A 202,898-nucleotide genomic window follows, 5' to 3' on the forward strand; every position below is an offset into this window, starting at 1 on the left:
CTGCTCCTGCCTGGTCAGCAGGCCCCACATGCCACCCAGGAGCTGGGAGCAAGGACAGTCCTGCAGGTCACCCTGGCTACACCCTCCTTCCCAGCCTCTGTCCTCCCTCAGCTTGCAAGTGTCAGCATCCTTTGAACCTAGAGTTCTTTTTAGGATGCCACCCTTCTTTGCATCTTCAGCTCATCAGCCTGCCATCTGTACCCCTGGGGAGGTACAGATGAGAGAGATCAAGGGAGGAAAAGAGACTACTAGGCTGAGACTGGTATGGACAAAGACAGAAACAGAGACAGAGCCAAGGAAACATGGATAGGGGATAGGGTCCCAGCCTGAATTTTGTAGTCCAGAGCCCAGCCGGTACCCAGTTCTGTCTTAACTCAGCCCCACAAGCTGGGGCGCCAGACTTTGATACACCAGGGGCCACAAGAGGGCGCCCTGAACCCTCTCACTGAACCACCTGTTAGCCAAACCTGGAAGGACGAGGTGACCCAGAGTGGGGGTAAAAATGCCTGTGGTAAAAATACTGGGGTCCAGCTGCAGCTCTGGCCTCAGTAAAAGGATGACAACATGAAAGGGAGCTTCACCCCAGGCCCTGCCCAACCTGACTCCCTGCTTGGCCCTGACACCCCCCTACTCATGGCACCCCACTCATCCCTGACCCATTTTAGCTTCACCATCACCCTCAGTTTCATAGCTGCAGAGAGAAAGGGCATGGAATCAGAGGAGGCTTAAGGATCAGCATACTAGGGTTCAAATCTCAGCTCTACTAGCTCCAGCCAAGTTGTCTGGGGAGCCTCCTGACCCTCAGTTTCCTCATCCAAAGAATGGGGACATCTGGGTGCATTGGCTCACGCTTATAGTTCCACCTACTCAGGAGGCTAAGGTGGGAGGATCGCTTGAGCCCAGGAGTTTGAGACCAGCCTGGGCAAGACTTTATCTCTAAAGGTGAAATAGGCCGGGCGCCATGGTTCACGCCTGTGAGCCCAGCACTTTGGGAGGCCAAGGAGGGTGGATCACATGAGGTCAGGAGTTCAAGACCAGCCTGGCCAACATGGTGAAACCCCATATCTACTAAAAATACAAAATTAGTCAGGTGTGGTGGCACATGCCTTGTGGTCCTAGCTACTCTGGAGGCCGAGACAGGAGAATCACTGGAACCTGGGAGGCGGAGGCTGCAGTGAGCCAAGATGGCACCACTGCACTCCAGCCTGAGCAAGACAGAGCGAGATACATCTCAAAAAAAAAAAAAAAGATGAAATAAATCTGTAGTCCCAAGTAGGAAGCTGAGGCAGGAAGATCGCTTGAAACCAGGAGTTCGAGGCTGCAGTGAGCTATGATCACACCTGTGAATAGCCATTGCACTCCAGCCTGGGCAACAGCAAGATCTCTAAAAGCAAAAGAAAAGAATGGTTACAAATAAATGTATCCTGCAGGGTGGTCCTGAGGAACACTGATGGTGTTGGAGAACATCTGATTCAGGGTGTGGTGTACATTGGGCTTTCAGCTGATGGGCTACGTAACTGGGTATGAGACTGCAAAGCCAGACGGAGCTGGCATATGGTGTTTTTTTTTTTTTTTTTTTGAGATAGACTTTCGCTCTTATTGCCCAGGCTGGAGTGCAATGGCGCGATCTCGGCTTACTGCAACCTCTGCCTCCTGGGTTAAAGCGATTCTCCTGCCTCAGCCTCCTGAGTAGCTGCGATTACAGGCATGTGCCACCACACTCGGCTAATTTTGTATTTTTAGTAGAGACGGGGTTTCTCCATGTTGGTCAGGCTGGTCTCGAACTCCTGACCTCAAGGTGATCTGCCTGCCTCAGCCTCCCAAAGTTGTAGGATTACAGGCGTGAGCCACCAGGCCCGGCTGAGCCGGCATACCTTATATGAAGCTGTGGCAGGGACACGTGGGCTGGGTGCTGACACAAGTGTCCAGAGCTGTCCTTCTGCTCAGCCAGGGAGGCCGGAGGAACTGATCTGGGAGGCAAAGGGTGCAACTCGATTGATCCAAATATATACGTCCACTCACTGACACTTAGGGGAGGGGTTCCAAGCAGAGGGCAGGAGGGCAGCACCAGCGAGGATTCCTCAAGTATTGTCATCCCAGGCCTGCAGAGAGGAGAATGGAAGGGTTTTAGGCAGGGGAGATACAAAGTCATCGCAATCTGTATTCTAGGAGCATCCCCTACTCTGTGGAGATGGGGTAAGGGGAGCAGGATAGGGATTGAGAAGCCGTTGTGGCTGGGGAGAAGAAAACGAGGTATAGGCCGTGGGAGGAGTGGGGAGGAAGGGTCTGAGGTGCTACCCATCTCTGGCTGGGTCCCTGTCACTGGGTGGCAGGGAGCAGGGTCTTGGGTATGGTCTGGAACCAGAGGACGTGTACTTGTGGTCATAAGGCTGGGGGAAAAGATTCCAGGGCCCTGGAGAAAGTCAGTGCTTGAGGTGTGGACAGGAAATTTCGGAGGAGGGCTCAGGCGCCCATGAGGTCAGGAGGCTCTAGACAGAGAGCCCCAGAGCCACCAGAGGAAAAGGAACTCGAGAGAAAGATGGAGGAGCAAACAGAGGGAGGGGAAGGGGGCAGGAGGTGCAGCTCCCCCAAGAGGGGGGGCAGGAGGTGCAGCTCCCCCAAGAGGGGTGGCAGCCCTCTTGGGAAGATGAGGACAGAGCCCCAGGGAGGCCTGGGGTTGGCAAAGGGAGCCTGCAGTTTCTTTGTGGGTGCGGGGGCCTCAAGGGCTACGAGTCTGAGCTGTGCGTGTGTTTGGACAAGTCCCCAGAGTGTGTGTCTTCCTGGGGTTCCTAGACTGCGAGTGGCAGTGGCCCGGCGGCGGAGGCCGTTTGGATCCCTGTGTGAGCTGTAGGGGGCGCCCTGGGCGTCGGGCCCAGGTCAAGTGCGAGATAGGAACGGGGTGCGGGGGCCGATGAGAGCTCCCCGCGGGAATGTCCGCTGTGGACGCCCTCGGAGGCCCCATCTAACTCCAGGGCGGCGAGCGTGGCCGGGCCCAGTTCACGGGCTGCTCGAGCCCTGACGAGGCAGCTGGGGGCTGTCTGGCGTCCACGCTCACGTTCTGGGCCGGCGGACCCCGTACCGGCCAGGCCGTGGCGGCCACGGGGGCCCGGAAGCGCCGCCGCCAGCTGGCCCCGCACGGAACTGTGTCCCGACGCGGCGCGCGCTGTCGCGATCCGGCGGCGGGTGACGTGGCGGGGCGGGGCCTGAGCTGCCGCGGCGGCGGCGGCGCGACCGAGCATCCTGGCGGCGCCGGGCCACTGGGAGGTAACGGGCTGGGCCATGGGCGGGCGCGCCGGGAGCGGGGCCGGGGCTGGGCCGCGTTCTGTGGGAGCCGAACCCTGTGGGTCTTCGCTGCCGCCGTCGGGAGCGGGATGCGGCCCAGAAACAGCGCGGGGCTGGCCGATCGGGGCCGCGCGAGAGGCGCTGCGGGTGAGGGGGGGCGCCACGAGGAGAGAGGGACCTCGAGCGTGAGGGCCGAGTGTGGGAGAAACGCTGTATGGGTGCGAGCCCCGGAGGCTGATGGTGACCGCGAGGGAGCCAGTCTTGGGGTGTGCTGGCGACGCGGCGAGTGTGAGGGAGACCGGGGGTGTGTGTGGAGAGGGAAACCCCAGGTGCGAGGGTGACCGGGACGCTGAGTGCGCGGGCCGCGCCGCGAGCGTGAGACTGTGCGACGGTGACCCTGAGTGGGGCTGTGACTGCGCCTCCGACTGCAGGACGGAGAACCTGTGCTGTGTGGCGGCCGCGGTGGGGCAAAGAAAGACGCGGGCTCAGGACCTCAGGAGCCAGGCTTCCTGGGGCTGTCGCAAGAATGACGATTATCATTTTAAAATCAGTCCTTTTACTTTAGAGAATGCCGCAAGGTTTTGTGGCGTGCTGGAGCCTGGAGCGTTGGGCTGCTGGCGCTGGGGAACCCGCGTGCCCCTGGTGATTATGGCTCTTTTGAGCGTCCCTATAGCCTGTCATCTTGTGTGACTATCTCTCCTGAATGTGGGGAGATAGACGTGAAACATTCTGAAAATTCTTTGCTGGGCTCTAAGCAAACATGTTGTGTAATGGTCAGTATAAATAGGAATCAGGGTGTCGGCGAACACGTTTTTGAGTACCTCTTGTATGCCCTGGGCTTGGTGACACAGTTAAAAAGAATTCAGTCTCTGCCCTTGATAGGGGAAAAAGCCAGGGCAGCTCATCTCGCAGGGCGGCTGTTCAGTGCCCAGCCATCCGGGGCTTGTCTCTCAGAACTGCTCCCAGATTTCAGATCTGGGAGGAGCAGACTTGAAAGGCTGTGAGTACTTCCTTATATCAGTTCCACCTCTTTTTGGTGGCGGTGAGGCCTTTTGGGGACCTGCCCAGGCTGCCTGCATTACTCAGGTCCCATGTGTGCTGCGCAGACGGCTTTTGCTTCCCAACTTTGATCTCAGATCGTTATTCAAGTCGTTACACTGGAGTTTATTTTCCTGGCAAGTGTGTGGAAAACCACCAGCCTGATTTTCTCCTCTCTTCCTCTCCTTGTCCTCCTTCCCTATTTGGCCGTGGATGTATTTTTATTGCATATACCGGTTTTATGATCCCCATCTCCCTGGAACTTCTTAGTAGAAGAAATTTCCTGACCTTTGTGCTTCCTGCTGTAATTTCTTGGATGTATATTAGTTTCTAAAAAAGTTATGCAGGCCGGGCGCGGTGGCTCAGTCCTGTAATCCCAGCACTTTGGGAGGCCGAGGCAGGCGGATCACGGGGTCAGGAGATCGAGACCATCCTGGCTAACATGGTGAAATCCCGTCTCTACTAAAAATACAAAAATTGAGCCAGGTGTGGTGGTGGGCACCTGTAGTCCCACCTACTCGGGAGGCTGAGGCAGGAGAATGGCTTGAACCCGGGAGGCGGAGGTTGCAGTGAGCCAAGATTGCGCCATTGCACTCTAGCCTGGGCAACAGAGCGAGACTCCATCTCCAAAAAAAAAGAAAAAAAGTTATGTAAACGGTGCCCACGGGACCTGGGGCCCCAGAGCTGCCTAGACTTACATGATTTAATGTGACAAGGCCAGTTCTCTGACAGGTTTGGGCTGGCTACTTCAGTTATACCCACCCTGTGGGTGTCATGGAACCTGCTAGTAATTAGGACTGCCCCTGCCGGGCATGTAAAATTTAGATTTTACAAGGAAATATCATTCTGCTGCTTTCTTGGTTAATTAAAAATAATTACATATATATATATATTTAAATCAGCTTTCTCAGGTTAAAAGAGTTCATTTTTTGATCAGTTCCCTCCCACTCTTTGTTGCAGAGTTTATGTGGCCGAGGCAGACAAGTGGAATTAGGCCTTGCTGCAGGGGACTTCATTTCCTTCTCAGTACTGGACCCATTTATGAGGAGGTGGCTTATGAAAGTGTGATGTTCGCGTATTTCTTGACAGGTGAATATTGTTGCGCTGTCTTTTCTTTTGTTTGTGTGATTTACAAAGAGTTTTTACTTGTATACAGTGTGAATACAATACTAGTAAACAGAATGGCTTACACATAATTAACAACTCTTTAGTATTACATATTAAATAACACTGTAATTTATTATAAAAATAAATTATACATTTATTTATATTACAATTCTTTATAAAGAGTAATTGTGGTGGGTTTTTTCTTTTTTTTTGGAGACAGTGTCTCACTCTGTCACCCAGGCTGGGGTGTGGTGGCGCAATCTCTGCTCACTGCAACCTCTGCCTCCTGGATTCAAGCGATTCTCCTGCCTCAGCCTCCCAAGTAGCTGGGATTACAGGCGCCCGCCACCATGCCCAGCTAATTATTGTATTTTTAGTAGAGACGGGGCTTTACCATGTTGGCCAGGCTGGTCACGAACTCCTGAGCTCAGGCAATCTGCCCGTCTCAGCCTCCCAATTGTGGTGGATTTTTTTTTTTTTTTTTTTTTTTTTGAGAAGGAGTTTCGCTCTCATTGCCCTGGCGGAGTGCAATGGTGCGATCTTGGCTCACTGTAACCTCCACCTCCCGGGTTCAAGTGATTCTCATGCCTCAACCTCCCGAGTAACTGGGATTACAGGTGCCCACCACCATGCCCGGACAATTTTTTGTATTTTTAGCAGAGATAGGGTTTCACTATGTTGGCCAGGCTGGTCCCGAACTCCTGACCTCAGGCGATCCACCCGCCTCAGCCTCCCAAAATGCTGGGATTACAGGTGTGAGACACCGCGCCTGGCCATAACTCAGAGAGTTTTATAAGAAAAAGTCCTCTGTGTTTTCACCATAGTTAAGATTTTGATTCAACCAGAGGGGGGAATAAAAAGATTTTGATGTATTTCTCTGTGATATAGCAAAATATTTTTTGGTCTTCAGCCCGTTTCCTAGCATACAACTCCTAAAATACTTAGAAAGATCAAAGTAATGTCTTTTTGTATGCTGATGGCTGGTGGCTGGCAGCCCCTAGAAAGCTTCAGGATGGGGGCTGGTCACTGGAAAGACCAAGTCAGGATTAGAGGGTTGGGACTTTGAGCCCTACCCCCAACCTCCGGGGAGGGGAGAAAGGAGGAGGGTGAGGTTAAGTTGATCACTAATGGCCAGTGGCTTAATCACTCATGCCTATGTAATGAAGCCTCTATAAAAACCCAAGAGGCTGGGGGTTTGGGGAGCTTCCGGATAGCTGGACATGTGGAGGTTCCTGGATGGTACTTCTCCCTGGGAGGACAAGGAAAGTCTGTGACCCTTCCCCCATATGTGGCTCTGCAAACCTCTTCATCTGTATCCTTTGTAATAGCCTTTATAATATACAAGTAAAGGTAAGTAAGTGTTTCTCTGAGTTCTGTGAGCCGCTCTAGCAAATTAATTGAACTGAAAGAGGAGTCTTGGGAGCCCCAACTTGAAACAGTTCGGTCAGAAGTTCAGGAGGCTTGGATTTGTGCCAGGTATCCTGTTGGGGAGGGGCAGTCTTGTGGAACTGAGCCCTTCTGCTGTGGGATCTGATGCTGTCTCCAGGTAGATAGTGTTGGGATTGAACTGGAGGACACTCAGCTGGTGTCCCTGGGGAGAAATGATTGCTTGTTAGTGGGGAACCCTCCCCCTCCGGCATTTGGTCACAGAACTCTTCTGTGTTGATTATTGTGGTGTGAGAGTACACAGTAAAAATGGTTTTGAGTTTTTCCAAACATTCTCAATAGCATTTTTTCCTTTAGTCATTACAAAAATTTTGGTTTCAAATCCACTTTGTAAAACTTCCTTTGTAATCGAGCTTTTCCCCCCTTTCATCCCGTTTTCTGATGTAATTGAATTGTGATAAATTCATTTATTCCAAAAATTGCTTGTGGCAGTTTCGTGGTTAAATTTTCATGGGGAAATTTTGGTAGTCTGTTAAATTCCTTTATTACCTGCTGCAGGAGACTGCAGGAATTTAAAATTTTTAAAAATTTTTTTGTTGGCTGGGTGTGGTGGCTCACGCCTGTAATCCCAGCACTTTGGGAAGCCGAGGCAGGCGGATCACCTGAGGTCCCAGGAGTCCGAGACCAGCCTGACCAATATGGTGAAACCCCGTCTCTACTAAATACAAAAAATTAGCTGGGTGTGGTGGCGCATGCCTGTAATCCCAGCTACTCGGAAAGCTGAGGCAGGAGAATAGCTTGAACCCAGGAGGCGGAGGTTGCAGTGAGCCAAGATCGCGTCATTGCACTCCAGCGTGGGCAACGAGCGAAACTCCGTCTAAAAAAAAAAAGAGCAAAAATACGTATTAAAAAATATTTACCTAGGCTATTTGATATTGCCCCACAGGTTGATGTTCTGTTCTATTTTTTCACTTTCTCCATTTTGACCCTTTTGGTTTTCATCTCACTGCTAAAGTTCCACATTTGTTTCTGCATGCTGTTCAACTTTTTCAGTAGAACCTTAAATGTATCAAACACAATTATTTTAAATTCCTTGTTTGATGTTTCCATTATCTGGGTCATCTCTCAATATGGTCCTATTGATTACTTTTCCTCTTGATAGTGGGTTGTTTTTCTTGCTTTTTTTATGTTGCTTGTAACTTGTTACTGATTGCCAGATACCGTGTGTGGAACAGTAGAGACTGAGGTATATAGTATTTATTTTGGGAACTGGGTACAGCTCTTCTTTGCTAGACTGTTTGTATGGGAGTTTGAACTCCTAGTCAGGAGACAGTAGTGTTTGGGTGTTATTGTTGCTATGGTTACGTTAGGTGCACCAATGACTTCAAATTCTTCTCATGTTTCCTTGCCAGCTTACGGTTGGTTTGCAGGAGGGAGGCTTTTTCTCAGTGGTTATCCTCCATCCATACCCTCAGTTTATTAGCCAGGCATGGTAGTGCACACCTGTAGTCCCAGCTACTTGGGAGGCTGAGGCAGGAGAATCCCTCGAACCCAGGAGGTGGAGGTTACAGTGAGCCAAGATTGTACCACTGCACTGCAGCCTGCGTGACAAAGCAAGACTCTGTCTCAAAAAAAAAAAAAAGAAAGAAAAAAGGTCTCACTCGGTCATCTCACTCTGTCACCAAGGCTGGAGTGCCCGTAGTGCCATCATGGTTCACTGCAGCCTCCCAACTCCTGAACTCAAACTTACCTCTTAGCTTTCTGAGTAAATAGCTGGGGCTATAGGCGTGTGCCATCATGCCTGGCTACTTTTTAATTTTTTTTTGTAGAGATGGGGTCTTGCTATGTTGCCCAGGCTAGTCTCGAACTCTTGGCCTCAAGTTCCTCCAGCCTTAGCCTCCAGAGTAGCTGAGATTACAGGTGTAAGCCACTGCGTCCAGCCACCCTCAGCTTTAGGATTTCTCTGTGCACCTATGCCTCAGTGCACAGTCTCAGTGGTAGACTACTGTTGCTTGTTCCTGGGTGCTTGCTAACCTGGTGGTAGGGAGTAGGGATTTCTCTGTTGTCTGGTTCAGCCTCAGTCTTAAGCAGGCCCTGTTTGTTTCCCTGGGTCTTGGGAGTGGATCTTTCTGGGTGCTCCTGCCCTTTTCCCAGGAGAAAGACACCTCCGGTGGTCTTGCCCAGAATTTCCTACCCCTCCTCCAGGCATAGAGGTTTTTTTTTTCTTTTATCCTGCCCCAGCTGCCTCAGGAGTGACAGAGTTTGCTGCCCTTTCCCAGGGGTTTATGGTTTTTATTCTTTAGAGGAGAAGGGTATAGGTTGGCCTTTGTATTTTCCCTCCCATAAGCCAGCACTACCAAGAGCGGTTTTCTCAGGTTACTTGCCCAGTATTTCTTCTGAGTAACCACTGAGGTCTATGGAAAAAACCTGAGTGTCTGTGGCTCTTACTAACCCACACTTGACATTTGGTAATTTTTAAAAAAATTTACTTGAATTCTTCTGACTCACCTAAATGGTGGTCTCATCTTTCTCCCACTGCCACAGGTGAGCCAGACCTTGTATCTCTCTATCTCCCTGGAGGTGGCTGTCTTTCCATCAGTTTCAATCTAGTTGGTTGCCCTGTAACTTCAGCTTTCTGATGGCTCCAAGAAAAATTGTTGTTTGTCACTGGAGTGGGAATGTGCTATCCATCCTGAGTGGAAGCTGGAAGTTGAGGACTTTCCATTTTATATTGGATTTTTTTTTTTTTTTTTGAAACAGTCTTGCTCTGTTGCCCAGGCTGGAATGCAGTGGCATGATAATGGCTTACCGCAGCCCTGACCTCCTTGGCTCAAGAAATACTCCCACCTTGGCCTCCCAAGTAGCTGGCATGTGCCACCGTGCCTGGCTAATTTTTGTATTTTTTGTAGAGATGGGGTCTTGCTGTGTTGTCCAGGCTGGTCTCGGACTCCTGGGCTCAAGCAATCCTCTTGCCTCAGCCTCCCAAAGTGGTGGATTACAGGTGTGGACCACTGTGCCTGGCCTAGTTTTTTCTTATTTCATTTTTTTATAGAGACGGAACCTCCCTATGTTGCCCAGGCTACTCCTGAACTCCTGGCTTCAGGCAATCCTCTGGCCTTGGTCTCCCAAAATACTAGGATTATAGGCGTGAGTCATCATGTCTGCTCCCATTTTATTTGTGCTTTTTGTTGTTTGTTTTTTGAGACAGGGTCTCTGTCACCCAGGCGGGAGTGCAATGGTGTGATCATGGCTCACTGCAGCCTCAACCTTCTTGGGCTCAGGTGATCCTCCCACTTCAGCCTCCTGAGTAACTAAGACTACAGGTGTGTGCCATGCCACCATGCCCAGCTAACTTTTGTAGTTTTTTGGTGTAGACAGGGTTTTGCCATTGCCCAGGCTGGTCTCCTGGGCTCAAGTGATCCACCTGCTTTGGCCTCCCAAAGTGCTGGGATCACAGGTGTGCACCACTGTGCCCTGCCAAGGTGAAGTTTAGATATGGAGAGAAGGTAAGGGATGGCCCTGGGGTTGTATGTGTAGCCAAGCCAGCCTGGGACTTAGTCATGTGCTCTTGGGAGCTGCTAGGGTTACATCACAATTTTGCTCTTGGGTGTTTAGCAAAGAGGTAGGAACTTTAACTACTTTTGCCAAGGACAGGCTCTTGATAACAATTGCATTTTTCTTTTCTTTTTTTTTTTGAGACAGAGTCTTGCTCTGTCACCAGACTGGAGTGCAGTGGCGCTATCTTGGCTCACTGCAACCTCCGCCTCCCAGGTTCAGGTGATTCTCCTGCCTCAGCCTCCTGAGTAGCTGGGACTACAAGTGCATGCCACCACGCCCAGCTAAATTTTTTTGTATTTTTATTAGAGACCGGGTTTCACCATGTTGGCCAGGATGGTCTCAATCTCTTGGCCTTATGATCTGCCTGCCTCAGCCTCCCAAAGTGCTGGGATTACAGGCGTGAGCCACTGCGCCCAGCATGCATTTTGTTACTGAATGAAGATAAAGAAGCCTGGCATGGTGGCTCACACCTGTAATTTCAGCACTTCAGGAGGCCAAGGTAGGAGGATCAGTTGAGGCCAGGAGTTCAAGACCAGCCTGGGCAATGTAGTGAAACACTGTCTCTACAGACAAATTAAAAAAAAAATACATAAATAAATAGCTGGGCATGGTGGCAAGCACCTTTAGTCCTAGCTACTCATGAGGCCGAGATAGAGGACTGCTTGAGCCTAGGAGTTGGAGGCTGCAGTGAGCTATGATTGCATGATTGCACTCCAGCCTGGGTGACAAAGTGAGACCTTGTCTCTTGAATAAAAAAGAGAGAGAGAGACTGAAAGAGAAAAAAGTCTTATCTGCCTTCAGTTTTGTGTGATTCTGCTACTCTCCTTGGCTGAAGGAGTCCTTAACCTTCCAGCAGGAACTTTGTCTTTCATTCAGGTGCTGCGACTGAAATTCTAGGCATGAGGTCTTGTGGGGCTGTGACTGTGCCCCACCTCTCTAAATAAGGCCACTGGGTAGTTTCGCCAGTGTATTTGACAAACCTGATAAAGCCATATCAGCGACACCAGTGCCAGGTTTTATGAATACAAAGGGAATACCTAGTAAGCTCAATCCCTCCTCCCAGCTAGAGTCTGATGGAATAGGGCGAGCTGTATTGGTCACTGGGGTCAGATTTCTCTGCTTGTCTCCATGTTGACTTGGGTAGAAAAGGCATCCTAGGTCTCTTTGCACCTGACTCTTATGTGAGACTATAGGCTCCCCAGCTGTGTACTGGTTTTGTTCTAATGGATGCCTGGGCTCACCTGACAGGCACATGAAAACAAATATGTTTCCAGGTGCCTGCACAGGAAACCTGCATGGCTTGGTGCCAGAGTGAGAGCAAAAGTGGTGCTGCCTTAAAGCTCAGCCTCACTGAAGCAGAGGTAGGCTGCCTTCACTCCTGGGACTGGGGGAAGGCTTCACTAGGGCCTAGGAGGAGCTTTTTTACTTGGTCTCAGGTCCAGACTTGAAGGGGTTTGGGACAGGGAAGGCAGGAGTTTTGGGTGGGGACTGTGGAGATCAGCATTTCCCCTAAGAACTACTCACTCTTGACTCTCTGTGGTTTCCTTGCTCTGAGCTCCATGAGGCCAGATTCGGGCACATCACATACACATTTGTTGAACAGATAAGAGACTTCTGGAAAGATGATGTGCTTGCCGATCCTGTTCCTATTGCTGATTCTTGGAGGTTATCTCTGTGACCTTAAAGGACTAACTGTTACGTGGGTGGGAATCAAATGGCCCACCAGATTTCTTCTGAAGATGAGATGGGATCAAAGGATCAGAAGTGTGACTGGCACAGGAGTTGAGGGAGGGAGAAGATCACGCTGGGTGCAGGGTCAGGAAGGTGCTTATTTTCCTTTGATAGATTCTGGGTCCTTCATAGGTAGGTTAATGTGGAATCCAACATGAGGGGCATGCTGGGGAAGAAAGCAAATACACCAGTGGCAAATTAGCCCTGGGTTGGGATGCCCCTGGATGTCCTTTCTCTACCCTGTCTTATTACGTAACCCTTCTCTTTCGGGTACTTTGGAAAAAGAAAGATGTGGAATGGGCAAGCAGCAACATGGGAGAGTGAGGTAGGTGTTGCAGACACAGTGATACCCAGGCATGTATTTTTTTTTTTTTTTTGAGACCAAGTCTTGCTCTGTTGCCAGGCAGTGGCGTGATCTTGGCTCACTGCAACCTCCGACTCCCTGGTTCAAGCGATTCTCCTGCCTCAGCCTCCTGAGTGGGGATTACAGGTATGTGTCACCACGCCCAGCTAATTTTTGTAAGTTTAGTAGAGACGGGGTTTCACCATTTTGGCTAGGATGGTCTCGATCTCCTGACCTTGTGGTCCGCCCGCCTCGGCCTCTCAACATGCTGGGATTACAGGTGGGAGCCACTGCGCCCAGCCAGGTGTGTATTTTAATGAGGGACTTCCCCTTGGTTTAGTCACTACAATGACTAAACCTGTCTTAGCATCTTCCTCGCCCTTCCCATCACCTCCTCATGTTCTGTACTGGCCTGAGAGTAGCTGCAGATGTCTCCATGTCTTGCTGGACATTGCAGAAGTCCCAGTTTACATTGGGTAGAGGTGACTGGGCAGGATTACCTGGGTATGGACAGTGAGAAGCCTTTTAGGCTGGTGATGACTGTGTACCAGGTGCAGGGACTCTGGTCTTCTCTGCAGGGCAGGTTTGTGGGTTTTAAGCTGGTGAGAACAGAGCAGAAATCTATAACTCAAGGAGAATCCAATCGTTGGACAAATTTAATGCCAGCCTATTCTGGGCTGCAGGACAGGTATTTGTCATCAGAAGTCATTATCACATCATGCGTGAGCTCTCATGGTGTCTTTCTTGGGAGCAGTGAAGGTCTACCCACTTCTATTTCCCTGTGTTCTATGGTGGGAACTGAGACAGGCCTATTGTAGTTAGGGCTGTGTGCATGGCATGCTGTCCCTAAATAGGAAGTGGGCAGGGAAATCTGGTCTAAATAGAGCCTCACCAGCTCCTGCCCTAGACTGACATACTTGTATTCTTTGCCAGGCCACAGCAAACACAGGTGTGCAGGAACCGTTTGTCATGGAAGCCAGGGAGCCTGGGAGGCCCACACCCACCTACCATCTTGTCCCTAACACCAGCCAGTCCCAGGTGGAAGAAGATGTCAGCTCGCCACCTCAAAGGTCCTCCGAAACTATGCAGCTGAAGAAGGAGATCTCCCTGCTGAATGGGGTCAGCCTGGTGGTGGGCAACATGATCGGCTCAGGGATCTTTGTCTCACCCAAGGGTGTGCTGGTACACACTGCCTCCTATGGGATGTCACTGATTGTGTGGGCCATTGGTGGGCTCTTCTCTGTTGTGGGTGCCCTTTGTTATGCAGAGCTGGGGACCACCATCACCAAGTCGGGAGCCAGCTACGCTTATATTCTAGAGGCCTTTGGGGGCTTCATTGCCTTCATCCGCCTGTGGGTCTCACTGCTAGTTGTTGAGCCCACCGGTCAGGCCATCATCGCCATCACCTTTGCCAACTACATCATCCAGCCGTCCTTCCCCAGCTGTGATCCCCCATACCTGGCCTGCCGTCTCCTGGCTGCTGCTTGCATATGTAAGTGGGGGCTGAGATTGGGAGGATGTTGGGGGGTGGGGGGTACTATAATAACGGTACTTTAGGCCGGGCGCGGTGGCTCATGCCTATAATCCCAGCACTTTGGGAGGCTGAGGCGGGCGGATCACCTGAGGTTGGGAGTTCGAGACCAGCCTGACCAACATGGAGAAACCCCGTCTCTACTGAAAAAACAAATATAGCTGGGCGTGGTGGTGCATGCCTGTAATCCCAGCTACTCGGGAGGCTGAGGCAGGAGAATTGCTTGAACCCAGGAGGCGGAGGTTGTGGGGAGCGGAGATCATGCCATTGTACTCCAGCCTGGGCAACAAGAGCAAAACTCTGTCTCCAAAAAAAAAAAAAAAAAAAAAGATACTTTATATTTGAATAGCATATTTTGCATTTTGGAGGGGAGGGAGGCTTCTTACCTTTTGAGGAAGTAATTTTACCAGTCATTTGGTCCTGAGAGATAAGTAAGCATAAAGGATGGGGATGGGAGAAGTTTGAATCTGTTCGTGGCTTTTGGTGCCTCATATTCCTCCTCTCTTGGCTGCCCTTGTTCTGTTTTGTGGTCTGTGTGACAGGTTGGGGCATGTCTTTTATTTGTCTTGACAGCTGTTTCGATTGAAGTCAACATTGCTAGTTGTAAGCCCAGAAAAAAACCCCACCAGTGTTGAGGCCTTTATTCTGTTGCTAAAGGAAAAAAAAAAGAGTTATTTTATTTCCCAGATTTTTATCTTAAACCAGTTAAAGTCATCAGTGAGAAAGTAGGCTTCACTAGACTGTGGGAGTCCTACGGTGTTAAACTTCAGGCCCACAGGACCCTTTCCTGTCTGCCATTGCTGCTCTTTGCGGCTTGCTCTGAGCAGCAGGTACAACAAAACACCTTTTCTTCCTAGTGTATCAGACTTCTTTACACTGACTTTGTAAACAAGCTCTGCCTGCGGCCACATTTGAGTTTCTGCAGATAGAACCTGAGAGATCTCAGTTGATCCCTCTTTATTTTCCTTTTTCTCTTATGGGGTAGTAAGGAGAAAAGATTGCTGTGAATTTACCCAGCCTTGCAGAACTAGTGTTTTAAATGAGAAAGACCCAGAATTCTATGTTCCTTAGCACTGTACTGCCAGAGGTACTTAATAATATTCTGTTCTTTCCACATCTCTGCTTGCAAAAGCATTGGCAGTATATGCAGTTTATCCAGTGTTAAAAATAGCCTGAGAGTACCTTGGAGTTAGCAATAAAGGACTGTAGAATACCCATGCCTCTTGACTTTATGGAATTTGTTAAAGACAAATTAAAGGGAAAACGCTCCATATTCCTTGGGATAGTGAGGGGGAAACGGATACCCTTAGGATTAGGGAAGGCGGCTGCTCAGCTGTATGTCTGATAGGCTTTGGCTAGGGAGACTCTGGTCTGACTGAGCTTTCTAAAAAAGGGAATAATTTTCTGATTATAAAATATGTTTATTAGGCCAGGCATGGTGGCTGACGCCTGTAATCCCAGCACTTTGGGAGGCTGAGGTAGGAGGATTGCTTGAGCTCAGGAATTTGAGACCAACCTGGGCAACATGGTGAGACCCTGTCTCTACAAAAAATCAAATTAGCTGGGCATGTTGGTGTGTGCCTGTGGTCCCAGCAATTCAGGAGGCTGAGATGGGAGGATCTCTTGAGCCCGGGAAGTCGAGGCTGCAGTGAGCTATGATCACGCCACTGCACTCCAGCCTGGGTAACGGAGCAAGACCCTGTCTCCAAACAAAACAAAACAAAAAAAAAACCTCACAAAGCATGTTTATTTAGAAAATTAAATTACTCTTAAGTCATCCAAAATCTACCACCAAAAGAAGAGTACTTTTTTTTTTGAGATAGAGTCTTGCTCTGTCACCCAGGCTGGAGTACAATGGCATGATCTCAGCTCACTGCAACCTCTGCCTCCTGGGTTCAAATGATTCTCTTGCCTCAGCCTCCCGAGTAGCCAGGATTACAGGCGCCCACCACCACGCCCAGCTAATTTTTGTATTTTTAGTAGAGAGGGGGTTTCACCATGTTGGTCAAGCTGGTCGAGAAGAGTACTTTTATTTATTTATTTATTTATTTATTTATTTATTTGAGACGGAGTCTTGCTCTGTCGCCCAGGCTGGAATGCAGTGGCGCTATCTCGACTCACACCATTCTCCTGCCTCAGCCTCCCGAGTAGCCCGGACTACAGTAGGCGCCCGCCACCGTGCCCGGCTAATTTTTTGTATTTTTAGTAGAGATGGGGTTTCACCGTGTTAGCCAGGATGGTCTCGATGTCCTGACCTCGTGATCCGCCCGCCTCGGCCTCCCAAAGTGCTGGGATTACAGGTGTGAGCCACGGCGCCCGGCCTTGTATTATTTTTTAATTAAAAAAAATTTTTTTTGAGATGGAGTTTCGCTCTTGCTGCCCAGGCTAGAGTGCAATGGCATTATCTCAGCTCATCGCAACCTCGGCCTCCTGGGTTCAAGCGATTCTCCTGACTCAGCCTCCCGAATAGCTGGGATTTCAGGCATGTGCCACCACACCTGGCTAATTTTGTATTTTTAGTAGAGACAGGGTTTCTCCATGTTGGTCAGGCTGGTCTTGAACTCCTGACCTCAGGTGATCTGCCCACCCGGCCTCCCAAAGTGCTGGGATTATAGGTGTGAGCCCCCATGCCTGGCCTATTATTATTATTATTATTATTTTTCTTTTTTGAGACCGAGTCTTGCTCTGTCGCCTAGGCTGGAGTACAGTGGCTCGATCTCTGCTCACTGCAACCTCTGGCTCACTGCATCCTCCACCTCCCGGGTTCAAGAGATTCTCCTGCCTCAGCCTCCCGAGTAGCTGGGAATATAGGTGCGCACCACCATGCCCAGCTAATTTTTGTATTTTTAGTACAGACGGGGTTTCACCATGTTGGTCAGGATGGTCTTGATCTCTTGACCTCGTGATCCGCCTGCTTTGGCCTCCCAAAGTGCTGGGATTACAGGCATGAGCCACCATGCCCAGCCATAAATACCTTTTGAGGTCATCTTTTCTTGTAGGTTGTATACTGCTTTATAATTTTTTTTTTTTTTTTATTGATCATTCTTGGGTGTTTCTCGCAGAGGGGGATTTGGCAGGGTCATAGGACAATAGTGGAGGGAAGGTCAGCAGATAAACAAGTGAACAAAGGTCTCTGGTTTTCCTAGGCAGAGGACCCTGCGGCCTTTTTTTTTTTTTGCAGTGTTTGTGTCCCTGGGTACTTGAGATTAGGGAGTGGTGATGACTCTTAACGAGCATGCTGCCTTCAAGCATCTGTTTAACAAAGCACATCTTGCACTGCCCTTAATCCATTTAACCCTGAGTGGACACAGCACATGTTTCAGAGAGCACCGGGTTGGGGGTAAGGTCATAGATCAACAGCATCCCAAGGCAGAAGAATTTTTCTTAGTACAGAACAAAATGGAGTCTCCTATGTCTACTTCTTTCTACACAGACATAGCAACAATCTGATTTCGCTATCTTTTCCCCACATTTCCCCCTTTTCTATTCGACAAAACCGCCATCGTCATCATGGCCCGCTCTCAATGAGCTGTTGGGTACACCTCCCAGACGGGGTGGCGGCCGGGCAGAGGGGCTCCTCACTTCCCAGAAGGGGCGGCCGGGCAGAGGCGCCCCCCACCTCCCGGACAGGGCGGCTGCCGGGCGGAGGCGCCCCCCACCTCCCTCCCGGACAGGGCGGCTGGCCGGGCAGGGGCTGCCCCCCACCTCCCTCCTGGATGGGGCGGCTGACTGCTTTATAAAATTAAAAAAAAAATTAATATTGGCTGGGCATGGTAGCTCATGGCTTTTGTAATTCCAGCACTTTGGGAGGCTGAGGAGGGAGGATCACTTGAGCACAGGAGTTTGAGACCAGCCTGGGCAACAAAGCAAGACCCCACCTCTAAAAAAAAAAAAAATTAGGCATGGTGGCAGTGGCAGTGGTGTGCATCTGTAATCCTAGCTACTCGGGAGCCTGAGGAGGGAGGATCCCTTGAGCCCAGAAATTCAAGGTTGCAGTGAGCTATGATCATGCCACTGCACTCCAGCCTAGGTGACAGAATGAGACTTTGTCTCAAAAAAAATTTCATATTTAATCTCTTTCATCAAATACTCTTAGAAAACATGGTTTGAAGATACATAAGCAATCTCCAGGCAGTATAGTATAGTGGTTAGGATTGCAGGCCTCCATGCCAGACTGGATTTAATTTTCAGCTTTATCATTGACCAACTGTTGATCTTGGGGAGTTAACTAATTGCTGCCTCGATTTTCTCTTTTATTTTTATTTTTTGAGACAGAGTCTTGCTTTGTTGCCCAGGCTGGAGGGCAGTGGCTCAATCTTGGCTCACTGCAACCTCCACCTCCCAGGTTCAAGTGATTCTCCTGCCTCAGCCTCCCAAGTAGCTGGGATTACAGGTGCAAGCTACCATGCCTGGCTAATTTTTATATTTTTAGTAGAGATGCGGTTTTACCATATTGGCCATACTGGTCTCGAACTCCTGAGCTCAAGTGATCTGCCCACCTTGGCCTCCCAGAGTGCTGGGATCATAGGTGTGAGCCTGTAAGTGTGGGCCCGCCAGCCTCTTTCATTCAACATGTACTTTCATCCAGATTCCTCGGGATCTGAATTCCTGCAGGCTTTCTATCCTAGAAGCACTGGCTTTTCCAGAATCTAGGCCTGAGGGCAAGAACTTGCTTGTCATAGTAGTGGCCAAGTCATAAAACCATATTCTCTTCCGACTAGGGTAGGCTTTAGGGTTCAGCTTACTTCCCTTCTTGGAACTTAGGTTGCAGTATCAGGCTTTCAACAGAGCTAGGATATGCTGAGTCTCCTTGAGTAGAGGCGGCAGTGGGAACAACGTGGTTTCAGGAGACATAAATTGCACGAAACCAATTAGGTTATTTAGGGGAAAGAAATGAAAGGTCTGCACTGAATCTAGGGTAAGACTTCGGTAGGATAGGAGAATTAAGTTGGTCTTGAAATTGAGGCATGAGAGGGGTCCGGCTTGTTGGTTGGGAGACTGCCTAAACAAGTTATAGCCACGCCATTCTAGACACTTCCATCCTAGAAGGGAGGGCCCAGGAAGTCTGTATATAACCAACTCTAGGGCAGAGGCTGCCAGCTGGTGGCCCGTGAGCCAGACTTGGGCCCCAGAGATAGATTTGTTTGGTTTGTGGTGTTGTAAATAATTTTGAATTAGTTGCCAACATTTGAAAATCAGGACTTGCCTTTTCTCTTGAAAAATCAAAAGTTCAGGCATCATTGGACCCAAATTCCTGCCCGATAAAATAAGCTGGATTTCAGTAGTCGTAGCTTCTTTAAAAAAAAAAAAAATTTCTTTTTTGTTTATTTAAAAGGAGTATCCCTATGTTGCCCAGGCTGGTCTCAAACTCCTGGCTCAAGTGATGCTCCTGCCTCAGCCTCTCCAAGTGTTGGGATTACAGGCATGAGCCTCTGTGGAGGGCTCTGGCTCCTTTTTTTTTTTTGAGACAGAGTCTTGCTCTGTCACCCAGGCTGGAGTGCAGTGGCGCGATCTCGGCTCACTGCAAGCTCCGCCTCCCAGGTTCACGCCATTCTCCTGCGTCAGCCTCCTGAGTGCTGGGACAACAGGTGCCTGCCACCACGCCTGGCTAATTTTTTGTATTTTTAGTGGAGATGGGGTTTCACCATGTTAGCCAGGATGGTCTTGATGTCCTGACCTCGTGATCCGCCCACCTCGGCCTCCCAAAGTGCTGGGATTACAGGCGTGACCCACGGCGCCCAGCCGGCTGTGGCTCCTTTTAAATGGAGTATGGACTCCCCAGTCCACTGTAGTCCTCCACTTCTTGTATTATCCCCAGACTTTCTTGCCTTTGCTCACTCATATTACTTTCCTGGCCTCTGAAGGCACTGCACTTTCAGATCCTGGCTTTCTGGCTGTACCCCATCCCCTTCCCAGGTTATACTGGCAAGGAGATCCAAGCAGCTTTTTGCAGATTTCAGGCTATTTTATTTTACCTACTAATTATCCTAGAACAGTGGTTCTCAGCCAGAGGGGAGTTTATCTTCCAGGAGACATTTAGCAATATCTGGAGACACTTTTGGTTGTCACAACTCCTGGAAGGGGGTGCTTTTTGCTTCTAATGGTAGAGGTCGGGGTGCTGCTGAACATACCACCATGCACAGAACAGCTTCTCACAATAAAGACTTACTTGGCCTAAAATGTCAATAGTGCTGAGGTTGAGAAACTCTGTCTTAAGGGTGCACTCTGTTCATATGTGTTCTGGGGTTTTGGAATCTTATGTGGTGAGGCAGGGCCACAGGCTGCTGACTGAACTCAGTAAGTTTAGGGGCTCATACTCACTTGTGGGACTAATGGGGAGAAATGTTGGTTCTTGAGGTAGGTACATAGGGTCTCCTCTTTGCCTAGGTGACCAGCAGGATTCACAGTAACCCAGGTGCCCAGTATTATAAGAGTACTTGATTTGACTGCAGAAGGGTGGTGTTTCTGCCTTGGGTGTTGTCAGCCCATTTAGCTTTGTGGGCTTTGACCTCGGGATCCTCCCTCTTGTGTAGGCTTATACACATCAATGGAAAGTATTTGCTTTGAAGATTTCAACATGGAAGTAGTTCATTGCTGACACAGCGGCATCAAAGCCCAGCGCCTGCTCACAGCTGAGACTCCATTCCCCCTGAGTTTGTTTGGCAAGGGTGACAGTGAGCAGGAGGAAGAGAAGGAGGGAGACTGGGAAGGATGAGACTGGAGGGAAGAAGAAACACTGTATGATCCCTGAGTATCCATTGTTTCCATGCTTTCCTGCTCTCTTGGACCCAGGCCTGGTCAGAGTTCTCAGTAGAAAAGATACGCTCCTCATTTTGGCTAGTTGCTATGGACAGACAACTTTCTTGTTCTGAGAGTGATACGGGGCTAGGGAGGACTGGGTCTTGATCATAGTTGTTTCAAGACTCCAACCCTATATATAGTTCGAATGCTTTCATAATGGGACTAAATGTATTTGTGTAATTAAAAACAAAGACACTGGCCAGGCTCAGTGGCTCATGCCTGTAATCTCAGCAGTTTGGGAGGCCAAGGCAGGAGGATCACTTGAGCCCAGGAGTTCATGACCAGCCTGGGCAACATAGCAAGAACTCGTCTCTTAAAAAACAAAATAAAACAAAAAACCACAAAAAAACAAGGATACTTTAAAAAAAGACACATACATTACATATTTATATACATCCCAGGAGGTAGCCACTGATTCTGGGATCCCCATTTGGAAGGGTTTACCTCCCCTGGAGTGTTGGAGAGCATTTCACTCCTGAATGTCTTGTAGTTGTCCCCTCCCTACCCTGCCTTTCTTCCTTTCTTCCTTCCACATTTTTTTTTTTTTAGATGGAGTCTCACTCTGTTGCCCAGGCTGGAGTCCAGTGGCGTGATCTTGGCTCATTGCAACCTCTGCCTCCCGGGTTCAAGTGATTCTCCTGCCTCGGCCTGCTGATTAGCTGGGACTACAGGCATACGCCACTATGCCCAGCTAATTATTTTGTATTTTTAGTAGAGACGGGGTTTCACCATACTGGCCAGGCTAGTCTCAAACCCTTGACCTTGTGATTTGCCCGCCTCGGCCTCCCAAAGTGCTGGCATTACAGGTGTGAGCCACTGCGCCCGGCCTTTCTTCCACATTTTTGTTGTTATTTTTTGTTTACGGTTGCACTCCTTTGTCCTTGAATGCCCCTTTATAACATTCAGCCTGTCTGGGAGGAATTGGAAGGTTTCCCTCCGCTCTCTGTTGCCTGTGGGAAAAGAGAGTTGTGACTACTGTCAGCGTAGCTGGGAGTACAGCTTCAGATTGCCAGGCAATCTCCTCATCAGAAAGAGAGTATGAAAGGCACAGTTCTGCGAGAGGGTGCATATGTTATTCACTATTAACTTGGGTTTCAGACAACAGAAAACCTTTAGCAGCATGGCTCAAACATGTTGATGTTTGTTTCTCTCACATGTTAAAAGGAGGCAGTGTGGTTTGGATGACTTCAGTTCTTCAGGGAGCCAGGTTTATTCCTTCTGTCTTCCTGCCATCCTCAGCCTGTGACTTCTAGCTGGTGGTCCAGGATGGTTATTGAAGCTCTAGCTGTCATGTCTGCACTGTAACTGACAAGAAGGACAAAGACACTGCCTCCCCCATTTAAAGACACTTTCTGAGGTCTTATATGAAATATTTGCATACATCCCGGGAGAAAACCTGGTTGCACAGCCGTACCTACCTGCAGGAGAGGCTGGGCAATGTCAGCTTTATTTTGGACAGCCATGCCTTCAGCTAAAATTTCTATTACGAATGAAAAAGGGAAGAACAGATAGAGGAAGATAACTAGCCATGTCTGCCACAGAGACTTTGGGGATTTGTTTCTGCTTTGGCTTTCAGTTTGGATCTGCCATTTGAGTACTCCTTTCTCAGCAATAAGCTCCCAGAGAGCCTTGAAGACCCTCACGTGGGTCCCACGCTCCTTGGTGCAGGCTTGTCCAGCAAGGAAATGAGATCAGGAGAAGAGGGAAGGCTTGGATGTTTTAATTGTGGTAGCTGAATCTTAGCATCTGGCTTTAAGGCCCAGTTGTTGACTTTGTTTGAACTCTGATAGTTTATGGTAAGCTAGGGGGGCTGGGAGTTCTGGGAAGCAATAGAGGAGTAAGGATCAGATGGTGAAATTTTGTTTCTTAATTAGAATCAGGAGAACAGTCAAGGGACTTGGCTTCTGCTTGACAGACTGTTCTAGGAGCTCTCTGTTCTCTGGCAGGGCTGATAGTAGGGTGAGGCAAACGAGGTGCCTGGGGTCAGCGTTGAAGGGCGTACTCACTCTCAGGTTCCGGCATGTGGTCCCCTGAGAGTGAGTGCCTCCTTAAATTTTGTGCCCTAGGTGCCTCCTAGCTTCACACTACCCTGGCTCTGCCTTCTGGTGCTACATTGTTGCTAATGAACCATTTTTATTTTTAAACAAATTCTTTTAAAAATTTTCAGGGGCCATGCTAATCTTCTTTGCGTCGTTCCAATTTTAGTATATGTGCTGCTGAAGTGAGCACGAACTATTTTTATTTTTATCTAGAAAGAGGCGTATGTTCACGGTAAACCATGGTAAACCACAGAGTGGAAAAAGTCTCCTTCCCTCTCCACAGCTTTAGTCTTTCTCCCCAGAGGAGCCACTCTGACCAGGTGCTTTTGTATCCTTCCAGCTGGTCTATTGGAATGGACTCTGCAGGCATTTCCACAAGCAGCCTTCTTTATTCATTAGTTTAGCACATAGTTGAATTTCCACTGTGTGTAATATTTACCTGTGCACAGAGAGGACCAAACCTGTAGGACATTTATGGCAGGATAGAAGGAAGGAGAAGGATCAGAAGTGAGACCCAGTGCCAGTTAGTGGGTCTGAGGAGTGTATCAGCTTCTCTTCCCCTTGGAGCTGCAAACCAGAAGCACAGTTAGCACTGCCAGGATATTGTCAGACAGTCTCTTTCTCCATGTTTATTTCCACCTTTTTGTGTTTCTCTCCTTTTATCCTCTTCTGTCTCTGCCTCCTTGTCTCTTATCTCTCACCCCTCTGTCTCTTCTGTGTATTTTCTCGTCTTTTTTTTTTTTTTTTTTAGAGACAAGTTCTCACTCTGTTGCCCTGGCTGGAGTGCAGTGACTATTCACAGATGCTATTACAGTGCACTATAGGCCCGGACTCCTGGGTTCGGCAGTTCTCCCACCTCAGCCTCCCACACAGTTGGGACTCCAGGTGTGCACCGCTGCCCCGGCCCCCTGTCTGTCTTTTTGTCTAAGCTGCATGCCCTCCCACTTCTGCTTCTTTTTGTGTTCTGCTTCCTTCCTCTATTTACTTATGGTTTCTGTCCCTTTGTTACTAAGGGCTTGTATGTGACTTTCACTTGCTGTAGCTCCTGACCCTTCTGCCCATTACTGTTAGATTCAGTTTCTTGGTATTCCAACTCTGTGTTTCTGGGAGAGGCAATGTAACAGGCTCAACTTGGGTCCAGTGTCTGGCTCCATCAGTCATGATAGGGAAGGGGGAGCAATTCCCAAGAAGGAGCTGGGCAGGTACTTCAAAACATGGCTACTGTACTGTGTAGGGGCCTATGGATTACTGGTACCTATTAACTAGGTAATCCTTATGTTAGCTGATTGAGGCTTAACCCCATACAGGTAGCTTTGATCATCAGGGTAGGTCCCTGGGAAGACCTGCCAGCAGCATGCATTTCTTTGGGCTGCTTCTCCCCTCCCATTTGACCACTGTCCCCCTACTCCCACATCATGATTGACTAGTAAGCACCTGTGTTACTGGCCAGTGTACTGAGTGAAAGCTCTTTGAAGCCATTGAGCCTGGCACCTGCCACCTGTGTTCATTTTCACAGGCTGGCCATAGGCACTTCTCTCCATTTGAATGGAAGAATATCCAACTTTCTGACAATTTGCCTTGCTCCAGGGAATTGGAAGTTAGAGTGAAAATCTTACCACCTTGGTTCCAACCAGGGTTTATCAGTGCCCCTCTTTGCTTGGTGATGAGCTTAAGAAAACAACGTGGCCAGGCATAGTGGCTCATGCCTGTAATCCTAATATGGGAGGCTGAGGCAGGAGGATTGCTTGAGCCCAGGAGTTCCAGACCAGCCTGGACAATACAGCAAGACCCCTGTCTCTACAAAATAATTTTTTTTTAATTAGCTGGGTGTGGTGGTGTGCACCTGTGGTCCCAGCTAATAGGAGGTTGAGGTGGGAAGATCACTTGAGCCCTGGACATCGAGGCTGCAGTGAGCTGTGATCGCACCCACTCCAGCCTGGGTGACAGAGCAAGACCCTGTCTCAAAAAAAAAAAAAAAAAAAAAAAGAAGGAAAGAAGGAAAATAAAATGATATACTGCTGTTACCTTCTGAGAATTTGTGATCTTGGGAGAAGCATGACCCAATCACCTGAGGGAGAGACTTGAGACAGGTGTCTACATGATGATAGCATAGACACTAACCTGTGCTAAGAAGCAGGAATGCCATGTGGTTCAGGAGAGAAAGAGCTCAGAGAGGGGTGGGGTGGTGTATTCAGAGAAGGTTTTACAGAGGAAGAGGAAGTGGGGGCTGAACTAGACCTTGACTGGGAGTTGCTGTTGGCTATGGCAGGAAGAGGAGGGGAGGACATTTCTTTTTATGTGTGTGTACGGTACGAGTAAGAGAGAGAGTCTGGCTGAAGGAGAGAGTGCAAAGTGGGTAGGAGTAAGTGGAGTTGGCCTAGAGGATGGGCCCAAAAGATTTTGTAGTAAGATTTGAGGTGCACATAAAAGTTCTGTTTTTGTATGCTAGAGGCAGTACTCACAGATGTCACTGCGTTCCTTCCTGCTGGATATTGCTCTTATGTCGTCCCCATGGATCAGTCATTGTTTAGCAGGAGCAAAGTGCCGGGGCTCTCAGCACAGGGCCCAGATGTCACTGAAGTGTGTGAGGAGCTAGAACTTAAAGCCACGTGAGCCTAGGGAGTACTCGAGTGGGTGCGCTTCTCCATGGACTTCATTGAGAATTGGGAGGTATGGGTAGGAATGAGGGTGGAAGCGATCAGTGGGCTTGGGAATGTGAACTTAGAAATGGTAGTTAGCTTCTCTCACCTCAGTTTCCTCATCCATAAAATGGGAATAGGAATATCTGTATTTTGGAGTCGTGAGAATTGATGGAGAGGTGTATGTGAAATTGTCAGGCATATAACAGACTTTTCTTTTTCTCCTTTTTTTTTTTTTTTTGAGACGAGGTCTTACTCTGTCATCAGGCTGGAGTGCACGGCTCACTGCTGCCTCAACCTCCTAGGCTCAAGCGACCCTCCCTCCTCAGCCTCCTGAGTAGCTGGGACTACAGGTGTGCACCACCACGCCCAGCTAATTTTTGTATTTTTTGTAGGGACAGGGTTTCTCCATGTTGCCCAGGCTGGTCTCTAACTCCTGGGCTCACATGATCCATCTGCCTCAGTTTCCCAAAGTGCTGGGATTACAGGTGTGAGCCACTGCACCTGGCCTCATTTTTACACTTAATGCAAAACACTGTCTCTCTAATTTCTTAGGTAACCTGCCATCTGCATTCAAATTTACCTCACTTACTGATGAGTTTCTTTTGGCCATGAAGAGGTCTTGTGTCTCCTGTGGTTTGGAACCTTGGGAGTCTGGGTGGGAAAGAGTAGGTGAAATCACCCATCCCTGGGCCTGGGGGGAATTCCCAGAAATGGTGCTAGCCATCAGGATGTATAAGTATGTGTTCACGCATGCCTTCATATCCTTGAGCACCAGTAGTGATGGAAGTGCCTGTGTGCTGTCAGCTGGGGCGGGTGCAGGGTGTCCCCTCGCTTGCCAGTTCGCCTTGTTCTGACTGGTCCATTGGCCCCTTTGCCTTAGGCAGGAAGGGCAGAAAGAGTGCTCTCTGTAAAGAGGGGTTGGGCCCCTGTGCCCTCAACTCAAGCCTGCCAGTGACTTTGTGGTTTTCCTCCTAGGTCTGCTGACATTTGTGAACTGTGCCTATGTCAAGTGGGGCACACGTGTGCAGGACACGTTCACTTACGCCAAGGTCGTAGCGCTCATTGCCATCATTGTCATGGGCCTTGTTAAACTGTGCCAGGGTAAGTGGTGGGAAGGGGGGTACCACCAACAGTTCCTCTGGATTCCCTGAGGAGAACATGGCGACTCTGTTAGCTTCACTGCTCGGCTGTTTCTATGTACATGCTAGCATGTGTCAGTGAGTGCAAGAGATGGGAGTAGATTTCTTTCTGGGCTTTTTGGGCCAGGCTGGCTTGGCCAAGTGGACATGAGTCAGCCTGTCCCTCAGGGCTGGTTTCCTTTGGTGGAGGCTGGGAGCATTGCAGGAAGCCAGCCAAGGGCCTAGGAGCTCCTGAAGCTTGGGTCATGATTGGGTCATAAAAGTAATCTGTGGGGATAGAGTGGCTCCTGTTTGTGGTCTGTGACTGCCAAGCTACAAGTAGGAAGACTGGGCCCTCCTTGAGACAGGTGGCAGGGTATATGGAGCTGGAAGTGGGGTATGGAAATGGGTGGTTATTTTGCAGCCTTTACTTTTCATCTGGACTTGTATTCAGCAATCCCTCCCCAAGTCAGCTCTCAGAAAAATATTAAAATATTGTGAAATTGGCAGTGTCTTTCCTAAATGTTGGCTTTAGAAAGCTTTTCATTCCTGGATCAGAGAGGACTGGCAGTGAGGGTAACAGGCCTACCAAGATCTCATGAGCCCTAGAGAGGTCTTGAGGTGTCTTTAGCCACAGATATCTCAATCATTTCACAGCCCAGTTCTCTAGGTCATCAGTCCCTAAATGTGGCTGTGTACAGTCACCCGGGGAGCTGAGACCCTAATCTCAAATCTGTTGGATCACATTCTGGTTGGTGTGGAGTCTAAAAAGCTGTGCTTTTAAGAATTGCCCTTGGCCCGGCACGGTGGCTCACGCCTGTAATCCTAACACTTTGGGAGGCTGAGGTGGGCGAATCAGCAGGTCAGGAATTCGAGACCAGCCTGACCAACATAGAGAAACCCTGTCTCTACTAAAAATACAAAAATTGGCTGGGCATGGTGGTGCGCGCCTGTAATCCCAGCTACTTAGGAGGCTGAGGCAGGAGAATGGCTTGAAAACAGGAGGCGGAAGTTGCAGTAAGCCGAGATTGTGCCACTGCCCTCCATCCAGCCTAGGTGACAGAGCAAGATTCCATCTCAAAAAAAAAAAAAAAAAAAGAATTGCCCTTGTTGGGCTGGGCGCGGTGGCTCATGCCTGTAATCTCAGCACTCTGGGAGGCCGGGAGGCTGAGGCAGATGGATCACCTGAGGTCAGGAGTTTGAGACCAGCCTGGCCAACATGGAGAAACCCTGTCTCTACTAAAAATACAAAAAATTAGCCGGGGGTGGTGGTGGGTGCCTCTAATCCCAGCTACTCGGGAGGCTGAGGCAGGAGAATCGCCTTAAACTGGGAGGCAGAGGTTGCAGTGAGCCAAGATCTTGCCATTGCACTCCAGCCTGGGCAACAAGAACGAAACTCTGTCTCAAAAAACAGAAAAAGAAAAAGAAAAAAAGAATTGCCCTTGTTGATTCTTAGACTGCTGGTCTAGCCTGTGTACTTATATCAAGTTAGTAGAGCTAGCCATGTGGATGTCCCTGGAGGCTCAGGAGCATCCTGGGGTCAAATTGGGTTTTGAGTAATCCTCCCCTGAAGATCTGTTCCTTAGGGAACCACTGCTGTGTATGAGAATGGACACCCCTGAGGACAGGGGTCTCTATTTTCTCTTCTCTTGCTGCATAGCCAGCTCTTTTTACCACATGAGAGCTGGGTCTAGGCTTTCTTCAGGGTGTGACAATGGGCTTCCTTAGAAGTCTGGGTCTTGTTAAAGACCCCAGTATGTCCAGAGGGTCTCTGATCTGGGTAGCTGGGTGCTGTCCCCTGGGCTTTTGTGTCTGCAGTCTCTGAGGCCTCTGAGGAGAATGACAGGCTGGGCTGGCTCCCCGGAGGGTGGGGGTGGCTCAGGCCTAGTGAAAGATAAGGTCTCAGTTCCTCTATAGCATGTCATCTCCCCCATGCAACCATAGCTACCGCAAGTAGAGCAGCATAGAGTCCTTCCCATGAGGCTGATAAACCCATTGACCAAATTGTGCAGTAGTCTGGTCCAAGAGAGGTAGTTCACAGGAAGGTATAATTTTCAATGAAAAATGACTCCTTCATGTGAAATGGGGTTCTTGACATAAATAGGTAGAAGAGCTGGGGCTTGCTGTGAGATCATTTGCAGGAAATGGAAATTCTTTAGGGTTTTGGAAGAAGTATTGTCACATCAGAGGGCGGCCAAGAATGTCTTTGGTTTTTTATTGTCTAGTTTTATTAAAGGAATGTGAGCTTTCCTGAGGAAGTGGGTGGGGTGGTAAAGTGTAGGGAGCTAGTGGTTGTTGATCTTTTGGTGTTAAATTATGTTTTTTTTTCTTTCCCCTGCCTTCTTGTTTTTTCTTTCTTGTTCCTCCCCATTCCTCCTTTTTTTCATCTTCCCTTCCTCTTTCCTATTCTCCTTTCGTATCTTTCTCTTACACCTCCCATCTCCTCTTCCTTTCTCCTTTGGCCTGTTCCTTCTCTCTGAACCCCTCACCTGCCTTTGCCCCCACAGGACACTCTGAGCACTTTCAGGACGCCTTTGAGGGTTCCTCCTGGGACATGGGAAACCTCTCTCTTGCCCTCTACTCTGCCCTCTTCTCTTACTCAGGTTGGGACACCCTTAATTTTGTAACAGAAGAAATCAAAAACCCAGAAAGGTAAAGATGGGATCACACTCTCACTCCCCAGCTTGGCTGGAACTCCTGCTGATAGTGGGCGTGCCTGCCCTCATCCTTCTCCTCCTCCCTCCGACTCTCCTCCCCTCTTCTCCCTACTCCCCCTTCTCCAGCTAGGAGGGGCTGAGGGCTAGAATGGGAGTGAGTGAAGGTAGGAAAGCCTTCGGCTCCCTGTCCTCACGTTCGCACTGGAGGATAGGGCCTTCCTAGAGGAGAGGGCCTTCAGTGGGGAGCAGCAGGCCCAGCTGGGGCAAAGGAATTAGGACCTCGGACTCTGGTGCTGACACTACAGCCCGCAGAACCAAAACTTATTCTGGCCAGCTGGGTCCCCAGCCTGGCATCCAGTCCCCAGGACACTGTTCCTTGCACTGTTCCTCTGAGATCACAGATGCAGGAGGATTATGAAACCCAGTAGGACCCATTGGTCCTACTGTGGCAAAGATTAAATATTGATCATGAGCTATCTTCACAGAGAAAGTTGGGTCTTTCTCAATAGAAAGAACCCAGGGTCAAGGGGAAGGTGAGCCTCCCTCAAAGACTTGGAGGCTAGTGAACTGTTAAATGTTAGGAAAATCCCAGTGGAGACTTGATAAACTTTGTTCCCAAGGAGAGGTTGGTTCTAGGTAGTCCTTTCTCACTTGTCCTGACAGAAATTTGCCCTTGGCCATTGGGATTTCTATGCCAATTGTGACGCTCATCTACATCCTGACCAATGTGGCCTATTACACAGTGCTGAACATTTCAGATGTCCTTAGCAGTGATGCTGTGGCTGTGGTGAGTCTCTTGGGATCCCCATTTGTTCATCATCTCCTGATACTGAGCCACCCTGCACAGCTCAGTCTGTCTTACTGCACCCTCCTCAGCTCTGCAGGATGAGGTCATGAGTCTAGGCCAGAGGGTGGGCTGCTTAGCAGTGATTGCATTTGTTCCGAGATCATAGATGCAGGAGGATTATGAAACCCTGTGCGTTTAAGTGCCTTTTCTGTGCCCTGCCCCCAGACATTTGCTGACCAGACGTTTGGCATGTTCAGCTGGACCATCCCCATTGCTGTTGCCCTGTCCTGCTTTGGGGGCCTCAATGCATCCATCTTTGCTTCATCAAGGTACTGTGTCTCTGTGTCACTGATAATAGACCACAATATTTCATTCTCTGGGGCTTAGGCATAAGAGTTCCTTTTTTCCCTCCTTCTCATGGGCATATAGGGTGTGTGTGTGTGTGTGTGTGTGTGTGTGTGTGTGTGTTTGGTATGTGGGCATGTACTTGCCTTTGTGCAAGTAGCACATTTGTATGCTGGTAGCTCATGTTTCCATCTGAGGTGAGGACAGATTGTGTGCTGATAGCTCATGTTATGTGTTGATAGCTCATATTTATGTGCTGGTAGCTCATATTTTGTGTGCTGGTAGCTCATGTTTATGTGCTGGTAGCTCATGTTTTGTGTGCTGGTAGCTCATGTTTCCATCTGAGATGAGGACAGATTGATGAAAGGTATAGGGGAGAAAGGCAACAGCTTGGAGTGGTGACTTGGGCAGGGACCAGATTCTAGGCTCCTTGTGGGTTATGCTGTAGCCCCAGGATTCATTCCTTCAGTAAATGATAACAGCACTTGCTGTGTACCAGGTATTGGTGCTATGTACAGAAAGACTTTCCCCCTCACTTCCCAGAAAATGCCGAGGCCATCAGGTCTCCTGATCTCCTCTGTGCAGACATCTATAAGCGTGCTGGTCCTTCCTGTTGTTGAAGAGGAAGGAGCAGGTGTGCCTTTCCTGGCAGACTCTGCTACTTGGGCTCGGGGTTCCAGCACTTCCCCTCTTCTTCAGCAGTTTGCTCCATCAGTTGGCCCTTCTCTTTGGTGGGTGCTCACTTGGAGCCAGCTCTCCAATAGCTTCTCTCCTCTCCACTTAGGAGAGACACAAAATAGCGTTTCGCATCTCTCCTCTTCCCACTTACTGGATGTACTACTTTTTATTTTTAAATTAATTTTTTTTAGAGATTGGGGTCTCACTATGTTGCCCAGGCTGGTCTCAAACTCCTGGTCTCAAGTGATCCTCCCACCTTAGCCTCCCGAGTAGCTGGGATTAAAGGCATGCGCCACCATACCTGGCCCTGGAGGCATGAGGGCTTGTGAGACAGCAGTCTGGGCTTCAACTTTCATTCATTTTCCCATCTGTTAAGAGTTTGGCTTCTACTACCTGAAAAATATTCTTATTAAGGCGATCTCTTTCTTAGCCTGTCTTTAGTCCTCATCCTATTGGACCTCTGAAGCAAGTGATGCTGACCACTTTCCAATTTTGAAACAATTCCCATGGCTTCTATGACATAAGATACATGAGAAGAAAATTTCTTTCCTGATTTCTCTTCCACTCACTCTATAACTGGTGTTGTCCCCAGGGCCGGGGGTATAATAGTCATCCAATAAATATTTGCCATGTGAACACACAGAAGCATGAAAAATAAGAGAGAGTTTTGTCCCGTTCATTCTTTTTACTGGTTTTCACACACCAGTCCATGTGTTGTGCCTCCCTGGGGCAAGCAAAGAATTAGAGAAGTCAAGGCCTTGTAAAAGAACATAGTGTCCAGCTGGGCGTGGGGCTCACACCTGTAATCCCAGCACTTTGGGAGGCTTAGGCGAGAAGATTACCTTAGGTCAGGAGTTCGAGACCAGCCTGACCAATATGGTGAAACCCTGTCTCTACTAAAAATACAAAAAAAGAAAAATTAGCTGGGCATGGTGGCACGTGCTTGTAGTCCCAGCCGCTCGGGAGGGTGAGGCAGGAGAATTGCCTGAACCCAGGAGGCGGAGGTTGCAGTGAGCCGAGATCGCGCCATTGAACTCCAGCCTGGGCTACAGAGCGAGACTCCATCTCAAAAATAAAAAAAGTAGTGTCACCTTCCCTCTGCTCAGCCTAGTTGTGATAGATGGACTTCTTTTCTAGCCTTTCCCTGACACCCTAGCCTCCCCCTGCTCTAGTTTGCTCTCCAGTCTGGTGTCAAATCCCGTCAGGCCCTTACCTCAAAGCCACAGCTGACTGTGTTTGTTCAGACTCCACAGTGTGGCCTTGTATGCAGGTTCTTCCCAGCACCCTCTTCTCACACAGCTTGTCCTGGGGCTCTAGGCATTCTACATCAACCTCCAAAGAGGCCACGCTCTTTCATACCTCCACACATTTTGCCTATGCACATGCTCGTTTTTTCCACCTACCGACTTGCTTCTGGAAACTCTTCTTTGCATCTCTCCTCTTGCAAAGCATTTTGGCACAAGCCTCAAGCCTAGCGAGTGAGTGTCGTGTACTCCAAGGTGATGCTGACCATGCTGGGGACAGTTCATTTCTGTGCCAGTCTTTTTTTGTTTGTTTTTGAGATGGAGTTTTACTCTTGTTGCCCAGGCTGGAGTGCAATGGTGCGATCTCGGCTCACTGCAACCTCCGCCTCCTGGATTCAAGTGATTCTCCTGCCTCAGCCTCCCGAGTAGCTGGGATTACAGGCATGTGCTACCGCGCCCGGCTTATTTTGTATTAGTAGAGACAGGGTTTATCCATGTTGGTCAGGCTGGTCTCAAACTCCCGACCTCAGGTGATCCACCTGCCTCGGCTTCCGAAAGTGCTGGGATTATAGGCATGAGCCACCATGCCTGGACGCTGTGCCAGTCTTTTTCCCAGTCGGTAGAGCTCTTTAGGTGTAGAAAGGAAGCCTGGGTTGTCTCTCTGACCCTCAGTCTTGCCTTACATCAGCTCAGGGAAAATATATGGAGGGCATGAACAGAAATCTGGCTGCCCTTTAAAAGCTATTATGTTAGCTATGAATCTGGCATGGATTGGGTGAGTCTGTTAGTGGGTGACAGCAGGGTGAGGCATCTGTTGGATGTTGGTGAGGTATCTGTGGCTGAGAGAAGAGGGGGTATCTGGGTGATGGTGGGTGGGGCATCTGGGTAGTGGTGAGGTGCCCGGGGATGAAGAGGGAGGGAAAATCTGTAGGGAAGGGGGGAGCAGGGAGGTTGGACTGGTGATGCACTAAGGACCTGGGATGCTCCTGGGAGGCTGCATCCTGCTTTCCTCGGGGGCTCTGAGCTGAGTTTGTCCAAGTGAGGAGTGAGTATGGCTGAGTAAAAGGAGTAAAGGATCCTGCTGACACATTTCTCATCCTTCTAGGTTGTTCTTCGTGGGCTCCCGGGAGGGCCACCTACCGGACCTTCTGTCCATGATCCACATTGAGCGTTTTACACCTATCCCTGCTTTACTGTTCAATGTAAGCTTTGCTGGGACCACGGGGCTCAGGTGGATCTGTGCATTGCTCCTTCTGATTTGTGCTAAGTTGTTAAATAAGAGGGACCCTGAGAAAGGCCTTACTCTAAGATGTGAAAAACAGTTCATTTTTTGTTGTCATTTAATTCTTTTATGGTTTTATTACGTTTAATTTTGGATTAATCTGGAATTTATATTATAGCATAGTATTGAGAAAGGTGGGGATTCACTTAATTTTTTCTCGAATGGCAGCCAGCTATACCAATATCGCTCACTCAACAATCCATTTTCCCACAGTTTTCAAACTTTTATCACAGAAAATTAATAGCTAATTTTTTTAGGGTCCTTAATATGTGCCAATTATTATTGTATGCCCCTTAAATGTGCCATCTCAACTAATCCTCCCCATCAGCACCAAGTCTCCTTAGTTTAGCTTTATACTGACTATCTGAAAACTAAAGAGGGACCAAGGGTACTTCTTTAGTCCCCCCGCCCTTGGAATTTTCCTAGCAATTCTCATATTCGTTTATTTGTCTTGATGAACTTTTCTATCATTTCATCAAAGTAAGAGAAAAATTCTCTTGATATTTTGACAGGGCCAGCATTGAATTTATAAATTTAGGAGGTTATCTGACTATAGGCACACACCACCAGGCCTGGCTAATTTATTTTTTGTAGAGATGAGGTCTCACTATGTTGCCCAGGCTGGTCTTGAGCTCCTGGGCTCCAGTGAGCTGCCACTTCAGTCTCCCAAAGTGCTGGGATTATAGGCACAAGCCACCACGCCCAGCCTTCTCTTCTTAATACAGGGTTCTCCCTTATCTCCACAGAATGAGCTATTTGGTTTTAAATCCTTTGTTGATAATTTGTAATGAAAAGATTATTGAAGTTTAAACACATTTGACCTTGTCCCAGGACCCTAGGCCCTAATCCTTGCCTTCTAGGATTCTTTTGTTCCAGAAGCTAATGCTGTCTTATGTCTGGATGGATCCATTTTGCTAGTTTCCAGGTCCAACACCTGACTTCAGAGGCCTGAAATGCTACAATTTCTCCCTCTGGCTCAAAATTCTTCCATGGGGAGAGAGTTAGATTCCATTATTTATTGACATTATTTAGTCCAGATGGGTAGGGATCCAATTGCTAGTTAGCATTTCTCAGGCCTGAGGACAGTGAGATGGTTCTGAAGGCGTTTCCCCCATTTGTATGCCAGGCAGTCGGGACCCAGGTCTAACCCCTCTCTAGGACACCGTGTAATCCATGTTAAGGTTGCTGCACTGAAGTGAGGAGGGCCTCAGCGTCTGCCTTTTTCTAAAGTGCTTGCAACAAGGGGGAGGCATTGAGTGGAGGAAGGGCTGCAACAGAAGGGGGAAAGATGCTACCCTGAGGGTTAATGTACCTCAGGGTACATCAAGGAATGGACCTATCTGATGCCAAGGGGTCAATGAAAAGAGCCAGAGGTAATCTGGTGAAGTGGCATCAGATCTAGTACTGACTGCTGGGTGGGGGAGTCTCCTGGGGGCGCAGGTGGTGACGATGCTCACCTGTCTCCCCACCCCTTTCCCACAGTGCACCATGGCACTCATCTACCTCATCGTGGAGGATGTTTTCCAGCTTATCAACTACTTCAGCTTCAGCTACTGGTTCTTCGTGGGCCTGTCTGTTGTTGGACAGCTCTACCTCCGCTGGAAGGAGCCCAAGCGGCCCCGGCCTCTCAAGGTCAGCAGCTCTGGCCAGACTAGGAGGGGTGGGCCATCTCCCTAAGGTGGCTTCTTGCCCACGAGCTGTTTCCTCTTCCCACGTTACTTAATCTCTCACCCCCTCTATTTCAGCTGAGCGTGTTTTTCCCCATCGTGTTCTGCATATGCTCCGTGTTTCTGGTGATAGTGCCCCTCTTCACTGACACCATTAATTCCCTCATTGGCATCGGGATTGCCCTTTCTGGAGTCCCTTTCTACTTCATGGGTGTTTACCTGCCAGAGTCCCGGAGGCCATTGTTTATTCGGAATGTCCTGGGTGAGCTTCTCTGTGCCCCATTACTCACTGGCGGCTATGTGTGCATGCGCATGCAGAGGTGGGGGGTGGCTAACAGCTTCCCCATACTCAGAATTTGCTGGAGGCCATGTGACCCAGCTGTCCACGACTTCCCTTTTGATTTTGACATGATCACTTTAGTTCTAATTTTAGTGTCCTATTTTGGGGCTAAAACATTACCTCCTGACAACACAAATCACCTGGGAAGATGAGTTGTGCATCAGACTCTGGTTGGGCATGGGACAGAGGATGATGAGGCTTGTTGGGAGACAGGGGCAAAGCCTGATATAGGGTACTTAAGGGGCAGGTGGCGAGGGAGCCATAGATGTTACTAGTCAGCCTTGTTCAGGTTAGGGCTGTAGCTAGATGTTTACTAAACCCTGTGCTTGCTCTATTTTCATTTAGCTGCTATCACCAGAGGCACCCAGCAGCTTTGCTTTTGTGTCCTGACTGAGCTTGATGTAGCCGAAGAAAAAAAGGATGAGAGGAAAACTGACTAGAGGTCAGAGGTGGCTTTCTGAGGCCTGGAAGGCAGGCCAACCAGCAAAATCCTGATAACAAGACTCTGTGGGCCCAACTCTCCTGAATTAAAGGAGCCTTTTGACCCAATCATATAGTGGGGCTCAGGGCCAGTGCTCACTCTTATTGGTAAGCTATAGGAGACTCAGGATCTGGGCCAACCTCAAGGTGGGGGCTTCAGAGGGTGGGGGGAAGATTGGGGAACGGGGGGAATGGTCATTTAGTTTTACTCCTGATAGGTAGATGCAGCTCTTACAGATATTTACTTGGTAAAGTGCAGTGGGGAAGAGGGAATGCTAGGTTGATAGGGCTGGTGGCTTCTGAATTTGGTATTTGAACTAGGAGTCCCTATAGAGGGGCTGCTTTATGGGAAGTTTTTCTCTGACCAGGTACAACACCTGACTTTAAAGGCCTGAAATGCTACCATTTCTTCCTCTGGCTCAAAATTCTTCCCTGGGGAGAGAGTTATATTCCCTTATTTATTGATATTTAGTCCAGAACACCAGTTCTAACGAAGCATGCGTGTCTCTTCATCTACAGGATGCAATAGGCTGATTGTATTTAAAAATCAAAGTACCCAAAACTGAGTCCCTTTGGGCTCAGAAATGTCTGTGGTATTGGGTCAGACTCTGACCACAGGTTTTATGCTGTTTAGCACAATTTCTATTGAGTCTTACCTGCAACAATGAACCTTAAAGATTTTTTTACTCACGTACCTGTTACACTTTAGCATACAGATAGATCATAGATCACGTTACAAGCACTTGGCTCAGGTCCAGCAAGGACAGATGAACAAATTCCTGAGTCAGAAGTCTGTTAATATTGCTGTTTTGAAGGACAATCCTTTATTTTACTTGAGACCTTACATCTTTGTTCTAGCTGACAGTAAATCTCTGGGTTTCTGTTACGAACTCTAAGAGGGCTGAAACTTCTGATATTCAGGTGGATCACCTGAATTCTCTCAGCTGTCAATGGCTTGGAGAACATCTCATGGGCCCAAGTCATCAAATAACCTGTTCCTCTCTGTAAGGGCAGTGTGAGGGACTGCTGTGCAGACCCAAGCAATCCCAACCTGGTGCTAGGTCATTTCACTTTTCTGAAAACCTCACATCAGGCTGCATCCTCTTCTGTCCCTGGCACCAGGCTTTGTTTACACTTGGAGCCACCTTGGTGTGGGTCACCGGGACAGTGTACTCCTCTCCTGCCAGCCTCCCCTTCCCCGAGGTGTGGTGGCTGCAGTCTCAGGAAGAGCTTGGTACTTGTGGGGACTTCTGTTTTCTCCCTGTGGAGATCAGTGAAGACTGGGAGGAAAGCTGCTTCAACCTGAGTCCGGCTCTTCAGCAGGCTGCACAAGTGGAAGCAACTAATTCTGGTGCTCAGGCTGGGCTCTCCACCCAAGTTAGGCCTGCTCTGGCCTAATGGATCTTACTGTATGAGCAGGACGGCTGCATTGGATTGTACAACTGTTTTGTGATGCCCCCAGACACTGTCATCCTGGGCCGAGAAGAACCTGCTAGCTTGACATACCCCATGGGCTTATCCTTAGGTTTTGGAATTGGTCAACAGTGAGGCAGTCTCCCTTCCTGACCATTCTTCTCCACCCAGTCACAGATAAGGGAATAACCTTGGCCATATATTTGCTCAATAAAGATTGAAGGAAGCATGGTCATAGTTGCCCTGGGTTCAGAGCATAATGCATATGTGAAGCATGGGGTGACATTCCTACTGTCATGGGTTTGGGATTTGTAACGGCAAATTCCTGCCCGACGACAGGGTGTCTTATGCAAAGGCTGACTTGCCTGAACGCTAAGAACATGACTTCTGTCTGAGCTAAGCTGGCACCCATCCCAGGGCTCCTCTGGAGCTAATCCTTTAAGCAAAATGTGCTTGCCTTTTAAAGATCCCTGACCCCAGCTTTAGCTTTCTCCACCAGATAACCAGCTAATCCCAGGAATTTGCTGCCCCCCACCAGTGGCTTCTAGGGAAAGCAAGGACCTCACATGCCAGGTGCCCTAGTACTTGCTTAGTGAGCCATGTCATCCTCCTTTCATTTTTGGATGGTGACAGCATTTTTCCCCTCTGTGCTGGATACAGACTTCTCCCAGGATCCTCTCTTTGGGAGCGAAGCCAGAGGATCCCTACAGCACTCAAGCTTCATGGTGGAATTAATTTCTGCCAGCTCTTTGTTGTCTGTCTCCTTAAATCCTTTTCCTGGTGTGCTTATTATCCCTTTTGCAGTGAGTACAGTTTATTAAGTTGTCAGCCCTTTAATATTGGGGAAACTTAATGAGTATAAATAGCAGGGAGCACATTGTAACAGCACAGTGTTTTGTTTTTTTCACCCGGTTGCTGTATGAGAATGGCTTTCAATCCTTTGTTTCTATGCCTACAGACAGAAAGCAAGATGTCTAATATTAGACATACAAGTTGCTGCCTGTTATAACGGTGAATTATACCTTTGTGCATGCCTAGGATGTTTGTTGTTTTAATTAGCTGCAATATATACGGCCTGTGTACACAGAATTTAATCACTTCGGCAGGTTGAACAACTCCATGTAGATAAGAGCAAGTGTAGGCAAAGGTTTAGAAAATGGACATAAAGTCAAAGAATGATGGCAGGTAGGATGAAGGAGAGATACTTAGGAAATCCTAAAAGAGGCGGCAAGAAGGTACCTCCCTGTGTAACTCACCTTCCCCCATGACAGTGAGTAAGAGACACTCACAGGCTATGAGGGTACACCCCTAGCTGAATGTTCTGTGTTGTTTCCTTAGACCTGTGGTGTCCGCTGCAACAGCTACTAGCCACGTGTAGCTAATTACATTAAAATGAAATAAAATTAAAAGCTCAGTTTCTCAGTTGCGCTAATCACATTTCAAGTGCTCAGCAGCCACCCGTGTCTACTACTACACAGTGCAGACACAGAACATATCATCACTGCAGATAGTTCTACTGGACAATGTTACGCTAGAATAAACACCAAGGCAGTCAGTTAAGGCAGCTATGGTTTGGAAAGGCATACGGACAGAGTCTGCTTAGAAGAGATACAAGTTGTTAATAAAATTGATCCTGTTGATAGTAGTTTGTTTTTGTGGTGGGTGCTGTGAAGAGTAAACATTACTCAGTGGAAAGCTAAGTTCAGAAGGTACTTTGTTTTTCCTCCCTTGCCTTAAGTCCTTGGTATTTATAATCAATGCTGAACCTTCTATTTCACTACCGCTCCCTGTTTTAGATATTCAGATTTAAAAGGTTTTCAAAGAATTACTTTCTTCCATGTTCAAAGCTAGATTTTACTAAACACATGTATCACATTCATATATATTGTTTCTTGGCCCCACTGCCAAAGGAAGTCAGTCAGTAATTTCACAACCGTTATCAGAGTTTGGAAGCAGAAATAGCTGTTAACTAAAATCTCCCACTGCTCAGACTACTTTCTGCCCTAATGGCCATTACTATCCAGTCTGTATTGCTACAAGGGACCCACTGGTACCCCTTTTAGATTCTATCAAAAGGAACAGGGTTTTCCTAGAGGCAGGCAGCCTGGTGGTATGGCACAGCAGAAGCTTACTGCTAATGAAATGGGAACCTCCCCCTCCCTTGTGGTTTCAGCACAGAACCTGAATGCCAGGAAAAATTCCTGGGCCAAGAAGCTAAAGCTAAAGAAACCTTCCTTTTTTCAACGTTTTTTTTTCTTTCAAACTGTAGGGTCACTTTTGATTGAGGCAAAGGGGTCCTACTGTAAGTGGAAAAGACTCACTCCCCTAACATAAGTTTTCACTGTGGTGGGATGGTGCCGCCCGATATGCTTGATATGCTTTTCCTTCCACATGTTAAGCTAGGAAACCTAACAGGATGTCAGCAGGGCAGTTAACTCTGGACTCAGAGCCCTCAAGGGCATGTGGCAGAACCTCATGGACATCACAAGACCATCAGTCTGAATCCAGGTCGTGGGGGCTGTCATAGCCGAACTCCTTCTGCACATCCAGAGGGTACTTGCTCCACATCCGCTGTCTGCTGCTGCCTCTTTCCTCCTCACTCAGGCTGTTGTAGTCAGCAGAGCCTAGAATGACATCCCGGGAGTGGATTCTAAATGTGATTTTCCTAGGCTACTGCAGGAGCCCCTTCTCTTCTCAGAAAGGTCTGTTTTTGTTCCCGATTGTAATGCAAAATCCTTGCTCAATAAATAAAAAAGAATATAGAATTCTTTTTTTTTTAAAGAAGGAATCACTTTCCTATCATCTAAACCAAGTTCCTTCACACTGGAGTATTTTGTCACTTCTCCCCTCCGTGGAGTATTTTGTCACTTCTCCCCTCCGTATAGGATTTTTTGTTGTTGTAAGAGTTGTAGTCATATTGTAAATATTTTTGTACCTTTCTCCTTTTAACGTGTTATTGACAAACCTCCCCAAAAGAATATGCAATTGTTTGATTCATTTCTCTGTTATCAGACACCAATAAATTCTTTTTGTTGGGCCTTCTTCTCTCTTCTTTAATATAGTTACTACGGGAATTATGTTGTCAGAGCATCTTTCTTCTTCCCCCAGGTATTATGTCTGTGTTGCATCTTTCTCAAAACAGTTGTACATGCAGCAGTTTTTTGAGAAGTTAGATAACTGATTTGTGAAAACTCTGGGCTTATTCCTACTGGCAAACCTCTCTCTTCATTGGTTTCTTGACTGGGGCAGGGGAAGAGACAATGAGCTACATATTTTACATAATCTCAACCACTAAAATTCATGCAGAACCATCTCATTTGGAGAGAAAATGAGGCTCAGTGAGGTGAAGTAACTGCCCAAGAGCCACAGCAAAGTAATGACAACTACAGATTTGAATCCAGGCCTGATGGATTATTACACCCCCAGGAGGCCCCTGGGAAACACTGGTCTTTGGGTCTCCTACAGCATGGCTCAGTTGCGGCTGGGCTGCTGGCGCTCAATGACAGAGAAGGAAAGGCAATTAAGATGCACCTGTCAACTATGCCTGCACCTCAGTCTCAGATCCTACCAGTCCCTCCCGGTCTGGGGCTGCCACCCACCTCTGGAATCCTCATCTCCATCACTGCTCTCCTCCTCTGGGTACTCATTGCGCCAGTTATTCTCACTGTTCTCGTCATCTTCATCGTCGTAAATGTCCTCTGGTTCTTGATCATCATTCACCTACACATCTCAACACAAACATGAGTCCAAGTCAAAACCTCTAAGGTTATGCTCTGGGGGAAGTTGTTAGCATACCAGCTTGAAGAGATATCATGTAAAAGTGCCCTGTGAAAAAACTGCAGACTAGTAGTTTGACTCCATTGCACAAGAGGCTATGAGAGGGAGATAATAGCCCCCTTCCACTCAGAGCCCAGCTCCACAATGATAGGACATGCTGGACCCCATGAGAAGGGAACACAGGGAAAAGAGGAGTGATGGCTCTGAGCGATTCCTTCAAATTCCAAAGGTCAAAACCAAAACCCAAGCGTAAGAGGTGCGGAAAGGCAGGAGGAAGGGCCATGCAGTGGTCCAAGGTGGGTACCTGACTGCAAATCTGTCCTAATGCAGGTGCAGGATGCAGTGCTTCTTGATTATAGTCTGAGCATGACCATTAGGTGCCACCTTAAGTTTTCTTGTTAAGCATTTTAGAATTTGAGAATAGGCTGGGCGCGGTGGCTCACGCCTGTAATCCCAGCACTTTGGGAGGCCGAGGTGGGTGGATCACTTGAGGTCAGAAGTTTGAGACCAGCCTGGGCAACATGGTAAAACCTTGTCTCTACTAAAAATACAAAAATTAGCCAGGCATGGTGGCATGCACCTGTAGTCCCAGCTACTTGGGAGGCTGAGGCAGGAGAATCGCTTGAACCCAGGAGGCGGAGGTTGCAATGAGCCAAGATTGCACCATTGCACTCCAGCCTGGGTGACAGAGCGAGACTCCATCTCAAAAAAAAAAAAAAAAAAGATAATGGTGTCAGCTAGGTGTGGTGGCTCACACCTGTAATCCCAACACTTTGGGAGGCCAAGGTGGATCACTTGAGCCCAGGAGTTCAAGACCATAAGACCAGCCTGGACAACATAGTGAGACCCTGCCTCTACAAAAAAATCAACAAAAATTGGGCATCATGGTGCATGCCTGTACTCCTGGCTGGCTGCTTGGGAGGCTGAGATAGGAGGATTGCTTGAGCCTGGGAGATAGAGGCTGCAGTGAGCTCAGATAGCACCACTGCACTCCAGCCTGGGTGACAGTGTGAGACCTTGTCTCAAAAAAGAAAAAAAAAAAAGAATAATGTCAGGACGTTAGCTTTCTTCATCCGAGGTTTCTCTACTTCTAAGGTACGAATTAAAAAATAGATTTTGTTGTCACTCATGTTAAGAATTTCTGATTTTATCGTCTTTATCTTATCATAAGCCCCATATACATATTTCCCCCCTAAGAATGGATAGCTATAAACAATAAAGGTGATGTTGCAAACCTTGTAAAATATTCATTAATGTAAAAATGATCAATCTAAGATGATCTTTCCCCAAATTCCCTGTACTATAAAGTCAGGTTCCTAAAAGGCACTTAGAATAATTTCTTCCTTTTCAGGAGGAAAAGAACTAAGGACAATGTTGTTCGGGAGTGGAGCCCAGGGAAGCAAAGCATTCTGATTAGATTAAGAGCTTAGGATGCCTCATGCCCCGTCTGCTCATGGGCCCCCTTACCAGCTCCCATTCTTGGCTGTAGGGCTGCACGGAGAGGATGTTCTCAATCCAGCCTGGAGTGGCCGTCTCCAAGTAGTAAATGTCATACACATAGTCATCGTGTTTTTGTTCTTCCTGGCGCCTGACTCCTGGTCCATCCTCAGACACAGTCAATCGCTCACGGATCAACTCTACAGAATTGCAGAGGATCACATCTGGGTCAGATGTCTGTAAAGAAACCACAGATTACACACACACGCATGACCCAAAACATGATGTTCCAAGAGGAGGAACCTATGAGTTGGGTGAAGGAAGGCTCCCTACAGTTTTTTTTGAGACGGAGTCTCACTCTGTCGCCCAGGCTGGAGTGCAGTGGCGTGGTCTTGGCTCACTGCAACCTCCGCCTCCCAGGTTCAAGCGTTTCTCCTACCTCAGCCTCCCAAGTAGCTGGGACTACAGGTGCGTGCCACCATGCCTGGCTAATTTTTTGTATTCTTAGTAGAGATGGGGTTTCACTGTGTTAGCCAGGATGGTTTTGATCTCCTGACCTCAAGTAATCTGCCCGCCCCAGCCTCCCAAAGTGCTGGGATTACAGGTGTGAGCCACCTTGCTCAGCTACAGTTCCATAGTGTTGTGGTCAAGATTCTTATCCCCATGAATTCCTAGTCTTTTAATTAATTATTACATTAAAAAATCAAGAATCTCTGTAAAATTAATGTGTAGTTCTTACTTTAAGATAGAAACGTACAAGATAGGCTCCTGCTCTTTTGTGCTTGGCTCTCACACCTATAATCCCAATGCTTCGGGAAGCCAAGGTGGACAGCTTGCTTGAGCCCAGAAGCTCAAGACCAGCCTGGCCCACATGGCAAAACCCCCGTCTCTACAAAGAAATACAAAAATTAGCTGGGTGTGGTGGTGTGCACCTGTAGTCCCAGGTACTCAGGAGGTTGAGGCTGCAGTGAGCCGTGATCATGCCACTGTACTCTATCCTGGGTGACAGATTAAGACTTATCTCAAAACAATGAAAGAAAAAAAATATGGGAAGACTGGCCTAAGGAGAGGGGAAAGACAGAAGACCTGGCCAGTCTTGACCCCAAGCTCTGAGTCAGACCTGCTTCTATAGGTCTTCTGAGATCCTTTGGTATTATACAATGTTCTCTCTTTGGGGATCAGTAGGTCCACCGTAGCACCCCTATGGCTGAACCTGAAATGAGTCTCTATTTTGTGTGGCCTCCTGTAGAAGCCAACAGGTGTTTCCTGGTGACCTCTACCATTGCCCATCATTTGGCTTGCCATATATTGACATCCTACTTTTAACCACAAATTGGGAATGGGCTCACCTATAGTCTTTCTACTGGAAAGAACAGTTTGAAATGCAATGCCCCAGAATAGAAATGGCCCAGGTAAGATGTGCTCCAGTGCTGACAGGCTGTATTATCCAGGGGCCTGGTAGCATGGGTCAGTTTATTAACCACAGGGACATGCTGCAGATGGCTCCTCTTGATAGGTTCATCACAGGACACTGCACAGCTCCAAGCAGACACCACGCAGGAAAATGGGGAAGATCCCATGGCCAAGGCAGACAAGGGGAGACCAATGCTATAATTTACAGACTAAGGAATTCTTCCTTGCTCCAAAGTCAAAAAGAAGCTAGAGATGCCAGTTTTTCTGCAGAACCTTGAGCAAACTTAAAGTTACCTATGACAAAAGTTCTGGCTCCAACCCCTAAGTCCCTCCACTCAGTCAAATTATGCAGCCATTAAAATATAAGATTGCTGGGCACAGTGGCTCATGCCTGTAATCACAGCACTTTGGGAAGCCAAGGTCGGAGGAATGTTTGAGCCCAGGAGTTTGAGACCAGCCTGGGCAACATGGCAAAACCGTCTCTACAAAAAATACAAAAATTAGCTGGGTGTGGTAGCGCAGGCCTGTGGCTCCAGCTACTTGAGAGGCTGAGGCAGGAGGATCACATGAGCCCAGGTGGAGGCTGCACCGAGCCGTGATCATGCCACTGCACTCCAGCCTGGGCAACAGAGCGAGACGCTGTCTCAAAAAAAGGTACAAGACTAGCAATACAGAAAAATGACAGATACAGAATTTTGTACTCAGAAGGAAATAAACCAGTTCTATTCTACCTACTTTTGGGTTGATGGTAAAATGGGAGATTTTCCTCCTTTGCTATATTTTTTCAAATTTCCCATAATGAGCATAAATTATTTTTTTTCTTTTTTGAGATGGAGTTTCGCTCTTGTCACCCAGGCTTGAGTGCAATGGCGTGATCTCAGCTCACTGCAACCTCTGCCTCCCGGGTTCAAGTGATTCTCCTGCCTCAGCCTCCTGAGTAGCTGGGATTACAGGTACGCACCACCATGCCTGGCCAATTTTTGTATTTTTAGTAGAGACCGGGTTTCACTATGTTGGTCAGGCTGGTCTCAAACTCCTGACCTCATGATCCACCCACCTTGGCCTCCCAAAGTGCTGGCATCACAGGCATGAGCCACCGCGCCCGGCCTATTATTGCTTAAAGAGGCGGTTTTCATTATGTTGCCCAAACTGGCCTTGAACTCCTAGCCTTAGATGATCTTTCTGTTTCAACCTCCTGAGTAGCTGGGACTAAAGGTGTGCACCACTCCTCCTAGCTAGAAGAAAAATAATTATTATTATTTCTGTAGAGATGGAGTCTTGCTATGTTGTTCAGGATGGTCTTGAACTTCAGGCCTCAAGCAATCCTCCTGCCTTAGCCTCCCAAAGTGCTAGGATTATAGGAGTAACCCACCGTACCCTTGCTGAAAATTATTTTGAAGTCTATGTCCATGTGTATTCATTCATTCATTCATTCATTCATTCATTCACTCAGAATCAGGGTCTTGCTCTGTCGCCCAGGCTGGAGGGCAGCAGTATGATCATGGCTCACTGCAGTCTTTAACTCCCGGGCTCAAGTGCTCCTTTCTTGGCCTCCCAAAGTATTGGGATTACAGGTGTGAACTACTGAGCCCAGCCCATATTTTCAGTTTCACTACACACAGCATTTTGTACTGTTAAACATATATATTTTCGCCCACAATCAGTTTTCATGGTTATCAGTTCTAAGGGTCCAGACAGTTGTATGTGTCAACCTCTTGGATATAATTTTTAACCTCCATGTATAGTGTTGCAATGAATGTGCCATTTCCTGCATTTGAAAAGTATCTCACTCATAAGGTTTTTGTGAGGATTAAATGAGTTAAATTAAAAGAAAATATAACAAGTACCTAGCACGCTATTTGACATAATTACTTAGTCAATCAACAGTAGCATTTGTTAATATCATAGCTTAGCTTAGCTGTTTGCTTCTGCTGAATTATCTCCCTAGGATAAATCTTGGAGGTGAGACTACTAGTTAAAAGGAACTGAAGTCCTTTAATTTTTAAATTTCCTATTAAATTTATCTAATAGGAATTTATTTGCTTAAAATGTAAATTGTGTCAATTTAAGGAGAAATTCATTGTAACATAACATAGAAATGCTGTCATTTTTAAATTTCCTTAGAAATTTTTAATTTTAAAATTTTCCTAGATTATGCATGGCTTTAGATCCAAACAATAATAAATTTACATATGTAAAACATGGCTCCCATGCCATCCTGTTTTCCAAAAGGCTTGCATCAATTTTATTCCTACAATTGTGTACGCTTTTAATCATTGCCTTGCCAGCATTGCTATCAACTACTTTTTTCCTGCTAGTCTAGTATGCATAAAACCTCAAGCATGCTTTAAGCTTAAATTCATTTTTCCCCTATAATTACTCTGTGCAAACATTTTTGGTATGTTTAGAGTCGGTATTGCTTTACTGGAAAAATCTCTGTTCATATCGGTCATCAGTTTATCTCCTAGTTTTCTTTATAAAATTAAATTAGCTATTTACTCTTGTTTTTTGAGATGGAGTTTTGCTCTTCTCGCCCAGGCTGGAGTGCAGTGGTGCAATCTTGGCTCACTGCAACCTCTGCCTCCCGCGTTCAGGCGATTCTCCTGCCTCAACCTCCCGAGTAGATGGGATTACAGGCGCCCGCCACCACGCCCGGCTAATTTTTGTATTTTTAGTAGAAATGGGGTTTTGCCATATTGGCCAGGCTGGTCTTGAACTCCTGACCTCAAGTGATCCACCCGCCTCAGCCTCCCAAAGTGCTGGGATTACAGGCATGAGCCACTGTGCCCGGCCTAGTGAACTATTTACTTGATTCAATTCCACGGAGCATTGGTTTACTTTACACATTTTGTAAGTCATGCATTAGTCTGGAATGTTTTGGTGAAAGATGTGGCTATGGACATCATACACAAATTGCTATCCACTTACACTAGCACCAGCTGGACGTGGTGGCTCACGCCTGTAATCCCAGCACTTTGGGAGGCCGATGCGGGTGGATCACCTGAGGTCAGGAGTTCAAGACCAGCCTGGCCAAGGTGGCGAAACCCCGTCTCTACTAAAAATACAAAATTAGCCGGGTGTGGTGGCTCATGCCTGTAATCCCAGCTACTCGCGAGGCTGAGGCATGAGAACTGCTTGAATCCAGGAGGCAGAGGCTGCGGTGAGCCGAGATCGCGCCACTGCACTACAGCCTGGGCGACAAGGGCGAGACTCCATCTCAAACAAAACAAAAACAACAATAAACAATTACACTAGTACCATTTGCTTGTTGCTTGTGGATTCATTTTGAATTATAATTGTTTTAAGTTGCAAAAATAATTAAAATGAGTTCTATAAAAATGTTTATCAAGAGAGGGCATATTGGCTAGGCGCAGCGGCTCATGCCTGTAATCCCAGCACTTTGGGAGGTTGAGGCGGGCGGATCACTGAGGCCAGGAGTTCAAAACCAGACTGGCCAACATAGCGAAACCCCGTCTCTACTAAAAATACAAAAATTAGCTGGGTGTGGTGGCTCACGCTTGTAATCCCAGCTATTTGGGAGGCTGAGGTAGGAGAATTGCTTGAACCCGGGAGTTGGAGGTTGCAGTGAGCCAGCATCATGCCAATGCACTCTAGCCTGGGCAACAGAGTGAGACTCTGACTCAAAAAAAAAAAAAAAAAGAGAGGGCACACTTTATGTTGAGAATTTTCTGGTTTTTTTTTTAGAGACAGTATCTTGCTCTGTTGCTCAAACCAGAGGGCAGTGACTTGATCACAGCTCACTGCAATCTCTAATTCCTGAGTTTAAGTGATCCTCCTGCCCCAGCCTCCCCAGTAGCTAGGACTACAAGCGCGTGCCACAATGCCCAGCTAATTTCCTCTTCCTTTTTGTAGTGACAAGGTCTTGCTTTGTTGCCCAGGCTGGCCTCAAGCGACCCTCCTGCCTCAGCCTCCCAAAGCGCTGGGATTACAGGGAGTATTTTATTTTTTTTTGAGACAGGGTCTCACTCTGTCACCTAGGCTGAAATGCCACTGCCGCACAATCATGGCTCACTGTAGCCTTGACCTCCCCAGGCTCAAGTGATCCTCCCGCCTGGGCCTCCCTACGTGCTAGGATTAGGCGTCAGCTACTGTGCCCAGCCTCAAGGAGAATTTTCCATTTCTGTAGTTTTGCTGCATGTAGTAGACTTTTTTTGGAAGTGATTGCAAATGAAGTTAGCAAATGTAATATAAAGAAAAGCACTGGATTAAATGTGAGAAAACTTGCATTCTAGACCTAAATCTACCTCAAACTTGATATGCTATCCAGGACTATTCCTTTAACCTCTCTTTGATCAATTTTCCTACCTGCTCTATCTCTATTTTGCTCCAGTGATCCCCATCTCAGTCAGGGTGAAAGGCAATGTCCTTGCAAGTACCTAGCAGGCATCCTCCCCTCAAATTCCTTACTGCTCTCCTCTAGCTCACCGGGCTCCAGGCACCTTGCAAGGAGCAAAGAAACGGCTTAAGGGCCTCTTTACTTTCAGGTTCTCTGCCTAGAAGTCCTCTCGATATGTGGAATACCCTGCCATTCACCTTCTGCAAGTCTTCACTCAAATGTCATTTCCTCAGTGACACTCTCACTGAAGTGGCACCACTCTTCCTGCTTTGTCTCCCCGCCTCCTTACATCCCTTATCATCATCTGACACTGAATAGACTTGTTTACTGTTTCTGTCTACCTGCATGTTAGGTCCTCACTGCTGTATCCACAGAATCTAAAAAAATACCTGGCATATCGTAGGCACGTAGTAAACACATGTTGGATGAACAACCAAATCTGTAAAATGAGGCCGTCACGCCGGATGGATCATCCATCCCCTTAAGATGAAACTGTGCTGCGACTGGGCCCAGTCTTCTTGCATTACCATCCTGAGAAGCCCAGCGACCACCTTCAGGGGCATACTCACTTTGCAGGAGCCTGCAGAGGCGGCTTCAGGTTCTCCCTCCTCGTGGACAAGGTCTAACAACTGAAAGCCCGAGTTCCCGGCGGCTTCTGGGTTCCCCGGCGTGTACTCGGACTCCTGGCCGCTCGAGGTGGTCCCCAAGGATCGGCGGCTGGAAAGCACCCGGTAGCGGCCCTCCTGCCGGACCTCCCGAGCCGAGGCGCGGAGATTACGGCGGACACGCTGCTGGCTGTCCCGTGACGGGCGCAGAACTTCCCGCAGGAGAGGCTGGACTGGTTCCTCCTAGGGGGCAACAGGGGACGGAGGCCAGCGTAAGCAGGAGTTCGCGAGCGGGTCAGGGATCGGGTTTCGTACCGGCTGCACCCGAAGATGCCCTCCACACCAGCTGCACCACGCCCAATACCTGGGAGCACACAGTGGCCACCAAGTGGAAGACATTATTCTCCGCCGCTCTCTCCAAACCCTCCGACGTCTTCTGTGCCGCTGACTCGACCGCGTCGCTCCGGAGGCGTTTACAAGCGAGCACAAGAGCCTCCGCCGGCTCCGCACTGCGCTTCCGCTTCACCCGGAGTACAGCGGTCCTGGCGGCCTCCATAGTGGCTGCCGCTGAGCACTGTGGGAGCTCGCGGGGTGTGATGGGATAGCTTTCCAGTTCTGCTTTAGGACCCGCCCCCCAGCACGCTCCTCGACGCTGCGAGGTCCCGCCCCGCGTGCTGGCCGCGGTAAAAGTGGTAGCAGCGGAGGCGAGCGGAGGGTTTCCCGCGGCGGGTGAGGCGCTGGGTATGCTGGGAAGGTGGGGTCGCTTTGGGGTTCTGTGTGCAGCGAGCATGGTGTCCTTGGCACCAGGGTTTCGGCAGAGGAGCCTAGCGTGGGCCTACTTGGACTCCTCCGCGTGGGGCAGCTCGGGACACCCGGGCCTGCAGGAGAGCGGGGTTCTAGGCTGGCCCCGGCTCTGCAGTGCAGCCGGGTGCCTGCCACTCGCGGGGCTCTGTCGCAGTACTCGTGCCTGGCGCCTCCCCTCAGCCACAGAGACCGCAGTAGCTCCAACCATCGCACCCCTAACTGGGCCACGAGTTCTCTGATTGCCAGACCTGTTGTCTTTGCCACTCACTGTTCTGAGTAATTGGAGAGTCGTGTATTCACTACACGCCAACCAGAGTGGTCCTGTAAAAGCGTAAGCCTAGTGTAGATACGCTTCTGCTTAAAACTCTTGAGTGGCTCCCAGTGCTTTTAGAACAAAATCCAAACGCCTTTCCGAAGTCGACAAGGCCCAGCTTGATTGAGCAGAAGATGTGATAGGAGATGAGGAGCGGGGGGCTTCTGCAAAAGTGCTTCGGTCGCTCAGGCTTTTGGCACATTTTGCTTATGCAACCTAGTTCTTTCTACCTTAGGGCCTTTTCTTGGGAAAGTTGGGGTAAGGATTCCTGACCTGTAAAAACTCTTCCCCAACTTTTATCCCGGTCTGTCTTGTAGATCTCAAATGCTAGTTTCCTCAGAGTCCTTCTGTAACCTTGGTTTTCTCTTTCTACAACGCTCTGTGTATTTCTTGCATTCATGTAGTCTGTAATTTGTATTACTCTCTCATTAGAGTCTAAGCTCTTGGAGGGCAAGGGTCTTCTCTAGCTTGTGGTGGTGGCTCCAGTCCCTAATATAGTGCCTGGCACATAGAAGGTATTTAATAAATTTTGTTATTTTATTTTTTCGAGACAGAGTCTCACTCTGCTGCCTAGGCTGAGTGCAGTGGTGTGATCGAGGCGCACTGCAGCCTTGACCTCCTGGGCTCAAGCGATCCTCACCTCGGCCTACCGAGTAGCTGGGACTACAGGCACGCGCCACTACACTCGGGTAATTTTTAATTTTAATATATGTATATTTATATATATATATATATATATATATTTTTTTTTTTAAGACAGGGTCTCACTCTGTCACCCAGGCTGGAGTTCAGTGGCGCCATCTCTGCTCACTGCAACCTCTGCCTCCCGGGCTCAAGTGATTCCCCTACCTCAGCCTCCCGAGTAGCTGGGAGTAACTGGGACTACAGGCACAGGCCACCGCGCCCGGCTAATTTTTTTAAAAATTTTTTGTAGAGAACGGGGTCTCACTATGTTGCGCAGGCTGGTCTGGAACTCCCAGACTCGATATCCTTGCGTCTCGGCCCCTCACAGTGCTGGGATCACAGGTGTGAGCCACCACCGCCTAGCAAATACATTTTGAATGAATGTAGTGGACCATCTGCTCTGCAGTCTGACGGCTAATACAATTAGGGCTTGGCATGGTGGTTTCTATTTCCTCCTTGTAAATGGCCATGCAAGTTTACAACTCTTGGAGAATGAGGAGGGGTTCAGAGAATATCTCCTGAATCTGTAGTGTAGACTGCTTCTGGGAGAGAACAAATAATAATGGATGAGGGCATTCAGCCAGAGAAGGTGTGTAGTGCCCACCAGAAGAGGTTCATGCCTTCATAAAATTGTTAACACAAGACATAGTTCCAGGTTTGTTTGTTTGTTTGAGATACAGTCTTGCTCTGTTGCCCAGGCTGGAGTGCAGTGGCGCGATCTTGGCTCACTGCAACCTCTGCCTCCCAGGTTCAAGCAATTCTCCTGCCTCAGCCTCCCAAGTAGCAGGGATTACAGGCACCTGCCACCATGCTGGCTAATTTTTTGTATTTTTAGTAGAGACGGGGTTTCGCCATGTTGGCCAGGCTGGTCTCGAACTCCTGACCTCAGGTGATCCACCTGCTTTGGTCTCCCAAAGTGCTGGGATTATAGGCGTGAGTCACCGTGCCTGGGCTGTTCCAGGTTTTGAAAAGACACTGTGGTCCTGGTTTTAGACTCAGCAACATCACAGACAAGAAAGGAATCCTATGGATTAAAGTTCTTCACTATAAGTTTTTTTTTTCCTCCAGTTCAAATGGGTAACGTGCCAATGTAGTAAAGGTTTGAGGGAGGCACGTCTGACACAGGCACATGAACACCCAGTCATCACGCTTATGAACTACAAAACGATGACTCTTAACCTTGAAGTGACTTCAGAATTGATTCCACATGGACCACAGGATTAGTATTTCAGGACTCTACCATATGGATCCTATTGATATGTTTGACACCTGGTCCAGTTTTACTTCACTAAACTGATTGATATAATGTGCATGATTGTCTAAGCCTTTCTAATTGGATGAAATGCCTTCTCCGTCCACAACCCCCTCCTTCTCCTCCTGCCTCAGCTGAATCCACCTTTTAAGCCTTCCTTGAACATTCAGTCAGATATGGCCATTTCTTTCTCTACTCCAACATTTGTTGGACACAGTTTTCTAATGCACATTACAGATTCTGACAGTTCTAGATATTCTGTCTGTAAAATAAATGTTAGTACATGAGATAAAGTGGATTATAGCAATGTTGTTAAACTGCTGGTTGCAACCCATTGATGGGTCCTGACCAGCAAGTAAAAGTGCAGCTGGGTGCCGTGGTGCATGCCGGTAGTCTAGCTACTTGGGAGGCTGACGTAGGAGGATCGCTTGAGTCCAGGAGTTTAAGGCTGTAGAGTGTAATGATCATGCCTGTGAATAGCCACTGTGATCCAACCTGGACAGCAGGGAGATCCCATCTCTTAAAAACAATAAAAATGAAATAGAGCATATCAGAGGGCCTTGTTCGTAGGAAGTCAGTATTGTTTTGTGGAACATTTAGTTGTATGCGTACATGCAGGTATGTGTATTGAGTCTCATTTTAAAGTATATTTCTTACTGGGGTTATCAGAAAGTTTGAAAATCATTAGACTAGGGGATAGGTATGCTGAGATTTTAGTAGTAGAGTTTTACCTGGACAAATTGTCTACTTTGAACCTGACTGCCGGCCTGAGTTTGTTCAGGGAAGATTGTTTCTAATCTATTTGCTTTTTGTTTGTTTGTTTTGGTGACGGAGTCTTACTCTGTTGCCCAGGCTGGAGTGCAGTGGTGCGGTCTCAGCTCACTGCAACCTCCGCCTCCTGGATTCAAGTGATTCTCCTGCCTCAGCCTCCTGAGTAGCTGGGAATACAGACGTGCGCCACCATGTCTGGCTAATTTTTGTATTTTTAGTAGAGACGAGGGTTTCGCCATGTTGGCAAGGCTGGTCTTGAACTCCTGACCTCAGGTGATCCGCCTGCCTTGGCCTCCCAAAGTGCTGGGATTACAGGTGTGAGCCACCGTGCCCAGCCTGTTTCTCATCTATTTGTGTAAGAATTCCATGTTTACTTACTCTAGATAACTTCAAAAGAAAAAAAACTCTGGCCAATAAAATGCCATAGGAATGTTTAGGGATATGTGGAGTAGGCATTCTTTCTAAGTTTTCCTGAAGATGCACCAATGTTTAACAAGAAAGGAAGGGCAGTGTAGAACACCTATTGCTTTCTGCATGGTAAGAGGGATGGGTATTGGGAGAGCCCACACCTGCTGAGGAGTGCCTTTAGACTTTGAGCGGTGGTGTTTCTCTCCCTCCCAGAAATAGATCTCTTTGGGGAGACAGGCCATACAAGACGTGAATCTGGTGACATTTTACTTGTTTGAAGCAAAATTTTTTTAGATGATGGAGGGTTTTTAAAAATTGCTTTTAAAATTAAAATTTGAATAGATAAGAAGTAATCACTATAAAAAATAATGAAGCATAAGGAATGCTAGTATTAGCTGGGTGTGGGGCACTCACTTGTAGTCCCAACTACTGGAGAGGCTGAGGCAGGAAGAATGCTTGAGCCCAGGAGTTTGAGTCCAGCCTGGGCAACATAACGAGACCCCATCTTTTAAAAAAAAAAAAAAAGAAAAAGAATGCTAATATCGTGAACATTTATGTTCCCACCACCCAATTTAAGAAAAAGAACAATACTTTTGAAGTCCACTGCGTACCCCTCCTTGATCCCATCTCTTTCCCTTCTCTTTTAGGAGTTAACTATCCTGATTCCTTGCTATGCTTTTTAGTGTGATCCCTGAAGAACGTATCACTCCATTTTGCATAGCTATAAATTTCATAGAAATGGAATCGTATTGCATGTGTTGTGTGATTTGCTGTTTTTGCTCATCATTATATTCCTGGGATTATCCATTTTTAGGTTTATGTGTGACTGTAATTTATTGTTTAGATGAAAGTTTTCCTGGTTTGACTTGCTCTATCTTCATATTTTTCCTTAAGCTAAGGGTTCAGCATACGAAGGCAGTATTGGTGGCACTTCTTTAACAGTACCCCATCTCTTCTCCTAGCCTTGAGGGCTGCACCTAGATGAACTTGTGAGGCTCATTTGAACCTTTTGGAAGCACCGAAGCCTGCTGAAGTTTCCAGACATCTGTATGAATCTGTTGTAGTTTTTTAATGTTATATGCTGAATATAAAACCAAGTAACTCCTGCTGGAAACATTTACAATATCGATTAACAAATACTATCAGTGGCTTTGACATTTTTGTCAGTTTCTTGATTTTTTTCCCCGCTTTTGTCTCCCCTTCCCCCCTCCACATTTTGGGGCATTGTGCTGTTAATAGATTTTTTTTCTGTTCGTTTGTTTATATACCTCCTGTTTCCTTCTGATGTTAATAGATTTCTGACAGTCAGACTTGTCCACAAGAACTCAACTGGCAAGGCTGCTTTTCTGTGCTAAAACTGGGGAGCTAGTGGGCACCATGAAGATCTTCTGCAGTCGGGCCAATCCGACCACGGGGTCTGTGGAGTGGCTGGAGGAGGATGAACACTATGATTACCACCAGGAGATTGCAAGGTACTGGGTTGGTTTACAGCAGGCTGCAGCTGGGTGGGGCACTTGATCTCAAAGCAGATGCCTTGGGCTCCAGTCTGAGCGTGGGCTAGGCTGTCACCCAGTGCTTATGATGAGGGCTGGTGTTGGTCCTGAGCAGGTCTGCTCAGCCAGGTAGGTATATGTAGCAGTTAGGCAAAATCATGCCTGTTTGGAGAGTCAGACATTATGTAGCAGCCTTAGCAGAGCCTCAGCATCTGTTTAACGGAGCAAAGAAAACCCAAGCCTCAGTAGTGTTGATGAAGTTGAATCATTTACTTGCCTTACTGAAATGGTGACATGTTCATCATATGGTTAAATTCTTTTGAATGAAAAAAATGAAAATGGTTTTTTTTTTCCCTTAGAAGAAATATTTAAAAGTATGTGAGTTGTTGGCCAGGCGCAGTGGCTCACGCCTCTAATCCTAGCACTTTGGGAGGCCGAGGTGGCCAGATCACCTGAGGTCAGGAGTTCGAGACCAGCCTGACCAACATGGAGAAACCCCGTTTCTACTAAAAATACAAAATTAGCTGGGCATGGTGGCTCATGCCTGTAATCCCAGCTTACTTGAGAGGCTGAGGCAGGAGAATCACTTGAGCCTGGGAGGCAGAGGTTGTGTTGAGCCGAGATCGAGCCATTGCACTCCAGCCTGGGCAACAAGAGCGAAACTCTGTCTCAAAAAAAAAGTATGTGAGTTGTTATGTAGCAATCATTAAGTGCATTCAGTGTGCCAGCATTGTGCTAAGGCTGTGGATACCAGATGAAGAAGATCCTGTTCTCATCTTCAAGGACCATGCAGTTTTGTGGAAGAGACAGGCACATACAAAATTACAGCACAAAAGCCAGGCACGGTGGCTCATGCCCGTAATCCCAGCACTTTGGGAGGCAAAGGGCGGGCGGGCGGGCGGTGGAGGGGGTGGTGGCGGCTGATCACTTGAGGGTCAGGAGTTCGAGACCAGCCTGGCCAACACGGTGAAACCCCGTCTCTATAAAAAAAAATTAGCTGGGAGTGGTGGTGGGCGCCTGTAATCCCAGGTACTCGGGAGGCTGAGGCAGGAAAATCACTTGAACTCGGGAGGTGGAGGTTGCAGTGAGCCAAGGTTGTGCCACTGCACTCCAGCCTGGGTAACAGAGTGAGACTCTGTCTCAAAAAAAAAAAAAAAAAAATTACAGCACAGTGAGATAAAGGCACAAGAGGTCATGGAAGCAGCAAGAACCAGCTGAACTTGGGGTGGGAGGTAATGTTTGAATAATTTCTCAGTTCTAAAGGAAGAGAAGGTGAAGTTTGAGCAGCAGGGATTACAGGTAAGCTTTCAGATGAGCCAGATTGTGGCTGGGTGCAGTGGCCTACACCTGTAGTCCCAGCTACTTGGGAGGCCAAGGCAGGAGGATTGCTTATGCCCACGAGTTCAACATAGTAAAACACTGTCTCACAAACAAACAAAGACCAAAAACAGGCTGGGCACAGTGGCTCATGCCTGTAATCCCAGCACTTTGGGAGACCAAGGCGGGCGGATCACCTGAGGTCGGGAGTTCGAGACCAGCCTGACCAACATGGAGAAACCCTGTCTCTACTAAAAATACAAAATTAGCCAGGTGTGGTGGCGCATGCATGCCTGTAATCCCAGCTGCTCGGGAGGCTGAGGCAGGAGAATCACTTGAACCTGGGAGGCGGAGGTTGCCATGAGCCGAGATCGTGCCATTGCATTCCAGCCTGGGCAACAAGAGCTAAACTCTGTCTCAAAAAAAAAAAAAGAAAAAAAACCACACACACACAGATGGGCTATTCTGGGGAGCAGCTAGCAGTTTAGTGCAGCTGGAGTGTGGTACAAAAGTACTATGGTAAGAGAGGCTGCCGAAAGCATACGCGGGGTCATTTTGTAAAGGGTGGTAGCAAAATGCAGGAAGAGGAACATGAGTTTAAGTCCAAGCTTTGCCACTTCTTTACTCTCTTGGCCAAGTTACTTCTCTGAGCCTTAATATAAAATAATATATACTTCAATATAGTAATACATTATCTCACAGTATAATACAATTATCTTAGAATTGTTTGATGATTAAATGTAATACAGTATCTGGTGCAGAATTAGGGCTTAAAATATTTACTTTTTTTTCTTTTTTTTTTTTTGAGACAGAGTCTCGCTCTGTTTCCCAGGCTAAAGTGCAGTGGCACGATCTCTGCTCACTGCAAGCTCCGCCTCCTGGGTTCACGCCATTCTCCCGCCTCAGCCTCTTGAGTAGCTGGGACTACAGGTGCCCGCTGCCACGCCCGGCTAATTTTTTGTATTTTTAATAGAGACGGGGTTTCACCGTGTTAGCCAGGATGATCTTGATCTCCTGACCTTGTGATCCGCCCGCCTCGGCCTCCCAAAGAGCTGGGATTACAGGCGTGAGCCACTGCACCTGCCCAGGTCTTAAAATATTTCTAAACATTTTGGACATTATTTTCTTGTTTTATTGTTCAGATGGAGTCTTACTCTGTTGCCTTGGCTGGAGTGCAGTGGCGCAGTCTCGGCTCACTGCAATCTCTGCCTCCCAGGTTCAAGGGATTCTCTTGCCTCAGCCTCTTAGGTAACTGGGATTACAGGCATCTGCCACCACACCTGGCTAATATTTGTGTTTTTAGTAGAGACTTGGTTTCACCTGTTGGCCAGGCTGGTCTTGAACTTCTGACCTCAGGTGATCCACCTGCCTCTGCCTCCCAAAGTGCTGGGATTACAGGTGTGAGCCACAGTGTCAGGCCTGGACGTTATTTTCTGAGTGATATATTAAACAGGAGAGAAAGAGGATTGGATTGCATTTTGGAACACTCACTGAGAGCGGTGTGGAGAGGAGAGCATTTGGGGATATTGTAGTCCCAGAGCTGCATAGTCCCAGAGGAGACAGCTCGGGGGAACTTGAGTTTGGTAACTCACTGGATATGATGGAGGGAGAGAGAAGATTCAAGAAGCACCAAGACTTCTGGTTAGAATGACAAAGTGGATGGGGCCTGCAAGGGAGGAATGGGTGGTGTGGGGAGGGGAACACGATGGAGATTAGGCGTTTAGGTTTGGACATCCACATAGAGATGCCAATGGCAGATAGAATTTTGGGTCTGGAGACAGAATTTGTAGTTGTTGGAACTGAAACTGGGAGAGGTTGCAGTCTCTCAAGGGGGTGTGGAATGTGAAAGGTAGAGGGCTGAAGAAGGAATCCCGGAATAGCTGAGGAGGCAAAGAAGGGCAAGGGAGATAGCCAGCATGGAAAGGAAGAAAGAGGGAGTGTGTCTAGCAAGGTCAGAGGCACTGGGAAGTCCCAGATACTGATGACTGACATCAGCTGCAGGAGTGAGCTGGTGGTGGTTACCGAGAGTGATGTCAGTGGAGTGGTGGGCAGTAAGTGTGAAGAGGCCAGGAAGGTGGTGAGTGAGATGCCTTTTAAATAGTGAGCAGAGGTAGAAAGGACTACATTTCAGCTAAGCATCCATAGCTGGCTTCAGATATAAAACCTTGATGTGCCATTAAAAAAAAAAAAAAAAGAACCCCCTTCTTTCAGTGCACCGCTCTTCAAAGTGTGGAATGTGGACCACCTGTGGCACAATTGCCTGGAGCACATTAGCCCAGCCTTCTCAATAAGAGTGAGAGTGTGTGTGTGTGTGTGTGTGTGTGTGTGTTCTGGGACTCTGCATTTCAGGTAAGCTTTCTAGTGATTCTAGTGTTGACCCAAGGCTGGAGGGCCTCTGTTTTAATGTGAGCTCCTTAGCTGTCCCCTTGAATTCCCAGAAAGCGTGGCAGGGCCTGCCTAGTTCTGGGTGCTCATCCCGACCCCGCCTGAGGGTTTTCAGTGTGTGAATTACTGCAGTAGGAAATATGGAGAAGTGATTCTCCTCCCTTTACTACGGTATTGGTGAACTCTTTAGTTTTCCCTGATGATGTTAAGTGAACGTGCCCAGTGGGGTACCTGTCACATATACAGTGGGTGTATGTGAGTGCTTCTCTTTCCCCGGCTGCTCTCCCTAATACCGCATCAGTGGTTATCTCCAGGCAGAGATGTAGGCCAGGTTAGGTCAAGTATTAGGCAGATTGAGTCTGAGTTTTTCCTGAGGAGGAAAATGTGTAGTGTATAGCAAGATCAAGATGCTAGTGGCTGTGGAATTACTGTGACAGGGCTAACTGCCGAGACCAGCTCGGTCGTGGAGACCCTAACCCAGTGGCGCTAGAGGAATTAAAGACACACACACAGAAATATAGAGTGCAGAGTGGGAATTGGGGGGCTGACAGCCTTCAGAGCTGACAGCCACGAACAGAACTTTACCTACATATTTATTGACAGCAAGCCAGTGATAAGCATTGTTCCTATAGATTATAGATTAAAACGGGAAACAAAGGGATGGGCTCTGGCTAGTTATTTGCAGCAGGAACATGTCCTTAAGGCACAGATCACTCATGCTATTGTTTGTGGTTCAGGAACGCCTTAAGCGAAAGCCGCCCTGGGTGGGCCAGGTATTCCTTGCCCTCATTCCAGTAAACCCACGACCTTCAGTGTGGGCATCATAGCCATCAACGAGCATGTCACAGTGCTGCAGAGATTTGTTTATGACCAGTTTTGGGGCCTGTTTTTGGCCAGATTTGGGGGCCTGTTCCCAGCAGCTAACTACTGGAGCATTTTTAGGTCTGAGAACATCTTTCTCTGAGACTTTTTTCTGCAGCACTAGAGAATAACAGCTTGAAACTCTATTAAAATAAAGTGGCCAGGTGCAGCGACGGATGCTTGTATTGTAGTTCTGCTGAGGCAAGAGGATCTCTTGAGCTAAGGAGTTCAAGGCTGCAGTGCCCAATGATTGAGGCTGTTCATAGCCACTGCACTACAGCCTGGGTGACATAACGAGACCCTGTTTCTAAAAATAAACAAAAAAATAGGCCAGGCGCAGTAGCTCACACCTGTAATCCCAGCACTTTAGGAGGCCAAGGTGGGCGGATCAGTTGAGGTCAGGAGTTCGAGAACAGCCTGGCCAACATAGTGAAACCCCATCTCTAATGTAAATACAAAAATTAGCCAGGCGTGGTGGTGAGCACCTGTAATCCCAGCTACCTGGGAGGCTGAGGCATGAGAATCACTTGAACTTGGGAGGCAGAGGTTGCAGTGAGCTGAGATTGCACCACTGTACTCCAGCCTGGGTGATGGGGTGAGACCCTGTCTCAAAAAAAAAAAAATAAATAAAGATAAAAGACAACCAAAAAATAGTTTAAAATAGATGACACGTTTGTTCTATCTGTTTAGCAATGTGTTTATATATGTGAATACTCTTGTGTGTTGATGTGTATCATGCAAAGGTTACTGACTTTTTTGTTTTTTAGGTCATCTTATGCAGATATGCTACATGACAAAGACAGAGTAAGTGTAAAAGGAAACTATTATCTTGATGTGGGGTGTTTTGAAGTCTTGGATTACAAGAAGGTTAAGAATCCCTGGGGGTCATGATGTTAAATGATACTGAGAGGCGTATGGTGTAGAAGTCAGGAAATCAGTTGGGAGACTGGGTCCTACTTCTGGCTCTATTTTTGTTGTTTAATCTCCCAGCTTTATCAAGATAGAACTGACAAATAAAAATGGTCTATGTTTATGGTAATACAATGTGATGAATATATGTGTATGGTGTAAAATGATTGAATCAAGCTAATTAACAAATCTACCGCCTCATACTTTTTTGTGTGTGGTGAGAACATTTAAGATCTACTCGCTTAGTAATTTTTAAGTGTACATTATTAACTATAGCTCACAATGCCGTACAGCAGATCTCCACAACTTATTCATCCTATCTGACTGAAACATCAGATCCTCTCCCTTAGCAGGTACCATTCTCTGGGCTTCTGAGTTCAACATTTTTTTTTTTTTTTGAGACAGAATCTCGCTCTGTCACTCAGGCTAGAGTACAGGGGCGAGATCTCGGCTCACTGCAGCCTCAGTCTCCCGAGTTCAAGCGATTCTCCTGCCTCAACCTGCCTAAGTGTTGGGATTGTACCTAGTATTGGGATAATACTATTATTATACTATTATACCTAGTATTGGGATTATAACTTGGGATTACAGGTGCGTGCCATGACACCTGGCCTTCACTGTAGTTTTAATTTCCATTTTTAATTTTAATTTTATTTTTTTGAGACTGGGTCTCTGTTGCCCAGTGCAGTGGTGTGATCTCGGCTGCACTGCAGCCTAGACTTCTTGGGCTTAAGCGATCCCCCAACCTCAGCCTTCCCAGTAGCTGGGACTACAGGCATGCCACCATGCCTGGCTAATTTTTGTATGTTTTGTAGAGGCAGAGTTTCGCTGTATTGCCCAGGCTGGTCTTGATCCCCTGAGGTCAAGTGATCCACCCGCCTTGGTCTCCCAAAGTGCTGGGATTATGGGCATGAGCTACTGCGCCCGGCCATCGTGTGCTTGTTTACCATGTGTATATCTTTGTTCTAGTCTAGGGTTATGAACATAGGTGTGATTCTTGATAGACACTGCCACATTGCCTTCAAAAAGGGTTCCAGATTCACTGTAATATCTTCAAAACTGGGTCATTAAAAAGTGACAGCTAATTTAATGGCATCGTTAAAGTGAAGGCTGTGCCATCCCTGGTTTACAATTGAGGACGCTGTTCATCAATTTTTTTTAACTTAAAAAATAAATAAAACAAGGCCAGGCACGGTGGCTCATGCCTGTAATCCCAGCACTTTGGGAAGCCGAGGCAGGCAGATCACGGGGTCAGGAGATCGAGACCATCCTGGCTAACATGGTGAAACCCCGTCCCTACTAAAAATACAAAAAAAAGCCGAGCGTGGTGGCGGGCAGGGCCTGTAATCCCAGCTACTCAGGAGGCTGATGCGGGAGAATGGCGTGAATCTGGGAGGCGGAGCTTGCAGTGAGCCGAGATTGCACCACTGCACTCCAGCCTGGGCGACAGGGAGACTCCGTCTCAAAAAAAAAAATTGTGGTAAAAACACATAACATAAACGGTCATACTGATTGTATCTAAGACATAAATGCACTTACTTTGACAATGAAATAGTTCTATATTTCTGTGAAAAATTATTTCACCCAGACTAAACATTTTTGTGCTTTACCTCAGAGGCAACGTCATTTCTTTTTTTTCTTTTTTCTTTCTTTCTTTTTTTTTTTTTAACAAGAATGAGTCTCCCTCTGTTGCCAGGCTTTAGTGCAGTGGTGTGATCTTAGCTCACTGCAACCTCCACCTCCCGAGTTCAAGTGATTCTCCTGCCTTAGCCTCCCAAGTAGCTGGGGTTACAGGCATGCGCCACCATGCCTGGCTAATTTTTTGTATCTTTAGTAGAGATGGGGTTTCACCATGTTGGCCAGGTTGGTCTCCAACTCCTGACCTCAAGTGATCCACCCGCCTCAGCCTCCCAAAGTGCTGGGATTACAGATGTGAGTCACTGCACCCGGCCTGGTAATTCTAAAGAATATTCAGTTCTAGATATTTTCTAATTCCAGTCTGATTTAGTCTTTTGCCTATCAGTTTAGAAGTGTGTTTCTTAATGTATGAAAAATTTTTTTTCTTCAGTTGTGTTTCTGATATTAAGATTTTTGACTTGTTTTGCATTGTGGTCAGAGGATATCACCCTTTTGATGCCAGTTCTGTATTAGCTGTCTAATGTTATTTAACAAATTACCTTAAATTTTAATAGCCTCTTAATATTTCTTACTAACTTGGCAGGTCATCAGTCTATTTAAAAGATTTGCACATATTTTTTCCATCATCTTTAGTTATTTTCAACAGAAGGGTCACTGTGCCTATTGAGTCAGACCGTTATAGATGAAAGATGTATGTGTTTACTAAAGACAGAAGTAAAAATCTTCAAGATGCAAAGAAGTTATTTTCTGATGGGGAAAATACTTTTTAGTGAAGCTCTCTGAGTTAGAGTCGGTAAAGGAAAACAAGCCATACATATTGCAGCAGAGCGGCTTTAACACAAGGAGCTGGCTACCCAGCTGTGGGAGGGCTAGAAAGCAAATGGGAACGCTGAGTAACCTAACAGTAGAGATTGCAGGGAGCAGTTACCTTGCCTAGGGCTGAGAAACTAAACGAGAAGATTAGGATTTCCAGAAGCCACAAGCATTGAGGAGAGATCCTGTGGACCACTGTCCAAGTACGGCTGCAGCTCTGAGGGGCCCAAGGAGCTGGTTATGGGATCATTGGGAAAAGTTGGAGTCTGCAATCAACTGCCCCTACCGAGAGGACCCTGATGAGAACAGCAGCATGCAGAAAGGAGCAAGCCTGCTCTGTCCTCCTACCTTCCAGTCGCCCTCTTGGTCCCCCTTTTGGCTGTACCTAACAGTTGGAAAAAGGAGAACATGGTTTGCAGGGCTCTGGCATCACTTAGTAGAGGATAGAAGAGTGAGTGTGGAGCAGGGACAGTCGCTTAATAAAGGGCAAGGGGCTGACTCACAAGACCTGCCCAACTCAGCCAGAGCTGTTCTGCCAGGGGCCAGAAAGGCCATAGGGCCCTGACTTGCACTGCCACTGCCAGCTGTGACTCTAGAACTTTGCAAAGCACCTTTCCACTTACTTATAATAACTGGTAGTAAGTGACGGCCATGTCTTCCTTAGAATGTAAAATACTACCAAGGTATCCGGGCTGCCGTGAGCAGGGTGAAGGACAGAGGACAGAAGGCCTTGGTTCTCGACATTGGCACTGGCACGGGACTCTTGTCAATGATGGCGGTCACAGCAGGTGCCGACTTCTGCTATGCCATCGAGGTAAGCCATTCCCTTCAGGTGTGTGTCCTGCATCTTGCATGGGAAATCCCCTATGCTCTTGCACTTTCCCCGTCTGTTCCTTCACAAACATTCATGGAGTGCTCACTCTGTGCCAAGCACAGAGCCAGGCTCTGAGCGTATAGAGATGAGTCAGACACAGTTCCTTCCTCCAGGAGCTAATTTTCTCCTCTGTCAGCCTAGGCTGCACATCAGAATCACTAGGAGCTTTAGAAAATACTTACAGGCTGGGCACAGTGGCTCACGCCTGTAATCCCAGCACTTCGGGAGGGTGAGGCAAGACAATTGCTTGAGCCCAGGAGTTTGAGACCAGCCTGGGCAACATAGTGAGATCCCATCTCTACAGAAAAACTTTTAAATATTAGCTGGGCATGGTGGCATGTGCCTGTGTTCCAGCTATTCTTGAGGCTGAGATGGGAAGATCTCTTGAGCCCGGAAAGTCAAGGCTGCAGTGAGCCATGATTTGGACTTCATGTAAGAAAGCAAAAAATTACTTCTACCTTGTTTAAGCCAGTTATTGTGGGACTTTGTTGTTTCCAACTAATCAGTATATGAACTCAGTTTTGTAGGGGAAAGTATTTAAATACATGCCCCCACACCACCACACTCCAGCCTGGGTGACAGAGTGAGACTTTATCTCAAAAAAATCAAAACGAAACAAAGGCTGGGCACAGTGTCTCACCCCTGTAATCCCAGCACTTTGGGAGGCCGAGGCTTGGATCATGAGGTCAGGAGTTCAAGACCAGCCTGACCAACATGGTGAAACTCCATCTTTACTAAAAATACAAAAATTAGCCGGGTGTGGTGATGCGCGCCTGTAATCCCAGCTACTCAGGAGGCTGAGGCGAGAGAATCGCTTGAACCCAGGAGGCAGAGGTTACAGTGAGCCGAGATTGCGCCACTGCACTCCAGCCTGGGCGACAGAGTGAGACTCCATCTCAAAACAAAACAAAACAAAAAAACCTTATGCCTAGTCCCCAGCCCTAACAGATTTTGATTTAACTTTTCTGGGGTGAGGCCTGAGCCTTGGGACTTGGGAATGTGCGGCAAGGTTGAGAACCACTACCTTAAATGTCCCTATGGAGTCAGCTCTCTTATGTTTACCAATTTGTCATTTCTTTAATAAAACATTAAACAGCTTGAGCCCACAGAGCAAGAAAAATTAAAAACCAAACAAAATTAAAAATTAAACATGTTATTTTTCTCATAAAACAAATAATGCATATTATTATAGGAAATTTGGTAAATACCAAATAAAAATAGTATGTTGACCCAAAGTTAAGTACTGTTAACATTTTGGTGTATATTCTTCCAAGTTTTGGGGGCAGGCAGGGAGCATGTATATAAATACTTTCCCTACAAAATTGGGTTCATGTAGTGATTGAGTTGGAAATAACAAAGCCTCAAAATCACTGTGGTTTAAGGTAGAGTAGTTTTTTGCTATCTTTTTCGTGGCGTGATCTCTATTCACCGCAACCTCCGCCTCCTGGGTTCAAGCAATTCTCTTTTCTCAGCCTCCCAAATAGCTGGGATTACAGGTATGTACCACTGCACCTGGCTAATTTTTATATTTTTAGTAGAGATAGGGTTTCGCCATGTTGGCCAGGCTGGTCTTGAATTCCTGATCTCAGGGGATCCCCCCACCTCAGCCTCCCAAAGTGTTGGGATTACAGGTGTGAATCACTGCGCCCTGCCTTGTTCCTCTTTTTTAAAAGTAAGAATAACTTTCCCAGGAATTTCTATTATAGCAAACCTCTCCTTGGGTACCATCGGCTAGAATGAGGTTAAATCTCATTTCTTATCTCTGGCAAGAGGGATTCAGTTACTCTTAGCTCAGACAAGTGCACCACTGCAAAGGTCAGTTCCCCACGCTGCACCCTCACCTGATTTCAGGGGAGAGGAGGACACAGAATGGATGTCGGGAGGTCATCTTCAGTGTCCACTCCTGGTAGTGTTTTGGGTGAGATCTTGAGCTTCTTGATGGGCTGAGGAGAAGGAGGTGTGAAGGTACCAGCTTGCAGGTTCAGGGAGAGGTGACTGATGAGTCAGAAGGCAGCAGGGGTGAGGGACGACACTGGCTTTGGATATTGTCAGGGTGGAGGCAAAGTGATTGGTGAGAACTAGGGTTTAAGGCCCTCAAACCACATCTAAAAACATCAAGGCAAATCCTAGAAATAATTTGAAATAGATGATGAAGATTTTTCTAGGAGAACATGTGTGTGTATTCCATGTAAATACTGCGCGCTAATCAATTGCACAACTGGAGCTGCTCACGTAAGTACTCTTTACGAAAGGATACAGCATTTGTCCCTTGATTATAGTAAAAAATATAGTATTCATGGTAGAAAATGTGGGAAATACAGAAAAGGATTTAGAAAAAAGGAAAATCTTATCAGGAACAGTCTCGGTATCATTTTGTGGTTTCCACTTCGTGTGTAGGGCCACACGTGAGTCTGTTTGTTTTACATGCTAGAGCTCTTGGGGCTGTGGAATCTAGACTGGATAAGTTGAAAACAAAGAGTTGGAGGTGCTTATTTATGTTCAGGGAAACTCGAAGAGTTCAGGGAAGACTTCTGGATGGGGGATTCATGCTGCCCTGGGAAGTGGGGTTTGATTTGGCAGGTGGGGCCAGGATAGGGAAGGCTCAGTGATCATGAGATCATTGTGGCTGGAGTGTTGGTTGTTGGGGGAATGGGGGAGGAAGACTGGGAAGGTAAGGGAGGGCCTCCAAAGCAGTAGTTTCCCCTTATCTATGGTTTCACTTTTCGTGATTTCAGTTACCTGTGGTCAACTGAGGTCCAAAAATACTAAATGGAGCCAGGTGCGGTGGCTCACGCCTGTAATCCCAGCACTTTGGGTGGCTGAGACAGGTGGAAACCTTGAGTCCCAGAGTTGGAGACCAGCCTGGGCAACATGGCAAAACCCCGCCTCTACAAAAAGTAGCTGGGCATGGTGATCTACGCCTGTAGTCCCAGCTACTTGGGAGATTGAGGTGGGAAATTGCTTGAGCCTGGGAGGTGGAAGCTGCAGTGATCATGCCACTGGACTCCAGCCTGGACAATAGAGTGAGACCCTTCTCAAAAAAAAAAAAAAGAAAAATTAAATGGAAAATTCCAGAAATTATTTATAAGTTGTAAGTTGTGTACCATTCTGAGTATTATTACATAATTGTTCTATTTTTAGTTATTGTTAATTTATAAATTATTATTTATATTTATTATTGTGCCTAATTTATAAATTAAACCTGGTCATAGGTAAGCTTGGAGGCTGAAGCAGCTCCACTGTGAATGCTAATCCTCCACGCTGACTTCTGACCAACCCCAGCTTCAGGAATGCCTCTAAAATTTCCGCTCTCATGCACTTTGATGTAAATCCTGCCCTCAGGTCAGAACAACTTTGATGTTATCATAAATACATACTTACCGTAAATCCTGCCCTTCGTCAAATTCCCTGTGGTATGTAAGCCCTGCGTCTGAGCCATAACAGTGTGGGGGCCCAGTTTCTCACTGCCCGAGACAAGGCTTCTGTTTGTATGTCTCTATAAAGTGTGTCTTTCTGAGAAGCTGGATTTGCCAGTCTTTCCTCAGCCTCTCAGCTCCCGTGGCCTGTTGGGGTAGGTTTGCATAGAGCTGCCCACCATGGAACAGTATGTATGTATAGCAAAAAAAAAAAAAAAAAAAAAATGGTATACATAAGGGTCAGTACTGTCTGAGGTTTCAAGCATCCACCAAGGGTCTTAAAATGTATCCCCCATGGACAAGAGGCACTGCTGCACCATAAGAAAATAGAGGCTGTGTTCTGCCAACAGTGGGGATTTGGGACAATTTTGAGCCCAGAGGATGACCTACTTACTCACACCTACAGTCTGCTCTCCTCTGGAGGGCACAGCACGCCTCCCAGGTTCGTGAGGCAAGTCCCTTTCCTGGCTTTTTGGCGTCCTCTTGTGCGGTACTGACACCTACTGCTCTTACTAAGTAGTGCAGCCTCCTCAGGATCCCCGGCATCCCCGCTGTGCCTGGCACGGAATGAGAGTCCCTAATCACAAGTTAAAGCCAGCTGAATCTCAGCCCTTTTTCATGATGCACATTTGGAGAATAAAGTATTTAAGTTACATATCTTAGGACCAGAATCAAGGAATAGCTTGCTCACCTTAAAGGTCAGACTACTGTTTAATTTATTGCTCATTTTTCCTTGGGTTTCGGCTCTATTTTCTAGGTTTTCAAGCCTATGGCTGATGCTGCTGTGAAGATTGTGGAGAAAAATGGCTTTAGTGATAAGATTAAGGTTATCAACAAGCATTCCACCGAGGTGACTGTAGGTCCAGGTGAGATTTACACACCCTGTGTTGAAAGCTTTGCTTGCTCTTGTGTGAGAGAGGAAAAGGGTTATTCCAGTTACCTGGAACAAATCCAGGTCATAGCATAGAAGTGGGACCTCTCTGTGTGGAGCTCTGACAGTAAGGACTTGGTTTCTCTTGATGTTTATTTTCCTGCTAGTTAAAACTAGTCAACAAGGAGTAGACTAGAGCTAGTCAGGTCCAGCAATGGAGACGCAAACAAAACCTACATTTGCTTTAAGCAAATTGGAATTCTTATGGGGCTCAACTCTTGAGTTTCAACTACCAATAATTACGCCTTGGATAAACCTCATTGGCTACGATACTGCCACTGCTCAAAGCTCAACTCTGAGTTTCATCAGGCAGAAAGTACTTAGTTCTTTTATTTATTTATTTTTTTGAGAGAGAGTCTCACTCTGTCGCCCAGGCTGGAGTGCAGTGGCGCTATCTTGCCTCACTGCAAGCTCTGCCTCCTGGGTTCACCCATCCTGGCTAACACGGTGAAACTCTATCTCTACTAAAAATACAAAAAATTAGCCAGGCATGGTGGTGGGCACCTGTAGTCCCAGCTACTGGAGAGGCTGAGGCAGGAGAATGGCGAGAGTAGTTCTGACATTCTGCTTCTGCATACAACATGAACAATTTTCCTGTATAGCATTGTCTCTTAAGGTTTCCAGAATATGTATATGTACACACACACACACACACACACATATTTTTTTTTTGAGACGGAATCTCACTGTGTCACCCAGGCTGCATTGCAGTGGTGCAATCTTGGCTCACTGCATCCTCCACCTCCTGGGTACAAGTGATTCTCCTGCCTCAGCCTCCCAAGTAGCGGTGATTACAGGTGCCTGCCACCACACCTGGCTGCTTTTTGTATTTTTAGCAGAGACGGGGTTTCACCATGTTGGCCAGGCTGGTCTTGAACCCCTGACCTCAGGTGATCCGCCTGCCTCAGCCTCCCAAAGTGCTAGGATTATAAGCGTGAGCCACCATGCCTGGCCTCCAGAATATTTTTTATAGTCTAGAACTTTGTTTCAGTCTTTGAAAATTTCACATGCCACTGACACTTAGAGAACATAGTTGAAAGATTTGCAAAGGAAAAACTGTGGTGAAGTTATGGATAACACCATGGGTTTTTTCTAATTTTTTGTGGAGATAGGGTCTTACTATGTTGCCCAGGCTGGACTCAAACTCTTATGCTAAAGTGATCCTCCCATCTCAGCGACCCAAGTACCTGGGACTACAGGTGTGCACTACTGCACCTGGCTTTTTCACCACGGTTTTGGAGAATGCAGTATCATTCTGAATTGAAGCTTCTACCTAAGGTCAACATTATTCTCCCATTTAACAATTTTTTTTTAATGGAGAATCTGAAACATGTACAAAAGAAGTGGGTACTATCTTATTTATTTATTTATTTGAGACAGAGTCTCACTCTGTTGCCCAGGCTGGAGTGCAATGGCAGGATCTCAGCTCACTGCAACCTCTGCCTCCCATGTTCAAGCGATTCTCCTGCTTCAGCCTCATGAGTAGCTGGGATTACAGGCGTGCACCACCATGCCTGGCTAATTTTTGTATTTTTAGTGGAGACGGGGTTTCACCGTGTTGGCCAGGCTAGTCCCGAACTCCTGACCTCAGGTGACCAGCCTGCCTCGGCCTCCGAAAGTGCTGGGATTACAGGTGTGAGCCACCGCGCCCGGCCTATCTTTTTTATTTTTAAAATATACAATAGAGTGCTCAAATCATTCCATTTACAATCAACGTTATTGAAGTATGATTTACATTAAATGAATATCCATTTTCATTATGGATATTTGACAAATATAAACACACTTGTAACCACCATCACCATAATGAAGATAATAGAACATCTCCATCATGCCCAAAGAGATTCCTCATAACCCTTTCTATCAGTCCCCCCATATCCTGGTCCTAGGCACCCACTCATAGACTTCATTATAGATTAGATTTGCCTGTCTAGGATTTCAAGGAAGTGGAATCAAAGAAGTGTGGACTCTTCTGTGTGTGTGCTCTCTTTTTTATAGCGTGATGCTGGTAAGATTCTTCCACACTGTTCATGTCTTGGGGGTCCGTTCTTTTGTGTTACTGAGCAGCACTCTATTAGATAGATGTACCATAACTTGTTTATCTCTCTACCTGTTGATGGACAGGGATTTCTTGGATAGGTCTTTAGATTCACTGATCTTTTCTTTTGCAGCATCTAATATGCTGTTAAGTATATTTAGTAAACTTTTCATTTCTCTTTCTTTGTTGTTCTTTTTTTTTTTTTTTTGAGACAGGATCTTGACCTGTCCCCCAGGCTGGAGTGCAGGGGTGTGAGCATGGCTTATTGCAGCTTTGACCTCCTGGGCTCAAGCAGTCCTCCTGCTTCAGCCTCCTGTGTAGCTGGGACCACAGGCTCATGCCACCATGCCTGGCTAACTTAAAAAAAATTTTTTTTTGTAGAGATGGGATCTCAGTTTGTTGCTTAGGCTGGTCTCAAACTCCTGGGCTCAAGCGATTCTCCCACCTCAGCATCCCAAAGTCCTAGGATTACAGGCGTGGGCCGCTGTGCCTGGCCTCATTTTTGATATTGTATTTTTTAATCTCTGAAAGTTCCACTTGATTCTTTTTCATAACTTCCATTTTTCTCATGTTCATAGTTTTCTATAAGCACATTTATTTTAGCTTTTTGAACATCCTTATCTTCTGTTCCCACCATCTTTGTTTTTTCTGGGTTTGTTCTCTTGACTCATTTTTATCCTTATTCTGGGTCACATTTTCCTTCTTCACATGTCTAACCATTTTTGTTTGGATGCTGTGGCTATTTGGAATTCCCCATTGTTGAGTGCTAGACTTCGTTGGTTTTGCTTTTTAAACTTTGGCATGCAGTTGGGTTACTTGCAGTTCAGATTGATCCTTTCAGGGCTTGTTTAAGCTTTCTTTGGAGTGGGGTTAGAGTAGCTTTAAGTCAGGCCTTCTCAACAGTAGTGCTGTGACGTTTTGGCATTCTCCAACTATGTGACATTTTGATAATTCTTTGTTGTGGACCCTGTCCTTTGCATTGTAGGATGTTTAGCAGTGTCCCTGGCCTCTTCCCAGTGGATGTCAGTAGCACTCCCCTCCTCCCACCATTCTTGCCAACTAAAAATGTCTCCAGACTGCCACGTCTTCCTTGGTCTCGAGTGTGTAAAATTGCCACCTGTTGAGAACCACTGCTCTAAGGCTGTTTAGCCAGACAGTTACTGTAACCTTTCTGGAGTGTCTGCTGAGAGCTCTAGGTGCTCAGCAGGGTTTCCCTTGTCTGGCTGATCAGAACTTGAATGTTTCCCAGGCCTCTGAGAGCTCCGGAGATTGTTATCACTCATGCAACCTTTGCTCGGCTTCACAGAGTATTACCCTGTGTGTGTGTGAATGTATTAACACAGACCCTAGAGGAACCCTGTGCAGCATTCTGAAGGCTTTTTTTCTGTGTAATTTCCTCTCTGATTCTCTGCCTGGCAAGTTCCAGCTGCTTCCACTTCCCTGAACTCGTTTCCTGTCTGTTTAACTCAGCAAGACTGCCGTGCTCTGTGTCACCTCTTACCCTATACTGTGGTCTGGAAAGGGTCTCCTGGCTGATAGCCAGAGCAGGGTAAGGGTTACTTGGTTTGTTTCCCTTCTTAGGGAGCAAACTGTGTTGCCTCTTGCTCAACATCTGAAAACACTTGTTTCATATATTTTGCCCAGTTTTCTAGTTGATAACAGCCGGAGGGTAAGCCTGATCCCACTTATTCCACTATGGCCAGAGTGGAGATTGATTCATTTATTTATTTTTTTTTGAGACAGTCTCACTCTGTTGCCTAGGCTGGAGTACAGTGATGCGAACACAGCTCACTGCAGCCTCGACTTCTGGGCTCAAGTGATCCTCCTGCCTCAGCCTCCTGAGTAGCTGGGACCACAGGCAGGCGCCACCATACCCAACTAATTTTTTTGTTTTTTTAAATTTTTATTAGAAACTAAGTCTTGCGGCTGGGTGCAGTGGCTTATGCCTGTAATCCTAGCACTTTGGGAGGCCGAGGCTGGCGGATCACCTGAGGTTGGGAGTAGCAACCAGCCTGACCAACTTGGAGAAACCTGTCTCTACTAAAAATACAAAATTAGTCAGGTGTGGTGGTGCATGCCTGTAATCCCAGCTACTGAGGAGATTGAGGCAGGAGAATTGCTTGAACCTGGGAGGCAAAGGTTGCGGTGAGCCGAGATTGCGCTATTGCACTTCAGCCTGGGCAACAAGAGCAAAATTCTGGCTCAAAAAAAAAAAAAAAGAAAAGAAAAGAAACTAGGTCTCGCTTTGTTTCACAGGCTGGTCTTGAACGCCAGGCCTCACACAGTCCTTCTGCCTCAGCCTCCCAAAGTGCTGGGATCACAGATGGGAGCCACTGTACCTGGCGAGATCATTTATTCTTGAAAATTTATCCATTTTGACGGCAGGGAGACTGATCTGCAGGGCAGCCTTGGCCATGAAGTATGCTGACTCTGCCTCCAGGCAGCATTGTTCACACACACCTCAGCTTAGGCCAGGCCCCTCATATGATTTCTTATTAAAAAAAAAAATTTTTTTTAGATAGAGTGGCTCTGTCGCCCAGGCTGGAGTGCAGTGGCATGACCTCGGCTCACTGCAACCTCCACCTCCCGGATTCAAGTGATCCTTCCACGTCAGCCTCCTAAGTAGCTGATATTACAGGCATGCACCACCACCTGGCTAATTTTTGTATTTTTAGTAGAGATGGGGTTTCACTATGTTGGCCAAGCTGGTCTTGAACTCATGACCTCAAGCGATCTGCCTGCCTTGGCCTCCCAAAATGCTGGGATTACAGGCATGAACCACCACGCCTGGCCAATTTCGTAATACTTTTCTTCATAGCGCTTACCACTGCAATCATTAAATCATTATGTAGTTATGTATTTAATGTCTGTATCCCCACCCAGCTGAGGCATCCTGAGGTCATGCACTGCGTGGGTTGTATTAACTATTCCATTCCGTTATTTGCTCCGGGCCTGTCATGTAAAGGAGTTAGGTAATTTTTGTAAAGTGAGTAGATTGTCAGTTGTGCTTCATCCATAATCCCTTGTAAATGTGACTTTGTTTCCGATCCTCAGCCTGACAAGTGGCTTCCTCATTGCCAAGTTGGGTGGTCTTTCCTCTGCTTTTCCTCTCTAACCACTGCCGCTTTGGTACTTCTGCCATTCCTTCCTTCTTGAAACTCTCCCTGGACCTTAGTGACATCTCTTCATCTTGGTTCTCCTGTGTTGCTTTCTTTCTGCTCCAGATGTATACTTTCCAAGGTTCTGCTCTCAGCCCTTTTTAAAAGTGGCATCTGAAGTTGCCTGTTCCCCAGAGCTGGGTTACATGCTGAGGCTTGTGGAGAGCCAACCCAGGGAGCAGCGTGTGTTCATCCGTCCATTTTGTTCATTTGGAAAGGGCTTAGGAAGCTCCTGGGGTGGCTACCTGCTTCAGACTCCCCCACCCCGTGCCCTTATACATTAGCAGTCACACTCAAAATACCAGGCCCTCAAGAAGTACTTGTTAAAATGCACTGGACCATAAAGCTTGAATTTTTTTTTTTTAATTTTTATTATTTTTTGAGACAGTCTCACTGTATCACCCAAGATGGAGTATGGTGGGGCAATTTCAGCTCACTACAACATCTGCCTCCCGGGTTCAGGCAATTCTCATGCCTCAGCCTCCTGAGTAGCTGGGACTACAGGCGCGTGCTACTACACCCGGCTAATTTTTGTATTTTTAGTAGAGACAAGGTTTCACCACATTGGCCAGGCTGGTATCGAACTCCTGGCCTCAAGTGATCAGCCCAGCTTGGCCTCTCAAAGTGCTGGAATTACAGGTGTGAGTCACTGTGCCTGGCTCTTGATTTTTATTTTAATGAAGCAATTTGGACTATAAAGCATTTTAAGTTATATAATTGGTTTAAACATTCAGGAGATAGAATTGGCAGAGTGGGTGATCAGTGGGTTGTAGGGTGACAGAAATCAATAATTTATCTAATGTGTGTTGACTGTTACGGGGCACTAGACCTTGTGGGTGCTGGGGTACAGTAGTGGACAGGCAGTCAGCGGTCCTGCTGTCCTGGAACTAGTAAATGATGCCCAGATTCCTGGACTATGTGACTCATTGATTGATTGAGGCAGAAACCCTGGAGGGAGGAGCAGGCGTGTTAGCTGGGGTGGGTGGGATGAGTTTTGGACAGTGTATTCCAGTTGGAGTTTGATGTGACATCAGAGAGGATGGGCAGGGCTTCTCGGGAGGGTGGTCTCTGTGGCAGAAGACAGAAGTTTCTTCTTAAGCTCCTCCACGTGATACTGTCATGGAGCACAGGTGAGCTTCATAGGAAGTGTGCTTTTTTTTTTTTATCTTCATCATCCCGACCACCACCACATGAGACAGAGCCCATTCACCCGTTTTACTGATGAGGCAACTGATGGTCAGAACGGAGGGCTCAGGGATAGGAAGTGAGATCCAGGCCAGGCTCCAGCCTCGAGCTCGAGGTTCACGCTGTCTCTGTTGTGCTCTTCTATCAGCTGCTCTCTTTCTTTTTTTTTTTTTTTTGAAATGGAGTCTCACTCTGGCCCAGATTAGAGTGCAGTGGCGTGATCTCGGCTCACTGCAACCTCTGCCTCCCAGGTTTAAGTGATTCTCCTGCCTCAGCCTCTCAAGTAGCTGGGATTACAGGCACCCATCACCACGCCTGGCTAATTTTTGTATTCTTAGTAGAGACAGGGTTTCACCACGTTGGCCAGGTTGGTTTCAAACTTCTGACCTCAGGTGATCTGCCCATCTCAGCCTCCCAAAGTGCTGGGATTACAGGCGGGAGCCACCGCGCCCGGCCCCTGTCAGCTGCTTTCATGCTTCTCTTTTCCTTGTGTCATCTGTGAGACTTGTGCTCTGTGTAGGGGAAATGAGTGGGCTTTGTCAGATTATAATTCATGAGGCATTAAAAGTGTTTACAGTTAATTCTCCCTGATGAATAGCCCCTTCCAAAGTCTATTTTGGCTCTTGGCTCATTAAAAATTATAATTGTAGAAGTAGCAGTACATTACTGAGGTTTAGAAAACAGTTAACAGAAGATCCCTCCCAAATCCTACTCTTCTCTAAAATCCTACTGTCCTAAAACAACTGTTATTTAAGAGATTGTTTGGTGACAAGGCGCTTTCATTAAGGGAATTTGCCATAGTGATCTGGGGATTCTAAGTCATGGATCTCAATTTTGGCTGCCAGAGCCTAACTCACAGTAGCTGGAAGATCATCAGAGAACCTTGTTGTCTTGCTTTGGCTTTCCCTCCCTCTCCCTGCAACCTAGAAGTATTTGACATACCAGCATTCTGTTTTTGCTTTTCAAATAATTTTTCTAATTTAGTGGTTAATAGTTTAATTGTTAATTTATATCTCTCTAATTGCTAATAGGGATGAAAAAGTTTTCATAAGTTTGATTTCTGTTTTGAATTTTCTGTTTATATTTTTACCTGGTTTCTTTTTGGGTGTGTGTTTTTTTTGTTTGTTTGAGACAGAGTCTCACTCTGTCGCGCAGGCTGGATCACTCTGTCGCGCAGGCTGGAGTACAGTGGCACAATTTCGGCTCACTGCAACCTCTGCCTCCCAGGTTCAAGTGATTCTCATGCCTCAGCCTCCTGGGTAGCTGGGGTTACAGGCGTGTGCCATCACACCTGGCTAATTTTTGTATTTTTAGTAGAGATGGGGTTTCGCCATGATGGCCAGGCTGGTCTTGAACTCCTGGCTTCAAGTGATCCTCCTGCCTTGGCCTCCCAAAGTGCTAGGATTACAGGCGTGAGCCACCATGCCTGGCTAATTTTTGTATTTTTTGTGGAAATGGGGTTTTGTCATGTTTCCCAGGCTGATCTCAAACTCCTGAACTCAATCCATTGGGTATTTATAGTTTTCTTATCATTTTTTGCAGTCTCCCTCCCAATATTAAGCATACAGAATAGCTGTAAGAGCAGTACAGTAAACACTTATGATCCCTTACCCTAGATTTATCAATTAGCGTTTTGTCATACATTTACATATGGATTTTTTTTTTTTCCTGAACCATTGGCAAGTCAGTTGCAGACATCCTGACACTTCTGAATACCTCAGCATGTATATGTGCTTTTAGCGTGATGGCCCCTTAACCACTTATCTTTCCCATATTTGCTGTAAATATTTTTCCTAGTCTGTTGCTTATGTCCAACTCTGTTTTCTTGTGTTTTTCAGAGGGTGACATGCCATGCCGTGCCAACATCCTGGTCACAGAGTTGTTTGACACAGAGCTGATCGGGGAGGGGGCGCTGCCCTCCTATGAGCACGCACACAGGCATCTCGTGGAGGTAGTAGACGGAGGGCTCCCTCAGACGTGTCTGTGGTCTCAGCCAGCTCACATAGCACTCACTCATGCACCGTGTCCCACACAGCCCAAGCCCTCAGCACCTCTGATACACCTGGGACACCCCTCCATTCCTGGGGGGGCTCTGGTTCTCCTCACTTAAAACTTTCATGTCCCTTGAATGCCAAATCTTAATAGGTTAGAGTTGAAAAGCAAGAAACTATATTCAAATTCAGTTAAGTTCAGCAAATATTCTCAGGAAGGCGATGCTTGAGCTGTCAGTCTTGAGAAGTGATCAGGTGTTGGCCTGGCAGATGGAATATTTCTGGTAGAGGAGAGCAGCACGTGCTAGACGTGAGACTGAATCGGTGCGGTGGCTCCGGAGCCTGCTTTGGATTTTGTGCTGTGTGGGAGGCAGGAGAGATGGGCTTAGCAACTGAGGCTAGAGAGCTGGGCAGGGGCTAGATGGAGTGGGGTTTGGGGGCCATGCCCAGAGGGTAGCTGTCATTAGAAGGTGGGGTGGCATCACAGGAGGGTTTGAAGCAGAGGATTGACAGCAGACTTATGCAGGCAGATGTGTGGAGGGCAGTTGGGGTATAGGGCTGGAGGTTGCGGGTGGGTTAAAAGGCTGTGGAATCGTCCAGACGCTGTGGTACAGTGGGCCTCAGCTAAGGCTGTAGACAGAGGCCTGATAGGTGGTCCCAGGAGTTGGTGGTCCCTTAGGTGTAGAGATATCGATGCTAGGGTTTGGGCACCTGGATTGGATGGTGGTGCTTCCTGTTGACGGGGAGTGCAGGAAGAGGGGTAGCCTTGGGAAGGTTGGGAAGTGGTGAGGGCGATTCTTCTGGTTTACACAGAGTTTGAGCTCTCTAAAGGTCAGCCAAGCAAAGAGGCCCAGAGATGCATGGATTTACTCAGTGAAGAGGGCATGGTTGAGGTCACTGTGGAGAGTGTGGAGGGAGACAGTCCGGACCAGGGAGTCCCCTTGTGAGGTGGGGCGGAGGAAGCACAGCCTGGGGAAGGCAGCGGGAGTGAGTCCAGTTAGAGCAGCATTTGTCTACCAGAGCAAGGTTGGGAGATGCTTCGCAGGGAGGCCAGTTATTCTGCTAGCCTTTTACCATGCCCAGAGCAACCCCTACAGCAGAGAATCATTTGGCCCAAGAGGCCAGTGGTGTCCTGGTGGTGAAAGCCATGTGGGTAGCAGCTGTGAGTGTGCTCTTGCCGGGTCCCTATTGCCTGGTGCATGGAGGACGTGGAGTGGATGCAAGAGGTAGGAGGAGAGCCGGACAAGGAGCCGGAGCCGGAGCCACAGCCCTAGGGGCTGAGTGTGCAGCAGTGCCCAGCGGCGCTAGAGGGCTGGGCAGCTGAGGGGGCACCGTGGTCCACAGGGCTTTGCCACAAGGAGGCTCTTGTTTTGGTGCTGGGCAGGAGCGGCACTGAAGGGACACTGAGCCCAGAGCCAGGATCACCACCCAGCAGCAGGACGTGAAGCATTTAAGAGTGCCAGGTAGCCAGGAACTTAGCTGACAGAAGTCATTTTAGGCACAGTGTGTGTTCTTTTTGAAATGTAGTACCCTTTTTTTCCCTTTTCCAAGGGCATAGGGCTGAAAACAGTTCACTATTCTAATAGTATAAGGTGTTGGGCATTACTGAACCAACCTAATGTTAAGGAATAAACCTCTTTTGATCAATGGGAATTACTGTGGGTCTAAGCATCTGATTTTTGTTTGGTTTTGTTTTTAATATAAACTTAGGAAAATTGTGAGGCCGTGCCCCACAGAGCCACCGTCTATGCACAGCTGGTGGAGTCCGGGAGGATGTGGTCGTGGAACAAGCTATTTCCCATCCACGTGCAGACCAGCCTCGGAGAGCAGGTCATCGTCCCTCCCGTTGACGTGGAGAGCTGCCCTGGCGCACCCTCTGTCTGTGACATTCAGCTGAACCAGGTGTCACCAGCCGACTTTACAGTCCTCAGCGATGTGCTGCCCATGTTCAGGTACCAAGGAGCCACCATAGGTGATGGCGCTTTGAGACATTTGATGGAAGTTGGGTATTAGGAGGTTCTTTTTGAGTGGGAAGGAAATCTAGCTGCTGTCACCTGCCTCGAAGGCAAGAGTCCTTTGCAGCCAAATGTCATTGCCAGTGAAGTCACTGTAAAAGCTTAAAAAATGGAGTGTGTGAGGTTAAACTCTGCTTACATTCTTGAATATTATTCCTCAGCATAGACTTCAGCAAGCAAGTCAGTAGCTCAGCAGCCTGCCATAGCAGGCGGTTTGAACCTCTGACATCTGGCCGAGCTCAGGTGGTTCTCTCGTGGTGGGACATTGAAATGGACCCTGAGGGGAAGATCAAGTGCACCATGGCCCCCTTCTGGGCACACTCAGACCCAGAGGAGATGCAGGTAAGAGGCAGGAGCCTAGCATGTGCCCTGTCAGGAAACTTGTCCACTGCTGTTCATGGGAAAGTAACAGTTGAGCCTTGGACCCAGGAGAATTTAGAGACAGGAGGGCTGTGTCAGAATCAAAGACAAAAGTTTTTAAAAAGCAAGCAAAGGCTAGCTGTAGTAACGTAGCCTTCCCAGGGTGAGCTCATGGTGAGCACTCATGGACACAGTGAGGAACAGAGAAGTTGGCTTTCCTCTCCCGCCTCATCATGATGCAGCCACCCTTAGATACCACCCCTCATCCCCTGAGTAATCCCAGGGGGCTCCCATCAGCTTGGAATAGAGAACTACAGCCTCACCTTCTGTGGCCTCAAAATCTCCTTTCTCCACCCCGATAGAAAGTAGGCAGAGGACATGAAACACAGAAAAGGAAATACAGATGATGGGGATAGTTGCCCACTGTCCCTCATAATAAGAGAAATGCAGTTTTAGCTGCTCACAGCACCTATGCTCCCAGCCTCTCAGGAGACTGAGGCAGGAGGGTTGCTTGAACCCAGGAAGTTGAGGCTGCAGTGAGTCGGGACTGCATTACTGCACTCCCGCCTGGGCAATAAGATGAGAACCTGTCTCTAAAAAAAAAAAAAAAGAGAAATGCAACTTTAAACTGCAATGAGATCTCATTTTCACCTACTAGTGAATAAAGTTTAAACAGTTTGCAAGCACACTGTTGGGGAAGCTCAGGGAAAAAGCAGGAAAGCGAGTCATCAGAACGTTTCAGGTAGAAAGCAATGCTGCTTTCAGACATGGGGCTGTGGCTGGATTTGCGTCTGTGCAGAATAGATGTGTGCAGCCCTGGTTTAGTAGAAAAAGGCCAACCTAAAGGCCACTAGCAGGGATCAAGTCCATTATCCTTTCAGTGGGTGAGGTAGCTCTCTGTGCACTGATGTGGGACAAGCTTCAGGGTGGATTATTACCTGACACAAAAATAAAGGTGCAGAATGGTGTGTTGTGTGGCAGCACTGGTGTTAGTAAAAATAGGAATATATGTGTTTGTGAGTGGATAGTCATGTGTGGTGTACATATAAGGAGGTCTTTGGAAGAATTCCCAGAAATTCGTAAAACTGACTGCATCTGGGAATGGGGACTGGAGGTTAGGGGTGGAAAGGAAACATATTTTTTACTATGCGTCCTTGTATACCTTTTGAATTTTCTCTCATGTGCTTGTGTTATTTACACCCCCATCCACCCTCTCTCACTCTCACACTCAAAGGAAAAGAAAGTGGGAAAGGTGTGTCGGAATTGCCTGATGGGTTCTTCCCACCCACTGTTCAGACAAAACCAATTCGCTGACACCATGGCATTGCAATAAAGACTTTAATTGACACGAAGCCAGCCACACCACGTGGGGGAGAGATTTGTTACTCAAATCAGTCTCCCTGAAAATTCACAGGCTACGGTTTTTTGTTTGTTTGTTTTGAGATGGAGTTTCGTTCTTGTTGGTCAGGCTGGAGTGCAATGGCGCGATCTCAGCTCACTGCAACCTCTACCTCCCGGGTTCAAGCAATTCTCCTGCCTCAGCCCCCTGAGTAGCTGGGATTACGGGCATGCGCCACCATGCCTGGCTAATTTTGTATTTTTAGTAGAGATGGGGTTTCTCCACGTTGGCCAGGCTGGTCTCAAATTCCCGACCTCAGGTGACCTGCCCCACCGGCCTCCCAAAGTGCTGGGATTACAGGCGTGAGCCGCTATGCCCGGCTCAGGCTAGGGTTTTTCAAGGATAGTTTGGCAGGCGAGGGAGTCCACTTCTGGGTGGAGTCATCAGACAGAAACGTAAAAACCCGAAAAGACATTTCAAAGGGTCAATCTTAGTTTCTGCAAGGTGGTGTTATCTGCAGGAGGAATCAGGGAAGGTTGCAGATCTTGTGACCTAACAATGGCTTCACCTTAGCAGAATTCAGCCTCCTCTCATCCTCCTAACCTGATGATCTTTCATTCAGTTTAAGTTTAATTTTGGGGAAGGACGGTTATCATTTAAAGTATTAACCAGCTGGGTGTGGTGGCTCACGCCTGTAATCCCAACACTTTGGGAGCCCCAGGTGGGTGGATCATTTGAGGTCAGGAGTTCGAGACCAGCCTGGCCAACATGGAGAAACCCCACTTCTACTAAAAATACAAAAATTACCCGGATGTGGTGGTGCGTGCCTGTAATTCCAGCTACTCGGGAGGCTGAGGCAGGAGAATTGCTTGAACCCAGGAGGTGGAAATTGAAGTGAGCTGAGGTCACACCACTGCACTCAAACCTGGGTGGCAGAGCGAGACTCTGTCTCAAAAAATAATAAGAACAAAAAATAAACTGTTAACCAAATGTCTCCCAAAGTTAGCTTGGCCCGGACCCAGGAATGATTAAGGGCAGTTTGGACATTAAAGCAAAATGGGGGTTGGTTAGATGAGATCTCTTTCACTGTCATAATTTTCTCACTTTTTCGCAAAGGCAGTTTTGGTTTCAGGACCAAGAAATAGAACCTGTCTCTACCCAGGAGCGCCTCAGGCACCATCCTTTGTCCATGGTCCAGCCTGCCTGGCCTTAACCCCTGGCTTTGTGTTGAATGCTCACCTGCTGGTTCTAGGTGTCCACAACATTATGGAAGGCCTTAGCAGCTTCACCTACCCCATTCCCAGAGTTACTGTTTAGGCCGAAGGGTTGTGACTGCTGGGGAATTGCTGTCAATCAGCGTACCCATACCGACAGCAGCATGTGAGACTAAGAAGTATGTGAGCTTCCTAGTCTCCCCTCCACCTTCCAGGTGCCTGGCCCCGGGTGTGTGTGTGTCCAGCCAGGGCCTGCCAGCATCCCTCTGCAGGCTGTGTGTGTGTCACTCTGAATTCACCCACAGAGTTGAGATTGGCACCGCGTCACATTCTTCCTAAGACTGTGTTGCAGAATTAGCATAAGAATAGCATTAAAATGTTAGTACTTTTGGCCGGTGGCTCACTCCTATAATCCCAGCACTTGGGAGGCCAAGGCAGGTGGATCACCTGAGGTCAGGAGTTCAAGACCAGCCTGGCTAACATGTTGAAACCCTGTCTCTACTAAAAATACAAAGAAAATTAGCCGGGCATGGTGGCAGGCGCCTGTAATCCCAGCTACAGGGCTGAGGCAGGAGAATCACTTCAACCTGGGAGGTGGAGGTTGCAGTAAGCTGAGACTGCACCATTGCCCTCCAGCCTGGGCAACAAGAGCGAAACTCCGTCTCAAAAAAAAAAAAAGTTAGTACTTTTAATTTGCATATCTTCGGAGCGCTACTATGTATTTTTTCTCCTTGAATCCTCTTAGTAGACAAACAAGGTAACCACAACCATAGCCAACCCGGGACTCAGCAGGCTCCAGGGATTGGAGCGGGGCCTTGTGTCCAGGAGCAGTAGAGTGGGTCCTGCCCCTGGTCTCTTGACTGTGGGTCTTGTGTTGTTTCTCTACCAGCGTTGACTTTTGGATTGGAAATTTGAAAGCTGCTAATGAATCTCCCTCATGAATTCATGTAACTGCTTTGATCCTAAGTATATTTAGTCTGTCCCACCTTGGCACAGTGGGTTCTGTCACCAGCTCCTCAACGTTAGGACCCAGGAGGTCCCTGTGGTAGGTAGTATGGGAAGGACATGATGACAGGGCAGTGCCATGGGAGCCTAGGAGGGGTCGGGAAAGGGTTCTCCTGTCTTCTTCACATGCATTTGCATAGTGTGGGAATGAATAAAAGGTTTAAAAGAACCTGTGTTATTCCTGTTACTATTTATTTTTCCAGAACATATCTGGTCAGATTTTCATTTTCTAGTTTTTATGTTCAAGTAAGCGTCTTAAGCGTGTGGGAATGTCATTCTCCTGCCTTTTTGTTAAATTAAAGACCAGGTGGGTGGGCACATTCCTTACCTGTGCTCTTGGAGTCCCACAGGGCCAAGTTTTTCTTAGTTCCTGAAGGTGACAGAATGAGCAGGCAGTCGTCTCATCAGAGTTGAGCCAGGCATCTCCTGTTTTTGTTTGTTAGAGACAGGGTCTTGCTTTATTGCTCAGGTTGGATTGTGGTGGCACCTCTTAGCTCACTGCAACTGTGAACTCCTGGGCACAAGCGATCCTCCCACCTCAGCCTCCTGAGTAGCTGGGACTACAGGCACTTGCCACTATGCATGGCTAATCTTGTGTTTTTTGTAGAAATGGGTGTCACTGGTATGTTACCCAGGCTGGTCCCGTACACCTGGCCTCAAACGATTTGCCAGCCTCGGCCTCCCAAATTGTTGGGATTACAGGCATGAGCCACCGTGTCCAGCTGGCATCTACTTTTTAGGGCAGTTCTTCCTTTTTCAAAAAGAGGCTTAACAATTATGAGCGAAATAAACCTCATTATATAAAATAAAAATATCACTCATGGTCCTCCCTTTCACTCAAAATAGCTCCCTTTGTTTGGTCTCTCTCCAAACGCGTGGGTGTCATCGGTGCTCATCTCTGTTCCGGGCCCCGTGGCCTTCAGCAGCAGCGTTTAAGATGTCTGTCCGTATTCTGCACGAGGGTTTATATCCCGTTCTGAGTGCTGGCCATTTGGGTGGGTTCCAGTTTTTGCTGGTATAAATAATTCTGTGATTTGCATTTTTATGTGAATATAACTTTTTTTTTTCTTTTGGGGTTTTCTTAGGATAGAAACCTGTATGTGGGGTTTGTAGTAAGGACTAGCACAGCTTATTAAAAATTGACCGTGGATCATTGTCAACCATGTTTCACAATTTAGAATATTCAGTTATTTAAATACTTCAATTTAATTCAAAGAATAAGCCAAAACCTTTTTGTATTTTCCCACCTTTTTATTTTGAAAAATTATATATCCACAGAATAAGTGAAAATGAACACTGATGGTCGCTTTATTAATTTAAATTTACCAGTTGTTAACGTTTGCCACATCTGCTTTATCTTTGTCTTTCTGCCTCCCTTCCTGCATCTCTACACACACACACACACACACACACGGGCATGCACATTTTTTTTTTTTATTGCTAAATCATTTGAAAGTAAGTTGCAGACATCTGACACTTTACTTTTAAATACTTCAACACTTATCTCCCAAGAATGAAAACAGTCTGCAACATAAATGAAACACATGATCACACCTAAGAAAAACAGTGGTTCCATAGTATCGTCTAACATATGGTTCAAAATAAAATTTGTCTCCAGAAGTCCTTGATAGCTTTTGTTTCCTCAGTCTACGATCCAGTTAGGTTTAGTGCATTGAGTCTGACTGTTTTGTAAATTCCGAGTACGTTAAAGCCTTTGGAATGCGTGCCATGGACTGTTCTGAAAAGGTTCCCCTTAAACCACTAGGTTTAAACCAATTTTTTTCCTTCAAAGGAAACATTCAGCACAGCTCTACGTGTTGAAGAGAGAGCTTTGGTGCTACTCTGATGGGGTGGGGACTGGAGCCTGCACTTGTCCCCTCCCCTGAGCCACTCTGGCAGATTGCTGCTCTTGGCCACATTGTGTCTTCCTAAAGCCAGCAGGGTTCCCGCAAACTTTTGGGCCACTGGCCTCTGAGTTTAGAGTTTATTTATCTCCTTGGCCACAATAGCCAGCTGTAGTCTACATTGTGGACGTCCTGAAAACTGGCAGTTCTCTGGCATTTGGCTCCTGGATTAGAAGCATTGCTCATACTGCAGCTCGTTGACAGCTGACTCTGTTCTCCGTTTCAGTGGCGGGACCACTGGATGCAGTGTGTGTACTTCCTGCCACAAGAGGAGCCTGTGGTGCAGGGCTCAGCGCTCTATCTGGTAGCCCACCACGATGACTACTGCGTATGGTACAGCCTGCAGAGGACCAGGTACGTCGAGCCTCGTGGGGGTGGAGGATGAGCCTCTGAGACTTGTATGTAAATTCCCCATTTACAGATCCTCTGGAGGTGCCAGTGGGTTGATTTGTGTCTGGACAGAATAACATAAGAACAAAGATTTGTGACCAGTGTGTCAGTGCCCATTCGTGTGTACCCAGGAGAGGCTGTCATGGGTTGCTGGAATCTGTTTAGAGCAGATGCGTAGGAAAAGTCTGGAATTAGCGGGTGCTCTAAGCCCTCATGCCTACTGGAGACCAGTGTCCAGATTCATGCCCTCTGGAGACCTGTGGAGGCGCTCACAGCCCACGTCTGTTTGTTCATCTCCTGGCCTAGCCCTGAAAAGAATGAGAGAGTCCGCCAGATGCGCCCCGTGTGTGACTGCCAGGCTCACCTGCTCTGGAACCGGCCTCGGTTTGGAGAGATCAATGACCAGGACAGAACTGATCGATACGTCCAGGCTCTGAGGACCGTAAGTGTCCAGCCCCTTGGCTTGTTGTGGGGAAAAGGGAGAAAGAAGTTTGTCCCATGAACCCCAGCACTTTGCTTATGATTTGCTGTTTCTTTCCTGTGTCCTCTTGTCTATGAGTGGCTTCAGCGAGCGCCTCCTGGGTGGGCACTGGAGCAGAAAGCGGGAGAGCCTGGGGCTGGACTTCCTGAGGGCTTGCTCTCTGCTCTACTGGGAGAGCCTCTGGCTGGGCTCCTGCTGGACACCTTTGCCTTGTCAGACACAGTCATTGCTGTGGGTGGTCACGGTGGATTAGGCCACCCCCTCTTTTCATGTGTTGTCACCTTTCTAAAATTTTCTAAGATGTAAATCTGATCATGTCGCTCTCCTGCCTGAAAACCTTTGCTCCCTGCTACCTGTAGCAGGGGACTCGGCTTGGGGATTACAGATGGGGCTTAGAGGGAGGGTCTCTTGAGGCCCTTGGGGGTGTGTACAGAAATAGGTGTGAATGTGTGCATTTTGGGGGATGGGGGGAGGATCCAAGCCATCCTGAGTTTCTCTCAGAGGGGTCTGTCACCCAGAAAGGCATCCTTGCCTTTGGGCAGTCAATTGTGAACACTCAAGCCTTGGAGGCTCTCAGCTGTCTGTGCTCTAACCAGACAGGGAAGAAGCCTGTTGTCATGGACTGGAAGGTGGCCTGCAGGTGGTGCAGGCCTTCAGCGGGGCCTCTAGGCTGGGTTGAGGGGTGTCTTTCCTGACACTGGGGACAGGTGGGGAGATGTGAGCAAGGCGGGCATGTTTGTGGCTGGGGGTGGTTACTGCATGAGGACGCAGGGGGATGGTCTGAGGTCTGGGCAAGTGGAGTGAGAAGGGAAGTATTTCTGACAGCTTGCCAGCAGGAATCTTCTGGCAAACTGGAGGAAGCCCTGTGCTGAGCTTGCCTGTTCCCCGCAGGTGCTGAAGCCAGACAGCGTGTGCCTGTGTGTCAGCGATGGCAGCCTGCTCTCCGTGCTGGCCCATCACCTGGGGGTGGAGCAGGTACTGACATGCACCCTTGTCAGCCTCCTGATGTGGGCTTGTGAGTTAGAGCATTGCGTGGTCCGGGTGCACAATTCTGTGATCAAGGCTCTTTGCAAAGGCCACTGTTGTGGGCACAGCATGCTCGGGTCAGGGGCTGGGGGGTTTATTGCCTGTGCGTGCAGGCAGGCGTCAGGCCTCAGAGCTGGTGTTCAGGCTGCCCCAGGGAGGGAATGAGGGCAGGGAGGGTTGTTCAGGTGTGTCCTCTGTCTTAGGATGGTCTTGTCGCATTTTAATCTTTAATTTCTTCTCTGTTAAGTGAATATCTTACAACTAATAGCGTGGTGTTCCCTCTAGGTGTTTACAGTCGAGAGTTCAGCAGCTTCTCACAAACTGTTGAGAAAAGTAAGTGAGAATTGTTGTTGCTGAAATAGTGAGAGGACCTGTGGGGTCTGGGTTGATGGCTTTGAAGTGGCATTGGCCCCAGGGGAACAAAGGAGTGGTGGCTCGCTTGCACCCCTGTGTTGTCTTGGTTGCTGCCTGGAGAGCAGCCAGAGGCCTTGGGAGCTGTCACTGAAATAGAGGCAGGCATTTGCACTCTGCTTTGTTTTTTTGTGTCTGAAGAAGTTTAGGCTTTTTTCCTCACTTCACATAAGCTACTGTTGCGGTAGAATTAAATGTAGGATGTGTTTCTGGGACATCAGTGCTGAGGGAGCCAGTGCTCACAGCCTGATGGGAGATGGCATTTCTCTCCCTGGCCAGTAACTGGTTTGATTTCCTCTCCAAAGGGGAACTCCCTTCACCAGAACTGCAGGCTCGCACTGAGTCCTGGTGTGCACATGCGGGAGAAATTTCTTTTGCTTTTATCACATTGTGCTCCTGATCTCATCCGTGGTCTATAGGATGCCCCCCAAGGAGAGGATTTTTCCACAAAGCAGATAAAAGTGGTGTTCCAGAACCATTTGCCGGAAAATTCAAAGCGGAGAATGCAACTTTGAGAGATTTTTTTTTCCTGACAAACACAATACTTTAGTATGAATACAGTAATTTTACGGTTTTCTTTCTAAGATCTTCAAGGCTAACCACTTGGAAGATAAAATTAACATCATAGAGAAACGGCCGGAATTATTAACAAATGAGGACCTACAGGGCAGAAAGGTGAGTAGCGGGAGCCTTTTGGCCACGCTGGGCTGTGTTAGGGTGGTCAGCACGGCACTGAAGTAGCCCAGGCCCCACCCTGTCCCTGGAGTCTCACAGTGGGTCCTCCACATGCAACCTTACCTCCTACGAGCTCCCACCATCAAGGGTGTGGTGAAGCTTTCATGGAGCTGCCCGGTGAGCAGATGGTTGCACTGCTCTTTTTTTTTTTTTTTTTTTTTTTTTTTTGAAAATGGGGTCTCGCGCTGTCGTCCAGGCTGGAGTGCAGTGGCACGATCTTGGCTTACTGCAGCCTCGACCTTCCAGCCTCAAGCGATCCTCCCACCTCTCCCGAGTAGCTGGGACTGTAGGCATGTGCCATTATGCCTGGCTAATTTTTGTATTTTTTGTAGAGTCAGCGTTTCATCATGTGGCCCAGGCTGGTCTTGAACTCCTGGGCTCATGCGATCTGCCAGTCTCAGCCTCCCAAAGTGTCGGGGTTACAGGCATGAGCCACCACACCTGGCTGTACTGCTCTTAGCTCAGCCTCATCTCTGCTCCTTCAGGTCAGGACAGAGCAGCTCTCTTGGGGTTCCTAGGAGCAGAGCATGTCCTTTCCTCTCCACCGCACTCCTGTCTTCATTCCCCGTCCACGGCTTCCTGCTGCAGTCAGGCTTCCGGGCCCTGAAACTGCTTCTGCCAGCAACCTCGTCGTTACTCCCACGGTCTCCCTGCAGGCTTCATCTGCTCTACCCGCTTGTCCTTGTGACCCGGGACTTCTGCCTGTGCTGGGGAGGTCGCTTTCCCCTCACCTTCCTGGCTGCTCCTTACCTTGCACTGCTCCGTGGCACTCTCCCCGTGTCCCCCGCTTCCCCTACTGCATCCTCTCTGGTAATCACGTTCCTTCTCATGTGTGAATCAGTGACCATCAGAGCCGGCCTTCACTCTTTACTATTTTGGATTCAAATCTCATGTCCAGCTGCCATCCTGTCACCTTTCCTTGAATATGCCACAAACTGGACTCACCCAACGCGGAGCTATCATCTTTCATCTTTCCTGCCAGTCTTTTTTTAAATAACAGCTTTATTGAGATGTAGTTGACATACCACAAAATTAATGCATTTCAATTGTACAGTTGAGTGATTTTTTTAAGTAAATATATGGAGTTAGCCGTCACCCAGTCTCATTTAGAACATTTCCAGGCCCGACATGGTGGCACATGTCTGTAATCCCAGAACTTCGGAAGGCCAAGGTGGGAGGATCGCTTGGACCCAGGAGTTCAAGACCAATCTGAGTAACATAGGGAGACCCTGTCTCTATAAAAACAAAAAAAATTAACCGAGTGTGGTGGCACGTGCCTGTAGTCCCAGGAGGCTGAGGTGGGTGAGGTGGGAGGATCGCCTGAGCCCAGGAGTTGGAGGCTGCAGGGAGCCGTGCTTGTGGCAGAGCACTACAGCATGGCTGACAGAGTGATACCTTGTCTCTAAAAAAAATGGGAATGAAAAGAGAACATTTCTGTTACCTCCCAAATTCCTGGGAGCCTGTTGATAGTCTGCATCCCCATGCCCCAGGCCTGGCAGCCACTGGTCTGGTTTGTGTCTCCAGTATGTGCCTCTTCTGGCATATCTCAAAAGTGAGGTACGCAGTGTGTGGTCTTGTGAGTCTGGCTCCTTTCGCTGAGCATAATGTCTTTGAGATTCACCCATTTCGTTCTTTTGAAGGCTGTGTAGCATTCCACGGTGTGGCTATCCATTCATGTGCTTATGGACGTTTGGATTGTGTCCAGTTTTTGGCCACTTTGAATAAGGCTTCTGTGAACATGGATTCACTGGTCTTAGAGAGGATGTATGTCCTCAGTCTCTTATGCAGATGCCTTGGTGTGGATTGCTGGGTCATGTGGTAGTTACGATCGACTTTTTAAGAAGCTGCTGAACTGTTGGTTGAAGTGGCTGTCCTTTTGACATCCCCATCGGTAACATCTGAGGGTCCAGGTTCTCGGATCCTCACCAGCACCTGGCATTGGCTTTTTTTTTTTAGCATAACCATATTAATGGGAGTGTGGTGATGTCTCCACATAGTTTTAATTTGTATTTGCCCAATGACTGATGATGGTGAACATCATTTCGTGTGCTTGTCTTGCTTGGTGAAATGTCTATTCAAGCCTTTTGCCCATTTAAAAAAATAACAGTTTTATTGAGATATAATTCACATACCTTACGATTCACTCAGTGATTTTTGTATATTCATAAGGTTGTGTAACCATCACCACATCAGTTTAAGAACCCTTTCATTACCCATTGGCAGTCATGCACCATTTGTCCGCAGTCCCCCAGCCCTGGGCACCCACTCTTCTCCTTTCTGTCTTTAGCTTGCCCATTCTGGGCATCTTGTGTGAATGGAATCAGACAAGTGTGTGGTCTTTCGTGGCTGGCCTCTCATGTGGCTTCATGTTTTCGGGCTCATCCATGTCGTAGCCTGAATCAATACCTCATTTCTCTTTCTTGCTGAATAAGATTCCATTGTGTGGATAGACCATGTTATTTATCTGTTTCTCAGCTGATGGACATTTGGGTGGCTCCTACTTTTGGGCTGTTGTGAGTAATGCTGCTATAAATATTCATCCACAAGTCGCCTTTTTTCTCCCTCATAGATGAGGGCATAGGAGATGATTCTGAAAGCCACTGTGTGGTGTACCGGTAGACCGGGGTCACATTGAATTGGAGTGGTGGGAGCGGGCGTTCTTGCCATGTTCCTGATGCTGTGTGGGGAGGCGAGGAAGCACTCAGGGCAGCCCCTTCTGTCTGCCAGCATTTCCTGCTGCATCTCCATCATCTCTGACTGGCCCCACTTTGGTGCCTGACTGCTTGGGCCTGCCCAGGGTCGGCTACCTCCTTACCCTCTGCCACTCCTTCCACTCCTCCCACCCCTCCCACCCTGTAGTCTCCGTTTCTTACCCGGACTCTTTCTGCACTCTCCCAGGTCGCCTCCGTCCCCAGCACCTGCAGGTTCCCTTCCACACTTCGTGGTCCTCAGCAGCATCTTCTAAATCACATTCCTTCTGATTTTGAACCCTGATGAAAACTTCTAGTGACATCCACCACCCCCACTGCCGCCTCCGGGATGAGTCCAGCCCCTCACCCTGTCCTGGCTGCCTTGGGCTGGGCTGGCTTCTGTCCAGCTCCACACCCTCACCTTGGGGGGCCTTGCTGTCTCCCGGCCTCACTCTTGCCCCTGCTGCCCCTCCCTCGGCCGTTCAGGCTCCTCGCTGTGCACGTGTTCATTTACTCACAAATGTTCACAGAACATCTGGTCACGGCACTGGCCCACTGCTGGGGGATGCTGGGCCACCAGTCCCTGCTCTTGTGGTGCTCAGAGCCTGGGGAGGGAGACGGAGACAAGCCCCGGTAAGTCCTGAGATAAAGCGTCCAGTGGGGGTTGACAGGATGCCACTCTGGAAGCCCCGTCTGGCACGTTTATTTCTGGGCTCCCTCCATGACCCCCTTCCTTGCTTTTTTCTATCACATGGGGTCAGCCCCACTTTGTCTGCTTCCCTCTTCTGCTCTGCTCTCCTGAGCACGGGACTCATGTCTGGTTGTAATCTTTACAGCCTCCAGGGCAGGTACAGAGCACCTTGCTGCCTTGCTTGTTTGTTGACTGAGGGAGGGAGGGACTGATGAGGGAGGGAGGGAATGAGTGAGTGACTGAGTGAGGGAGGGAGAGGGAGGGAGTGAGGGAGTGACTTGAGTGACTGAGTGGCCTGTTGCTTCCGTGTTCCTGTTAACACTCCTGGACCGAGCCCTACTGACACCTGGGCCCTGCTTCTCGCCCATTCACCAGGTCTCTCTCCTCCTGGGCGAGCCGTTCTTCACTACCAGCCTGCTGCCGTGGCACAACCTCTACTTCTGGTACGTGCGGACCGCTGTGGACCAGCACCTGGGGCCAGGTGCCATGGTGATGCCCCAGGCAGCCTCGCTGCACGCTGTGGTTGTGGAGTTCAGGGTAGGCCACCCAGGGGATGTTGGAGAAAAAAGCAGAGGAGGCGGGTGGGGAACCTTGTTTTCTTGCAGGAACCTTGGGTGCCTGTAGAGCGGCTCAGGCCTTGATGATTTGAGCTTGTGTTTTCTTTCTGTGTCAGCACACTGTGGGGTTGAATAGAAGATGCTTGCCTTTTAAAAAATGCGATAATTTGACATACGAAATGGAAATGGCTGAGTGTTGTCATTTTACAATTGTGGCTTATCAGAATAATTTAAAAATATAAATTAAGCGTTTCAGAAGCCATGCCGTGTGGCCTGCTCTGCTCTCATTAATAGCCGAGGCTTCGATTGTTAAAGGCATTTTGAGATGGGAGAGTCAGCTGCTTTGTGCAAGAAAAAATGGAAAAGCTTCCTTTTAATTTTCTCATCAAAGCAGAACCATAGTCACAAAGTCATTTTGGGAAGGGCATTTTTATTAAAAGGATTTGAAAAGCTTTACCCTGGATGGAGAGTGTATCTCATTTGATGAGAGTGGTTTTCTCTCCTAGCTTAGTGGCTCCATCACTGAAAGTCTGGGCATTTCTCCTGTGTTACTTGTTTACCTAATCAGATTTCCACATGAATTCTGGTTTTCATGGCCAAAGAGGGGATGTCACGATCCATGCGTGCGTGTGACCAGGAGGAAGGGAGGGAAGGCTGTGTGGCCTGAGTGTCCTCTGGGTTCCTCTTGGCAGGGCCTTTTTCTCTCCCCAGCATCCTCATGAACTGGAGATGATGCTGGGGAGAGAATTGGCTTACAGATTTCTTCCCAAAGAAATGATGTTCAGGATGGCCCGGATAGGAGTGTGCAGCCCCCAGCCTAGGAGCTCTGGCCGACTGTCCCTTATAGGAGAGGACTCAGGTGTCACGTCAGAGCTTGCAGGTTCCCGCCCAGCCCAGTCTGTTACAGAAACCGTTGTGGATCTTTGTTCTCTCTGAGCCCCTTCATACTTGGGGGTCTCTTTCAGGTGTGCAGGGAACAGCAAGATGTGCCTCTTGTTCTTGCTGCCACGCTTCCCTGTGTCCTGGCGGGCGGGTGTGGACGGGGCTGCTCCTTCCTCACAGGACCTGTGGCGGATCCGGAGCCCCTGTGGTGACTGCGAAGGCTTCGACGTGCACATCATGGACGACATGATTAAGGTAGGCAGGGCCACACTCTGCATAGTACCCCCGACCTGCTCCTGTATCGCAGGCCTCTCACAGGGTCCCAGCTTGGGCAGCACAGGCTCTTCTGTTGGGGGCAGTGAGGTCAGGTGCTGCCATTTTGTGTGGTTCAACATGAGCATTGCTTGGTACCAGCCCTGTTCTTGGCTCCGTGCTGTCACCCTGTGTCAGAATCTCCACTGGGCCTGCACGTCCTGTCATTGCAACTGCCCCTGCCAGTGCCCACAGCTTCTTTTCTAGTGGGGCTGACTTTCCAGAGGCCATCTGGGAACCTTCTTAGGCAGCCATTTCCATGGTGGGGGCTCCATTCCCGGGAGGGGTACCTGAGGAGATTCCCACAGGTTATTTACATGGTAGGGGTTAGCAACTGGGCCTACGTTCTCCAGAACCATGGGCTGTCCTGACAGCGCCAGTGGTCCTTGGATTCATGAGGACTGAAGCTGAGAGTCGTGTTCCATCCACATGAGAGGGGCAGGGTGAGGAGCATGGGCCGTGCTGTGTATTAAGGAAATGCACGTGGCTCCTGCTTGTCATCCCAGCACTCTGGGAACCTGAGGCTGGTGGATTGCTTGAGCCCAGACGTTTGAGACCAGCTTGGGCAATATAGCAAGACCCTGTCTCGACAAAAAATAACAAAAAATTAGCCAGGCATGGTAGTGCACACCTGTATTCCCAGCTACTCAGGAGGCTGAGGTGGGAGGATGGCTTTAGCCTGGGAGGTCGAGGCTGCAGTGAGCTGCGTTTGTGCCACTGCCTCCAGGCTGGGTGACAGAGCAAGACCTTGTCTCAAAAAAAGAAATCTCATGGACACCAGAGGAGCGGGAAGCAGCGGTGGCCCCGCAGCAGCAGCTATGCATCGGGAGGTGGGGCTTTTCTGCTTCTGCTCACCTTTCTGCTCTCATTTTCCCATAGTGAACATGGATTGCCTGTGTGTGAACACTTTTTTAAGTAAATTAAACCTTGTGGATATTTTCAGTTTGTATCTTATCTGCCCCTCACAGCAGACCATTGACTGTTCGATGCTTTTAGAAATCTCCTTCGTGCTGAGCCCTGCGTGCTCTGGACCCATGCGCTCTACGCCTCCTCTGGGCCCCTGCTCATGGCCTGCCCACCCTGGCTGTCCCTGTCCCCTCTTGCTGATACGGTTCTGCTACTCTGGTCCTGGGCCAGTGTCTGTCTCTCGTGTGCTAAGGCAGATGGCCGAGAGTGGTGGGTATCCCACAGTGGGGTGCCAGGCATTTTTACTTCTATGCTTTCCAAATCCACCTGCCCTTCCCCACCCTTAGCCTGGCCCTTCCAGTGCCCTGTCTTAGACCTGGCGCCACTTCACACGACCAGCCAGGCCCAGGGCCCCGGGCATCCTCCCTGGCAAGTCCTCCCATCCCCTGCCATTGGTCTTCGTGCTCCTGGTGAGCCTCCGACCCAGGCTGTCCCCTGACTGCTGCCGTCCTGGTTTGAGCCCCTCCTGCTCTGGCCGTCCTCCACACGGAGCCCACATGAACTTGTAGATCTGAGTCTGGCCACATCCCCACTGCAGGAATGCCCTAGCTGGCTCCCCACACCACACCTGCAGAGTGGCCCGGCTGGCCTGGGTGCCCTGGCCTGCTCTCCTGACTTAGCTCTATCCTCAAGGCCCCCTCTGGCCCTTCTCCTGCCGGCTCCCATTTGACCGTCACCTCCCCTCCTCCAGGTAGCTTTCTGCATCCCTCCTGGATGCAGGTGCCCCCAGCCTGCCGCCAGGCACCGGGGCTGTACTGTCACGCATTTATCCCTCCCTGTGGCCCGGGGCCCACCTGTCGGGGCCACACAGCTGTGGTGGTCACCAAGTTTCTAGGTGCTGGGTGTTCTCACCAGTGATGTAGATATGTGGTCCTCAGAAGGCTTGAGACAGGCAGCACCACCCCATCTTAAAAATCCGGAGAGCGAGGCTCAGAGCCAGCGGTGCCTGGGGAGCCACTGATGAGAGAGAAGTGGCAGAGAGGGGGCGCCGCTGGTCTGCTGGGCGCTCGGCATCTTTATGGGAGAACGCACACCCCTTGTGACTGCAGTCAGTGGGAGCCAAGCCGGGGAGCGGTACCTCTGTCTAGCTGCCGGCCTGTCTCTGCAGCCCCCAGGCCCCCTTCTGTTCGCAGCGTGCCCTGGACTTCAGGGAGAGCAGGGAAGCTGAGCCCCACCCGCTGTGGGAGTACCCATGCCGCAGCCTCTCCGAGCCCTGGCAGATCCTGACCTTTGACTTCCAGCAGCCGGTGCCCCTGCAGCCCCTGTGTGCCGAGGGCACCGTGGAGCTCAGAAGGTGGGTGCAGAGAGGGCTGGGGGGCAGGGAGGGGCTGCTGCTTGCCCTTGGAGTTCTCACCCCCGTGGTGAGCACAGCTGGCCTGGGAGACGCTGACACGTGGAGGGGGTATTCGTCCTCCCCACAACCTTGCCCTTCCCTGTCAGAGTGGCCCTGCGCGTGTGGTGGTTCCCACGGTCCTGTGTGTGCCACTGGTGGAGGAGCCAGGAAGGGCTCTGCTCCCCCTCTACAGCTGAGGCTCCCTTGTTGGATCACAGCTCAGGAAGATGGGAGCTTACTTCCTGTGGTCACCGATGCACCATTTTCCTGAACCCTCCTGGGAGCTGAAGCAGGTCAGGGTCAGCAAGTGCTGCTTGCGTCCAGGGACGGGCAGCCCTGTCCTGCTCCGGCCCTCACCCCACCCTCGCCCGAGGAGTGACTTCTCCTGGAAGCACCTCCCAACTCGGGGCAGGCAGCCAGGCAGGGCGGGCGCCATCACCTGAGCTCCCAGGGTTGCTGTCTGGGGCATCAGAGGGGCCTTCCGGCCTTCAGTGCCAGGCTGTGCCTCAAGCTCCCCCAGACCCTGCAGCCACACCGGCCCTGCCCCATGTGTGGCCCGGCTGCAGGGCTCGGGTTGGCTCAGGTGGGGGCTTGGCTGCGGCTCTTCTGGCTGGGGTTTTTCTGAGGAACGTTTATGTAACTGCAGCACTAGGAACTCCCGGCAGGGCAGGAAGGAAGTGGGGAAGACCACAGGTTTCTGGAAAGCCGCAGGAGCTGCAGCTGTTCCCCCGCTGCCTCTTGTGTGACTACTTCTGCTGGGCCCCCCTCTCCTTGACAGGCCCGGGCAGAGCCACGCAGCGGTGCTATGGATGGAGTACCACCTGACCCCGGAGTGCACGCTCAGCACTGGCCTCCTGGAGCCTGCAGACCCCGAGGTAGTGCCTGCGCACCGGGCCCAGTGTGCGTGCAGACCCTGAGAGCAGGCGCCGCCTGGGGAGGCCTCCCTGCCCCCATGCTCTGGGTGTTTCTGTCACAAGTTCTTCGGGCCAGATGATGACCCCTCAGTGGTCCTGGGCCATCTGGCCCCTGAGCAGCTTCTCTCTGCTGCGAGCTGCCTGGGCTGGAGGCTGGCTAGGAAGGAGGCTCAGGTGCCAGGGAGCCCTCACCATCTTCCTGCTCTTCTTCCTACAGGGGGGCTGCTGCTGGAACCCCCACTGCAAGCAGGCCGTCTACTTCTTCAGCCCTGCCCCAGATCCCAGAGCACTGCTGGGTGGCCCACGGACTGTCAGCTATGCAGTGGAGTTTCACCCCGACACAGGCGACATCATCATGGAGTTCAGGCATGCAGATACCCCAGACTGACCACTCTTGAGCAATAAAGTGGCCTGAGGGCTGGGGTTCTGAGTGGCTCATGGCTTTCTAGCGGGGAAGGCTGAAGGCCCTCCTCTCCTCTCTGGGAGCTGCTCGGCCTCAGGGATGGGAAAGACTGCGCCGTGTTGCATCTTGTTGCATCTTTGCACTGCTGGCCTCTGGCTCCAGCTGTGGCAGGAAGCATGAGAGGGTGACTGAATTTGGAGCCCTGGAGGGGCTGGGAAGACCCCCCTGCTTGTGCTTCTGAGGTGCTGAGAATGCTCCAACACAGAGACATCTCTCCCCAGCTGGGAAGGGAGTGGAAGCACAGGGAGCTTGTGGGGCTGGCCGGTGGGGTTGTCCACGCCGCCCTTGGCGAGCAGTCCCCGTGGCGGGAGCCTGTCCTGTCTGTCTCACTCTCGAGGATCTCCGGGTCCCTGCTCTTCTGGCTTCTGCTAGGAGGGTGGAGATGCTGAGTTGTGGCTGGGTCTCTGGGGCTTGAAGACCCTGGCTGGGCCCGGGCTGAGAGGCCTGGGTTCTGGCCCTTTCACCTGACAGGTAACTTCAAGCCACATCCATAGGTGTCTGGCCTCAGTGCTGCACCAGCTGGTGGCCTGCCAGGACCTGAGACTGGACACAAGGCAGCTGTCCCAGAGCAGTTCCTGAGATGCAGGCCCAGGAAAGTGGCTGTCAGGGGAGCTGGGAGGCAGCCCTGTTCCCTGCACCTCCCTCAGATTGGAAAGCCCCTCCTGCAGGTGGGGTATGGCAGGGAGCAGCCCCTGCCCAGCGCCGCTTCACCAGGAAGGTCAGTAGGTGCCGTGGCCTTGCTTCTCTCACACACTAACCCCCCTTTGGTTATGTCCCAGCTCTCAGAGGTAACAGCAGACACCACGTGAGAGAACCCAGTGGCCTCTGGCTCGCAGCTTAGAAGGTGAGGCTTGTGCCAGGCCAGCCGAGCCGCCTGTATGAGCAGAGTTCCGGTGTCCTCGGATTCAGGGCAGACTTGGGCAGTGCCTGTCCTGCAGTTGGGGGCAGGAACTCCCTCCCCTGCCCCCAGGCGTGCCCCTGAGGCCTGGCCCCAGCTTGTCGCTGAAATAAGTGGAGAACACCAGCCTTGAGCCTCACAGTTTTATTTTCTCCTCGTTATCCATCCTTCCTTTCAGCACCAGTAAGGAAAAAGAACACCTCTCTTCGCAAAATATTTTATCAGGTGTAAAGACTTGTTTTTCTTCTAGGGAAGAACCGTCTGGATATATATTTGATAATGTTTTTACCAAAACCATAGGTGTGCTTACCATAGAAAACCCCTAATGTCCCATGAAGATACAATACAGAAAAAAATACAGAAATTAAAAAAGTTTTTATAACAGTATTTCTAAATCTCAGCAAGTTAAAAAGCAATAGTTAAAAAGCATCAAGATTAATATACTTAAAACTTAAGGTGGTTTTGGACAAATGAAAATGAACATTTCCTTCCTCAGTGGCCCCCGCGCCTTGTGGCTTCCTTTGAGACTGGGCCTAGGGCAGGAACAGAGTCTTGGTATGGGCCTCGGGTGACCCGTGTGCCCACCCCTGCTAGGCCTTAGATGCCACAGAATCTGAGATCCAGCAATGGTTCACTTTAAAAAATCAGTGGAAGGGCCTGGCCTGCACACAAGGCCCGGGAGTCCATAGGCAGCCACAATGAGACACGTGGGTGGGGGGGTCCCGGTCTTGGTGCTGAGGGAGGTGTGCGGGGGCCTGGGGGCCGCACATCCTTACTCTGGACCCCAGGACCTGACTAGGCAGAGGCGACCTTGTGATGACAGAAAATGACTTGCCTAAGGCCGCCTGTGAGGTGGGAGGGGAGGAGCATGCAGCCCTGACTCCCACGCCTGCTGCCCCGGGAGGGGGTGCCTGGGTGGGGAAGCTATGTTGGGGTCTGGTGTGGGGGCCCTGCCCGGGCCTCAACTGCTCTCCCTGTGCAGGCAGTCGGCAGGCGGCTCGGGGTCTAGGGGTCCAGGGCCGGCCGGCCCAGTCGCTTGTGTGAGCAGAGTACCAGCTGCTTCTGGAAGTTGGGGGCCTCCACATCATGAATCCCAGTCAAGGCTCACAGGCCAGCCCCTTGGAGGGGTGGGCCGGGCAGAGAGCCCAGCAGGATGCTCGCCCTCAGCAGCCCCTTCCTGGCTCTGGACTCTGGAGGGGCAGGGCTTGGGCCCGGGCAGACGGTGCTTCCCAGGCCAGGTGAGTTCAGACAGGCCAGTGTCACAAGGACGCACGTCCTAGCGCCAGGCTCCCTGGGCTCTGCAGCGTTGTCTGCCCCAGCACAGGGCCAGGCATCTGGCTGGCTGCGTGGCCCCCTCTTGGTCCCTCTTGCAGCTCAATGGGTGACAAGGCACAGCATCAGGGCACCAGCACCAGGAGGGGCTGACAGCAGACAGCAGGTCCTGGTGCTCCCTCCAGCCTCACCAGGCAAAGCCGGCCCTGGGCCAGGCTGGGTGTAGGGCCAGGGCGCCACGAGGAGCGGAGGTCAGCGGGGATTGTCAAAAACAGTCCCTCAAGTTGAGTCTCGAACTTTGAAACAGACAAAACCTTCGCTGCATGACAGGAGCAGCCCTGGAGTCTCTTAAAGGCAGGTGGGCAGAGGCAGTGCTGCCGAAGGGGCCTGGGGGCTGTAGGCATCTTGGGGCTGGAGGCAGATCGGGGACCACAAGCTGTTGGCCAGCTCTGCCATGCTGAACTTGGGTGCCAGTACCACACCCTGCCCTGGGCATGCAGCAACTGTCAGCCTTGCTGCCCCAGCTTGCGCACTGGTGAGGGCCAGGCTGCTCTCTGCACCTTGGCTTCCTGCCTCCTAGGCCGGGGTCCCCTTGTGGCCTTGGTGTTGGCTGGGGTAGCTGTTGAGGATGGGCCTGGGAGGCCAGAGCCGCAGCCCCACCCGGGGGGCAGGCAGGGGTTCCTGAGCTCAGCCGGCACGCAGGTGGGGCACGTCCCCAGGGAGGGATTGGTCCCGAACCAGAGAGGTGTCCCGTGGGGGAGAGGATTGGCAGAAAGAAGAGGATGTGTTGGTTTTGATAGAAGAGAAGCTACAAATAGATTATTTTCAAAATCAGGATCCCCCCCACCCCCGTTTATGCTGTGAGTCCCTTCTTCCTGTAAAAAAAAAAGTGGATACTCTCTTCTCGGATCCCCGTTTATGGCTCCACTGCCCAGATGGGAGGCTCCCGGAGGAGGCCCAGGGTGCCAGAGCCTGCCAGACTCTGTTGTGCCTGAGCTGGGGAAGGGACCCTGTCTCGGGAAGAGCAAAGTTCTATGAGTGACTTACAGACCCTGTGAAGTGAGGGTTGGTTTTGTGATTAACCTTTTTCTGTTTTTCTTTTTAAAATGTAATTGCCCTTGAATGCGAGACCCTGGGAAGAGCCCTGGGCTGGCTGGTAGAGATGCAGCCCTCGGACCCTGCAGGAGCCGGCCCACACTGGAGGCGGGAGAGCTGGTGGCCGTGCCCAGGAAGTGCTTCTTTGGCTGGTTCTGATTGTGTTTGGAGTTTGGCCTTGGGTGAGGCCCGAGCAAGGGGTCTGTGGCTACAGCGTGGCACGTGGCATGCGGGCAGCGTGCATGCGAGGGTGCAGGCATGCGAGACGACATTGGCAGCAGACAAAAATAAAGAACCCTGGACGAAGCTTAAGAGGAGATACAGAGAGTACACGAACCCGGTCCTCATACTAACCCACGGGTTACAAACTCGGTTGTGCTGTAGATTTGTAGAAAATCGTGTTGTGAAAGAATGGCACTGGTTAGGCAGCTGGAGGCTCCTGGGGCGGGCCTGACTCCTCTGTCCACAGTGAGGCCCAGAGGCGCAGAGCAGCGCAGCTTCCAGGTTCCCGGGCACTGACTGTGGCTCCCTCCCTGTCCCTGCCCTCCTCCCCCAAGCACCGGGCACTCGATGGAGGGGACATGGCCCAGGGATGGGCTGCAGCTGCAAGGGCTGGCAGAGGCCCCGCTGCTCCGGACGGTCTATGCCTCCTCCTCCCCCGAAGACACCATCAGTCGCATGGCTACTGGCAGGTGGTCCGTCAGGCCGGACAGCTGGGTGATAAAACTGAATTCTTCCACCTCCTGGGGTGAGTGGGAGAGGGGAGAAACAGCCTGGTCAGATTCCAAGGGCATCTTGCAGGGAGCGGCCTGGGGATCCCCAAAGTGAGGCCCCGGGGCTGGGGTGGGCTGGGACCTTCCTGCAGTCAGAGGGATGGGGCCTGGAGGACCTGGGGCCCTAAGGGTCTGAGGGAGTGATGGGTATCATTGTAAGAGTGGCCTGGGGCGTGGGGTTTCAGGGAGCGGCTGTCGAGAGCTGCAGGGCCCGGGCCCTGCTCTCTCTTTGCATGGCCCTGGCTGCTGGGCCCTCCTGACTCACGGCCTTCCAGTCTGGGCACAGCCCCTCCTCTGCATGCAGCATGTAGTCGATGCGCCGGCCGTTGCCCTTCAGCAGCTCCTTCCGCCCCTTCTGGCCCGAGCTCTTGCTGGTGGGAAACGCCAGGTACTCCCTGCGGCCCTCCTCACTCTCCAGGACCCTGTCCACACATGCAGGAGGCAGGTGGGCCCCCATGCCCGCCCCTGTGGGCCTGGCAGGGGCTGTGTGTGGAGCCATGGTCTCCTCCCAGTGTGGGAGCGGGTGGGTGGGACCAAAGCGCTGGGTTTAAGATCTCTCCCCTGCGGGTCCAAAAAGGGCCTCAGCTGGGGGTAGGCCGAGTTGCCTGTGGGTTCCTGGCTGAATCTGGGCTCCGGAGCCCGTCGAAGTGTTCTGTCCGCCCCAGCCTGGCCAGCACTCACTTTCCCTTTCTGAACTCGGACAGAACTGATCCCACCCGTTCCCCAGAATGGGCTTCTGCCCTGAGCCAACAGGGGCCTGTTTTGAGGAGCTTGGTCTTTGCCATGAGTCTCGGGGACCCTTGTGACTGTTCCCAGGTTGACAGGAGCTGAGGGAGCCAGGAGAGCACCTCTGAGGAGTCTCAAATGGGGCTGTCCCTACGTGGCTGTGTGACTCTGCTTATGTTACCAAGCCTCCAAGCCTCTGTTTCCTCCTCTGAAACAAGAATGGTTGCTGTGGGCCCCAAGACGCTTCAGGGAACAGGCTGTCATCCCGCTTCTGAGTGAGGAAACCCATGATGGTGCTAGGGGATCCACAGGGAGGGCAGGGCGCTGGAGCAGGGGGATGTGACATCTGGAATCCCTTTCTGGCACTGTTGCCCTGAGACAAGCAGTATGCCCGTCTGCTTCCTGCCAGCCTGTCCCCTGGGGCCTCAGCACCACTGGGCCAGAGGCTTAGGACCCCCTCCTGGGAGCCCCCATTGCAGAGGGCAGGCTGGGGCCAGGGCCTGGGATGGCAAGTGCAGTGGTGAGAGACCCTGCAAAGGCCGCCAGGTCTGTGAGTGCCTGGACGGATGCAAAAGGGGCACCCGGCGAGGCAGGGCCTGCAAACATGGGCTTCCACAAGGTTTTCATCAGCCTTAAGATAAATACACTAATGACATTCAGGACATTGTTACAGCTCAGAAATGGAATCCATCACTGTCCTTTGCCCTTGATAATTAATTCCAGCATCAATGATCTGAGAGCTACTGGTAGTCATTTTTAAATCATCATCTCATAAAAAGAATTTTCTCAGCATAGGATGATGTTTCAAATTTAGTCTATAATCTAATTAATTGGCTCAAATTAGCTGCAAGGAACCATCGCTGTGACTGCAGTCTCGGGCTGTGAATTATAAATTGGTTCTGCTGTTGGCCTCTCAGATGTGTTCTTTATGGACATCTTACTGGGCTCAAGAATGAATTTTGGCTGGGATGGAACTGTCTCTACTTTGAAAATGGTCGGCTGTGTTATTGCAGCTGGTGTCTGTATTTGCCTGATTGGTGCTGCAAGCTGCCAGGCTGCCTTCAGCAGGCGCCGTACCCAGCAGCTCTTTCATGGGGGTCGACCTGTGGCCTGGCCCGGGGGAAATTCCAGGCCCTTTCCTGTACCCAGCAGGCAGGGGCTCGGGGCAGGGCTAGCTCCTGAAAACAGGTTTGGGAAATACCCCTAGAGATTTAGCAAGGCCAGTACCCCTGGGCGTGAGGGCGTGAGGTCTACCTGCCTGGCCCAGCTCCCAGCTCTCAAAAGCTCTCAAAGGTGAGATGAGGGACAGGTTTCTGCCAAATAAAAGCCCTCATGAGCCCGAGCTGAGCTCTCCCATGTGGGTCCTGCCCAGTCCCTGTCTCCACCTTAGTCAGGGTGTGCCTCGTCCCTGGCCTGGGAGCGCAGTGCTTACTTCTGCAGGTTGTCGGGGGTGCACACATCCTCATCGTACAGGCCGTTCGTGTCCAGCAGAGTACCTGGGGGGGACGAGGGGGTGACAGTGGTCGCTGCAGGCAGGGCCCAGGCAGCCTCTAGGGGGTGGCCTCTGTGGGTGGACACGGGCTTCTGCTAGCCAGGGGCAGCTGAATGGGGCCCTTCCCCAGCAGTGGGGTCTTGTGGGGTAGGTCCTGGTGATCTTTGAGGGAAGTCTGTGGGGAGCCCAGCTCCCATCCTCCTCCCCCAGCCCCAGCTCACCGATGGCCCACGGCTTCTCCTCACCAGGCCCCAGGCGGCAGGGGTCCCTGTAGTGGGTGAACAGGGAGTGTTGCTGCTCCAGCTTGTCGTCTGTGCGGGGAGGGAGGAAACGCTGAGGCACCAGGGGGCTTTGCTGTCCCACACGGCCTGTGCCCCTGCTTCCCATCAGTTACTCCCCATGTGCTGCCAGGCCCCCATCCCTTAGGCCACTGCCCCTGGGTGGGATCTCAGTCCCATTCAGGTGCCCCGTGCTTCATTTGTCGCTGCTTTTCTGTGTCCTTGAGAACACCTCCCCCAGCACACGCCCTGATCTTCAGCATTCCCTCTGAGGACAGTGACAGTGACCACGGTCCTCGGACAGAGGAAGGAAGGTCCCCACAAGGTCCATGTGGTCATCGGATCCACAGATCAGTTATTTACAGCAAGTGTTTGCTGTTTCACTGATGACGAGCTTGTAGTCTTTCACCCTAATGGTTTAAGGTGCAATTCCCAGGGTTCAGATCCCAGTGCAATCACTGCCTGGCTATGTGACCTTGGGCTGGTTCTCCAGCCTCTCTGAGTCTCAGCTTCCTCCACCACACCACGTGGAGACATGCAATGCTTCCCTCTCAGGGTTGTTAAGACACTTAAGTGAAACAGCGATAGAATGGCAGCTGGCTCGAAGCAAGAGCGCGGCGCCCCGTTGATGGGTGTTACTAGTGGACTCGTCCTTTGTCTGCTTCAGAGGCCCCCAGCCTTCCTTGTCAGAGGTTCGTTTTTAGGGCATCTCTGTCTCCAGCTTTCTAGGCAGAGCGTGGGCTCTTCCTGTTCTAGGATTTCTAGGGGGCAGAGAAATCAGTCTTGCTAAATACCCCGCCCACATGCTCTCGAGGAGCAGGAATTCTTTGAGCTGCCTAACGAAGTCTGTCTAGCTGTGACTGAGCCCACAGCCTCCCCAGAGCTGGAGACCTGAGTGGGGAGGAGCCCGGCCTCACCAGAGGAGCAGTTATCAAAGTTGAAATCTCCACAGACGACGTCAAATGCCACCAGCTCCTCGGGGTTGGCTGCGCTGGACGAGGAGGTAGATTTTCGGAAATCAGCCAGCCAGTCCTGAAGCAGGTCCAGCTGCCCACACCGGATGGCGCTGTCCTCTGCAGGGCAGAAGTACAGAGACTGGATGATGAAGTTCGCCCCAGACCCCAGCTAGGCCCCAGGCACTGATCCCATGCCTAGAAAAAACACAGGTGGGCGGCAACCCTACCTTGCGGGGCATGCAGGTGTGTGCAGGCGATGTACCCGACGATTCTTTGGTCCTGAGGTGTGCTTCCCACCTGCACCTGGGGGAGGAGGGGGTCAGTGCTGCCACCTGCCAGTCACTGTGGCCCTGAGAGCACAGGACACTGGCAGTGCCCACCCACCCATGAGGTCAGACCCTCACAAGCCTGGCTCCTGGCTGGATTCTGGGGTCCGAGTAGGGACAGGATGTGTCCTGCTTCTAGGGACTTACGGATCTGGGCCAGAGGCGGGTGCTGAAAGAAACTATTGGCCTGTGGCGTGGGGAGTGCTGGCGGCCATCTGTGCAAAGCATGGGGGAAGTGCCGAACCGCAGCAAGGCTCCCCGGAGGCCCAGGCCCTGCCATCTCCCAGTGACCAGCGTGGCCACGGCTCTCAGTTCCTTGTCCAGTCCTGTCTGTGGCTCTTTCCTCCCTCCCTCAGTTACACCCTAGACCTGGTCACACCCTGGTGCTTTCTCCCCCTGAAATCTCAGGGGGTTGCCCCTGTGCCATGGCGTGGCCTCAGAGCCCACCCCACACAGCAAGAGGCCCAGACCCTGCCCCTCCTGGCCTCGTCGCCTTCTGGCTGCATGGTGAGTCATCTGCTTTATAGGCCGTGGTCCCGTTGTCACCCGTCTTGGATGAGAGCTCCCTGACCTGTGTCCTAGGCTGGCCCCTGCACACCCCTGGCTCCATCCTGAGCCCACTGTGGCAGCATCCTCTTCAGGTCTCCCCTCTGCCCCGACCTCCTGCTTACCTCCTTTACCCAAGACGGAGCAGGTGACCCTGGCAGGATCCCAAAGGCTGGCTTAATACAAATTAGCATCTCCACTGTACCCTGCAGGCAATTCATAACTGCCCTACCCCAGGTGGGGGCAAGATGGAGCCCTTGTCAGTGCTCAGCCCAGGAGAGGTGAGGGATGGCCACAGAGATGCCCTGCACAGAGAGGCCGCTTACCAGCTCCTCATCCCCTGCCCCTGGGATTCCTTCCCTCCTGTGCCTCTGTACCCTCCCCAAGCCATGCAAATCCATTCCAGACTGAGTTTCCCAAGATGAGGAGACCCCAGACCCAAAAAGCACTCCAGGGAGGTGGCTGGGCAGGACACACTGCCTCTCCCAGTTGTTGGCTGAGGGCAGAGGGCCGCAGGGTGGGTGCCCCACATCTGTGGAGCTCACAGCAGCCCAAACGTCACAGCCCATCTGCTCCAACAGCCTCGGCAGGCTCCGTCCTTCCTTCACTGCTGCAGTCGGTCAGGCTGGTATTATCTCCTCCATCTGGACGTCCTCAGCAGCAGGTGCCCCTGGCTTTCTACAGCTCTTCATCCCCTTCCCAGCCCTAATGCACAGCCTTCCTTCCCCAGCACCTGGGGGTACGAACGTCTGGCTGTTCAGCCCCACAGGTTCACCATTCACTTCTTGCCCACAGACAGACCCAAACCTTAGCCTAACAGCATCCCCGCCCCCCGAATGGCTCTGTGAGATCACGCAGCATTGATGGTTCTGCTGCAAAAACAAAACACTGATGAAGCCGCCATGCTCAAAAGGCCACATGAGGCTGAGCACGGTGGCTCACGCCTGTAATCCCAGTACTTTGGGAGGCCGAGGCAAGTGGATCACCTGAGTTCAGGAGTTCGAGACCAGCCTGGCCAACATGATGAAACCCCATCTCGACTAAGAATACAAAAATTAGCCGGGTGTGCTGGGCACAGTGGCTCACACCTGTAATCCCAGCATTTTGGGAGGTTGAGGCAGGCAGATCACAAGGTCAGGAGTTTGAGACCAGCCTGACCAACATGGTGAAACGCTGTCTCTACTAAAAATACAAAAATTAGCCGGGCGTGGTGGTATGTGCCTGTAATCCCAGCTATTCAGGAGGGTGAGGCAGGAGAATCGCTTGAACCTTGGAGGCGGAGGTCACAGTGAGCCAAGATCATGCCACTGCACTCCAGCCTAGGCAACAGAGTGAGACTCTGTCTCAAAAAAAAAAAAAAAAATTAGCTGGGTGTGCATGCCTGTAACCCCAGCTATTCAGGAGGCTGAGGCAGGAGAATCCCTTGGACCTGGGGGGCGGAGGTTGCAGTGAGCCAAGATCGCCCCATTGCACCACTCTGGCCTGGGCGACAGAATGAGACTGTCTCAAAATAAATAAAAGACCACACGGGGGCGCCGTCTTCAGGCAACAACTGCTCCTCCTCCATGAGGATCATCTCAGGCCCAGTGGGCTCGTGCTGGGGTGGGGTGGCGACGCATGGACATTACTTTTCTGGGTCCTTACAACGGCTCAGGCACATGATAAAGTGATGCTGCTTTTACCGTTGAACACACTGAGGCCAGAAGTTGAGTTGTGGGCCGGGGTCACAGGCTCACATGGTCTAAGAGGCAGCTTCCAGTCGGATCTGTTTGTCGTGCGCTGCTGTGCGCTGCTCTGCGCTGCTTTCTGAGGGGCTGGTGTCTTTGCGGTTTCTCCCCGGCCGCCTGTTTGTTGGTCTTAAGGCGTCAGCCTCTCACTCATCCAACACTTGGTGTCACCTGCCCCGCGCTGTGTCCCGGACAGGGTTGGACACTCGCAGGGAGGCCTCAGACTGGGCCCTGCACGACAAGAACCCACTGGCCGGAGGAGTGACGAGGTCCTGCTCCCTCCCGCCCCGCTTCTCCCTCCTCATCTGCCGTGTGATCTCACCAAGATCCACTTGATTATTTGCTGGGCCTCATTGATTCCTGGCTCGTGGCCTTGGGAGCCGCAGAGCCTTGTGTTTCTCTTGCAAAAACAAGCAATCACACGAAAGGCTGTGCCTTTGAGTCCTGGCGGGCAAAGACTGTCAACGGAAGAGGTGTCCAGAATAAGGCTCTATTGTAGGTGAGGAAAAAGGGATTCCAGTCCCTTCCTTCACAGAGCCACATTTCCCTGAAGGCTCTGAAGTCCCATACGGGAAACCATGAGGGCCTTCCGGGAAGGAGGGGACCGCTGATTTCTGCAGCGAGTCCCTCCAGCGTCCCGGCCCCTCTCCGGCTGGGCCTGTCCCCAAGGCAGCCCCACGTACTTCACTTCTCCGCGCTGGGATCCGCGTGTGCTGGGCACACCACAGCTCTGCTGTCCTGGTGCTCTGTCTGATGGACAGACAAGACCCTGGGCACGAGGGCAGAGGAGCCCATGAAGGGAAGAGAGGATTGTGTGGCTGGCCGCTGAGGGAGCTCCATGAGGTGGTGTGGCCACACCCAGTGTGGGACCAAGACAAGCAGGGGCCAGGGGTACAGGAGCCCCTCATCGGGGTTGTGGCTGGGGCAGAGCTGGAGCTAAGGGTGGCGGGGGCAGGGGGGCGGGAGGTGGTACAAGGTGACGTTCAGACTTCCTGAGGCAGTGGAGGGCATAAGAGGAGTCACACCTGGCCTCAGACGAGGAGGGTGGCTGAAACCACAGCAGGGCTGATGCAGAGGAGGGGGCCTGGGCCAAGGGAGCTGGAGATGTGGGGTGCACCCAGGGCCATCTGGAAAGTGAGCTAGGGGCCTGGAATGGATGGGTCGGGCACAGGACAGAGCAGCCAAGGTGGTCCTTCTGGCTTCAGGATGGCAGAACACAGAAGAGGAGCAGCCCGGGGCAGAGGCTGAGTCTGGTTTGCGAGTGAATGGGGATGTGTCCTGGAGGCAGCCAGATGTAGGGCTGGGGGGAGAGGTCTGGGCCAGGACAAAGCAGAGGGGCCTCAGAAAGGGCAGAAATGGAAGCTGCAGAGTCTCACTCCCAGGCAGGTGTCATGATGGTTGCTGGGAAACCCCACTGCGGGGCAGCCAACCACGGCTCCAGCTCACTGCAGCCGCGTGGGGTACGGAATGTGGCAGGCCTGGGGCTGCTGAGAGAACCTGCAAACCGGGTTTTCTGTGAAATATCTTGATTTTAACATATTGGTCAAGGCTGGGTATGGTGGCTCACGCCTGTAATTCCAGCACTTTGGGAGGCCGAGGTGGGCAGATCACCTGAGGTCGGGAGTTTGAGATCACCCTGACCAACACGGTGAAACTCCGTCTCTACTAAAAATAAAAAATTAGCCAGGCGTGGTGGTGCATGTCTGTAATCCCAGCTACTTGGGAGGCCATGGCAGGAGAATTGCTTGAACCCGGGAGGCAGAGGTTGTGGTGAGCCGAGATCGTGCCACTGCACTCCAGCCTGGACAACAAGAGTGAAACTCCGTCTCAAAAAAAAAAAAAAAAAATTGGTCAATACAAAAAATTTTTGAATGTCATAGATCAGGTTACAGTTTGAGACCCAGGAGGTAGAGGAAGATGAAAAGAACTTTCAGGACAGAACCTGGGAGGAGGGGCTGTCCCAGGCAGACACTGTTGAGCTCAGTGGGAACAGTGAGGGTGCCCCACAGAGGAGGGAGGTGGGGACAGGATGTGTGGATTGATCTGTGCAGAAGTGGGCTGGGGTAGGGGGCGGGGGAGGGCCCGGCCTCTGAGCCACCTGTAGTAGGGTGGGAGTGAGGGGTGGGAGTAAGGGGCACATCCTCCCACCCTGGACCTGGCAACACATCCCCTTCCTCCCCAGAAAGTCACTCTAGCTGTCGAGACAAAAATATATCCAGGGAACAGAACACCAACGGACCATATGCCAAAATGGGAAGGTTGGATCTATCTGTCAGGAGTTGCTTCAATTTCAGCATCCCTTGCTGTGAATGAAGAGCAGAGGACCCAAACTCTGGGCCTGGCAGAGCCACACAAGAGCCATGGACGAACCAGAAGTGGGGGCCAGGGCCCTTGCTGCCTGCCCTGGCTCCCATAGGGCTTGAAGACAAGCTCTGCCACTCATGGCAGGCGCCAGGTTGCGCACCAGTGTTTCCCTGGGCAGGCGGAGTGTGGTTGCTTCTGAAGGCGAACTGGGAAGTGAGGAAACCTGCCCTAGGCAGGCCTCTGAACCGCAGCCCTCCCTGCAAAGCCACCACTTTTTCATGTCTCACCCTAAAGGGACAGAACCCACATCTGAAACAGCTGCTGCCTCTCAGGGCAGAAAGCCCTGTGCTGCATCCACTGGCCAAATGACACTTCAGAAAACCGTGGAAGCACCATGAGCGGCTTTTGGATAGAGAACAAAAGTCGACACTCTGAGCATCTCAGGCGCAGTAGAAGATAATGTGTAATGACCAAATTACCACAGCCTAAAAACTCCTCCAATCGAATCCAAATTAGCAGAAATAATTATGATTCACTTTAATTAGTGACTATGGAAGCGAAACCATGGCTGGTGGGCAGACAGCCTGGCAGGGCAGCTGCACGACAGCCAGGAGGGAGGGGTGTCCAGGCCAGGGAAGCTAGTGGCCTCAGTGAGCCAGGCGGTGTCACGGCCTGGAGACCTGAGGGTCCCGTCTGCTTGCCTGATGCGCTTGGTCTGGGCTGGTCTCTCTGCCTCGTTATGAACCGACAGGGCCCCTACCTCCTGTTCTTCCTCACTTTATCACTGCCACCATCTCCACGGCTACCACCGCCACTCTTGCGCCAGCTCGGAACCCTTCCCAGGCCTTACTGCTCTGTTCCACTCCCACCCTCTCTCCACTTTACAGTTGGGGAAATGGTGGCTCAGAGATCTGAGGAACGGGCCCAGATCACCCAGATGGGTCTGTCTGAGCCCAGAGCCTCGGTGCTCATCCCTGCATTGGTCTTGACCCTGTCCCCGAGCCAGGGCCCTGCTGTTTGGCTCCAGGAAAGACCGCGTCTGCCTCCCACTCCAACCTCCCACTCCAGCCCCCATGACGATGAGGACTCCCCGCTGCAGCCCCCCTGCCTACATGGCTCTAGGACCAGCTGGCACGTGGTCCTCAGGCTGGGCCGAGGTCTCCTACCTTGAGAAACAGAGCTCCCTTAGAGGCCAGGGCATCGTCGTTACACTTGTTGGGGTAACAGTGATAGGCCACGTCCATGATGGGGTAGCGGCTGGCAAAGAGGAGGCCGCTGTTGAGACACTTGAAGCTGCAGCAGCCCTGGCAGCCGTAGACCCCGACGTCGTACAGGATGTACTCGAAGTAGCCGTGCAGCTGCTCTTTCAATTTGGTGGCTGCTCGCTTGTCAAACACCTCCTGCAGGCACAGGAAGTCCAGGTTGGCGGGGAAGAAGGCGGAGACCTCATGGTCGAAGGCCTCGTCGGGGTGCCGCCTCCTGCGTGCAGCCGCCTTCTTCACCACCGAGGCCTTGTACAGGAGCTTGCTGTTGGCACCTGGCTCCCCGCTGGCACTGGTGTCTGGCCCAGCTCGCCCCTTCACCAGGGACTCCCGGGAGGCCGAGGGGCTGCCCAGGCTCCCTGAATCCCCGTCCTGCTGATTATGGTTGGGCGTCTGGCCCCTTGGGCCCCCGCCAGCTCCGTTCCTGGCCTGGCCCCCAGGCACAGGGTCGTCAGCTTCAGGTGGCCGGCCGCCCTCCTCGCCACCGATGCGCACGATGCAGGCATCCTCCGGGCTGCTGCTGTCGACAGGGTCCCCAGAGGCTGGGCCGTTGGCAGCCTCGTCACCGGGGTGCCGCCCACCGTCACCCTTGTACTCCACAGAGGCTGTCCTCTTAATGCTCCCGGGGACGGCCCGGGCCACCCCATCGCCGCCCTGTGGTGACACCAGGCTGCTGAAGCTAGCGGCGCTGATGGAGGTATTGGTGGGGGAGTCGATGTAAATTTTGATCTGGGGCCGGGCGGCCCCATTGCGGATTCTCTGCCCGATCTCCTTGGCCCGCGCTTGGGTGTTAAAAAGGTTGTTGACCCTGGCGAGTGAGTCGGGCAGGAGGCAGACGTTGGCAGTGGCAAAGCAGAAGCTTTTGCCAGGCCCCGTGCCCTTCCATTCACTGAGCAGGGCTGCCCCACCGGCCAGGCCCTTGTCTTCCAGCCGTGAATAGATGTAGGGCCGGCGGGCCGACTGCAGTGGGGACCAGAAGAGAAAGCCGAGAAACGCAAAGGGCAGCGAGGCCACCAGGAGGGCCAGGTAGATGGGCGTGAAGAGGGCAGTGCAGAGCAGCTGCAGGCAGCACGGGTCGTCTGCCCGCTGGCGCTTCTCGTAGGTGGTGGGTATGAAGGAGGCAGCGAGCCGGTCCACCAGCCAGTAGCATGGAAAGATAAGGGCCCAGGACACACAGTGCAGGGCGGACAGACAGCTGTTAGGAAAGGGGGTCGTGTACAAAACCATCGCAGCTCACTGGGCGCCGCAGCCGGCCCTACTACATGGTGTCCGTGGCAGCTGCGGGCACTTTCCTGGGCGAGGGTGGGCGAGTTGGGGGCAGCTGGAGGAGGGGTCACCTCCTGGCGAGATGCAACTCCGGCTGGTCAATGGCGAATGTTGGCCAGCCGGTCATGGTTCACCTCGGTGGGCCATGCGGAGGCCTACTGCAGACCCTGCAGAGACAAAAGTAGGGGGACTGTTTTTAGTGATCTTCAGGGGAGTGGGTCAGATATGGGGCCTTTGCCCCAGCTCATCCCACTCCTGCTTCCCCTGGTGTGAGTGGGACAGTTCTGAGAACCAGGCTGGAGCTGGCAGGCTCAGCAGGTGGCTGGGAGACAGCCCCCGCACACCGCTTCCTCCATGTATGCTGTTCTCTTGGAGCGAATAGCTTGGTGATATGACTGCCCCTAACTAACCATCTTGACCTTGTAACCCAATTGCTTGAAAAATGGTCCTGGTTTTCAGAGACTTACAGATTTGTGGGTGCAAAGGGAGCAGGCAGGGCATCCTAGAGGATGCCTGGGCCCACCCTGACCGGGGGCCGCCGGAAGCCCATCAGGAGCCAGGGCAGTTTTTAGAATGAGAGGGCAGGTGACCCTGGGTCAGAGGAGCCACAAACATGGCCACTTGTCATGGAGTGCCTGCCAGCTAAGGACAGAGCAGGAAAAAACAGCAGAGCAAAGGGGCCAGAGACTCCTGGAGCAGAGGGCAGTGTGGCCAGCAGGGCCGCAGGGGAGGGCGGTCCCCCTCCATGCACAACCGGGCTGTCACTGTGGCCCCAGCCTGCAGGATCACACCAAGCCTGGTGCTTCCACTCCACTGACCGCGGGAGAAACCCCCCAGCAATGAGGATCCAAGCGCAGCCTGCGTCTTACCAACTTCCAGAACCATCAGAGTTCCCCTGACAGTCCCTGTGACTTTTGGAGAAGCTCCCTGGGGCTGTGTGGGTCTGGCCCAAGCTTTAACCGCTGTCCCTCATGTACTCCAAGATGCAGCCCAGTCGAGACCCACAGCCATCTGAATAAGCCCACCCTGGGTCCCCTGTGGGAGCCACAAGTGGGTCTCAGAGCAGACTCAGAGCTCCACCTAGGCAAGGCTGCCAGGTGCATCTATTGTGCTGAATGTAAAATCAATAAAGACAAGCTTCTGGAGTGTTTGCCCAGTCTCCGGGGACCCACGTGTGATCACCCCGTCGGGGAGCCTATAGAAGCGTAACCCAGACTTTCCATGACTGGAGCAGTTGGGCCACTCTTTTCCCACCCACTGTCTTGCTGACTCAGCCCAGCTCCTGCCCTGGCACTTTGGGGGGTCTGAGCCCACGGTGCCATCCATCCTGGCCCCACACCCTCTCCTCCTCCTGAATCCCTGGTCACCCAAGCCAGGGACCTAGGTGTCACTGGACTCTGCCTTTCCTCAGTCCCCATCAGTCCCTGCCACTCCTGCTGGACCCCCTGCACCGGCCTGGGACTGCATCACGGTTCCCCAACTTTATCAGCCTCCACAAGGGCTGCAGGGATGCTCTCTATGTAGTCCGCTGTGTCACAGCTGCCTCACACCTACTGGAACTCCCTCAGCCCTTAGTGGGGAGCTCAGCCCCTCTGTCAGGCCTGCGGGTCTCTGCAGCCCCCTCCCCTGGACGCCCGCCTCTCACTTGTGTCCCGTCCCTGCCTGCCATTCCCCATCCTCTGCCCCTCGCCTCGCTCACCCTTTCTAAGACTCAACTTAGAAATTCCCTCCTTAGAAGACTTTTGGACCCCTTGCCCCGGTGGCTTAGGTGTCTCCACCGGTGGCTCTCATCCCCGCCACGTGTGGCCTGGTCTCTGCAGTTCTGTATCACAAATGCTCTGGGATATGGCCACCTGCCCAGCAGACCGCAAGCTTCAGGAAAGAATAGGCTGCACAGGGGCGCCCTAGAGTCCCAGGCTTGCACCAGCAGGTATGCAGGACATGGGGGATGAGGGGAGGTTCACCTGGATGCCTCCAGCCAGAGAGGGGGCAGCTGTTTTCCCACCAACCCGAGGTGTGCGGAGGGGGTTTCTGTGGGGCATGTCAGAGGCCCCAGGGCAAGTCTGCAGTCACCATCTCCAGGGCTTAGCGTCTAAAGGTGAACTTGAGCTGGGGCTGTATCTGGTTCTGATAAGCAGCTTCACAAGGCTGTCACTCTCCTCAGGGGAAATGCCTTTGAAGCCAACACTGGACGGGTGCAGTTTGGAGCAGCATGTGTATCTGTGCAGACCACAGCGGGGCAACCTGGAGCCATGGGAAAGCAGCTCTGTGCTGGGCCTCAGTGAAATCTGGGACATGGGCATCTCACTCTGCGGCCAGTGCTCGTGGCTCAGTGCTCAGCGGGACTGGTGGGTGTCCAGGTCCACCCCCGCCTGCCATCTGGCTTGGGAGACTCCAGGACGTACTCCCTCATTCTTTCTCTAAAATCCCAGCAATTGCTGCAAGATGAATCAAACCTGCAGAGGGAGCGACAGCCCACTCACTCTCCCTCCCAGGCTGGAGGGTTCCCCCCCAGCAAACCTGCAGCCCTCATTGTGTGGAGCCGGCTGTCTTCACACTGGCTGGACTGACATCCACAGGAGGGGACACAGAGTCACCCACAGGCACCTGTCTCTGGTGGACCAGCTGGGGCCAGAGGGAGAGCTTGCAGGTCCTGTCCCTGTGGGGACAATGGGGGCGGGATGGGGGTCTCTCAAGGCTCTCCAGCCACCAATAGTCCCTGCAGTTGGCACTAAGGCCTCAGGTTAAAGGTCCAGGCCAGATTCTTGGGGCCACCTGGACGTCACCCCAATGTCATGAAGCAGGCCCATTCCTGAGTCACCCTCATCTCTGTGGCCTGAGGTCACCAGCCCAGCCTGGCCAGCACCATCCTCACCTGAGCTCCTGCCTCACCCCGGCACTGCCCTGTTGCCCTCAGCCTCAGCCACAGCCCCAAGCCCACCACCAGTGTGCAGCGGGTCCTCCCAGACACAGCCGATTCTCTCTCTCCCTTTGGTGGTCTCACTGTCTTGGGGGACAAAGTCCAGTCTCCCAGTCTGTATCTAGGGGCCCTTTGTGCTTCTGCCTCCACCAGCTTTTCCCTCATCCACCCCCACCCTGGGCTCCACCAGCAGGAAGGGCTGTGCAGGCTGAGCCCTGGCGTGAGGACACTTTGGCAGAAGGATTCGGGAGGAGAAGGTCTATCCTGTCTGCACCATGCTGCCGTCCTGGCAGAACTGGCTGCTATTCCACAGTGTGGCCACAGCTCCCTCATGGGTCAGAGGAGGGTGGAGACTCACTTCATCAAAGGGTTCCTAAGGGAATTCTGCAAAACTGCTCTCCCGTGTGGCGCATCCCTGACACTGGCCCATCAGGGCTGGGATCTGCTATTGGCTGAGATGGGGCTATGGAGGGTGTAGAGGAGAGAGACTCTCTCCTCAGCTGCCCTGGGCCCCCCTTTCTCCTGCTGTGATCCCAGAAACCCTGTGGGCCAGCTTCCCATGGCCCTGCCAGCAATGGTAGTGAGTGGCCAGTCCTGATCTTTACACTTCTCCTGGGCTGGCCAGAGGACTGTCTTTGGTCCTTATTCAGGAATTGATGGGATTTGAGGTGACTGGCAGCTGGTGGGCAGGAGTGGCCCAAGATCACTCCTCTAGGAAGTGGCAGAGCCAAGCATGCCAGCCCTTCCCGCTGCCCTTCCAGGCCCCTCCTAGTGACTCCAGGTCCCCCGTCCATAGCCCCTCGCCAGCTTCCCAGCTGCTGCCCCCTGCCCTGCTCCTGTGTGCGGCCCCTGCCTCTGCATAGAAGCCGCTGGCGCAGGAGACACAAAAGGGATTGCCACCCATGGAGAAACCATGGAGCTAGTTTCTAAGGCTCTGTGGTTAATTATCTTGTCTCAGGGAAATGAAAGGAGGGTAAATAAGCAACAACACATTAATTAGTCTGATCTACACTTTCCCATGAAAGAGGAGAACTACAGTTAAACATTAGAGGCTGGTAACTTTTCAGAGAAACCCCCAAGTCCTCAGAGAGGTGGCCAAGGCAGGACATGCTCCCTGGCCCGGGCCTGCTGCGTGGTGGTGCTCAGCCGCACTGGTGCCTGTCCCCTTCCTGTTGCCTGCGCTCCTTTGGCCTAGTTGGGCCATTGAGTGGGCCCAGGCCAGAGTCTGTCTCCAGGTGGGGGACTCCATGCCCCCGCTCTCTGCTTCCATGTCCCTGGACTGGCAAGTTTGCCAAGTAGAGTCCACTGTGGGCCCCTCTGAGGGGACTGGCAGGACCCCCAAAGGCCTTGAGGGCTGAGTTTTTGCAGCTCAACCTCAGACTGCATTGTTCCCCCAGGGCTCCTTATTTTGAAGTCCACAGTTATCCATGGATTTGTCCCCTTTGCGAATCCTGGTATGTAGCTTCTGAGGTTGCCCAGAATGACATCCCCCAACACCATGCTCTCCAGACCTGAGTTGGAGTCCCGTTGTCTCCAGGTCGTCATAGGTCCTGGCAGGCCCCATGGTCACTCCTGAGCCCTGGGGTCAGTGTGGGAGGCCACACAGTACCCCAAGGCTGGGCTCCTGGGAGTCAGCCCCGACCTAGAAAAGGAGACTTTAGACCTGCCCCTGGCCCTCGGCTTCACCGGCCACTGCTTAGCTTGGGCTTGGGACTCAGGGTGACCTGAGTGCAACCCTGCACTAGTCAGGACTTTCTACCTCCCAGGATGATCATAAGGACAGAAAGGAACCAGGCTAGAGACCTGGCCAGGCCCTGCTTCCTTCCCTACCCGCTCCTGGTAGGACCTCCCGACCACTCCTCCCCTGAGGGTCAGCCCTTGTGTGCCCTGTTTGCTCTCCCCAGCCTGGTGTCCTGGGCACGGTTCTGGGGGTCACTGGAGCCCACCCACAGAAGTCCCAGGATCCTGACTGTCCCAGAGCGCCTTCAGGAGCCTCAGAGACATCAGCCACACTGCCTAGGCTGGAGCTGCTGGACTTCACTAGCTTGTGGCTGTTCCCTGCAGTGGGGACTGGGCTGCAGGGAGCAGAGAGCTCCATGGTTTGCAGGTTGACCCAAGCAGGAGGAGAACTTGCCCTGGGACTTTGGGAGCCCAGAAAACCCCAAGTCCAGCTGTGAGGGGATGAGGGGAAGAAGTGAACAAGTCCTGGGCAGGACCCAGGTGGCCACAGCCCCAGCCGCTCCTGGTGGGTGTGTGGCATTGACAGCCGGCAGCCCCAGACTGCGGCTGCTCCTGCGAGTGACTGATAATTTGTAGTCAATCTGCAGCCATGAGACCCCTGTTGCTGACATATGACCTGAGGCATCACGGCACGGACAGTGGGAGACTATGGCTGCTCAGAGGCCTGCACTGAGCCAGAGCCCCCCTCCCTAGACACTGGCCTGAGGGCTCAGGGGGCAGCTGATCTGCCATCACCAGCGGAGGGTGATCCCAGGAATAAGGCCTAGCCAGGCTGGTCCTGTCTGGACAAGCCATGGTGGCCAGGACCTCTGCTACTGGACGTCAAATACCACCAGCACCAAGACAGTCATCCCATTTCCCAACTCCCTGGCAATAGACATGCAGGTGTAATGGCACACTGGCTCTGCTTGCACAGTGGTGCAAAGGGTCCTAGGTGGATCCTGGCTTTGAATTTGAATTTCTCTGGTGGTGGGAAAGTGAACAAGCCAGACCAGTTCTGCTGGTAAGGCAAGCCCTGGCCCCTGTGAGGAAGCCTACAGCATTTTCTAGGGATCTCTGAGCCCGGGGGAGCTTCTGGAAAATTGAGTAGGTTTGGGAGTTGCCCCACTTTGGCGCTAGGATGAGGCCTGTCTCCCCTCCACTGCCCTTTCCTCTGGCTCATGTGCTTGCTGACACTGCTCTTCCCGGCAGCAGGGCTGGGAGTCCCAGAGCAGAGAGGCCTCCTCTGAGTCCCTGCCGTGTCCACAAGCTCATGTCTAAACAGGAGCTATGCCAAGCCCCTGGTTTCCGCAGGAAAAGCCACGTGGATTGCTCCAATCCAATTACCCAAGGTGCCTGCATCCGCCTGTGGCACTGAGCTCAGGCCGGGCCATTTCTGCCTGGATGCATGCTGCAGAGGAGTTGGCATGGCAACATGAGCTCTGAGCTGCTGAAACTTAAGTCAACTCGTGGCTGGGAGGACAGAAAGACAGAAGCGGATGCCTTTCTGAGTGATGCAGGTTGGACACATCCACGCTAATTCCCGAAAGCCACATCCCAGGTAGAATTGGGGTCTGGGGTCTGGCAAGAACATGTGTGCTGTGGCAGCGGCTCCTACAGACACAGGTGTGCCAGGTAAATGCCTGTTCATCCATCTAGATCCAAAGCACCTGCCTCCTTCTCCCTGCAGTCCTCCCTGACCTGCACACCCCCCCACCCCCTCAGTCTGTCACTCTAATCAGGCACGTGTCTGTTTGCACGTCCTGGATGGAGCTCCAAGTCTCGGCACCACCACAAGCCTGAAGCCCACCCTGCTGCACTCCACAGGGAGGGCAGTGAGCCACCCAGGCCACTCAGCACCAGCCCTCCTGACCTGGAAGGTCACACAACCCAGCTAGACTACCCTAAGCTCTCCCTGGAACCCTTACTGGGCCCTTTAGGAAAGAGGCCTGCATTTTATCTGAGATGGAAGGTTAGGAACCTGAAGCTTCTGGAACCTTCTTTGAGAATGAATCCAATTCAGAGGAAAACAGACCTTAGGGCTGGAAGGAAAGAGACCAAGTCCTAGAGACATCGTTGAGCTCTGATCTCCCCGCACCCAAAGCCAGCACAACCCACAGACTTTCCAATTAATGATTCAGCAGTTCCCCTTTTCCTTGCTCTAGTCCCTTTGAGTTGGTTTCTGGCATTTGCCACCAAATGGATCCTGTCTCAGATACAGCTATGTGATCTTTCTAAAATGCGATTCTATCAGGTCCTCTCCTGTGCAAACCTCCTGTGGCTCCCCGTTGACGTCCCACTGGGAAAAGTGGAGGCTCCCCTGAGTCCTGGGAGGCCCTGCAGAACCTGGTGCCTCTGGCCTGTGCCTTATCGGCATCCCTTGGGAGACCACAGTGGAGCAGATGCTGGGAGCACAAACTCTGGTGTTGGACATGCAGGGCCAGGTCGACCTGCTGGATATTGGACAGGCTGCTCAACTGACTGTGCCTTAGTTTCCTCACATGTTAAGCCTTGGTAATAACCGTCTCTCAGGGTAGTTGCAGATGGTGCACGTGCAGCACCGAGTGTGGTGCCTGCCTCATCTCTAGGACGCTTATTTTTATCATTTTGCTATCACTGTTAATTCCCTTGCTGCAAAGTCCTGAAGATACAGCCGGAGCCTTCAAAGTCTCCTCCTCTTGAGGCTGGTTTGCCTTACAAAGAGGGTTCTCTGCTCTCCCAGGTGCATGGCGAGGACAGTGCAGGGGACGACGTCAGGGCCTCCGTCTCCTCGCAGGAGGTTATCAGAGCCATCTGTTGTGGGCTGCTTGTGCGAGCCCAAGGCACAGGCTTCTGCAGAAGCCAGGTGCAGGCAAAGGGGCCATACAATTTTCAAAAAGAAACTTTTCACAGGAGGTATTACTGCACCGTGTGATTTCTGAGAATAGGAACAGGCTGTGAGCAGCTCTGGGGCACTCCTTCAACCAGCCAGCCTCGGCATTTCCCTGGCGAAGTCAGAAAGCCCAGATGAAGCCAACTCGGGCGTGACTGGAAAGCAAATCTCAAGCCAGGTGAGTGGTGCACGTCCTAGAGGTGCAAGAGCCAACGTGATGTTTCAAACAGCAGGACCCCTGGGTCCAGGCCCTTGTGCCACGGTGACATGGGCAGTTGCCCTGGAGGCATGGGCCCCATCCTAGGGGGACAGCTGAGTTTGAAGACCTGACTGCCCACTCTCTACCACCTGTCACTCCAAAGTCATCTATTAGTGACCACAAAGGGTGCCAGCAAGGAGAAGGCTGGATGGAGGCTGGCACCTAGACCCACGTCTGAGCCACACCAGGCAGCACCTCCTCTCATTCCTGTGTTCTGCTCACAAACCAGCCTGACAACCAGACTTATCTGCCAGAGTTTGCAAGGGCAGAAGCCCGCAGGGCTCCCGCCAGTCCTATGCCCTCATGGAGGCTGAGCCCAAGACAGAGAGGAGGCCAGGGGCAAAGTCTTGCTTCAGGATGAAGATGGGGAACCTCCTCCACCTGAGGCAGCTCCGGGGCCGAACTGGAGCAATCACAGGCCACAGCTGAGCATCTAGCCAGGCAAGGCCTCCAACCTCAAGTGCTCTGAGCCTGCCTGGGTGCTGAGGCCTGTGCCTGGGCTGGGCCTTGCAAGTCACCAAAGCAAGGGATCCTGGAACACCAAAGCAGGTCACGTCACCTGCTCCCGGCTGACCAGCGCCACCTGCATCCTCAGGAGGCCCTCTGCCCTCAGCACCACCTCTGCCCTTCATAGGAAGGAGACCAGGAGGGCCTTGCTTCTCTCAGGTTCTGCTGTTGAGATTTCTGTCCCAGCCAAGTCCCTACTTCCCTGACATGAAGGCTGATGTTAATGGTTCATGAGCCTAACAAGGCTTGGAATATGCTTTACTTAAGAGGGGATGACAGCATACTGTCTGTGGGAGTAGAATTTTAAACACAAGTCCACACAAATGTTAGGATTTAGGCAGACCCTGTGTCGGCTGCATTTCAAGTACAGCATTTCCTTCTGGAACGGATTGGCCGACTACACGATGTGTAGGCATTTCAAGGCACCAGAGAACACAGATTAAGACGACAAACCTTCCTAAAACAGAACAGACGGGCTAACATTCTTCGGAAGGGAATCATTTCACATTCAGTCTAAAGTTTTCTATGCAAAGAACATTTAACAAACTGAGTCCTAGAGGAAAATTTATGCAGACCTTAAGAAGCAAGTGAGTGAGAATGAGTAAATAAAATCAGGTGTCAGCATTTCACTCACCCTCCCAGGCGGCTGGGCTTTTTGGACTGGGGCAAGGCCTCACTGCTGAGGGTTGAGGCCCCGTCCTGGACCCTTTTGGAGACCTCTAACCCCAGGCCACTGCTCTACACATGGCACCATGAAAGACCATCCCTCTGCACACGGCACCATGAAAGCCCTTGGATCCAAGAGAACCAGCCAGAACACCCTCCCCTTTGAGAGAGGATGCCCCAGCTCAGGCCCAACCAAGGGCTGCTGTACATCTGATAAGGGGAGACCAGAGCTCTTTTCCCTTTAGTTTACCTCTGCTTCCAAGCCCGAGACAGGACTCTTGCCTCACTTCCTCTGGCCCCTGGAGCACCTGGAACCTGATGTCCAGCCAAGAGGTAGGACTGCACTTCCTGGTCCTCTGGCGGTTGGGTGGGATCACGTGATGAGTTCTGACCAATGAGCTGTGAGTGAAAGTGATCTCGGGTATTGCTGCGCTTAAGTACTTAAACGGTAGATGTGGAACCTTCCAGAGCTCTCTCCCTCTGCCACATTGACCTGCAGTGTTGGAGATGGTGGCTGCTCCGTCAGCCTCAGTCCAGGGTGAAGAGACATGGAGCAGGGCCCCAGCTAACCCACATGTAGTGTGGGCAAGAAGAAAACCTTTGATTATAACCACCGCATGACCCATCCCATCCTGACCAATAGAGGACAGCTTCTGATTGGCTGTGTAATTAGTCCACTTACTTGATGCTGAAAACAAGCCTCATTACGGACAGCTTGCAGTTTCTCAAGAATACAGCCAGATCTACCCTCCAATCCAATCCAACTCTTCCTGCTCTCAAGGATAATGAAACAATAATGATGTTCCTTTGTCCTGAATCCAGGCCAGGCGGTAGGCTCACTCCTCACCTCCTCAGTGTGGCCTAAAAAAGTCCATTCCTACCTGTCCAAGTTCTTCTAGCACCATGAAGCATCAGGGGAGCTGAGTCTTAATCTTTTAATTTGTAGTAGAAACTTTCTGCTCAGAGAAGCGGTTGCTTTGGTGACACAGGTAGCACAGTAAATCCGTAGACGTGGAGAAGTAAATCCACCGGAAACCTCTGCCAGGGGTCAGGGTATGGGTTGGTCACAGGGTCCAAGTGAGCCCTGTAGGGGAGGGGCAGGAGGCAACACTGGGGATCCTTTAAGGTGGGCTCAGATAGAGACAAAGCCCAGAGGCCCAGCTTGGCGAGACACTGCCAGGTGTGGCTAGCTGACAGTGCACCCAGGGCTGGCAGGGGCAGGCTGGGCAGCAGCTGTTAAGCAGGGAGGCTGGGGGCACTGGGCGAGTCAGATGCAGCATAGTGGCTGCTCAGGGTATTGCACGGCAAGGGCCTAGGGTTTCTGGCAGCAGAGACTTTGCCTCCTAGTTGTGTATAGTTAAGGGTGGGGTGTCCCCGAGGGAGGGTGTGGAGATAGGAAGGTGGTGGGTATTGGGTGGAGCAAGCCGTGAGCAAGGGAGGAACAGGTGTGGTGGTGGGACAGAAAGGGAACTGAGAGTGGACTCAGGGAGGTGGAGCCACTTAGGGAATCCTGCCTTGCCAGGGCCATGCCTTTGAGGACCATAATGACTACCAGATCACTGACTGCAGACAAGGAGGCATCCTCCAGGAGGGGCAGCTGGGGAACACGGGCCTGAGGGGAGGATCCCCTGCATTCACTTAGTTTGCCCCCAGTTAGTTTTTTTGTTTGTTTTGTTTTGTTTTGTTTTTTGTTTTGGAGATGGAGTCTCGCTCTGTCGCCCAGGCTGGAGTGCAATGGTGCAATCTCTGCTCACTGCAACCTCCACCCCCCACTGGGCTCAAGCGATTCTCCTGCCTCGGCCTCCCGAGTATCTGGGATTACAGGCATGTGCCAGCTAATTTTTTTTGTATTTTTAGTAGAGATCGGGTTCCACCATGTTGGCCAGGCTGGTCTCGAATTCCTGACCCCAGGTGATCCACCCGCCTCAGCCTCCCAAAGTGCTGGGATTACAGGCTTGAGCCACTGCGCCCAGCCAGGTTTGTTTAACTTAAATGCTTAGCCTGTCCGGATAGCATCCCACCTACACTGTGCAGAGCAAGCTGGCTCAAGTCATCCCTTCTGCTCAGAGCATGCTGGCTGCATCTGTCCTGAACTCCAGGAGGGCTGAGTGGCCCTCTGGCTGGTTGGGGGTCTGGATGGCAACCCACCTGAGGCTGCCTGCCCTCCCCCGCACACCACAAGAGAAAAGGAAGACAGAGTGTCTCACTAGACTTTCTTGGTAAAGTTTTGGAAAGAAAACGTCCAGAACAGAGGTCAGCACCTCTGAGAAAACAGTCCATGCAGTTTCAACCAGATTGGCCTTAGGAAATAGGCCCAACCGGAGGTGTAAGAGGCTCATTCCTCATCTGTTCTCCACTTGCTGCCCCTTGGTCCTGGCGCCATCCTCTTGCTCCCCGCACCATGGGACTGCTCCTTCTCAGGGCCCTTGGAGGATCCCTCAGAGCCCCTTCCCTGCCCACTTCCTAGGGGCTGGACTTTCTCTTGCCTCTTCCCTCCCTTCTCGGCTGATCCCTTGTGGGTTACCTGTTTCCAGGTGACAGCCAGCCCAGGTATCTCCTGATCTCTGACCACATGTATTTGATTGACAACTCTACATCTTCCTCTAGAAGTTTATTACTCCTCCTCCCCCCACTTCCCCACATACAATTCTGTCTCCCAAATAGTTCTGGGCCCTGGACCTCTTCCATACCCTGTCTCCTCTTCCCAGCTCACAATTCTGCCCCCTAGTCCCCTGGATCCATTCCCACAGCCATATCCCAGTTCAGGCCTCGCCCTCTCCAACCTAGACACTGTAACAGATTCCACCTTGTCTCCCTCCTCTGGCCCACCTGGCAGCTGGTGGGGTCTTTCTAAACTACACATCATACCACACTGCTCCCCTATGGCCCTTCAGTAGTGCCTGCGGACTCCAGGAGGTTGCCCAGGCACCTAGGCAGGGAAGGGCAGGCTATATCTGGTGGCCTGATTCCTCTGTCTCCTCTTGCTCCTGGAGCTCCAGGGGCCCTGACCCGAGCAGTCCCCCACTGTGCCCTTCCAGGCCTCCACACTTCTGTTGGGGCTGTTCCCTGACAGCCGTCATCTGTGTGAAGGAACATGGCCTCAGCAGAGGAACTCAGGGTTCAAGATTCACAGAGAAGATCCCTTCATCAAAACTCAGCCAGTCCACCCATGGCCCCTGGGATAACTAGAGGACCTTAGGCTGAGGCCAAACAGGCCCTTTCTCTCTTGATAGCTGAGTGTTTCTGTGCATGTATTGCACAAGCTTGCAGTCTGCATACTAGAAAGGGAGGTAACCAGCCCCTGATAGATCTGACACCTTCAGATCTATCAAGCTAAAAACAGAACTGAGAGACAGGAGGCTCAAGCTATGTCAGCAAATTCCATCCTTCAAAGCAGAAGGAGGGACGGCCTTGTGTGTGTGACTCTGTGGGTTGTCTCTGCAGGACCAGGGACCCTGCCCATGTGGAGCCCTGGGGTTGGGGGGTAAGGTGCTCCCCCACCATCCCAACTTCCAGTCCCAGGGAATGAGGGTTCTGTTTTCTAACTCTGAGGCCAGATGAAGAGAACAAAGCTTGTGCCCCCCACTCCCCCCGCAAGCACTCAGTATTTTATTCCATCACCTGACCCTAGCTGTGTGTAGAGTAGGAAGGTAATAGGAACCCCTGCCGACTGAGAACAAGTGGCAGCCCTGCCCCCTGCTGACCTGGAGCTGCAGCCAGAATGGCCTCATCTGAGGCCACCTGCGGCCTGCTTGGGACCTCAAACTCATTCCCTCCCTTCCTTCCTTTCTCTTTCCCTCCTGAAGCGGGGACACAGCTATGAGCCAGTCCATGGCAAAGACAAGAGGGAGATTGGACATGAGCATCAGAATTGCAGAAGTAACAGCCGCCTCTTGGGGATATCAGAGAAGGCGTCACCCAGCACCTCAGAGAATATGCTTTTCACACTGGGGGTGCATTTATACTGCACAACTACCCCAAATGGGTACAGCTGGCCCCACTTACAGATGAGGAGACGGAGACTCAGAGAAGTAAATGGCAGTCCCTGAGAGGTGCAGCCAAGTCACCTGACTCCAATTTCCTTTTTCTCTCTACTTTTCTTGCCAAGGCTGATATAAGTGATATGCAAACATATCCAGAAATATGTAAATGAGCAGCATCCAGCACCACCCTTACTTCCAGGACACGTTCTGGGGGAAGAGTAACATTCCCTACACTGTCCTTCTTGTCGATCCCCCTCGATTCCCACAAAACAAGACCTTTGCCTCTTTTTTCAGTCCCCTGAAGGTTACATTTGTCACCCACCCCCACTGAGCCATTGGTGAAAACTCCAACGATCTTCTTCCTCCCTCCCTGCGAGCTGCTGGTCTCATCTATTTCCCCTTTTTTTCTTCCATCCAGTCACCACCACCTTGGATCCCCAAATCTCCCTGCCCCCAGCCTGGTGACCACCCTGGCAACCCTGACAACGCTTAATTTGTCAATATTTGAGAAGGAGTGGGCTCTTACAGTAGTCTTGTTTTCGCTCCTAGTCTGAGGTTCCTGACTGTCAGGGGTCACTAGTTTCTGCTTTTGTTCCTGAGAATGGGCCAGTAGTCTGAATTACTTCTTTGGGATGGATTCAAGAGTAGAATTACTCAGTAAACTTTAACGCTTCTGATACATATTGCCAAACTGCTTTCTACCAAGGTTCTGTCAATTTACTGATTGTTTGAGAATATGTGTTTCACAACATCCTTACCAACTCTGGGTTTTAACATTAAAAAATGTGATTTTTGGCTGGGCACAGTGGCTTGTGCCTGTAGTCCTAGCACATTGGGAGGCCAAGGCGGGCAGATCGCTTGAGCCCAGGAGTTGGAGACCAGCTAAGGCAACATGGCGACACCAGGCTCTGCAGAAAACACAAAAATTAGCCAGGCGTGGTGGTGTGTACTTGTAGTTCCAGCTACTCAGGAGGCTGAGGTGAGAGGAACACTTGAGCCCGGGAAGTAGAGATTGCAGTGAGCTGAGATTGCACCACTGCACTCCAGCCCCAGAGACAGACGGGTCTCAAAAAAAAAAAAAAAAGTTTTTGATAGTTTAGTGGGCAGTGGTATCTGGTTACATTTTTCAGGATGCTTAATTTGGATTCCTTTTATGAAGTGCTGCTTCAAATCCTTTTCCCATATATTGAGGGAGTTATTGTTTTCTCCATAGATTGGGTGTATTGCACTCCGCTTGAGTCAGGTTCAGGATGGGACCCAGATGGCCAGCTCCAAATTGCTTACCCCAGAGCTGTGGTTTTCAAACATTTTAACAGGCGGGAGAGCCTTTTCCTAATCTCACACAGCATCTCTTTATAAAAATACTAACAAGTAGCCCATGAGGAAAGGCTTGGAGCGCTCCCTTCCCCACCCCCACCCCACCCCTCTGGTTCCAGAAGCCTTGGTTTTACCTGAGGAGGGGCCACTGGGACCTTGTTGTCCTTCTCTCTGAAGAAGAGCTGTCACCGCAGACCTGAAAGGAGATGAGCAGTTCACAGGGGTGCCCGGAACAATCTCCAGAGCTCACCTGACAGCCACCGAGCAGCCCAGAACAGGTGAGCCAGGTACAAAGACCAAGGGGCCTCACCTGCGGCCAGAGGCACTGCCACACCCTCCACGTCGCCAGGGCGAGGGTGTGTGCCCGGCAGTTCCAGTGGACGAAGTGCAGTCCCAGTGGGTGGGGCCCGAGGTTTGTGTGACAGATTTTCAAGGAGGAGGGTTGCCAAGAGGAGAGGACTCTGAGGGTGGGATGGATGAGCCCTCCACGTCGACACTGGGACCCAGGCCAGGCGCAGGGGGTGCGGGGTGAAGGTGGAGGGTGGGGAAGAGGTGAATTCAAAAGCTCCAGCTGCAGGGCCCAGGTTTAATCTGATAGTTAGAACCAGAACAATCAGAGCTTTGGGAGCTTTGTGCAATCTCTGCTTCCCTAAGATACTGAGGGTAGGGGAGAGCTGAACCCAGGCCAGGGAAGAGGGACAGTGGCCACCAGGATGGGGTGGATTAGGGGAGGAAGAGCAACATTGAGAGGAACCAAAGGGATTTGGTGGCTCCCCCCTTATCTAAGGGGGAGCAGGTCAGTGGAAGGGAGGCTCAGTGGGACACTTTGTGAACCCAGCGGGGTCTTTGGAGGAGACAGCTGGGAGGGAACTCATGTGAACCTAGGCCTTTGGACACGATGTCACTGGCTCCCCTTGCTGACTGAGGTGAGGGATCCTGGCACTATGCTCTGGGGACACTGCCCTCCACACTTGGGCCCCAGTCCCAGTTTGTAGTCCCCGCCCTTGCCCACTAGTCCCGCCCCTGGCCTTAGGTGCTGGCCCCGCCCCTGATCCCTGGCCCCAGGCAGCTCTCTGAGCCCGTTGGCCCAGTCCCAGGCCTTGTCCCTACTAATCTGCCGAATCCTTGGCTCCGGGGCCCGCCCCCTGTCTCAGGCCCAGTCTCTGCTTTCAAGTTCAGCAGCCCCCTGCCCAATGCCCAGCACAGCCAGGGCTGTCCTTGCATGCTCCACCTTCTTAAGCCCGTCCCATGGCCCGGCCCAAAGCCCTCTTACCACCCCTCCATTCAGAGTAGGGTGACCTATCACTCTTCACACCGCATCCCTTAGGTACACTTATTTTGCAAATCACCCAAACTAAGTGTTTCAGAAGAATCTGAAAGCCAAGGCCCCGTCCATTCTCTGTCCCCTAACTGAAGATGTAGCAGCAGTGCTGGCAGGAGCGCCTCCTCTGCGGCAAACAATTGGCTCCCTTCTCACTAGGAATTTGCACAGAAAAGGCTTGGGCTCTAATGAGACCCGGTTCTGGTCTAGGCCATCGGTCTTGGGCAAGTCATTTAACTTCTGAGCCTCAGAGGCTCCCTCCTCTGTAACATTAGGGGCCACTACAAGATCCTGGATGGCCACGGCCAGGACCAAATGAGCACCGGCACTTGATATTGCCAGATCAGAGTGGGAAGAAGGAAGCCAGAGCCCCCCAGGTCTATGCTCTGCACGTGGTGACCTGGCTTCCCCAGGAGCCCTTATGTTCATGTGGACACCCTGGCTTTTGCCCTCAGAGCCAAGTACCTGGCAGGATCCCTCCCCACCCATAGCCTGGGGAGTCCAGCCTGCCGGGAAGCAGAGGGTGACCTGCTGTCCCGGCCTGTCCTCTGTCCCTGGGACTCCTGCCTCTTCACCCACAGTTGGCTGACAACCTGCATGCACCTCTGTCCTTCACCCTCTTGCTGGGCTGACCTGACCCAGGCCACAGGCTCACAAGCATCTGGCATTAGACATAAAGGAGGCAGGCCACTCCTGAGCCATTTGGGCCTGTGTGACTCCCAGCCCCCACTGCCCTCTCTCTAAGTGGGGAGGAGCTCACCTCTCATCCCTGAGTGAGAAGTTTGTCAAGCAGGATCTTTGGCCTCTGACATTTCCCAAACTGTCCCCCACCAGCTGCACAGCCCCCTCCCCACTCTCCACCCCACTCCCATGCCCCACCAACTCTTCTGAAAAATCCCTGCATGTTTTTTTCAAAATAGAATTAAATGACAAGAACTGACTATTTAGGGAGGGGTTCCTGAGGGGAAATGGAATCTCGACAACCTTGAAATTATAGGCCCTTCTCTTTTCTCAAAGAAAAAAGAAACATGTCAGATCATTGATATTCTGAGCCAGGCCTTGTTTTGAAATATGCTGTCCCCCTATCCTTTCACGAACCACAGACTTTTTCCCTCTTTGAGAATAAGATCACATCAAGTCAGGGATTAGAAATGGGAAAAATTCAATCAGAGCCTCCCTCTGCCAGCTACCCATCTCAATATACTCCCAGGCAAGCAGAATCAGCTCCTGCCTCCAACCCTGCTCAGCATCATCATTCAAAACGCACCGGTAGGAAATGGTGAAACAGAAGAACCTTTCATCCCGGCTGAGCAGGGCCTGCAATGCTGCTCTCCTGGCTCTGGCAGCTGGCTTGTGCCTGGGCCGAGTCAGGCCTCTGGCTTAAATAGGCAGTAGGAGCAGAGCAGGGAGGGCCTGGGGGGCGGGTGTGGAAAGTGGGCCGTTTACCTAGCACAGCAAGGCAGTGTCTGGAGCCAGCAGTGGTCCCAAGCACGCTCCTGCCTGCCTGCCTGTCCACCAGGAGGCCTCAATCCCACAGGCCCCAAGACCACAGACCAGTACCTGGGGTGACCCCTGATGGATGTGCAGCTCCACGGGAGATGTCCCTAGATGCACTGAGCTTGGTCAGTTTCCTGGATACCTCCACCTTTCCTTTGTAGCAGAACCAGCTGTGGAGATGGATGGACCTGTTCCCTGGGGCCTCTCTCCAAGCCTCAGTTGCTGCCTTCTTAAAATGAGGATAACACTGACTTCACAGGTCCAGAAATAATGTTTGCAAAGGGCACCTAGGAGGTTGATTTATTTACCCACATGGTGATACTGGGGCCAGGTACCTTCGATGAGGCTGGAGCCTAGAGGTTTAGTAATGTACCCAAAGTCACACAGCCTTCCATCTGACTGTCAGTGTCAGACCTCATGCAGACCTGGGGCCTCCCAGCCTCATGCTACAGTTGAAGTTTGGGGTGAGTGAGAGTGAAGAGCAGCTGCTCACCTTGGGGAAAAATCTTGACTGAACCCTAGTGAAGGGGTTACCTTTAAGTCCCCAGTGTTATGGGAAAGGGGTCCTGATCCAGACCTCAAGAAAGGGTTCTGGGACCTTGCACAGGAAAGAGTTCAGGGTGAGTCCACACAGTAAAGTGAAAGCAAGTTCATTAGAGAAGAAACAGAAGGATGGCTACCTCATTGACAGAGCAGCCCAGAGGGTGCTGGTTGGCTATTTTTATGGTTATTTCTTGATCGTGTGCTAAACGAGGGGTGGATTATTTATGCGTTTTCCAGGAAGGGGGTGGGCAATTCCTGAAACTGAGGGTTCCTCTCCTTTTTAGACCATATAAAACCAAGGGTGACTTCTGGAACATTGCCCTGGCATTTGTAAACTGTCACGGCGCTGGTGGGAGTGTCTTTTGGCATGCCAATGCATTATAATTAGCATATAATGAGCAGTGAGGACAACCAGGGTTGTTTTGTTCACCATCTTGCTTTTGGCAGGTTTTGGCTAGCTTCTTTACTGCATCCTATTTTCATCAGCGGAGTCTTTGTGACCTGTATCTTGTGCTGACCTCCTATCTCATCCTGTGACTAAGAATGCCTAACCTAGGCTGGATGTGGTGGCTGACGCCTGTAATCCCAGCACTTTGGAGGCTTAGGCAGGCAGATCTCTTGAGCTCAGGAATTTGAAACCAGCCTGGGTAACATGGTGAAACCCTGTCTCTAAAAAATATACAAAAACTAGCTGAGTGTGGTGGTGCATGCCTGTAGTCCCAGCTACTTGCGCTGCTGAAGTGGGAAGATCGCTGGAGCCCAGGAGTTCAAGGCTGCAGTGAGCTGTGATGGCGCCACTGCACTCCAGCTTGGGTGACAAAGTGAGACCTGTCTCAAAATAAACAAACAAAGAATAAGAATTCCTAACCTTCTGGGAATGCAGCCCAGCACGTCTCAGCCTCATTTTACCCAGCACCTATTCAAGATGGAGTTGCCCGGTTCAAACACCTCTGACAACACCACCAAGGCAAGGAGGGTGCCATGGTTGGACAGGCATGGTCAGGCAGCCTGTCTGCATTTGGGTGAGACCCTGGGGGAGAGGTGCAGAAGTATCCCAGAGTAGCTGCTAGGGATGGCTGGTGAGAGGAGCTACCCTTCAAACCTCCTAGATCTCCAAGTAACACTACAGGGTGGTGAGTGGTTGGTTCAACTTGATCTTCCAGTGAGGTGGACAGTGCCCCCACCTCAGTGAACAAAGATTAGGACATAAGCTAATGGGGAATTAAGACAAAGCTGTAGTTCGTCATTTTATGCTTGAAAAAATTCTGCCCTTAAAAGTGCAAGTAACTCTGCTAGTAAATAATTGAAGTCACATGAGGGAGTTGTCTTTAACAGGAAAGTACACATTTTGATTTTGATTAACAAAATGTTAATTCCTCATTTCCCCCAAAGAAGCAGCAAAACAGAGGGCCTGGATCTCTGTTAGTTGGACTCAGAAGGGAGATCAACTTGACTGTAGATACTGAAGAAGATGAAGTTGAAGATATGATTACATATGAAGCCCATTCATCTGCCAGTCATTAATTGTTGTGTATATTGTGGACCTGACATCCTTTCAGAAGTTTGGACTACAAAGGTGGGAGACACACTTGGAAAGACTGTGCACTTCAGAGTCCAATCTAGGTTCAAATCTGGCCCTGGGCAACACTGGGCCTTCACTTAGTCTCTCTGAGCATTGGGTTTCTACTACTTTGCAAGGCTGTTGGGAGAATTAGATGAGATGATATTGGTGACAACTCTTTGTAGGTATTCAGTGATCAGTTATCCATTTGGAAAGATAATTCTACAGGGAGCATGGGGTGGGCAGGAGGGGAGACAAGCAGGAAGGCCAGTGCAGTAGGCAAAGCAGGGAGATGGCAGGGCCAAGGCAGTGGGAAGAGAGAAGGGTCACATATCTGGGGGACATCTAAGAGGGTAGAATGGTGTTATGAACCGAATGTTTGTGTCCCCAACAAATTTATATGTTGAAGCCCTAAACCCACTGTGTGGCTGCATTTGCAGATGGAGGCTCTAAGGAAGTATAGATGGTCTCTGACTTACGATGGTGCGACTTAAGAATTTTCAACTTTTCTTTTTTTCTTTTTTGAGACAAAGTCTCACTCTGTTACCCATACTGGAGTGCAGTGGTGCCATCTTGGCTCACTGCAACCTCCACCTCCCAGGTTCAAGTGGTTCTCGTGCCTCAGCCTCCCGAGTAGGTGGGATTACAGGTGCCCACCATCATGTCCAGCTAATTGTTGTATTTTTAGTAGAGACAGGGTTTCACCACGTGGGCCAGGCCGGCCTCGAAATTCTGACCTCAGGTGATCTGCCCGCCTTGGCCTTCCAGAGTGCTGGGATTACAAGCATAAGCCACTGTGCCTGGCCAAGATTTTTCAACTTTTCAATGGTGCAAAAGTAATAGACATTCCATAGAAATTGTACTTTGAATTTTGACCTTTTCTTTTTATTATTTTAATTTTTTATTATAAAATGTTAGTAGTTATTATAAAACAGACTTTGTTAGATGATTTTGCCCAACTGTAAGCTAATGTGAGTGTTTTGAACATGTTTAATGTAGGCTAGGTTAAGCTATAATGTTTGCTAGTTTAGGTGTATTAAATGCATTTTCAAGGAACTGTATTTTCAACATAGAATGGGCATATAGGGATGTAACCCTGATAAGTTGAGGAGCATTTGTAATCAAGTTTAAAGGTGGTCATAAGGATGGGCCCCTGATCTGATAACATTAGCGTTCTTATAAGAAGAGATGCCAGGCCAGGTGCAGTGGCTCACGCCTGTAATCCTAGCACTTTGGGAGGCCAAGGTAGGAGGATCACCTGAGGCCAAGAGTTAGAGACCAGCCTGGCCAACACGCGAAACTCTGTTTCTACTAAAAAGACAAAAATTAGCCGGGTATGGTGATGTGCGCCTGTAGTCCCAGTTACTCAGGAGGCTGAGGCACACTTGAGCCCAGGAGGCGGAGGTTGCAGTGAGCTGAGATTGCGTGACAGAATGAGACGCTGTCTGGGAAAAAAAAAAAAAAAAAAAAGATGCCAAAGTGCTCACACATACCAAGGAAAAGCCATATGCGGACTTAGTGAGAAGGTGGCTGTCTACAAGCCCGGAAGAGAGCCCTTACCAGAAACTGAATCAGCCAGAACATTGATCTCAGACTTCTAGCCTCTAACCTGTAAGAAACTAAATTTCGGTTGTTTAAGCCACCCAGTCTATGGTATTTTGTTATGGTAGCCCAAACAGACTTATACAAATGGATGGGGACCAAGGGGTACCTGGGTAACATGAAAATGGACCAGGAGGCTGGGCATGGTGGCTCATGCCTGTAATCCCAGAACTTTGGGAGGCCGAGGCAGGCAGATCTCTTGAGGTCAGGAGTTCAAGACCAGCATGGCCAACATGGTAAAACCCCATCTCTAGTAAAAACACAAAAATTAGCTGGGTGTGGTGGTGTGAGTCTGTAGTCCCAGCTACTTAGGAGGCTAAGCCAGGGAATCGCTTGAACCCAGGAGGTCAATGTTGCAGTGAGCTGAGATAGCACCACTGTACTCCAGCCTGGGCGATAGAGCACGAGATTCTGTCTCAAAAACAAAAAAAACAAAAAGGAAAATGGACCAGGAATTTATTCAGAGGTCTCCTGGTTCAGGTAACTGTATGGCTAGTGAAGTTGCTCACTGGCAGTGGGGGTGGGTGAATGGGTGAAGGCAGAGTTTGTGGTGTTGGGGGACATTTGCATAGACATGTCCAGACAGAATTTGGATCTTCAGACCCAGAACTCAGAGTTGAGGTCTGGATTGGAGCAGGTTTGAGAATATTAGAGTGTAGGCGGACTCTTGGGAGTGACTACATTTTGTCAGATCACTTATTCTTTCTTTCTTCTTCAATTGGTCCATTCTAATTCTAATTTCTTGTTATATAAGATAGCTTTTGTCTTTTATATTTTTGTAAAAATCAGATACTCTCCTTTGCTTTAAAAAAGTACAATTGTGCACAACTTTCCCCCAATTTTTAGAAGACTTTGCTTTCCCCTACTTGCAGAGAACAAGTCTTGTTTAGGAGCATAACTGATGTGGTTAGAATCTACTTGTGCAGTCAGAATTGCACAGTTTTTTGAGGCTCATTTTGTCTTTAATATTTGTGATGTCAGTTCTCTTGTCATTCTTACCAATTTCAGAAGAACATATCTCCCTTCACTTCAGCTTGTTGGATAATTTATAATTCAAAATTTACACTAGGAAATGCTTATGTCTTTCCCACAGAGTTGAATTTGAAAGGCACAGTGTGTTTTCTTTAGTTCTAGGCTGAGCTGTTTTTTCATTTCTGGAAACTTTTCTTATATTATTTCTTTCCTGATGTCTCCTTTATGTGTTCCTCATCCATTCGTCTCTCTCTTCTAGGCCTACTTTAGGGCTGTGATACCATTTTCCATTTTCCAAATCAGTTATTTTCTCCTCTGTTTTCTTTGTCTACATTTTAGGTTTCATGTCTTACCTTATCCTCAACATCACTAATTTCTTTGTTGTATTTGTTTCTGTTAATGCCAATTACTACTTCCAGGTGTTTTCTAATTCTTTTATAATTTTCACCGTGGAATTACAGCTATTATTTTTTCTGATCTGTTTCTGTCAGTATTTTGTTGTTGTTGTCATTTATTTCTTTCAAAGTAGTTATTATCCAGTTCCTCTTATTTGTTCCTTCAGATTCCATCATTTAAAAAACAAATTAATTGACATTTATTAGGCGCCTACTGCATGCAGACACTGCTGCTCATCATTTAGCACTTGTAGCTGTCTGCTTTCCTTCTAAGTTTAGTGCAGCAGGATTCAGAATTCTTCAGTCACAGCTGCTTTGGGCAGGTTCTGATTATTTATCATTTATTTTCTCTTGTTCCCCAAAAGATTTAAGATAACTTAAACTGTATCCTATGTACAATATGAGACTTTTTTTGCTTGTTTGTTTAAATAGGGAATTAGAGCTAAGGGAAAATAGAAAAAACAAGAGGCCATCAGGCAGAGCTGGAGATACAGAGACAGTGAGTGAGGTGAAATCTCATTCCAATGGTGGCCTCAGGTGGGCACAGAGATGTGTTTTATGACTGAGGCTTGTCCTATTGATTTTTGTTGGTGGTGTTGAATGACCCTTTGTTTTAAATTGTTGCTTGAATGGCTGCAGTGCAGAAGAGGCCCCTGTGGCATCACTCCCTTGGCTAGCCCCCCTGGGTGGGAAATGCTTACATATATATATATCTTTCCTAAGGGGGCTGGAATTGGAAAAAAAAAAAAAAGAGGCAGGATTATAGGTGATAGTGTGGACTGGGGGCACATAAACAGTGTAACAGTGACCCCCAGCCTCATGGCTCACCTTCCAAAAGTCAGTATTGATTGAGCAACTAATTAGCTGTGTATTTCCTGTGCTCAGAATCAGAGATTTTCCCTTTGTTGGGTGGCAACTGTAATCTGGTCGAGAGGAAGGCTTTTCAGGGGCTCTCTGTTCCCACAGAACTCCAGAGTGGCCTCATTTCACACTTCTTGGGAACTAGTTTTTCGAGTGACAGATTGATTGGTGTATGGGTGGTTACCAAAAAAGATTCTATTTTATTAGCTGTTTGTCTTGCAGAGTGAAATAGTTTTTTTAAACTTTATCAAAACGTCATCATCTCCAGGGTTTAAAGCGTGCCCTCTGGCTTTGAGGGAAGATCTCAGTCCCATAGCCGTCATGTCCCAGTTCACCTCAAGCCATTGAGCAATGAGCCTGAGACGGGGCAGGTGAGCTCAGGCCTGTGGCCGCCCTAGCCTGGGCCCACTTAAGGGGTGACCCTGAGTGGCAGCTAGCTGAGCACCAAGGTGACAGACAGCTCTAAATTTCATCCCGGTGCCTAAACTGTCTTAAAAAAATACATCAAGGGAAAAGTAAAATCTAGACATTCCTATACATGAGAGACTATGTGTATAGGTAATGTTGCTTTTCTGTTTGAGAAGGAAATAGAAAACATTTCACTTACTCTTTTTTTTAAATTAAAAATGAGGAATATATCAAACAATAAAAAAGATCTTGGTTTCCTATTGTGGCAGTTAAAGAAGAGAGAAAAACAGACTGAAAGTTGTTGAGGGAAGGCAGGGAGCAGAGTCCTGTCCCAGGGGTGCCTCAACTCAGTGTGCCTGGCCTGGGCGGCCCAGCCCTGCCCTTCCAGCCTCAGCGGGTGTAGCCCCTAGTTGTCTACTCTGTCCTTGGCCCCTCCCTTAGCCCCAAGTGTCCTGTCCAGAGTCAAGGCCAATTACTCCTAGTTCTTGAGTCCATTTCTAGTCCCTACTCCCAACCCCTCCGTGGCTGTCACCGCCACCAGGGCCTCCTCCTGTCTTGCCTGCTTTGAGCCCCTTCCCTCCTAATTGGGCTGAAGCCTGTGATCCCCACCAGCAGCAGCTCTGAGCTCATTCTGCCCTTGTCCAGCATCTCCAGATCTCCCTCTACCCCCAGGATCGATCCTTCTACCTGGCCTGGCTTGAGGACCCCAGTGACCAGGCCCTGCCCTCCTCAGTCTCGTTTCTGCCCCTCTTTCTCCCACTGATTTGATGTGATGGCCCCGACCTCTAGCTTTCACTGTTCCTGGGACATACCATGCTCTTTCACGCCTCCATGCCTTTGCACATGCTGTACCCTGTGTCTGGAACACCCTGGTGGTCCACCTGACACCCCTCCTCCAAGGCTCAGCTCTAAAGCTTCCAACCCCCTCCCCTCAGTCTCACACCCTGGGGCTTTGTACTGGCAGCGTAGAGCCCCCTGAGCTCCAAGCACAGGGCCCAGTCCCTGACAGGCATTCCAGGAACCTCGGTGGAATCAATAAAGTGATTTCTAGCCAGGCGGGCATGTCCATCACCAGAAGGTTCGATTCCCTTTGTACACACCAGGGGGCACAGCAGGAGCTGTGAGAAACTGCTCCCAATTGTTTGAATTATTGCCTCAATGAGGCTACTTTGTGGTAAAACAAAAGAAAACAAAACGAAAATGCAAGATGGAGACTTGAAATTTAAAAGCTGTGTGAACTCACGTGTGTGTTGTGAGTGCCTATAGCTTACTGGAATCATCATCTTCATCAACATGATTATATAAAAAATGTTTTGGGGTACCCACTGTGTGCCAGGCACTGTGTTCAGAGCATTCCCTGCACAACGTCTTGTTTCATCCCCTAAGCAGCCTGGGGAGGGTAGGTATTATTGATCCCGTACTCAGAGATGAAAACTGAGGCTTGGAGGGGCATAAGTGACTTGCTCAGTCACACAGCAGAGGGTGGCACAGATTCTGTGAGCAAGACTTATCTGCAGCCCCATCCTGGTTAGCATTTTGACCGATGGGGCTCTCTAATACACAGGAGGCACCCATAGGTAAGGGAGGAACACCCCAGGGGTTGGGAAGTCTTGCTAGCCACCACCCTTCCCTCTTACCTGCCTCCTCCTCTGTCCCAGAGGGATTCAAGGTGGATGCTGCCATGATTTGTTCTTAACACTGGAGTGTGAATTCATCCATCAACTGTTGTCCTGGATATCTGAATGGTCAGAGAGCTGGTGGGGATTGGGAGGTATAAACCCAGCAGGAACCAGGTAGAGTTCTGCTGTGGGGCTGAGGGATGATGGGGAACACCCCGGTCAAGCCCATTGTCTCTCCCTGGTGTCCTTCAGCCTTGCGCCCTCCATTTGTTCTCCATACAGAAGCCAGAGTGATCTTTCTAGGTACACACCTGGGTACCCTCCCCGCTGAGAACTCTTTCATGGCCCCCAGGATAAAATCCATGCCCCACATCTGCCTCCTCTCCTGTCGCACTTCTTGCCAATCCTGTCCTTAGAGCTCTCCTCTTTCCTTCTTGGTCCCGTTCTCTCTCCGGGAGGGCCTTTCCCTAGCCTGGAATTCCACGCCTTGCTTGGTCAGCTCCTCCTCATCTTCTGGCCTTTTGCGGGGGCGGGGGGTGGTCTCTTCAGGAAGCCTTCCCCCCTCCCCTGGTGGCAGTGCTTCGTCTTAGGGCCTCCTACAGTGAGCCTCTATTGCTCCTGGCACCACCCCAGAGGTGGCCTCTAGAGGGTCTGGGACCTGGGTCACATGTCAAACAGTCTTGGCCACCTGCAGACAGGCAAGGCCAGGGGATGACAACCACAGGGAGGAATATGCCCCAAAGGCAGCCTTCCAGAGGGAGATGCAGAATCTGGTTCTGGGATGTTGGGGCTTCGTCAGGGAGGGAGGGAGGGAGGGAGTCCAAGAGGTGGGTGGGCGTCTGGAATGTGCTAGGGCTGTGGCCACCTGGGCCCCTGCTGGAGCTGCAGCTGTGGATGTTCTCAGGGAGAACAGGCAGAGGGAAAAAGGGGGTCAAGGACAGAAGCTTGGGGCTTATCCCATTTTTGGCTTGGTGAGGAAAGAAGAGCCAAAAAGAGCACTTGGGAAGGGAGGAAGTTCACAGAAAAGGTGCTTGAAATATAGCGCTGTTTTTATGTAGTTCTCAAATAACCTTACTTTTTCCTTTTTCACTTAGAATAGCTGGAAAAGGAGGGCCCTACGTGGCAGTCCCCGGGATGAGAAAACCATGTGTCAGAAAGCTGGTGCCGAATCCCTCACACTATTTTTACCTTCCTGACACTACCTCTTTGAGCCCCGAGGAGGATCCTGGCCTGAGGTGGCCGAGCTGGAGTCTTCCAGGCTGATGTGGCCAACCTTCACCTTGTTCTCCAGAAACCACCAAAAAGCTGGCGATTCACTTTTCTTGACCAGAAATAAATGCATCAGACAAGTGTTCTCAAGTAATCTTGAGGGATGTGAACACAAAATTATCCCATAAATTGCTTTTGTTTCCTTTCCTCAGTTCAAAGTTGGTTTTTGGTTTGCATTAGTTACATTAAAATTGGACAGTAATTCATGCTCTTAAAATAGAATCTCCATGTTCCCAAGTTTAGAAAGAAAAGCCACCTAGGAATGAGAAAAACGTGGACCTATGTGAAATGCCATTCCATTAGCCACAGAATCTTTTGTGGGCCTTGGTGGGAGCACCCATCAGGCGGGATCTGTGGCAGAGCACACCGAAGTGGAGTGTGTCTGTGGTCACTTTTCATTCTGTTCCCCGCTCCAGGTCAAGGAAGCCTTTGACATCGTGGCCAGGAGCTCTGGGGACTCACTAACCTTTAATTACGTTTCTTATTTAAAATAGTGATAAACAGTCCCTCTGTTGATTCAAACATTTAAAAACACTGAGCCTGTAGTTGTTGGCTCTGAACAAAGAGAGCAAATCCTCCCGGCCTCCTCAGGCCCGCCCAGCCTCTGCCTACACCTCTGGGTTCTCAGACTCTCATTCAAATGCTGAAGCCAGAAAATGTCCCTGTGGGTGGGCTTGGGGGGAGGTCACTTCAGGATTCAAAATCAGGACTGGCTAGGCTGTGCAGTGAGGTCCCATTTTCCCCACATGGGGACTTCTGGCTTCTCCTATTACCTGGCTCCTGCTCTGGGTTCAAGGTGAAGGTCAGGAGGTGAGAAGGAGGAGCCACCTTCTTACCCCCACTGCCCCATGGTCTGGTGCCCCATAGCATGTCCACTCACCACTGTGCTTCGTTTATGAATGTCAGCCCCTGGTCCCACAGGCCTTGGATGTAAAGAGAACAACTCTGCTGTCCCCACGCCCCCAGTACATCTGCTGCCTGGAATGGAGGGAAGTAGGGACCCCTTCTAGGCCTGTGGGGTCCCCTTCAAGAGCCAAGTGCCATCCATCCCATCTTGTGGACACCCACAAAGAAGGAGCCTTGAGGCCCAGGCTCCCTAGAGGCAGCTGATGCAATGTAGGGGCAAGTGGGTGGGGAGGAAGGAAGAATGATGGTCAGACCCCCCACTGGCCATTCTTCCTGGATGACTTGGAACCCAATCAGCTGCTGCTCGCCTGGACTGCCAGGTTGCCTCGTCCTCATCATTTGGAAGACTGCAGCAGTGGCCAGGTATGGACTTTGCTTCAGTAGTGATCATGTCCAGAGAGGAGCCCCTTGCTATAAACACAGTACATCAGTGACATCCACGATAAACCCAAAGCCCTGCCTTGTCTCAGGGCTAAGGCCAAGTTGGCCTGGGCCCAGCTTCTCTCCGTAGCCTCATGCCTCCCCAGGCACCAGTGTGGATGTCACCACACCTCTCCACTCTACTCCATAGCAGGGCAGCTACTATTGTAGTCACCATTTTACAGATGAGGAAACTGAGGCCCAGAGGGGTAAAGCATGCTACCAAGATCACAGTGGAGGAGCTGGGATTTGAACCCAGGTCTGTCTGACTCTAAAACCAGTGCTGTTCTCAATCCATCCTGCCACAGAGCCTCCTAGTCCCACTTCCTGCCTCTGCCAAGTGGCCTCTAGAAGGAACCACCCTCAAATACGTGTCGGGGGTGATGTGGTCCTGGGTAAGGGTTAAGGGCTTTGTGGAGGTGCTGGAAGCTGTGAGGTTTCTTGTTGAGTCCAGCCCAGCTCTGCCAGGGTGTCCCCCTGACCTTGCCAGCATGACCCATTTGGGCTGTAATTTTAAACGATAATTATGGATTAGCTTGGTGACCATCAGGCCCTTCTGCTATATCCCAGGAAATGGACCTAACCCTGTTACAGGGCAAATCAGATATAATCAGCTCCTAATTCAATATGGTTGTTCTAAGTCACATTTATCAAGGGACAGAAGCTGGCCCATGGGTTAGACTACAGTAGTGGTTGGATTAGATTCAGACAAGAATCCTCAACTTGCACTTTCTGACAGTTTTATAAAAATTAAGTGGAAGAGATGAACTTTTTTAGTACCATATGCTACAAGTACACACACTTGTATGTCCCACACACAGATGGGGGCATGTTTCAGACTGGCCATGTGTCCCTGCAGCCTTGATCTGCCATGGTTGTGCCTCTCCAGCCCCGACAAAGGTGCCTAGACACCTGGAACACTGCTCTGTTCAAAACCAAACCTGAGCAATCACCCAGTGGGCAGGGCCAGTCATACCAGCCCCTTCTGTGGCTGACGACTGTAACTGGGTTCAGGTACATGGCAACTTCTGGCCAGCTCTGAGTGAGAGAGGATTTCTCTTCTAAGTGGTGGTTTGTGGGATCACAGAGGCCAAACAATAATCAGATTATTGGATGCTTGTGATTGGATCTGCTAGTTTTGCACTGGATTGAACTTTTTTCTCCTGACCCCCACCCCTCACCTTCAGAGCACTGCCAGTGCCACCCTCTGTGAGGTGCTGGCCTCAGAGCTCAGATAGTGAAACAGAAGTACAGAGTCTTGAATGAACCACCCAGGCCAGCATCCGTGAGTGTCAGAACTGGGACTTGAGCTCCGATTTGTCATGCTCCAAAGTCTGGGCACTTTCCACAGCATCCCTGCGTCTCACCCCTTTTCTGCCCCAGTCCACCTGAGGGAAACACAGTGGCTGAGGGGAGGGGCATGCCATATCCTGTTGCAGGGAGCACTTCAACATGTAGCTGACGCATTTGGACTTGATGTCACTGGCACTGGAGGTTTTCTGAGCCAATTTTTTAGGTTTTTGCCACCCAGCTCAGTGGTGATGCCCAGTAGGGAGTAGAAAATGCAAGACTTGAGTTTGGGCGGTTGGGGTTGGAAGTGGAATTGGGGGTGATAGGGGTATAGGAGGCAGCAGGGGCTGGGGCGTAAGTGGGATGTTACAGGGGGTGAGTTTGAAGACAGGGCCCTGTCTTTGGAGCATGCTTTAGAGTCAGGGTGGAGGTGGGACAGGGCATGTCCAAGAATCTCCCTGAATCCTGGCCTTGCCTAAAAGGTAATTATCTGAGATCCCCACACCAATAGCCTGGTTCCAGGAACTTCAATCTTCTTATTGCAAGGGGAAGTTTCAGGGCACTGTGCTGGCCAGAACAGGAGAATTTCATAGGTACAAGGCAGGCTGTCATACCAGGTTTTCTGGAAGCCTTCTTAAAGCACCTAGGACCATATAAATGCCTTCGTCGCAGATCTTTAGAATCCCAGCAAGGCAAACATGCCAAATGGCTAAGAGGACAGCAGCTTCCAGTTTATCCTCACTTGTCATGGCTTTATGTTCAGCTCTCCTTCCCGACTGCCAGCCCAGATGACCAACAGCGACCCCAGGCCCACACCAGACAATTCTCTGAAAACTCACAGAGGCGGTAGCCACAAAGAGGCAACAAGGTTCTACGGAATCCTACCCAGGCTTCCTTAGCAGGACCTCCCTGCAAGCTCCGACTCTCCTTCACCCACGCCACGGCTGGCTAGTGACCTTCCTCTGAGTCACATCTCTCTCCCTTTTAGACTGTCATTTCCCTGGCTCTTCCTACAATTAATAAGGTCTAATTCTTAGAATAAATTTCTGATTCCATTATACTTGTAGTATTCTGCCTCCCTGATTGAACCCTGAGTGATACAGCACCTCACCTCTGCAGGCCTCCATTTCTCTCCTCTATAAAATGGGGAAGGTATGTGACATACTGCCCTAGGAAGGGGGCTGCATCTGGGTGCTGAGGGCCAGGAGGCAGGGATTGATTCTGTGTGCATATTTGTCATAATCTGAGGACAAGCAATAAGCCAGAGTCATGACTCAACTCAGTGTGGCTTTTCATCTTGCACAAGCTGTAGGAGTCCCACAGAGCAGGGCCCACATGAGGTCAGTGGGTACATTTATGCTGGTGGTGGAAGGCGTGGTGACTCCTTCCAGTGGTCTGTTTGGTAGTGATTTGTTATATAGCATGGTAGGCGCTGTGCCTGAATGTTCAAGTTTATCCTCATTTGTCATGGCTTTATGTTCAGCACTCCTTCCTGACTGCCAGCCCCGATGACCAACAGCGACCCCAGGCCCACACCAGACAATTCTCTGGAAACTCAGAGAGGCGGTAGCCACAAAGAGGCAACAAGGTTCTACGGAATCAAGGTTCTACAGAATCAAGGTTCAAGGTGACGGCAGGTCAGTGCCTTTCCTGATTGGATGCTGGAATGCATTCAATAGTTAGGAATTCTTAGGAATGCAACCTCCAACTGGAATGTCACTTCCCTGGAAAACCAGTGTATGCTGAATTAGGAGACTTCCAGGAAGACGCTGAGAAGGGCTTGTTGGGCCTGAGATGTGCCTGCTGACTTGCTGGAGGGGAAGCTTCGCTTCTATAATGATGATGAGCTAGTCTTGTATGGAGAGTGGATTTGTACACTGTGTCAGGGTGCAGCACAGAGTGTCATGCTCCCTCTGGCCCCAGGGCCTTTGTTCCTACAGTAACGCTCTGATTTTAGATGTGATGTGGCTCCCTCCTTCACTTTGTTCAGGTCCCTGTTTCAAATATCACCCCCTTGGGATAGCTTTCCCTGACCATCCCGTACAAATAATGCCTCCTGTCACCCTCTATTCCCTTCCCTGCTTCATTTTTCTTTCCAAAACATCACCACTTAACTCATTATGCATTTCTATGTTTTCTTTCTTCTTCCACTGAAACACGAGCACCCTGAGGACAGGGATTCTGTCTGTTGTGTTCACTGTTGGATCTGTGACACCAAGAACAGTGCCAGGCTCAGAGTAGATGCCAATACAAATTTGCTACAGGTCAGAACTGACCTCTGCATAAAGACAAGTGACCTGGCCTGGCCTCACCTCTATTTCTGCCTTCATTCATGCCTGAAAACAACAAATACAGTTTTCCTAGTCCTGGAAGAAGGCTACTTCTTGATGTCAGGAAGGCTGGTTTGACTAATTCAGTACCAAACATGAGTTCTCAATATCCAGGGATTTTTATTCTTTTTTTGTAATCATTACTCTTGATCCTGGGATCTGTAACCATTTTAGAAGTGGATTTGATGTGATTAAATTCTTTCCTAGCCTAATCCTTTATGGAAAACAAAAGTTTTAAATGAAATGAATTAGAATGGATTTGCTGAGGTTTGATTGTTTGCACAATAATTTTACCCCAGCTCATTTCAAAACCAGGGCTGGGCCTCATGCGTTGAAGAATACCCTGACAAATATTCTGTAATGAAGGGGAACAGTTCCCCACTCTTGCGTGACAGCACTTACTGAGTGCCTGTGACTAGAGGGGTGACCACACACACAGGAGTCAGAGGGGCCAGCTGTCAGAAAGCCCATGCACATTCTTTTGCAGGAACGCCAGGTCCCAGGGAGGCTGAGGTGCAGCTGGGATGGTGGGCAGGATGACAACCCTGCCATTGTTTCTCTGTTTTCTTTTTTTCTTTCTTTCTTTATTCTTTGACAGGGTCTCATTCTGTGCAGTGGTGCCATCATGGCTCACTGCAGCCTCTGCCTCTCGGGCTCAAGAGATCCTCCCACCTCAGCCTCCCGAGTAGCTGGGACTACTCAGTGCACACCACCACGCCCAGCTAATTTTTTTTTTTTTTTTTTGAGATGGAGTTTCGCTCTTGTTGCCCAGGCTGGACATTACAGGCATGTGCTACCATGCCTGGCTAATTTTGTATTTTTAGTAGAGATGGGGTTTCTCCATGTCGGTCAGGCTGGTCTCGAACTCCCGACCTCAGGTGATCTGCCCGCCTCAGCCTCCCAAATTGCTGAGATTACAGGCGTGAGCCACCATGACAGGGTTTCATCGTGTTGCCCAGGCTGGTCCTGAACTCCTGGGCTCAAGGGATTCGCTTGCCTTGGCCTCCCAGGCATGAGCCACCATGCCCAGCTGTTTTCTCTGTTTTATCCTGGAATCTCCATGGGCCTCAGCTTAGCAATTGTGAGGGTGGGTATGCAGGAGGTGGGGTGTGAGGAGGGGCTGGCAAGCAACCTTTAGAAGCAGGTCTGAAGGGACTTGTCAGGGGTTCCCCAGGTAGGAAATAGGGGTCACCTGTGCCCCCAGCCCACCTGCCATTGAGGTGCTAGCCCCCAGAGGCTGTTATCTTTGTATAGATGCTGGGGGCATCAGGACAGCCTGAAACACTGTTTCCAGGAGTACAGCATAGAAAATAAGTCTTTCCATCCAAATTGGAAATGAAAAGGCCCTGGTACTTGACAGATCTACTCCAGTGACTTGGAACACTGTGTGGGAGACTTGTCCTTGGCAGCAGTAGAAATGGGGCGGCTCTGAACTTTCTCTCTGTAACCCCAGGCACATGTGTGCAGACTTGCCAGGCCCTGTGGGCCAAGCGGATGTAGGACCTGGCTCTTATCCGGGCATTTGGTAACTCGAGGAAAATGGACTTTTCCTCTTCTGCTGCTTTTGTTTTTACCTTTGGGGCCTTATCATTTGTGGCATCTGCCCTCTAGGACCTATAGCTTTTGGGACTGCTGGTAGACACCTATTCTACTAGCAGAGTTTTTTCCCCCAAGGCAGGTGTTTTGATGAGGGCTTGGGTCACAGCCTCGGGACTCATGGCTGCTCTGTATCTTCCATCCTGCTGGCCTGGACCACACGGTTCCATGACTTTGCCAGATTCCTTGGCAGGTTTCATTAAGAGAGATGCACAGGCCGGACGTGGTTGCTCACACCTGTAATCCCAGCACTTTGGGAGGCTGAAGCAATCAGATCTCTTGAGCTCAGGAGTTCGAGACCAGCCTGGGCAACATGGCAAAACCCCATCTCTACAAAAAATACAAAAATTAGCCCACGTGGTGGCACACACCCGTGGTCCCAGCTACTTGGGAGGCTGAGGTAGGGGTTGAGCCCTAGGGGTTGAGGCTGCAGGAAGCCATGATAGTGCCCCTGCACACTTCAGCCTGGGTGACAGAGCAAGACCCTGTCTCAAAAAAAAAAAAAAAAAAAAAAGAAAAGAAAAGAAAATACAAAAAGAGAATAATTTTGTCTGGGAGGCCTTGTGTTCTGCCCCCATCATGGGCCTCACTATACTCAGATGAAAATAGTGACTTCTCGGTGTAAAAGTCTCAGCCTGAAAGTCCTTTTCCTCTTTCAGAAATGTAAGTTAACACAGCTTAGGCCCTGAAGAAATGCCCGCCTGGCCACAGGATGGCATGCCACAGTCACTGCCCCTTCACAGTGAAGCCCCCTCCTCACTGGGTACAATTCAGAGACTGATGTGGGTGCATGCACCTCTCAGCTGAGCCTGATCCCTGGAGTGGAAATCCAGAGCTGTCGTCCGCCCTTAACCCCAGACTTAGTACCAGCTAACACAGGTGGAGCACATTCCTGATGCTGAACATTGTCAAGCGGTTTATCTCACTTGATCATCAGCCTTGTCCCCTCTGAGGCACCCTTAGCCCTCCCTGCTTTTGCCCTTGGTCAACAGCAGGGCGGGCAGTTGAACCCCCAATGGTCTGATGCTACAGCCTATGCCCTTAACCAGTCTGCCAGTCTTTCCCGTGGGGCTGTTTGATGATTCATTTTATTCTATACCCAGAAACAATGAGGCGTAAACCAGAATAAAAGGGGGCTATCATGATATCACTATTTGCCATTTATCTAAATTAGACAATAAATCACGAAGCTACTTGAAATAATATACACGTCAACCTTCTGAACATTTAGTTATCACTTAGTACCATTTGATGGTGTCTGTGGTATAATTAACACTTTCTTATAGAAAATATGATATTTCTGTGAAATAAAAAAGTGAATGAGAAAATCAATTTAACCTGGCCCTCCTCTTCCTTGGGGATGGGGCAGCAGATCTTGTGGCAGTGGCTGGTTGGGATGGCTGGGGCTAGTGGTGGATGAGCAGAAGTGTCCAGCCCTCTGAAGGCCAGGATGGTGCCTGGAAAGAGGGAAGCCTGTCGCCCTCGGTAGCGGCAGGTCCAGCTGAGGATTGCTGCTGAGCCCCAAATAGCTCCGTGTCCATTCATCAGACTCAGCATAATTGGGCATCTGCCACTGGCATCTCCAGATGTTTGCCTTTATCAGACGCCGATGTGGTTCAGAGTTTTCACTGAGAGCCTCGTAAAAGCTCTAGCTGGTTGGGGACGCTTATTGTTCATTTTATTTGAGTTCTTTATCATGTGCAAAATGTTCCAGGCACCATTAGGAGACACAAAAGACTCAGAAAACACAGTTTCAGGGGGCGGAAGCTCACCGTAGCGTGGAGGAGACACGGCCACAGACATTTACAAACATTTGCTGAACACAGTCAGCTGGCAGGAATGAAAAATCCGCTCTCAGCAGCACATCGGGGCATGGGGGTAGGGCAGTAGAGACTGAGGATTTAATGCTTGCCTGGGGGAATCTTGTAAAATCGGATGGCTGTTCTGGGCTGTTTGCTCATTAATGTGGTCTTTAGATTCCTGCTCAGTAAGATTGGGACGTGGGGCCAGAAATAGGGCAGAAGCTTGATCAGGAGAATATTGAAGGGAGACTCGTCTTGCTTGAGGTGAACATTTGAGGGCTGTGTCCAGGCACACTGTAATTACTGCTTAACCATAAGTGTAGCTTGGCAAGATGCATGGATTTATACATAGGTTGCTAAGGGCATTTAGGGAAAACCAAACGTAGGCGAGGAGAACTGTCTCCATCAATTTATAACATTCATGTCTGAGACAGCATCATGGAAGGGCAGACAACCCTGCTCTTAGGCATAAATTAAAGCTATCCTTCCTGGAAAAGAATAATTTAAATGATCAGTAACCTCTTTTGAAAAACTATTTTAAGAGTATTTTTTTGTTTTATGTAATTTAAAATTCCTGATTGGTAGGTATTCAAAATGACATTCAACTTTAATGTTTGACTTTTGAGTCTATTGTTGTATTTTTAATTTTTAATTTTTTTTAAGAGATGGAGTCTTTGCTATGTTGGCCAAGCTGATCTCAAACTTCAAGCCTCAAAGGATCCTCCCGTCTCAGCCTCCCAAAGTGATGGGATTACAGGTGTGAGCTACTACAGGAGCCTATTGTTGTATTTTTTAAAAATTGTTTTTAATTTTTATTCTAAAATCTTTATTATCACCTCTTAGAATGTGTAGCATATTGTTGTATTTTTAACCTGTGATCTTAAATGCTTCTTATGCCTTATTGTTTGGGCTGGTGTGCGAACTCTTAACTTGCTGAGTGTGAAGTTCTGGTATTGATAATATTGTAATACGTGTTTGCCTACTTATAAAAAACAGTGAAAATAAAAGTTTCTACTGGCAGAGGAAAAATAAGTGTTTAAAAAAGTACTTTCTTTTAAAAATCAACTTCATTTATTTCCCTTTTACCAAAAAAGAATTGGTGAAGCTTATAACAAAAGATATAACAGAGAGTTTATTAAGATAGAAATAGGAAATTGGAACCCAGGCAGAAAAGAATACAAATTTTCTAACCACCAATGGCTAATCTTACTTCTGTGACCAAGCTCCAAATTTATCTTTGAGCTTCCTAGAATCCAAGGAAAAAAGGGAAACATAATTAATTACATAGCCCCAGCTACTAAAATGAACAAAGTATGCCAATTCATGGATTTTTAAAACATTATTATTATTAAATAAAAGATAATTGCATAAATAAAACTTCAATCTGCAAAGGGAAAATTATTTTCTCAACCTCATTTCATGGAAAGACAATGAAAAAGCTAGTTAAATTCATTGTAGCCACACATAAAGCTGCCTATGGAATTAATGTGACTACTGTTACCTTTGAGCTATGAGGAATATTCTGCCCATATGGGTATTTAATTATTTGTGAATTTATACAAGAGAGTCAGGGGTAACTTCTGGGAAAATGGGGGAGATATTTTAAGAATATTTAGAAAAGAAAAGATTGATTTAGAAATTTTTTTGGTGAGAAGTAAAGCCTGGGCAATGCTGACAGACATGCCCACTAAGATCTGGGTGACTCTGGGATGGCTCCCATTCAATCAGCATATTGCTGAATGAATCATTTCAGGTCAAGGCCAGGGACCTGGACCTAGGCATTTGGCAGTGTCTCGCCTGTCCTTAGGTAGAGGCTGTGTTCTATTTCTCTGGTCTGCCCAGACAGTGCCTGGTACATTTTGCACATAAATAACTCAACCATGGTTCTGTCTCTCCTGGGTTGAGAACTCCAGGAGGGCAAAAACACATTCCCAGCATCCCTGAGGTTTCTGCCTGGTACTGGCAGCTGATACCACTACTGCCAGTGTTGGACGATAATAGCTCACAAACTAAAAACAGGAAAGGTGGGCAGTTATGAAGTGTTGGATGAGTGGGCACAATCCTGAAGTGGGCTTTGCTTTAGAAGGATCTGTTGTGCACCCCCACTCCCCACCGCTATGGAGTGCACACCAAGAGGCTCCACCTAGGTCGCTGAGGTCTCACAAGGGCCCTGCACTGCAGGTGACTGGGGTGTGTGTGTAGGGAGAGGACCCTCGCTGACAATGCTGACCTGTCTCTATCTATTCTCCCAGCAGGCTTTAAGGGTGGAATTCCAGCAGGCACTGCATTTTCCCAGCTTTTGTACTCAGTTACTCCGAGCTCATTCCTTTGCAGCTCTAAAGCTCTTTTGTGTTTCATCATCTTGCTCGAAACCTTGCCCGGAGGGCTCACTTTGGCCCCAGCAGAGAGTGCCTTTCCTGAGAGGTGAGGGATGTGGGGAGGGGGTGCAGTGAGGGGAGAGGCATATCTGTAAGCAGGACACACCTGTGGTCATGGCAGAGCAGTGTGAGTCTTACACGCCTGACTCGGGCTGGGTCTGTGTTGTGGGCAGCAGCTCTAATGCCTGCCAGAGTTGGGATTTGGGTAAGTCAGGTTTCCTCTCTGGGATTCCGTTTTTCCATCTCTGAAGTGGGCATTTTAACAGTACCTAAATAACACGAGGTGAAGGTGTCATGAGGGTAAACTGCACACAAAATCCTGTCCCAGTGCCCGACTCAGATGCACTTGGTGCATGGTCATCATGATTGGTTTTTTTTGAGACGGAGTTTCACTCTGTTCCCCAGGCTGGAGTGCAGTGGCGCGATCTCGGCTCTCTACAAGCTCCGCCTCCTGGGTTCACGCCATTCTCCTGCCTCAGCCTCCCGAGTAGCTGGGACTATAGGCGCCCGCCACCACGCCCGGCTAATTTTTTGTATTTTTAGTAGAGACGGGGTTTCACTGTTTTAGCCGGGATGGTCTCGACTCCTGACCTCGTGATCTGCCCGCCTCAGCTTCCCAAAGTGCTGGGATTACAGGCGTGAGCCACCGCGCCCAGCCAATGATTGGTTATTATCCTGTCCTGGGGATGAGAAGAGCCACCAGCTCCTTCCCTCAGACCGTCACCTACCTGACAAGAGGTTTCACACCTCATGGGAGAGGAGGCTGAGGTTAGTCACCCATGTGGGCAAGCCCCAGGGCCTCTCTGACCCTAACGAGGCAGAGATAAGACCTGCCTGTCCCGAGGGCTGTAAGAATCACATGCAGGCCCTGGTGGGGCAGTTCCTTGTCTCCAGCTCCACCGCAAGAGGACTGAAGACAGTACTCAGAGGACCTGCAGCCAGTACCCGGCACACACGAATGCCCCGTGGGTGCTGGGGCTGGTGTCACAAACTGTGGTTACTCCACAGGTGTCAGGAAGCACAGGGCTCAGGCTCCAGATGCTCCCAGGGGAGGGAGGAGGTGAGGGCAGAGGCGATGGGCCATGCCATCCACAGACCAGGGGTGGCCCCACCAACATGAACATTGTTGGTGTTGTCATCTTGGATGCCAGTCTGAGGTCCAGGCACAAACACACATGAATCTCCTCCCCATTTCTCCAGGCATCAGCACTGTCACCCCCAGCCTCAGGCTATTTGGGCAGTGGGGCTAGGAGTGTCCTCTATTTCTATGTGCTAAATCTGGCAACCCAAGGTGTTAAAAATCATAGTAGATACTACTGGATTTAAATCAGCCCAACTTTGGACACCTAAGGCTCATTAAAAAGCTGTAAGTGCAGAGCCTTCCTGACTATAAATCCTCGCTTTCTTGCAGAGTTTGACTGAGAGTCATTTTATCTGTTTCTCCACCATCACGGATGGAAATACTCCAGCATCCCGAGTTTTTTGGTTTGTTTGTTTTTAATTCAAAAGTTTCCCAGACACAGAGAAGGACTTAAATCGTAGGCCAACTGAAGGGCACAATGTTCCTGTTACAAGTAATTTAGGTAAAATAAAGAGTAACAGGAACACCTGCAGCATCGAGGCACCTTGCATCTGTGAATTCCGGCAGAGTGAAGACTCCTAATGACGGGCCATGGCACCTGCACAGTGAGGTCAGGAATCACTCAGACTTCACGGCAGATGCCAGTGAGTTCTGCCTAAGCAGGGAATGGGCGGGCATCATCAGCTGCCAGTGTTGGAGTGTGGGGGTGATCACACCTTGATGACAGAGAAGGCCAGAGTTTAAGGAGCCAGCAGGAAGAGGCCATGTGGCTGCACTCCTCTATGACCAGAATGTCCCTGTGGGCATGAGGGAGGGCAGCCTCCAGGCAAAGCAGGCCGGGGTCAGGAGAGATCTTTGGGGAGTGTCAGCACAGTGCCCTCCCCCAACCTCAGGCCCAGGCCTGTTCTCCTGCCAGGACCACCTCAGTCCAGTGATCACAGAGGGGCACAAACTCCTTGGGCACTTGGCACTTGGGTGCTGTTGCAGTGTTGGGGTGGGGAGCTCCAGGTGTGGCGGCCACACTGCCTGGCCAGAGCTGGTGTCTGAGGACAACCACCATCCTCTACAAGGTCACCACTATAGTTCAGGCTAGAGACCTGGTCTTGTGGGGCCCAAATGAGCACCTACCCATCTTGATTCCTGCTTAGGGCCTCTCCCACCCTCCCACTGCAGGCATGGGTGGAGGCTGGTGAGTGAGGGATGGGAGGGTGATGGAGGGAGGAGAGACTGAGCATGAGCTGATGGCCAGCAGGGCTGCCCACAGGACTTGAGACTGGGCAGGTGGAAGTGATAATGGATAACGATCAAAGATGAGGCCTACACCCAGCAGTGGGGGAACAGCAGCCACGTAGAGCATCCTTGTAGAACAAGCTGGATCACTCAAGCAAGCCCCATGCATTAACCTTGATGTTTTATTCTGTAAAGTGGAGCTCCTAATGCCTTCTCTGCCTCACCCTGGTAGCAGCCAGAGGAAGTGGCTGTGACACCTTGGGGATCCTAGGGCAGTGGGACAGCATCAAAAAGTGCTGAAGACTGGGAGGAAGCTCAGAATTGGGGGCAGGAATGAAAATGATAGACAGGAGAAATCCAGGAGTCTGGATCAGCACCTGGCCACCCTCTGGGCCAGAGGGGAGAGGCTGGGGTGGGGGAGCTTTTGAGACATGGTGGCTGGGAGGCCAGCATGCCTGGAACAGAAATGAGGGCATGGGGGAAGGAAGAAGGAGGCAGGAGGTGCTCTGGGAAAGTGCAGTGCACGGGGCCAGGGAGGCAGAGGCAGTTGCTAGGCGGAGCTGTGCCCGGGAGGCCAGAGGAGGCTGGGGAAGGCCTGGGGCAACTTCCTAGGAAAAGCCTAAGGAGGGGAGGGCATGAAGATGATGAGGAATGAGCAGTTGGTGGGGACTCAGAAGAAAATCTCACTGCCTGTCAAGGTACGCCCACAGCAGCCCAAGCCCTGTGCCAACACGCACTGCCATTCCTGGTTGCCAGATACAACCCTTGGGAGTGGGCGGGGAGGAAACCCACAGCCAGGGTGATAGCCCCCAAGACCCACAAGTGACCAAACCACCTAACATCAAACATGTAAAGGGTCCAGATCAGGAAATCCAACAGATTTCCAGCCACACCTATCTCCCAAAACATAGCTGGTGAATCCAGGAGTAAGTAGAAAGCAGCTCTGAAGAGTCAAAATGGTGGCCACAGCACCCCCAGTCCCTGCCTGCTCACCTGTAGGCAGAGGCCCTCACTCAGAGCCTACCTGCTTCATTTAACACACAGTTCTGATAGACATTGGTACCTGGTTTCAATTACAAAGAAAATCAAGCCCAAAAGAAAAACTCTAAGGCTCTGCAAATCTTGAATGTGCGAGATCATCACAGTGAGGAATCAGCCTGGAAAGCCTGCCAATTCCCACTCAAGATAGACATTCTGTGATTCCCATATTTTCATAATGAGGCTCCCCAAGTTATCAAGACATTGTAAAATAATATTCCATCTTCATTGCTTAGGAAGGCAGGGTAGTGTATGGTAGATGTTAGAGGAATATGCTGTGCTTTTAAAAGTTGGGCATTTGAAGAGGGGATGGAAGAACATTTTTTGAGTACCTGCTACATACACACCATCTTAAACATGTTAACCTCCTAACAATCCTACAAGTAACTATTATCTATGTCATTTTATAGAAAAGAAAACAGACTTAGAGAGCTGAAGTGATGTATCCCAGCTCATGCCGCTAATGCTTTTTTCTTTTCACCCTTGGCGTGGCTCAAGTCCTTGGCCTGGGGCCTATGTGGAATGCCTGCTCTTTGACACCAGGTGAATGAGGCTTTGCTGGATGCACAGGGCCTGAGTTTCGGTGATGTTTTCCAGGGTGGTGGTGATGGCTGTCACTGTCCCATCAGCTCACTGTGGGGACCGATTTTCTGCCCTGGCCTCCATAGCTTTGGCCACTCTGAGAGGCGAAGGCCCTTCTTCTGCCTCTGCTCCAGGATAAAGCTCCCCTTTCCACATGGGAAAGCATGAGCTGTGAAGCCTTGCAGCTGGAAGATAGCTGCAAGATAGCTGGTCTATCCAACAGGAGGTCTCCATCATGAGGAAGGGACTGGCTCACCTGGAAGATAGTTTTGTGAACCCTGTCCTCCAGAGAAAATTATCCCTCAAGGCCTTTGATGATGAGAGGCTCTGTTTTTTCATTCCTTAATCATTCAGAAAACATAGAAAATCATTCAGCTTATTCAAAATAGTGGAAAATCATTGAGGTTTTTTCCTGTGTAAAGGTCAAACTATAAAAAGATATATGGACTCAGAACTCCAGGCTAGTCATGAAAACGTGGCAGTGCATTGAAATGGATCCAAAAAATGGTCTAATCCTCCTCTGGAAACAGCTCATAATAATCCCCTCTCCACTCTCCCCTCTGTGTGTTAAATTCCTGTTTGTAGGTTCAAGGACATGAAATCAGTGATTTTAATGGGTAGAGCATGGGCTGTACAGAGCAGGAGTCCTGGATCAGAATCCCTGACCAGCTGCTACACACCAAATATAAAACCTGGCATGCTCTGGTGCTGTTCTGGTGCTCTCCTGAAGGGCCTGGGGCACCTCCTGTCAAGGTCTGGGTGGGTGGACACTCAGAACCTTCTCACCATCCTAGCTGTGACTTTCCACCTGAGGTGTGGACAGATGAAGGTTGGCCCGCTGGCTATACAGAGTCTGAGGATGGCGCTGCCAGACTATGGTAGAGACAGATTCCCTGCTCTGGTCTCTGTCCCCACCTCAGCCACCCAACTCTGTTCCCATAGTCTAACAGGGCTAGGCTGAGTATAGGCTTGGGTGACCTGTGAAGTCCTTCCAGCTGGAAGATAAATAACTTCAAGATGGCTATTTCGACATTTTAAAAGGGCACTTGGAATTTCACTGCTTTTGTGAAGCTGAGCAAGAGAAGGGAGGACAATAGGATATTTTGAAAACAGCCTAGAGAGTAAAAGCCTCACTTTCCTCTTTATTAATTCAGAACTTGGAGGAAATCTGTGAAAGTATCTTTCGGAATGTAAGAAATGTCTGTGACCCTTCTTTAGCAAGGCTTGACCCGGGCTCAATTATGTGCAGTCCCACCTGTGGGGTAGGCTCAGCCTGGTCTCTCCCACACTGGGCCACCCACTGGAGGATAGAGGAGGGGGTTTGGGAGATGGAGTCAGTCCTAATGCTAGGTCTGGCAGTCAGATTTCCTGGTGGGAGACTCTGGGCCTGGGAGGCCTCTAAGCCCCACAGGTAGGAGCCAGTCTTCATGTCCTGGTTTGTGTCCAAGCAGGAACAGAAGGAATGGCATGCACAAAGACTTGTAGGGGAAAGTGCTGGCTCTTGGCTCTGGCCAACAGGGCATGGCATGAGATGAGGAAGGCTGGCAGCAGCCAGATCCTGCAGACATCAGATTGAGTGGCATGCCCTGATTTGTGTTCTACAAAGGCCACATGGGCTGCCGGGAGGGGAAGGCTCAGAGGCAGCAGGGCCAGGTAGGAGGTGGCCTTGGTCACCCAGGGACATGGTGACAGAAGGCAGGAGATGATGAATCTGGAAGACTGACGGACCAATGGCTGGTGTGACAGTGACAGTGAGAGGGAGTGGGCCTAGCAGGGGGTCTTTCAGGCCTCTGACCTATGCATTGGGTGGATGCTGAGGCCTCATCTGAGACGGAATGGGTGCTGTGGGTTTGGGCATCTATGATGAGTCAGAGATGCGCAGGTGACAACTAAGGTGGCTGGCGGACATCCAGGTGGATCCATGAGAACATGGGCCATAAACTGTGCCATTAGGGAGAAACTCAAGCCAGAGACTGAAAGGTAGGCAAGGGCATCCTACAGGTAACGCCCAGAGAGTGGATAAAATCCCATGGGGAGAGTTCAGAGTGAGACCCAAAGAGGGCCAGGAAGAAGCTCCTGGAGTCCCTGACATTTGGGTTTGTGGAGAAACCCAAGGAGTGGGCAGAGAGGTGGCTAGAGAGCGTGGAGTGGGTCCCTGAGGCAAGAGTCCTTGGGGGTCAGGCAGTAAGGGGATGCCTGAGAGGCCGGGCTCATCACTGGGTCAAACTGTGGGGAATTCTGCCCGTTCAGCAATGCTGAGGGTCTAGCTGCAGTTTGAGCCAACTCTGCAGTTTTGCAGATGGTTTGTTTTCCTGGACAGAAGGTTCAAAGCAGGCTTCCCAGGCATTTTCAGGAGATCTGTCTACGGAAACGTTAACCTACGGCTTAAAATTTCTTTCTTCCAGTACCTTTTAAATTTAGGTAACCTGAAAAGTGTAACCATGACTACTGTGTTTGTATTATTTTAATATTGACTTTTAAAAATATAGCAAAAATATATATAGCGGATGCTTATTTTAAATGTTAACATGAGGTTCTATTTTACTATTCATTATACTCTTCAGATGAAGAATCTAATTTAAAAAGATCTACAAATTTCATATGTAATTTGCAGACTCTTGAAGAGTCTACCTCTTCAGCTTTTTTTTTTTTTTTTTAGGTTACAAGAGACTTGTCCTAGACCCTTAGGTATTTAATGTGACATATTCTGCCTCACAAAGTAAAAGAGAAAGGGCAGTTTTTGGCTCCTTTACAAACAGCTTTGCCCCCAGATGTGTCCAACGGCCTGATTTAGTATTAAAGCTCTGAAATGATTGATTATCCATTAGGGTAGCTATTTAAAGAGTTCATCACATCAGATTCAAACCGACAACATCTGCGCTGCAAGGGCTGCTGGAAGAGCCAGGCAGAACCAAATGGAAACCTGGATGGAACTGTGGATTCTGCCTCCTGCAAGACTCTGAGACCAGACCTCTATGAAGGACAGTAACAGGTTGCTGCTGCCACTGTGCCCGTAATCAGGTGTGTGCCAGCGCTTCCTGCTGGGCCCAGGCCAGGGAGAACTCCTGTGAATGAAAACTGACATGGGTCATAGCTCAGAGCCCGACCCTTTCCCCTGCTCTAGGCCTCGCCCTCTTCCCTGGTCTCCCCATTGTTCCCTGTGAGCCCCTTCCCATCTCCCTCTCTCTGGGGCCTCCGACCCTGAGTTGTCCCAGGCTTCTACTTCCCGTCCCACTCTTCCCTCCACAAATCATTGCCACCGCCCAGCTGGGTTTCTCCCTAATCCCTCCTACCCTCCTGTCCAGAATGTTACCGGCAAACCTTACACAATCTAAGGCCGTTGTTGTCTTCTAACCCTAGCAGTTTCCCTCTTAACAGCAACATCAAACTTGTTCCCTTATTCTGCCTCGTCCTTGTATGCTCAGCAAACAGTTTACCTTGGCAGGTTCACCAGGAAGTAACAATACTGCTAAAGCCAGGTGCTTTGTGGCGCTTTTATTTCTGAAGCTGTGTGAATGTAGGTAGGTGTGCCTTAGGTGAGTGTTTAATAGTTTCCAGGCTGAAGTTGTTGTCACCCATGCAGCCACTGGGGCTTCAAGCCCTATCTGTCCGGTGGGTCAGAGCACAGGTGTGTCAGAGCATAGGCCATGCTATATTCCAGGGGCAACTTGGCTGGTCCTGAGGCCTGTCAGGTCTAGGTGGGAGGCCCGTGTCGCTGGAAGATGCCTCAGTCCCAGGAGAGCTCTGTGGCTGGAAAGCTGCTTCCTGATTGCCAGGGCACTCAGTCACAAAAGCTGTACCCAAGGGCTCTTTGGGGTGGCTGCCGTGGTTTCCACTTAGACCCTGTCTTCAGGGCTGGTGCACCCATCCCCTGGGTACTGGGGACATCTCACAGCTGTGTCCCTCCCTAGGCATTGCCCTCAGCTGAGGCAAACTGCCTCACTCAAAATTAAGCCCTTTCTGAATGATTGGCAGATGGGGAGGGGGTACCAAGGCCAGGTCCCTTGGCCCCCATCTGGGACAACTCTGAGGAGCTATCTCAGCTCCTGAGTTCCCTGTAGAACTGCTGAGGTCTCATTTGCACCCACAGTCTGGGTCTGTTTCTCCATCTGCCTGATCCTGCCTTCTTCACTTCCCTGAACTCATCAACAAATTCGCACACACTCAGGGAACCCAGGCTATGACAGCTATCCCGACTCAGCTAAGAGGGGCTGGGTTGATTGATAGCCTCTTACCCCACTCCAGAGCCACTCTGGCCCTGCTATGCTGGGGCTGCTGACAAAGCCCCCTCAATTGTTCTACTGTTACTCTTTTATTGCATTCAAGCCTCCCTAAGGAGCCACTTGAGAGACATTTGTTTATTTTTGAACTTGGACTTAGGAAATATTGTGCTTCTTTTGGCCTTTGGTCTGTGTTTGGATTGTGTTTATGATACAAACACAAACAACTGGGGAAGAGATTGGGCTTTCTTTGCTTTGGCTGCTAGGAAGCTTGGAGACCAGTCCTAGACCTACACGCTACTAGACAAAGATGCTGGTACCTTCAGAGTTCCCTTAACGTGCTTTCCTTGCTATTGTTCTTTGTGTCGTTTTGCTATATCACACAGCTCCGTCTGAGCTGCCTCAAACCCTGCGTGGAATGAAGTAGGGTATAAATGAGTAAACACATACATACAGCCATGGGGGTGTGGTGTCAGACAGACCTGTCTGCCGGTTACCAGCTCTGGGACATTTGCCAAGTTACAACTTCTCTAAGCCCTAGTTTATTCAGCCAAGGAGTGGGCCTGATGCCTGCATCACATAATTATTCTGAAGAAAAATACAACAAGCACATGCCTGGTACATATCAAGTGCTCAATAAATGGTACACATTCATAACAACTTTTTATAAAATCCTGTGCTCTCAAGAAAGTGCCCTATCATGTTGCCGGATCTGCCCCCACTCCCTTCCTGTTGTGTGCGGGCTGTCAGCCAAGGTGCATTTCTGGCTTGTTGGGTTTCACTTTCTCATGGGAGAAAGATGCCTACCCAGGCACCTGCAGCTCACAGCAGACGGTGTGCCGCAGCAGAAGGTCCCGTGTAGATGCCCACCGAGTTCATCCAGGCAGGTAGATACATGACTCAAATACCCACAAGAGAAATGAGCACCTACTTGGCTGGAGGAAAACTAAGACTCTTTATGTAAATGAAGCCTTCATAAAATGAAAAAAAAAAAAAGGTTGTAGATGAGAGATGGGTGATGAGTAATTTAACCAAGACGATGCAAATCTAGGCCTTTGAATACTTTAAATATAACCATCTGATATAAAAAGAATTGCACTAAATTTTTTAAAGTAGAGAGCTTTCCTAGGGTGAGAGACTCACTTTCCTGATAGGGACATATTCCCCAAAAGGCAAATGGGGAAGGCAAAGAACAACATCCATGTTGACATCACATCCCCCTGCAGGCAGCAGAGGAGGATTCAATGCATTTTATAGTCTACACTAGCACCCCATATACCACACGTTACCTTGCAAACCAGTTTGGATCCCATATGAGAACAGGGATGCCCATTTCAAAGGGGAGGTAGCTTGGGAAACTCTTTTGTTCATTTCTAAAGTAAGCCTGCCCCTGGCTCTGTCTCCTTGTAAATGTCAGGTGGGCCTGAACCATAGTCTTGAGCTTGTCTAAAGATGGGTCTGGACTTTCTTGTCCTTTTGGGTGATGAGAAGGCCAGAGCAGGGAACCTTCTGTATGCTGGGTCTAGAATGGGTCTGCTAGATGTATCCTCCTAGAGGGGAGAAAGGGATGGTGTGAGTGCAGGATGCTGAGGAAGGGGTCAAGGACAGGATGGAGAGAGTGTGGCATGAGGGCAAAGCTGGGTACAGGGCAGGCCCCAGTATGGTCTATTTGTAGAAATAGGCCTCAGGAGAGGTGAGAGGGATGAAGAAGTAGTGGCTAGGGGCCACAGCTAGTATCTGGCTGGGCTGTCTAGTCCTGGAGGGGTAAGGGATGCTGGACCATACCCTCTAAGGCTGGTTTAGGAGGGTCGGGGGGTCTTGGAGGAAGCTGCCCAGAGCAGCTATGGCCACCAATGAGACAGGAAGAAGTCAAGGTTGATGGCGCTTGAGCCAGGGTCCCACTGCAGGGACTGGCTGAAGTTCTGGAACATGCATTGAGCACATTAACAAGACTGAGGATTTTGTGTCAGGTCTCTGGAACCTTCCTTTGGGGGATCAGCCAGTGCGGGAGAAACAGGTGATGGCTGGGTGGCCAGGAATCTACTGCCCTATCACCCACAGGCAGCTCATTGTATATCACATGTGGGGACAATGTCCCCCTCAACGCCTAGCCAGAGGGATGGGGCAGGATGGGGATGCAGCATCCAACATCTGTTGACTGTCTTTCCTCAAATCCTGTTACACATTTCCTTGCATCTCCAGAGTTTTGGTAAGAGAAAAACCATGTACTTCACCTCTATCTTGACAACAATAACTTTCCTCCCTTCCTATGGAAGATAGAGAGAACCCTCCTCACCTCCAACATAGCACAGATGCCCCAGGGCCCAGCTTCCATGAACCCCATGTAATGATGATGATGAAGATGACAACCATAATGAAGCCTTACTCCTAAAATGAGTATAATGACACTAATGATAAAGGCAGCATCAGAGAGTGGGGGAGAGAACAGACTTTGAAGCCAGACTGCCTGAGTTCCAGCTCCACCTATCACTAATTGTGGGAACTTGGAGGTCACTTTGTTCTTGGGCTCCCTCATCTGTAAAGTGGGGATCAGAGTAGCTGATTATTGGAACATGTAGTATCCCGAATAGCTATTGCTTTTTTTTTTTTTTTTTTAAGAGATAGTGTCTTTCTTGTCACATGGCCTGGAGTGCAGTGGTGTGATCTTGGCTCACTGCAGCCTCAACCTCCTAGGCTCAAGCAATCCTCCCACCTGTCTCCCAAGTAGCTGAGACCACAGGCATGCACAGGTTTTGCCATGTTGGCCAGGCTGGTACCGAACTCCTGACCTCAGGTGATCCATCTGCCTCAGCCTCCCAAAGTGCTGGGATTATACGTGTGAGCCACCATGCCCGGCCATTATTCTTATTACTAATATCATTACTATAGGCACCTTTCATATCCATTTCATTTGAACTTCGCAATCCTATAAGGAAAAAGGTACAATTGTTATTGTCCCACTTTGCAGATGAGGAAATTGAGGTTCAGAGAAGTTGAGGGACTTGTCCAAAGACACTCAGCCTGGTACGGAGCCTATATGATCTTCCAGTTGGCTCCCTCTGGCTAGGCTAATAGCCTGGTTACCCAGGCTTAAAAGGGATGCTTCACCATTACCTGACAGTCCTCCCATTATCCCTGCCCAGCAGGGAGGGGCGTTTTATTGCCTCAACTTAATGCATGGGAGATAAGGGCCAGGTGAGTTAAGTGGCTCCTAGGCAGGCCTGCCTCCTCCAGCTAAGCTGCTTTTGAACCAGCTGATCAGGACTACTCTTCAAAATCGCAATTTAACTGCTGGGCTGCATCCATTGTTCTGTGTGTGGAGGCAGCTGCCCCATAGGCCACCTCACTTGGTGCTGTCACAGTGATTAATAAGGATATTCTGTGTTCACATGAGGCCTCTCAGTCAAGGCCTCAGAGCACTTTGTAAGCATTAATTAAGCTTCATGATGGTGACTCAGGTAGGTGGGGGCCCTGAACCCACTTCAACATGTCTTCAGCTAATGCAGAGAGAGACCAAATCGCTCCCTCAGCAAGCTATGGCCTTCAGCTCATCCAGGTCCTAGTGGGCATTCTCCATCCCTGGGGTTTGGCCAAAATCATTTGTGGAGAAAAGACTTCCCCTCTTGTCCTTCCAGACTTCAGAACAATAACCAGCACCCAGAAGCCACTCCCATTTGAGTCAGGACCAGGCCAACAGCTCTGATGGGCTGGGTTCTACCTGATGCTCATTCACTGGCCCACCTGGGTTCACAGCCAGAGACCACCAGCATGTCGGCACCAACTGCCTCTGTACACAGGGGCCCCTGGAGTCAGGCCCGTCCCTGCAACACCATCTGCACAGTATCCCCATCCTCCCTCATCTGCTTCACCCCCATTCCCAGCTCTGCCCTCGCACATCTGCCACCTGCTTTCTGTGGCTCTGTCTGGCGCTTGTGGGGAATGGCAGAGACTGTGTAACTCAAGGTAAAGAGCTTGAACCTCCACCCAAGGATGAGGGGGAGCCACAAAAGGGAGAGACGTGGTTATATGTGTGCTTTGGAATGACAGCACAGGAAGATAGGTATGTGGGGTGGGGGATGAAGAGACCAGAGGCAATGGAGCCAAAGCCAGCATGGCAATGAGCCAGGGGGACAGACTTATGACCAACCTGGCAGTGTTTGTGCAAACCACTCCCCCAGTACACCTGAAGAAGCCATGTCCAGTAAAACAATTAAGTCCAAGCCCCACTCCCTCACTCTACCACCTCCCAGACACATCTCTTTGACTTGGCTAGGGAATGAGGCCTGATACTCATAGCTCGGCCTCCATTCCTAGCCATTGACATTCCAGGGCACCATTGAGTTCGACCCATTAAAGAGTCTAGGGGTGGGCATTGTTTTTCTTCCCTACTTGCTTGATGAAACCAAGGCTTAGGGGTCCAGTGGCCTGCCTATTAGACTTGGTAGTAGCCCCTGAAAGATGTCCATATCCTAATCTCCAGAACTGGTGAATATGCTACTCTATGTGGCAAAAGGAACTTTGCAGATGTGATTAAGTCAAGCATCTTGAGATGGGGAGAGAAGCCTGGATTATCCAGATAGGCCCAACGTAACGACAAGGATCCTTTTGAGAGGGAAGCAAGACCGCTGAAGGTGGAAGAAGAGGATGACAAGGAAGCAGAGGCTGAAGCTTTGAAAATGGAGGAAGGAGCAAGGAGCCAAGGAATATAGGCAGGCTCTAGAAGTTAGAAGGAAACAGATTCTCCCCTAGAGCTTCCCGAAGGAACACCAGCCTGCTGATGCTTTGATTTTAGCTCAGTGAAATTGATTTTGGGTTTCTGACCTCCAAAACTGTAAGATAACATATTCCTCAGCATCACCAAACTACAGCAGAAATCCTCAGAAGGAGGTGGAATTTATCCTAGGTGAGGAAATATTGTGATTCTGCAGAGGCCCTCATGGAATCTGAATTAACCTCTTCCCTTGCCCAGAACTGGGAAAGCCATGGATGTTGGGCCTGGTTCTCATTTTGCTGTGATCTGGGCAGGTGCTTGGACAAGATAGACGTATAAGGCCCCTGAGCAAGAAGCTGGAAGAATGTGCAGGAAACAGAGTATAGTAAAGTGCTCAGAGGGAGGAAAAGAAGGTTTTGCTGTTGTTGAAATAAAAAACAGTACAGGCCCAGCTGCTTGGAGGCCTCCAGTCAGGTGAGAACTGGTGGTGAAGAATTCCACCTCCCACTGAGGGGTTGTTTAGTTTGATGATGCTGAGGGTTTGGAGAAAAGGGGAGGGAATTTTCTCCTTAGCCACAGATCTGAGATGACTGCAAATTGCTTCCCATGCAGTCTCCTTATTTTAACCTCCAGGGAATAGTGGGCGAGTTTCTGCCTCCCCTGGGTGTACCTGCTGCAGAGAAAGAGGTGGCGTGTAGGCTGCTGGGAGATTCTGGGCTGGGCTGCACTGGTTCCTTCGTTAAAGTGAGGAGGTTAATGTGAGGATCTCTGAGGTCCTTTTCAGCTAGAATATTGGAGTCTCCTTGAAAAGCACCAGTTTCCTTAACCATTGAACACATATACAGCCCCAGCCTGATTTAGAGGATTTTAGTTGTAATGGTAAACCTTTCCACAGTTCTCAGCGGGGGCTTCACAGTCATTTTCAAAGTTATTAGCTCAGTGATCTTCACAACAACCTAAGAGACAGGCACTGGTATTACCTTATTTTACAGCTGAGGAAACTAAGGCTCAAAGAGGTGAAGTAATTGGTTCAAGTTAGCATCAGAGTCAGGATTTTGACCAAGGTTTTCTGGCCTCCTTGTCACCTCCTTTATGGCACAAAAGGGATCTCAAAGATCATTCCCTTCTTGTGACCTTGCTCTGAGTAGCTGAAGATGCTTCCTGGGATTCCTCAGAGAGTTACTTACTAGCTGCTATGGTTTGAATGTGTCCCCCAAATTTCTTGTGTTAGAAACCTAATCTCCAAATTCATATATTGATGGCATTTGGAGGTGAGGCCTATGGGTGGTAATTAGGATTAGTTAAGGTAGTTAGGGTGGGGATCCATGATGGGGCTGGCGGCTTTATAAGAGGAAGAGAGATCTGAGCTGGCATACTCTCTATCTCTCTCCATCTTCTACCATATTATGACACAGAAAGAAGACCCTCATCAGATGCGACCCCCTTGATCTTGGACTTCCCAGCCTCCAGAACTGTAAGAAATACATTTCTTGTCTTTCTAAATTACCCAGTCTCAGGTGTCCTGTTACAGCAATAGAAAATGAACTAAGACACCAGCAAACTGGGTTGAGTCTTTTTCTTCCTACTGGTCTTGTTCCTGAACCCCAGATCTCTGCTTCAGGCTTAGCCAAGGAGCTTAGGACCACCTCATTTTTTACCCACCAGCAGGTACTTCCTAAGCTTGGCACTATTCCAGACCCCGTGGGGCACTCTGAGCATGAAAGAACAGACTGGCACAAGTGAAACAAGTTATGGAGGCTGATGTGGGTGGTTCTGGACCCCAGCAGTGGCTGAGGAGGCGGTGATGTCACCCAGCAGAGCAGTGCTGGGGAGATGGAAGGTCTGGAGGCCTCAGTGGCGGTGAACAGTCCACAGTGAGGGTGGACATGGCCCAAGGTGACCAAGGGCTCGGCCTGGGGACGTCACCTGCCCAGTCAGGCCCTCCCTGCACAAAGCCCAAGGAGTTAGCCAATGGCCAGGGCAGTCTTAGCCAGGGGGCCTAGGTGGTCCTAGGGTGCCAGAGGGTCCTAGGCCCCCTGGCTAAGCCTGCCCTGGTCACTGGCTGTGGGAACAACAGTTTCTCCTGAATCCTCTCTTTGGCCAGGAGTACTGCCATGTCCTTACTCCTGTGTATACATGGCAGGATGTAATTATCCTAAAGATACCATCTTGAAGCTTTGAATCCTGAACTCCCAGCCCCAGCATTAAGTCTGCCTTCTGCCTTCTTCACTTGCCCCTCCACAATGGGGCTGCAGGGGCCGTAGGGGGAATAAGCATCAGCAGAGACCCTTGTGACTCCTGGGCACTGCCTGCAGAGCTTTGGTCCTGTGTGCAAGGGCCTGTGGATCATGGTCGAACAGTCAGACCCTCAAGTCATGTTGGGCCTGACTCCACAGTGACCTGGGAAAAGTAATTTTACTTATGAACCCCAATTCTCACATCTGTAAAATGGAGGTAATCATAGTAGCTGCATCATACAACAGCTGAGGGGATGAAATGGGAGAATCCACACAGAATGGTTCAGCGCCACGCCAGGCATCAGCAAAGTTACTGTCTTGATGACTCTATTCTCTTGCAAAGTTACTGTCTTCATGACTCTATTATAAACCAGAAGAATGTTTTCTCTTTTTTTTGAGATGGGGTCTCACTCTGTGACCCAGGCTGGAGTGCAGTGGCATGATCTCAGTTCACTGCAACCTCCGCCTCCTGGGCTCAAGTGATCCTCCCACCTTAGCTTCCTGAGTAGCTGGGATTACAGGTGCACATCACCATGCCTGGCTAATTTTTTGTATTTTTGGTAGAGACAGGGTTTCACCAAGTTGCTCAGGCTGGTCTTGAACTCCTGGTCTCAAGTGATCTGCCCACCTTGGCCTCCCAAAATGCTGCGATTGCTGGTATAAGCCACTGCGCCTGGCTATATTATAAACCAGAAGAATGTTCTTAAGAAAACAGTCCCTAATAAAAGATGCAGAAACCTCCTCCCAGGAAGATGTGGAAGAGAGGCCTGGGCCTCAGCTGATGGGATGGTGCCTGTGGGTTGGTAGTCATGGCACTCACTCCCACTTATCAGATAGTAGGGCTTACAAGGGCCAGAATTAGAACCTCTGGCTTTAGACCTTTGGTTGTCAATTCTCTGTATATGGGAAATCAAAACAGAACTTCATGGATGTCTCTGGAGGTGCACCGAAGTCAAGGCTGGAACTGGTGAGGGAGAATCTTTCCTATTCAAAAGAAATAGACTGCTTGGGATGGGTGAAGGCAGGGGCAAGAGCCCTGCATGCCAAGAGGGTCTCCTCCAGCTGGATGGTTCCAAGGTTTCACATGAATAATCAGTAGGAGGGAGCGAAGGGGCCCAGCTTCCTCATCTCTTGGAGAGGGTCTTTGGCTTTTGCAGAGTGACAGCCACAGGAGGCAAACTCCACTGGATGCCATGAGGACAATGGGTGGGGGGGCGGGCCCTAAGGAGCCAGAGTCAGAAGAAGGATGGGCAGAAACCAAGGAGGCTGTGATGACAGGGGCAGGGAGGTGGCAGCGCCATGGGACACATCAATGCTGACCCTAAGCTCTTCAGATTGCTGTTAGCACTGTGAGGCAATAAGGATGGGTGAATCTGCAGGCTGGGAGGGTGGTGGGATACTCAGCAAGATATCCGGCCTCGGGCCAGCCCAGGCTGGGGCTGGGTGGTGGGGATCTGGAGAACAAGCACTCCCTGCTGAAAGAGAGGGAGAGGTGTGCCACCCAGAAGGAACAACACCTGGGTTTGTCAGCCCTCCTCCCTTGCACTATGCCGCGAGGAAGTCAATCACATGTGTGTCTCTGAGGTGACAATGTACCCCCAGCACAGAGGATTCCATGTGGAGGATGCTAAGGGAGCACTGAGAGTGGATTTGCTTAAAAAGAAGCAGGGATCCCTAGTGCTGATGATGGGCTAGATTTTCCTCAAGGAAAATAAACTTCAGACTTAAGACACAACAAAGGTGAAAATAAAATAGAGGCTCTATTTTAGCCATCTTATCTACTACAGTATCAATAATCCTGTTCCACTTTTGCAAGATGCATAGCATAGTTCTAAATAGGACGTTTACATGATCAGGTATCTAGTCAACATTTGAACGGAGAATCTACTAAGGCTTAATGTAGAACCAAGCCCCACGGATGTCAGACACAGGTGTACCCACAAGGAAATGAATGTTGATTCAATAACCTTATTTGATCTTTGACAACCCCATTTATTATGTCATTATGGGGACTGGAGACTGGAGGAAGAGAAAACAAAGAGTGGTGAGCTGGCTCACCCTGGTCACACTGACAACCAGTTCATGACCATGTCAAGAAGCTTCTGTGGGTCTCCCCACAGTGGCCTGGAGCTGACTCCTGGCTGACCTAGTAGCTTGTCCCTACTGCTTGGCCTCCATAAAAGTGACTCATTGATGAAAGTTGCCAGGGGGAGCTACTGAATATCTGAAGGAGAGACATGCTTCTGAAAACTGTGAAACAATGAAAAGCTCTTAACAATTGATTTAAAATCAATATGGTGTGGAAATAGCACCCAAAATAGAAATATCCTCAAGAGGCCAAGGGATAGATGTACATTCGTCATTGCTGTTTCTGTCACTGCACTCATTTTCCAACCCTGACTGTGTGTACACATGTAAATATTTCATACGGATTCAGCCTCACACTGGGCTGTTCAACTTTTTATTAATAACAAGAATAATAATAACCTCATTTGTGGAGTGCTTCTTTCTGCCAGCTACTTTAAATTTACTCATTTAATCCTGCCATCAATCCACGTAGGTCAATATGGTTATTCCCATTTTACAGATGAGGAGACTGAGGCTTCCTAGGTCCACTCAGCAGCCTATTTTAAATCAGAGATTTAAACTCAGGTCTATCTTTTTTTTTTTTTTTTTTTTTTTGAGACAGAGTCTTGCTCTGTCACCCAGGCTGGAGTGCAGTGGTGAGATCTCGGCTCACTGCAACCTCCACCTCCGGGGTTCGAGCGGTTCTCCTGCCTTAGCCTCCCAAGTAGCTGGGATTACAGGAGTGTGCCACCATGCCTGGCTAACTTTTGTATTTTCAGATACAAAAGAGACAGGGTTTCACCACGTTGGCCAGGCTCGTCTCAAACTCCTGACCTCATGTGACCCACCTGCCTCAGCCTCCCAAAGTGCTGGGATTAAGGCGTGAGCCACCATGCCCAGCCTTAAACTAAGGTCTATCTGATTTCAGAGATGATCTTACCACTTTTCTGTATCGTCAAACTTGCCAGACGGCAAGGAAGAACTGGGAGGAATAATGAATGCATCTAGTGAAAGAATTGGGACCCTAAGACATCTGGAGGCTCTGGCAGCAACTGTCCAACAGAACTTTCTGCAGTGATGGAAATGTTTTGTTTCGACACTGTCCAATATGGTAGCCTGTAGCCACACATGGTTATCAGGCACTTGAAATGTGGCTTGGGTGACTGAGAAACTGAATTTTTAATTTAATCTTATTTATTTATATTTAAATAGTTACACATTGCTAGAGGCTCCCATACCGGACAGCACAACCCTAGTGCTATGGGCAGAAGTCAACAAGATGATTCTGGGTTGAGAACTGTGTAACATCTAACATTTGGGTCACAGGAGTGGGATGGGGAGTTAAAAATGACTGGGGGGGGGTGCTGATGCATTGTGAGCAGTCACCTCCAAATGTGGGAGCTGAAACATCGAATCAGAGAAAGGAAGGAGGAAGGGAGTGGGCAGGACAGAGGGGACGGGAGGAGCTTGGCAAGCGGGGGCAGGTACAAGACAGGTTCACCTGAGGATCCAGTCCCTTGTTCCCTGTGCTCGAGACCCAGAAATGCAAAGGAAAGATGAAGACTTCAGAGAGGGGAGGGTCTCATGCCACTTAGTGGATCTACCCACAGGGAAGCATCTTCCTGTGCCTCTGTCAGCTTCTTAGACTTCCCATGAGCTATGTCCACCTTCATCCACACCCCATTTCTATGTTTGCTTTGGAGTGTCTGAGCAGCCAAGGCCTCATCCTTGGAGCAGGGAAGTAAACATCATGGAGACAAACTCACTTGACTTCACTTAGAGAGGCTAATGACCCAAGATTTTCCAGCTCAAAGGCCCTGTGAGCATCTCCCAAGAAGATATGGCCATGGTAAAAAGACATTAGGAAGCAGAGGGCAATAAACCGTGTATGATCAGAAAGAGTAGGACAAATCCTTGACTAGTGTGCCAGAGGCAACGCTTTGAACAGAAGAGCCACACAGGCTGCCTCAAACAGCCACTCCACCCTGGTTTACAAATTGAATGCATCCTTCACCCCGCTCCTGCCCCATTCTGCAGATTTGCAGGGAGCAGGAGCAGCAGCAGAAGGGCCTGGGCAGCTTGCTCCAGAAGGGACTTCTCATCCTGGATTTTCAAAGGGGAGGGTGGGTTTATCCCTTTGTCCTCATACTGTCTTGAGTCTGGACTTCAAAACGTAAGAGGTAAATAGGAGAACCGGTCACAGAGAGAAAAGGGCTTCCCAGGAAGTCATGCTGGGAACTGGAACATCTAACCCCCTATTTTCCATGTCTGATAAAGAAAGAGAAAAAGTGAGCTTGGGATGTTTGCAAGAGGCAGTCCCTAAGGTCCCCAGATCACAGAACCCTCTGTCGATACCTGAACTAGGGGCTGGAGGAGGTCACACTTGGTCCCTGCCTTAGAGAAGGGAGGCAGACCTGGACACAGATGGTCATGCACAGCAGCGTGTGCAGAGAGCCCAGAGGAGACCAGGCCCAGTTGGGTTCTGCTGTCTAGGAACTATGGTCACATAAAAAATCCCAGCAGACAATGGTGACTGTGGTCAGAGCAGGTCAGCCTAGTCAAGCCAGGGGAAAGTCAGTCTCAGTGATGTAACTATATCTGGCTGCCCTGTGGGAGATGACCCCTCTCTGCTGGCTATACATTGGGTGCCATAGACAGGGCAGACATGCGCTATGGGCTAGGCCATTGCAGTGTTATAGACTCGGAGTTGGCCCCAGCCTACCAGGTACCCTGAGATGGGGTGCATGGAAGCCCCAGGGCTGGATTGCTAGTGGTCTAATCTCCATTGTGGGCAAAGCCAATGCCTGTCTGCTTTCTTGCTGGATACAGTGGGCTCCATTCCAGTCTAGCTGTCTGCCAGATCCTGCAAAGCTCAGTGTAATAGGGGCTGCCAGAGCCAGGCACCAGTCAATGCTGCATGAGGGCTGGTTAGTGCTCTGTGCTTGAGAAGGGTTGTTCTGAAAATCTCAGTTAGCCTCTGTGCCCAGTGATAAGGGCACTCTGACTGCTATGGAAACCTTGGTGCTGGGCTGGATTTCCTGAGAAGGATCTGGGTAGGTTTGGGGGCACAGCGCTTCAAGCCTCCTGTATTGATTCCAGGAGTATAATTGTTTCTGCTCTCAGCAAGACCTTGAGGGCAGAAAAAAGGAGCTTGGGGTGCATGCAGTGGGCACCACAGGCCCTTACTCCTGCAGGGTTGCGTGATCAGTTGCAGCCCAGCTGGGGAGGGGTGGGGTTGTGTAGCCCAGGGCAGACACTGGCCTGTCCTAGTTACTCTTGTCAGCAATGAGTATGAGCCCTTTGGGCTGTGCCCTTCTCCGTGCTTTTCAAAATGAAGGACTTGAGGACAAAGGGAGGGACCTTTTCCTGGGACCAAGCAGTGTGTCCTTTCTTAGGAGAGGGTAGTGAAGTCTGGGTCAGCAGCAAGGAAAGGAAGGGGTTAGATGTTACAATTCCCAGGATGGCTTCCTGGAAAGCCCTGTTCTCCCTGAGACCAGTTCTGCTATTTACCTCCTGCCCTTTGAAGTCCAGACTCAAGACAGTATGAAGACAAAGGGATAAACCCACTCCCCTCTTTGAAAGTTTAGGATGAGGAGTCCCCTCTGGAGCAAGCCGTCCAGGCCCTTCTGTCGCTGCACCTGTTACCCCCCAAATCTGCAGAGTGGGGTTGGAGTGGGGTTAGGAGCACATTCAGTTAAAGTGGGGCCAGGCTTCCAGCATGAGTGTAGAGGAGGTGGTACCCAAGGTCAGCTTTGACCTGACAGCAGCAAAAGCTGCCCTCCCTCCCCCAGCCACTAACATACTCCCCTCTTCCCTCTATGCCCCCTCCCTCCACCAAAGTTTCTCTTTCTCCTTAATAATGCATAGGATAACACACAGGCCTTAGAAAAGCCCACCACGGTGCCCCTCTGTGAATACTGGGTGCAGATGCTTCCTACCTCCTCCCCAGTCATGCTTTATCGACTACAATGCTAGGGCCATGGGTTGTGATTCTGTGGTGAGAATCAATTTCATAGATGTCAATAAACTAAGAGGAGGATTAATTTAGACTCCGAGGCTGAGCATGACAGCTATTTTGGGTCAAGTCCACATTTCATTCCTAAATGGACTCTAGCTGACCCATCCTTTCCCCTGGTCTGGCTCCTTACCCTTCATTCTGAGTTCAGCATGCTGAGTTTGGCTACATGCCTATGAAGAAGCACTGGGCTAATTTCTAGTCTTGGGGCCTTCTCCCTCCCCCTGCCCCATCACCCCACTGTTCATTATAAAAGCCAAAAAACATGGAAGAGAATTTGGAAACACATCATGCAGAATCACGCCCCTCTCACAGCAAGAAATACTGTTTGGCCTTCCTCTTCTGCCTGGATCCATGCGTGTGATGGCTGAACCGGGACACTCTCTTTATGGTCTATTTATTCAATTAATGTTAGATCCATCTCCATGTGGCCTTTGAGTCTTCGAGAGCATCATTTCCAGTGGCTGCAGAATGTCGTGTCAAGTGGATAGACATGCCCTATTGAATCATTTGTCTTCTGTGCACATTGTTGCTGGAAGCCAGGTCATCTGACCTGATTTTGGCCCATAATGCATATTTGCCAGTCCCTGTGCAGGGAGTGGGGACAGAATTCAGATATATTTCTTCATGAAACATTTAGGAACTGTTAGCTAAAGGCAGGGCACCATACCAGTGGGAGGACAGGGATTGAGGGAGTAAGAAAATGTGGCCTTAGATTTTCAGTTACTTGAGATTGTAACTGGCAAGGAGCCAGGCCACCAAGTCTCACATAATAAAGGGGGCTGCCGACTCCCAGGGAAGTGATGACATGCTTGGTTCTGAGAAAACAGCCTCTCAGATAATTGGAACTTGCCTTGTAGACATTAGTGCATGCCCTTTAATTTGTTACTAATGATAAGACAATAAGGTTCGGGACTAATTTACTTAAAAATAAAAGTAAAGAGTCTAGGGACTTTTTCTGTATTAGCTTCAGTTGCAGTCAGAATCAGTGCCTTCTGATGTTTCTTGAGTGAGAGGAGAAGGGATGTGGAGTTAAAGCTGTCTTGCTGGCGATTGTATCAGACCTGGGAGTTTTTCCCACATGGACTCCCATTTATAATGTGCATGGGGCAGGAGTGGGGAGCCTGAAAACCACTGTTTGACATGAGAATACTAATAACTGCTATGTTTACTGAGCTTGTACTGCAAGACTGTACTAGACACTTTACTTACGAAACAGGATTTCGGCCGGGTGTCATGGCTCACGCCTGTAATCCCAACACTTTGGGAGGCCAAGGCAGGCGGATCACTTGAGGTCAGGAGTTCAAGACCAGCCTGGTCAACAAGATGAAAACTTGTCTCTACTAAAAATACAAATATTAGCCAGGCATAGTGGTGGGCATCTGTAATCCCAGCTACTTGGGAGGCTGGGGCAGGAGAATGACTTGAACCCGGCAGGTGGAGGTTGCAGTGAGCTGAGATCCTACCACTGCACTCCAGCCTGGGCAACAGAGCAAGACTCTGTCTGAAAAAAACAAAACAAAACAAAACAAAAAAACCCAAAACCAAAAATTAGCTGGGTGTGGTGGTGCGGGCCTGTAATCCCAACTACTCGGGAGGCTGAGGCACGAGAATCACTTGAACCAGGAAGGCAGAGGTGCACTGAGCTGAGATTGTGCCACTGCACTCCAGCCTGGGTGGCACAGCAAGACTCTGTCTCGCAAAAAAAAAAAAGAAAAGAAAAAAAAGTAACAGAATTTTCTTTACAATAATCCTTTATGGTAGGTATTATTTTCTTCACTTTTGAAAAGAGGAGATTGCAAATTACAAAAGTTACGTGACTTGTTAGAGGACTCACTTCTTCCTTCTCCAAAGCCACTCTTTCCAGAGTGGTCTCATGCACATTTGCCTTTTAAAATAAAATGGTAACTGGATAGCAATCCAGACCTAGGATTCTTATATAAGAGAAATTATATGTAATAATTTTAGAAAGCTCTCTTAAAGTAATTTACTTTCCAATGAAAGTATGTACTTAGAGCTGAAATTGATAAGAATATATGTTTATAAAAAGTACTTAAGTTTATTTTTGTCCTTTTCAAAAGAGACAGTACCTTGTAGTTATAAAAGCCTTTAAATTAACATACCACATCAGTGGGCTAAGAACCTCATCTCATCCTTACTTGTTTTACTGGTAGATTAAAAACTTCAGGAAATTTACAGACTTTCTGCTCTGCCCTGAGAAGTAAGGAGACCAGACCAGAAACCACTGACCAGCAAATCTCAGTGGGGGTGCAGAGTCTGTCTGGCAGCTAAATGTATGAGGTGGGCAGAAGAAAATTTGAGGGGTCCAGAGTGAGCATTCCAAGTGCCAGGGCAGCCTGCGTCTGGTTTTAAAAATTTGACTTTGTTTTTCTTTTCTTTTCTTTTTTCTCTTTTTCCGAGACAGGGTCAGCCAGGCTGGAGTGCAGTGGTGCGATTATGGCTCACTACATCTCAACCTCCCAGGCTCAAGTGATCCTCTCACCTCAGCCTCCAGAGCAGCTGGGACTACAGGTGTGTGCCAGCATGCCCAGCTAATGTTTTTGGTTCTGGTGGAGATGAGGTCTCACTATGTTGCCCAGGTTGGTCTTGAACTCCTGGGCTCAAATGACTCTCCTGCCTTGGCCTCCTAAAGTGCTGGGATTACAGGCATGAGCCACCATGCCCGGCTGTTGTTTTTCTGGATTACTGAAATAAACACAGTTCATAATCATGTAAGTCAGAGAGAGCCATTGGTTTTATTTTTGGATGGCATAGAGTAGGCCATACCCAAGGTGATGATTTATTCTGATTCTTTCGTAAGAACCTTCTACTGCATCTGACTGTGGATATTTAAATGCTCTCATCACCAGCCTCTGTGGCATCCCTGCCTCACACTCAATCCATTTGCCCGACCCTCATGTGTTCAGAGGGTCTGACTGCAGGCACATCTACCTGCATCTGTCATTCCTTCCCCACATATATGGAGTGATGTCCAGTCAGCAGGCTGATGTACACCTTTGATATTCTGTGTTGAGTTTGGGGCTAGAGATGAATTCAGGAGTCCATAGCACATAAGGGGGAGCTACATCCCTGTACAAGAGTGGGCGAGGTCACCAGGGCATGGCAGATGGGGTATGCAAGGAGACCAGGCTATGTCTTGGGACAACCACGTTGGAGCTGCCAGTGGAGTATGGAAGGGTGGAAAGGATGAGATAGGAGGAGTGGGAGCTGAGTTAGGAGAATGCAGTGCCCTGGGGCAGAGGATTTCAAGTAGGCAATGAGCTAGGAGGACCTGGACGAGCGAAGAAGCCCAGGCTGTGTGGGGTCTGCTGGGATTCCTATCTGCTGCCCTTGCTTGTTAATTTTTACCCAAACCCCATGAATATATGTTCTCAAATCTTGGAAATTCTAAACCCTATCTATGAGAATGAGTCTTACTCTTTTTTTTCTAGTTCATTTTTTTTTTTTAGGTCATGGAATATTATTTGATCATTAAAGAACACGGGAAGAAAAAGTGAAAAAAAGAAAAATTAAAAATGCCTAAATTTCAACCTTTCTAAACATACCATATGTTAACATTTTGGTCTATTTTCTTTCAGTGGCTTTTCAGTGGTTTAGGATTTTGAAAACTGCTATTATAATTATATTGTATACATAAATGTGTACTAAATTTAACACATGTTGCAGGCATGAATTTATGGCTTTTAAAACATGGCAAACATCATTCAGACTGGTACAAAGTTCAGTACCCACCTTTTAATTAAATTTTCATTATATTACTCCTTTCCGTTGTTATATATGTTTTGGTTATTTGAGGTCAGGTACTGAGAGAAGAATGTAAATTTATGCCCACAACTGTCATTTGGCCAGCTTCTTGTATTTCTAACGGTAACAAATTTTGCCTCATGTATTTCGATGCTAAAGTACTGAGTGTACAAATGTTCAGAACAGTTATGCTTTCACAATTGCTCCTATGAATATAAAATTACCCTTTTTATCCTGCTTGACACTGCTTATTGCCTTAAATTGTGCTTTGTCTGATATAGCCACTCACGCTTTTTCTTTTGTTTGCATTTACCTGGGATAGCTTTGCCTACCCTGGAGCCATTTAATTTTAGGTGAGTCTTCTGTATGAATTTAATCTAGAACCTTTGTCTTCTTACAAGGGAATGTTAAATGCTTACATTTATCGTCATAACCATTCCAGGTGGCCCCCTGTCATCTTGTTTTATGTTTTTTGCATTTCCTTTCTTTTCTGACTTTTGAGCCATAGCTGATGATTTCTTTTCTCTTTTGCAGTGATTTGGAAGGGAGACATCTTGTTTCTCACTCCACTGATCCGCGTTCTATTGCCTCCAATGAATGTTTTAATTTGACTCTGTGTTCGGTTTCTAAGCAGCTCTGCTTATCTCAGCTTGCCCTTCTCATCTCCTTTGGTGGAGGCGACATCCTCTGCAGAGTGGTTTTAAAGGCCCTATGTTGGTTTTTCTTTGTTTGCTAGCTCCAGGAAGGGAGTCCTGCATGCCTGGAGCAGGAGAGTGGCAGGCCACTCCTAGGAGGTGCCCCAGTGCTTCCTGCAAGATGAAGGGATTGTCCAGGCCACAGGGTGTGTGTGTTTGGCAATGGTGGGTGGGAGGCGTGGCAGAAAGTGTCATCACTACTACCTGTGTTTGGAAGCCCTTCCTTTTGGCTCCACTGGCCCTTGTTTGAGAAAGACAGCCCAGCAGATCTGGTCCCTGCTGGCAGGGATGAACTCTTTGCAGAGAGAGGGTTCTAGGGCTGAGGGACCAGAGTGAGGGTAGGTTGGGGGAAAGGGACCTGAGCTGGCCTTTGCCTAGAAAGGTGGGTCAGGGCCTATTGGTCTCAGCTGGGAAACTTCCTGGGCATACAAACTGTTTTAAAAAATCCTTTTAAAGACTTGTAAATGGAATTTCAGTGAGGGCTTTTTCAGTGCCTCCATTTGTCTACTCTCTTAACCAGGTATTGCTCTAATATATTGCATATTAAAACTCTCTACAGGGCAATTAGCAGCTTTAAGTGGTTTGTTTAAAATTAAACACTCTGGCATTTTTTTTTTCATTTATTCAAGTTGGTTGCTCCCCCGTATCCCCTAACACAGAGGTGCCAGTTCTGCCGAGGGCCACAGACAGGAAGGGCTGGGGCCTGGGAAAGGCACGGTGGGGGCTGGCTGGGGTGGGAGGGACATCCTGCCAGGGCCCAAGTTCTCCAGAGGGAGACACAGGCCAAGAAGGGCCTCATCTTCTGGGGGGCCTGAGGGGCAGGAGTGGGACTGGCCTGCTGTCAGTGATCCTCTGCCTGACTCGGACAAAGCTTTCCCAACAGTGGCCTCAGGGACAGGCCACAGGTCAGAAGACCACTGGTGAGAAGGAGGCAGGCAGTGTGTGCACTGGTCAGTGCTATGGCAGGGCCAGCCTGGCTACTGGGGAGGGTGGTGAAGCCAGTGGCACCTCAGGAGATCTAGACCATTTCCACTCTACACCAAAGTCTGCACCCCACAAACACCAAGTTCCTCTGGAACCAGAATCTTAGCTAATCCTCTGCGATCCCTTGGAACATTTCAGCTGGAATCAAGTGGTAGCATCACCAGGGTCCCAAAAAACAAGTGCCGAGGAGGTCTCAGGGCAAGGACAATCTCAGGCTTGGTCACTGGAGATCAAAGTCATTACTCTAACCTCCATGCTGCTCCACCCACATAGTCAAGATAGCCACTGCCAAACCCTCAGAGCACCAGATTAGGAAACTGAGGTCCAGAGACATAGGTGATATATCCAAGTTCATGCAATAGAACAATCTGAATTCCTTACAGCATCTAAAAGTATTCCAATACATTGGCTTTTCCCCTTCTATGTGTGTTGATATAAACCCTGTGACCCAGGTGCTACTGTCTGGACCCAACACACAAGAGCGTGCATGTGTGTGTGTGGTGTGTGTTCCCCCTGGTAGAATTATTCACTCCTCCCCCTGGTAGGATTATGCTTCCAGTGCTCTCTGCTCCTCCTTCCATATTACCACTTATCTTATCTCACTGCACTGTAATTATCTATCTCTGTCTTCCTTCTAGGACTTGAGTACCAAGCAGGGTCTTTGTGCTTTTCTTTGCACATAGTAGTAGGCACACAATGGATTTTGTTAAATGAATGTTGATGAATTCACAACGCTCCACTCACTACATATAGGTCACTATGGCTTGGCCTTATTAAATGTGCAATCCCATTATAATAAATTAATTTAAAATTATATTCTTCTGAAGGTTAACAGTGGAAAAACTGTACTTTGCTCAGCATACCATGCCTGTGGGACGGACACATGGCTGCTTGGACCACACTAATTCATGGTGCCCCTTGTGGCAGCATGCTCTAATTGCAGGCAAAGGGTCTCAAGAGCTTGTCTTTCAAATAAGGAATACAAAGGCAAATCATCCTCACCGACTGTATACGAGCTTCTGAAATACACCAGCCTTTGCCTCTACTCTGCTACCCCAGGTTCCACATACCAGGTCTGCTTAGACCTGGTGTGAGATAAGGTTGGCAGTATTTATAAGATCCCGACTTGCCTCACCTGTTGGGCTACATTAATTCCAGAGGCGTGAGGAAGCACCCAGAAGGGAATGTCATGAAGTGGCCATGTGCATTTGCACATTTTCTACACTGCATCTCTTGTTCTGTTTTAGAATTGACTACCTCCCTGAGGACAGGGACTGTATCTCATTCACTTCCATCTCTCCAGTGTCTGGCACAGGGTTCAACACAGAGTAGGAGCCAGTTGTGTGAGCAGGGCGTGAATACTTGGTCCTGGCTGATGAAGTTGCTCTGATGTAACCAAACAGCCCTACTTTCTGATGCACAGCCATTCCAAACATCCGTGCCTTTATTGTTATCATTCTGATTTCTCAACTTGATTTTGTTTTCCAGAAGTCACCATTCAACCCTGTCGAGTTCAGCATGTGCTGACACACATTGTTACTGGGGTCAATGGCCAGATGAGCCCTTAACATTTCATTTCCAAGTGTTTGTCATTTCTCATTAGTTATATGTTTATAATCACTAAGGTCTTATCCCTGGACAACTTGTCAAAATTGTTGTGGCCTTGCCCACCCTTGCACTCATCCTTCCAGAACTGTGGAGAGCATCTGGAATCCTAGCATGACTTTTCAAAGAAAACACAGTGATCTCTTTCATCCTCTATTATCTTGCACATCAAAACTCTTTACTCATCAAGAGACTCTCTCATAGCTGTGAAAGTTACCTCCTCACTGCCTTGCATCCTCCACAGAACTGCAGGTGCCTCTTGGAAGAAGTGCTGCATCTGTGCCCCTCTCCTTTCCTGCCTTTGTTTTCCATTGTCATTAGAAGCGTAGCCATGGAGAGAAATCTGGCGCAGAGTGCAACTGCAGCCATTAGAAAAGACATTTTCCTTCTAACCAGCCTAAGGAGGATGGGGTTTGGTTTTCAGCCCCTGCAGCCTACAGAGAAATAAGCAGAATGAATTCAAGATGGCAGGTCCAAAAAAATCTCCTTTTGTAAAACAAGCTGTTTGCACAGGAGCAGGTGACTGATGGGTGCTGCAACCAAAAAGGGATGTGGAATTTGCAATGACCCCAACTCAGGCCCTCCCAGCAGCCACCCTGGGAGGCAGCTGCTCAGGAGTGTCACTGGGAATCATGAACCAAAGGATACTATTGCCTGCCTCCCAGTGCACAGGGAGCAAATCTTCTGCCTCCTCCCTCACAGAGAAAGCCTCTCCTAAGCTTTGTGCTTGGGTTTGGGCACTGCAGCTGTTCTTGGCATCTGTGCTTCATGGCAGCCATTACTGCCTGCGACTTGACACAGGCAGGAATCCTTGTGGCAGACCTGCTACCCTTCTCCTGCCCAGGGCTTTTGTGAAGACCAAATGAGAGAAATAATGTAATTTATTTGAAAACCAAATAGTACTGGTAGGAATGCTCAACTGTGGTGCTACCTGGCAATACCCTCCAGAAGCTCTGGCTTTGAGACACTTGGTGAGCACACTCAACACTGCAACAAATTACCCAGATTCAGTGAGATGCCTCAAACTGATGGCCTCAGATTTCATATCCCTTTCTTTGCCTATGAGCTTTTTTGGTTCTCTAACACTTGTTAGTCTGACATTCAAGGCTTTCTCAACTCTTCTTTCCAAACATCTATTTCATATGGAAACTCTTCTCCATTTCAGTGCTCCCAAACATACCATTGTCATTCCTACCCCTGTTCATTTGATCACAACTTTCCCTTGCCTTCCTTCCCCATCCCACTCACCCCTCAGAGATTATCCATATTGTACCCATGCTTGAAGACCAAGCATAAGACTTCTCCACAAGTTGACCCACAAATCACCCTCCCTCCTTCAAAATAATAGTTACTGGGTTCTTGCTGATCTTGAACCAGAGAAGCAGTGATCTCAGTGGTTAAGAACAGGCTCTGCAGTCAGATTGCCTGGGTTGGGGTCCTGGTCCTCTTACTGTCTGCGTGACCTTAAGCAAGTTACTTAAAGTCCCTGAGCATTGCTTTCCTCAGCCGTAAAGTAAGGATAATAATGGTATTCTTTTACACATATGTATTGCTGAGCACAATGCCTGACCCACTGTAAACACTTGAACGAGGGTTAGTATTGTCTCTAAGCATTTTCATATATGTTGCCATGTAATTGCCATGGCGGGAAAAGTTAGTTTTATTGCCCCAGAGGAGAAAGATGAAGTCTGGAAAGGTTAAAGCACTTGCCCAAGGCCACACATTTGATGGTAAAAATGTGATTCAGACTCAAGTTTGGTTGGCATCCATAGCTTTTCCACTGCCATAGCCAACTTGCCTTAATCAGGACTCCTGTGGTTACTCCAGCCCCCGTTCCTTGGTTCACTCTGCATATGAGCATCTCTCCTCTCCCCAGCCAGACCCTGGTCTCCTCCTGGGGAAGGGTTCTCAAAACACCCCACTCTAGCTATCCATCATTTGGCATTTGTTGAATTAACAAAAGAAAGAATGAGTAGGAAAATGTGCATATTAACACCAGACTATCCCCAAATAACTTAGCACTGGTACTTGGTACCTGAAAGTCAGGGGCCTCCCAACAGAACCAGAGGTGAGCCTCCTTCCACCTCAATTCACCCGCTATGCTTTGAGTCAGGAAATCTGTGTTGCTCTCCTGCTAAAACATTTGAAGTGATCCTCACTTTTCCTGTAGGACTAATCTGAGTATTTTCTTTACAGTTCAACGTGCTCTGTTAACATAAGCCTTCACTGAGCTTAATACATATTTCTTTGGCTGTCTTCCTCCAGAAGGCAAACTTTTGGAAAAAAAGGTGATGGTTGAGAACAGCAACAATATGTGTTCCCTCAGAGCTATGCAGTGAATGGACCCATGGCCTGCCCTAGGAGTCAGGAGAAATGGCTCTGGGCTCTGGTTTCCAGATTTACGTTCTCTCTTTTTAAAAGCAAAGCTACTTGTAAAGTGCTGTAAACACCGAGGTCAGAACTTCAGGGTAAACATGATGGAGAACAATGCCCATTTTGCTACTTGCCTCATTATCCCAGGAAAGAGCCTCATGTGTGTTAATTGGACAGAGAAGAACATGAAAGATTGTGTAGAGTGTGCCCAAAGTTACTGATATCCTACGTTTTGGTGTAGACACACTTAATCAGGTGAAACTGTCCTTTCAATCTCCTCAGGCACTGAATAAGGATGGGGAATGACGCAGTAGAGTTGTAGAAAAGGCACTGAAGATTCTGAACAGCAAATTCTCTTTCTTTTTTTCATTGTTTTTTTGAGACGGTCTCATTCCAGTAGCCCAAGCTGGAGTACAGTGGTGCAATGTTGGCTCACTGCAGCCTCTACCTCCCATGCTCAGGTGATCCTCCCACCTCAGCCTCCTCCTGAGTAGCTGGGACTACAGGTGCACACCACCATGCCTGGCAAATATTTTGTATTTTTAGTAGAGATGGGGTTTCACCATGTTGCCCAGGCTGGTCTTGAACTCCTGGACTAAATAAATCCACTCGCCTCGACCTCTCAAAGTGCTGGGATTATAGGCGTGAGCCACTGCGCTTGGCCTGAACTGCAAATTCTATATTAAATAACAAAAAGTTCTCTATTAAAGAATACCTGAAATCCCATTTAGTCACAGCTGTCATTTGTTGAGTGCCTACTATGTACCTGATGTTTTATTTGTATTATCTAATTTAATCCTCACTACAACCTGCAACAGAGTTGGTACTATCTCCATTTTACAGAACAGAAAACTGAGACTCAGTGTCTTGTCAAAGGCCAATAAGTGGCAGAGTAGCTTTGACCTTGGGTATGTCTGATTCCTGTCCAGAATTTTTCTCCCAGAGCACAAGGTTGTCATTCCCCTGATTCCCCTGAGGAATCTGGGAGTCCAAGAGACTTAGAGCTCTTGAGTCATCTGGTACAATCATCCTCTTCCTCAACTCATTAGCTGAAGTCAAGACCTGTGCACAATGCAGTTAGCTAATTTGTTTATTCATTGTATGCTTATGTAAATGGATTGAAATCTTTCCTCGACATCATTATCTGCCAGAAAATAGGGGCCGCATACTTAGCAAGTGTTTTCAATCATGTTTTAACTAGTAATAAATCTTTTGCTTGATTTATCTGAAAATTGTCTGCTTGCTCTCCTTCCTGTTGCCCTTATCTTGTAACACTTCATAAGCTTCCTCCAATAGTAATAACAATAGTTAATATTAAGTGAACACTCACTCTGGACCTGTCAGTCACTGTTCTAAGTGATTTAGCTCAAAACCTAGGAGGTAGGCTTTATTATCACCTCATTCTGCAGGTGAGGAAACTAAGGCACAACTTGCTCAAGTTTATGCAGCCCAAATAGCAGAGCCAGGATTCAAATCCCAGGCTAATTGATTACAGACCTACTTTGCTAAATGCCTCAGTTTATAAAGAAAATATCCTCCTAAATGGAAACAGTCTAGAACAACACTGCCCAGTAGAAATATAATGTGAGTTATAAATGCAAGCCACATATACAATATAAATTTTCTAGTGGCCACATTATAAAAGTAAAAAGAAACAAGTGAAATTAATTTAAATATATTTTACTTAATATATCTAAAATATTATTTTAACCTGTAATCAATATTACCATTACTAATGCAACATTTTACATTTTTTATACTAATTTTTCAAAAGCTAGTGTATGTTTTATACTTATAGCACATCTTAATTGCCACTAGACATATTTCAAGTGCTTATGGCCCCATATTAGACAACAGATATATAGACAGACATTCTACTTTTCCTATTTTTTTCTATTATTTGTTTCTATTTCAACTTTATTTTAAAAATTTTTTAAATTAAAAAAAATTTTAGAATCTTGCTCTGTTGCCCAGGCTAGGGTGTGGTGGTACAATCATAGCTCATTGCAGCCTTGAACTCTTGGGCTCGAGCAATCCTCCCATCTCAGCCTCCCAAGTAGTTGGGACTACAGGCATTCACCACCATGCCTAGCTAATGTTTTTATTTTTTATAGAGACGGGGTCTCACTATGTTACCCAGGCTAGTCTTGAACTCTTGGCCTCAAGCAAGCCTCCTGCCTCAGCCTCCCAAAGTGTTGGGATTATAGGCATGAGCAACCGTGCCTGGGCTATTTCAACTTAAAATTTGGGTTTTGCATTGGTATTGGATCAAAGAAGCCTATGTTAACGGAAATGTATCCTTTGGGTAATTAAATGAACAGAGCAACAGTTTAGGACAGTGGAAAGAACATGCTTTAGGCATTAAAAAATCTGGGTTCTAAGCCCCATCTTAGAACCACTAACCAGGGCTGTGGCCAGAGCAGCCCTCAACTTCCCTCGCTGTCTTTCCTCATGTTAAAAAGACATGATGGTTTATGATTATTAATATCCTTTCCATTTCTAAAGCTCTTTCTGCTTACAGCACACATTATTTCAGGGTTTCTGTGTCTGTTTCCTTGTTCCGTTCAAGATTTCTATAAGAAAGGACTTATCCCACATTGTGGTTGTGTTCCCCGTGCCCAGCGCTGTGGCTGACACATTTTTGTAGGCACAAGAAATGTCTGTTGAATGAATGGAAATCCAGTCCTCCTTTGAGGGACTCCTGGGCCTCCCAGTTCTTGCCAGAATGATCACAACAGCCTTAGCAATTAATTGCACTTTCTCATATTGGCCTAAAATCTTAACAATCTAAGCTTTCTAAAGGGTTATAGCCAGGATTAGAAACCATTTCCTGATCCTGTGTGCAAAGGAGGTGGTACTCAGCCCTAGGTGTGGCTGCCTAGAGACCCCCACAAATGGCCTCCTTCTTATTACACGCTGTTCTGATGCTGAGGAGAGTTAATTAATGACTCTAAATAAGAAAACAATCAAATCTGTCTGCAGTCATATGAGTCAGAGCAGACCCAGATGGGGTGCCGGGTCCTTGGCTTCCAAGCGCCCTCGGGAAAAGCAGTAGCAGCCTTTGCTCCTTTCATCAGAGCTCTGCGAAGCCCCAGCTTGGAAGGGGAAGGAATCACTCAAAATGGAATGGAGACTCAGCTTGATATGAAGAATTTTTCTTAAAAGTCTAACCCCTTATCTGAGTGTTGTACAGACTGAGGCCCAGGGAGAGGAGAAAAAACATAAGTTCATTCCTTTCTACCCTCTTTAGACATCCAAATCGAATGGGGAGTTCTCAGAAACCGGCCCCTGTGTGTGTTGCAAGATTGGAGCAGTTGGAACTGCCACTTTAGGAGGACAAGACTTGTGGTCTGAAATTCACCAAACCCCAAACCTGCCCACCTTCTGGAGTCTTGCAGCCACATATGGAGGTAGAGCTTTGGTTGGGTGGCATAAGGACAGGAATGTGATGCTTTCCTGAGATTGGCTGAGGCCCACACAGTGAAAATTTTATTTAGGTGTTAGAGGCTTTGCTATGAAAATCTGAGAGTGCAAATAGGTGGAAGGAATCTCTTAACAATATCTGAGTGTCTTCAGCTTTGGAATAGGCTGCTAGGAAATAAAGATAAGCTCTATTTCTTTGGCTGTATGTGTACTCTTTGTCAAATAACAGCTTCCTCATGTTTTTTTTCCTTCCTTTCTTAAAAACGAAAAACAATGACAACACTTTGTTGCCATCTACGCTTGGCTTCCTGTGAAAATTTTCCACAGTGGAAAGAAACCCCTGGGCTACTGGTCATGAAGGTCATTATACTACCCTTTCCCCATTCTTTGGTAACCAAGTTCAGTTAACAAAGCTGGATAAGATATAAAGTAGGTGGCACTATCCTTGCTGAACTTGGAAAGACTGATTTGTGTCTAAATCCTAGTGGGTCCGCAATCCTATTCCTCTGGCATTTGATTATAAACTTACATAGAATAATCCAATAGTTCAGTTTTATTTCTGTAATAGCAATAGGGAAAAAACAGTGGTAAGGAGGAACTTCCAGAGTTTGAGATCCAGGATGGAACCTAAATTCTTCCCCTTCTGTGTAACCTTGGGAAAGCCCTCAAAGCTTGGTTTCCTCACCTTGAAAGTGGGAATTATGCCACCACCTACCTCACAGGACTGTGAGGATTAAATACATTCTTACATGTGAAGAGCCTGAGTCAGAAAATGTTTCCTCTTATTAGCTCATAATTCTTTAAACAGGGATTGCTGATGAGTTTGTTCGAAGTAATGCAGTAATATCCACCACAGCTCTGTTTCCTCCTATTCCATTCTGTAATCAGCTTTGGGGAAATCCTCTTGGAGGCCATGGCCCTCAGCTCTTGCTTCTGGTCCACACCCAGAAGTCCTCCCTTCCCACCAGGTGGGTGAGGCCAGCACTCCAGAACCTTGGACAGCTCTCCTCCACAGTGATCCAGCTGGCTGCCCCAGGGAGCAGGAGGGTCTTGGGAAATTTTCCGAGAAAAGCTGCATTAGTGCAGTGATTTAGGAATACCAGGGCTGCAGTCTCATTTCCAGCATGCATGCTGCCACTTGCATGCGTGTTCAGATTCTTCAACATGACCAGCCCTTCTGGAAATTTCTAAGGAGCCTCTCAGAACTGCTCACAAGATTTACCAAATCTTAGGGCCTTTTCCTTCTTTTCTATGAACTCCAAGAATTTTTTTTGAGCCCAAAAAGAACAGAAACACCACCCACATCTTCCTGAATCTGCTGATATTTAATTTGTTTGGCTTCAGTACAAGGATTAAACATTCTTGATTAACTTCAAGTGAAAGTAATAATGTATGAGCATGAGGAAATGTTTTACAAGACAAAGATACAGGTATAAATTAAAAGAAACATAAAATAACGTTATTGCCTGTAGGTGATGTTAAGCACCATTCTAATCAGGATAAGCAGGTGGTTCAATTTATGAGGCAATTTAGCTTTTCACTCTCCAATGCAGAATACAACACACCATATGCAGTCACCTTCCAAACAGGCAAGGAAGAGATTAAGTCCTATTTTTACTTTATGATACTGAGTCACATAGTTCAATGCAAATCACATGGATGCCAAAGTAAGAACAATACCAGGTATTAAAATACCTTCTTTCCTTTGCAGAGCTGCAGAGCTCTTAGGATTTTGTGACTGCAAGAAATTCCTTCAGAGTAACTCCAGGAGAAGAGACACATGTCACCAGATGGGTATTTAGGACTGAGCATGTCTTATCTCTCTCCCCCACTTCTGTCATTAGGCCTGGAAAGCCGTATTTGCAGCTTTTTGCATTTGGTAATAGCCTCCAGAAGCCTTCATTTTCTGGGCTACATTGTTTTTGAGGAAAAGAGGGCTTGCCTTTGAAAAATGTTATTGACTAATTTAATAATGACAGAAAGAAGAGGATAAATGTGGAACAGGGAAAGAGGAGAAAAGAGTAGTAGAGGTAGAGGTAGAGACAGGAGATGCCTAAATCTCTTTGGCCTTGATAAGTGTTTTCCATGCATTGTCCTTATAAATGGGTTTGATGCCCACCTTCCACTGGTCAGAAACTTGAACAAAGACCTTCAAGCCCTCTTTAAACATTTCCATAGAGGTGAAGACAGCAGCAATTCCATGGCTTGAACTAGCTTGAAAGAACTTCAGACAAGAACATCAACTCAACACTCTGAAGGTAGGAGGGAGCCCCCCAATAGAAAGATTTGTGATTTTACCTGACAATGCTCACACTCACTCTGAGCCTCTACACCATGGGGGAGTGTTAGTTGCCAAATTGTGACTGGTTTAACCTCTTTCCAGCAGAGGTCGCTGTGGACACTGGGAGTGGATACTTGTGGGAACTGGATCAGGCAGCCTGGGCTAGATAGATGGTGGCTACATTGTGTAGTACTTGCTCTTTCTGTTGTTCTCCTGGCCATCATCTGGTCTCTCATCCTATGGGAAGTAGATCTCTGTGAAGATTATCTCAAAGCTGCACAGTACCTTTGCTATGCAAGTGCTGTGAAATCAGGGTCACTTATTGGGGAGGGCAGGTCTGGGAGGGGCATGCTTATCCTCTAGGGGTATCACCTTGTAGTGTATGTCTGTGTTACCCTTGTTTCCTCTCTGAGGAAACAGTATTTCTGAGACACCTAGTATTTCTGAGACACTGCCTGTGACTGACCAGCAACGTCAGCGCCATGCCCTTCCAGACATGGAGGCCAAAGTGACAAAAGTTGCCTTGCAACGTAGTCCTGCACCCACATCATAAGTGACTCTGTTGATGAGTCCCCTGCCAAGCCTCACTTGGAAACACATGGTGGTGGTGAGGGGGCAGAATTCTGGTCTTTGGAGCAGCCTATTACAGTAGGATAAAGCTTCTGATAAAATGGGAAGGGCAGGGCACTGGTGAGTATGTCAGGGTCAGACCTGAGACCTCAGAAGGGCTGAAGAAGGCTCCACATAGTTGTGAATTCCCCACTTACTGGGCCTTTCGCAGGCCAGGCAGGCTAGGCACAAAGCAACCTGAAGCTACCTTCACCCTGAGGGCATCCACTCGGACCCTAGGTCATTGCTGTGGCTTGAGAGTTAAAGATGTGACTACCCTGCTCCCCACCCCCACAACATCCAAGCCCATCAGTAAATGAGTAAGTGGTTCATCTACACACACACACACACACACACACACACACACACACAGCCCGAAGCGCAAGCTCTGGCCGTGCCACACACATGAAGACTGAAACACACATGGGTACATTCATCTAGTCACACACATTCACACCCACACTCTGACCCACACCATCATCCATGCAAACCCTCACACACTTAAACACATCCCCTCCCCAGAACCAAATTTGACCTAACATGGCTGATGGGGCGTGGGAGGGTCCAGTCAGGATGTCCCTCTGGACCCTGGCCCACTCACGCCCTGTGAACTCCAGGCCCCTTGCTCAAGGTGGAGCCCCCACCTGTCCCTGTCCTAGTGGTCACAGGTCCTGAACACCCCCACTCTCGGCCCCCGAAGGGGCCCTGGTCACCATCGCGTGCACAGAATCCTGGGTGCCTGGCTGGCCTTAGGGTAGGGGGTATGGGAAAAGGGAAAGATGTGGGGGCATAGTGCCCTGCCCTGGCTCAGCCGCCTCCTCCCTCGGGATTTTCCATCCCGGCTCGCGCGGGCCCGCTAGAAGCCGGTGCGCTTTGTCTCCCGCCCCGCTCCTGGCACGTTTCCGTGGAAGCTGCCCGCGCCGCGCCCGAAGCCCCCCCTCCGCGGCCGCGCCCCCCGCCCAGCCCGCGGCGCAGGCCTGCCAGTGCGGCGACCGCCGCTTTGTCCTCTCGAGGATGCCTGGGCCGAGCGCGAAAGCCCCATGCCTTGGAACAGCCACCGCGCGTCCTGGAAGCAGGTCCCCGAGCCTCGGTTTGGGGTGCGCCCTGCATCGGAGCGGAGCAGCCCCCAAAGATTCGCGGGCACGAGGTTGGGGGTAGCGTCTACCTGGAGCTCTTGAGTGCTTGAGGGGAGACCCGCCCCGTCCCGCTCTGTACATGCCCATCTGGGATTGGCCCCCAGCTGCGGTGCCAGAGGCTCGGTCCCCGGGGCGTGGTGGGCTAGGGCGGGTCGTCTCGACTTAGAGCCCCAGGCCTGGATCCAGGTAGGGAGGGCCTGGGAGATAAGGCCCAGGTGGGGAGAGGTGGGGAGGGGTCCCTCCTGTCCTCGTACATCCCCCTACACTACCTCTCACACCCAGGCCACCCAACCCTCGGCGCGGGCCCGAGCGCGGGGGATTCCGAGTGTCAGTGCTTTCCTCCACCCGCGACTCCGAGAAGGATGGGGAGGGGTCTCCCAGCGTTTCCCTGCCACATTCCAATTCCACCCTTCACCAGTAACCTAGGAGGGTCCAAGTGGGAGGGGTAAGAGTCCTCTGTCTCTTCCACATCCTCGATCCTCCTCTTTACAAAACCCTAGGGCCAAGGGAGGAGGGGGGAATAGGGAGGGGGGCGAGTGTGGAGGAAGGGGCCTGGGCAAGGGTCTTCCCTGCATCCCAAGCAGCCCTTCCTGAATACCCCTGGGAGGGTCTGGGCTAGGGGAGCGGTCCGCGATCTCATCCATCACCACCAGACTCCTTTGTAACCTCGAGCAGCCGAAGTGTTGCGGGGAGGGGTCCCCCTGCCTCGAGTCCCTTCATCCCACAACACCTCATCCTCCCGTCCTGAGTAATCCGAGCAGCCCCGTCGCCAGGCACAGCGGGAGGGAGGGTCCAAGCCTCCTCGCTCTCCCAGGAGAGATGGGGGGTGGGGGTGACCCCCAGCCCTCGCCCCTCATACCCAAGAGCCTTCTCCATGATAAAACGAAAACTAACCCAAGCTGCTCCGACCTCCGGCGCCCGGCCACGGGAGGCCCCTAGTCAGTCGGCGGCTGTCCGGGACCCGCGGTCCTGAGAGCAACGAGAACACGTCCCGTCAACTCCCCAGCCCCTCACGCCTCGGTTCGCCCGCTCCCCAAGAAAACAAAAGCGAATTCAGCAGCACTGACCTCTGACGGCGGGCGGGAGGGCGGTCAGCGCCCGGCAGCGCACCCCGCTCCTCCCGGCTCCTCACAGCCCGGGCTCCCGGCCGCAGATCTGGCGGCGGCCGCAGCGGCGGCGGCTCTCGCGGCTCTCGGGTCCGGAGCCTCCCTCAGACTCAGCACCTGGAGCGGCGAACAGCTCCGCGCTTCATTCCTCTGACCCCGCCTCCCTCGCGCCGCCGGAGCCAATGGTGACCCGGACCCCGCCCAGGAGTCTGCCCATTGGGGGCGTCCTCCCCTCTCCCTCCGGCCCCGCCCGCAGGTTCCTGGGTCTCTCCTTCAAGACCACATCCCCCAGAGACCGGCGGAGTTTCGCACAGCCTTCTGGGACTTATAGTTCTTTAAGGACGCGGAGTGGGCTCACGCCGCGGGTAGGCAAACAGAGCGGGACTGCATTTCCCAGAGTGCACTGAAGACACGGAGGCGCGGAGCAGGGCGGGAGGACCGTTTCCATAGCAAAGACGACCAGCCGAGGATGGCTGGCGGAGGCGTGGGGCAGGCCGCAGGACCCTCGAAGGATCGTGTGAGACCCCGGGCAGCCTCTTGGGAGGCCATTTCGAGGAGAAAACCTTGATTTCTGCCTCAGGACCCTGGGCCTCAGTTTTCCTATCTGAGAAGAAGGGCGAAGAGCTGTGCCCCCGACCACACCCGTCGGTGATGGGGCAAACCGAGGGCAAGCAGGTTTGGTTCCTGCCCAGCAAAGGTGAGGGAGGACGGAGGAGACTCTCCCACCGCATTCAGAACTTTATTCCTTTATTTTTGTCTCAATCTTGTCATAGAGGAGCGCTTCACTTTTGGTCATCCCTTGGGCCACCAGGGCCTTCCCGTCTCCGTCTTCCCATCGCAGGTCCTGGCCTCCTTCACACCACTCCAGGATACCGCAGCATCTCCCCCAGCGCAGCAGACGGAGGGCGCTTCACATGCCCCCGGACCTAAGCCCACTCTCCCCTTCAAGATCTGGACTCCACTTTTTTGCAACACTCTTAACTTCTTTGGAAGCTGGGAAGCCTCCTACTCCCTTGGGCCTCTCCACCCTGCCCTCAGCTAACTCGTCGGCAAGCCCCAGCCTAGACATTGCCTGTTTTGTGAAGACATCTAGATGCTGGGCTGTCTGTTGAGTGCCCCACCCTGTGTTTGAGCAGCACCCTCTACTTCCCCTGTTCTACTTGCATGTTTATGTGCTCGTCTTCCTCATTATAAGATCCACAGGGGAGGGGCCATGTCTATATTATTCATACTTACAGTCCAGTGTCTAGTATCTGGCACGTAGTAGGCACTCACTAGCTATTGAGATATAAATATAGATATTTGTTGAATTGAAAATGAATTGGGCCGGGCGTGGTGGCTCACGCCTGTAATCCCAGAACTTTGGGAGGCCGAGGCAGGTGGATCACTAGGTCAGGAGTTCGAGACAAGTCTGACCAAAATGGTGAAACCCAGTCTCTACTAAAAATACAAAAATTAGCTGGGCGTGGTGGCACGTGCCTGTAATCCCAGCTATTCAGGAGGCTGAGGCGGGAGAATCGCTTGAACCCCGGGAGGTGGAGGTTGCAGTGAGTCGAGATTGCACCACTACACTCCAGCCTGGACAACAGAGTGAGACCCTGTCTCAAAAAAAAAAAAAAAAAAAGAGAAAAAGAATAAAATTAAAAAAAAGAAAATAAAGGAACCTCATTCACATACACCTCCAAAACTCTGATTTCCTAAAGTTGGGCATTTCTCATTGCTGGAGGTGTTCAGTTAGAGGCATGCCGCCCCCTTGAAGAAATGTTTATTTCATTTGTACAGTGGGTTGGGATTTTACCTGAATGCTTTGAGTACCCTTTTAATCCTATGATGCTAGAGATTGATAGACCCATGCCTATTATTCCTGTCAGTTCTCCCTGAAATGTCATCAGTTCTTCATGTTCCGCTATTTCTAGCTGTTGGCCCTACTCGTTTCTGTGCCTAAATGCCCTACCTCCCACTCCTTTTCTGAGAAAGATCTTCTGCCCTGTCAGTTATGAAGTAAAGATGTCCTAAGATTCCTGCTCTTTCTTTTTTCTTTCTTTCTTTCTCTCTCTTTTTTTTTTTTTTCGACGGAGTTTCGCTCTTGTTGCCTGGAGTGCAATGGCTGGAGTGCAATGGCGCGATCTCAGCTCACTGCAGCCTCTGCCACCTAGGCCCACCTTGGTCTCCCCAAGTGCTGGCATTACAGGTGTGAGCCACTGTGCCCGGCCTCCTGCTCTTCTTTCAACCCTCTGCTCAGCATCTTAGGCCTCATTGGTGATGTCCCACCTTGCTAGGTAGCATCTTTCCTGAATATTTCTCCACTAAACATTCTGATGTTGGCTAGATGGCCTAGTTAATCTACACATTTCATTTTATCACCTTCTCCAGATGTTTTTTTGTGTATGTCAGCTGATACACTCTGGGGAGAATGCCTTAATATATGGGAATAATTAACTCATGGCCAAGAAGGAAATAACCAAGGGGACTTTTACTCTGGACCTAATTCAAACCAAAGAGACAGAGCCTGAGAGAAAGCAGCTCTGTCATCCTTGAGTTAGTAACATCCAGGAAGGGAAGGCTAGGGTGGGGGAGTGAGTAAAACAGATGGCATTTAGGGAAGAACCAACAGGACTTTAAGAGGCATGGCAGAGGGGCTTTGATCCTGGCTAAACCATCAGGGAAGGCAATTGGAGCTGGGTGAACAGATGGGGTCTTATTACTGAAGAGAAAACGGTAAGGAGGCAGGGGGAAATGGGACGTGTGCTAAAGCAGAGTGCCTCATTCAGTGGATGCAGTGAGAGCAGAGGCTGTTGGAAAAGTGGATCAGGGAGGACCATGCCACCAGGTGGGCATCAGCAGAGTATCACCCGAGTATTGCAGAGGGATACCAAATAAGTCCACCTGAAGCCAGAGCTGAAACCCTGTGGAGGTCCGTTTACCCCTTCAGAAGTAGTGTACCACCATCCATCTACCACTGGAATCCAATTTCAGTTTTGGCAAATTGTTATAAATAGGAAAAAGTCAGGGTTCCACAATTCTGGCAGCACCCAGAGACTATAACAGCATCTGCACAGCCAAGTAGAGTTAGGAAACCTGGATCCTAATCCTGACTTTGCCTCTGATTAGATGTGTGATCCTGGGCTGGAGCTGTTTTTTCAGTTGTAAAATGCTGTTTATTGGTGTTAGGTAGCAGCTAATAAGGCTGGAGGTGGGGCTGGGTGTAGTGGCTCACACATGTAATCTCAGCAGTTTGACAGGCCAAGGCAGGAGGATTGCTGGAGGCCAGGGATTTGAGACCAGCTTGGGCTACATAGTGAGACTCTGCCTGTACTAAAAATTAAAAAAAAAAAAAATAACTCAGTGCAGTGGCGCATGCCTGTAGTCCCAGCTACTCAGGAGGTTGGGGTGGGAGGGTTGCTTGAGCCCAGGAGTTTGAGGCTGCAGTGAACTATGATCAATCACACCACTGCATTCTAGTAGCCTGAGTGACAGAGCAAGACCTGTCTCTAAAAAAAAAGAAATTTTTTTTAAGGGTGGAGGTAGGGAAATTCAAAGCTACTTACTAGCTGTGTGACCTTGCCTAAACTACCTCCTTGGATTTGCAGTCTGTTTATTTGAAAATGTCATAAGGGATAAATGAGATTCCTTATGTAAAGTACTTTATAAATATTAAGCACTTACCAAATGTTAGTCTGTTTTCACATTATTCTTCTTGGATTACCAGAAATTGGTTTGACCATGAATAAACAGGAGATAATTTCTTGGGTAATCTGAGTTTGAATCCCCTTTCTCTCTCTTACTAATTGTATGACTTTGATTAGGTTATTTAATATTTAATTGTTCTGGGTCTCAGTTTTCTCATTTGTGAAATTAAAATGTGTTCTTCAGAATTGTGAGGGTTAAATGTGATAAAAGGCCTGACTCATATGAGAAAATGCTCAATATATTTGTTTTGTCATTTTTAAGGGGTGGTTTTAGGGCACAGAACCCTAAAGGAATGAATGGAATTCTAAATACTTCGAAGCTAGAGTAGTGAAAGATTCCAGGGGAACACAGTGCTGGCCTTCTCCCTTCTTCTTGGGGAAGAAAAGATCTCAGTGAAGTTCCATGGGTCTTCTCAGTAAGTAAAGAGGAGATTAACTAGAATGCTGAATCTCAGACACTGAGGGGTTAGAGTGATTGACCAGGGCTGGGTCCTGAAGAGCTTGGTATTCTAGGCTGAGAATATAATTTTATTCTAAAGCTAATGAAGGTTTTTAGGGAGATGTGCATTTTGAAAAGGTCTAGGGGCTGCTTGGAGAATGGCCAGGAGAAGATGAGGCTGGGATGTGGATCGGGAAGGTGCTGCGGTGATCCAGCATGGTGAGTGGAAAAGAGGGGGTAGATCTGAGAGATAGTTTTATATTTATTTATTTGTTTGTTCTTTAAATATTAATAGTTCATCAAGTTTCCCATCTTTTTTAAGTAGCTCATCACAGAGTTATTAAGAAGGTAAATATTCCGAGGACTTTGTGAATGAGAGCTGAGGGCGTGGAGGAAACTAGTAAAAGTCAAAGATGATGCTTAGGTGTCTGCCTTGGGTAACTAGGGGATGGATGGGGGTGCTATCCCCTGAGATGTGACACAGTAAAGGAGCAAGTTTAGGCAGGAAGAGAAGTAGGTAAGTTTGAATTGGGTGTGATATGTCCAAACAAGATGTCTAGGAGGTGGTTCGGAGCTTATGAGAGGGATCTGGTTAAGGGATAGAGTCATAAATTATCAAATTATCACCATATAGATCATAATTGAAGCCATGGGAATGAATGGATCCTTCAGTAGAGAGGGTCAAAGAAATGAACAAAATTCCTTGGGAAATACCATCATTTAGGGGGCAAGTAGAGAAAGAGGAACCCAGAGGAAAAGGTGAGACCAGTCAGAGAGATTGGAAGAAAATCATAGGGTGGGGTGCCACAGAAGCCACAGGGAGGAAGTGGGGTGAAGTACCTTCAGATAAGCCAAGATCTGAAAAAACAAATACAAAATTTAGCAACAAAAAGGTCACTGGTGACCTTGGAGAGAGTGGGTGCAGGGGAGTAGCAAGGACAGAAGTCTCCGTGAGTGGGAGTACGTGTAGACAACTGTGGGGAATGGATTGCTTTGGAAGGGGAGGAGAGAGAAAACCAGAAGGAATATAGGTTGAGGAACAATTTTGTTTTGAGTTGGGAGCAATTAGGACATTTAACAATAATAAACATGTAGGTAGGTAGTTGAGAGGTGGGCTCTGGAAATTGAGGGAGTTCATATTCCATGGCCATTACTTCTCTGATGCTGGAAGCAAGGATACGTGCTCAGTGTGAGGAGGTGTGGTGGGGTGGGAAACTTGGAGAAAGAAGAAAAGATTCAAGATGGCTGCTGTGGAAAACAGGAGGGAAAGCTAATGGCAATCCACAGAGGCTGTAGGGTAGTGGTGGGGCCTGCTGAAGTTCGAGACCATGGGTGTGGAAGCACTAATCCATGCAGTTATGGGCTTTCTCCAGCATCTTGTTGGCCCTGAGATAGCCTTGGTGAGGCTGGTCCAGGCTGGGGTTTGCTGGACAAGGGAAACAAGAAAGGAAGGGATTTGGAGATACTGACAAGAGAGGTGGAAATGGTGGTCCACCAAGAGGAAGGTGAGCCTGGATGGAGAGGGCAGATGGGGGTAGTGAGGTTCTTGGCGGAGTGAAAGGACAGATGCTGTGGGTGGCAGGGAAGAGCAGGGAGGGCAAGCAATGCTGGTCAGAGTTGGAGGAGCTGTGGGCAGGAATGAGGGGGCAGGGTGGCTGGGGTGGACAGAGAAGATCATGAGATTGAAAGGCCAGTTTGTTATATGGGTTATTGGCAAGTCTTCTGGAAAGATGGCCAGTTTGAAGGAGACAGGAACCCTGGTAGCTCCATGCCAATGTACAGTGAGTGGCATGTTTGATGATGGCAAGGTGGAGAGATGGAGTACAGAGCCCTCTGACATGAGAGTCACACAACCCAAGATAGTGGGTGCTAAGAAGAAGCCCTCTTGCCCAAGATAGGTGGGGTGAGGAGGAAGTGAGGCAATGAGCTTTCTCATACATTTTCTTTTCTTTCTTTCTTTTTTTTTTTTTTCAGATGGGGTCTTGCTCTGTCACCCAGGCTGGAGTGCAGTGGTACAATCTTAGCTCACTGCAGCCTCTGTCTCTTGGGTTCAAGCAATTCTCCCACCTCAGCCTCCCGAGTAGCTGGGATTACAGGCATGCGCCACCACGCCTGGCTAATTTTTGTATTTTTAGTAGAGACAGGGAATCACCATGTTGGCCAGGCTGGTCTCGAACTCCTGGCCTGATCCACCCACATCGGCTTCCCAAAGTGCTGAGATTACAGGCGCGAGCCACCACATCTGGCCTCTCATACATTTTCACAGAAGTCTTGTGTCAACATCAATACACAAGATCAGTTTTATACACACCTAAAAGGCAGAATGTCAGAATAAAATTAACCAAACCAAAAAGTGACTTCAGATTTAATGGTGAAATTATATCAACCAAGTTCAACAGTAGTGATTCCTGTAATTTATATTTTGGTATAGTTTGTAGATTTAAGTATGTGCATATCAACTAGAAAATGTGTTTCAGAAACAAATTTGAATATTTTTTGCAAATTTTATTTCTTAGCAACGATTTGTTTTCTCAGTTTAGAACATAAATTAGAGAACTTGTGTTGATTTATTTTTTTCCAAATGTAGAGCTTAGAGCTTAATTCATGCCTTTGAAATGCCATGAATTTGAAATGCAGCCATATTCCTCTCTGCATCCTTGAGAGGGATTACAAGGATTTTATTAGTTTTTCAAATAATCTTGCCAGCACATTTAGACTTCCCACGAGGGTCTCCTATCAATAATGCTGGATTGTGAGTGATGTTGCCAAAGTGCTGTGCGTGGGATATTTAAGACAAGTCAAATAAGCAGCCAACTTTAGGATTTCCCAAGCAGGAGCTCAGTTTGCAATTACAGGACTTGGTATAGAATATGAAACGTGCATCTAAATGTTAATTAAGAAAAACAATCTCCGTAACGTCTAAAGAAAAAAGGACAAAATCAGTTAATTGCTTTGAGCAATCTCTATCTTTGAAAAAAAGAATGTTATATTAAAACATTTTCGTATGGTTGATATGTCTTTGTAATCTTGAAATAGGCCTGCTATTCCAGCCCCTCGAAGTGGGGTTGGGGGCAGCTCAGAAAATATTTTGTGAATCAATTCATGAATGTTATGATAATCTGGCCAATGTTCAAAATTCTTCTTTTTTATCCTAAACTTTCATAAAATATTTTTACAAGAGGAGTGACTGTTTTAAAACCCAAGTCAGATCATATCACACCTCTGCTCCTAGCGGCTTTTCTGTGTCATTGAGAGCAAACCCTAAAGTCCTTATGGTAGCCTACATGGCATGAACTTTGACTCCTGTAGCCTCACTGACCCCTCCCCTAGACTCTCTGCTCCAGTACCTTAACCTTCTTTAATTGTACCAGACACTGTGGCCTCAGCGCCTTTGTAGCCTTTGAACTTGCTGTTTTCTTCGCTTGGAAGCTCTTTCCCTAAATATGCTCCTGGTCATCCTATAAAATGGCACCCTTTTCTCTCTTGACACTTTCTATCACCCTTGCCTGCTATTTTTTTTTTTCGTCAATAGCACTTATCACCATCTAACATATACATTCTCTCTCTTTTTTTTTTTTTTGTTGTCTGTCTATACCCACTCCCAACTCTCCAGTGACCGAGTAGAATAAGCTCTCCATCAGGGTAGAGACTTTGTCTATTTTGTTCACTGCTATGCCCACAGCATGTAGAACAGTATCTGGTACATAATAAGTACTCAGCAAAATGCTTTGAATGAATAAGAATAACAGCACATCCTCCATAATACATAAACCTAACTTTTTTTTTTTTTTTTTTTTTTGGAGACAGAGTCTCCCTCTGTTGCCCAGGCTGGAGTGCAGCAGTCTATCTTGGCTCACTGCAACCTCCACCCCCTGGGTTCAAGCGGTTCTTGTGCTTCAGCCTCCCAAGGAGCTGGGACTACAGGTGCCCGCCACCACACCCAGCTAACTTTTGTATTTTCAGTAGAGACAGGTTTCACCGTTTGGGCCAGACTGCTCTCGAACTGCTGATCTCAAGTGATCCACCCACCTTGACCTCCCAAAGTGCTGGGATTACAGGCATGAGCCACCATGCCTGACCTATTTTTAATTTTTTTTATTTTTCCATATTACAGTCCACATCTAGGACATATGTATATATAATCTTTCATATTCTGGAAATCATAGCTTAGGAATAATTTTTGGTTCTTTTAAAAAATATATAACATATAATAAGCATTTTCCTTTGCTTGGATTCATTTGTTCAGTTGTCCATTCACTCATTCATTCAATAAATCTTTAATGAAATGTTTCTATGTTCTAAACAGTGCTGGGACTATAGTGGTGAAGAAGATGCAGGACTCGCCTTTTAGAAACAGTGGTTCTTTATAAATGCCATTTGTAATGATGGCCCAGTATTGTATCATATACCATACCACACTTAACTTCTCCCCTAGTTAAGACTTTTTGTCTATTAATAATAATGTAATGAATATCTTCAAGTTTATAGCAATTACCTTTCATTCTTAAGGTAAGTTCCCAAGCAGTTTTTGGATTGTAGGATTAAATATAGTTTTGGTTTTTTTGATACCATCTGCCACATTGCTTTTTTTTTTTTTATTTTTTTGAGATGGAGTCTCGCTCTGTTACCCAGGCTGGAGTGCAGTGGCATGATCTCAGCTCACTGCAGCCTCTGCCTCCTGGGTTCAAACGATTCTCCTTCCTCAACCTCCTGAGCAACTGGGATTACAGGCATGCGCCACCACACCTGGCTAATTTCTATATTTTTAGTAGAGATGGGGTTTCGCCATGTTGGCCAGGCTGGTCTCAAACTCCTGACCTCAGGTGATCTGCCCACCTCAGCCTCCCAAAGTGCTGGGATTACAGGTGTGAGCCACTGCACCCTACATTGCTTATAAAAAGGGTAGTACCCATTTTACCTAAACACCAATATGAATGAATGTTTCAGCTTTATTGCAGCCTTACCAACATTAGGCATTACTTTCAGGTTTTCCTAATGCAGAGTATAAAATGATCCTTCCTTTTATTTTTATGTGTAATTAATGTCTAGTAAGGATGCACCTTTTCTTTTTTCTTTCTTTTTTTTTTTTTTTTTTTTTGGTCATTGGTTAGTTCAGTAGGTCCCCAGGAGGCTCTTGGAGGGCCGATGTCCTACCTTGTAGATTGTGCCCAATATTTAGCACACAAAGGAAGCTTATCATAGCATCTTAAAGTTGGAAGGGACTGCATTCATCATCTAGCTCAACTAAAATTTTGGACAGATGGCTTTCCGTCCTCTGCTTACACATCCCTGGTAATGAGGACCTTGCCACCTCATGGGACAGCCTGTCCAGTTTTTGACCTGCACTTCAAGTGTTGAGCTGGCATTTTCCCTCTGTGACTTTGATTCTTTTTTTTTTTTTTTTTTTTTTTTGAGACGGAGTCTCATTCTGTCGCCCAGGCTGGAGTGCAATGGCTCCATCTCTGCTCACTGCAATCTCTGCCTCCCGGGTTCAAGTGATTCTCCCGCCTCAGCCTCCCAAGTAGCTGGGATTACAGGCATGCACCACCATGCCTGGCTAAGTTTTGTGTTTTTAGTAGAGACGGGGTTTCACCATGTTGGCCAGGCTGGTCTCAAACTTCTGGCCTCAGGTCACCCACCTGCTTCAGCCTCCCAAAGTGCTGGCATTACAGGCATGAGCCACTGCACCCGGCCTACCCCTGTGGCTTTCATGTGACCCAGTTCTGCCCTCAGGAGCATCAGGGCCCACATACCAAGTGTTATAGAACCTCCTCCTCCATGACTGCCTATCTCAGCAAATATGTTGCCAGACTAGAATGTTCAATCCCAGGTGAAGTCTGGCAGGCCCAGAGGCCAGGACCCTGTCCCGGCCATAAGTCTTTGCAGTGGCCAAGTCAGCAGCTTTTCCAACTGGGTTCATGTGAAGCTTATGGTAAGCTGAGATGCTGAGATCTTTATGTGACCTGCAGCCAAACCTAGTTCCTCTTATCCTACACTCCTGCAGTTTTTGTTGTTGTTGTTGTTGTTGTTGTTGTTTTTTCTTTTTGAAACCTGAAAGCAAGAGTTTGGTTTTCTCCCTGTTTTATTTCAACCTGCTTGTAGAGAAGCTGCCCTGGTCCCACTCCTCCTATCTGAAAAGGAAATAAGAATAATCCTGACAACTTCACGTGTAGGTGTGATGATTGATTGTGAGATGCAGGGTTAAATGTGTGTCACTCATTTTTGTTGCCTGACATCTGAGCCGCCTTTCTGTCCTTGAGGAATTCCATGTGTCATGAGGTAGAGCCATATTCCTTTGCACCTAGGGCATGGGCACTGGCCTGAGGCTCAGGCTTCTCTGGCCAGACAAACCATACCCACTATTGGCTCCCTCCATCAATTTTTAATTGGAAGCAAAAGACAGCAAAGGGGAAGGGCCTGCTTAGCAGCCCTTTTAGTGATTCGATGGGTATGATCTCAGTTACCAGTGACAACAGTTTTATGGGCAGCATCCAGCATGGGGTTGTCCGTGGTGTGGGTTGGGGGGCAGTATTCCAGCCTTGGTGGTCACAATAATGTCTTCTTAGACCAGTGCTGAGTTGGGATTGGGGCATTGTTCCTGACTGTGTGCTTCCAAGCCTGGTTCTCCTAGCCTCCTGGAGATTTTATGAGCTACTCGCTATCTTTTTTTTTCCTCTTTTTTCTTTTTTTCTACTCACTATCTTTTAAATAAATTCCTTTGCTGTACATGACAGCCAAAGGTAGTTACTTTTGCTTGCAACTAAAAATCCTAATCAATATATACAGGTTATGAAAAGTGCATTGAAAAGTGCTAAGCACCACAAGTGTAGAAGATATTGTTGTTTGAGATTTTCATTCTTAAGTAGTCGGGGGTGAGGGCATTGGGAGGGGATAGGCCTGAGCGCCGTACCTGCTGAGAGTTCAGACAAGTCTAGCATGCCCAGAGAGCTGGTCGGTGGGAGGGTGGGATAGAAAGAACTTGGGGACTGGACATTGGCTTGACATTTAAAGGCTGGTCATTGATCCTAAAGCAGGTGTGAGCAGAGTCACACCAGCTTGATGTAGGGATAGCAGAGGCCAGAGGGCTTACTGGGCACACATGAGCAGATTGACTGCCTGCCTCTCTGACCCTTGGACCATTACCAACCGTCAGGGCTAGGAAGTGGGGCTAGGATGTAAGCAGGTCACCTGGGGCTTTGTAGCTGCCTGTAGGGCGTTCTCACAGGGGGTGGAAGAGGACACCTGCTTGGATTTGCCCTCTGCCCTTGGGACCCAGAAGCCGTCATGGGTGAGTTGGGATTCCATCCTTTGCTGCCCTCAGACTGACACCTGGGTCCATCAGCCCTGGGGCTGAGGCTGGCACTGTTGCTCTGGTCAGGAGAGTAATGGGCTCTTTGTAGCATTGTCACGATGAGCACAGCCTCTCTGGGGTCTTCTTCTCATGAACCCCAGATTGTCCCCAAGTCAGTCCTGCTGGGGAGTGTGTGTTTGGGCTGGGGGGTATTCCTGCCTTAGGGTGTTCCCTGATCCCAGTGTACACTGGACATTGGTATGGCTGGATGCCTGTCTTTGCCCAGTAGCCTGGCACACCTTCAAGGAGGCCTGAGATCACATGTGTCCAAAGCAGCCAGGGGTCATGTATTGGGGTTGGACCACAGTCATATCAGAAATATGATAGCATCATTCAGAGGGATCCTCATAGGGAACTGTAGATTCTGTTTGGTTTTTGTGACTGATTGGTTTTTGCTATGTTAAGATCGCAACTACAGACTTTAATTTTCTTGCCAGATATGACTATATATAATACTGTTTTGATACCAGTTAAAATAAAATCCATTACAAAAACAACATAGAGTATACGTTCTTAAGCATCATCTGATCTAGACAGCCTTTCAATGCCTAAGTTACTTTGTGTCAGGCAGTGCTCCGACATTTTACATGCTTTCTATTATTTAATCTTAACCACAACACTATGAACTAGGTACTATTATGTAAGAATTCCCCATTTTACAGCCAAGGAAATGGATGCCCAGAGGGTTACAGGACTAGCCCAAGGTCACATAGCCATGAAATGTCTGTTTACCCACCCCCAGAGACTGAGAACTGCCCTTCCATCAGCCCATTCCACTGGGGGGGAGGCTCTAGTTTTTGAAATGCGTTTCCTCACATGGAACTAAACTTTGCTTCTCCCTGTCAATCCCACTCCTGTTTCTGCTTATCCTAGTAGCCCATCATGGTGGCTCCTGGTCTCCCATTCTTCTGGCTCAGTTCTCTACCCCATTTGTTCCTGGGGGCACTTCAAGTTCTTCCTCTAGGAATCTCTGAACCATTTTGTATCAGCTAAGTCCTTGGAAGAATCACTGCAGGTAGCTCTCCAATTCTTTGTTTACTTTGACTCCAAAGGTTCTGGTATCCAGTTTGTCTTACTCCTGGCAGGGGCATGGCAAGAAATCATAAATATGACCACAAACTTTAGAAGGGGATTGGTAGAACATTCTCTTTCCCCAAGAAAAATGGCAAGAAAACAAAACAGCAGAAACAGCACTACTACTACACTAAGAATTGTATTACTGAACAGGAATATTCTGTCTGCTCCTCGGACTAGAATGCAAGCTTCCTGAGAGCAGAAACTTTTGCTACTTTTGTTTACTGCTGAGTTCCCAGTGCCTAGAATGGTGCCTGGAGCATAGTAAATATTGAACTATTTGTTGAATGAGTTAACAGTACAATTCCACATCTGGTGCTGCTTTCTTGTGTTATTAAATTGTTTGGGGGGAATAATGTGATCTCCCAAGTCCATGGCTTTGAATTTTGTTTTCCCTTATCTTACTAGCAGTTTTTCTAATTTTTGTGTGATTTTTGATTCACAAGAAGATAGCCTTAACAATATGTAAAGTACAGTGAATAAATAACTCTGCCGCTAAAGCAATTTTTCTTTTTTTTTGAGACAGAGTTTTCCTCTTGTTGCCCAGGCTGGAGTGCAATGGTGTGATCTCGGCTCACTGCAACCTCTGCCTCCCCAGTTCAAGTGATTCTCCTGTCTCAGCCTCCAGACAAGCTGGGATTACAGGCGTATGCCACCATACCTGGCTAATTTTTGTATTTTTAGTAGAGACGGGATTTCATCATATTGGTCAGGCTGGTCTCGAACTCCTGACCTCAGGTGATCCGCCCGCCTTGGCCTCCCAAAGTGCTGGGATTACAGGTGTGAGCCACTGCGCTCAGCCTTTCTAAAGCAATTTCATCTGATCATGTAACCCTAAGTATAAATCTGAATTTGATTCAGCCTGATAAAGAGCAATATGCATGAGGTATTGGCTTTCTAGCCTCCTATCCTATGGAAAGACATTCTGTGACTTTCTGCTTTGAATTTCGAATTTGAATGCAGAATGTAAAATCATTAGGAAATAGCTAGGCAAGAGGAACATTAGTCTTTACAATTTTTTTTTCTTTTTTTTTTTTGAGACAGAATCTCATTCTGTGCTCAGGCTGGAGTGCAGTGGCATGATCTCGGCTCACTGCAACCTCTGCCTCCCGAGTTCAAGTGATTCTCCTGCCTCAGCCTCCTGAGTAGCTGGGATTACAGGCGTGTGCCACCACGCCAGGCTAATTTTTGTATTTTTAGTAGAAATGGGGTTTCCCCATGTTGGCCAGGCTGGTCTCGAACTCCTGACCACAGATGATCCACCTGCCTCGGCCTCCCAAAGTGCTGGGATTACAGGCATGAGCCACCACGTCTGGCCCAGAATATTCATCTTAATATCAAAATAATTATTTTCAAGAAAAATCTTTAAGTGAAGTTGATGTCCAGGGTGCTCAGTGCAAAGGGACTTTGTGAAAATGTTGGTTGAATGAATGTTGTTCGCCCTCATCTCCAGGATGCCCTTGCTCAGGTCCTAGCAGGTCTGAAAAGGCATAGTGAGCCCTCTAGGCTGAGAGGTAAATATGTTAATATTCAGTGGGTACCACCTATACACCAGGTAAGGTGCCAGGTGTTTTACCTATGTAACCTCAGTTTAATCTTTATACCCTGCAAGGATCCTTATTTTATAAGCTAGAAATGGGAGAATCATAGAAATTAGGGAACTTTCTTAAGGTCTGGAATAGGATAGAACCAAGATAGGAATCCTTCCTGGTCTGTCTGAGGCTCTGCTCTCCATATATACCATGTAACCGCCTGAGGCCAGTTTACTCACAATTTTCTTAGAGACTGCAGGGGGAATATGGCCCACTTCTGTGTCCTGGGGGCATGAAAGAAACGACTCATGTCTGTCTTCCTTGTTGAAGGCTGAAAGGGAAAGGATTGCAGGACTCAATGGTGGGCACAGGAAGGCAGTATCTTGGAGGGTCTGGAGCATCTCCTCATTGGCCAAGTGGGTCAAGCAGGCAAAGGAAGAGGAATGAACTCTGGTGAACAAGAGTAGGTTGTCCCCTCCAAAATTCATGTTGAAACTTAATCTGCAATGTAACAATATTAAGAGGTGGAGGCTTTAAGGATGATTGGGTCACGAGGGCTCTGGATAAATGGGTTAACAGATTAATGGATTAATGTTATAAAAGCCAGTTTGGCTCTCAGTGCACCACTCTTGCCCTGTGATGACTTCTGCCAGTTATGACACAGCACAAGGCCCTCACCAGAAGGTGACCAGATGTGGCTTCCTGTTCTTGGACTTCCCAGCCCCCAGAACTGTAAGAAATACATTCTTTTCTTTATAAGTTATCCAGTTTCAGGTATTCAGTTATAGCAATAGAAAATGGGACTAAGACAGAGCCCTGTCCCCCTCTCAGGCAGGAAGTTTCCTGCATAGAGGCTGGAGCCTAAGCCAATGGACTGGAACCTCAAGTGAAGCTGGAATGGGGGCTGAGATTGCCCTGATTGTCCTCTGCCTTGAAAGTCAGGAAATCAGCCTGTCCTCTTTGAGCCTTGGCCTCCAGCACTGCCTGGATGATGGAGTCAGCCTAGCTCCACCCCAGCTGTGCATCTTAAGCTCCTAGGCACATGCAGACCTCCACCCAGTTGGCCTAGCAAATCAGGGGTGATGAGCTCAGCTCCCACCCTGAGAACCAGAGCTTTGGAAGGTGACTTCATTACTCCCTGCCTTACCATTCAGCTCTGGTGGAGCTGAAGCCTCTCTCCCTTCTACTGCCACCCATGCCTCTTCCTGGAGCTCCCTCAGCCCCCTTTCCCCTGGATCTCTTGGGCAATGAGTTTCTTCATCTGTTGAGTAAGGAGTGGACAGAGGTGGGGGCTGCATCATCCTCATTCCTACAAGTCTCAAATCTCATCTTTCTTGCCCATTTGTGGACCAGATTCTCCTGGAGGACTCACAGCTCATTGAAACCTCTTAAGATCCCTATCCTCAAATTTTCAAGCTGTCCAGTTCCCAGGACCCTGTGAGGCCAAATCTGTGGTCCTGTCTGCAGTTTGCATGTCCCCTCTGGCCTGGCTTTCCCACGGCCTCTGTCTTGGCCCTTTTCTGGCCCACACTCCAGTTTGCTTCTGGAGAACTTTCCAACCCTTCTCCCCCAGCAGGCCTTGCAGCTAGGCACGTAGGCATAAAGTGTAATGTTGTCCCTCCCAAACCCAAGCAGACCCTTACTTTTCATTGTATAAGGGGTATGTGACTTTTTTTGTCCCTAAACAGTGTTTTCTGGGTTGCAGGACCCTAAGGTACACTGGTCTTGAGACAT

The 202,898-nt window shown here is 49.4% G+C and overlaps 4 protein-coding genes, 2 long non-coding RNA genes, 1 other non-coding gene and 2 pseudogenes across 84 annotated transcripts, besides 32 other annotated features; 3 read left to right on the plus strand and 6 right to left on the minus strand.

Moving 5' to 3' along the window:
* Positions 1-1,348: 1,348 nt before the first annotated feature.
* Positions 1,349-3,145, minus strand: LOC124903704 (uncharacterized). 2 transcript variants are annotated; one of them, XR_007065095.1, is made up of 3 exons: positions 3,080-3,145; positions 1,875-2,102; positions 1,349-1,384 (listed from the first exon to the last, which is right to left on the minus strand). It is a non-coding gene; the product is annotated as an uncharacterized LOC124903704 (long non-coding RNA). The 2 variants fall into 2 exon arrangements; XR_007065096.1 differs by having other exon boundaries at positions 3,056-3,145.
* Positions 3,100-3,379: a silencer, noted in NCBI's record as "silent region_7645". NCBI's record gives its function as "represses an Ori minimal core promoter by ATAC-STARR-seq in GM12878 lymphoblastoid cells {active_cell/tissue: GM12878}" and the evidence as "EXISTENCE:reporter gene assay evidence [ECO:0000049][PMID:35858748]".
* On the plus strand, positions 3,214-40,507 carry SLC7A6 (solute carrier family 7 member 6). Of its 2 annotated transcripts, NM_001076785.3 has the most exons (12): positions 3,214-3,264; positions 5,281-5,409; positions 12,506-12,592; positions 13,379-13,937; positions 26,434-26,559; positions 29,084-29,228; positions 29,897-30,020; positions 30,246-30,349; positions 33,393-33,489; positions 35,052-35,201; positions 35,315-35,498; positions 35,922-40,507. In NM_001076785.3, exons 4-12 carry the CDS (start codon positions 13,415-13,417, stop codon positions 36,014-36,016), a joined length of 1,548 nt encoding a protein of 515 aa, NP_001070253.1. In that variant the 5' UTR covers positions 3,214-3,264; positions 5,281-5,409; positions 12,506-12,592; positions 13,379-13,414; the 3' UTR covers positions 36,017-40,507. The 2 variants fall into 2 exon arrangements, with proteins under 2 accessions (NP_001070253.1, NP_003974.3); NM_003983.6 differs by lacking the exon at positions 12,506-12,592.
* Positions 3,752-4,951: an enhancer, noted in NCBI's record as "CDK7 strongly-dependent group 2 enhancer chr16:68298967-68300166 (GRCh37/hg19 assembly coordinates)". NCBI's record gives its function as "activates an origin of replication core promoter dependent on BRD2, BRD4, P300/CBP, MED14 and CDK7 cofactors, with strong dependence on CDK7, by STARR-seq in HCT116 cells {active_cell/tissue: HCT116}" and the evidence as "EXISTENCE:reporter gene assay evidence [ECO:0000049][PMID:35650434]".
* Positions 14,518-14,677: an enhancer, noted in NCBI's record as "active region_11009". NCBI's record gives its function as "activates an Ori minimal core promoter by ATAC-STARR-seq in GM12878 lymphoblastoid cells {active_cell/tissue: GM12878}" and the evidence as "EXISTENCE:reporter gene assay evidence [ECO:0000049][PMID:35858748]".
* Positions 20,434-20,728: an enhancer, noted in NCBI's record as "tiled region #10574; HepG2 Activating DNase matched - State 5:Enh". NCBI's record gives its function as "activates a minimal TATA promoter and a strong SV40 promoter by Sharpr-MPRA in HepG2 cells {active_cell/tissue: HepG2}" and the evidence as "EXISTENCE:reporter gene assay evidence [ECO:0000049][PMID:27701403]".
* Positions 22,910-23,049: an enhancer, noted in NCBI's record as "active region_11010". NCBI's record gives its function as "activates an Ori minimal core promoter by ATAC-STARR-seq in GM12878 lymphoblastoid cells {active_cell/tissue: GM12878}" and the evidence as "EXISTENCE:reporter gene assay evidence [ECO:0000049][PMID:35858748]".
* On the minus strand, positions 22,911-23,006 carry RNU6-1262P (RNA, U6 small nuclear 1262, pseudogene; annotated as a pseudogene).
* Positions 25,054-25,348: a silencer, noted in NCBI's record as "tiled region #6227; HepG2 Repressive non-DNase unmatched - State 14:Gen5', and K562 Repressive non-DNase unmatched - State 14:Gen5'". NCBI's record gives its function as "represses a minimal TATA promoter and a strong SV40 promoter by Sharpr-MPRA in HepG2 and K562 cells {active_cell/tissue: HepG2 | K562}" and the evidence as "EXISTENCE:reporter gene assay evidence [ECO:0000049][PMID:27701403]".
* Positions 28,131-28,270: an enhancer, noted in NCBI's record as "active region_11011". NCBI's record gives its function as "activates an Ori minimal core promoter by ATAC-STARR-seq in GM12878 lymphoblastoid cells {active_cell/tissue: GM12878}" and the evidence as "EXISTENCE:reporter gene assay evidence [ECO:0000049][PMID:35858748]".
* Positions 28,301-28,350: an enhancer, noted in NCBI's record as "active region_11012". NCBI's record gives its function as "activates an Ori minimal core promoter by ATAC-STARR-seq in GM12878 lymphoblastoid cells {active_cell/tissue: GM12878}" and the evidence as "EXISTENCE:reporter gene assay evidence [ECO:0000049][PMID:35858748]".
* Positions 36,674-36,968: a silencer, noted in NCBI's record as "tiled region #7703; HepG2 Repressive non-DNase unmatched - State 14:Gen5'". NCBI's record gives its function as "represses a minimal TATA promoter and a strong SV40 promoter by Sharpr-MPRA in HepG2 cells {active_cell/tissue: HepG2}" and the evidence as "EXISTENCE:reporter gene assay evidence [ECO:0000049][PMID:27701403]".
* On the minus strand, positions 36,722-49,634 carry SLC7A6OS (solute carrier family 7 member 6 opposite strand). Of its 2 annotated transcripts, NM_032178.3 has the most exons (5): positions 49,423-49,634; positions 49,023-49,301; positions 42,714-42,920; positions 41,069-41,189; positions 36,722-40,093 (listed from the first exon to the last, which is right to left on the minus strand). In NM_032178.3, exons 1-5 carry the CDS (start codon positions 49,612-49,614, stop codon positions 39,963-39,965), a joined length of 930 nt encoding a protein of 309 aa, NP_115554.2. In that variant the 5' UTR covers positions 49,615-49,634; the 3' UTR covers positions 36,722-39,962. The 2 variants fall into 2 exon arrangements, with proteins under 2 accessions (NP_115554.2, XP_011521674.1); XM_011523372.4 differs by lacking the exon at positions 36,722-40,093 and having other exon boundaries at positions 41,065-41,197.
* Positions 48,639-49,603: an enhancer, noted in NCBI's record as "H3K27ac hESC enhancer chr16:68343854-68344818 (GRCh37/hg19 assembly coordinates)". NCBI's record gives its function as "activates a minimal SCP1, AML or CMV promoter by ChIP-STARR-seq in primed H9 embryonic stem cells {active_cell/tissue: H9 hESC(primed)}" and the evidence as "EXISTENCE:reporter gene assay evidence [ECO:0000049][PMID:30033119]".
* Positions 49,707-99,558, plus strand: PRMT7 (protein arginine methyltransferase 7). Of its 64 annotated transcripts, NR_165365.1 has the most exons (22): positions 49,707-49,787; positions 50,730-50,864; positions 54,585-54,762; positions 60,114-60,150; positions 63,371-63,520; positions 67,754-67,862; positions 76,147-76,259; positions 78,010-78,251; positions 78,476-78,656; positions 84,363-84,490; positions 84,833-84,968; positions 85,899-85,982; positions 86,319-86,366; positions 87,030-87,119; positions 90,078-91,097; positions 92,180-92,254; positions 94,411-94,571; positions 94,718-94,903; positions 95,389-95,485; positions 95,742-95,890; positions 96,482-96,655; positions 96,767-97,272. NR_165365.1 is itself a non-coding variant. In XM_047434220.1 (20 exons), the coding sequence occupies exons 3-20, from the start codon at positions 54,668-54,670 to the stop codon at positions 96,460-96,462; spliced, it is 2,061 nt and encodes a 686-aa protein (XP_047290176.1). In that variant the 5' UTR covers positions 49,707-49,799; positions 50,730-50,864; positions 54,585-54,667; the 3' UTR covers positions 96,463-99,558. The 64 variants fall into 64 exon arrangements, 46 of the variants coding, with proteins under 46 accessions (XP_047290176.1, XP_016878786.1, XP_016878785.1 ...); XR_007064885.1 differs by lacking the exon at positions 94,718-94,903 and having other exon boundaries at positions 49,707-49,799; positions 90,936-91,097; XR_001751915.3 differs by lacking the exon at positions 94,718-94,903 and having other exon boundaries at positions 90,936-91,097.
* LOC124903789 (small nucleolar RNA U13) lies at positions 51,927-52,028 on the minus strand. Its single transcript, XR_007065234.1, has one exon. It is a non-coding gene; the product is annotated as a small nucleolar RNA U13 (small nucleolar RNA).
* RNU4-30P (RNA, U4 small nuclear 30, pseudogene) lies at positions 68,075-68,217 on the minus strand (annotated as a pseudogene).
* Positions 87,392-87,892: an enhancer, noted in NCBI's record as "H3K27ac hESC enhancer chr16:68382607-68383107 (GRCh37/hg19 assembly coordinates)". NCBI's record gives its function as "activates a minimal SCP1, AML or CMV promoter by ChIP-STARR-seq in naive H9 embryonic stem cells {active_cell/tissue: H9 hESC(naive)}" and the evidence as "EXISTENCE:reporter gene assay evidence [ECO:0000049][PMID:30033119]".
* Positions 95,280-95,439: an enhancer, noted in NCBI's record as "active region_11013". NCBI's record gives its function as "activates an Ori minimal core promoter by ATAC-STARR-seq in GM12878 lymphoblastoid cells {active_cell/tissue: GM12878}" and the evidence as "EXISTENCE:reporter gene assay evidence [ECO:0000049][PMID:35858748]".
* Positions 97,015-187,196, minus strand: SMPD3 (sphingomyelin phosphodiesterase 3). Of its 12 annotated transcripts, none has more exons than XM_011523207.2 (10): positions 187,041-187,196; positions 125,286-125,347; positions 120,733-120,889; positions 109,547-111,075; positions 103,705-103,780; positions 103,439-103,594; positions 102,465-102,554; positions 102,184-102,247; positions 100,291-100,447; positions 97,015-99,995 (listed from the first exon to the last, which is right to left on the minus strand). In XM_011523207.2, exons 4-10 carry the CDS (start codon positions 110,867-110,869, stop codon positions 99,894-99,896), a joined length of 1,968 nt encoding a protein of 655 aa, XP_011521509.1. In that variant the 5' UTR covers positions 110,870-111,075; positions 120,733-120,889; positions 125,286-125,347; positions 187,041-187,196; the 3' UTR covers positions 97,015-99,893. The 12 variants fall into 12 exon arrangements, 11 of the variants coding, with proteins under 11 accessions (XP_011521509.1, XP_047290295.1, XP_016878895.1 ...); XM_047434339.1 differs by having other exon boundaries at positions 120,102-120,889; XM_017023406.2 differs by having other exon boundaries at positions 120,733-120,935.
* Positions 101,256-102,068: an enhancer, noted in NCBI's record as "H3K4me1 hESC enhancer chr16:68396471-68397283 (GRCh37/hg19 assembly coordinates)". NCBI's record gives its function as "activates a minimal SCP1, AML or CMV promoter by ChIP-STARR-seq in primed H9 embryonic stem cells {active_cell/tissue: H9 hESC(primed)}" and the evidence as "EXISTENCE:reporter gene assay evidence [ECO:0000049][PMID:30033119]".
* Positions 102,069-102,880: an enhancer, noted in NCBI's record as "H3K4me1 hESC enhancer chr16:68397284-68398095 (GRCh37/hg19 assembly coordinates)". NCBI's record gives its function as "activates a minimal SCP1, AML or CMV promoter by ChIP-STARR-seq in naive and primed H9 embryonic stem cells {active_cell/tissue: H9 hESC(naive and primed)}" and the evidence as "EXISTENCE:reporter gene assay evidence [ECO:0000049][PMID:30033119]".
* Positions 105,677-106,230: an enhancer, noted in NCBI's record as "H3K4me1 hESC enhancer chr16:68400892-68401445 (GRCh37/hg19 assembly coordinates)". NCBI's record gives its function as "activates a minimal SCP1, AML or CMV promoter by ChIP-STARR-seq in naive H9 embryonic stem cells {active_cell/tissue: H9 hESC(naive)}" and the evidence as "EXISTENCE:reporter gene assay evidence [ECO:0000049][PMID:30033119]".
* Positions 106,231-106,783: an enhancer, noted in NCBI's record as "H3K4me1 hESC enhancer chr16:68401446-68401998 (GRCh37/hg19 assembly coordinates)". NCBI's record gives its function as "activates a minimal SCP1, AML or CMV promoter by ChIP-STARR-seq in naive H9 embryonic stem cells {active_cell/tissue: H9 hESC(naive)}" and the evidence as "EXISTENCE:reporter gene assay evidence [ECO:0000049][PMID:30033119]".
* Positions 107,210-107,409: an enhancer, noted in NCBI's record as "active region_11014". NCBI's record gives its function as "activates an Ori minimal core promoter by ATAC-STARR-seq in GM12878 lymphoblastoid cells {active_cell/tissue: GM12878}" and the evidence as "EXISTENCE:reporter gene assay evidence [ECO:0000049][PMID:35858748]".
* Positions 108,374-108,563: an enhancer, noted in NCBI's record as "active region_11015". NCBI's record gives its function as "activates an Ori minimal core promoter by ATAC-STARR-seq in GM12878 lymphoblastoid cells {active_cell/tissue: GM12878}" and the evidence as "EXISTENCE:reporter gene assay evidence [ECO:0000049][PMID:35858748]".
* Positions 118,221-118,723: an enhancer, noted in NCBI's record as "H3K4me1 hESC enhancer chr16:68413436-68413938 (GRCh37/hg19 assembly coordinates)". NCBI's record gives its function as "activates a minimal SCP1, AML or CMV promoter by ChIP-STARR-seq in primed H9 embryonic stem cells {active_cell/tissue: H9 hESC(primed)}" and the evidence as "EXISTENCE:reporter gene assay evidence [ECO:0000049][PMID:30033119]".
* Positions 118,724-119,224: an enhancer, noted in NCBI's record as "H3K4me1 hESC enhancer chr16:68413939-68414439 (GRCh37/hg19 assembly coordinates)". NCBI's record gives its function as "activates a minimal SCP1, AML or CMV promoter by ChIP-STARR-seq in primed H9 embryonic stem cells {active_cell/tissue: H9 hESC(primed)}" and the evidence as "EXISTENCE:reporter gene assay evidence [ECO:0000049][PMID:30033119]".
* Positions 120,591-121,427: an enhancer, noted in NCBI's record as "H3K4me1 hESC enhancer chr16:68415806-68416642 (GRCh37/hg19 assembly coordinates)". NCBI's record gives its function as "activates a minimal SCP1, AML or CMV promoter by ChIP-STARR-seq in naive H9 embryonic stem cells {active_cell/tissue: H9 hESC(naive)}" and the evidence as "EXISTENCE:reporter gene assay evidence [ECO:0000049][PMID:30033119]".
* Positions 121,428-122,262: an enhancer, noted in NCBI's record as "H3K4me1 hESC enhancer chr16:68416643-68417477 (GRCh37/hg19 assembly coordinates)". NCBI's record gives its function as "activates a minimal SCP1, AML or CMV promoter by ChIP-STARR-seq in naive H9 embryonic stem cells {active_cell/tissue: H9 hESC(naive)}" and the evidence as "EXISTENCE:reporter gene assay evidence [ECO:0000049][PMID:30033119]".
* Positions 127,550-128,377: an enhancer, noted in NCBI's record as "H3K4me1 hESC enhancer chr16:68422765-68423592 (GRCh37/hg19 assembly coordinates)". NCBI's record gives its function as "activates a minimal SCP1, AML or CMV promoter by ChIP-STARR-seq in naive H9 embryonic stem cells {active_cell/tissue: H9 hESC(naive)}" and the evidence as "EXISTENCE:reporter gene assay evidence [ECO:0000049][PMID:30033119]".
* Positions 129,194-129,488: a silencer, noted in NCBI's record as "tiled region #9240; K562 Repressive non-DNase unmatched - State 22:ReprW". NCBI's record gives its function as "represses a minimal TATA promoter and a strong SV40 promoter by Sharpr-MPRA in K562 cells {active_cell/tissue: K562}" and the evidence as "EXISTENCE:reporter gene assay evidence [ECO:0000049][PMID:27701403]".
* Positions 136,498-136,998: an enhancer, noted in NCBI's record as "H3K4me1 hESC enhancer chr16:68431713-68432213 (GRCh37/hg19 assembly coordinates)". NCBI's record gives its function as "activates a minimal SCP1, AML or CMV promoter by ChIP-STARR-seq in primed H9 embryonic stem cells {active_cell/tissue: H9 hESC(primed)}" and the evidence as "EXISTENCE:reporter gene assay evidence [ECO:0000049][PMID:30033119]".
* Positions 137,580-138,209: an enhancer, noted in NCBI's record as "H3K27ac-H3K4me1 hESC enhancer chr16:68432795-68433424 (GRCh37/hg19 assembly coordinates)". NCBI's record gives its function as "activates a minimal SCP1, AML or CMV promoter by ChIP-STARR-seq in primed H9 embryonic stem cells {active_cell/tissue: H9 hESC(primed)}" and the evidence as "EXISTENCE:reporter gene assay evidence [ECO:0000049][PMID:30033119]".
* Positions 138,210-138,837: an enhancer, noted in NCBI's record as "H3K27ac-H3K4me1 hESC enhancer chr16:68433425-68434052 (GRCh37/hg19 assembly coordinates)". NCBI's record gives its function as "activates a minimal SCP1, AML or CMV promoter by ChIP-STARR-seq in primed H9 embryonic stem cells {active_cell/tissue: H9 hESC(primed)}" and the evidence as "EXISTENCE:reporter gene assay evidence [ECO:0000049][PMID:30033119]".
* Positions 147,355-148,334: an enhancer, noted in NCBI's record as "NANOG-H3K27ac-H3K4me1 hESC enhancer chr16:68442570-68443549 (GRCh37/hg19 assembly coordinates)". NCBI's record gives its function as "activates a minimal SCP1, AML or CMV promoter by ChIP-STARR-seq in naive H9 embryonic stem cells {active_cell/tissue: H9 hESC(naive)}" and the evidence as "EXISTENCE:reporter gene assay evidence [ECO:0000049][PMID:30033119]".
* Positions 149,463-150,415: an enhancer, noted in NCBI's record as "H3K27ac-H3K4me1 hESC enhancer chr16:68444678-68445630 (GRCh37/hg19 assembly coordinates)". NCBI's record gives its function as "activates a minimal SCP1, AML or CMV promoter by ChIP-STARR-seq in primed H9 embryonic stem cells {active_cell/tissue: H9 hESC(primed)}" and the evidence as "EXISTENCE:reporter gene assay evidence [ECO:0000049][PMID:30033119]".
* Positions 150,416-151,366: an enhancer, noted in NCBI's record as "H3K27ac-H3K4me1 hESC enhancer chr16:68445631-68446581 (GRCh37/hg19 assembly coordinates)". NCBI's record gives its function as "activates a minimal SCP1, AML or CMV promoter by ChIP-STARR-seq in naive H9 embryonic stem cells {active_cell/tissue: H9 hESC(naive)}" and the evidence as "EXISTENCE:reporter gene assay evidence [ECO:0000049][PMID:30033119]".
* Positions 186,894-187,413: a silencer, noted in NCBI's record as "silent region_7646". NCBI's record gives its function as "represses an Ori minimal core promoter by ATAC-STARR-seq in GM12878 lymphoblastoid cells {active_cell/tissue: GM12878}" and the evidence as "EXISTENCE:reporter gene assay evidence [ECO:0000049][PMID:35858748]".
* Positions 187,514-187,563: an enhancer, noted in NCBI's record as "active region_11016". NCBI's record gives its function as "activates an Ori minimal core promoter by ATAC-STARR-seq in GM12878 lymphoblastoid cells {active_cell/tissue: GM12878}" and the evidence as "EXISTENCE:reporter gene assay evidence [ECO:0000049][PMID:35858748]".
* LOC124903705 (uncharacterized) lies at positions 187,528-190,833 on the plus strand. Its single transcript, XR_007065097.1, has 2 exons — positions 187,528-187,754; positions 187,853-190,833. It is a non-coding gene; the product is annotated as an uncharacterized LOC124903705 (long non-coding RNA).
* The last annotated feature ends 12,065 nt before the right edge of the window (positions 190,834-202,898 follow it).

The sequence above is a fragment of the Homo sapiens genome, chromosome 16, assembly GCF_000001405.40.
Source record: "Homo sapiens chromosome 16, GRCh38.p14 Primary Assembly".
Lineage (NCBI taxonomy): Eukaryota > Metazoa > Chordata > Mammalia > Primates > Hominidae > Homo > Homo sapiens.

Bases quoted from the DNA above. Each gene is read 5' to 3' on its own strand.
- SLC7A6 (NM_001076785.3), top strand. From the start codon at position 13,415: ATGGAAGCCAGGGAGCCTGGGAGGCCCACACCCACCTACCATCTTGTC. The intron at 26,560-29,083 runs GTAAGTGGTGGG...TTGCCCCCACAG, and splicing joins CCTTGTTAAACTGTGCCAGG to GACACTCTGAGCACTTTCAG. The intron at 29,229-29,896 runs GTAAAGATGGGA...TTGTCCTGACAG, and splicing joins GAAATCAAAAACCCAGAAAG to AAATTTGCCCTTGGCCATTG.
- SLC7A6OS (NM_032178.3), bottom strand. From the start codon at position 49,614: ATGGAGGCCGCCAGGACCGCTGTACTCCGGGTGAAGCGGAAGCGCAGT. The intron at 42,921-49,022 runs GTGAGTATGCCC...GTTTCTTTACAG, and splicing joins CCTCTGCAGGCTCCTGCAAA to ACATCTGACCCAGATGTGAT. The intron at 41,190-42,713 runs GTAAGGGGGCCC...TGAGATGTGTAG, and splicing joins ACAGCCAAGAATGGGAGCTG to GTGAATGATGATCAAGAACC.
- PRMT7 (XM_047434217.1), top strand. From the start codon at position 54,668: ATGAAGATCTTCTGCAGTCGGGCCAATCCGACCACGGGGTCTGTGGAG. The intron at 63,521-67,753 runs GTAAGCCATTCC...TCTATTTTCTAG, and splicing joins ACTTCTGCTATGCCATCGAG to GTTTTCAAGCCTATGGCTGA. The intron at 92,255-94,410 runs GTAGGCAGGGCC...TTCTGTTCGCAG, and splicing joins TCATGGACGACATGATTAAG to CGTGCCCTGGACTTCAGGGA.
- SMPD3 (NM_018667.4), bottom strand. From the start codon at position 110,869: ATGGTTTTGTACACGACCCCCTTTCCTAACAGCTGTCTGTCCGCCCTG. The intron at 102,555-103,438 runs GTGAGGCCGGGC...CTCCCCGCACAG, and splicing joins CTTTGATAACTGCTCCTCTG to ACGACAAGCTGGAGCAGCAA. The intron at 102,248-102,464 runs GTGAGCTGGGGC...CGTCCCCCCCAG, and splicing joins GGAGAAGCCGTGGGCCATCG to GTACTCTGCTGGACACGAAC.